The sequence below is a fragment of the Podarcis muralis genome, chromosome 13 (genome assembly GCF_964188315.1).
Source record: "Podarcis muralis chromosome 13, rPodMur119.hap1.1, whole genome shotgun sequence".
NCBI lineage: Eukaryota > Metazoa > Chordata > Lepidosauria > Squamata > Lacertidae > Podarcis > Podarcis muralis.
The window spans coordinates 15,362,056-15,640,390 of NC_135667.1; the positions used below are offsets into that span (position 1 = coordinate 15,362,056).

General features: G+C 46.2%; 16 protein-coding genes and 1 long non-coding RNA gene across 37 annotated transcripts in view; 8 read left to right on the forward strand and 9 right to left on the reverse strand.

The window, feature by feature from the left end:
* The first annotated feature begins 1,017 nt into the window (after positions 1-1,017).
* On the forward strand, positions 1,018-3,824 carry VKORC1 (vitamin K epoxide reductase complex subunit 1). Of its 2 annotated transcripts, XM_028704199.2 has the most exons (3): positions 1,056-1,294; positions 2,088-2,197; positions 3,075-3,824. In XM_028704199.2, exons 1-3 carry the CDS (start codon positions 1,125-1,127, stop codon positions 3,302-3,304), a joined length of 510 nt encoding a protein of 169 aa, XP_028560032.2. In that variant the 5' UTR covers positions 1,056-1,124; the 3' UTR covers positions 3,305-3,824. The 2 variants fall into 2 exon arrangements, with proteins under 2 accessions (XP_077774089.1, XP_028560032.2); XM_077917963.1 differs by lacking the exon at positions 2,088-2,197 and having other exon boundaries at positions 1,018-1,294.
* Positions 3,825-8,300: 4,476 nt separating this feature from the next.
* Positions 8,301-32,184, forward strand: BCKDK (branched chain keto acid dehydrogenase kinase). 3 transcript variants are annotated; one of them, XM_028704160.2, is made up of 13 exons: positions 8,301-8,435; positions 15,326-15,392; positions 18,797-19,012; positions 20,987-21,055; positions 22,040-22,150; positions 23,410-23,457; positions 24,315-24,434; positions 26,051-26,149; positions 26,607-26,680; positions 28,317-28,445; positions 29,742-29,831; positions 30,106-30,267; positions 31,101-32,184. In XM_028704160.2, the coding sequence occupies exons 3-13, from the start codon at positions 18,815-18,817 to the stop codon at positions 31,243-31,245; spliced, it is 1,245 nt and encodes a 414-aa protein (XP_028559993.2). In that variant the 5' UTR covers positions 8,301-8,435; positions 15,326-15,392; positions 18,797-18,814; the 3' UTR covers positions 31,246-32,184. The 3 variants fall into 3 exon arrangements, with proteins under 3 accessions (XP_028559993.2, XP_028559996.2, XP_028559995.2); XM_028704163.2 differs by lacking the exon at positions 8,301-8,435 and adding an exon at positions 8,675-8,733; XM_028704162.2 differs by lacking the exon at positions 8,301-8,435 and adding an exon at positions 12,213-12,425.
* Positions 32,185-37,194: 5,010 nt separating this feature from the next.
* LOC114582821 (interferon-induced very large GTPase 1-like) lies at positions 37,195-64,505 on the forward strand. The gene is made up of 9 exons (XM_028704123.2): positions 37,195-37,587; positions 40,086-40,504; positions 41,927-42,541; positions 43,225-43,369; positions 54,835-55,130; positions 56,724-56,789; positions 57,637-57,708; positions 58,104-58,175; positions 59,194-64,505. Exons 2-9 carry the CDS (start codon positions 40,204-40,206, stop codon positions 63,900-63,902), a joined length of 6,276 nt encoding a protein of 2,091 aa, XP_028559956.2. The 5' UTR covers positions 37,195-37,587; positions 40,086-40,203; the 3' UTR covers positions 63,903-64,505.
* On the reverse strand, positions 49,615-52,027 carry LOC144325252 (uncharacterized). Its single transcript, XM_077917944.1, has one exon. It carries the CDS (start codon positions 51,919-51,921, stop codon positions 50,353-50,355), a length of 1,569 nt encoding a protein of 522 aa, XP_077774070.1. The 5' UTR covers positions 51,922-52,027; the 3' UTR covers positions 49,615-50,352.
* Positions 64,506-66,576: 2,071 nt separating the features above from the next.
* On the forward strand, positions 66,577-86,160 carry LOC114582833 (uncharacterized). Of its 2 annotated transcripts, none has more exons than XM_028704150.2 (14): positions 66,577-66,945; positions 67,514-67,810; positions 68,202-68,355; positions 70,319-70,608; positions 70,973-71,281; positions 73,861-74,005; positions 74,854-75,060; positions 76,286-76,610; positions 78,663-78,814; positions 79,300-79,349; positions 80,144-80,314; positions 80,759-80,848; positions 82,827-82,980; positions 85,596-86,160. In XM_028704150.2, the coding sequence occupies exons 1-14, from the start codon at positions 66,654-66,656 to the stop codon at positions 85,873-85,875; spliced, it is 2,916 nt and encodes a 971-aa protein (XP_028559983.2). In that variant the 5' UTR covers positions 66,577-66,653; the 3' UTR covers positions 85,876-86,160. The 2 variants fall into 2 exon arrangements, with proteins under 2 accessions (XP_028559983.2, XP_028559984.2); XM_028704151.2 differs by having other exon boundaries at positions 73,864-74,005.
* A 522-nt stretch (positions 86,161-86,682) lies between these two features.
* On the forward strand, positions 86,683-100,803 carry LOC114583254 (sulfotransferase 1C2-like). 6 transcript variants are annotated; one of them, XM_077917951.1, is made up of 9 exons: positions 86,683-87,269; positions 88,487-88,621; positions 94,406-94,577; positions 95,806-95,931; positions 96,705-96,802; positions 98,290-98,416; positions 98,645-98,739; positions 99,562-99,742; positions 100,560-100,803. In XM_077917951.1, exons 2-9 carry the CDS (start codon positions 88,583-88,585, stop codon positions 100,670-100,672), a joined length of 951 nt encoding a protein of 316 aa, XP_077774077.1. In that variant the 5' UTR covers positions 86,683-87,269; positions 88,487-88,582; the 3' UTR covers positions 100,673-100,803. The 6 variants fall into 6 exon arrangements, with proteins under 6 accessions (XP_077774077.1, XP_077774078.1, XP_077774080.1 ...); XM_077917952.1 differs by having other exon boundaries at positions 94,409-94,577; XM_077917954.1 differs by lacking the exons at positions 86,683-87,269; positions 88,487-88,621 and adding an exon at positions 91,617-91,906 and having other exon boundaries at positions 94,409-94,577.
* Positions 100,804-111,837: 11,034 nt separating this feature from the next.
* On the forward strand, positions 111,838-124,583 carry FUS (FUS RNA binding protein). Of its 2 annotated transcripts, none has more exons than XM_077917942.1 (15): positions 111,838-111,940; positions 113,988-114,012; positions 115,566-115,720; positions 116,117-116,258; positions 116,550-116,746; positions 116,979-117,186; positions 118,829-118,866; positions 120,292-120,324; positions 120,718-120,827; positions 122,020-122,149; positions 122,388-122,504; positions 122,791-122,926; positions 123,025-123,113; positions 123,302-123,449; positions 123,651-124,583. In XM_077917942.1, exons 1-15 carry the CDS (start codon positions 111,928-111,930, stop codon positions 123,688-123,690), a joined length of 1,581 nt encoding a protein of 526 aa, XP_077774068.1. In that variant the 5' UTR covers positions 111,838-111,927; the 3' UTR covers positions 123,691-124,583. The 2 variants fall into 2 exon arrangements, with proteins under 2 accessions (XP_077774068.1, XP_077774069.1); XM_077917943.1 differs by having other exon boundaries at positions 116,553-116,746.
* An 11,700-nt stretch (positions 124,584-136,283) lies between these two features.
* PRSS8 (serine protease 8) lies at positions 136,284-150,170 on the forward strand. Its single transcript, XM_028704174.2, has 6 exons — positions 136,284-136,730; positions 143,205-143,258; positions 144,088-144,256; positions 145,604-145,878; positions 146,621-146,787; positions 148,022-150,170. Exons 1-6 carry the CDS (start codon positions 136,685-136,687, stop codon positions 148,409-148,411), a joined length of 1,101 nt encoding a protein of 366 aa, XP_028560007.2. The 5' UTR covers positions 136,284-136,684; the 3' UTR covers positions 148,412-150,170.
* Positions 150,171-151,564: 1,394 nt separating this feature from the next.
* KAT8 (lysine acetyltransferase 8) lies at positions 151,565-161,830 on the reverse strand. 2 transcript variants are annotated; one of them, XM_028704154.2, is made up of 11 exons: positions 161,391-161,830; positions 160,139-160,213; positions 159,130-159,305; positions 158,869-158,922; positions 158,603-158,767; positions 157,864-157,953; positions 156,819-156,959; positions 156,121-156,214; positions 155,375-155,525; positions 155,001-155,155; positions 151,565-153,019 (listed from the first exon to the last, which is right to left on the reverse strand). In XM_028704154.2, exons 1-11 carry the CDS (start codon positions 161,668-161,670, stop codon positions 152,955-152,957), a joined length of 1,446 nt encoding a protein of 481 aa, XP_028559987.2. In that variant the 5' UTR covers positions 161,671-161,830; the 3' UTR covers positions 151,565-152,954. The 2 variants fall into 2 exon arrangements, with proteins under 2 accessions (XP_028559987.2, XP_077774071.1); XM_077917945.1 differs by having other exon boundaries at positions 161,387-161,718.
* A 1,760-nt stretch (positions 161,831-163,590) lies between these two features.
* LOC114582868 (uncharacterized) lies at positions 163,591-180,399 on the reverse strand. Its single transcript, XM_077917967.1, has 4 exons — positions 179,923-180,399; positions 179,132-179,252; positions 176,382-177,280; positions 163,591-169,625 (listed from the first exon to the last, which is right to left on the reverse strand). The coding sequence occupies exons 2-4, from the start codon at positions 179,211-179,213 to the stop codon at positions 168,816-168,818; spliced, it is 1,791 nt and encodes a 596-aa protein (XP_077774093.1). The 5' UTR covers positions 179,214-179,252; positions 179,923-180,399; the 3' UTR covers positions 163,591-168,815.
* A 3,318-nt stretch (positions 180,400-183,717) lies between these two features.
* Positions 183,718-208,553, reverse strand: LOC114582861 (apoptosis-associated speck-like protein containing a CARD). 2 transcript variants are annotated; one of them, XM_077917962.1, is made up of 3 exons: positions 208,523-208,553; positions 190,428-190,750; positions 183,718-187,750 (listed from the first exon to the last, which is right to left on the reverse strand). In XM_077917962.1, the coding sequence occupies exons 2-3, from the start codon at positions 190,702-190,704 to the stop codon at positions 187,470-187,472; spliced, it is 558 nt and encodes a 185-aa protein (XP_077774088.1). In that variant the 5' UTR covers positions 190,705-190,750; positions 208,523-208,553; the 3' UTR covers positions 183,718-187,469. The 2 variants fall into 2 exon arrangements, with proteins under 2 accessions (XP_077774088.1, XP_077774087.1); XM_077917961.1 differs by lacking the exon at positions 208,523-208,553 and having other exon boundaries at positions 190,428-190,800.
* On the reverse strand, positions 196,922-220,757 carry LOC114583250 (uncharacterized). The gene is made up of 14 exons (XM_077918115.1): positions 220,226-220,757; positions 219,472-219,701; positions 219,220-219,366; positions 218,025-218,089; positions 217,423-217,646; positions 216,073-216,326; positions 215,546-215,674; positions 214,933-215,071; positions 214,783-214,818; positions 214,228-214,263; positions 213,840-214,115; positions 212,701-213,298; positions 201,766-202,049; positions 196,922-201,214 (listed from the first exon to the last, which is right to left on the reverse strand). The coding sequence occupies exons 1-14, from the start codon at positions 220,515-220,517 to the stop codon at positions 198,921-198,923; spliced, it is 5,004 nt and encodes a 1,667-aa protein (XP_077774241.1). The 5' UTR covers positions 220,518-220,757; the 3' UTR covers positions 196,922-198,920.
* LOC144325254 (uncharacterized) lies at positions 209,477-211,703 on the reverse strand. The gene is made up of 2 exons (XM_077917960.1): positions 210,953-211,703; positions 209,477-210,401 (listed from the first exon to the last, which is right to left on the reverse strand). The coding sequence occupies exons 1-2, from the start codon at positions 211,227-211,229 to the stop codon at positions 210,088-210,090; spliced, it is 591 nt and encodes a 196-aa protein (XP_077774086.1). The 5' UTR covers positions 211,230-211,703; the 3' UTR covers positions 209,477-210,087.
* A 5,551-nt stretch (positions 220,758-226,308) lies between the features above and the next one.
* LOC144325251 (caspase recruitment domain-containing protein 8-like) lies at positions 226,309-236,313 on the reverse strand. 2 transcript variants are annotated; one of them, XM_077917938.1, is made up of 9 exons: positions 235,001-236,313; positions 233,852-233,973; positions 232,741-232,805; positions 230,921-231,144; positions 230,052-230,305; positions 229,478-229,606; positions 229,175-229,316; positions 229,052-229,081; positions 226,309-228,670 (listed from the first exon to the last, which is right to left on the reverse strand). In XM_077917938.1, exons 1-9 carry the CDS (start codon positions 236,085-236,087, stop codon positions 228,378-228,380), a joined length of 2,346 nt encoding a protein of 781 aa, XP_077774064.1. In that variant the 5' UTR covers positions 236,088-236,313; the 3' UTR covers positions 226,309-228,377. The 2 variants fall into 2 exon arrangements, with proteins under 2 accessions (XP_077774064.1, XP_077774065.1); XM_077917939.1 differs by lacking the exon at positions 229,052-229,081.
* Positions 236,314-239,336: 3,023 nt separating this feature from the next.
* On the reverse strand, positions 239,337-258,220 carry LOC114582834 (uncharacterized). 5 transcript variants are annotated; one of them, XM_077917924.1, is made up of 21 exons: positions 257,634-258,220; positions 255,742-256,014; positions 255,279-255,390; positions 253,166-253,418; positions 252,903-253,052; positions 252,184-252,248; positions 251,580-251,803; positions 250,847-251,103; positions 250,303-250,431; positions 249,642-249,771; positions 249,492-249,527; positions 248,814-248,920; positions 248,381-248,455; positions 247,762-247,826; positions 245,689-245,912; positions 245,095-245,339; positions 243,997-244,119; positions 243,682-243,823; positions 243,517-243,567; positions 240,384-240,688; positions 239,337-240,058 (listed from the first exon to the last, which is right to left on the reverse strand). In XM_077917924.1, exons 1-20 carry the CDS (start codon positions 258,049-258,051, stop codon positions 240,405-240,407), a joined length of 3,363 nt encoding a protein of 1,120 aa, XP_077774050.1. In that variant the 5' UTR covers positions 258,052-258,220; the 3' UTR covers positions 239,337-240,058; positions 240,384-240,404. The 5 variants fall into 5 exon arrangements, with proteins under 5 accessions (XP_077774050.1, XP_077774052.1, XP_077774049.1 ...); XM_077917926.1 differs by having other exon boundaries at positions 239,337-240,688; positions 255,279-255,387; XM_077917923.1 differs by having other exon boundaries at positions 239,337-240,688; positions 257,634-258,219.
* Positions 258,221-258,342: 122 nt separating this feature from the next.
* Positions 258,343-268,048, forward strand: LOC114582869 (uncharacterized). Its single transcript, XR_013390542.1, has 4 exons — positions 258,343-258,504; positions 258,954-259,230; positions 264,203-264,405; positions 267,758-268,048. It is a non-coding gene; the product is annotated as an uncharacterized LOC114582869 (long non-coding RNA).
* The window catches only part of LOC114582843 (uncharacterized), a 15,070-nt gene continuing 1,956 nt past the window's right edge, over positions 265,222-278,335 (reverse strand). The window contains exons 2-12 of one of the 4 annotated variants that reach the window (XM_077917931.1): positions 273,719-274,000; positions 272,467-272,524; positions 271,544-271,839; positions 271,311-271,444; positions 270,784-270,848; positions 269,977-270,200; positions 269,319-269,572; positions 267,753-267,878; positions 267,457-267,598; positions 267,306-267,341; positions 265,222-266,280 (exon numbers count right to left, since the gene is read on the reverse strand). In XM_077917931.1, coding sequence (XP_077774057.1) covers positions 266,207-266,280; positions 267,306-267,341; positions 267,457-267,598; positions 267,753-267,878; positions 269,319-269,572; positions 269,977-270,200; positions 270,784-270,848; positions 271,311-271,444; positions 271,544-271,839; positions 272,467-272,524; positions 273,719-274,000 — 1,691 coding nt within the window. In that variant the 3' untranslated portion in view covers positions 265,222-266,206. Of the gene's footprint in view, positions 267,342-267,456; positions 267,599-267,752; positions 267,879-268,537; positions 268,651-269,318; positions 269,573-269,976; positions 270,201-270,783; positions 270,849-271,310; positions 271,445-271,543; positions 271,840-272,466; positions 272,525-273,718; positions 274,001-278,335 lie in introns of those variants that run through there. The other 3 variants (XM_077917930.1, XM_077917932.1, XM_077917933.1) reach the window with 3 other exon arrangements.

Here is a 278,335-nt window from a genome sequence, read left to right on the forward strand (position 1 = left end):
TCCCTGCTCCTGAGCCTCGAAGGCCAAAATCCAACCTGTGAATTGGAGCCCCAAGCAGACTGGGAGCCAGTGAAGCTTGCAACTACACTGTTTCTGGGCCCAAGGAGTGGGGTGGGGAGAGGCAGCTGTGTCCCCGTCCCCCCGGCAATCTATAAAAATACATAGCTGAGATTCTGCCCCCCCCCCCGCAACAAAAATCCTGGCTACGCCCATAGCCCCATTCAAAGTGATACAGTATACTCATTCTACCTGATTACAAATCTTGCAGCTGTGCTCTGAATTAAAAGGAAATTTCTGGAGCGTCTTTTAGGCAATGTATGTGCAATAAATGTGTTGCAGAAGTCCAGGCAGGAAGGGGCATGGAGAAAAGGCAACTTAGACTAACTGAGAGCCATACTAGCCTTATTTTCCTAAGCCTTTTAATCAGTGGCGTAGCGTGGGTTGTCAGCACCCGGGGCAAGGCAAGTAATTTGTGCCCCCTAACCCGTGGATTTGCGCCCCCTAACCCTAACCCCCAGATGTAGCGCCCGGTGCGGCCGGCCCCCCCTGCACCCCCCACACTACGCCACTGCTTTTAATGCCTTGGCTCCAGATTAATTTTATTTGGGCTATGGTTATAGTTTGTATTTTATTGCTTTTCAGTTACAAATGAATCAGTTACTTTGAAAAGGAGAAAATAGATTATTATGATTGGTGGGCTATATAGTTTTTATGCTGCTTATATATATATATATATATATTTAACGATTAAGCCTGTACCACATTTCCCTGCACCTGCTGCCCTAATCCTGCTGAATAGGTTCACAGCAAACATGCAGTGCCATTGCGCAACAGCAGTTGGATCGGGGCATAAACTTTCCTGGATTGCAGGCGGCTGGAGGGCGTTGGACACGTAAACAGGACGACCACGTCGCCACGCGCCCTGCCCCCCCTCCCGCCACTGACTACAACTCCCGGCACGCCTTGCTGCCTCTCGTACCGCCCGCTGCTCGCTGAATGGAGGCTGTGCCTGATTGGCAGGATCGGTGCGCAATGAGGGTCGGTTCAAGTCTCCAGCGCCAGGCTGGAAGGGGCGCGCCGTCCAGCAAGAGGGAAGCGGCCCATTGCGCCTCTCGCTCGCGGCGATGGCGGTGCCCGGCTGGGAGCGCGCGGCTCGGCTCCTGCTCTGCGCGACGGGGCTGGCGCTGTCTGCTTACGCTTTCCACGTGGAGACCTCGAAGGAGCGGGACGCCGCCTACCGGGCCATGTGCGACATCAGCGCAGCCGTCAGCTGCTCCCGCGTTTTCACTTCCAGGTGAATGAATGCCCCGCACACACCCGGTTGCTCCACCGCCAGGAGCCCCAGACATTGTGGGGTGATCTCCTGCGATTTGCACCCTGGTGGCATCCGCCGCCCCCGCGGCGCACAGCCGGATCCCACGCGTGCTTGTTTCCAAAAAGAGGTCCCGCTGGGATTTACTTCCGAGTAAGCGTGCGTGGGATTGCAGCCTGACCCTGTGCAATTGGCACGCTTACTCGGGACGAAAGGCAAAGGGTTGAAATCTCTCCCTACCACCCAGTGGAATTCAAGGTGTGGACTATCCCTGCCCGTGTTGGGTTAAATTCCACTTCTTTTAGGAAAGTATTATTTGTCCTGGAGTTTTCTCAGTTCCGCTGAAAAGCTGCAATCGATCTTCTGAATCCTTCCCGCTTGCAGCACAATTGAGAAAGGGGTCTCTTAACGGGTGGCCGGAGAGGAGGGGGGAAATCGTTAGCAGAAGTCACGGGGATGCTCGCCTAATCTTCTGTAAACAGCCAGGAAGGACGTCCCCAGGGTAACTGACCCTTTATTATTTGACTGGAGAATGTGAATGAGGGGGATGACGTGTCCCTTATGTATGCTGGAGGTGACGCAGAATGGGCCTCCTGTGGTCTATAAAAGATGTAACATTGGTAAGATGCTTCTTTATATTGGCCCAATTTGCCTTAGGCAGCCAATCAGACACTGTCATTGCATGATCTTAGACAATCCACAGTGTTCTATAAAGACTTAAGAATCATAATTACTGTTTATTGCTAACATTCTGCACCATCTCCTCCCATTACAGGTGGGGTCGTGGTTTTGGCTTGGTGGCCACATTTCTGGGACCTCGTAGCGTGTTCAACCAGCCTAATAGCGTCTTTGGGATTGCTTTCTACACCCTGCAAATCCTTCTGGGTGAGTGACACATGCAGATGGATGCGTCAAAGAGAACACAGGTGTCCACACATGGATACGGGTGTCGCTAACACAGCATCCAATCCAAACACTGGGCAGAGGAGAATCTAGCTGCCCATGTTTTCAACTCTGTATGTTACCAGGTGTGATGTCCTCCCCTGACAACTACATCAGGTATTAGCAACATTTAGTAATTCGGGGCAGACCAGAGTTGTTGCACACTCCTGCTCTGCACTACCTCCAGTGTACTACCTCTGGATACAAGGTCAAGGGAATCAGGGAAAGTGCTGTCGCAATCAAGTTCTGCTTGTGGTCTTCCACAGCTGGCCAGTGAGAGAACAGAATGCTGGACTAAAATGAAGGGTGCTCAAAGAAGTGGAGCCAAAATAGGGCCACTGAGAAATGAGAGGAATGTGTAGAGGGGAACTTTGGGGGTTTGCAAGTATACAAAAATAATAATAATCTAAAGAACGCAAACTCTAGGGGCAGCCCCAAACAGAGAGGACCAAGCATGCTGAGTAGCTACAGAATGTAGAGGGGCAGCTAAAGAGGTGCGGGGGGGGGGGGGGGAGACAGACACTGAATGGGATGGGTGGAGAAAATGGAATGCCCTGCTTGGAGGGAGGGGCTAACCAGAACCCTGAACAAGAACATTAGGAGGGAGGATATACTGCAACGTTTTGTTGACATTCTCATGTGTATGGTCAAAAACCTTTGTTTCCTTCAGATGATTCACAGGTGGGGATTGGAAATCCAAAATTGGGCTGGTCAGCTGAAAGGCTGGAGGCCGGTTTTAGCTTTCAATCCCATCTTGCCAGCATGATTTCCCCTTCTGCAGCTGAACACAAAAGTAACCCAGACCCCTTCATCCACACAGGCTTCTCCAACAGCGGCCTGGCGGCCATTGCTCTGCTGGGCTCTTCGGTCGTCTCCATAGTTGGCTCGCTGTACCTGGCCTACATCCTGTTCTTTGTGCTCCACGACTTCTGCGTGGTCTGCATCAGCACCTACCTCCTCAACTTTGCCCTCCTCTTGCTCAACTACAAGCGCCTCGCCTACCTCAACCAGGCCTGGAAGCACCCCGTGGCCAAAGCCAAGAGGCAGTGAATGAAGGCGGCACCTCAGACTGGGAAGTCCTGCGAGGGTGAAGGTTTCCCAGGGGTTTTGCCTACCTCTGGTGTTTCCTTAAGCGCTTGTTTGGATCTGGACCAAATTCATTGCGCTTAGGTCCCATTGAAATTCAAGGCGAAAAGTTTGTCATTAGTCTTATGGACTCCAGTGGGAACTAAATGCAAGTAGCTTGGTCAGCATCCAACCCGTTAATCTGCTTCTATATCACCTGAATGCTCTTCCAGCTTGGAAAACGTCTTCCCAGAAATCAATGAGATCAGCATTCCACTTGTCCTGACCCTTCGGACTCCATTCAGATTAGCCCATGAACCTCCATTTTGGAACTTAAATGGATGCAGTTTTTGGTTGGGCTGACCTACAGATATGTAAATCAAGCCCTTTGTTCCTTTCCTTATTTCTTTTTAATACAAAACTTATTTTTATAGCTCTTTTTAGAAAAAAAATGTATACAGAGCAATTTGTAAAATACAGCTATTCATGATGACTTTGAAAAGCATTGAATTGAGAGCTGTTATGTCTCTTCTCAGTTGTAATAGAATGCTTTTTTTCCTGGGGATACGCAAGTAGAGTGCAGTACGGGCACTTCTCTCCCCCCATGTTTAAAAAGTGTGGCACTTACTGCAACAACTTCATGTTGAGTACCAGCACCATTTTTCCTTTTTGAAAAAGAGCACTGAATAGATACAAAATTGGGCAGAACCAACGTGTGACTGGGCTTGGCTTAGTTACTGAAGCACAAACTAAAGCTCATCCTTTCTCCCCATCATTAATAACAGCTGCCTTTTACATAACAGGAGGGCCCTTCTGTTAGGAAGGCTGAGGCAAGCCACAGATTGTGAGGTACCATTAAAAAGGTAGCAAACTGTAAATTATTTTCATTAGGATTGAAACCGCAAGGCCAAGGATGGCCCCTCGAGTTGTTTTTTTACTCTAGTCCCGTTCCCCACCCCCCGGCCATGCTGGCTGTGGCTGATTGAGCCCAGCAACATTTGATGAGCACCACTACATGTTTGCCATTATATTTGTACCACTACAGTGGGGTGGGAAATTTGGGTTTGCAGCCTTAGGTACCAAAAAAACCTGGGTCTGGCAAAAGATGGGCAAGCAGCCACTTTTCACTTTGTTTTCTACAGGCTTCCAGCACAGCTGTCAATACCCATTTTCAGAGAAAGTGAAGCAGAGTAGACCTTAAAACATCTTTGTGCATTAGAATTATCTGTGTAGTGGGGGGGACGGGACCATGCAGCTGACTTAAGCACCCTGGGGCTCTCCAGAAGCCTGAGTCTGCAACTCTCTTCAGTCTCAGCCAGCAGCTGGTCGGGGCTGATGGAAGTTGTGGTCCAGAACATCTGGCAAACACCAGGTTGGCGATGGCTGGCATATATAAAGTCGAAAGTGAACGACTTACCGGAATTTTTCCCCAATTCGAAATGGTGATTATATTTCTCTGTATGTACTCCCAGCCAACTGCAGGGGTCACTGTGTAGCCACCGATAACAGTCTGAAAGTAAGCATGAAATAGTTTTTTTGTATGAAGCACAATAGAGCCATCCAAGAAAGAAAACAGCTTGCCACCTAATGCAAGAAATCATGATTGATAATGAGAGTCTTGATTGATTCAATCCGCATAAAGTTACATATGAACAAAAACAAACACGACTTTTTCTTCTGAATGTACTTTGCTTTTGAGTGTTGTTGTGTCAGGTAGCATCTTAGAAGACGTAGTGAGTCCTGCGCAAAACATAAAAGGGAATTGTTTTTTTTCTAAGGTGCTGCCTTAAATAAGTGCTTGTATTAATAGGGTCCACCACACTGCTTTGTTTCCCGGATAATCAAGAGCACTGAACAACCATCAGTCACAGGACATTTGGTTAAACTGACTGATCAATTTAAAATAGCAATCCTGGCAGAAAGAAAAACCTCTGTAACAAAACAAAAAAAAAATCTCTGGAGAAAGCAGCCTCTTGAATTCCTAGCTTTCATTTTTTTTTGTGGGGCGGGGCAAGAGTGGTGGTACCTCATTTTTAATTTCAGGCTTTTCAGAAAAAGTTCATAAAGTCTTTAAAAGTGAATTTGCAGGGATAGACAGGGTCACACAAATCCACCCATTAGATTATTACATTTTCAATATGACATTGATACCCTACCTTTCCATATTAGTTTTTTATGAGAAGTTATAGACCGCTTGCTCATAAAAAATAACCAAGTGGTGAACAAAATGCACAGATGCATAACAACCCTCAGTAAAACAGTATCATGCAACATACAAGATTTCTTCACTATGTCATCCACAGGCAAAACTAATAACAGTTTAGTTGACGGAAGCATTAAGTAGAAAAGTATTTGGTAGGCTTCTGAAAGAGAAAATGGAAGGTGCCTGATTGTCAGTAGAACGTAATCCCACAAAGCTGCTGTGACCACAGTGAAGGTTCTGTCACTGCAGAAATTGCCCTCTTTGTCCTTGTCTATCACCAGGATGACATTTCAACTTAATTCTTCTTGAGTGTTTTTTGTTTTGTTTTTTGAGGTTTGTTTTTTTTTTGCAACTCTTAGGCATGTTCTGAATTCACTTCATGTATGTACAGTGTGTACTGTGAACAGGGCAGCCTAGATTTGCCCCCTGGCTTGGCATGGAGCTTGAACAGCGCATTGGGAACCCACTGTCATTGGGCACTGGACACATCTCTCCCAGCCTAATCCAATGGAAACTCTTCCAGCATCAAATCAGAAGATGAGCAAATTGCTGCTTTCTTGTAGAACTGGCTCGTCTCTTCCACAAAGTGTTCAGCCCCTAAGGAACAGTCTGGGATCAGCTCACTGGACTCTCAGTCTATGCATGGCTTCGCCAATAACAGGACATTCTGCCTTACATGCAGCCTGTGGTTTAGAAAGGTACCCTCTCCTCACACAATCAAAACAAAATGTTTCAGCTGCAGCAGAAGCAATGCTTATAAGCTGGAAGCAAACATCCTGTTGTGCCATTGAATTTAACCACCTCTGACAAGAGTGCGCTTGTGCTGCTCCTGTTCTAGCTGCAGAAGTTTGTTTCTCAGCAGAGACACATAGTCTTCAGAAGCATCTCTTTAAAGTCCTTCATTTTGAACAGTCCCTTCTTGATCTTCCCAATGTTCTTCCGGGGGGCTTCTGGGGTTTTAGAAATCTTCTCTTGCAACCTGTTGGACTTTTGTAGTGATTGCCATGTCAAGATTGCTCACAATGTAACACTCATCCAGTTATGGTTTCAAATTGGGAGACTGTGTTGAAATTCCTGCATCGCAGGGCGTTGGGCTAGATGACTCTCAGGGTCCCTTCCAACCCTACAATTCTATGATCCTCATATGCTTGCATCCCAAAGGATTGTGACTTCACAGCTGTGCCTACCATTCCTCTGATGGGACTTTCACAATGTCGACATTATTTCAGCCCCACTCTGGCAGTGTAACTTGTTCATAGTCAACACCTGAGCTAGCTTATTGAGTAATTCCAGTGCTTTCTCTGATTCCCCAGCTTTGTCACTGAAGATAATATAATACAAGAGTCAACAGTGTTTCAAATATTACCAACAATTCAAGCTGTGCCTCACTTTAGCCTTGTTCTGTCTAAAATTCTAGGCACACTTGTGAGTATGTCCCATTGAACTCAATGGGAAAGGGATGTAGCTCAGTGGGAGAACATCAGTTTTGCATGCTGAAGTAATAATAATAATAATTTATTATTTATACCCCGCCCATCTGGCTGGGTTTCCCCAGGTTGTAGCTTTGATCCCTGGCATCTCCAGGTAGGGCTTTGAAAGATTCCTTGCCTGAAACCTTGGGGAGCCACTGCCAGCCTGCGTAAGCTAGATGGACCAAAGGGCTGACTATCTGATATAAGGCAGCTTCCTATGTTCCAGTGTGACTCCTAAGTGCTTAGGGTTGCATTTGTCTCCCAAACATGAAGGGAACTATAATTATTCTTTTAACCATCATCCCCATTCCTGCCATGTAGCCTTCTCTCACTTCACTGCTCACTGCTCATGAAATGTTTATGCTACAGTTAAGAGCTCGATCCTATATACCGGTACATGTGGAAATTAGTTTCCACCTCCGTATCCTGGCAACCTGGCCATCCTTCGCAGAGATAGGCAAGCCAAAACGCATTTATTTATTTCTAACATTTATAGCCCAAACTCCAGTGGCAATTGGCATAGGAATTCTGCATAGGCCAGGCTTAACTGTGTGTTGTTGTTTTTAAAAGGGGAAGGCATCTCATTTGTGAAATAAGTTCCTTGTTGCGGCACGATGCGTGTCAGCTAAAATTTAAATTATTTGACACGTCTTCTCTTGTACAAATACTCTGGTTTGAATTTGATTCTTGTCAGAGGCTTCAGATGTGCACTTCGTAGTGGGGGACCAGTTTTCCGATGCACACATCTGATACATAAGCACACTCAAACCCTTGCACTATTATTTATTACTGATATTCCACCTTTCCTCCAAGAAGCTGGAATATACATGGCTCCCTCCCTGAGAGGCAGGTTAGGCCGAGAGACAGATGAGCCCAAGGTAACCCAGTGAGCATCATGACTGAATGAGGATTTAAACCCTGGTCTCCCAGGCTCTCGTCCAACATTTCTAACCACTACACCATGCTGCCGTGACTGCATTATGAAGCTCACACCATAATAACATTGGTTGGTTTGTAAGGTGCTCCTCTTTAAACACAGCAGTTAACCTGTGTCCCAAAAATGTGCTGAAAACGTCCGCCTTATACCTTCCCGTCTTTTAGCAGGAATTGTTTTCAGCTTGCCTTGTTCCCTGTTTTGCCTCATTGACGGACTGCATTTCCCATGAGGCGCTAACTTAAGCAAAAAAAATTCCCCACCATAATTCCGCCTTATCGCGCAGGGGTTTCTGGGTATCGTAGTTTCGTCAGCGAACTGTAGGCATCCAGAGAGCGCGTTGACGAGACTACATTTCCCATGCTGCACTGCTCCCTTCCTCCGTCAGAGACTGCCTTGTCGTCAGTCCCCTTCCCCGCACCCAGCCACCCACCCCTAACGAGAAAGAGACAGCTGGTTCAGTCCGGTCCCCAAGTGCGGGAGCTGCTGCGGTGTTTGGAATTGGCGGTAAGGGATCCTCTGCGGAAAGTACCATTGTGAACGCTGCCGGGGGAGGGGGGGGCGGAGGCTCGTGCGTTACAGTCTCTACCCCGAGGGTGGAGAACAGGATGCAAAACTGCTGGGTTTCTAGCAAGGAAGAAGCGGGTTAGGAGGGAGACGACTGGGAGGGAGCCGCGATTGTCATTGGGTTCCCTTCTCAGCATAGGGAGGAGCCTGGTGGGCTGGTAAATGGAGGTGGCGTTGGGGAGCCAGGATTCCTTGGATCTCCGGAAGGGAAGACAGCAGGAGGTTTTAGAGGAGACAGGTGGGGTTGGGAATCCTGGGTCCTCTTCAGTCAAGAGGGTAGCGCGTGTTGCTTTGAGTTTGGGGCGGGCCATGATGATGAGCGTTTAAACTCCTATAATCTATGGGGAGGACTTCTGGGTAGATCTTTGGGTTAACGACTCCTGGTCGCCCAGTGTGTCTGATCCCTTGGAGTGGGTGGGAAATTTATGGGGCCAAAGTGCCAGGATTATTTTCCTGTGATCCATTCACCTCTGGTGCCCTCTGTTATTTATTTTTTTGCACCCCTGTTTCTCCCGTTCCCTGGTTTTCTTAGTCCCCATCCCCACCCCATGCTGCTGCAGCAGCCACCACTGTTACTGCGAGCATTCAGATTGTAAGCTCATTGGGGCACTTAGTTGCTGCTGCTGATTGGCTTGCTCCATAAAGCACCATGCTCGTAGGTGGTGCTATAAACAGTTCCCCTAATGACAGGGATCTGGGTTGGATTGGAGCCTAGAGAATTGAAGTCATTGACTCCCAGCCCTGAGTCCAGTAGGTTAAAGCAAGGGGACTCCAGGGAGAAAAGTCTGCAGCTGCTGGCATGGGCTGGCTCTGTTCCTTCGTTCTTTGCCATTGAAACCAAGACCTAGGACATTGTGATAGGCTGAGGCTGGCATCCAAGATGTTCTGTGTTGCTCCTTTCCCCTTAGCCTGCTGCGACCTGGGAATGTAAACACTGGACTTGGCAAGGGAGGGATGATTGTTCTAAAACTCTTGGCACGAGGCAGCAGTTCCTACAAATGAATGCTCAAAAAAGGCATAAAAATGAGGTGCGGTGGAAAGTCAATATTCAGGAAGGATCTACCCCCTGCGTCACTTTTCTTCACAAAGGCAGAGAACTTCTCCTCTCTCTTTTTAGCTTATGTTCTATAATGTACCATGTTCCAATGGTATAAAATATTATGCTGAGAGGTGAAAGATAAATCTAGATAATATATAAAGAGCTTAGAGCATCTAAGTACTTCAGATCCATTTGGAGAGTCTGGTTGTTTGAGAGAGTATGTTTCTAAAACAAAGGCATTTTGTTAGCTGCCTCAAATACCTCCTTTTTCTGACAGAAAGGCGGGAGATAAATATTTTGAATGATCAAGGAAGGAGTCTGGTGCATTGCTTTAAAGTTGTTGGGATTGGCAGTCAAAGTAGTTGAAGAGCCCCTGAATTAATTCAGTGAGTTTTCAGTCTGTGTCTTGGGAGAACCCTGGGGTTTACTTATCTGGGATTCCTCAGTGAGATAGTTGGTAAAGAGAAGATGAGGTCAGTGCGGCAGTGGATGAATTTTTCCAAGTAAAATCAAAGTATGCAAAAGCAAAAAAAACCTGCTGGGTGACAGTATGGTCTTTCAATTCGAAAAGAGTCAAATAGATTAATATAAAAAGGATTAGAACTACCCAAATAATGTAGAAACTTATTTATGCCTGCAACTACAGTTGCAAGAATGTTATTTGCCAAAAGTGGAAGGATGAAGAGGTCCTGACAAAATAAGATTGGATACAGAAACTAATGGAGCATGCAGAAATGGCAAAACTTACCGGAAGAATAAGAAATCAAGACAACAAACTTTTTAGAAAGGAATGGAAGTGGCTTATTGAGTATTTACAAACAAACTGTAAACAGATCAAGACACTAGCAGGATTATGGTAAAAACCTGCTGCTTTAAATATATATATGAGATATATATGAGAATAGACAATTAAAATAATAAGTTAAGGCAGTTTGGAGTATGCAGGAAAGGACGAAAATAAATGTAAGGAACCGCAGAAAGAGGAGGAAGGGAGTCGAAACTGAAAATGTTAAAACTTGGTTAAATAATTGTAATGTATATAAATGAAAATTATAATTTATTTATTTTTTAAAAAGAGACCGTTGGTAAAGATGCATGGATTTCCCTGAAAGACACTTTGCCTAGGACAGCTGGCCTAAAATGTGCAGCCACATGACAATTCTGGGCATGCTCTCAACTCCCGAGGGACGGCAATGAGGTCTAACAGGCCTGGTCTTTGTGTTTCAGAATGTTGTCCCCTCTGGAATCCTCCACAGTTCACGGAGGTCCTATAGTAGACACACAGAAGTTCTTTGACAGACAAGTGGAAATAAGTCCCCACGAAACAGAAACTTTGAAAGCCACTGATAGATGCCTCAGTTTTCCATAAAGGTCTAATGGATCAGGGGCCAAATCCCCCCCCCCCCCGCTGAGTCTTGGAGAGATAGTATATCTTGGTCTCAGTTTACGGCAGTTAGAATAATGGAGCTGCAAAGATGAAAGACAGATTGGTTTTAAAACATTCTGCCTAAGTGAAAGTAATCACTAGTTAAATAATGACTAGCATGTAAATAGCTCACCTTAATCTGTTAGTAAAGAGTAGCCTGTTAACCTTTTCTTTTAAATAACTGGCTGGTATAGCAAGGTGGCCAGAAGCAGATTTTGAAAATCAGGGGTAGCTGCTCAGCTGAGGGTACCCTATGTAGGGGACTTGATGGAAGTTGGGGTGGGGGTTGGGGGTGGGGGATGGAAATGAAATCAGATCCAGACTTGGTGCTTTTGCAGTGAGAAGTTCATAAGCAAGAAAAAGGGCGAGAGCCATGCGGGTATCCGAAATGCACTCTGAACATGATATTTGAAATTTATGGTCCTTTTATAATGTTCATCATGATAATTGACATTTATATGCCACCTTTTTCTGCATAATGCTTGGAAAATCTATACTGGTATTCCTCGCAACTGGTTGGTGAAGTAGACTAAAAATTATTCTTGGATAGACTGAGATGGGGTGGTTTAGGCTTCTTGTTTAAACTGAGATTTGAACCAGTAATTCAGAGCTAGCAGCCTCAGTGTCCCCACACTGTGACTTCAGTAACAAGCATTTAGTGACAATTAGCGACAGCTTTAGTTGTCAATATAATGCTTCCAGAAATGTCTCTTTAAGTCTCTTACTGGGTAGAGATAGTTGCCTTCCTGGAGTTCTTGTTCGTAGACGAATAATAAATCTGAGTATTAGGATGCAGTATTGCATATTGCCTGAACACTTGAAAACAGGTTTGGGGGGAACCTGGTGTCCAGCTCTCCTCTGTTCCAGGGAGCGCTAGCGGCCATGGAGTTGTTCCTTCTATTTGGACAGCTCACGATGACAAGTTAATTGAAAGTGAAACGTCGAGAGGGAGGCAGCTTCTTTTATAACGCGCGCGCGCGCGCGCTCCCCCCCCCCCCCCCCGCTTTCTTTTCCGAGCAAAATCTCGACTGTTGATTGGCTACCCAGTTTGTAGACAGACTTCGCGGTGTGCTGTGTGCAGGCATGCGTGGTGCATGAGTGCGGCGCGTGGTGAGATCCGCACGTCGCGATCTCGGGGCGTTCTTGAAGTTGTCTGCGCGTTCCGGAACCTGCAAGATCTCTGGCATCTCTCTTGTTTGCGCGGCGCTGCTCCGTTTCCTCCCCCCCCCCCCGCCCTTGCAGATTTCAGCTGCTTGGGGTGAAATGAGGTCGGAGCCGGAGGGCGGGGCCAGCCTGGCTGCTGTGCGCGTGCACACTTGGCCCGGATTAAAAGAGGGCAGCGGCTGCTTCTCCTCCTCCTCCTCCTTTTGCTCCTCCTCGTCGTCTTCTTCTTTGTGGCGTTGCATCGCCCGTGGGATCCGGGGAGCGCCATATGGAAAAGGACCCCGAGCTGCTTGAGCAGGAGGTGGGTGCTTGTGTTCCGGAGACCCGCCCCCCCCCGGTGCTCCTTCCTCCCCTCCCCCGGGAATGAGTCCAGGCTTATGCTTCCGGGAGCCCGCAAGGCCTCCTCGCCCAGTTTCCCGGAGCTGGAAATGGAACCCAGGTGTCCCGGGGCTCCCGGACCCTCTTGTTTGAAGCCCCAGAGAACCCAGGAGTCCTGGCGTCCTGTGGCCCAATTCCTAGGGCCGCTGCTTCCAAGCTGGCTTATGCAGCCTTCTCTCTCTTTCTGCCAACCCCTTTCCCTTCCTCTTTGCCACCAGCAAAAACAGCCCGTTATCCACCTGGCTCAGCGCTGCCCGCACTGTCTGCCAGCGGTTTTCAGACAGGGGAGCTGCCCCCAGCCCTTGTCTGGAGATGCTGGGGATTCGAACCTGTGGCCTTGGAAAAAGTGGATGCCACAACACCTTTCCTCTGCGGTATTTCCACCGCAGGCTGCATGTGGTCCTTGGTTACCCCACCCCACCTTTCTGTTGTTTCCCCTGCAAATAAAATTTCCCTGAGCATTAAAGGGTATCAGGCAGAAGAGGAGGCTGCAACCCTGTCATGCTAGCTTTCTATGTGCAGGGAGTTTGTTTGTATAGAGGAGCCCCCACACTCGCTTGAAGGCTCAGATCCAGGTTGAGGACATCTGAGAGATCAGCCTAGGTTGGGGCAGGGCTGTTCAGCAATGTTGCCTTCTCCCCTGCCCACCTTCCAACCTTGTTTTCCTGCTTGATTTTATGTATTAAATATTATTCATCACCCCACCCCAGTTTGAACTCCACAACCTTTTGTCTCCATTTCATGTCTGCATTTTTCCTGGCATATTTCTCAAGAGCCATAAATCATACTGGCATGGCCTGCGCTAAATGGGCACAGAAGGCATTTTTTTGTGGTAGCTCATGAAGGTGTATCGAGTGGTCGGAGCAGGGAGAACTAATGCGTCAGAGTGGTGTAATGGTTAGAGTGTTGGACTAGGTTAGGGCCTGGGAGACCAGGGTTCAAGTCCCCACTCAGCTGTGAAACTCACTAGGGTGACCTTGGGCCAGTTGCAGTCTGTCAGCCTGACCCACTTCAGAGGGTTCTTGTGAGGATAAAATGGGGAGGGGGAGAAGCATGCTTGGTTCCTTGAACTGATTGGAGAAAATGCAGGCTTGAAATGTAGTAACAAATAACGTCTGCATGCCTGGGTAGCACAGGCTAGTGGTTACACAGTGAGGGAGCTGGAAGCAAAAACTCAGAGCTTCCCTGAGGAAGTAGGGAGTGAGGCCCAGACAGACTTACCTGACACCTTCTCTGTAGTCATTTTGTCCTTTTAAATCTGTGGCCTTAAAAGAGTCTTAAAAATTTTTAGCCACCACTTGTATATTTATACTTGTGCCGTGAACTAGTTTCAGGTCCCTCTATGCCGATACATTTTTATATGGAGTGTTATTGCTGTTTTATGGCTTGTGTTTTAAAACATGTTTACGTTTGTTGAGTGACTAAATAACAGAGTTACTGAGAAGCTGATTTAAATATCATAAGTATATTCCCTTCAGTCTCTGTCAACCTCGCACAATCCTGCTGTTTTGGACTACAACTCCTATCAGCCCCAGCCAGTGCTGATGGGATTTGTAGTCCAAAACAGTTGGAGAGCACCAGGTTGGCAAAGGATGAAGGAAGTAAAAAAATCCAGAAGAAGGATGCCATGGATCCCTTGCTTCTGCCATCTTTCACTTGCTCTTTCCAGGTCTGGGTCAGCCGTGTAGCTTTTCCTGTGACAATCCTGACATCACACAAAAATTGTAGGCAGTTTCGTTGGTCCATTAGTAGGAAAATTAAATCAGAAGCTATAATCAGGTATTATACTTGCTGACTACCACATTAGACCTAAAAAAAAGTAGGTCCAGCTAAAATGTCACACAGCAGGGAAAAAGTTTTCTAGATGTTTCTTTCAGGATGGATGCTAATTGGAAGCCCAGAGTCTGTTAAGTCCTACGGTGAAGTGCAGGGGGAACTGTGCAGATTTGATGAGATGAGCCTCTGCTAGGTGCTAATGAATTTGTTGGTGATGATAGGTGTTTGCCACCGGTTTACTGGGTCTGTTCTATGGGTGTTATTGTATGGCTTCTGCTGCAGTATATTGTTCATTTTCTGATGTTTATGCTATGCTTAAAATTTTCCAAGTTGCTTAGAGATTCCTTTGTAGCAAGTAACTAATCAATTGAGTAAATTAAGAATAGCCAAAAGAACAGATTTCAGGTTGTATCAAAGAAGCCATAATGGCTGTTCCTCCCCCCACCTTATTATTATTATTATTATTATTATTATTATTATTATTATTATTAATTAAATACAACGTATTTCAGCTGCTTGGTTCTACCGCCATCACTAATCAGATTAATTCTGCTCCTGGAGACCTGTGTAGAGAGAAATGTGTTTAGATTGGCAAATCTGGAGGTTAATTTGCAGTAGTGCACTAGGTCAGGCATAGGGAGTTTAGGCATCTCTTATCAGACGCCTCTTCACATTTACACCCTTTCCCTAAGGCACACTCCTTACCAACTCCGCTGCAAGTGTGTGTACATGAGAGTTTTGTGTGGTTGAATTGTATCGTATGGTCGAAAGGCATCCATTGCTCCACCCACTTTTCCACCTGGAATGCAGTGGTGGTTCACAATGGAATTGGACCGAAATAACTCTCCATTCCCACTGTAAGCCTTTGCAAGGTCTCATTTTTATGGTTATTACTGTGGTTGGTTCTTGCCCGGATCAACTACCAGAAGCAATTCTCCCCTTGTGAATCAGTTTGCTATCCCAACAGTAAATGGCTCGAAAGCTTCTCTTCTGCAATCCACTGTCTTTATGATAACTGGATCTCTCCGCTGCTTCTATCCCTCCCAGATGGAAACGGAGCTATCTGCCCCTGTAGAACAAGGAAGCTGGCATAAGATAACCAAGTTTACTTGAGGTAAGTAGGGTCTCTGTGGGATCTCTTCCAGGTTTTCTTTGGTGTTTTAATGGGATATTATTTCCTGTTTCTAAGGAGCTAACGTTTAAGCCTTGAGTTAATAAAACTAGCTGTGAACCCAGGGATATTGGACTCTGTGGCGTTAAGTGAACAGGGGGAGGGCAGAGAAATATGTCTGTCTGTCACCCGGGGAGAGAGGGTGCTGATTCAGTGTTTGGATGACGACAGGCCGGCTGTGGCAGACATGGCATTTGTGGCATGCTTGGAGCACGTGGCCTCATAATTGGAAGGCTTCTCAGAATGTTCCGGCATTCCATGTGGCTCTTAGCTGTCAGATGATTGGACGAAAGGGAAAACCGCCTCTTGGCGAGAGAAAGACGATCCTCTTCTTGCACACTTCCGCATTTGAAATCCAGCTGGAGTTGTCAGAGCAGGGAGGACAGTGTGTGTGTGTGTGTGTGTGTGTCTAGATTCAGGTAGGTAGCCGTGTTGATCTGACACAGTCGAAATATGTAAAAAAAAATTAAAAATTGTCCAGTAGCACTTAGAGACCAACTAAGTTTGTTCTTAGTATAAGCTTTTGTGCATGCACACTTCTTCAGATATTTATGTCCGTCCTAACAACGTCCCCGCCTATTTTCCTGCCCTCATCTTGAAAGATGGCGGGGGGATACACACATTAGATCTTTGAAATGAGCTGGAATCCCCTTTTGGTGGCTTCACACACACTGCGTTCATCCCCTCAGCAACTTGCACATGCAAATGGGAGCTGTCAAACGTTAGAGTAGGCCTTCCAGATGTTGCTGAACTACAGAGGCATGGCTGATGGGAGTTGTAGTTTATCAACAGCTTTAGGGAGGTTCCCCACACCTCTCCTAGTGCCTCCTAGAGAGCCAGTGTGGTGGTGTGGTTAGGAGCGGTAGGCTCGTAATCTGGTGAACCGGGTTCACGTCTCCGCTCCTCCACATGCAGCTGCTGGGCGAACCTGGGCCAGTCACACTTCTCTGAAGTCTCTCAGCCTCACTCACCTCACAGAGTGTTTGTTGTGTGGGAGGAAGGGAAAGGAGAATGTTAGCCGCTTTGAGACTCCTTAAAGGGAGTGAAAGGCGGGATATCAAATCCAAACTCCTCCTCTTAGACAGCAGGTTTCATTTCACCTCCCCACAGATGTAATGCTGTTTTCAGTGGAGCCAAGTTAAGTCCAGCCAGTTTGGTAATGAAGCCGAGTTGTGGACTAGGCCAATTGGGCATGCATGAGAGATAGCAGTGCCCAAATCTGGGGGAAACGCCCCTGTAACTTGTAATCTTAGGATAAGGTTACCAGACATCCCCGTTTCCCAGGGACAGTCCCCGGATTTACAAATAAGTCCCCTGACAAAATCCACTGAATTCAACTGAAGCTGAAAAGTGCCCCCAGATTCATTGAAAAAAATCTGGTAACCTTATTTTAGGAGTAAGTATTATTGCTAAGGTGAGGGAAGGGGGTGTGTGGATCCGTATCATTCAAGGAGCAAACTAATATTGGTACTGGCGGCATGAACCCAAGCATCCTGGCTTAATATGCCCTTGGCTATCGGGCTGCCTTAACTTCCTACCCTGTTTATTATATATGTTATGACTTTCTTCTCTAGCTGCCTCATTGTAGTAACCATAGATACGGCACATCTTTCTTGTTTGCTTCTTACCCTCCTGCAGCACCCCAGAAGCTGCTCATATAATCTAGTGCCCTTGACTGGAAAGTTGGGCCCACATTTTTAGGGTTTCAGAAGAGCACGGGGCAAACTTGCTGTGCCCCTGTTCACTTTGGTGGGGTGTTTTCAGGGCAGCTTCCCAGTGGATGAAGTCCAATGAGTCAGATTTATGCCGACTCATTTATAGATCTTTCTGACTTATGCCTACTTATTTATAGATCTTTCTTTCTATGCCTCTTTGCTGCGCTGGATGGCAGCCAAAGTTTGCTATGCGAGGCAGACTCTTGGCTGCCTCTATGGTCATAAGGAAAGCCTACTGGATCAAGCCAGTGGCCCATCTAGACAGGCATCTTGTTCTCACAGTGGCGGCTAATGGGAGACCAGCGGGCAGAAACCATTCTCACAAGAGCATTCTTCCTTCTTGTGGGTTCCAGCCACTGGTATTCTGAAGCATACTGCATCCGACTATGGAGTACAGTCGTACCTTGGTTGTCGAACACCCTGGAACTTGGACGTTTTGGCTCCCGAACAATCAGAACCCGGAAGTGACTGTTCCCGTTTCCGAACGTTCTTTTGGAACCCGAATGTCTGACGGGGCTTCCAATTGGCTGCAGGAGCTTCCTGCAGCCAATCAGAAGCCGTGATTTGGAAGTCGAACAGACTTCCGGAACAGATTCCATTCGACTTCCAAGGTATGGCTGTATAGCCAACATAGCTAGTAGCTAAACATTTCAGGAAATAGAAGCCATCAGGGGGTGGTGAGTGGGAGATGCCATAGGAATCTGAGAATTGCATCTCTGGGCAATTCAATTCCCAGAAATGGAAAGAAGATTAAAGTCCCTACCAGAGAAGAATGGCAGATTTAAGTTGATGGATTATGCTGAAATGGCTAAAATGACTGGTAGAATCAGAAATCAGAAAGACCAAAATTTTAATAAGGAATGGGGAAATTTTATAATTTATTTTAAAAACCATTGTAAACAGCTAAAATCGTTGGTAGGAATGGAATAACACTTGTAGTTTAACGGTGAATTTTTGGACATAATGGAGATGTAAAAGATTATCATAAAAGATGCAGGAGGAAATGATTAGCAATTGGACAAAGGGGAGGTGGGAAGTCCAGGAGGTTCTTTGGAATCTTGTTTTTATGTTGTATGTTGGATATGTGATTTTAACATTTTAATCTGAAAAACCAAATAAATATTTTTTTTAAAAAAAGGAATCTGAGAATTGACCTGGGTCAGATCAGTGCACTATTGAATTTAACAATTCTGGCCTCAGCCAGATGTCTCAAAGAACTTCACAACTGGAGTGGAAATGCATTTGGAGACTTTCTGTCTCTGTGTCTGTCTGCCTCCCTCTCTCTTTTGCACAGAGTAAAGCTGTATTCAAACGTGTGTGTACAGACACATACTGGAGAGGGGGAGAGATTGCAAGGTACACAAGAGCCAAGGTACAACAGCTGGCAGGCCACAGGTTCACCATCCCTGGCCTCGCAGGTGATCTATTTTAGTATGTTTGTATTTAGTAAATGAACCTTAAAGACCAAACAAGCCAGGAAATTGCCGAGCTTGCCTAATACTGCATTAGACATTTGGCATCTGTTCACCGTTACTAATGAACTTGCGAGGGGGAGGCTGGAAAATAAAAGGCTGGAAAAGTTTCCTCTTCTCTAATCCCCTAGCACTGCCTTGTCTATCTTTCCGCCTCCAGGTTCCTACGGAAGAGAGAATGATGTGGAAGACATTGCTTATGTTGGAGCTGGGGGGAGCAGGGGGTCGGGCTCCCTGTGCTCTCCCCTCCTTCCCCTCGGTCCTGCGGTACCGGTCCTCTTCGGCCATTGACCAGCACCACGAACTGGCCCGCGAGCGATCCAAGACCGTTACCTCCTTCTACAACCAGTCGGCCATTGACGTCGCGGCCGAGAAGGTGAGCGCAAACATGGCCTCTGAACATGCTGTGCACACAGCAGAGGTGGCCGATGCTCCCGTTTTCTCAACCGCCGCCTCTCTGAGGACAGGTTTTGCCTCACCTTCCTAAAACTGTAGGCCAGGAGCCAGGAGCAGGTCTAGACTTTTCCACGCTTGTGCTCCTTGGCAGCAGAAGTTCTCCTCAAGAAAGGAGTGTTATATGAAGGACAGGTCTGAGCAGGTGGATTGCATTCCTTTGGTGCTGGTTTCAGGCCTAGTGGAAAAACAGATGGCCTTCAGCAGCCTGAGAAGGCTGTTGGTTTTGGCATGGCCAGTGCTGTTTTAGTGCTCACGGGGCAAGATGAGACGTGAGGGATGGGTGTGTGCATGTAGCAGAGAGTTCTCTGTGTTCATTTTCCCCCTCTGAAATCCCTCCAGCTATTGTTTTGAGCAGTATGATCCCTCAACCCGTTTTGCTAATCGCTACTGTTTAATGACTTCCCCTAACAACTTGGCAACGGCTCTGGAGAGGCAGTCCACAGTATGGGCTTTGGGGAGAAGAGAGGCCTAATCTTTTCCCGGCCGTCTGGAGCCTGCCCTGGGGAGAATGCTGGTTAATTAAATAAACTACCTGCCTGCCATTATACAGAGGCCTGGCAGGAGAAGTTCCTGATATGTCTCCTCGCAGTAACACATCTCCTGCTTAGGTTTAGACAAACTTCTTTATGAAGTTACAGTCATACCTCGGGTTACATACGCTTCAGGTTACAGACTCCGCTAACCCAGAAATAGTACCTCAGGTTAAAAACTTTGCTTCAGGATGAGAACAGAAATCGTGCTCTGGCAACGCAGCGGCAGCGGGAGGCCCCATTAGCTTAAGTGGTGCTTCAGGTTAAGAACAGTTTCAGGTTAAGAACGGACCTCCAGAACGAATTAAGTACTTAACCCAAGGTACCACTATACTTGCATAGGACTGCAGCGTCCTTGTTTTAGGTGTGGGGTTGGGAAAGAGGTGTCCTCACACGTTTCGAGGAACCACTTGCCAGTGTTAATTGCACCCTTTCCTTCCTTCCTCCCACCTTGGGCTTCCATGCATTTCTGCCAGGCACAAATGCAACGGGTGCAGCTTTCCCCCCTCGTTGCAGCTCTGTCCTGGGGGAGTGCTGCACTTATACATCCTCACAGCTCCTGAAAGTTGCATGTGCAGTGCCAGAGATGGCAACCACCATTTGCTTGATAACAAAGCAGTTCCTGTTAATAAGAAAACCAGTTCCACGTATTTGCTTATGAAGCAGGTCCTTTTTATTTTACTCCTGGCTGCTATGGTAATGGTGGCAGTGAGCCGTACAGGGAACTGAAGCCTAGCGACTTAAGACCCAAATATCTGAAAGGCTGCATTTGTTCTTGTCTGATTGTATCGCTGGAACAGCTGCCCTGGGATCATGTGATGAAGAGCTGGTAAGAAATTTTAGACACGAATGAACGAATACTGGGAATCCTGCTCCCCAGTGATAAACAGTGTTTATGGTTGGTCTATGAGGGCGAGAGGGAATTATAGAAGATTGGAAGGTTAGCCATTACAACCAGAGTCAGTTGTTTTCTCAGCAGGAAGTAAGATGGGTCCAATTTGTAGTGCTCTCTGTTCAAGTGAGAGCGTATTGGATATGTGGGAAACCTCTGGTCTTCCAGATGTTGCTGAACTATGGCTTCCATCATCCCTGGCTGTTGGCTTCCTGGGTCTGATGGGAGTTGTAGTTCAGCAACATCTGGAGGGCCAAAAGTTGCCCATCTCTGGTGTGTGGAGAGGGCATCCTTAAGAAGCCATGAGCTCAGGGGGGAAACTGCCCTTCGTACCACAGAAGAGGAAGGCATTAAGTAATGATAGACGGTATTTTTGTGGCTGGCAATGCTCAATGCTGGTGCTGTTCTGCCTGACCTCACGAGGGCTCTCTGGAGCCTTTTTGAACACTTGTTTCCTCTTCTCTCTTCCCAGCCCTCTGTGAGGTTGACGCCGACCACCATGTTGTATTCTGGACGGTCCCAAGATGGGAGCCACCTGCTGGTAGGTGTGAGATTAACGTCTGTCCTCAAATCGTCAGAGCTACAGGTTGACTCCTGGATACCAGCCCCATTCTTTCCCTTCACTACTCTTAATTGCTTAGGCCTTAGCACTGCATCATCCCCTTCTCATTTTCAACTCTGCAAAGTCCTGTCTTCTAGACTCACTTTCTATGGGCAGGATGTTAGTTTTGTAGTGGACATAACAAGGAATCCCACTATGCCCATTGGCAGAGGAATCCCTGCTTCCCCATTGCTTCTCTGGGGACAGGAGGCTTCTTTCTAGGTCTGCATCAGCCCAAGCAACTAGGAAGCCCACAATATCTCCAGAGCCAGTTTTGGCTCAGAGCAGGATCTCTACCCCCACTTCTCCAGGAGATGAAAACCTGTAGCTGCAACACCATAACTCAGTAGCTGTTGTCTCCCTGAATGCCTTTAGGGGGGGAACTGGCTTGTAACCTCTGCACACTCCATTTTGAAGGAATGAGGATTCCTTCATTGTAGACTTAATTGGGCCCAAACTACCTTAAGCTGCTCAGCTAATGTAATGCCCCCTGAAATGAAGACCACCGCATGAAACTGTCTCTTTGAGGCTGCCTGGCTGCACATAACCACATTGGTCAATTTGTGGCACTCTGGTGGCCTGAAGAGCCCAAAAGAACAGGGCCGGCCCTATCCTTAGGCAGAGTGAGATGGAACATAGATACATAGGAACCTGCCTTATACCAAGACAGGCCATTGGCCCATGTAGCTTAGTATTGTATTCTCTGCCCTGATTGGCAGCAGCTCTGCAGGGTTTCAGGCAAGGCTCCCTCCCAGCCCTGCTTGGAGATGCCAGAGATTGAGCCCAATACCTTCTGCACGCGAAGCAAAGCCGCCTCACCCATCATTCTAATACAAGCTACATTGCAGGTCATGGGAGAGAACCCAGCTCCTCTCTCCTTCTGGAAACTTCAATCCACTAACATGTCCTTGTGCTCTGTTACAGAAAAGCGCCCGCTACCTGCACCACGAACTCCCCGTCCGCATTGCTCATCGCATCAAAGGCTTTCGGAGTCTTCCCTTCATTATTGGGTGCAACCCCACCATCCTTCATGTGGTAGGTGCCTGGCAGGAAAGCGCCTGAAACAGCCTCTGCCACAGCTGGCTGGGGCTGAAGGGAGTTTGAAACATCTGGAGGGCACCAGGTTGGCAGGGGCTGACCGAAAGAGATGGCTGAAATAATAATTGATAATTGATAATAATTTATTTGTACCCTGCCCATCTGGCTGAGTTCCCCCAACCACTCTGGGCAGCTCCCAGTCGAGTGTTAAAAACAATACAGCATTAAATATTAAAAACTTCCCTAAAGAGGGCTGCCTTCAGATGTCTTTTAAAGATAAAATAGCTGCTTATTGCCTTCACATCTGAAGGGAGGGCGTTCACAGGGCGGGCGCCACTACCGAGAAGTAGTGATAACTGAGGGATAGTTTCGAAACCTCATAGAATCTCAGATTTGGAAGGGACCCTGAGGGTCATCCAGTCCATCCCCTTGGAATGCAGGAATCTCAACTGAAGCATCCAGGACTGAGGACCTCTGCTTGAAAACCTCCAAGGGAAGGAGAGTCCACAACCTCCTGAGGGAGACCATTCCACTATTGAACAGCTCTTACCGTCAGAAAGTTCTTCCTGATGTTTAGTCAGAATCTCCTTTCTTGTAACTTGAAGCCTTTGGTTCAGGTTCCAACCTCTGGAGCAGGAGGAAACAAGTTTGCTCCATGTGACAGGCCTTGAGATACCAGGACAGCTGGCATTCAAATAACAGAAAATAAAAGTGCATAATCATGACCAGTTTTATCCTTTTACCACAGCATGCATCTTAGTTCTCCGCCTTTGAATTAATTGTTCACCAAGGTGGTTTAAAACAAATTGCAGCAATGCAAAAGAGAATAAACAGATACTCCACACAGATGACCCAGCAGCTTTTAGGCCTTTCCTCTCAATGGGTGGAGCCAAATGGAACTTCCTTTCACCTCATCAGTCTTAGGGCACCTAGCAAAAGAGCATAAGAACTGCTTGGCTGGTTCAGTCTAAGGGCCCATCTTTGCCTATGGGAAGCCTGCAAGCATACTGCCTCCACAGTGGAGATATGAATAGCCTTTCCCTTCATGGATTTGTCTAATCTGCTTTCGAAGCCACCCAGTGCCCCATATCGCACCCCACCCTGGAGTATGGGCTCCTAGCACCTCTGGCTTTTAACCTTTTTAGATCCCACACCCTTATCAGAAGCTAGCAGGGGGATTCAGGGCCTTGGTGTCAAATCTGTTTTGTGGCCTGTGCCTCTCTCCTTGACTCGCTTCTGTCTTCTTCTTCTTTCAGCACGAGCTTTACATCCGAGCGTTCCAGAAACTGAGCGAATTTCCCCCGGTAAGCATGTGCTCCGTCTTTGAATGCAGAAGTTGCTAAACATGTCCCGAGTCCTATTGAGTCGGCCACATTTAATAGAACAGCGGTGTGAATGGTGACTGGAGCATACAGGGATGTTGACCTTGTTCTTTTCCCAAATATATTTTACTGGTTTTGTACAATAAAGTCAATAGGAACAAACAAACTTTAACAGGCCTTGTGTATGTCATGGCTATAAACAAAGGGGCACGGTATTGCTTTCAACTCAGGAAGCTCCCGTTTTTATTTATTCGTCAAAGTGGCTTGCAGTATTGTGTCAAGGTGCTATTATGGAAGGGATGGGAAATCTCAGGCCCAGAGTCCAATGTGGCCCTCCATGTCTCTCTATGTGGCCCTCTGCATTCTCCATAAGCTTGGTGGCCCTGTCCTTGAATGCCTCTTGCTTGCCTGGGTAGAGAGATGTACACATAGGAAACTTCAGGGGTTGTGTGGCTGGACTGCCAGCTACTAGAGTCTAATCCAGGCATCCCCAAACTCGGCCCTTTAGACGTTTTTGGGACTACAATCCCCATCATCCTTGACCACTGGTCCTGTTAGCTAGGGATGATGGGAGTTGTAGTCTCAAAACATCTGGAGGGCTGAGTTTGGGGATGCCTGGTCTAATCTGTTGCTCCACCCACCACTGGCAGCTATTTCCAGAAGGCTGAAAAACGGTTTCCCATCCCTGCTCTGTAGGGTGATAAATAAGGGGCTGCTGGTTCTGGGGTGCGTGGGATGAAATGGCTGACTCCTGCCTGCTTCTGCTCACCTCCCTCCCCAAGTTCCGTCTCTTTTTGATGCACACTCTCCCTCTCCTCTGTCTCTTCTCTGCTTTACAGATCAAGGACCAAGAGTCGGAGGCCCAGTATTGCAAACTGGTCCGGCAGCTCCTAGACGACCACAAGGACGTGGTGACGTTGCTGGCCGAGGGCTTGCGGGAATGTCGGAAGCACATACAGGTACCGCTTTCCTAGTCCGTTTGGGTAACTTGGGTCAACCTGTCTGCCGCTCAAGATCCCCACAACATGCTTGGGAGGAAGAAAGACTTGGAAAAGTAGGGTTGGTGGGTTTGACCAGGGCAACATTTCTGGGAAGAGGGTGGGTTTTTAAGAGGAGAGTGCAGACTCCTGAGATGTTTACCCAGGCCTGCTATAGATCCTCAGCCCAGCCTGGTCCTTGTCACCTCATCACTTTCCAGGGGGGATAAAAATCAATGTTGTTGTTTTTTAAATCAAAATTGGTGGGGGGGGGGTTAATCATATTTTTATTATTTAAATTGGATTTTTAAAATAAAATGCTTATGGAGGAAAAATCTTTCTAAAGATAGTTTTCTATTTAAGTTACATTATAGTCCAAAGGGTATTCATCAGGAAATAAGGATTTGTTTTAAGTTTTTCATGTGTGCTAAAACTCAGTCTAAGGTGTGTGGGTTTTTTTTTAAAAAACCTGTTTAACCACATCAGTTAACAAACATGGATACATATGCTATAATGTTATGGTTTTAGTTAAATATATTGTTAAGGAAATGATTATTTTTCTCCTTGCAACAAAGTACAGCAGAAAAGTTGTCCAAATATAAATAGTTAATTCATTAAACCTTACAATAATTTCATAATTATCTATGTATTTCTAATAGTATAACCAAATCAGTATTTTTTTGTATAACACTGAAAATGACTCTGATAATTTATTGTTTCAAAAATGAAACCTTCATCTGGTTGTAAATATTAAGATTATACCAGCAAGAATGAGTCTTTCATTAAAGAAAAAAGAAAAAAGATTTAAATCAAGTCTTACTGACTAGTGATTTAAATCGATTTAATTTAAATCAAATCCACCCTGGCCCCTTCAGTGTCATCCTTCGAACTGCAGTTGATTTGCACTAAGCAGAGGATGTGGTAAGTGGTTAGTCTGTCTTCACATGTCACACACACACACACACACACACACACACACACACACACCTGTGCATCTTCACGTGTCCCCTTCCCTCAGACTTTTTCCTGGACAGGTTTCAAACAGTGGTGTCCAAACTTTTTTCAAAGAGGGCCAGATTTGATGAAGTGAAGGACCGTGAGGGCCAACCAAAGGGCCAACCAAAGTTGTTCACCATTTTTTAGGATTGAAGTTGCTGAGCTTTTTTATGATTTTACCCCAAAGCTGTGGAGTTGTTTTTTTACGGTTGAAGTTGCTGAGGGGTTTTTAGGATTTTACCCCAGAAAATAAACTGCCAAAGGAGGACCCCAAAACAGACTTTGGACATGCCTGTACAGTGGTACCTCAGGTTACATATGCTTCAGGTTACATACGCTTCAGGTTACAGACTCTGCTAACCAATAAATAGTACCTTGGGTTAAGAACTTTGTTTCAGGATGAGAACAGAAATCGTGTTTTGGTGGCGCGGCAGCAGCAGGAGACCCCATTAGCTAAAGTGGTGCTTCAGGTTAAGAACAGTTTCAGGTTAAGAATGGACCTCCGGAATGAATTAAGTACTTAACCCGAGGTACCACTGTATGGGGCAACCGCTTGTGAGGGCCGCTTTACAGATGGTGAGCTTTTCCTGTTCCTTTCTCAGGATGAGAAGCTGATCCGTTCTTTCCTGGACAAGACCCTCACCTCTCGCCTGGGCATCCGGATGTTGGCCATTCATCATCTTTCCTTGCATGAAGACAAGGTACAACTTTTCTTCTTACTTGAACAGGACATAGATTTCGTGAACAGCTGTGTGACCAGAGAGGGAGAGACCCAGAATTGATACTTAACATTTGGTGCCCTCTGCATTTCCCGTGCATGTGAACGTATGTAGCTGCCTTATAGCAACCCATACATAACCCATACATAACACTGCCTCATCTAATGCTGTTTTTGCTCCTATAACCCGCAACAGCTCTTCGGGGCCTTGGGTAAGAGATTTCCCCCCTGGCCCTGTTTTCTAAGACATCTTTTGAGTAACTAGAGATGGCACAGATTGGACTGGAGGCTTTCTGCTTTCAAAACATGAAGGAAAATCATTAAGTGGTCTGCCCTCGTCTGTTTTCCAGTGGTCCATGCAGGAAAAGTTTAGAAACCGTTATTCTAGGTTTTAAGCCTACATTGAAATGTCACCCTCTCCTTCTCTCATCTTCCTGCAGCCAGACTTCGTTGGGATCATCTGCACTCGCTTGTCTCCAAAGAAAATAATTGAGAAATGGGTAGATTTTGCCAGGTACTCAGTTCTGTTGATTATTTCAAATCATCCTGTTATCATACTGGCTATGTGTGTGCAGCAGTCTAGGGCTCCCTCTCATGGCCATATTCTGTGGCTCCATCTTCCTCATTCTGCTGCATTTCTTTCTGACGGTTTAACTTTTTCCCCATTGCTTTTTTTTTTTTTAATGAAAGCCAATTAATTGTGGCAATAATGCAATGTAATAATCTTTAAAAAAAAATTAATATGGGTTTTCTATTTTTAATAGGATTTTTATTAAATTCTCTGTTTTACCATTTCAGATAAACATTTTACACACTTAAGATATCAATCTTCTTTTTCCATTGTTCATTTTGCATATCTTATATCCCTGCATATTTTACAAAAACTATACCAATCGGTTTTCCATTATTGCATCCATCAAAACTTATTTACGCTGTTGAATATATCTTAATGCTGTCAGCATTTTCAGCTGTACACAGTTTTCCCCCCATATCTTCAATATAACCTTTCCAACCTCTTTAAACGTATGTTCTTCTTGTTCTCTTATTCTGTATGTTAAGCCTGCAAGCTATGCATATTCTGTCAACTTAAGTTGCCAATCTTTTTTGGTTGGGACCTCGCTCGTTTTCCATTTTTGGGCTAACAAAACACGGGCCGCTGTTGTTGCATACATAAATAACCTTATTTTTTAATATTGGCTTTAAAAGTTGCTTGAAACGTAAAATATGTAAATGAATTACAAATAGTCAGCTGTTAGGATTGCTAGGCAGGAAGCTTTGCTGTAGTTGCAAACAAACATAAGTGGTAAAGCTCAGCATCCCACATCAGTTGCCCTGATCCCTAAGGCCTTGTGGCTTTCCCCTCCTGCGTAATAATCTGAATTTAAGATGGGACTCACAGGGATGGAGGCCAAACAGATACAGGAAGAGAGCTGGGCCCTAGAAGCTCCCCAGGGTCATTTGTGAGTGCCAAGTTATGCTCACATAGAGCATAGCCCTAAGGGCTTATCCCCCAACCTTCTTGAGTGTTGAGGTCTGCCACCCTCAAAAGTTCTTGGGGGGAGGGGATTATGGCCCAAGGTTGAGGGGTTTTTTTGGGTACCACTCCCTCCCCACAGAGGTGTGTCTCCGGCATCTTCATTGTACAGCATTTGCCATATGACAAAGAGGCACATCTTAACCCTGGTCTTTGAAACTGAGGGTATTTTTGTTTCTTAGGAACCACTTTTGTGGCTTAAATTATCATGCTCGGTTCCATTTGGGAACAGTTCACTTGTTCTTATAACTGTAATGGATATTTGTCCTTTATGTAACTCTATATTATATTGTTGTGACCTTCTGGGGAGGGACAGGTAGGAAATCCCATTAAATCAGCCTTCCTCAACCTGTGGGTCCCCAGATGTTGTTGGACTACAACTCCCATCACCCCTAGCTAGCAAGGCCAGAGCTCAGGGATGATGGGAGTTGTAGTCCAACAACATCTGGGGACCCACAGGTTGAGAACCGCTGCATTAAATCAACGCATGTAGGGCACAGGAATGGGGATAGAGACTGTGCTTGGTGCCTGCAGCTTCACTCAAATGCAGCTTGCTCCCAGGGAAGCCACCAGCAGTGGAGTCTGCACTTAATCCTGCTTCCGTATTTCCTTGCAGGCGCTTGTGTGAACATAAGTACGGGAACGCGCCTCGGGTGCGGATCAATGGCCATGTGGCCGCCCGCTTCCCTTTCATCCCGATGCCTCTTGACTACATCCTTCCAGAGCTGCTCAAGAATGCCATGAGGTGCGCCATTTATCCTCCTCTTTGTAGCCCAGGATGAGACACAGGCTAGAATCTGCAAGGGAGATGGCTTTTTGGGCCTTCCACCTCCCTGAGATTTTCTGATAAGGTGGCATGTAAATACCTATATGAATAATGAAATACAAAAGCCCATAGCACTGATTCACTCCCTTTTTTATAGGGCCAATCTGCTGCAAAGCCTATCTCAAAAGTTGCTTGTTTCATTTTGAAAGGAATAGATCAACCTTACTCAAGCTTGGTGTTCTCCTGATGTTGTTGGACTACAACTCCCATCAGTCCTGGCTGGTGAGTCACGGATGATGGGAGCTGTAGCCTGAAGGACACTGGGTTGGGTTGGGTTGGAATACATAAACACAGAGGGGTGAAACTATTGGTTACAACCTTTGGTCCCTGGATGTTGCTGGACTACAACTCCCATCATCCCTGACCCAAAGTTGACAAACGCTGGCTTTAAAAAGTGACCATTTAGTGGGGTGGGAGAGCTGGAAACAATACCAAGATATTTCACATCTGGCAACCCTTTGGTTTCAGATAGTACATGAGTAGGTAAAGATAAAGGGACCCCTGACCATTAGGTCCAGTCGTGACCAACTCTGGGGTTGCGGCGCTCATCTTGCTTTATTGGCCGAGGGAGCCAGCGTAGAGCTTCCGGGTCATGTGGCCAGCATGACTAAGCCGCTTCTGGCGAGCCAGAGCAGTGCACGGAAACACTGTTTACCTTCCCACCAAAGCGGTACCTATTTATCTACTTGCACTTTGACGTGCTTTCGAACTGCTAGGTTGGCAGGAGCAGGGACCGAGCAACAGGAGCTCACCCCGTCGCAGGGATTTGAACCGCCGACCTTCTGATCGGCAAGCCCTAGGCTCTGTGGTTTAACCCACAGCGCCACCTGCGTCCCTTTAGTACATGGGTAGACAAGTCTAAAAAGCCCAGGACGCAAATTTTCACAGCCCTATAGCAACTGGTGGCTCATTTACCAGAAGTAATGTATTTAGCTTTAATTCTGGAAGCATACACTCAATTCTGACCAACGTTCCTGACTCTAATTGGGTGAAGGAATTTGCAGAGAGGAGAGGGGCTTGTGGCCAGCGGCTGCAGAAGTTAAGGAAGGCAGGATTTGGTGTGCTGATTGGGAATATTCTACCAAATCTTTGGCAATGAGGATAGGTTTGCAAGACTTTGTGAATGGAGAGAGCTTCATCCCAAGTGGGAAAGGGTGTAGGGGTCCTGCTTAGGTAGGACGCAGACTTACTCCCTTGCCATTCCCTTCCTTTCAGAGCCACGATGGAGTCTCACTTGGATACCCCTTATAATGTGCCAGACATCATCATCACCATTGCCAACAATGACATTGACCTGATCATACGGTACGGTTTGCTAGGGAAGCCTCTTCAGTTTCTCCCCTTTCCTAGAGGTTTTAGGCCACCACCCATTTCCGCCATCTTGGTGGGAACTTGGCAACAGCGGCCAAATACCAGGGACCCTTGAAAATCTGTGGGGGTCCTCCCATTGAGGCGGACAACTTGAGATGATCTTCCTCTTGATGGGGAGGGACGGGCGTTGGCAGGTGAAAGGGACTAAAGCATCTTGAGAACCTTAATGTGTGGCTCCTTAACGCCACACTCCTCTTTCTCCCGGCAGGATTTCAGACCGAGGCGCCGGAATTCCTCATGACCACGTTGAGAAGGTGACAGATTACCACTTCACCACAGCAGAAGCGAGCGCCCAGGACCCCCGCATGAACACCCTCTTTGGGAACATGGTGGAAATGGGGAACAGCGCCCAGTCGGGACCCATGCATGGGTGAGAACAAAGGAGGGGGGGACAGAAGGGGCAAATGGGATTTCCAGCAGCTGCTGCACAAAGGGTTTTTCCTTAGGGAGGAAAGAATGATACATATCTAGGAAGAAAACACCAGTCAATCTGCAGACATCATGAGTACTAAAAATAGAAACTGAAGAGGAACCTAAAGCACTTTCTGCTTTGGGTGCCTTTGGGTGGAAGTATGGAACAGAAATGTAGTAAATAGATAAATACTTGTGGCACTAATTGGACCAGGTTTTCTTTCAAACTTCTTTCCACCTTGGGGGCTGGAGAACCTGGGGGCTTCCAAGGTGATACTGGGCTCCAACTCGCATCAGGCATGGTCAAGCATGGCCAATAGAAAAGGATGATGGGATTTGTAGTCTAGGAACATCTAGGAGACCATGGGTTCCCCATCGTTGACCTAGAAGCTTGCCATTTGAAGGAGGGGGGAAAAAGAGGAACAATAATGAAATTCTCAAAATGCAAAATTTAGTGTTTTTTACACGTAGTGCAGCAGCAGATCACGCAGGGCCCTGGCAAAAAAAGATGTATTATTAAAAACGCAATTGTCACAAGATATTCTGGCCTTTTTGTAGCTTTCCTCAAGCGGCAGCTCTCCCTGAAATGTCTCCCCCTTTCAAAAAATCATGTGGCGAAAGCATTCTGTGGAATGAAAGCTACATAGACTAAGACTTAACTACCATATAAATGTGTTGCAGAGTGTTCCTTCCAGACCCCCCCCCCCAGTCAACTGAAGCTTGCTCTCCCTTCAAAATTGGCTGTGGAACTAAGGACTCCTCTGTCTGTCTGTCTGTCCTGTCTCTCTCTAGGTTTGGATTTGGACTACCGACGTCCCGTGCTTATGCGGAGTATCTGGGTGGCTCCCTGACCCTCCAGTCTATGCAGGGGATTGGCACCGATGTGTACCTGCGCCTCAAGCACATTGATGGCAAAGAGGAGAGCTTCCGCATCTAAAGATCCCCTCTCTCTCGTGTGGGCTGAACCTTCCTTGGCTGCAGGAGGAAGTTTCAGCACATGACACCAAACCTAATTTCCCATGGATGTGCTTGTTCTCCTATGGATTCCTACGAATGTGCTATGCTATCCTACTGAAGCTGAGAAAATAGTTGAGGTAGTTTCCTTCTTCCTGTCCAATTGCAGATGGGACGTCATCCACTTACTGCTGGTTATTCCAGTCCTTTCGGGATGGGTGGGCGTGCTCTGTGGTTAACCACAGATTTCTCGAATCCAGATCTACTGGGACAGCCTGTGGACATCGTTCATCCTCACCCCTTTGAGAACTTCTAAAGCCGTCATACAACTGTTGTACACAGCCAGCTCATCCAGGCTCTTGTACGGCCTAATTTTTCTCTGTTTCTTTTCGTGGATACAAAGATTGGGTGAGCCGGAAGCTTTTACTGTCGCATGTACTGATTCTCGTTTGGCCCTCTCGGGCCGTTCTCGAACTCACAGGAAAGACTTTCCTTCCAGCGCCCGGCACCAAAAGAAAACCCCCCTTCCTTCTGCTGGGGGAGGAGGAGTTTCTATTGCACACTCTTTGGGGGAACCAAAAGCAAGACAGCAGTCTTCCGCCAGGGAAGGATTTCTCCGTTGCACAAGCACCAAAAACACCCCCTTCGCCTTGAGAGGAAAAGACTTTCACAACACCAAGTTGGCACCTTTGCCGCAATTGGTGTGGGATTCCAGAATGTTCTTCCCCTTCACTGCACAATGATGTATTATTTCCGTCCTCCCTCTCTCCACTCGATCTTTCCGTTACCATCAACTTTTTTTAAAAAAAAAAAAAATCAGGCATCAGGATGAAGGGTTTCCCTCTGCCCTCACCACTGTGTTAGAGGGATTTTTATTTTATTTTTTGCTGTGATACTCCAATAAAAAAGTGCAAATTCCCAAGTCTAGCGAACACTGTGTAATCTCCATGGTCTAGCCTGTTTGCCTTGTTAATAAAGTAGGACTGAATATCCATCAAATCTTGTATTTAACAGTGGTGGGAGAAATAACGCTGCAGACAGAGGATACAAAGGCAACGTATTCCTTTGAATAAACATGACCAGGGATAGCCAACTACTTCCAGGACGTAGAAAAGCAGAACACTTCGTTTCATAGCTGGAAGAGAGGAAGTTAAACTTCTGCACATGGGCAAAGGCAGGATTTTTTTTGGAGGGGAGAACCTCAAGTTATCCATGTACAGTGGTACCCCGCAAGACGAATGCCTCGCAAGACGGAAAACCCGCAAGACGAAAGGGTTTTCTGTTTCGGAGGCGCTTCGCAAGACGAATTTCCCTATGGGCTTGCTTTGCAAGACGAAAGCCCATAGGGAAATCTCCGGGGACCTGTTTTAAATTGCTGGCGGTCGGGAGCAAAGACTTTCACCCACAGCCGGCCTTCAGAAGAGGTCCTGGACCTCTTCTGAAGGCCGGCGGGGGGCAAAAGTCTTTGCTCCCCCCCTCCTGCCTTCCCAGGACAGCGGAGACTTCTCCGCTGCCCCGGGCGATCTTAAAATGCTGGCGGGCGGGAGCGAAGCGTTCGCTGCCGACCCCCAGCATTTTAAAATCTCCCCGGGACAGCAGAGAAGTCCCGCCCCGCTCGGGATGGCGGCGCAGAGCTGTCTGCCGTCCCGGGATCAGCGCAGCTCTGCGCGGCCATCGGGAGCCGGGGGCGAAGCCCGCCCCGCTCCAGATGGCCGCGCAAAGCTGCCTGCAGTCCCGGGACTGCAGGCAGATCTGCGCCACCATCCCGAGCGGGGCGCTAAGTCCCGCCCCGCTCTGGATGCCGGCGCGGAGCTGTCTGCCGTCCCGGGACTGCAGGCAGATGTGTGCCGCCATCCCGAGCGGGGCGCTAAGTCCCGCCCCGCTCTGGATGCCAGCGCAGAGCTGTCTGCCGTCCCGGGACTGCAGGCAGATGTGTGCCGCCATCCCGAGCGGGGCGCTAAGTCCCGCCCCGCTCTGGATGCCAGCGCAGAGCTGTCTGCCGTCCCGGGATCAGCGAAGCGTTCGCTGCCGACCCCCAGCATTTTAAAATCTCCCCGTGTCCCGGTGAGATTTTAAAATGCTGGGGGTCGGCAGCGAAGCCCTTGTTCCCCCCCAGCCCCCCCCCAGCCTTCAGAAGCCCTTGTCCCCCCCCCCCCAGCCTTCAGAAGAGGTCGGGGGACAGACTGTCCCCGGACCTGGTCTGAAGGCGGTTTCCCTAGGAACGCATTAATTGATTTTCAATGCATTCCTATGGGAAACCGTGCATCGCAAGACGAAAAACTCGCAAGAAGAAAAAACTTGCGGAACGAATTAATTTCGTCTTGCGAGGCACCACTGTATTTTTATTGATTTAGGGGGGACAGCTGCCTCCCCCCCCCAGCTACACCCATGCCTCTGTGTCTTTTTTCCAGCCCAGTCCAAGCTGAGAGCCTATTCTGCTCCACTAACTGATGACATCCCAGCTGGGGGGTGGGGAGGGAGGGAGGGCTGTCTACTCAGTTCAACCTTCTGGAAGCATCTTTAGTCAAGCAAAGAGATATTTAACAGACTTGGCTGCGGCTATTAACAACGTGGCTGGTACAGCCACTTTTAGCAGTCTTTCCCCTATAGAATCCCTTATTGCGGATCTAAAACTAGGAGCTTGGAGGGAATTCCAAAGATGACATCTAGAATATGTGTGTGTGTGTGTGTGCGCGCGCGCACGTACACATACACACACATGTACACACACCATTTATTACCCATATCAATGATCAAATTGTTTGAAAATAGACTGTGGGAAATAAGTTGGGGCCTCAGCCCTGGGGAAGAAAAGGTACTGTATGTCATTGCTGGGATATAGTTCAACAGGCAAGTGGTCACAGGTGGATGATTGCAGACTGCCTCCCCATTAATCCCTTCTCTGCAAGCACACTTTGGAGATGAGTAAAATGATGGCTGTCCATGCTGATCCTCCTTTTGCTGCTGCCTAGGAAGGGACGCGGATGGCGCTGTGGGTTAAACCACAGAGCCTAGGATTTGCCGATCAGAAGGTTGGCGGTTCAAATCCCCACGACGGGGTGAGCTCCCGTTGCTCGGTCCCTGCTCCTGCCCACCTAGCAGTTCAAAAGCACGTCAAAGTGCAAGAAGATAAATAGGTACCGCTCCAGCAGGAAGATAAAGCGTGTTTCTGTGCACTGCTCTGGTTCACCAGAAGCGGCTTAGTCATGCTGGCCACATGATCTGGAAGCTGTACGCCGGCTCCCTCGGCCAATAGAGCAAGTTGAGTGCCGCAACCCCAGAGTCGGCCACGACTGGACCTAACGGTCAGGGGTCCCTTTACCTTTAGGAAGACTTAATCCTCTGCTGGCTATATAGTGTTATGACTTTGGGGGGGGGTAGGCTAAATGCCTGCCCCTTCTAATTCCTGGATGCAGCATGGATGCAAAGGCTGTAATAGCCAGTCAGCCTGGTAATGGCCCACAGTAAGAGTCCTTAAGGCAGAGTTTCCCAAACTGTGTGTTGTGACATGTTAGTGTGTCATGTGTCCATGCGCTCCTCCCGGGGCTTGAAATGGGTTAGCTGAACCTCTGGTTTGCTAGTAAAAACTGTACTACAGTGGTGCCTCGCAAGACAAAATTAATTCGTTCCGCAAGTTTTGTCGTCTTGCGATTTTTCCGTCTTGCGAAGCACGGTTTCCCATAGGAATGCATTGAAAATCAATTAATGCGTTCCTATGGAAACCGACTTCAGACCAGGTCCGGGGACAGTCTGTCCCCCGACCTCTTCTGAAGGTTGGGGGGGGACAAGGGCTTTTCTTCCCACCCCCAGCATTTTAAAAAAACCCGGGACAGCGGAGGACTTCTCCGCTGTCGGGGCGATCTTAAAATGCTGGCGGGCGGCAGCGAAGCCTCCGCTGCCGCCTGCCAGCATTTTAAAATCGCCCCAGGACAGCGGAGGGCTTCTCCGCTGTCCCGGGGCGATTTAAAAGCCCCCAGGAAGGCAGGCAGGGGGGAGCAAAGAGGTCCTGGACCTCTTCTGAAGGCCGCCGGGGGGCGAAAGTCTTTGCTCCCCCCCCCGCCTGCCTTCAAAAGCCGTCCGGGATAGCGGAGAAACGAAGGCTGGCGGCGGGAGGAGGTCTCTCCGCCCCGCCGCCAGCCTTCGGAGGAGGTCCGAGGACAGTGGGGAAGACGCGCTGCGCTTCCCCGCTGTCCCAGAGATTTCCCTATGGGCTTTCGTCTTGCGAAGGAAGCCCATAGGGAAATTCGTTTTGCGAAGCGCCTCCAAAACGGAAAACCCTTTCGTCTAGCGGGTTTTCCGTCTTGTGAGGCGTTCGTCTTGCGGGGCACCACTGTACTGTGTCACGAAATGATGCATGTCAAATTAGTGTGTCACCAACATGAAACGTTTGGAAAGCTCTGCCTAAAGGGAACTTGCCAGCCTCCCTCCCTGGATAGGTGGAAAGACGAAAGGTCAGAGTTGAGTGATGTGAACCAGAAGCTGGAATAAAAAGCTGCAGGCTAGAAAGACGGAGAGAACACCAATACTTTTATTTTTTTGTTTGGATCCAAGACTGCAGCTATGATAGAAACAAGACCTTTTTTGGTTGTTAATGCTGTGAACCCCTCCATCACAGGCTCAGGTTATATATGTGTGCGTAAACAAACCAAAGACAGCACAGTGTCAGCTGTGCCTCATCCCCAAAACATGAACCCTGGCCCAGAACCCCTGGAATCTTGCACCACTCAGAGATTGGGGCGGCGTGCAACAGTATCTTCCCACTACTGCTTGCTCAGCCTGGGAGGTGAGCTCTTGATCGCCATGCCGACTCCAATGTTACTGCTGCTGATATCTGTGTGGAGCTGGCCTCAAGAAACCTGGCTTGCAAGTCCCATCCGTGCAGCGGTAGCTATGTCCAAACTAAACATTTTGCAGGTCCTCAAATTTGGGAGAAGGCTTGGCTCCGGACAATGCGAGAAGGGTTGGCTTCTCCAATTTTAAAGGTGTGGCTTGTATTCGGGCCAATATGGTACATTCACAGAGAAACATTAGCTCTCCTCTATCCCTGCTCGTTCCCTGCTGCCAACCTAGCAGTTCGAAAGCACGTCAAAGTGTGAGTAGATAAATAGGTACTGCTCTGGCAGGAAGGCAAACAGCGTTTCTGTGTGCTGCTCTGGTTCGCCAGAAGCAGCTTAGTCATGCTGGCCAGATGACCTGGAAGTTGTACGCCGGCTCCCTTGGCCAGTAAAGCAAGATGAGCACCGCAACCCCAGAGTTGTCCGCGACTGGACCTAATGGTCATGGGTCGCTTTACCTTTACACTGCTACTGGACATTTATTTATTTATTTATTTATTTAAATCACTGGGGAGCATTCTAGAATTAAACACACAAGGTAAAGCATTTAGGCATTCCCAATTTTGGTAAATTAAATCATTAAATGGGTCTCCTCTAGATGAATCCCAAATCTCCTGCTTGCCTACTTCAATCTATCCACCCACCCGCTATCCCAAGCACTGAGCGATGGAGGAGATGGGGGAGAAAACACCCCTTGAGTGCGTCGAGTTCGGCATAGCTCAGAAATCCAATTCAGCAGCTTATCCCAAATGATAATTTAATATGCAGAGCAAAATGGAAATAAAACCCTATATCAGAACATTGGTCTAATTGTCCATGCACAAGTTAACACGGCAAAAAGCAGTTGCCACCTCTGGTGCTGTTGGCTTCGAGCAGCAGTTGTAGTTTGAGTGGGGTCACGAGAGACAAAGAAGTTTGGAAACGGCATTTTAAGCACCGGTGATCCAAGTGGGTTTGATTGACAGGTGACCATTGTTTATTTGGAGATCCAAATATTGTGCCAAATCCTGGCCAATGCATTAACCTTCATTCAAGGTTCTAATTTGCTCAGAAGGAACCAAGTGGAACCAGTAAGACCACAGAAATGGATTGGGACTGAAACAAATCACTCAGTTCATTGGTCTACAAGTTCACTGGTATTATGAAAGATTGTGGAATTTGCAGATAGAAAATAAAACAAGATAGAGCAACTTACAGAAGATGAAATTTAAAGCAACTTAAAACAATGGATATAATGTGTATAAACAACGGTATGAACTAATAAGTAACAATGACAAAGCAATCAGTCAGAGGCAATAGCACAATCTCCTCCCAGCTCCTCCCAGCCCATCTAGTCATAGAAACAGTTAAATGTGTTTCTTTTTTTTCTACCTTCAGTTTCGTTTCTTCTGTTCTCTAGAGGTGGGGTCGTTTACAGGAAAAGCGAAAGCGCAAAGCATAGAAACTTAACTCGCAGGGAACGAACGTAGGCACTGCGCTTTACATCTCACGTAAGTATATGCATTTAATTTTGATGATTTAGGTTGTCAGCTATAATTTTTACCTGACCATATTCCTTAACCTCTGCTTGCAATAAACAGAAAAACATAGGTGGATTTTGTGTGTGCTTGTGTGAAAGCAGAATAGCTAATGGAGTCTTTCACGGCTATTAATTCAGAGGTGCAAAGTCAGCTCTCAGATAAAAGCCACTTCAAAAGCTAAAACAAGTAGCAATTGCAAAAATACAAGTTACTGGAAGCATTAAATACTCTGATAAACAAGAAGCCTTGCTCCTCGAAATGGAAGCAAATCAATGAAATTTTGGAGGGAGGGAGGGGGTGTAAATTTAACAAACATATATCAGTGCGATCCTAAATTAGCACAACAAACTTGAGAACACGAATATTTAATGTTCATCAGATCATTGTGTTTTGGTGCTCCCAAGTTTTTGTACAACAGTTATGTGTACATAATAATAATTTATTATTTATACCCCACCCATCTGGCTGGGTTTTCCCAGTCACTCTGGGCAGCTTTCAACAGAATATTAAAATACAATAGTCTATTAAACATTAAAAGCTTCCCTAAACATATACATTTTCAATAGCTTTTTATTGTCAACCCCCCCTTGCCAAATTAAGGTTGGATTCATTTTTGCACTGTAGTTGGGCTTCCTTTGAACATTTTTATGGAAAACTTTAGATTTTCTGCTCCTTTAAAAGCAATCTTAAAGCTGTAGATAAGCTTTATATTTGGAATTGTTTTTAAAATAATTTATTACATTTCAGGATGGGCATAATATTTTAAATATATTATAAATATTGGCGATTGCCCCCCCCCCCAAGCTTGCATACAATCTCTAAGCCTTGAATAACTGCCTAACAGGTAGATACCAACACATGCAGCTTCTCAATGCTGTGCTGGAAGAGCAGAACCTGTTGAATTTCTACCCATGACTTAGCTTCTAAAGGCACAGAACCCCCACCAGAAAGGAAGGTGGTAATGTTAATCTAATCACGCTATTTGTAGCCTTTGTTGCAGCTAATCTATACTGCTAGACAGTAACAAAAGGGCAGGCAAACAATTTATTTGTGAGGATATCCACTTAATCTATTAAAAGTGAATGCTCATTCAGTCAGATTTCTTATATCCTGCTAGTGGCAGGCCCCATCTTGAATAAATAAATGCTCAGGATGGGGAAATAGTTCAATTAGCATTTGCTGGATCAGAAGAAGAAGAAAAGTCTTTATTTGCCTCAGCCACTAGCCATAGCAATGAAACAAAATGTACTGAAGATAGAGGTTTAAACGTTAACTATAGAAAATACATTTTGGAGGTTTACATCAGTTATTATTATTATTATTATTATTATTATTATTATTATTATTAATACCCCGCCCTCCCCAGCCAAGGCCGGGCTCAGGGCAGCTAACAAGCAATAATAATAGGTTGAATGAATACAACTTAAAAACAAGATTAAAATACAACAATTAAAATATTGAAACATTAAAATATTAAAATGGAGGAGAAATGGAGGAGAAAGGAAAAGAAAAAAGAAAGAGAGGGAGGGAGGGAATCAAACTGGCTCCAAGCCAAAGGCCAGGTGGAACAACTCTGTCTTGCCCTGCGGAAAGAAATCAGATCCTGCAGAGCCCTGGTCTCATGAGGCAGAGCGTTCCACCAGGCCAGTATTGAAAAAGCCCTGGCTCTGGTTGAGGTTATTCTGACTTCCTTAGGGCCCGGGACCACTAGGGTGTTGCTATTTATAGACCTTGAGGCTCTCCGTGGGGCATACCGGGAGAGGCGGTCCCGTAGGTATGGGGGTCCTAGGCCGTGAAGGGCTTTAAAGGTCAAAACCAGCACCTTAAATCTGACCCTGTACTCCACTGGGAGCCAGTGCAGCTTGAAAAGCACTGGGTGAATATGCTCCCATGGCAAAGACCCCGTGAGGAGCCTCGCTGCAGCATTCTGCACTCGCTGGAGTTTCTGGGACAGCTTCAAGGGCAGCCCCGCGTAGAGCGAATTGCAGTAGTCAAGCCTGGAGGTGACCGTTGCATGGATCACTGTAATAGATCTTATTCTAATTGCCCCCGCTAAAAACCTTGCAGTTTTCGCTGTCACCTGATCATCTTGATCTGCTCAAGGAAGAACACGGTAGCAATGGTTGAGCAGCCCAGCATAGACAATATTAGAGGGGTAATAATAACCTCAAATCTTTATAAAGAGGGCAAGCCAGAAGCACATGAGCCACTGACTCAATACTGCCATCTCCCCAGGCACATAACTATTTTTCCAGTGGAATTGTTTGAAATCGACTCTCAAGTACAGCCGAAGGCAGCATATTCAGTCTTGCAAAAGTGAAAAGCATGTCTGTATTTTGGAATTGTTAAATTTGGCAAATAGGGTGTTAAAATGACTAGGTGGAAAATAATCATACCATGGACAAAAATTGTGGCCAGATGATTCTGTCGCTCGATATCATACAGGTGCTTTCTCTGTTGAATTACAGATTTGGTGTTGGACATTTGCTGGATCAATTACTCCAAATCCTTAGAGAGCAATGCTGTTTATACAAAGACAGTGTGTGTTCATTCTTCAACAATTTTAGGGCTACCTGCCTGGAAGCCATGGCATTTTCTGGGAAAAACCCATCTGAAATTATATGGAGGGCTAGAAGGAAATTAGCAGAAGATCTTCTTCTAATCGACTCAGAGCTGATCTTGGATGTGGCAGATTCCCACCTGCTCCTCACACAGGGGGAGTTCTTCTCCCTGAGTGAAATAAAGGATCCACAAGCATTTGTGGAATGCCTGATCGAGTTAGTGCTGGGAAAAAGAGAATCAACTCAGGAACTATTCTTGGACTGCCTGGAAAACCTGAGGCAAGCCTTCCCAAGCCTTCAGCCCATTTCTGAATATGTAGAAGATGGTGAGTAACACTTTTTGAAACCCGGAGGTGCTTTCTGTTTTTCCTAAGGGTTAAATTCTCACCTGCAGCAGCACCAAATTCTCTATGTCTTAAAGTCCTCTTGCGCCTTGAATTTCGTCCAAAGCTGTTAGTGCTGCTTTTGTGAACTTTCGTTTACATGATTATAAGTTTGGGGGACCTCCCCCACACCCTAGAAATTAATAAATGGTAGGATTTTGATTATTTGGGATGTGAAGGGAGAAATACAAGTTGCAGAGGAATTCCTGAACTAATTTATGCAAAATGACCTGGCCATTAAGGGCCATTAAGAAACAATACAGGGGGATTGAGGGCCTTTGGCAATGCAAGAAAACTGTCCTTCCTCTCACCCCAGGTCAGGGATTTGGAAGGTTGCCAGGATAAGTGTGTGTGGTTTGGCTTGGTTTTCAAGCTCAGTTATGGCAATGAGTTTCTCTGCTGGCTGGCCTGTGCTGGGAAAAAGGTAAGGGGAAGGCAAGCCTGATAGTTCTCCAGGACCTCTCAGGTGCTTTGGATTTAGCTTCAACACAGGGTGGATTTGATTTAAATCAAATCGATTTAAATCACTATTCAGTAAGACTTGATTTAAATCTTTTTCTTTTTTGACAGAAAGACTCATTCTTGCTAGTTTAATCTTATTATTTACAACCAGATGAAGGTTTCATTTTTGGAATAATAAATTTTCAGAGTAGTTTTTACAATTATATCAAAAATTACTGATTTGGTTATACTATTAGAAATATATGGACAGATAATTACAAAATTATTTTGAGGTTTAATAAGTTAGCTGTTTATATTTGGATAATTTTTCTGCTGTACGTTACTGGAAGGAGCAAACTAATCATTTCCTTAGTAACAATTTAAAAAAATTATTTAACAAAAACAATAACATTATAGCATATGTATCCATGTTTGTTAACTGATGTGGTTAAACAACTTTTTTTAAAAAACAACAACAACAACTTAGACAGAGTTTTAGCACACATGAAAAACTTAAAACAAATCCTTATTTCCTGATGAATAGCCTTTGGACTATAATGCAACTTAAACAGGAAACTATCTTTAGAAAGATTTTTCCTCCAAAAGCATTTTATTTTAAAAATGAAATTTAAATTAAAAAATCTAATTTTTTTAAAAAATATATTTTTAAAAAAGCATTGGTTTTTATCTACACTTTATCTACAGTTAATTGTAAAAGGAAGGAAATTGAATTTGTAATGACGAAGTATTGAGCCCCCCCCATCTGACCTTTTCGTTTTGTTATTTATTTATTTTTCAATAAATTTTATTAGTATTTTCCACACAATAACAACAACACGAAAAATAACAATACACAACACACAAAAACCGACATTCGAAAAACTAAAAGTTATTTGTTTGGTTTTTTTAATCTGATTCTTTCAGATCAGTTGAATCTCAGGAATGACCTTCAGGTCCCAGACTCTGTTGAATTCTCAGGGGAAAGAAGTGGATCCAAGAGCATGGATCTGGCTAGATCTGAAAACCAGGATGCTTCCCAGTCCCAAGAGGGCGTAGGAGAGGTTGAGACTATAGGTTTTCCTGTATCCTCAGAGGCAGGAAGTGGATCTCAGAGCCCAGATGATGCTGTTATGCTTCCAGGAAATGCAAGCAGCACTGAGGACCCAGATGCCAGTCTCCTGCCCTCCAGCAAAGAAAGAGAAGTCAAGACTCCAGATGCCCCGGATGTAGCTGAGAACCCCAGTGCTGCTGCCATGTCTACAGAGAACAGAGATAGAGATGAGGATCTAGAGAGCTCTTCATCTCCGTGGATAGGAAGTGGGGCTGAGAGCCCAAGTGCCCCTCCATCTTCCAGCAAAGGAAGTGGAGCCAGCGATGGGAACTGTGGCAAATCCGAAGGAACAGGAAGTGGGGTGGAAATTCCTGGCATCTCTGCATCAAAGGGAGAAGAAGAGGGAGCCGGACAACAGGATAGCTCTGAGAGAAAAAGGACAAGCGGGTCTCCCACAAGAAGGGAGAGATCTGAGAAATCAAAAGGAGGTTTGTATCCACAATAGAGGTGACTCTGGATGAGATGAGTTGTTGCTCAGTAGGCCAAAGCCCCAGTTGTAATTAATTGAAGACTTGCTATAGCAAAAGTGAATTTTTAAGAAAGTCACTTAAAACAACTGGATATCTAAATCTGACTCCAGTGCAGCATATATTTTGTGTGCAGCTTTTGTTTCCTTGCTGTAAACCACTTTAGTAGTGGTGTTTTGGGTACAGAAATCTGGGGAGTAACAAATACATACTTCTTACCCAAATATATACTACTTAGAAGCAGAATAATTATATATACACAGGGATGTTGATTCTGCAACACGTCTACTGGCTGCAGAATCTTGACTCTTGATGCAAAAACCTAGTATTAATTTTCTTTTTTCCTTGACATTACTCAGGTATAGATAAACCGTATTTTGGCTCATAAGCCTTGAGCAGATGACTAGGAAGTCCCTGATTTCTGTGCGTTCATCAAAAACCACAGAAAATATGTATGCGTAGTGCCAATTCTCATTTTCTAGTTATCTAGACACTTAACAGCTTGTATGTGCATGACTATAAGGTTGGGGCCAGGATCTGTGGGCCTGATCCTGACTCCCTCTACACATTCATCTTATGAAGAGATCAAATTGTACAGGGTTACTGAGGATGTTTATTGGTGCTTTCTTGATTTCTCGGCACAGCCTTCTTCCAAACCTCAGAGGATCTAGCCAGGATGCAGCTCATGAAATCAACACCCGAATTAACCCCAGCTGAAAAGAAATCCTATTCCCAGAAGACAAAAGGGAGTCTGATGGAGGATGTTCCTAATGAAACAACCATCAAAGGGTAACGTCTATACTTAAATTATCATCAAGGTTTTGATTTGTAAAAACAACATTATTGGGTGATTTATGGGTCCTCAAGAACTGCTGTTATCTTCCCTCTTTCTTTGGTTCTGTCTCCATTAATGTTGTAAATTTATTAGAAAAAACAATAATTGCAAGGGCATTAAACAGCCACTTGATCTGCAGAAACGGGCACCGTCAAACCTTTCTGGCATTGAGGGCAAGCTGGACCACTGGCTTGGTTTGTTTGTTTTTTGCAAAATAGTCTGCTAATAAAGGGCTAGGAACAAGGCTGATTAAAAAGTTGGCACTTTATTTTAGAATTCTGTTCTCTAGGGCTGAATTATTCAATCACTTCAGTGTTGCTCTTGAAAGATCTCTTACTCCTACATATGAGTACCTGAACTTTCCATATGAGTACCTGAACTTGGAGGCTCCTCTGTGTGTGTCACCAGCATCCTCTCCCAATTGGGGTGATGACTTTGCCTGTCTCTCCATCTTGTCTGTTATTTTTCTGGTCTGAAAAGATCCAGGGTCCTCTTAAGATGGCTCTTGGTTAAGGGGAAGTGACTAAGCAGAGACTTGGTGTGGGATCCACTTTGAAATCAGTCTCAAGAGTAATCAAGAGTCTCTTGTTTTCTCCCCTTGAGGCTGAGCGCGTAGTGAACTTCTCTTACTTGCTTAGAAGGTGCAGATAAAATAGGAGGCCAGCAAAAACCAATAAAAGAATGTCTTCCTTAATGTATCGGGGAGGGAGACAGAAGGAAGCAACTCATTCCAAAGTGAATTTAGGATGGCGGGGGGGGGGAGCGCTAGGCTCACAACCACCCTGTAAAGTAGGTTAGGCTGATGGGTTCATAGTTCAGTGGATCATGTTTAATTTATGTTTATGTTTTTTTGTAAACTGTTGTGATATTGTTGGCATTCATCTGTCTCAAAAGACAATGGAGTGCACCTCTGGGGGTGTAGCCCAACTGTGTGTTAGCAGAACCAAAGTGACCTCCCCAGGGAATTACATTACATCAGTATATAAATATATTTATTTTTTATTGGATTTATATACCGCCCTTCATCATAATATCCCAGGGCGGTTCGCAGAATATAGGATAAAACCAAGTAAACAAGTAAAACGAAACAGCAAAACAATAACACTCCCCTTCCCACAGACACATTTAAAAGGCTGTAGAATATTAATCAGCCAAAGGTCTGGTTAATATAAATATTTTTATAAATAGAAGAGACAGTGTGGCATACAGGTCTGAATCATAAATAAAATAAATAAAGGAAATAAAAGAAACAATAAAATTTTATTTTCAATTTATTTTCACTTGGAAAGAGGGTGTGGACTGCACGACCCCCCGACCGCGGGGAGACGACACGCGGCCAGACCCAGCCTTGGCCGGCCGCCGCGTGCCCCACGCGGCGGAAGGGACGCGTCGAGAGAGAACCCCGCGCTTCTGCCGCCCTGCCCCCTGCGGGCCTCCGGAGTTTCCCTCCAGTCGGCCGGCACGCCCGAGGGGGCCTCGTACAGCGGACAGGCCCGCGCCCGGAGAGGTCCGAGGGGGCCGCCAGTGGCAGGGGCAGCAAGCGGAGCGCCTCGCGTGGCCGAGACGGGAGAGAGGGTGGCGGCGGCGCGCGGCGGCCGAAGCCTTCCCCCCTGCCCGGTGCCTGTCTGCCCGGTGACGGGACACCAGAGGAGAAAGACCCGGCGGCGACGCGAGTGACGGCGCATCCCTCTTCCCGCTCGCCGGCCCAGACGCCCACTGCTGCCTGCCGGGCGGCCCCCGGCCGACCACCCGCGTGCATGCCTGGAGGGGCTCCCAGCGCGTCAACGGGCAGACACCGCCGCCGGGCGGAGGGGTCGCCCGCGCCCTGCCCTCCGCGGAGATAGGGAGGGCGGCGGGCCACCGTCCCCGACTGCCGACGGGCCACCGTCCCCGACCGCCGACGGGCCGCTCCGCTCGGGGGCAGTGGGGGGTGGCACGTGCCTCCTCGCTCCGACTGCCCGGTGGGGCGCCGCGGCGGCGCCCCGCTCGATCGCCAGCCCGCCCTTCCCGCCTGTGCGGGTTAGGGCCGGGCGTGGGTCCGCCGCGCGTACCCCGGCCGGCGCCCCTGTCGCGCCCGGCGGCGTCCCGCGTCGGTGGCCTGGGCTCGCTCGCTTGCTCGTGGCATCGGCATGACGTGGCGGGTCGGAGCCTCGAAGCACGAGCGGCTTTAAGAAAAAAGCGCAAGACGTTTTCGTCTTGCGAAGCAAGCCCCTAGGGAAATTCGTCTAGCGAAGCAACGCAAAACCGAAAAACCCTTTCGTCTAGCGAGTTTTTCGTCTTGCGAGGCATTCGTCTTGCGGGGCACCACTGTACAGCTGGTTTAAATTCATTCTGCTATGTTTCTATCAAGGTTGAGCTGACTATAATAGTAAGGCCAGGAGGAGCCTGGCTCTCACTCTTATTTTCTCTTTCTTTGTTCTCATATTCTGTTCTGTATGCTTAGTGTTAAGGTTAAGTCTTATTAAAAGTTTCTATGTTTTATATCAAGTGCTGCTGTGACGGGTGCGTCACCACTTTTCCCCCTCACACCATTGGGCCCACTCTCACTCAGATGAATTGCCCCCACCTCACTGAAAAACCCTTTACCCAAAGGTTTTTTTCCCCCCCTTCCCTCATAAAATTCTAGCCCAGAGTATCCTGTGGAGGACCTTTGTGAGGGGGTAACTAGTAACTTGGAGTCTCAGACAGATTTTCTTTAAATAAACAATAAAAGATTTATTTAAGGCAAGATAGTATATAACACAAATGAATTAAACTTAGGTTACTTCAAGAATACAGTGCGATTTCACTTTAATTCATCCTCAGTTGTTTTTGCGTTATAGGTTTGGTTCCTTTATATGGTGATACTTTCTTTCAGTTATCCACCCCCTTTAACACTCCTGCTCCTGAGGTACTTTAAGTAATAGACCAAAGGGCTCTCCACTCCTGCTCCTTTTACTGGGTCTGGGGGTTTCTTCTTTTCCTAAGAAGAATTTCTCCCCTCCAGGCTAGATTTGAGTCCCAAGTTTGCTGTTTCTTTCCAGCTCCTAATTCTCCTGACTCAACCTCAACCTCCCAGTAAAATTCCTGTCTGTTCCTCCTATAGGACACCACACTCTGTCCTTCACAATCCACTCAGAGTGGAAGTTGATTTTACAGAACCAACGCTTTCTCCTATTCACTCTTTATATCTCAACCTGTCTCCTAACCTGTCTCCCTCAATTCCAACCCTCTTACTCCCTTAACTTTGTAATAAACGAAAATCTGCCCTTATTCCCTTAACACAAGAACCCTTTTAGAGTCCTTTGCAGGTTCTCCATCAGTCAGAGAAAATAACAGAGGCCAACCAGAGAATATTGAGAAGCAAAGCAGCTAGTAAGCCTGATTTTTATTGAACTGTTGCAACAGGGTGCTCCCCTCACCCGCAGGAAAGGAGGAGGGACCCAGAACAATGGCGCACAAGGCCTTATAAAGACTTTTGAAATTGCCATCCTGTAGATCAAGACCACCCCCAGAAACATCATACATACATCACAGAAGGGGTGTAGCTTAAAATCACCCCCCCAGACATATCATACCTACATCACAGAAAGGGCAGGCTACAGCAGAAATCTGAGTGGACTGTTTACCTCATAATCTGAGTGGGTTGTTTACCTCCTGTCTGGCAAGTTACCTGTTAATGCTTACTTGATTGATACCCTGGGGAGCCTGGCCAGTCTTTTGTAATGATAAATACTTAGTTCCTGAGCCAAGTCACAGGCTCACCCTATTCATACACAGACATACCCCTTAAGACAGGATTTGTAAAGGAAAAGACAATGGGGAGGCTTTTCCATTCAGGGAAACCCCTGAACCCAGGACCTAATCCCTGCAATGATATCACCCAACCAAACTTCGTTCCCTGCATCGGACAGATGCACGCCATCCCTCCTGTAGAGGGCCTCATTGCTGAACTGGATGCTCGGGTGTCTGATGACAAACCCGCCCAGATCCGCCACTCTACGTTCCACCGCTCGCTCTAAAACCTTTCTCGCCTTGTTGACTCCGACTGGGCTCCCGCAATCTCTCCATGTCCTCCTCTCCAGCAATGAGGACCAAATTATTGTAACATGTGGGTATGCAATGACCAACTCGGTCAGATCGTCAAAAATGTGCCACCTCAGATCAATCGCCTTGCGATATGCGAGATCATTTTCACCCAATTGAATCACAAGGGCGTCTGGCGGCCCCTCAGCCGCAGCCCTGGCCATCACCACCGGTTTGAATTCGCTCCAGCGCATCCCTCTACGCGCTATCCAAACCAGCTCCACCCTGGGATGTAAACTCAGGTTGCCGCCCAGTCCAGTTCGCAAGGCATGAAACTTGGCCCAGTGCACGATGCTGTGGCCCACCAACCAAATGCGCAGTCTCGAGGGCTCTGAAAGGCAAATAGAAAGGAGGGTGGAGGTCAGGGGTGCAACATGCAGTCACAAGTTGTTTCTCACGTACGCTTTGTACGCGTTAGATTTCCACCTCCCCATTTCCTTGATTCTCTCCGTGGGGAGCCCCATAAGTACTGCAGCGGTGGCTGCACCAATACGGAAGGAGTGTGCAGCAAATTCAGACGCCGGAAAACCACCCGCCGACAGCGCCGACCGCATAACCCTGGTGAATTGGTGCCTAGTAAGGCGAGATCCGTCCGCATGTATCAGAAGCGGACCAGGGCCGACAGGCCTTAGGTAAAGAAAACGCCGCGTGTCCCGAACCGGACAAGGGCCCCTTCCATAAACCGACTGGAGCCGAAGCAGGGCCCCCTTGCTTTGCTGATCTGTCTTGGAGTTTCGGACCCGCACCACGAGATCGGTACTAGAGAGGGTCAGGTCGCTCAACAAAATTCCCCTCTGAGGCTGGGTGGCTTCCCCTTCGCACACTACCTCGCCTACGCGTAGGGCGCCAAAGAAAGCAATGGAAAACGCTGCGGAGAATAAACGCGCTTCGTATTTTGACCAGCAAATTTGACGAAGGGCCTTGTGGATCTTACAAAGTATTTCATAAGTTACGGGTCGCCTACTGTCCGTGCCAGGGGGTTGCTGCCTGCGCCATCCCTGCAAGGCTTTGCGCACAATGAAGGCTGCGCATGGGTCCTTTTCAAAGAGTGTTTTACAGAAGTAGGAGATCCCCGCCGAGTGAATGTTGAGTGTCTTAGGGGCCCGGCCTAACTCCCTCAAGTGTGCGAGGTAGCGGAGCACCTCCCTGGTAGAGGGAGTGGAGTGGTTACTTGGGCCAGGGGTGCGCGCCCTAAATTTTAAAAATTCCACCCACGCCTTCTTATAGGACCTCATCGTGGACGGGGCCACTGCACCGAATACTCCCTTCATTATATCTCGCTCCCAATCCTCCAGAGATGCTCCGGGAAAGGCATCGATGATTGGTCCGCTTCTGGCGCTAACGAGCGGAAGCGCTCCATCTGGAAACGAGATAGAGCATCCGCGATATCATTATTAATGCCAGGCACGAATTTGGCCGAGAAATAAATGTTATGTTCCAGACACAGCAGGACAAAGGCACGCAGAAGGTTACCCACCCTGGTGGACCGCGCAGACTGCCTTGAGAGAACCGCTACAACTGCTTGATTGTCAGTGTTAAAACAAACCCTGTGATTCCGAAATTGATCCGCCCACAGATGTACAGCCACAACAATCGGGAAGAACTCCAGGAAGGTAAGGTCCCTGGTAATGGGTTGATTTTGCCAATCTGTGGGCCACCGTTTAGCACACCACTGGCCGCGGAAGTAAACCCCAAAACCCAAGGACCCGGCTGCATCAGATTGAACTTGAAAGTCGGCATTAAGAAGCAGGGTGTCCTGCCATAATGATATCCCGTTGTACTTTTCCAGGAATTGCAACCAAACCCCTAGGTCAGCCTTCACCTGTTTGGATAGCCGCACCCTGTGCTGGGGTGCTTTGAGGCCCGCCGCCAGTCGCGCCAGACGCCCGCAAAATGGCCGCCCTGGGGCAACCACCCTGCAGGCGAAATTTAAATGGCCCAGCAGGGATTGGACCTGTCTCAATGTTATTTTCTTTAGAGGCAAGAGCTGCTGTATGGTTGTTCGGAGCGCCACCAATTTTTCGACGGGTAAGCGAGAAGTTTGGGCTATGGTGTCCAATTCGATGCCCAAATAGACTAGGGAAGTGGCCGGACCCTCTGCTCGGCGGCTAGGGGTACCCCTAATTCGCCGGCTAGGGATGTAAAAGCCTCTAGCAGAGAGGAGCAACGTGGCTTATTATCCGCGGTCAAAATAAAATCATCCAGGTAATGCGAGACGCCAGACGATCCCGTTCTGTTACGAAGGGCCCAGTCAAGGAACGTGCTGAAAGACTCAAAGGCCGCGCATGCAACCGAGCAGCCCATGGGCATAGCTTTGTCAATGAAATACGCGCCGTCAAATTTAAATCCCAACCATTTGAAGTCCTCCGGATGAACCGGAAGGAGGCGGAAGGCAGACTCTATATCGCATTTTGCAAGGAAAGCACCCTGACCAAATCGACGGATCATCTTTACAGCCTGATCAAACGAAGCGTATTTCACTGTGCAAAGCTCCTGAGGAATCCCGTCATTTACCGAACCCCCCCTAGGATAAGAGAGGTTGTGGATCATGCGGAATTCCCCTGGGGCCTTTTTTGGCACAATGCCCAGCGGGGAGAGGTGAAGCCCCTGGAAAGGCGGTTCGGGAAAGGGACCAGCCACCCTACCAGCCCTGATTTCTTTCTCTATCTTCTTTCTGGCTATGTCGGGCCGTTCCCTCACCGATTTTTGGTTGCCCGTCTCCCTGGAGCTTGGTGGCGTGGCCACCGGGATCCTAAATCCCGAAGAAAACCCTTCCCACAGGTATTTTGCCGCAGTCTTATCAGGGTACTGTTCCAAAAGGTTTTTGAGTGGCTGTAGGCGAACGGGGGTGAATGCCAAACCTAAGTCAGTGTTACTGGCGATTGCCGGGACCTTGACGGGATGCACCGGGGGCACCTCTGGGATTGGTATGGAAGTACCCCCTGCCCCCCCGAAAGGGCTGTTGCCTATTCTTGAAGCACGCAGAAGCGGGGTGATTGCCCCAGCATTGCTCGCATTCGTGCAGATACTTACAGAAGGGGCGAGAGCATACGCCCCTGTTAAACTCCCAGCATTGCCGACGTTTCTTTGGCTCAATCTTACCCACTTTCGCTGCCTCCTGACTTTTCTTCTCGATGTAGGGGTTTACATCCTCTCCCCAGTAGTTAGGATCTGTGAGGTCCCATCGCGTGGTGGGGTGGAGAGAAGCATTCCTTCGGAAGTTCTCGTCGTACGTCAAAGCAGCATTTTCGCCTGCCAGAGCACGCGCCCGCCTCACATGAGCCTGATAAGCCACTAAATCCATGGCGCGGTGGGGATAAGCTGCACAAACTACACCCATAAAAACCTGGTACCCGTCTAACCAGTTATCGAATGTGCGTTCCGCCCTGGGCGTTCTATACCTCCTTCTACCATAAGAGCGTCTCTTCTCACCTTTACCTGTAATTTTTGTTGGAGGGAGTAGAGTAAAAATATCCACGTAATCCCCATTGAGGATTTTATTCCTCTTCCTTTGTGACAAGTGGTTCCCCAAAATGAAATCCGTGGGTTGATTGGTGGCAACCTTAACGTCCTCCACCAATGCCCCATCCTTCCAATACAGCACCCCGTTAAAAACCTTACGGTGGGAATTGGCTCTCCTTTCATGGGCCCATAGGGGGATCCCATGATTCGACTCCCCAATTCCCCAATAACCATCCATAGGCCCCTCAGAATCCGAGTCTGATGAGGACGTACCTGATTCCTCCTCCTCGGTATCCGAATGCTTGCTCCTCTTCTTCTTAGCCGACGTGTGTTTCTTTTTGGCCTTCCTCTTACCCCCCTGTGTCGTGCTAGTGGAGACGTCGGTCGCTGAGCAAGAAGGCTGATTCTCCACTGTTTCGCCTTCGGAGCCAGAACCCGCACTGTCCTCGGTGGAACTGTGCACCTGCTGCTCCTGAAAGACACTTGGTGTACCTATAGCTTGAGAGATGGTTTTACCGCCGCTCCCTTTCTTGGGTGCCTTCCCCTTACCTTTGCCCTTTGCTGGGGCCTTGCCCTTACTGGTAGCCTGCGTGGTTTTCCTGGAGCGGGCAGATTGCGCCCGCGCTCCGGGTCGCCCACTAGCTGCGGCGTCTGGCTGAGCACCCGTTGCCGGGGAAGGCGCCTGGGCAGCGGCAACTGATGGACCCTGTTGTGCCCTGGCCGACGGTGCAGCCGAGGAACCAGACAGGCCCTGGATGGGGGGTGGAGTATCAGGTATTACGTCCTGCGTTGGCTCCAGCACTGGCAGCGCCGCTGACCCGGGTCTACACTGTCTGTAAAGGGTTTCGAACACCCTGAAGAACTGGTTTAACGTTTGTGGGTCACAAGTTATAACTGCAGTTTGCGCGCCATCATTGCTTGTGGAGGGGGCCAGCAGGCTGCTGCCAGTGGTGGGCTGCTGGTTTCCGTCGGAAGCCATAAGTGTTTTCGGAGTATGTGCGTATATAACACTTCCTTTGTTAAGAGACTATTTTGTTACTGTGTTTTATTCAGCAGCTAATTATCCTATTCGCCGTGAATAAATTGCTGCCCTGTATCTATTTAGAAGTTATTTATCGAATTTTTTTTTTAATATTATTATTATTACTTTTTATATGTTATTTTTATTTTATTTATGCTTATCCGTAAAAGTTTTTTTTTTTGAGTATATTTATTATTATTATTTATCTATATTTAAATAATTATATAAAGAATAAACTTATTTATTAATATCCAACGGTCACCACCTAGCCCAATGAATCCAAATTGTCAGCTGCCCAATTACCACTGTCAAATAACCACCTTTTCTAGGCTAGCTGTGGCTGGAAAATGGCCCTGCAGTTAAGTGCAGGGGGGGGGGGTTTAGGCAACGAACCCCAAACCCAGGCCGAATGCGTGACCCCTAAGTTGTCTGTTTGCCTGTGCTTACACTTCCTGGCTAAATGTTTTTTATATAGCAGTGGCTGCAAGCGCGCTTCAGCCACTGACCACTGCTATGCTAATATTACTGTTCCCCGCGGGAGGGCCCCAATGCACCCCACTGAAGTTTAGAGTATCTAACTTTGCCGAAGGTAATTTGCCTTTTAACTTGCCACATTTAAGATGGCCGACGAGACCCTGCACGAGCGAACCCCCCAAGATGGCGACCAGTAGCCGATTGTATAAGCGAGTGTTATTTAATGCAGCGAATTACTTCAAGCCGCTGCAGGAACCTGCAGTCGGCTATCGCTGTCTGCTTATCCCTACCCTTGCCGTGGCACGCAGCTTTGACCGAAATGAAGCAGTGAAATAGAGCAGGGGATAAGGTCACGGGCTCTAAATTTCCTCACCAAAATGGCCGCCGAGACTTGGCCCACGTGGACCTTCTCAAAATGGCGACCGCAACGCAATTGCCCAAAACCAAAATGGCCGCCCGCACGCGCGTCACATGCACCACCCCAGACTATTGTTTTCTCACCTTTCCCTGAACTAAAATGGCGACTGCGCCCTCACAATCCTCCCCGGTGGAGGCTAGCAACAATGGTTGCCCCGGCAACGCAGACAGACAGTAATACGCACGAAATGCGTGGCGAGAGTAGCGGAGGGGAAAGGGGAACCCGGGTACTGGCAGCGATGCTATTAGCAAGGAGGTAGCGGTGGCGGGGACCCGTGTTTTAACTAAGGCACCAGATGGACAGGGGTAATTCGTTCTTAATAAAGGCAAGGCAAGCCCCCCCCCCAGGGAAGTGACCTGAGAGGCTAGAAGGGGAAAGGCACGAAAGGCGTCGGTAGTACGTTACCCCCTTTCGCCGCCGCTGAGTTCTCGCTCCGTCTGCTCGCACAGCCGTGCAGGAAGGACGTCGCTGTAAGCTGCCCCGCAGTAATTGTTCGTTGTGTTGTCAATCGGGCCGTGATCCCACGACCTTCGGCTGCAGACGCACGGCAGACAGACCCCCGTGCAGGCACTCACAGCCTCTGCCTTCTTGCTCCCTGTGGATGGGGACTCCCACTCAGGGGAAGCCCAAGCTCCTGGTGAAGATTTTCCCAAATCGGAGAGGCAGAAGCTGAGAAGTGGGGGGGGGGGGGGCAGCTGAGCCCGGCTCACGAAACAAACCGTAGTTAGATACTGCAAGGAGGAAACGCCGGCACACAAAAACCCCTCGAAAAATTCCCGTAGCTGAAGAGGAAACCAGGTGAGCGATAAAAACCTCACGGCCGATCAGGGGAGAAGAGGGTGGACCCTGGGCGTGCCCGGCTTAAATACCTTAAGCCCCGCCTCCCCCCGGCCCGCCGATAGGCGGCCAGGGTCGCGAGCACGCCCAGGGATTCCCTCACCTCTCGCGGGGGCTACCTCAGCCCCCGCGCCGCAAGGGGGAGGGGCTAGACCGCAACCCCCTCTCCTGCCCAGAGTCAGAAAGGGCTTTCCTGAGCCAAGTCACAGGCTCACCCTATTCATACACAGACATACCCCTTAAGACAGGATTTGTAAAGGAAAAGACAATGGGGAGGCTTTTCCATTTGACTTTGCAGAGAAAACACCTGGTCAGTTTGGGAGTCAAAATGGCTTCATGGCTGTTCTCCTGTGCTGCTTCAGACATGTGGTTTATATATTTATGTACATGTTTGCTTGGTACATTTATGAACCTTTATTATATACATAAGATCTTAATTTTTTATTTCAACTCCTAACACCTTGACCAACTCTCTCCTCAAACCAAAATTTTAAACTCTCCCTCCTGGTCAATCACAGGCTGCCATTCATTAACCATTTGCTGGCAGGGAAAGAAAAGAAAAGAAACACTTGTTGATGCATCCTGTCCATCAAAACCAACTTTTCCATCACAGCTGCAACTGGATTTCTATGGACTGTGCCAATCCTGAATGTATTGGATTTGTGACCATTATGCTCATTTGCCTTCAGTAGCAGTAACGCTCTGCTGGATGAAGTACAATTGCCTCTGGTCTGTTTTTTGGGAACTCTGCAGTACGTGTTTAGGTTTCTTCCTGCTCCCCCTTCCATGAGTGGCAGTCAGTACCCAACCCAACATTCTTAAGAACATAGACTATTAACTTAAAAATGGATTAGATGGTTTAATATGTAGTAGATACCCATGATGATAATGTCATTCCTAACCATGAGCGCAGATTCACTAGCAGCTAGGCAGACAGTATGCCAGATCAGGCTGCCATCTTCCCTGCCCCACTTGCCTGTGAGGAAGAGCCATTGAATGCAATAAGATTTCATTCTGTGCAGAGAGGATGAGCATTGGATTGTTCGTTAATCAGCATGCATGAGTGAAAAGAGTTCCCTACTAGTTCTAATGTTTGTTTCCCTTTTTCCATTAATCAATAAAATACATTTATTCTACCACAGATCAGTGGATTCAGTGATGGTCTCTGGTGGTGAGATAATCCGCAAGGCGAGAAAACAATTAATTGAAATCCTCCAGAAGGACCTAGAACTTGTTCTAGACGAGTTATTCTCCCAGTCCGTTATCACGGAGGAAGAATATGAGGCCTTAGACAAAACCGAGGAGGATTCCAAGAAGAAAATTCGGAAACTGCTGATAATGATACAGAAAATGGGAGAAATAGCCTGTGGCAAGTTCCTGGAATGTTTAGAAATTGCACTTCCAGGTTCAAATCAGGTTCTGCAAAATTCAATACATGGTGAGTCTGAATAAAACTTTTTTAAAAAAATGTTTTATTACATTTATTATATAAATATTACGTACGTTCCAAAAAAAGAATAGTTACACAAATGCTACGAATGCCAAAATACTATTAATAATAAGAAGAAAAATACAAAAATTAAGAAAATGATACATATTGAAAAGAAAAAAAGAGAATTTTTTTTAAGTCAAAAGGAAAATAGAAAAGGTTTACTTCCTTTGACCACTATACAGTTTATATGATCTCATATCTTTAGTTGTCTGTAATCATTTTGCATTAATGGAGATACTGTTTATTTATCTGTGGAATTTTTAGTCTAGACTAAGCCAATTATAATTTTGGGAACCGATTTTCTTCATGTAATTTGCAAAGACATCCCATTCTCTCCTGATTTTATCACTTGGTTGGTTTCTTACCATTTCTGTTAATTTCACCGGTTCGAGGTATCCACTTAATTTTAATAACCATTCTTCTTTTTGAACAAAACATTTTTCATCAGTTTCCTTTTCTGAGATCCTTAGGGAAGAGAGATGCCTTGCTGTGTGTTTTCCCAAATATGATCTATGAGATGGTGGAACAGCACCTCTTAAGTACTGTTTATACTCGAGTATAAGCCGACCCGCATATAAGCCGAGGCACCTAATTTTAGCACAAAAAACTGGGGGAAATGTATTGACTTGAGTACAAGCCAGTTCACCACACCACAAACCTGGTGGTGGTGGCAGCGGCAGAGGAATAACAAGCAGCCCAATAGGGCTGCTTTCGGGCTGCTCTTTCCTCCGTTGCCACCAGCGGCAAAGGCGGAGAAGGAGGAAGGAGCAGCCCAAAAGGACCCCACTCAAGTATAAGCCGAGGGGGGCTTTTTCAGCATAAAAAATGTGCTGAAAAAATCAGCTTATACTAGAGTATATACGGTAATTCCTTTTCGCAATTCTTCAGTGGTTCAGTGAGCAAAGCACAAAGTATTCTCTCAACTTAACGGGAACTGTTATGTTCTGTAAAGTCAGTGCTCATTGGTCTGTGTTTTGTTTTGGAGCAGGGTTACCCCTTTAGATCTTAAAAAAAAACTACTTTGTTTCTCCCCAGGCAGAATAATTTCTCTGTCTTGTAACCCTGTTTGGGCTACCTAGCCTTTGCATTCACTAGTTGAGTTTGCTATTAGACAAGAGAGATCATTCGGCAAGTGGAATCCCATGGATATTAGTAATCAGTAATGTCTTCATTTTACATTTTTGTTTTAACCACATGTCCCAAAGGCAGATGAACTGGCGGGGAGGGGGGACTTTCTCACCACCCCAGCTGCAGCAGGGAAATTAGGAAACAGCCGTGGATAGTGTATTCTTTAAAAGAGATGCTAAGAGGAAACTTGGACTTTCTGTTTTACCTTATCAGGTCTCATATTTGCATGGACAGCTTATGCATTCAGACGGCCATTGCAGTTCTACATCCTCATCCCCAGTTAATGGCATACCAACAAGTGGCTTGTTGTGGTTTGCTTTAGAATATTTGTCAGCATGGCTTTTTTGGAACAGGAATCGTAGAACTGTGCTGTTGGAAGGGAACTAATGTAGCTTATATTTTTCTCCCTAGAGCGTTTGCCTCCAGAGGAGAAGAGCCCAAGAGTATTGGGAGAGAGAGAAGAAGCAGTTCCCAAAGGTATCTCCTTTCGTGATCGGGGGTGGTGGTGGTGGAAACATTTGGTTGTTACTGGTTTCTTCAAAATAGGTCCTGCTGATCCCCTGGTCTAATTCTTCTTTCTTGCTTAGCCTTTCCATAAGCAAGCCGGGCAGGATGGGGCAAACTGGGCTCTGCTGAAGGGAGGAAGATTCCTCCTACCTCTAATGAAGTTTGGATAACCGTCTCCAGACCATTCATTTAAAGTGTATGCTCCCCCCAAAGTATCCTGGGAACTATAGTTTATTAAGTGTGATGGGAGGGGGTAAAATACAAATCCCAGGGTTCTCTGGGGGAAGCCATGGCTGCTAAAGCAGTATAGACAGGCTTTAAATGTATAGTGTGGGTGTGACTTTCAAATCTCCTTTCCCATCCAGACTTGTAGCAGAGTAGGAAGCTAGTTGATTGGATTCGTGGGAAGCACTTTAGTTAAGCAATCCAGTCTGGCTTTTCCAGATTGGATTTCTTCTTGGTAAATCCACTTTTGTTCCCTCTTAAAAACTACAATGACACAACAGTCTTCTTTGAAAGTACAGTGGATGCTAGGGTTGTGAACGTGATCCATGTGGGATGCACATTCACAACCCACAGTGTTCGCATGCGTCTGTGCATGCATGGGTTGCGATTCGGCGCGTCTGCGCATGCGCAACCACCAAAACCCGGAAGTAACCCATTCCGGTACTTCCAAGTTTTGGCGGGTCCATAAGCGCACAACCTTGAAGCGTCTGTAACCCAAGGTATGACACTAATGATAAGGCTTACTCATTGTACAATAGCAAATGTTCAGAATGTTTACCTGATTTTGCTATTTCAACTTGTTTGTTTCTAGGTTGCTCAGTTGGTGAAGAGGAAGGTGAAATTCAGAAACACCCAGAGGAAGAGAAGATGGATCTTGGAATAGGTAATCCCACCCAATCAATGGTGTAATGAAAGTGAGGGTTTGCAGTTCAGGGATATTTTTTTCCAGAGCAGGAGCAATGATATGATCTGCTGGAGAAGTACATGGGTAGCTGAGGAGCTCCTGAAGTACAGAATTTACTAATGTACCTTTGCTCCTCCTCGCTGCTGCTGTGTGGTCTCAGGTGCTGTTATGAATATTGGTCAAGCCTCCAGCAAGGTCTATCCTATTGTTGGTCCCTTAATAGGAACATGGCTTTTAAGTGGTGATTTTTATCCCAGAATGTAGCTTTTGTTGTTAAACCACTTTGAGATGTTTCACAGGAAATATATAAATAGCTTGCCACATTGGGGAAGGCAGGTTTAGATAGTTGTCCTAACGTGAATTTCTGTCTCTAGGTTGTCCAAGTCAAGAGAAAGAAGATGATGTTCAGGAAGAATCAGAGGAAGAGAATCAACATTCCATCACAGGTAATCCCTCCTAATCATCATCGCAGTGGAAAGTGAATGCAGGGTGTGTTGGAGAGTGAGTTTTGGAAGAGAGATCTTACGCTCTCGTAGCAGAATTAAGTAGAATGGTGATTGCTCCAACCACATTAAAACTGCATTATATTTACTTCTACCCTCAACCACCTTTAAACAAACATTCTCCCGCAAAAAATAGGCTAAAATAAATCACATACATTTAGCCATCCAGTGGGTGCCCAGGGAAGCAGAGGTGGCCAAGTCAGGCAGGCAGAGGCGGCCGCTGACTATACACCGCCAGCCTCGTGGGCGGGGAGAGGCCCGGGTTGCCCAGGTGGCACGCTCGCAGGTGGGCGAGGAGGCAGCGAGGGGGAGATGGGGCACATGGGAAGGCAGAGTCCTTAGTTTGGGGATGCCTGTCCTGTATGATGACCTGTCAGAAGAGAGATAGGGAAAATGTGTTCTTGTAAATTCTTCTCAATCTTTCAATACCATCTACCATAGTATCTTTCCAGAGTGGCTGTCCAAGCTAGGAGTGGGTTGCACTGCTTTGTGGTGATGTTAGGGGGTGCTCTTCAGCTCCATGGAACCATCAATGTGGAGTTCCTCTGGGTTCAATTTTATCTCCTTTGCTGTTTAACATCTGCATGAAACCACCGAGTAGGACCATCCTGGAACAGTTCAGGACCACAATACCTCTCCCCATACAAAGCAACCGAGATCCTGCAATCATCATCTTCTTGTGCCTCCGCCATTAGAGATCTGGAGGGAGGCAACATGAGAACAGGCCTTTTCTGCTATGGTTCCCTGCTTGTGGAATGCTCTCCCTAGGGAGGCTTGCCTGGTGCCTTTGTTACATATCTTTAGGCTCCAGGCAAAAACATTTTTCTTCTCTCAGGCCTTTCGCTGATTAAACAATCCATGGCCTTTTAAATGGGGGTGAGGGGGCAACTTTTTGTTTGGTATTATGGTATGTTATTGTCAATTTTAATATATTACTAAATACGTTTTTCATTTTCTACAGAGAGAAGAAAAGCAGTTATGGATATTCTGTGCAAATTAAAACTAGAAAAGCATAAAAGCAAGGCGCTCTCCCTCCAAGAAGTCCTGAAAATCAGTTCGGGGAGCTTGAAGGAATTCACCCCTCAAACCCGGGAAGATTTGCCTTGGCATTTTCTGAGGAAGATATTGGCTCTGAATGTGACAGCCAGGAGCACCAGCTTCGAAGAAGTTGTTTCTGATGATCAAGTATTTAGAAGAAATGAGAGGATTGATAAGGACATTTTCTTTTCTCTTGAAATGGGTCAGAGTCATTCTTTCAACCCCCTTGATGTCCTTTGTGCTGTTCTGCTTTGCTCTGACAGTTTCCTCCAACAGGAGATCTTCTTCAAAATGTCCATGTGCCAGTTTGCTCTGCCTTTGCTCCTCCCTCCCTTGGAGACTCCCAAATGCACCCTCATGCTCTGGGCCATGAGGGACATCGTGAAAATATGGAGGCCCCATTCCTTGGCTGAAAGCAGAGGCTTCAGGGAGGAGAGCCTGGTGTTGACATCCATGCCAACCATTTCTTTTGTGAGGATGGGGAGCTTGAGCTTCTCCAAGTCCAAACTGCTCGGTGAGTTCCTCAGCCCTGCCCAACAGCACCATAATTTCTTCATCCACAGAGATATGGAGTGTGGAGACATCCCACGAGAAATTGCTGATGGGCTTGTGGAGATTGCCTGGTATTTCCCGGGCGGGCAGAAAAGCTCAGATCTCTTTCCAGAGCCAATTGCAGTTGCAAATCTTCGTGGAGACATTGAATCACACTGGGTGCAGTTTAGCTTTTTAACACAGGTCTCCTCTGCCGTGTTCATATTTGCTGAAGCCATTGATGAAAGACAACATGACCTCTTGTCCTCGCTAAAGGGAACATCAACTCAGTTCTATTTCATCCTGGAACGCGACAGCAACAAATGCCATGAAGCTTTGGGTGTTTTAGATAAATTGGCTCCAATACTTAACCTCTGTAATTCAAACATACTAGTGCAATCTGCAAAGAGAAATAAGGCAGAGTTTGTGAGAAAGTTACGGTCAACTGTGAGAGGAATACTTAATTCTGATCCGACGTGTATGAGTGTACAAGGGATGTGTGCTGTGACATGTGAACTTTCGATTCAGGCAGACGTGGATGGCCAAGAATGTCAGAATGCCCTCCAATGTGCAGAAGGAATCACCGCAGACATAAAAGATGTAGCAAGGTACAAGCAAGAAATGCTGAGACTCCAGGGTGATCTCTGGAAAAACCTGGCCAAAGTGGAGAAAGAACTGTGCAGAATGAAAAGACAGGGGGACAAGCCTTCAGAAAAATACAGGTCTGAACTGAAGGGCAAATGGCTGGAACTGCGTAAACAGCAGAGTCAATGTGAACTCACCACTGGCTTGATGAAATTTGTTGATGCCATCAGTCATTTGAAGTCTGCAGAGAAGCACTACTTCCTGAAATGGATGAAGTTCAACCTGGATCATATTGCTAGAGAGAACCTTTCCAAGTTAAGGGCTGAGTACAAAGAGAAATGCAAAACTTCAGGAGATGATGTCCAGAAGACTGCAGAAATTGACCAATTGATATCTTCCTCTTCCTTGGGAGTTGAGCACTTCATGCGTGAGCTGGGGCAGTTCTATGAGGCAGAATACTCCATGGTTATTGAGGGCAAAATAGCAAAACACAGAAGGCAGTTTGTTCATTTCCCAAGCATTGCAGCTGACCTAATGCTAGAAGGGTTTCCTCTTGAACTGATGGATGGAGATGCATCCAACATCCCCCTGCAGTGGATAAGTGATGTTCTGACCGAGCTTCATAAGAAACTAAGAGGAAGATCCAAAATGAAGGTGATAACCATTCTGGGGGTGCAGAGTACTGGGAAATCGACCCTTCTGAACACCATGTTTGGCCTGCAGTTTGCTGTCAGCAGTGGGCGGTGCACACGAGGTGCCTTCATGACGCTTCTTAACGTCTCAGAGAATTTGGCTCAGGATCTTGGCTGTGACTTCATCCTGGTGATAGACACAGAGGGCTTGAAAGCCCCTGAACTGGCCAAACTGGAAGACAGCTATCAGCATGACAACGAGTTGGCCACTCTAGTCATTGGGCTGAGTGACATCACCATCGTAAACATGGCCATGGAGAATGCCACCGAAATGAAGGACATCCTGCAGATTGTGACTCATGCGTTCCTCAGGATGGAAGAGATTGGGCAAAGCCCCAGCTGCCAGTTTGTTCACCAAAACGTTAGTGATGTTTCTGCACATGACCAAAACATGAGGGACAGGAAGCACCTTTTGGAACAGCTGAATGAAATGACCCAGGCTGCAGCAAAAATGGAAAATCTTGGGAGGGATATCAAGTTCTCAGACATCATGGAGTATAACCCAGAAACAAATAATTGGTACATCCCTGGTCTTTGGCATGGAGTCCCACCAATGGCCCCAGTCAACAGGGGGTATAGCGAAAAGGTCTTTGATTTAAAGAAGTGCCTTTTTGAATTACTAAGAGACCATGCACATGACAGGCCTTCCAAGAATATTCTTGACTTCATTGAATGGGTGAAGAGCCTGTGGAATGCTGTAAAACATGAGAACTTCATCTTTAGCTTCCAAAATAGTCTCATAGCTGAAGCATACAACAACCTCTCCATTAAATATTCTGAATGGGACAGGGATTTCCGCAGAGAGATGCACCTCTGGGTATCTGAGCAGGAAACTCTGATTCAGAATGTGTCACCTGATAAAATTGCTTTCAATAATTTGAAATGTGAACTTCAAAAGAAACTATCATGTGGAGAAGAGCAGATTTTGGAGAGTTTGAATAAATACTTCGGGAGCGAAGCAGCAAATCTGCATCTGGTAGAAAAGTACAAGGAAGATTTTGTCAGGAGTGCCAACAGCCTCATGCGTGAACTTGAAAATTATTCTTCTAACAAACTGCGAGATGCCATTCAGATTAGAAAAGGTCTACACAAAATAGATGCTCTTCAAGCAGAATACAAGAAAACAATTGAAGGAAAGGTTGACAGGCTGCTTGAAAAATGCAGAGGCAAAAAGCAGAAATTAAAAGAAAAAGAATTAGAAAGAGAGTTTAAAAAAATGTGGAGAGAAACACTGTTGGAAATACCACCCATTTCCTTAGAGAAACGTGACATATATGCAGAAGTTGAGTCATATCTGAGAAAAAATTCATACTCTCATTTGAAACTATACACACAAAAATTAGCAGGAAAAAGAGGATTGTTAAGTTACAGAATACACACTTTTGAAATTAAAAATGACCATGTACAATCATCACTTTGGAAACGTTTATTTCATTTTAATTCTCAAATAGAGTATATGCATATAATAAAAGATGTTGCTAACTCTTTGTTGTGCAAATGCACTTCATATATTGATGAAAAGCTCAATTCTAAAGGAGATTATGATGAAACCTACTGCATTGACCTTTTGTGTATGATCAATGAGACGCTTCAACAACCTGATGTTCAAAATCTTCATACAACCCCTGGCTTTGAAGTGGACCTTAAGCTCCACATCCTGGGAGAAGCAGCTCATGCATTTCAAAGGAGACACGAAGAATTTGTTAAGGAAAATGATCCTCACATGTGCCTGGAAAAACTGAAACCCCACTATTTTGCAATTTTCAGAGATCTTTATCAGGAAAAAGATGCCCATCACATCCAAGCTAAAGATTTCTGTGAAATGTGTCTCCATCCTGCTATAGTGAATTATGTCAACAATAGACTTGGGGTGGAAATAGTGGACAACTTTCACAACAGTGAGCAGTCTATTGACTTTGGCTCTCGGAGTTTTTTCCAGTTTTCTATCCTGAAGGATCTGTTAAATGAATGGGATTTTGACCAATATGTTGAATACATCACAACCTATGAAACGTTTGTCAAGAGTTGGATACTGAAAAAAATGGTGGATTACTATACAGAAAATGAGGATCTGAAGAATCTGGAGGAAAACATTTTCTCTGCAATACTAGACAGAATTGGAAAAACATTGAACAAGCTGAGGCATCAAGGTGCTGAGACAATCTCAGAATTTGTGGAGGATTTTTCCCAAGAAATGCAGAAGGAGTTAGTCATTCCTAAGGATAGTTTAGTGGGGACACACATGAAACAGGCATTTGATCCTGGCCACTTTTTTGCTTTTGTTGAAAGCTTCCTTCCTAATTTGCAACAACAAATATTAAGCAAATTTAGAGACTTGGATATCGAATCCAAACTCTCCAAACTGCCTGTGAAGCCCCAAGATGAAATCTTCAAGCAAATGTTTGGCTGTGGGAAGCAGTGTCCCTTCTGCTACACCCCCTGTGAAGCTGGAGGGAGCGCTCATCAGGAGCATTTTGCAACAATCCATCGACCTCAAGGATTTGGAAGATTCAGATATACAAATTCAGAAAAGCTGGTATGTTCTCTGTGCTCCACCGATGTGTCCACCAATCAAGTGTTCCAGAATCAGGACACAAATTGGGAATGGCATCCGTACAAAGAGTACCGTACGTATTATCCAGACTGGCGTATCCAACCTGATCCCAGTATCAAAGCTTCTGATTACTGGAAGTACATTTTCAAAATGTTCAATGATGACTTTGCCAGACAGTACAATGCTAAACCAGCTGATCTGCCAGAGGACTGGGGAAATATAACCAAAGAACAAGCACTGAAGGCCTTAGAAGATAGATACAAATTGTAACCAACACCACCATCAGAATGCTTGCCTTAAAGACCTGGAAACAATTTTATTAAATGTATGCCATTTTTGTATGAAAATCTCAGACGTTATGCACAGTTGCCAAACATAATGTGACTCTGTGCATAATATGACAAGGTTGCATGTTGGAATTAGCAAAACAATGATGTGTTATCATTTTTCAGATTATGGTAAAAGTGTAAATGCCTTGCGCTAAAGTAGTCCAAGTCAGTAGCCATACGCATTCCTAGTTGTCTATAACCGCTTAATTATATGAAATATACCTTTTGGGGCAGTGAGGGACTTTTTTACTCTACAGCGTGCTTGTATCCATGATTATTTGCTGCCCCTATATTTTGTAATTCACATTCTTTGTCTTTCCTTTCCAAGTGTAATAAACCAATCTTTCACTCTTTCCTGGTGTGACAAACTCTTTATTGGGTATAAGGGTTGAAGGTATTAATGCATTTTAATGAGTTAACACCCTGACTCTGTGCCAAAAGTTACATTCCTATTTTAGGTCCATGCTGGACAAACATGTGGGTTCAGACATGCACATTGTAACACACATCTGTGGGCAACTTTTAGGGCAACATTTTTTGCTGAAATTTGAATTCTATGGAATTCAAATGGGTAATACAATGAAGTACAATATAATAAAAGAAGCAATAAAACTAAAATATTAGCTATTTATATACTGATGTTTCCTCCAAGAAGTTCAAGGTGACATACATGGGTTCCCATTTTATCCTCACAACAACCCTGTGAGGTAGGTTAGGTGGAGGGACAGTGACTGGCCCAGGGGCACCCAGTGAGCCTCGTGACTGAGTAGGGAGTCGAGTCCTGGTCTCCTATGCACCATTCCAATGCTCTAGCCTTTACACCACAATGGTTCTCGGCACATACAGCATCTAGGGGAAAGGTAAAGGACCCCTGGACGGTTAAGTCCAGTCAAAGGCAACCATGAGGTGTGGTGCTCATCTCGCTTTCAGGCCGAGGGAACTGATGTTTGTCCGCAAACAGCTTCCCGGGTCATGTGGCCAGCATGATGAAACCAATTCTGGCGCAACGGGACACCATGACGGAAGCCAGAGCACACAGAAACGCCGTTTACAGCATCTAGCACATCACAACTGCTGCAACAGGCATCAAGTGATTCATCAAGAACATCAGAAAATTTTAAATGGTCTGTGAGGGGGGAAAGTTTGAGAACCAGGGATTTAAAGCATACAACTTCGACCTGCTCTCAGGAACAGGTGATTTCTCCACACAATTCTGAGCACTGCCACACTCTCAAAGCAGCTGGAGAGCATGATTTTGGACAAGGTGCAAGCTCCTCAATCTGCGGAGAACTGATAAATTTGCAAAAGATCACAAAGGGTTTGTCTCAAGCTCTTAACCCAGCTAGTTCTCTGACTTACGACAAAATCTGTGCTTGTAGACACAGCATCGGCATCCCTCATGGTACAAGGTTGCCTTTCTGTCTGATTGCCCTCCACTGGTTCAGGTAACATTGCAAGCGCCGTTGCTTAACCTCGAACACAAGCACCGGGAGATACAGTCTCCCAAGTACATACTGTAGGTTCCAGACCAGCCTTTGTCAACTTGGTGCCTTCCAGATGTGTTGGACCACAACTCCCATTAGCCACAACCAAAATCAAACTAAGTAAGTACCGGTAAAGCCCTCAGGATTCTTCGGAGGAAGTTGTGTGTTTTAAGTGTCAATGTAAGAAATGTTTCCTGTTTTACTATTTAAAAAATTCCCCTGCCATTGGATATAGAAACCAATTGGCAATGACAGTCCTGCAGCTCAGACCAGTGTCCAGCAACTGGGTGGGCAATGAGAAGAAAGCAGACCCTACAAGTGTCCCTGTTTTCCAGGGACAGCCCTAAATTAACAGAAGCCCGCCCCAGTATCTGATTTGATCTGGGAATGTCCCCTTAAAGGTAAAGGGACCCCTGACCATTAGGTCCAGTCGTGGCCGACTGGGGTTGCGGTGCTCATCTCACTTTATTGGCCAAGGGAGCCGACATACAGCTTCCGGGGCATGTGGCCAGCATGACTAAGCCACTTCTGGCGAACCAGAGCAGCGCACAGAAATGCTGTTTACCTTCCCGCCAGAACGGTACCTATTTATCTACTTGCACTTTGAGGTGCTTTCAAACTGCTAGGTTGGCAGGAGCAGGGACTGAGCAACGGGAGCTCACCCCGTTGAGGGGATTTGAACCGCCGAACTGATTGGCAAGCCCTAGGCTCTGTGGTTTAACCCACAGCGCCACCCGGATGTCTCTATTTCTCTATTGGAGAAATGTCGTAGGGTATGGCAAAGTACGACAACCCTGCGATATAGTCCGTGGTTTATACGACGGGGTTAGGCGCTGGAGGCTAAGCCTGCTTTGGATTTCCAGGCTGCAACAAAAAGAAACCCCGTCTCCTTCAACACGACGCCTCGCTGCCCAAATCCGCCGTTCCGCTTCCTGCTGCACCGGCTTGCCTGGGGCGCGATTTTTTCCTCGGTTTACACCACTGCCAGCCCGGTTCACTTTTACCCTTCCGGGACAGAGGGAGGGGGAGGAGGGAACTGAAAGCGAAAGCGGATCCTTGCCTTTAACAGACGGCGCCCCACCCGCCGCCTTGTCCCACGGCGGGATTTCGAGCTGCTGCCTTCTCCCCCCCGCAGCCGTCGGGGGAAGTTTTGCCGCGGAGTCGGACTTCTCTTTGCTCCCTTTCTCCTCGGGGAAGGAGAGAACGCGATGGCGGAGGAGAGGAAGAGGACCGTCCGCGACCGCCTGGCGGACGCCCTGGAGGACTTGAAGGAGTACGATCTGAAGCAGTTCAAGTTCCATCTGAACGCGCTCCCGGCCGAGGAGGGCTATAGTAGCATCCCCAAGGGGCGGCTGCAGAAGGCGGATCGCTTGGACCTGTGCCGCCTGCTGCTCGGCTACTACGCCGAGGATGGCGCTGTGGAGGTGATGCTCAAGGTGCTGGGATGCATCAACCGAAGAGACCTGCGGGAGAAGCTCCTGCAAGTCAACGGCTGTGGTGGTAAGGAGATGGGCGGGGGTTGCAGAAGCACACTGGGCCGGGTGGGGGTCGTGGGGGGGCGTCTTAGTGGTGGGGGAAATCTGCTCTCGGTGAGTCCAGATCATCTCGTCTGAAAGTGGGACAGGCTAAAAGCAGGAGAGTTGGGGATTTTACCTGGCCCAGGTGTATCCCTCTTCCTTGCTGCAGGTGGAGGTGGATAAAAACTCCTAAGTCAACAGGCTGGCATAGGACTTAACCTTTCTTTCACTTCACCTACCAGATTAATTTTGTTCTATAATCTCCACATTTTTATTTTTATTAATAATTTTATTAACAGTTTTATTAAATACTTTAAAAAATAATTTTATTCACAATTTTATTAAATACTTTTAATAATACTTTTATTAATAATTTTATTAAATACTTTTAATAATACTTTTATTAAATACTTTTAATAATACTTTTATTTATAAGTTTTTTTATTATGGATTATAATCCAGCAGTTCCTACAGGGGGAATTCTGTGCTGCTGTTTGGTTTTTTTAATCGGAGACCCTTTTCGATGTGAACTTTTCTTCTAATGTTCCCAGCCCTCCTCGATGGCTGCTTTGGTCTGAGGCAATGGCAGCGAGAAATCAGAAACATTGGTGGAAGAGCGCATCCTCCCTTTGAGAGAGATGTTGCTTCACTTCGTTCTTTGAGAGATCCTTCCTTCTCTCTCTGGCTCTTCACTTCATTTGACAGCTGTGGGATGGGAGACTTCAAGTTTGCATCGACCAGAACCAGAACAGTCGGTGGCAAAAGCATTACTAGAAGGAGGATGGTTGAAAATGGACAAGAAAGAGTAGAAGTTGAAGTTGGCCAATCAAATACTTTAGCTATAAATGGTAAGAAGTGGTTTCTCCTTTTAAATAACTAGTTATTAAATGCAGATGTTTAACATAAATGTTGAATGAACACCGATTTGAGCATTCCATTGGAACGTTCTGGAAATACTTCAGATGGCAGCTAAGGTAAAGTATTTATAAGCAGCTCATTTGCACTAATGATACCAGTTTTCACCTTAATTGCCGGGGGATTAAGTTTTCTACCTGCTGAGATTATCCATATCTTTTTTTTTACACTTCCTTTTTATATTACATGATTGCAGGTGAAAAGCAATCTTGCGTGGCCATTGGGCACTGAATTTGTTTTCTGTGAGGATCTGCCTACACAGGAAAGATTCTTGAGTAAGGCTGATCTTATCTGTCCTCTCTCATTTTTCCCCCCTGTCAACAGGCTCATCTGCAACCATCGGAGAGACAGAGGCCATTGCCAATTGCAAGAACTTAAAAATCAAGGTTACTGAAGTGCTGGGTGGAGAGTTATCTCATTTGGTAGAGGCGAAAGACGATGTGGCAGGAAAGGTTTCGTCAGGAAAAAACACCAGGAGGTAATCTCAGTGCTTAAGTGATGGACGGAACTGTTGCCAAGAACCACACAACTTTATTGCGCTCCTTGCTCTATGCGACACCGTTACTCCGTTGGTGTTTTGTATTAAGTAGAATAAGGTGCAAGCTGAGTGTGAAATGAGAACTGGAGAAGAAATTATAGGAGGTGGGTAAAAATACTTTGAGAGGCACGTGGAGGTGAGATGGAAAAGAAAATAGAAAAGAAGAGCTTTCTTCACTTAGAACCACTGGGCTATATTCAACTAGGTTCTACTCAGAGTAAACCTATTGTAAGTTCCAAACCTAAATTAATTAAATCCATTAGTTTCTATGGGCCTGTTTTGACCCATTGAGACTAGTGTTGGCTATAATAACCCTCTGGATCCGCAAATTCTGCCTAAAACGGGGACGCTGTCACAATACTTCCAGAGCAGATACCTGCACTTAGTCTGATGGAAACTGAGCCGCAAGGAAAATGCAGCAGCAAATAATTTACAGTAGTCATTTTCGAAGCTGGAATAGATATATAGTAGTAGTAGTAGTAGTAGTCAGTTTTATTGCACAAAGCCAAAGGCTGCCGCAATGTACACAGAATTATTTGACAATTAAAAGAAAATATACTGAATTGATAAAAAAGACTTAAAACATTTATATTATTAAAACATTACGTACTCTAAACAGAGCTATAAAAGTACCCTAATGTACAAATAAAAACATTAAATAATAAAATTCATAAGCTAAAATCATCACGTGGCCACTAATGTTAAAAACAATATCAATTAATACAGTGTGCAATTTATACTCAGAGTTTGGTGACAAAGTTAGAGCATAGCCTGAGGTAGATAGATAGGATCAAATAAATTCATCTCCTTTACAGTTAATGGCTACCTTGGCTATATAATTTGCTTTAATTTTCCTAGCAGCAGTTGCAAAAAGTGCTACACACCAGGTCACATACTTATCTGTGTCTGCGAGGGGATATAAAATCATGTCAAAGGGGTTCTGTCCAGGGGACCCTGTGTAAGTACTAAAAATATTTTTCTTGCATCATTGTATAAGGGACAGTGCAAGATATAATGCATAAGGTCCTCTACTTCAGAACATCCCCTAATACAGACAAGTTCGTTTTTTGGTATGCCTCTGTGTCTCCCATCTCTATAAGCAGAGCTTATTGTATTTAGTCGTAGCTCTGTAAAAGTTTTTCGAAGTTGTGCAAAAGTCAGTTCATTAAAATAAGATGTATGTTCATTGGCCTCTTTAAGTTTAAAATACAATGGGGCACATGTAGATGTGCACATAGAGTTTAGATCATTTTTAGTTGCCACTGCCCTTATGGTTCGTTTTAAGATATTTTTCTGGGAATATAATCTCAGTCACTGAGAGGTCATATTTGCCCATCAGTTGGGCAGTGTGATGTACCCAGCTTTTAAGTGGTAATCCATTCGAGAGCTCAATCAGGCATTTTTTTGGTAGCCTAGTGTTGTCCATCTGTTGAACTCTAAACCAGTAACAGAGAATTCTTTTATCGAATAGATATATGATGCCAGTAATTGCCAGCTGATTACAGTGAATTCTGCCTCAATCTGCCACTACAGTGGTACCTCAGGATGCTAACGGTATGTAAGATGTGACGGCACATCTGCATGTGCGTGGGCCGCGTTTCGCCGCTTCCGCGCATGTGTGTGACGTCATTTTGAGCGTCTGCGCATGTGCGAGCGGCGAAACCTGGAAGTAGTGCGCTCCCGGAAGTAACACGCTCAACCCAAAGCACATTCAACTTGAGGTATGACTGTATTTAGTTGTTGGCATAACCCTGGTGATAGAAAGCTTGAGAAAGTGTAGGTTTCATGCTAACCCTTTACCTCCAGCCAGCATCACACAGAGCTGTTGGTTTTACAGCAGACTGAGACTGTTCCCCTTCCTGCCTAACTTTGACATTTCTTTTGCTTTGCCATTTTGTTGCAGAAGGAGTACAGTGGAGAAAACCACCCACAGCCGTCTTTTGGGCACCCTGGAGAACTTGGCAAATTATAATTTGAGGAAATTCAAGTACCGTCTCAACTCGCTCCCAGTCAAGGAGGGCTACAGCAACATTCCCAGAGGGCGCTTGGAGAAGGCAGATCCCATTGACCTGACCCAGCTGCTACTTGGCTACTACAACGAGCATTATGCTGTGGAGGTGGTCCTGACAGTGTTGAAATCCATCAACCAAAGAGATCTGGAGAGGAATCTTCTCGCTATCACAGAGAATGATGGTAAAGAGAGAGGAGTCCCGGGTGCACACTGAGCTGGGTGTGGGGAGTCTGAGAGGTGAAGGAAAACTATTCTTGGTAGTCCAGAGCATCTCATCTGAAAGAGGATCTTTCAGAGTTTCGGAGAAAGGAGGAGTTTTTGTTTCTTACCTGGTCCAGGTGCATCAGAACTCTGTATTACAATACACCAATAGCCTCTGATTCAGTATTTTTCATATTTGTTTCCCCCTCACCTCCCCCTTGATTTTGTTTCATAGTACCAGTGTAGGGGGGGAAATCCTAATTTAGGGAAGGATTTAATTTTTTTAGACCCACCTTAATGATGTCTATAGAGAGTGTTTTCATTATAATTTTTGTTGTTCCCCAGGCCACCTCGATGGCTGGTGTGGTCATGGACAATGGCAGTGTGGAAACAGAAATGGAGCCTCCTGTAGATTTCCTTCCTTTGGGAGGGATTTTCCTTCGCTTCGCCATTTGAGACAAGGGGGTCTTATTTCATTCACTCTCGCGCTCTCTGCATCGTTTGATGCTCTTGGGGCAGGAGATTTCAAGTGTGTATCCACGTCAGTCGAAATGGTTGATGGCAGAAAACGCATCAGAAAGAGAATGATTGAGAACGGACAAGAAAATGAAGAAGTTGAAGACATTGACGAATTAAACCCTTTGGCTATAACTGGTAAGACACAGTTCTACTTTTAAATAACCAGTTATTCAGCACATGCCTTTGTCAGAAGTGTTCAGACTTATAATGAGTCCTATTTGGAGCGTCTAGTAGGGACATTTTTGAAAAAATTAAACACTTTCATTGTATACGGCTTCCGTCAGCTGTTTGGAACAATTGGACAGAAGTGAAATATTTTTGTGCTAGGCCGCTGCACTTATAATGTTTCTCATGGTGCATTTGTGGTTTGAACAGCTTAGCAGCACTATTTGTGCATACTTAAAAAGGTAAAGGGACCCCTGACCATTAGGTCCAGTCGTGACTGACTCTGGGGTTGCGGCGCTCATCTCGCTTTATTGGCTGAGGGAGCTGGTGTACAGCTTCCGGGTCATGTGGCCAGCATGACTAAGCCGCTTCTGGCGAACCAGAGCAGCACACAGAAACACCGTTTACCTTCCTGCTGGAAGGTAAATAGTAGACCTATTTATCTACTAGCACTTTGACGTGCTTTTGAACTGCTAGGTTGGCAGGAGCTGGGACCGAGCAACGGGGGCTCACCTTGTCGCGGGGATTCAAACCGCCGACCTTCTGATCGGCAGGCCCTAGGCTCTTTGGTTTATTTATTATTATTTTTTATAAGATATTTATTAAAGTTTCAAAAAAGGTTATAATAATAATAATAATAATAATAATAATAATAATAATAGAATAAAAAAAGAAAAAAGAGAATACAAAATACAAAAAAGTAAAAACAATTAAAAACAAATAGATCTTTCCATATCTTGTCTTTCATTCACTTGTTTCCCTGACCTCCTCACACCTCCCTTTTTTGTATTCCAGTTCAGTAAGTTAATTCAGCAAATCCTTTCCCTCTTTGTTTTTATCTTAGTCCTTTGTCTTAAAATGTAATAACTGTATATTCTCATCTGTTAGCAGTCCATTTTTACATACTCCTTGTAACATTGCTACTAAAAACCCCTTAGCTTCATTCCGACATCATTCTAACATTCATTAATTTTACAGTATTTCTGTAAATAGTCTTTAAATTTCTTCCAATCTTCTTCCACCGACTCTTCTCCCTGGTCTCGGATTCTACCAGTCATTTCCGCCAGTTCCATATAGTCCAGGGGTCTGCAACCCGCGGCTCCGGAGCCGCATGTGGCTCTTTTACACCTTTGCCATGGCTCCGGGGCGGATACTAGCGAGGGGAGGAGGCGCATTGTGTGCCCCGACACTCCCCACTGTGGCGGGCGCTGTACTGGCTGTGACGTCGCATGGGGGCAGTGCGTGCGTTAGTCACACACCGTCCCGTCACCTTCCTGCCCGCTGTCAGATCGGACATTAAGATAAGAAACAATATATGCAGTGTTATATTTGTTTGAAATGTCGCAATGGTTTTGCGGCTCCCAGTTGTTTTTTTCTTCGGAAACGGGTCCAAGTGGCTCTTTTTGTCTTAAAGGTTGCAGACCTCTGATATAGTCCATCACCTTCATCTGCCATTCTTCCAGAGTGGGTAGATCTTGTGTCTTCCAGTACTTTGCAATAAGTATTCTTGCTGCTGTTGTGGCATACATAAAGAAAGTTCTATCCTTCTTTGGCACCAATTGGCTGACTATGCCCAGAAGAAAGGCCTCTGGTTTCTGGCTCTGTGGTTTAACCCACAGCGCCACCCACTTACTTTGAGATAAATCTGCTCAGTTTAAAGGAGCCTTCTCTCAAACTTTGGATAGGATGAAAGCCTTGCAAAAGTATTTTCTGTTTTTTTACAGAGATGTTTAAGGTCAAGTGTGTTCCTGAGGAAAAACATTATTTGATAAAGTGCTTAGGAAGGGCAGTAGTCTTGAATTACAATGCTCTTTCTGGAATACTGTCACTCCCATACCTCTTCCTTTCTGTTTGCTGCTTACTGGGCTCTGAGAAGGTTTTGCCTCATTCCCAGAGGCTAGCAGGCAAGGCAGAAGACTAAAAAAAAATCTCTCCACAGCGGGAAAGCCCAGGGGGTGTGCAGGTGGGAGAAAGAATAAATAAATTGAGAGCATGGAATGGCTGCTTCCCCCCTTCCATTTATTTATTCCCCCCCCCCCTGCATAAGGTTGAGATCACATAAGTAAAGTGAGCATAAGTTGCAGACCTAATGTATGAAAATGAAAAGCAAAACTTAAAAAAGAAGAAGTGTGTTTTGGGGGTAGACAGTGGGCAGTGTTCAGTTGTGCTCCTTGTTGTACATACTTTGGGGGCTGTGTAAAGCAATGAAGAGGGGGAACCTCATCAACTTTACAGCCCTACAGACTCAAGTCCATAAAAGTCTACACTACAGCATAAAAGTTTACAACATGTGCTTAGTCAAAAGCAGAGTGATCAGCCTCATAGGGAGACTTGAGTGTACTAAGCGTATATCCGAAACATATTAACCAGCTTACTCTAGCGCACACATGAAGTATGGAGAGATAGGCCATCGTTCAAGTATGGGTGCAATCCTAACTCCTCTAACTTTAGAGGGAGGCCCACTGAATTCAGTAGGATCTACTTCTGAGCAGACCGGTTAGGATGGCACTGTAAGTCTGGTTTATCTCTGCACTCTCAATTTCTCTCAGGAGGGTCACCTGCAATCATGAGATTTCCAGAGGCAGCTGCAAATTTCCAGAATTTAAGAAATGAGTTCTCCCATGTGCTAGCAGGAGATGTAATTGAAGAGGAAGATCTGGGGAGAGAAGATTCATCAGGAGGAGCCGCCGAAAGGTGATCTCTGTGCTTAAGCAATGAGTTAAAGAGTTGTCAATCATCGCACTTTGTTGAAGACTATGCCTACAACAGAGCTATAGCTCAGACGTCTGCCGTTCTCTCTCCTGGTGCTTTTGCACTGTGGAGAAAGTGGATAGACAAAATGCGGTTCTTAATTTGGGCTTGTATAGCACCCTCAGTACGCATGATAATTTACGGAGGCCGAGAGCGACTTACAATCTATAATTTAATACATGTGGCATAACTGGGATGGGAGAGTACGGTATAAGAATGCGCATCCATTTCATTTAAACATTCTTAGGGTTATTTACAGCAAGGCATGCCAACTGCCATAATCTTTGTGAGAAAGATGGATTTTTCAGGTGGGATTTGAAGGGGCAACCCAGAGAAATTTGAGTGTTGGTAGAGATGTCAGGAGAGATAAAAGGGCATCTTCAGACAACCAATTTTGTGGAGCTCACTGTCACAGAATGTGGCAAAGGCCATTAGCTTATCTTAACATTAAGATCATGGCCATCCAATGGGATTAGGCTCATTCATTTGCAACAAGTTGCTAGCCATGATGGGTTAGCTGTGCGGTGACAGCATATCGCCAAATACCAGGGAAGAATGCTGTGAAAGTGCATCATCTGCTAGAGCTTCCTGGTGGCATTTAGGTGGCTACTGTGGGCAACAAGATGGTAGACCTCTTTGGCTTGAGTAGAGTTGCCAAATTGAGGAGGGATTTGATCTCAGGTTTCCCCTGCTCCAACTCACTAGTCTACCCGGCACATGACACACTTGTTTTCATACTATATCTTAACATATGTAAATGGTCTTCTCTCCTCTTCTTCACCCTCCTTAAGATCTGCTTTGTGCACAAGTCAGAATGGAGTGACCTTGCTCGGGGCACATGCTCCTTCAAAAAGGATGCCTGGTCTGGAGATGTTCCACGAGAGGATCCCCCAGAACTGCTTGGAGAACTTGCAACACATCGGCAGAGGGGGCTTTGGTACCGTCTTCCGAGCTCAGCACAAAGAAAAGGGGATTGTGGCGGTGAAGATTTTCCACGGGTAAAGCTGGTGGCTGGGTGTGTGGTTGAGGGTGGAATTATTATTATTATTATTATTAGAATTAGAATTTATATACCGCCCTATACCCAGAGGTCTCAGGGTGATTCACATAAAAGATCACAATATAGAAAGTCAAAGTAAAAACAATAACCCAATAATACCCCCCCCCCCAAAAAAAGAGCCACATTTTAAAAGGGTACAGGATATTGATCAGGTCAACCAAAGGGCTGGTTAAAAAGGAACATTTTTACCTGGTGCCTAAAGGTATATAATGAAGGCACCAGGTGAACTTCCCTGGGGAGAGCATTCCACAGACTGATTGTTACCACCCTCCAGACCTCTCGAGGAGGAGGCACATCAAGAAGGGCATCTGAAGATGATCAGCACTTTGAATTGGGCCCAGAAACGAATAGGTAGCCAAGTGCAGTCGGACCAGGATTGGTTTAATAAGCTCAAACCGTTTTGCTCCGGTGAGCAACCTGGCCTCTGAATTCTGCACTTGCTGAGGTTTCCAAACCGTCTTCAGAGGCAGCCCTACGTAAAACACATTGCAGTAATCTAACCTTGAATTGGTTATACAGATGTGGTAGAGCCTCTATCTTGCACCCACAAGGTCCCAAATCCCAGACTCTCTGCCTTCAGCAATGTGGCAAATAATTTTAAAGGCTTGGGAATGTATGTTGTGACTTCTTTGGACAGTACCAGGTTGTTTCCTGGATCCTTCAAAGGAAACCCCAAGGGCAGGCCAATTTAGACTGCTGACATCTTGGTTTCATGTTCAGAATTTTGTAGCTAATGCTCCTTATTCATACAGTTCATGGGGGAAGAGCTGTCTGTCTAGGTCAGGCCGGGAGAGAGCCCTACCTGAGACCTTGGAAGAGCCATTGCTAGTCAGTGTAGACTGGCCTTCACGAAACCTGGTTCCCTCCAGATGTTGGCTGCGGCTGATAAGAATTATAGTCCAAAAAATCTGGTGGGAAATGGGTTGGTGAAGGCTGGTCTTGGCTCTACTGAGTTAGATGGACCATTGATCTGACTTGATGTGAGACAGCTTTCCATATCTTCTCCCAACCTACTCAGACCAGCTCTTGACAGACTTAGGAGCTCTTGAGACCTTCTGATTAGGCAACCCCACCTTGAGTTCATCATTCAATGAGTCCATGTCTCAGCAGTATTTTGTAACTTTTCCTTCGACTCTCACCATGGACTCTCTTTCACCCTCAAGCACCAATGCACCCAGCGCAAATGTGTCCTGCATCCGACAGCAAGCCCTTACTGAAGCCCGCTTCATGGATGAGGCATCTTTCGCCCCCATCCCTCGTCTTTATGGTCTCTACGAGAAGGGAAATGAAGTGGGCCTAGTGATGGAGTATGTGGAGAACGGCAACTTGTCTGGCTTGCTGTCCAGTGCCTTGCCCTGGCCCCTGCGAATCCGCATCCTCTACCAGGTAGCCCTGGGGATAGACTTCCTGCACTGCCTCCATCCTCCGCGGTTCCACCTGGATCTCAAGCCCAGCAACATCCTGCTGGATGAAGCTCTGAATGTGAAGGTGAGCCGTACTCTCCCTCTCTCTTTTTAATTGGGACCAGTCAACGTCAGTGCTCCCTTTCTGCTTCTGGGAAAGTTTTTCTCTATCAGCTGAGTGACTCCAGGCAACCATGTCATGGAGCGCTTGTAAGTTGCTGAGATTCTGAAATGTGTTCTTGGGTGTAAGCAGGCCTCGAGCTTCCTGCTACCTCCTCCTGAAGCAAGTCCGCACCAGACCATGTGCTCTTGCAGCTTGCATGTTCACGGTGCCGTTGCAAATGAGCGCATCCATCGTACAATGGATCCAAATTCCTTACAGTTGTTGGAAGCTTGCAATATTCAGCAAAAAAAATGGCAAGATTCTTCGCCATTGTAATGTAGCCTTCATAAAAAGGTAAAGGTACCCCTGCCCGTACGGGCCAGTCTTGACAGACTCTAGGGTTGTGCGCCCATCTCACTTAAGAGGCCGAGGGCCAGCGCTGTCCAGAGACACTTCCGGGTCACGTGGCCAGCGTGACAAAGCTGCATCTGGCGAGCCAGCGCAGCACACGGAAACGCTGTTTACCTTCCCGCTAGTAAGCGGTCCCTATTTATCTACTTGCACCCAAGGGTGATTTCGAACTGCTAGGTTGGCAGGCGCTGGGACCGAGCAACGGGAGCGCACCCCGCCGCGGGGATTCAAACCGCCGACCTTTCGATCGGCAAGCCCTAGGCACTGAGGCTTTTACCCACAGCGCCACCCGCGTCCCCTGTAGCCTTCATACTTTGGAATAATTAAACACTCATTTGAATGTTTCTGGCATAACAAACACAAGTCGCATTAAAAACTGTGCCACTGCAGGGTCAGTCATAGCATCAGCCAATTCGTGTTCCCTCTTCATGGACATTATTTGTGATTTCTCGGAAGCAGACACCAGCAATCTCTACTTTCCACAGTGATGATGTTTCAGCCTCATGATACACTCAGCTTTTGTTCCTTACGCCACTTGCCTTAAAACAAAGAGAAATATTAGTATTAGAAGTATTAGAAATATTGCATATTATAAGTAAAAAAAAAATAAGGCTGTGGCCTAGCAGAGTCTCATATCATTAAATGAAGGGTTTATGGTCATAATTTGCAGGTGGTGGACTAGATGACTCTTGGGGTCCCTTCCAGCTCTACAATTCTATGATATTTGCGGGGGTGTCATGTATATATTTTGCTGTAGGAGGTTTGGTTTGCTCAGAATCAAGTATACACCTCCAGAGTGAACACTAAATACAGTGGTACCTCGGCTTAAGAACTTAATTCGTTCTGGAGGTCCGTTCTTAACCTGAAGCACCACTTTAGCTAATGGGGCCTCCTGCTGCCACCGTGCTGCCGGAGCACGATTTCTGTTCTCATCCTGAAGCAAAGTTCTTAACCTGAGGTACTATTTCTGGGTTAGCAGAGTCTGTAACCTGACGCGTATGTAACCTGAAGCGTCTGTAACCTGAGGTACCACTGTACATTAGTTCTGGTAAATGAGCCACCACAACTGCTAGAGGGCTGTGAAAATTTGTGTCCTGGGCTTTTAGGACTCGTCTACCCATGTACTATCTGAAACCAGAGTGGCACATTGGCTGCCAGATGTAAAAAAAATTCCAGCTCTCCCACCCAACTATTAGTCTTCTGATACTTTTCAATTATGTAATATAAAGTTTCTTTATGAGCGTCTTCTGCTTGGAGACCAGAATAGGGGATGCTGCACCCCAGTGATGAGAGTCTGCCTGCTGTGCAAAGCAGTGGTGCAAAACCCAGTTGCTTATGGAGCAGCACCGTGGTTAGTAATCCTAAAGAGGACAAAGTGCAGGTAAGTCAATACCTTGGGAAGGAGCTGTCACTCAGAGGCAGAGCATCTGCAGTTCAGTCGTCAGCATCTCCAGGTAGGATTGGCAATATCCCCGTTCTGAAGCTCTGGACAGCTCCTGCTGCCAGTCAATGTGAACATGACTGGGCCAGATGGACCAATAGTCTGACCTGGCAGGAGGCAGCTTCCTATGTTGTCCCAGTTGGGAGTTCTCTTCACTGTTTTGCCTTGTCTCCCCCATTCAGGTGGCAGATTTTGGCTTGTCCAAGTTTGGGACAACTCAGCGCTCCCCTCTCACCTCTGAAAGTGCAGAAGTATCTGGCGGGACCCTCGAATACATGCCCCCCGAAGCCTTTGCCGAGTCCTACAAGCCAGACCCAGCCACAGATGTCTACAGGTGGACAGAAGCGTCTGCTGTGGGGCACAAGGGGGTTGGCGCAATTGCATGAGCACTATAGAATTGGGAAAAGGTTAGCATGACAGATGCTCAACTAGATGGGCCATTGGCTTGATCCAGAAAGGCTCTCCTTACGTCCCTGTCTTTGGAGCACATTGTTGGTAGGATACTCTTGCACAACCTGATGCCGTTGGGACTACAATTCCCATCAGCCCCAGCTGGAGCTTGTAGCATTTGTACTCTGGAGGGCACCAGATTGCTAAGACTGCTTCTTGTGTGAATGAATGAAGGCAGTGAGGCTGACATTGGTTAACCTCCCTCTTGCGGCATTCCTTCTGCTGACTAACCTATAGTACAGGATAATGTAGAAGCCCAGGAGATGGGAAATGGCATGGGACCACTGATATTGCTGTCCCACAGGAAGAGGAAAGATCTCAGTTGAAGTTGGGAGGAGCTTTTAATCGACTTGCTTTTTTTCTTTTCAGCTATGGGATCCTCATGTTCTCAGTGCTAACCGGCAAGGAACCGTATCCATGTGAGTTGCGCTCTTTCTGCCTATGGCTTATTTCTGCCTGTCTGAATTACAGAGAATATATATTCAATGCAGTTGTGCCCTGGGAAGCCAACACAAGAGAAAAATGGGCACTCTTCCAATGGGGCGTCTACAGCATCTTGTGGCAGGGAGTCAAGCACATACAGTGGTACCTCGGGTTACATACGCTTCAGGTTACAGACTCCGCTAACCCAGAAATAGTACCTCAGGTTAAGAACTTTGCTTCAGGATGAGAACAGAAATCGCGTGGCGGCGGCGGGAGGCCCCATTAGCTAAAGTGGTAACTCAGGTTAAGAACAGTTTCAGGTTAAGAACAGACCTCCAGAACAAATTAAGTTCTTAACCCGAGATACCACTGTACTGGGAAAAGAAGGCTTGTGCAATTAAAGTTGCCTTGAGGCCAGGGGAGGGGAACTGGATCTGACTGGTGTGCCGGATTCTTATCTCTTATCCCCACCCCCATGGCCCAAGTGGAACAAGTGGGTGGGGCTGCCAGCCTGTCAATCACCTGTGTTCAGGTGGCCCATTTTTGCCCATGTGATCAGCTGGTGCTTGGAGCGTTCAAAGCACTGTGCATGGCAACATGCAGGCTCCGGCAATTAGCCAGCTGGTGGTTGCAACCCCCCTTTGCCCCAGTGTCACCTTTGCTGCATTTGGCAGTGGGCCAAATAGCGAGGCCCGGTGTGGCAAAGTTTCCCCACCTCTGCTTATGACTGTGTCACGTGATATGTCTTGGAAATGTTCTCTTGAATGCCTCGATCTCCATCCCTGCTCAGCCAACCCTCAGAGAGACAACTCCATCTTCAGAATGCAAATCCAAGAGAACCAAAGGCCAAACACCCGGGAGCTGGAGGGGAAGATACAGGAGGTGGAGAAACTGGAAAATCTGATCAGCCTAATGAAAAGGTGCTGGCAGAAAGAGAAGGCCCAAAGACCTTCCTTCCAGGGTAAACGTGACCTCTTCTCACCTCTGCCCCTGACTATCAGTCCTTATTATTATTATTTTAAGGGTGCTAGGCCTCAAGCCTCTTCGAAAGTTGAGTCTTCTGATTCAAAAGCCCTTCTTTAACCCCAGAACTTGTGAGACAAAAGAAATACACTTCTGGAGGGGAAAGTGTAGTGGCAGATGGCACATTTTCAAAGGTCCTCTTGTTCATTAGATAAACCCAGGCACTGAAAACAGATTTTGGGACTGAGCCCTGGTAACCCTGACTTAATGTCAGAAGTCAAAGCACACAAATGTGACTCCGTGAGTGAATTTATAAGTGCTTCGGGGCTTTCCGTGTGCCTGTGGGACTGACCCTAGTGCCATTTTGAATGCATAGAAAACCCTGTCAGAGCTGTGCGGGGAAAGTGTGTCGTTCTTTTGTTTACTTTTCAACTTTGCTCAGTCTGCAGCCAGGAGATGGAGGAAATCTATGCCTGCTACATGCCGCACATTGAGACTGCTGTTCGTGAAGTTCAGGATAGTTTGGCAAAAGGTAGTAAAACCATGTTACGTATTGTATGTATTCTCAACCATCCACTAGGTAGCAGTAATGTGCCAATAAATTTATCATGCCTTTCTGTTCCTCAAAGTGTAGGCCTGAGGTGCCTGGCAAGATTTTTTTTTTAATGGAATTTTTTTAAAAAAAAGATTACTGCAGCAGAAAATAAGGAAACAAAAGAAGCTCAGGATAAATGGGGCCAACAGACGGTTGTTGTATAATGGTTAGAGTGTCAGACGAGGACCTAGGAAACCTGGGTTCAAATCCCTACTCAGCCATTAAGCTCACAGGGTGAGCTTGGGCCAGTCACAGACTGTCAGCCTAAGCTACTTCATAGGGTTGTTTTGAGGATAAAATGGGGAGGAGGAGAACCACACCTTGAGCTCCTTGGTGGGATATAAATACAGTAGTAATAATAATAATAATAATAATAATAATAATAATAATAATAATACCAATCTCAGTTCTGTGTACCAAAAGCACAGTTGAGCAGGACAATGTTAACTAGATATCAACAGTGAAGGAGCCAAATGAGTTGAGCTAGGGAGTAATAACCAACATTGTGTGTGTGTGTGTGTAATTATAATATAATTAATATAATATAATAATATAATATAATTATAAGCTCGCCCCTATACACGAAGCCAAGCCAGAGCACAACTAAATGCAGTACAGCCATCTTCTCAGAAAAACTCTTCACAAAGTTCAAGAGGTCAAGACACAAAGGCTTTAGCAACTAATCCACACCTAATGACCCACCTAAGTGGTACTCAGGATATCACTCAAGAAATCACTCAAGATATCCCTCAAGCAATTAAGGAACAAAAGAAGAAAAGGCACACTAGCCTGGGAACTTCCTCTCTGCCCAGAACATTGGAGGCTATACAACACACCTCCTCAACAGTATTTATAGGAACTCAAACACTGAGATCCTGCTCTGTTCCAGTAACAAGAAGCCGAAAGCACCAGCCTGAAGATGACGAGTGAGACCTCGTCGAAACGTCGCCTAGACACCCCAACTTTTACACGGGAAGACACCCGAGGACACCAAAACCTGCATTCCTGTACCCGTGAAAATCTACGAAAGCAAATATATATATATATATATATATATATATATATATATATATGCTTTCGTAGATTTTCACGGGTACAGGAATGCAGGTTTTGGTGTCCTCGGGTATCTTCCCGTGTAAAAGTTGGGGTGTCTAGGCGACGTTTCGACGAGGTCTCACTCGTCATCTTCAGGCTGGTGCTTTCGGCTTCTTGTTACTGGAACAAGAAGCCGAAAGCACCAGCCTGAAGATGACGAGTGAGACCTCGTCGAAACGTCGCCTAGACACCCCAACTTTTACACGGGAAGATACCCGAGGACACCAAAACCTGCATATATATATATATATATATATATATATATATATATATATATTTCTGTTTTACAATGTAGAATAGTCATTTAAACAACTTTAAAATATCCAAAACTTCCCTTCTTCTCTTTCCATGGTTCATTTTGCATAACATAAATCCCTGCATATTTTATATAAACCAGACCATTCCGTATTCCATTATTCCATCCATCAAAACTTATTTACACTGCTGAATTTATCTTAATGCTGCCAATGTTTTCAAGTGCACCCCCATATATTCAATAAACATTTTCCAATCTTCTTTAAACGTATGTTCTTCTTGTTCTCTTATTCTGTATGTTAGGTCCGCAAGCTGCACATATTCCATCAGTTTAAGTTGGGACCTCGCTATTAGGTCCCAACTAATAACCAACATTTTGAATCAATCTCTTAACAACCACCATGGCTTTTGCTGTTGGTTCAGAGGGCAGGGAAGCCACTCTCCTCATAAACAGAGTCCCCACCGGCTGTTGCTGGTGAGCACGTACCTAATTGGTCTGTTTCTCCAGGGCAGATATGCCATTGGGTTGATTAAATAAATCTCTTTCTCTGTGTTTGCTTTCTAGCAAAAGTCCTCCCTTTAAGGGTCGCTCAGGACCAGGCCGGACATCAGAGTGGAATAAAGCGCCCTTGGTCGGAAGTGGACTGTGCCATGCCCTGTACCATGGAGACAAAAGAGGATTCGGAGAGAGGCGCTTCTTCAAGAACAGCTACCAAAGGGTAATTTCTGTGCTCAAGTGATGAGCTGAGGCATTGCCCAGTATTGCCCAGTTTTTGCTGGAGGACCACGCTAAGGTCCATGTTTACACCAGCACTGGAAATCCACCTTCTTCTTCTGTTCTCATTTGCTGTGTCTGTGTCCCAGGAGCAGCCGGTAGTAAGAATGTGGGGAACTGAAATACAGGTCAGTTTCGGGCAAAGACTTGTTTGATTGGGACAGGGCTGTTATCCCCAGCAAGGAAGTGATGTTGAGTTGGATGGTTGAGGCCGCATGTGAAATGCCGTGGTGTTGTTATGGTAACTGTGGGGCTACTGGATGGTTTTCAGAAGCTGGGTTAAACATTTGGGATGGGTGGGAATGATGTTGTATGGAGCTGTGTCTGGGGCACACATCTGAAGTAGAGAAAGAGAAGTATGAGCTCATGCCACAGGAAGTGGGCCAGGCTGAGGCAGTGGGGGGAGTTGAAAGGAATATTTAAAGGCAGTTGGGGTGGCCATAGAAACTTGACAGTTGGAAGAGGGTGGAGAGGATTAACCAGACAGAAATGAGGTTTAGGGTGGGGAGGAGGTGACCTATAGCCATCTCCAAGCTAGCAGGAATAATCTGGTCTCCCCACCAGCAGCCTAAGGAGGAAAGAGTGAGAGAGCAAAGGCCTGTGCAGCAGGCTGTAGGAATGTTGTGGATAGTAGGAGAGGATATATTGATTAAATGTTATCCTTCCTTTACTCACGCTAGAGAGTCATGTAGCAGAGCACATTCCCCTCAATACAACAGGAAGCTAGTTTGCAGATTCATTTGAATCTCTTTAGTTAAGCAATCCAGTCTGGCATGCCCATGTTGGATTTCTTCCTGGTAAGTCCCCTTTTGATCCCTCTCAAAAGAATAAAGACACAACAGTCTTTCCTTTAATAAGAAGTTTACTTACATTCAGTTCACAGTATGATCCTTGAAGGCAGGCTTTAGCTTGTAGTTACAGAGAAAGGTGTGGATTCATCCCATATGGGGACTGATCCGTTGTGCAGTCCAAGAGAATCAAGAGAGAGAAAGATGGCTGCATGACTGGACCTTTTGTGGGGTCTGCAAGGGTCACCCCCACCTACCTGGTGTAACAGGAAGTTATACTGGCTGGAGTGACATCCCCCTGTGTCCACACTAGGGAAACAAGGAATGTTGTATTTTGACTGCTCCAATGGATTACATCACACACAGGCCTTGCTCCTTGAAGTGTTTAAGAGGGATTGAAGACCTTCCCTTTTAATGGGTGGTTGGAGACTTTGTACTATGGATCCCTGGATTTTATCACTGTATAGATTATCATTAGATTTATGGCAGCAGTTAAGGACCTAATTAGGCTTGGCAGGCCTCTCTATTCGGCCCATAAGGTCATTTTGGCCAAGCCAAACCCATTTGCCCTACGTGCTGTTGCAGGAATTTATGTATAGGTTGGGGAGGTTGCCCCTCCAGCAGATATCATGCACATGCAGCCCACTACCAAAACCAGCAGAATCGCTTTTGTGACTTTTGTGATTTGTCCCCACAAAACACTTCATCACATCCTGGAAGGAAGAAAGGCAAAAGAGGCTTGAGCCCAGGAATCAGCCTCTTTTCCTTTTTGGCCTTAGGCCCACCCCTGGCCGGCCATCCATTGTCCTCCCTGGCCAAGGGCGGGTCAAAGGCCAGCTCAAGCAGGTGGGTGACACCCGCCCAGGTGAGCCTCGCTTGGTGCCGCAAACCCCGCCCACCTGTGGGGAAGGGAGGGCGGATATTCTTCCTATCTATTCAAAGGGCCTCTGCTGCACAATACCAAATGTAACAATTCACTGATAAATGTATCTTTGTACTGGCTCACTGGGAAAACTTCAGAAATTCATATAGACGTGTGAGCTCAGCTACTCAGCAGCCCCTCTGCCTGAGTGGTAATCCCTGGCATCCTGATACCTGAGTGCCAGACAGGTAGCCATTCCAGAAATAACAAATCCAGATGAAGACAAAAGGGTGTGATTAACTTGGCTGGGAAACAGGGAAATGTAAATATCTTTTTGTTACACTTGATGGGTGTTTGGTGGAGGGCAAGGAGAACCATGGGGCAGGGTCCAGGATGCTCAGATTACTGCCACCAGACCTCCCCTTTCATGATGTAACCGTGATGTATGAGTGATGTAGTTTGCGGGGGTGTAACATGGGGATTAGCAGCTAATAAAAGTTTGGGGGCTCTTTTGTTCTGGGCTGACATCTTGTTCCACCTTGTGGCAGGTGGGAGTCCTGTCGCGACAGTCTTCAATAAAGACCAAGCCTACTGGCTGCTGTTTTGCTCTGGTATTCCTGGCTGGTGTCCTTGTTTTTTTGTCCAAAGGAGCCTTCAGATTTCTCCATTAACAGTGCTCCCCCCTCCCCCGTAACGTTGTGCTTGACATCAGGTGTGGGGCAGGCCAAGATGCAGCCACCTGCCGAAAGCAACACCTCTGTGCCTTTGCCTGTGTGGTTTGGATGATACAGGCTGCTGAAAGGGCAGTAAGATAATCTTACTGTGATTTCAGGTGATTGACAGGTGGGAGGCCCTGGAAAACAGATATTGTGTGTGTGTGTTGTAATGTTGCTTTCCCTTGATTCTCAGCTCCATTTGTTTGGAATCTCTGCCTTCTGCTGAAAAGCCTGCTGATCGTATAAATAAGTCTAAAGGGAAGTTAACGGAAGATTTTGCTCTTCAAAGAAACCGAGAGGCATTCCTGAATATAGCAGAAGAGAACCGTCTTCTCACGAAGGGCGAGTGTTTATGCCTGAGTCAGATGAATGATGCACAGGAGTTTGTGGAGAGCCTGGTCAACACGGTGCTGGAAAAAATAGATTTAATGCATAAGTTATTCCTCTACTGTCTGGAAGAGCTAAGGCAATGAGCTTGGAAAGATCTGCCTATTTCTGAATATTTAGAAAACGGTGGCTTATGCACCGATTGCTCTTTTTTAAAGAGCCCATCGAAGTCAGGGAGAAAGACTCCAAAGCACACAATTTTCTGCTGCTATCTTTTTTACTCCGTATGTGGAAAGCTTTCCATTTTTTAAAGAAAAGATTACTTCTAAAGTAATGGATGCATAAGAAATTGATACAGTGCCAAACAAACTGAGCAATTAGATTGGATAAAATGCCAGTCAAAGATAAAATCAAGGTTGGAATGAACATTTCCCAGGAGACTATTTTATATTTGTTTCTCTGCCCGTTCTCATTCACCTTTTCAGTTTGCGCTTTCCTAGTTTTACCACCCCCTCCCTCCCCTAATGTTATGCTCTATACAACACTAATATCGCACATGGAATGTTACTGATCTACAGAAAAGACTTGACGACCTGAAAAAAAAGAGACAATGCACATACTTTTGTAAACTAAAATATATTTAATAAAAAAAATTTTTTAAAGAAAAGTTTGCACTTTCCTGACAGGTACCTTGAGCAACATCTCTTCTGGGGGACAAAGAGTGTTGGTAAAGTATTTTAGCTTGGGCTAAGTTAATATTGTTATTTGGGAGTGGGGAGTGTTGTATTTTCCCCCAAATGTCCCTAAATTCTGTATAGGGAAGTTTTAAATATTTGATGTCTTACTGTGTTTTAATTTGTTAGAAGCCGCCCAGGGTAATCCCAGTCAGATGGGTGGCATAAACATAATAATAATAATAATAATAATAATAATAATAATAATAAGTCTTAATCTTACATCTTTTACTCCTGTTCAGTAACAGGGTTTATGCTATGCTACTATTTTAGTTTTCCTGGACCCTGACCAATAGTATTTGTGATCTGTTGGCAGACCACAATAAGTTAAAAAGATGGTCTACCTTCCCAGGTTGGGCTACAAATTTAATAAAGCTTCCACAACCCCTGGTGTGATGTGCTAGCCATGCAGAGAGAAATTAGGAGTGCCTACCAGTTATATTAAAGGAGAGCGTGGTCTGTGTGGCATAAGTGGTTGAGCTGAACAGTCTTGCAGTCTGTATCTGCATAAACGCTTGGGCACATGTAGAGAGAGACAGTGTAACACGGAAACAAGCCTATCGAAAAAGAAATGGCAAGTTTACCAGTAATATGTGATCCAGCGATTAGGCTGTATGAACGCTACACACATCGGTTTTGTATCATTTTGCCTGTCCTCACTGCTCAGAAATCCTGGGAAATTGAATTCTGAGGTACAAAGAATCCTCTTTCAGAAGTCCCTAGCATCTCTTCACAAAACAACAATGCCCAGAGTTTCAGGGAAAGGATTTGATGGTGAATCACTTTGCTACGTGGGCATGACCCTAGTGAGTCAATTCCTATCTGCTTAATTTTGGTAATGGATCTGTATTAGGTGCATCCTCTCTGATCTCCTTTAGATTGGTGCTTAATGTGTAAGTTTAGTTCAGTTGAATTTGATTGAAAAAGCAGGGGCATTTTATCCCAAGAATAATATCGAGCAATTCAGTGTAGTGCAAACAAAGCATTTAGTACAGTGGTGCACAAACTTATTTCAAAGAGGGCCAGATTTGATGAAGTGAAGGGCCATAAGGGCCGACCAAAGTTGTTAACCTTTTTTAAGGATTGAAGTTGTTGAACTTTTTTAGGATTTTACCTCAGAGTTGTTGAGCTTTTTGTAGGATTGAAGATTGAGGTTGGGGGGGGCAGATTAAACCAACTGGCGGCCTGAATTAGGCACCCGAAACAGACTTTGGGCATGCCTGATTTAGTATGTACAGTGGTACGTCTGGTTATGTGCTTAATTCGTTCCAGAGGCCCGTTCCGGAGGTCCATTCTTAACCTGAAACTGTTCTTAACCTGAAGCACCACTTTAGCTAATGGGGCCTCCTGCTGCTGCTGTGCCGCCACTGCACAATTTCTGTTCTCATCCTGAAGCAAAGTTCTTAATGTAATATTTCTGGGTCTGTAACCTGAAGCGTATGTAACCCGAGGTACCACTGTATGTACGAAGTGTTTGATGGTAATGAATTCTAGACATTTTGGGCCCTAAAAAAAAGGATGGGCTATTCCACAAAGGGTCATATTAATCAAAATGTTTATTCGGCTTTACGCCCATCATGAAACACAACACAACAAAACAAATCAAAACAAATCAAATCAAATAAAACAGCGGACTCGTACAAGCCACAAGTAGTATAAGCGGACTCGAACAAGCCCACAAAGGGTCTAGCTAAACTCTAGAATTCTCTACCGCAAGATGTAGTAGTGTTCACCAACTTGAGTGGGTTTATTCAAAGAGTATTAGACAAATTCATGGAGCACAGGGCTATCCATAGCTATGCTGACATTCTACCTCTACTGCCGGAGGCCAGTATGCCTCTGAATACCTGCTGCTGGGGAACACAAATGAGGAAAGCACTGCCAGGCTTGGTTCCTTTTTGTTCCCTTGGTTGGTCACAGTGAGAACAGGATGCTAGACTAGATGGGCCTTTGTCCTGGTCCAGCAGGGCTTATTTCCATATGAGAGAGTCAGAAATTGAGACTGTGGTGTGTGTTTTGGCAGCAGCAAGATGACTGGTGCCCAGCTTGAGATTCTGCCACTCCCCCCACATACAGAACTTTCTCTGCCTTTCTACAGAACTACAACACCCCTCTTTAGATGAAACAAGTGCTGTTTGAATGCAGAAAGGCGTCAAAGGTAAAGAGATGGCTATAAATCATTGGTGATCTAGGCAGGTATGCGCAGGAACAAACAAGGAGGGGTTCTTGATACAATTCATAACCATATCACTGATCAAACTAAGCAGATGGACTTTGGAACCGGGATTAAGCTCAAACAGGTTGTGGAAAGGGAAGTCTCTTGGATGCTAGCAATGGTGATTGGGTTGAGGTTCTGCCAGTCAAATGACCTACAGTATGTTTCAATGTAAAAAGGAAAAGATTAGCCACTGAGGCCACACTTGGCATTTCCAGGAGCCCCAGAGTGCTTGGCTGTTGGACAGATCTATGTAAGTAGCTACGTCTAGGAGACTCTTCACCACTTTCTCCTTTGAAATCTCTGTTAAATGGTGTTGGCAGACTGAACTGAACAAGTTTGATGTTGTAGGAGTATGCACAGCTAAATTCTGGGTGTGATAGGCTACAAATAAAGAAAAGGGTGCCTTAAGAGGCAAATAATTTCACCCAGAGGCAGAGACCTACCATGATGTGAATTTTCTGCTTAAGCTTGGAGAGAAAGGAGGAGAGGGAGAGAGAAAGAGAGAGAGCGCAGACCTGTGGACTCAGTGCTCTTCAGGCAAGTTTCACTGGAATTAGGAACCAGGCAAGTCTGGGTGTGACCGCAGCCCCCAATGAGTTCACCAGGGCTTCTTCTAAAAAATTTCGGAAGCAGTTTTGTGCCTGTAAATGCAGTGTTGCCAGATGCTGGCCTGTCACTTCAGATCACTGAGTCTCTCTAGTCCTCCGTTGTGCGTAAGCAAGAGACATGTTTCCCTTCAAGGCGCCAAGTGTGGAATGGATGCTGTCGAGCTGCAGAGGTGGAAACAGTTCATTTTCCAACTTCCACAATAGCTGGGTCTACCTCTGCTGTTGGAGGCAGTATGCAGGGAATTGCCAAGGATTAAGAGAGCGCTGTTGCGTTCATGTCCTGCATGTGGGTTTCCTCCAGGCATCTGGTTGGCCACTGTGAGAACAAGAGAGCCAGGGTGGTATAGCAGCAGAGTGTTGGACCAGGACTGAGGAGACCTGGGTTCAAATTCCTGCTTTCAGCCATGAAGCTCACTGGGTGACCTTGGGCCTAGTTATCTCTCTCAGCCTAACCTACCTCACAGCAGAGGCCCCAGCTCATGAGTGAGATGGGGGGGGGGGGTCCAACGTTACGCGCAATTGATGATCCAGTTCAAAAATCATGCAGTAATTGTTTCTGAGCTGGTGGCTGTCGGAAGCGGGTGCCAGGAGCAGGTCAGCAATAAATCACACAGCATCAATGAAGTTAACCCTTTATTCAATAAAGCACGGTCAGCTCAGGAGGCCAGGCCTAATGAGCACAGCCACTCATCCCAGCAGATATTGCCTCTATGAGGCAGTTGTGAGGACTGCCTTTCTACAGTTGCCTCCCCCCGGTCCTTCCCAAGCGATCTGAGACTCTGTCACTGTATCTGTCTTTGCTCCTCCCTCTTCATACCTTTTCTGGTTCTGGGACACCAGGGGAGAGGGGAGCTGGTCACAGGAGGAGGGGTGACACCCCAGCTGCTTCAATGGCCTGCCTCATCTCTGTCTCTTGGCCCCCCTCCTCTCCTGCCTCCGCTTCTGCCACTGATACTGAACTGCTCTCTGCCACAGACTCTTCCTGCTCACTAAGCCCTGTTACCTCTTCAGCTTCTGACACCTCCTCCCACTCTTCTCCCTGTCAACTCATTGTTGTCCCACCACCACTCCCTGGGCTCTGAGCCTTCTTCCTTTGGGGTTTACCCAGCCGGGGCCTTCCACCACTCCTCTGCAACCAGCCATCCCACGACAGTGGCCTTCAGCCAGCCCATCAGTATCATCTGACTTTGGTGATGGTTTGGGTTCCTCCAGAATTTCCACACATCTTGAGCCTAATCCAAATGGCTGTCAAATCAAAACTGATGAAGTGTTACAGAGAGAGCTGCCCATCTAATGACCCTCCGTTAGACAGCAACGCCCTAACCACATCACACTTTTGGTCTCAAAGACATGAACTTGTTGGTTAAACCTTGAAGAGCAAAGTGACAGACTCTGCTGGGTAAAGTAGACAGGATTCCCCATCTTAAGTCCACTGCTATTGAATTGGCGCCAGATCCAGAGCTTCCAAACAAAAAACAGCAACAGCAAGCCTTCCAAAGCAGCAGGCAATCTGGGGAAGAATTTTGCATTCCAAAAATCATGTATTGGTTTGAAGAGAAATTTGGGGGCTTCTAATCCCCTGGAGGGGGCGCGGGTGGCGCTGTGGGTTAAAGCCTCAGCGCCTAGGACTTGCCGATCGAAAGGTTGGCGGTTCGAATCCCTGCAGCGGGGTGCGCTCCCGTCGCTCGGTCCCAGCGCCTGCCAACCTAGCAGTTCGAAATCACCCTCGGGTGCAAGTAGATAAATAGGGACCGCTTACCAGCGGGAAGGTAAATGGCGTTCCGTGTGCTGTGCTGGCTCGCCAGATGCAGCTTGTCACGCTGGCCACGTGACCCGGAAGTGTCTGCGGACAGCGCTGGCTCCCGGCCTATATAGTGAGATGAGCGCACAACCCCAGAGTCTGGCAAGACTGGCCCATACGGGCAGGGGTACCTTTACCTTTAATCCCCTGGAGACCGAACTATACAGTATATGGCACTTACTTCCTAGGAGATCTCCTCCCCAAAGACACCCTGTGAACTCCAGCAAAAGACTGGCATGGTGTGGGAAAGACCTTAATCCCTTTCCTCTGAAAATACCTCTCCCCCCCCCAGAAAAATCCCTTCCCCAAATGACTCCCCCTCATTCCTCAAGCTTCCTCCGATCACCCCTTGGAGGATGGGAAGGACTTTTGCTTCTTTATGTAGCTATGCAAACTCCCTCCCTCCAAGGTTTGAAGAGCAAACTTACTGGCAGTGCTCCGCATAAGTCCAGCTCAGTGATCCTTCACAGTTCCAGGAATGCAAAACTGATGTCACCTGCCGTGCTCCTCTTTAATTTTAAAGGCAGCTGAGGAGCGGAATCTGTTTTGTCAAGGCTGGAGGCAGGCAGCAGCTAACTGCCTGGTTAAATTGTCGAGAAAACAACCCAAAAGTACTTAGGAAGTTTAACTGTGTAGCTTTTACGCTACAAAGCTTTGGAGGGGGAAGCTTTTAATCCACCTCTTCTGGGAGGGACCTTCCAAGCTTTTCGACTAGGAACCAATCAGACCCGGTTTCCTTTCCCGTTGTGGCTGCTGCAGGGAAAGAGCTAACCGGGAAGTCTCTGAAACTCAACATCAACTCGGCAAGGACGAAAGGTACAAAACTGGCAATAAGTTGGTCTTTCAGAGTGGCAGCACCCACACTTTGAAGTGCTCCCTGGCTTCCCTGTACTCTTTTCAGTGCCTGCTGAAAATATTTCTGTTTAGGCAAACCTACCCAGACATGTGCTGGCGTGTGTTTTGAACTGGCTTTTAGCCTACAGATTGAATTACAGTAATTGTTGGATGTTTAAAATAGTTGTTTTTAACTGAATTTTGTTTTTTACTGATGATTTGATTGTCTTATTCTTTCTGCCAACTGCTTTGGCGCTTCATTATAATCAACCAGTATATAAACCTCATGTAAAAGGTAAAGGTAAAGGTACCCCTGCCCATACGGGCCAGTCTTGACAGACTCTGGGGTTGTGCGCCCATCTCACTCTAGAGGCCGGGGGCCAGCGCTGTCCGGAGACACTTCCGGGTCACGTGGCCAGCGTGACAAGCTGCATCTGGCGAGCCAGCGCAGCACACGGAAACGCCGTTTACCTTCCCGCCAGTAAGCGGTCCCTATTTATCTACTTGCACCTGGGGGTGCTTTCGAACTGCTAGGTTGGCAGGCGCTGGGACCGAACAACGGGAGCGCACCCCGCCGCGGGGATTCGAACCGCCGACCTTTCGATCGGCAAGCCCTAGGCACTGAGGCTTTTACCCACAGCGCCACCTGCGTCCCAAAAGACTGGTAGCGACGACGAATATAGCAGCAGCACAACTTGGATTATATAGATATGGATGGAGACTTCACGAAGTTTATTGCTGGTGCAAGCATAACAAAGGCCCCAGCGAGGCCTCATGTAGTACCATCTAACCTCATGTAGTACCATCTAAATCTAAGTGGTCTGTCTCAAGAGGTTCCTGCTAAACCCCAAATGAGTGTCCACTCTCTGCTTGGGCAAGGAATTTTAGGGTGTTTCAAACTCACACCTGAGCCTTCTTCCCCGCCCATTCAATTTACATTTTTCTGAACCTATAACATTTTAAGTTTATGGGGGAGGGGGGATGCACAATATATGATCTGGCCATTTGTCCGCTGCAGAGCCTCTGCCTACCTAGATGCAACAGAGAGTGATTCTTCTGTGAGATGTTAAATTTTAAAGTGCCCCAAGACACAGGCTGCAAACACACTGTGGGATGTAACATAAGCAGGCAAGTACAACACTTCCTGTTTGCCCTGAGCAGACACAGAGGGGGATGTTACTGCAGCCAGGAGGACTTCCTGTCACACCTGGGCTGGAGCATCCTGCGTGTGACCAGGTAGATGGGCGTGACTCTGTGAGACCCTGGGAAAGGGCTGCTCACACAGCCATCTTCCCTTTCTCTCTTTTGCTGCCTTCTTCCGATACTGATGTGTTTAGCTGTCTGCTGGCTCTCAGCCAGCAGGACATGGGCTTATATCCCTACATGGTTTCTGTAACTTCAAGCAAAGCCTGCCTTCAGGGAACCTACTGTGAACTGAATGTAAGTAAACTTCTTGTTATACTTTTAAAAGAAGACTGTTGTGTCTTTATTCTTTTTAGGAAGGGTAGGAGAGGAATTTACCAGGATCAAACCCAATCTGGACAATCCAGACTGGATTGCTTAAGTAAAGAGATTCAAACAAATCTACCAAGTAGTTTCCTGCAACATACAGAGGAATGTACTCTGCTACTGACTCACAAGTGTGAGTGAAGAAGGATAATATTTAATCAATATATCCTCTCCTACTATCCATGACATTCCCACACACACCACACATTTAAAGCACTTACCCACCCAAAAAAGAAAACTGGGAACTGTAGTTTACCCCTCAAAGAGCTATAATACCCAGCACCCTGGTGGATGGAAAGGTAGGGAAAGGCCAAGATGGGGAAGAAGTTGTGGAGGGGGCAGAGCTATCTGGGAGAAGCTGTGGGTCCAATGGGGATACACAGGGACCGTGACTGTATCCTCCTCTCTTCCTGCCTTCGATTTTCTCTGGCAGGGCTCTTGCGCCTTTTGGCATGCAGAAATTAAAAAGGTGAAGAAGCCCTTCTGAGGAAACCCACCTCAAGCTGTGTTGTGCATGCCTGTTGTTGTTAAAGGCTCAGGAGTCCTGATGTATATAACAAAGAGAGAGATGGCAACCGTAACCTGAACGCATACGGTGGCAACCATGGAAGGTCTCTTCCCTAAAAGACTTTGTTGTTGTTTAGTCGTGTCCGACTCTTCGTGACCCCATGGACCAGAGCACGCCAGGCACTCCTGTCTTCCACTGCCTCCCGCAGTTTGGTCAAACTCATGCTGGTAGCTTCATCTCTGTCCAACCATCTCGTCCTCTGTCGCCCCCTTCTCCTTGTGCCCTCCATCTTTCCCAACATCAGGGTCTTTTCCAGGGAGTCTTCTCATGAGGTGGCCAAAGTATTGGAGCCTCAGCTTCAGGATCTGTCCTTCCAGTGAGCACTCAGGGCTGATTTCCTTAAGAATGGCAGCGACGCATAATAATGCAATGCGCTGTATTTTCCTTGTGTCTTGTTTCCCCAGCAGAGAGCAATGCCTACAGGACAAGGGAAAGATGCCCAACCAGAGGGGCGCCCCGAGCTGGGCGAAGTGGACGGGATTCCCCTGGCAAAGGCTACTTGTCAGGAATGGAGCCGGATCCAGAGCTTCCAGGCGAAGCCAGACGACCTGCTCATTTGTACATATCCCAAAGCAGGTAATTATCCAGGGACAAAGCTGCATCTAGTTTGGGAGTTGCCGAAGCACAAAACTCAAGATGAGTCCAGCGAGAGTCCTATATTGCCTTCAGAAAGACGGTTCAGCTAGGTCAGTCATGGGCAAACTCGGCCCTCCAGATCTTTTTGGGACTACAATTCCCATCATCCCTGACCACTGGTCCTGTTAGCTAGGGATGATGGGAGTTGTAGTCCCAAAACATCTGGCGGGCCGAGTTTGCCTGTGTCTGTGCCAGGTAGACGATTATTACATTCAGCTCTGTGGGTGGTGATCATTCCATGCATTAATGTTTGTTCTTTTTATTTTCAGAGCACATACAGGGCTCAGAATCTCTAGGTTCATCCTTTGTGTGTTTATTATTAAAGGTAAAGGTAAAGGTACCCCTGCCCATACGGGCCAGTCTTGCCAGACTCTAGGGTTGTGCGCTCATCTCACTCTATAGGCCGGGAGCCAGTGCTGTCCGCAGACACTTCCGGGTCACGTGGCCAGCGTGACATCGCTGCTCTGGCAAGCCAGGGCAGCACACGGAACACCGTTTACCTTCCCGCTAGAAAGCGGTCCCTATTTATCTACTTGCTCCCGAAGGTGCTTTCGAACTGCTAGGTTGGCAGGCGCTGGGACCGAACGACAGGAGCGCACCCCACCGCAGAGATTCGAACCGCCGACCTTTCGATCGGCAAATCCTAGGTGCTGAGGCTTTAACCCACAGTGCCACCTGCGTCCCTTGTGTTTATTATTATTATTATTAAAAAAACCAAGTTCCTAGTCCTAGTGAGTTTGAATGCTGTGCTTAAAACCATGTGTGCAGAGAGGGCTTTAAAGGTCTCTGTATCTCCCTTTCTTACAGCTAGCAGAAGCAGTATGAAGTGTGCAAAGTTGGCACATAGTGGTAAATATGCAAAATCTATTCAGGATGCAGAATAATTAGCTTGCTGTGCTACTGATTACTGTAAACTTTCTGGGCACAGATCCACAACACAACTTTGCACCTGCTAGTTCATAGTGATAGATGGAAAGCAATATGCATTAGTGGCTGGAGTCACACGGGTGCTGAGCTGTATACAGCATGCAGAAGAGCCCTGTAAGCAAAAGGGGATTTAATTTTTAAATAGCAGACAGGGCAAGAGAGCTGAGGTCCTGGGCAAAAGACTGGGCCTGAATATATGAGTGCTGATTTTCCTGCTCTCTCTCTTTGTGCATTATGCCAGGTACCACCTGGATACAAGAGATAGTGGATATGATCCAACAAGAAGGCGACCTGGAGAAATGCCAGCGGGCCCCTGTGCATCATCGCCACCCATTCATTGAGTGGGCACGGCCACCCCAGCCCTCAGGTGACAAATACAGCACCATCCATATTCCTGTGGTGCCCAACCCAATCTCTGGGGGGGGGGGGGGAGACTGCTTTTACTCACTTTCCTTGGAATGAAGGTCCCTGGAGACTGTGGCATCTTTAGGAAATATGGCTTTACTTGCACAGATGTGCAACCTGAGCATAGGCTCACAGAAGGAACATTCCAGCAGATCTTGGCCTCCCCTTTAGGTTTCCAGGGAGCCTCTGTCCCTGTCTTTCTCTAGCTTCAAGGCCAGACAAAACTCACCCCAGATTAGCCCCCCCGGCCTCCCCACCCCCCGCTTTCTAGAATGAAATGATATCCAACCAGGTGAGATGGGGAAAGGACCACTCTTCTCCTCCAGAAGCATCTCCAGTTGTTTCCATGGCAACACACCTGGTCTTCGCCAACTTCTAGGCATCTGCAGATAGAATGCTTAACAGACTTGGCCAGGGCCCTTATTTTGAAAAAGAGACCATTCTGACCAGTTCAGCAGGTTCCCTCTTGTAAAAGGCTGCCATGTTGTAGATACAAAACCACAGGCTTGGCTGGAACCCATAGGGTTCCTCCAAACCAACCCTTCAATCCTATAACATTATAAAATGGGTTTCTCAGCATAACTACCTTCCCCAGGTCTCCCGGAAAGGCCAATCATGTAACTTGATTTGGATTTTGAAATGGATTACTTTTTCGCTGTGTTTTGCCCTCCGAATTGGGACAGGATGATCTCCCACCCCTGTTTTGCCACTAATGCCTCACTCTTCTTTGAGCAGGGGTTGATCAAGCGAATGCAATGCCTTCTCCACGGACTCTGAAAACCCATCTCCCCGTTCAGTTGCTCCCTCGGTCCTTTTGGGAGCAGAACTGCAAGGTAAGGGATGGGAAAGGGGGCCTCACACTTTGGGAGGAGACACCCTTTTGCTTCATTCTGAGAGGTGGATCCTAGGGCTAAACTAGGTGCCACGCTAATTTCGGGAAGGCAATCAGCATGTATGCTTTTAAAAATATAAAAATATCAATAACAGCTGTGAGATACCCTAAGCAGGACTCCTTCTTCCCCCCTCCATTGCAATGTTGCAAGAAAAATGTCTTTCTGATGCAAATAGCTTTGCAGAGACAATATTCCTTGGGATTCAGACCATGGTGAAGAGCTAATCTCTCCCTTTCCATTCCCTGTGGTTCCAGCACCCTCAGCACCTGCTCTTTACATTTTTTAAAAATGTGCATATTAATTGCATTTGCATAATTAATTTCAACATCTGTGGCCCTCCAGATGTTGTTGAACTACAACTCCCATTATCCCTGATGGTTGGCTACATTGGCTGGGGCTGATAGAAGTTGGAATCTGACATCTTGGAGGGGCACAGGTTTCCCATTCCCAAATTTGGACCTTAGGCAGCTCTCTACCGCTTGGCTTGTAAACCAGATTCAACCCAACTGCCAGAGCAGCTACTTCCCATTTCCAGATGTTTGTCCACCATTCCTCCTCTGCCCAGTCCCTGACAGCAGTTAAAATAGATTGAAGTGCTTTTTGCAGTTTGGAAAGTGATGGGGACATACACTGCAAAGTTTGGGGTGAATGAATGATCAGCGGGGAAATGTATCACCACCATGCAAACGAAACAGGATGGGTGCCATTGTTGTATAACCTCCCTGCAAACAAATCAGAACAAATGCTCTGGGAAGACCGTAATGTGGGTGCTTCCAGATGACCTGTTCATATATTGACCATTCATCCTGATTAGTTTTGCGGCGAGCTTAGCAGACATAGATTTAGTGAGCATTCATCCTGACTTGTTGTGGGGAGGTTAGATGACATTGCATCAAAGCCAGAGCTAGCCCACACTTTCCAGTACATTTCCTCTTCACTTTCCTTATTGCAAAAAATCCAGTAGTTGAGGGGGTGCAAGTTTGTGATGCAAGACTGATTGTGGCTGAAGCAGCCCATTGCATTTTGAGGACTTTTATTTGCTGCTGTGTCCAGCTGAGAAGTCTGGGGTTGTATTCAGGAAAGGTACAATGCATCCCTGAGTTGTTGGGCGAGTTGTAGGGAGCTGGTTTAAGTCTATGGAAAGTGTGTTGCCTCCAAGACAACTATAATCATGCAACCTGAATATTTCTTTACACGACTGTCATTATTTTTGGGTGGCATTAGGTTTGGAAGCACCCCTTGTCTAATGTCTGTATAAACTTTTTGCAAACAAAACGAAGGAGAGAAAGATGCTGAAAAGAGGATACTCAGGTGAGCTAGAGAAGTCCTAGGTCCCTCATCTTGGAGCTTCCTGGAGAAAAAGCTTGTTAATAACTGAATCTCCTAGTTAAATGCATTAATGTCTCCCATTTGTCTTCCCCATTCAGTTCCTTTACGTGGCAAGGAATGCCAAGGACTGCATGGTGTCCTATTTCCATTTCCAAAGGATGAGCAAGGTGGTACCTGCCCCCGGAACATGGCAGGAATATTTTGAGACTTTCATGGCAGGCAAAGGTGAGTTAAAAGCAATGCACCCTTCCCTCCTAATCTTTTTGATTCTAGCAATCACAACACTTTGCGTGTGTGAGAAAGTTACAATAAGGAAAAGGTCAGATGCAGTTGGTGACAGTGTTTATAAATTGCATTTGGTGGTGATGGTAGCAGCAATAGCATTGTGGTTTTTTGCTCCTGCTGGGGGATTTGTCACTGTGCTCCTCATCGCGCCCACTCTGTGTCTTCCAGTGGGCTGGGGCCCGTGGTACGATCACGTCAAAGGCTGGTGGAAGGCAAAAGACACGCACCGTGTGCTCTACCTCTTCTATGAAGACATAAAAAGGGTGAGCAGATCAGGAAGGCGGTGGGGCCTTCTGGACAGCATCCCTTGCGGAGAACAGACTCTGGAAATAGTGCAGGGATGATGTGGAGTGAATCTACATAGGGGAGAAAGTGTGAAAAAGCCTGTCCCATCTGCCACACCCAGAATGAATTGCTGGTGAGACCCAGAATGAATTGCTGGTGATGGCGGCTCTGCCGTCGCCTCTCCCTCATCTCTTGCCAAAAGGGAGCAGGAAGAGGCTGCTAGTAAGCTGGGGGTGGGACAGCTCCACAAACATATTTGCCTGCCTATCCTTGGTCTTGTTTCTCCACCTTCATCTGCCGTTTCATAAGCTTTCAACAGATCCTGTGTTGTGTCTCCAACCCTGGTTTCCAATTTTGTCTACTTACCTCCTCCTCCTTGTTCTATGTTAGTGATACCAGGCCTGATCCTGCAGACACTGCTCACATGTCCCAGGTACCCTTTGACACTACAGCAGCCTTCACCGTGGCCTATAACCAGGGGGGACGGGAGGACTCAAGGTTGAGGGGGACTGCATTTGAGGGAGGACAAGAATACAGTGACCACAGCAATAAGCCCTGCCAACAAGGAATAAAACCTGTTAATGTGGTTTCCTTCTGGCTTTTACACTATTATGAGAAAGGTCTCCATGTTGGCCAGTTTGAAAAAATGGGCAGATTGTGGAAGATTTACAAGCAGATCTGTCTGCTTGGGACACCAAAGCACTTCTCCTAAATGTTCTTGTTCTCAGCACCACCCTGCCCCTTCCCGGCGTCCTTTCTCTCAGGCCAAACCCTGCTGCACTTTCTCCATCTCCACACAGGACCCAAAGCGTGAGATCCAGAAGGTGATGCAATTCATAGGGAAGCAACTGGATGAGGCGACCGTGGACAAGATTGTCCGCCACACTTCCTTCGAAGTCATGAAAGACAACCCCATGGCCAACCGGGCTGGCGTCCCCATCTCGGTCATGGACCTGTCCATTTCCCCATTCATGAGGAAAGGTATGGCTTCCCCCTCAACATCTTCATTTTGGACGGTGCCAACTATGCTCAACAGGCAGAACGTTGAAGTCCCACAAGTCACGCCGCTGGAAGGAAACGGGCATTGTCTTAGAGGGCCCTCCAGACTGGTGTTTTAATGTTCATTGGCGGTGGGTTTATTAATTGTTCTGCGATGCTACCCCATGTTTGCTTTCTGGAAGGGTATATAGTGAGGCAAAACTGGAACAAAAATGAACCAGAACATTTGTGGTCTAAAAAGTTGCAGGATTTCAGTTGTGGAAAATGAAGCAGTGTGACCACTCCAAAATGTTTGTGGGCGCACACAGCATTGAAAGTGGTATCTCATGTGACAACAAATCATGATGAAAATACAGTGGTACCTCGGGTTAAGTACTTAATTCGTTCCGGAGGTCCATTCTTAACCTGAAGCACCACTTTAGCTAATGGGGCCTCCTGCCGCCGCCCCGCCGCCAGAGCACAATTTCTGTTTTCATTCTGAGGCAAAGTTCTTAACCTGAGGCACTATTTCTGGGTTAGCGGAGTCTCTAACGTGAAGCGTATGTAACCTGAAGCATACGTAACCTGAGGTACCACTGTACAAGAAGGATATCTAAGTCTCCAACCTATATAGACTCTTTCTTCGAACATCCCCCCACACCCTTGCAAAATCTCTCATTGAGGGATTACTGCTACATCCTAATGACATTGAGCGCTGTGAATGTACCCACCCTGGTAATTTATGGGGCATAATAGCAGACAGTGCCACGGAAAACCTCTACCCATTACGCTGAGTGGATTGTGTGTGTTTCTTTTATAGGGACAGTTGGGGACTGGAAGAATCACTTCACGGTGGCTCAGAACGAGCGGTTCAATGAAGACTACCAAAGAAAGATGGCTGATACTACCCTGACATTCACCATGGAGCTCTGAGAGCCAAAAGTCCAATGTCAGAATCCCTTAAGAGGATTCCCTGAAAAGTGAAGGCTCACCTCAGCCAATGTCCTCAGGGGGGGTTGCCTTTTCCAGCAGTACTAATAAAGAAAAAGAGTTTTATAATTTCATAGGCTGTATGTTTGGATGCTTGATTCCATGTGGGTGGGGACACTGCTTTCTGCTTGGTGGCATTTCCTGATGCACACTGTGGCATTTGCTTTCTGGTGCAGAACCTGGTGCTTCTGCGAGGCCCCTAAAAACTCCAGCTTTCACTGAGAGAGGTGGGAGAAGTCTAGGGCACTTCTAGCCTGTGACTATTTTCAGGTGAGATTCAGCTTTAATTGCACAGCCTGGATTTGCTGGCATGACTGAATCTTACTTGAAAATTGGATCATTTGATATGGAATGACCCCTCTTGTAAAACAAACCCAATTCCTCAAAAGATCCAATTTCTTGTGGTGATGGGGAAATGCCCCAGAAAGTGAGAGATAACCACTTGCTAGCCTCACAATCCATCTAACCTCCTCACAAACAAATATGGGTGAGAGCTCATTCAATACCCAGTGTTGGCTAACCTGTCTTCAAACAAACCAGGATGAATGGCTGATAAACAGATCTGGAAGCTAAGCTAGTCTCTTCACAACTGAAGAGACAAGTTCTTATGAATGTGAGCACAGCATTTCTGATTGTGCTGTTGTTATTTTGGTGGATTCAATCGGTAAAGCTGTGCAATTAAAGTTGCTTTGCAACTCTTGCACAACAAACGCACTCTCCCCACCAAAAATCTCAGACTTTTTCTGATAAGCAAAATGTTTGTGATCAAGAGAGGGGAAATGCAATGGAAAGAGGGGGACAGCATTTGCTTGATGCAACATCCTGTAACTGCCCCACAGTCAAGTCAGAGTTGTTATAAGAATTCTAAGGTCCTAAATATAAAATAAATGTTCATAAATGTACAAGGCAAACACAGTTTTAAGTATATAAACCACGTGTCTGAAATTGTACAGGAGAGCAATCCTGAAGTCATTTTGACTCTCCCAAATTGACCTCAAATATTTCTATGCAAGGAGGAAGTAAATGGGAAAAGCTTTCCAATTGTCTTTTGCTTACCTGTCTTAAGGGCATATTTGTGCAGGAATAGGGTGATCCTGTGACCTGGTTTCAGGAAAGTATTTACCATCACAAAAGAATGGCAAGGCTGCCCAGGTAAAGCAATCAGTGACCATTAACAGATATCCTGGCAAACAGGATTTCTGCTGTAGACCACCGCCTTCTGTGATGTATGTATGATGTTTTGGGGGGTGGTCTTGAGCTAGAGGGTGGGCAATTTTAAAAGTCTATATAAGGGCTTGCGCACCATTGTTTGGGGTTCCTCCTGCATGTGGTGAGTGAGGACCCTGTTGCAACACTTTAATAAAGGTCAGGCTTACTAGCTGCTTTGCTTCTCAATATTCTCTGGTTGGCCTCTTGTTATTTTCTCCTACCAATAGGGAACCCACTTAAGGACTCTATATGGGCTCTTGGATGCCCCATAAGGGAAAAAGAGCAGGTTTTTTCTATAACAGAGGGAATGCTCAATAAAAAGCCGAGATCCTCTACCCTCCCCACACAATTTGTGCGAACAAAACGCTCAATCAACAGGATATCTGAAAATGGCCTGGCTTAAGAGTGCGAACGCGGCTTCAGATGGCCAGGTGGCAGGAGTCTTTTGGCAGATCCTGATTCCACCCAGTTACCTGCTGCATCTCCTGCCCACCAACAACTCCCGAGACCTTCCTTGCTGTTTCATGATTATACAAAGGGATGAGGCAGGGGCCACGCAGAGCCCTGAGGCCTGACACTGGCGCCAAATCCTGCTCAGCCTCTTCTGGATTCGGAGATGTCACCAGGCCTGCTTTCAAGCCGATTTTGTGCAGTGTGTAAACATGTTTAGAAGAAAGGAACCCAATCAAACTTGAGGTTAGCCTGGCATGCCCAGTATCTGGTTGTGCACCACTCTGTTGGGACCCCACTATACCCAGTCACTTTCACAGGTCTGCCCTGAATCCCGGAAGACTAAACTAGAACAAGCCAATACAGAAACCAGAAAATTCTTTACTATGCACTTGCCACACCAGGCAATATTATCACGATAGTGTCTTGTCCAAGCACCTGTGCCGGGGTTTCATTTCAGTGCTAGGTACTTCAGGAGTCGCTTTCCTTAGCCTCCAACTCCCCATACCCCGACGGCTGTTCCCCAGGGGCTTCGTCCGATGTGTTGCTTCTCCTGACAGCTGCGTCTTGGCAGTCATCCAGGCAAAGATTCCTCTCCCTGTCCTCCTTCTCCTTGGCCCACCTCTGTAGCACTCCTTGTGGCCAGTTGAGTTGAGAATAGTACGGTTCAGCTGGGGGGGCAGAAGACCTCAGACACTGACAGTGGACATCTGCTCTTAACTCGGCCAGTGCTCTCAGGGGATGGCGGAGCCTCATCAGGCCCTGTGGTTCTTGGCTACTTTTGTCTGGCTCCTTCCCAAGTCTCCTGGCTGTGTCTTTTGGGTGGACCTGAGCCAGCTCCCTGGGATCTGCGCCTCTGGATGGGAGCTGATCAGAACGTAATGATTGTTCAGGCCGGAAAGAGGCGGAATCCATCATGCAACAGGAGAGGAGGCAGCCTTGGTTATCAAGGTGTGGAATTGGTTATCGGCTATTCTTTTGTACAAGGATTGCGTCCACCACAATGGCTGAGGGCAACCTCCACAACTTGGCACTGGCACACACAGCTGGTGGAAAGTTTCTGGGGGGGAAATTAGGAAAATTAGAACCAGGTTACCTAAATGATCGCCTTCTACTATATCAGGGATGGGGAACCTCAGGCCCTCCTGCCCCCAGGCTGCCCTCCCTCCTGGACCCCTCACTGACCCTCCACCACCCCTTCCTCAGTGGCTTTTGCCAGGCTGGAATTGTATCCTTCGACTGCAATGATCGTTCTTGCTTGCATGAATGAAGGGCTGTGCTTGTGTATGGACCACTGGTTTTCATGTTGCTGGAATGCAGCTTACAGTCAGTGCCGGATTTACATATAAGCTAAACAAGCTATAGCTTAGGGCCCCACTCTCTTGGGGGGACCCAAAAAATTTAAAGGGAAAAAAAACTGGATGCACATTTCCAAAATAGAAGATGAAAAACAAATAAAATAAAATCTACATACAGCAAATGGCTTTAGATACCTATTAGGTCCATAAATTACCATATAGTATGTTTCTGAGCACAATTCAAAGTGTTGATGCTGACCTTTAAAGCCCTAAACGGCCTCGGACCAGTATACCTGAAGGCGCGTCTCTACCCCCATCGTTCTGCCTGGACACTGAGGTCCAGTCCCAAGGGCCTTCTGGTGGTTCCCTCGCTGAGAGAAGCCAAGTTACAGGGAACCAGGCAGAGGGCCTTCTCGGTAGTGGCACCCACGCTGTTGAATGCCTTCCCACCAGATGTCAAAGAGAAAAACAACTACCAGACTTTTAGAAGACATCTGAGGGCAGCCCTGTTTAGGGAAGCTTTTAATGTTTAATAGACTATTGTATTTTAATATTGTTGGAAGCCGCCCAGAGAGGCTGGGGGAACCCAGCCAGATGGGCGGGGTATAAATAAATTATTATTATGATTATAGCATACATTAAACACAAAATACAGCGGCAATTTGTTGCTGACATATAATAGGGCCCCATTACCTTCAGTAGCTTAGGGCCTCATCAAACCTAAATCTGGCCCTGCTCACAGTATACATGTGAAAATGGTATCCACTGAAGTACTTTTTGCTTCTCTGACTCCACTCACTTCCTGCATCTGGCTCCTCCCATCATTGCTAAGTGCCCTAAGGTCACCTGCATGGTGAGATTCCCCACCCTTCCTCTATATGCATTCGGCAGATCCCTGAGATTGTCAGAGGAGGCCTTGCTGATGGTGCCTGAGCTGTGCAAGGCCAGCTGGTGCTAACATTCCCTCTGGAACACTCTCCCACCTAGGACTGGGGAAGCACCGACTGTTGGGGGCGTCTGACTTTTACTAAAAACTATATTGTTTGCTCAGGCTTTCCCAGATGAATAGCACAGATCCTACTGCCCAATACCACTTGTTGATATCTGTAACATTGGTGGTGGTTGCATTTTTAATTGTTTAAATGTATTTTTGTAAGCTATTTTTGCCAAAAACCAGTATTTTTCTGTGCATAAGTTGCCCCCATATATAAGACGCCCCCTATTTTTAGGCACTTTAATTTAAGAAAATAGGGGGGGAGATTGCCCCATGTATAAGATGACCCATAGTTTTTCGCATAATTTTAAAGTAAAAAAACCTAGTCTTATACACGGAAAAGTATGGTATATTTGTCAAAACTGCATACAAAAAATGTGTTTATTAAGATAAATTCACACTAAAATGTGAGGGTTTTTTTTTTCTTCAACACACAAATTTCAGCAGAAATGTGGAAAACTGAATTTCTGGTTATAAAAATGAGAAAAGGAGAGAACCGCAACTGACATGGCTCACCTACTCCTGTAAGGGGTTAAGGAAAAGGGATGGTCTGCCAATTCTCGCATAAGAGGCCAGGAACACAGAGGGTGTTGGTGCCAAGTGTTTTTGTAAAAGGTTAACATAATAAATAAAAAATGCAATAAATAAATATTACACTGAGAGTAAATAAAAATAAAGAGGGAAAGGATTTGCTGAACCAATAAATTGAACTGGAATACGAAAAAGGGAGGTGTGAGGAGGTCTGGGAAACAAGCAAATGAAAGATAAGATACGGAAAGATTGAATTGTTTTTAACTGTTTTTATTTTGTATTTTCTCTTTTTCTTTTTTCTTTTTGTAATACTTTGAAAACTTTAATAAATATCTTTTAAAAAAAGAAAAGAAAAAAAGAGAGTAATTACAAAAGGGAAATAAATTACCACAGAAGTGGTATTTACTATTTTACTGGGAGTGGTATTTTACTATTTTACTATCAGAGGCATTTACTATTTTACCGGGAGTAACTGTTTCTTGGTGAGGAGTTAGTATAACCTAAGTTGAAGTAATGATATTTTCCTTCCTTCCCACAACATAAGTTCAAAATGGATCAAATTCAATTTATTTATACCCTGCCCATCTGGCTGGGTTTCCCCAGCCACTCTGGGCAGCTTCCAACAAAGATTAAAAATACATTAAAACATCAGTCATTAAAAACTTCCCCAAAGAGGGCTGCCTTCAGATGTCTTCTCAACGTCAGATACTTGTTTATTTCCTTGACATCTGATGGGAGGACGTTCCACAGGGCGGGTGTCACTACTGAGAAGGCCCTCTGCCTGGTTCCCTGTAACTTGGCTTCTCGCAGTGAGGGAACTGCCAGAAGGCCCTCGGCGCTGGACCTCAGTGTCAGGGCAGAACGATGGGGGTGGAGATACTCCTTCAGGTATACTGGACTGATGCCATTTAGGGCTTTAAAGGTCAACACCAACACTTAAAGAGATGCCATGGCTGAAAGGAGGTTGAGAGTGTAAGAGAGATGGGAAGCAAATGTAACCAGGGGAGCCTAATTCATGCCTTATCAGGAAACAGGACAGACAAAACAATGGTTTTACGCATTCACTGTTTTCTGCCTTCCTGAACTGGGAACAAATCACCATAATTGTACATCGGTCTTGCTTCCTTCGGCACACTGGTCCCAAACGAAACTGGTTCCTATGTGAACATACATACCTATGTTAAATGATTTGCAAGAGCAAGATCCCTAGCATCCCAGATTGCCTTCACATCCAGTTGCCTCCACATCCAGAAAACACCTGTGGTGGTTTTGAAAGCTTTTCTTACCAAATTGAAGGGTGGGGACAGCTGCTAGGACTTAGTACTCCTTTGTTGCCATGACAACTAAAAGTCCCTTTGCTGGTTGCCATGACAATGGAGTTCCCATGGGGATGAAGGTTCCTTCCCTCAAGACAAACCAGATCTGATCACCAGAAGGTTGGAAGCACCTAGCAATATCGCAGGTAACTTTTGCCTGATGGCTAAGAATTTTCTAGTCACAATAGCATTTTCACATTTTGCTCTGTTGCTAACTCCTTTTTAAACTAATTCAACTTTCTGTGTCGCTCTCTTGGCTGTTTGAAAGACGCTTTCCAAAAAAAATGCTATTGGTGTTCCTTAATCTTTTCAGGTAGATTCTTACTTTAAATTCTTAATATTTTTTTAATACTTTATATTTTCATGTTACTGTGAGGCAAATCTGGTAATGAATGCTAAATGAATTACCCTGCGCTACCAAACCTTGGCTGCTGTGAAGTTCTTCTCCTTTGCACAGGTCCATCAATCTCATTAAGTTAAAACCATACTCAATACCTAGATATACCATTAAATCAACCCGCACCAATTATTATTAACCGACAACACAAATGATATGCCTTTCAATATTTTCAGGTTAAGCATTATCTTGAGGGAGAAATTGCAACAAAATCAACATCCCTTTTATAACAAATCTTTCTGGAACCTGGTTTAAGAAGAACTCTCTCAAGAACATGTTAAGAGCACCCCTAAACATTTTTTTTAGAAAAAAAAGCACTGGTCATGTCCACAGAATATGATTTGGGAGAGTCAAAATGGCTTCAGGATTGCTCTCCTGTACTATTTCAGACATGTGGTTTATATACTTATGTGTTTGCCTTGCACAAAAAACTGTAACATCGGTGTATTTTATTTTCACTTTTGAAATGCCTGTTAAGAGGTGAAACCAAATTTCAAAGGTGGTTTGCCACCTTCAGGAACAGAAACCCAGTGTCTGGAATAGAAGCATAATTGGCAAATATTTCTCCTAACACTGCATTTCCTCGCTGGAAAGAAGCTTTCTGTTCATTTCTGCCTGACCAAGTCGTTAATTTCTTATTAATTACTGCACAATACGTGGGGCGGGGCTGGGGGAGAGAAAAAGTTCCTGCGTTTGGGGCAGATTCATTTCGTCTGACTCATGCCATCGCCATGCAAGGCGAAGAAGCCATGCTCTCTGTCTGAGCCACTGACCTAATTTCCACGGTTACCATGCCAACACCCGAAGGCCATTCAAAAGCCGACAGGCCGGGCCTCTAAACTAGATCGAACCGGTTTCAAGGACGCAGACAGAGAGAAAGCGGCGGTTCAGCGGAAGGAACCATTTCGCAGCGGTAGAATGGGGGGGGGGGGTGAGGCGGAAAGGAAGCCGACTTCAACTCTGAATCTTTTGCGAGTGTTCTACTGTACAAGTTTTCTAATGTCAAAAGGGAGCGAAGAGAGATGACAGATTTTGCAACAGAGAAATCAGATTTTTGATGAGTAAAACTGCTGATGATAATAAAAATTTAAAAATGATAATATTTAGGAAAAATTTGCAATAGCATAAATGTCACTGGTAATATTTTGTTTTTTTAAATCATAGAATTGTAGAGTTGGAAGGATCTAGTCCAGCCGCCTGCAATCCAGGAATCTCAACTGAAGCATCCATGACAAATATAGCTAACCCAACTCATAAACAGCTGTTTAGGAGGTCCAACAGCTTGGTAGATTTATGCGACCATTCCCTAGTAAGATCATACAAGACATTCATGGTGCATGAGGACATCTGAGGCTTCTAGCCAGAATTTCTGCATTCTCTGCACCATGCCCATGAGGCGGACTGAGACAGCTGCCTTGGGTGGCAAATTCCAAGGGGTAGTGTCATGGACGAGAAGTGTGGAGAAGCAGTTCTGGCAGACCCTCCAAGTGTCCCTATTTTCCAGGGACGTCCCTGATTTAGAGAAGCTGTCCTGACTTCGGATTAGATCCCGGAATGTCCTGCTTTTCCTTGTTGTTGTTGTTTAGTTGTTTAGTCGTGTCCGACTCTTCGTGACCCCATGGACCAGAGCATGCCAGGCACTCCTGTCTTCCACTGCCTCCCGCAGTTTGGTCAAACTCATGTTTGTAGCTTCGAGAACACTGTCCAACCATCTCGTCCTCTGTTGTCCCCTTCTCCTTGTGCCCTCCATCTTTCCCAACACCAGGGTCTTTTCCAGGGAGTCTTCTCTTCTCCTGAGGTGGCCAAAGTATTGGAGCCTCAGCTTCACGATCTGTCCTTCCAGTGAGCACTCAGGGCTGATTTCCTTAAGAATTTTCCTTAGGATGTCCCTATTTTCATTGGAGAAATGTTGGAGGGCATGGAATTATCCAAGCCCTGAGCCGTCTGAAGGCAATCCTGTATGGGGAAGGTTTTTTAAAAAATGTTTAATGTTTTATTATATATGTTGGAAGCTGCCCAGTGTCGCTGGGGCAACCCAGTAAGATGTGTGTTGTATAAATAGTAAAATTATCATTATGGAATGAGACATTCCTATTTCCATCGGAGAAATGTCGGAGGATATGGTATGGCGGCAAGATCTCACAAGAGCCTGCAAAATCATGTGTGACCTCAGCTAGCAAGGCTTCTGCGGGGGCAGCAAATGGTGAGGGGTGTGGATGCTGGGAAGCACTTTCCTGTTTCACCTCAGGCAGCAAAATGGGATGGGCCACCCTTGGTCTCTGAATACCAGTTGCTATTGCGCCCAGGTCCTGCTTGTGGACTTCACATGGGCATCTGGTTAGCCACTGCAAGACCAGTGAGACTAGGCAGGCCTTTGGCCTGATATAACAGGCTCTTATTTTGCCAAGGACCAGCTGCCATAGCACCAGTGGCCTCCAGCAAACAGGGACTGGATGCACCAAACTCAGCGGACGCTCCCAGTGGGCTCCCAGAAGGGAGGGACCTACACTGGTCGCTTGACCTGGGTGAGCCTGAAGGAGCCTGAAATATACTCGGAGTCGAGAGCGGATTTAATGCTCTTTATTCAGCTCATAGTGGTGAGGAGGAATGGAAGTTCCCCCACAAAACCTGCTTTATATACAGTATTCACACAATGGGCTGCACGTGATTGGCTAATTCCGGGATTCTCCTGTAGGCCAATCAGGTTGTGGATTCACTTCCACCTGGAGCTGGATTGGGTGGCTCCTGAGGACCAATCATACTGCTGCATTGTTCTAGGACCAATCAGACTGCTGGATTTTGGATCCTATTCAACTCAGTACATAACAGAGCCCATCATCCAAGGACTTGGGTGAGTGCGGGGAGGGGGCTGTGATGCTTCATGCAGTGCAACTCACAGTCACAGAAGGCAGGAATGGCCAAAAACTTGGTGGATTTAAAAGAGGACTGGACAAATTTATGGAGGAGACAGCTATTGATGTCTGCTAGCTATGATGGCTCTGCTCTGCCTCGCTCAGAGGCAGAGATGCTTCTGAATAATACCAGTTGCTGAAAATCGCAGGAGGGGAGTTGCTCTTGTGCTCTAATCCTGCTTGTCAGTTTCCCAAAAGAGGCATCTGGCTGCCCACGGTGCGAACAGGATGCTGGTCTTGATGGGCCTGATCCTGAAAGCTCTTCTTATGTTGTTAGGTTATTATGGGAGAGAATGGTGGCCTCACACCAGGGTCTGGTGGTGGCAGGGAGCCATTGCATAATTTGTTCTCAGATCCATTTGAAATCTCTAGGCCGAGCCCTTCAGCATATGAAGTGATAAGAAAGCCGGTGGTGCCTCCATGCATGTGCAGAATGTCTCTCCCACCCCCTCCAAGTGACCACAATGAGCCACCACATATCTGAGATCTGGAAGAAAGGCTTTTGGGTCCATCTCAGCTGTGATTCCTGCATTGCAGGCAGTTGGAGTCGAAGACCCTTGGGATCCTTCAAATTCTGTGATTTTGTGAGAGAGAACCAAGTGAGGGATCCCACCAGCTACTTGCTTTGGCTCGACGGTCTCTTTGTTTCTTGAAAGTGTGAAGTCATGAATGGTTCGGTCACATTTTACGAATTTCATTTGCTTTGATCAGTTGTGCGAAACTTACGTGGCAAGCCAAACTTTCTCAGATCCCCACCTGTGAAATATGAAGAGTAGCAATCACACTGTAAAAAAGTTGTAAAATAGCAATAGTGGTATTTTATTGTGATGGGGGTGGCGCTGTGGGTTAAAGCCTCAGCGCCTAGGACTTGCCGATCGAAAGGTCGGCGGTTTGAATCCCTGCGGCGGGGTGCGCTCCCGTCGTTCGGTTCCAGCGCCTGCCAACCTAGCAGTTCGAAAGCACCTCCGGGTGCAAGTAGATAAATAGGGACCGCTTACCAGCGGGAAGGTAAACGGCGTTCCGTGTGCTGCGCTGGCTCACCAGATGCAGCTTGTCACGCTGGCCACGTGACCCGGAAGTGTCTGCGGACAGCGCTGGCTCCCGGCCTATAGAGTGAGATGAGCGCACAACCCTAGAGTCTGGCAAGACTGGCCCGTACGGGCAGGGGTACCTTTACCTTTTTATTGTGATAAAATAGACTGCAAAGCCTTGCCCGTTGGAAGGAAGTACTGCATGTCTGTTGTAAAGACCCGTTAACTCCATAAAAGTAATCCTGATTGGCAAACATGTTGGTCTGTTACAGCAAAACAAAGGAAAGAGTCCTATCGCAGAACCTAACAGAATTATAGTGAGGTAGGAAGCCCTTTTTTAAACTTAGTTGGTTTCTAAGGTGCTAATGGACAATTTTATTTTATTTTAGATTATAGTGAGTGACACAACCCTTTGTGGAATAGAGTCCTCATCACCAGATCTAAGTGTGGGATCTAGTTCATGAAAGGATTACTGTTACAGTAAATCTCTAAGGCTTTAAGATGCCACAATACTCTTCCCCCACTTTTTTTTAGCTGGAACAGACGGCTCAATAAAATGCATTTATTATTCTGAACCCCCCCTCCTCCCCCCTCGTTTGTTAATATGGTTGCTTCCAGGCTCGCTCCGTAATCTCACGCCCACTCTGCAGTCTGGACTGTACCATTCTCGGGCAGCAGGGGAGGCCAGTGGCACACATAAGCAGGGACCCCAACGACTTTCCTTTGGCAGCCCGTTTCATTGCAACCGCCGTCCCTTAATTCCTAAACAAACGGGCTCACACGTATCCTAAATGTAAAAGAGACACCTCGGTAGTCGAAGGCATGGTTACGAAGAGAAGCGTAGGAGTCCTGCTTTTTATTTTTATCTGTACAAAAGAAACGCCTGTTCTCCTTTCTCTCTCCCCCCCCTCTTGCGATGTGACATGGTGCAGCCCAGAGGAAACGGGAGGGGGAGGGTATATTTGGGGCAAAGTGTGGGGGCGGGAAAGAGAGACGAGGCGGGCGGAGAGGTTGGTGCTACGTAGCCCTTCTGAGGAGTGAAGCTTAGGGGGCTGCAGCCATGGCATCCAACGGTGAGAAGAAGGGAGTTGGCAGCGGAGGGCGTTGGGCGCGTTTCAACCGGGGTCACAACAGGGGAGAATGGGAAACCCCCCGCAGCCTTTGCTTTCTTTCCTCCAGGGGAGCCAAGTTTCTGGTCCTCGTGGCTGTGCAGACGATGGGGAACGGGAGATCGATTTATGTTTAAAAGGGTTTAACCTGAGGGTTAAAAAGGGAAGGGGAAGCAGGCTTAATGGTTGGTTCTGTCCAGTTAATTGCGAAAAGCTGCGTTTTTGTCTTAGGTTAATTTCTCCTCCTGACGGGACTCGGGGGCTTCCTTCCCAGGGGCTGGGGTGGGTTTCAGGCTAAATCTTCGATAGGGAAATCACTGCACTTGGCAGGTGAAGGGGAAGGAGGCTTTTGCGTGGGTTTTTTATTCTTGCAGTTCCAGGATAGGAGGCGAAAGCTGCCTGTCTTCCCTCTCCCGTCAGTGGGGCAGGAATGGTGGGCGGAGGGTTCTCCGGCCTTCCCCGTCTGCTTTAGACAAATGTTCTAGAAGACCCTTTTTAAACGGAGGCTTCGGGGTTTTCGTTCCAAAAATAACGGTGTGGCGACACAGTCGAGGGCAAAAGGTGGACGTTATTGTAGAAGTAGTGCCGGATGAAAAACGGCTCCGCCTTCTAGAGAGCAGGAAGGGCATCTTTTCTTCCCTCCACTCCGCGCCGCAATCTCTCTAAACTGCGCAGTCTGCCGCCATTTTGTGATAGCGTGAGAACTAGGAAGCCGGGGAAGAGACGGACGGGGTTTCCTAGTCAGACAACAGGGGCACGGAGAGGTTAGGCCGTTATGTAGCTGCGCATGCGCGCGTTCGTCCCCTGAGCTACTAGCGGGACGAGGGGGGAGCCGTATGGGCAGTGGAAAAATCCAGTCTGACGTGATGGTCGGCGTAGCAAGGTTTATTGGAGGTGGGGGCGGTAAAAATTGCGACCACGCATGCGCTTTTCTGCCTAGGCGAGAAACGCGTACGTTGTTGCGCGTGCGTGTGAGGCATGTCTTTGTCGCAGTGTTACATCCGGGTGCTTCCCCAGCCGCCTGCACCTATCATTCGTTAGTACAAACGTCAGTCGCCCGCGGCCTCCGCTCGACCGGCGAGCGCCCTCCTCCCCTTAAAATCTCGGGTTTGGGTCCTATAAGGACCAGGCTGCTTTATTTGTAACAACCCGGCCCCATAACAAACTTCGTGTGAGTTTAATTAAAGGCTGATCCTCTTGTGTCTTAGTTCCTTGGGTGGGTAACTAGCCTCTCTTTCACCCCTTGAAAACGCAGATTTCCCCCCTCTCCGTACTGACGATGGAATTACATTGGTTCTTTAACCATCACATAAACTGAGTTTTTTTGGATGGGGGAAAATTATTTATTGCTTGGAAAACCCTGGGGGAAGGGGAATATATAAATACACATTTTTTCTGACGACACCACAACTTCCACCTGCCCACATGGTTGGGTTCTGTTTATTAATTTTTGGGTTTTTCTTCGCTGCTGGTTTTGATTATTGTGAACAGTCCTGAAAATAAGGCAACAGTGGCATAAATGTATCGGTAACTAAGTAATAAGTGCTTCGTGTGAGAAGTGTCAATGTTCAGAGTTGCTGTTGATTCCTAATCTCTTCCCTCAAACTTCATGCCTCACAGCCTTCCTTTTTAAAATAGTTTCTCTTACCCACAATGAAGCTAGCAAGAGCGTTCCATATGTACGTTTATTTTGTGCAGTACCCATTGAATAGGTGAATGTGTGTTACCATGAGAATCTGAACCCTTTCCTTAGTATTTGCCTGAATTCTTGAAAGTTAAAAGTGTAGAGAGGCAGGGGTGCCCTTGCCCCCCACACCTTGACTTTCAATTTGAATGGGGCTTCTGTTCATGCACATAGTGCGAAGATGCCTGAAGCAAACATCCATGTATGTCAATTTTGCCTTATCCACCATCCCATATGAATCATTTCTACTCTCTGTAGCAGTTAGATAACTTGTGTGGAATCCTGCTCTTAAAATAGCTCAAACATTTTTGTTTTGTCCCCTTACAGATTATAGCCAGTCAGCGACACAAAGGTAAATAAACCCTTGTATAATTCATCCTCCATGTATTGCATGTTTACAGGCTTTTAGCTTGTGATACTCTTCTCACATAACTACAGTGTTAGCCATATGCGAGTAGTGCTTTTCTTGTCTCTGTAATCTTGAAGTAGGTCATGCTAGTCACCTCTGTAAAAACATGAAGGGTGTTAGGGTGCGTGAGCTGTTCCCAGAGGAATAGATAGACAAGATCCGACCTGTGGTTTGTTTAATCTTAATTTGCCAATACCAGAAAATCCTAATTTTCAAGTAGTGGTAGTACAGTACTGGAAAAAAATTTGGGGGGAAAATATATCGTATGAAGAAGCTGATAAAACTTGGGGTTCCAAATTTAGGAAAAATGGTTAAAATTTGCTGTAGTGTATGCAGACTTTGAAATGGACTACTTTTATCCATCCCCAGAGAAGCTGTAACATCATTTTTAAAAGGTTTTGTCTTACTCAGTGTGTATATATGTTATAAAACTCAGTTTTAGCTGCGTTAGAGCATACATTATTAGTTTCCCCAATTCAAGCTATAGTAGTGCCCATGCAAAGATCGTATACTGAAAATCAAAGATTCCCTTCAAAAGCATAACTCTTAGTGCTGCTTCCAAGAGTTGTGGGGATTTAAGACTATTGTAAGAACATAGGAAGAGTGTTGAATCAGGCCAATAGCCCATCTAGCCCGGCATCCTGTTTTGACAGTGACTAACCAGATGTCGGTGGGAAACCATCAAGCAGGGCCTGAGCACAAAAGCACTCTCCCCTCCTATGGTTTCCAGAAACTGGTATTCAAAAGCATTGCTGCCTTCTGATTGTGGAGGTAAAGCATTGTTATCATGGCTAGTAGCCACTGATAGCCTTCTCCAGGAGTTTGTCCAATCCCCTTTTAAAGACATCCAAATTTGTGGTCATTGCTGCCTCTTGTGGAAGAGAAGAAGTGCTTTCATTTATCTGTCCTGAATCTTTCAACATACAGCTTCCTTGGCTGTCCACAAGTTCTGGTGTCAAGAGGAGAAATTTTTCTCTCCCCACTCTCTTCATGTCATTCATAACTTTATAAATTTCAATCACGTACCTTTTACTTGCCTTTTGTCAAAACTAAAAAAGTAGGCCAGTTTTTAAAACTTGTGGTTTATAGTCACCAAATCCTATACTAGACCCACTGAAATTCATGAACCTGTTAGTCACGTTCAGTGGGTCTACTCTGAATAGAATCAGCATTGGAATTTATTTCTGGCCATTAGTCTTTTGAACAAAGTGAATTGTTGGTGTGTGTATCTTCATGCCACAATGAACCAATTAATTAGTCTTAACATTCCTTGTAATTTTCCTTACCCATTTGTGGTTGTTCAGACTTAATTGAAACACTCACAGAAGTAGGAGTTCAGTCAGATGCCTGCAATGACATAGCACATTGGATTTGAAAAGACAGACGACAATGGTAGTGACAAGCTTGATTCTGGTTGGGAGTACAAGATTGTGAATTTAGTTTACAGTTTAGTTATATGTTCCTTTGCTGAATATTTTTCTCTTGCTTTTCCTTAGTTATGGGGCCTACCCAACTCCACCCACACAAGGTTATTCTCAGCAAACCAGCCAGCCCTACGGGCAGCAGAGCTATGGTGGTTACGGACAATCGGCAGATACTTCTGGATATGGCCAAAGTAGTTACAGTTCTTCCTATGGCCAGACTCAAAGCTGTGAGTATTGTAGCTTATCTTGTTTTTTGTTCTCATGACTGTATAGGAAAATATGAGAGGAAATTGGCTAAGCTGTGAAGCACACGTCTTTCTGGAGCTAGGAGACTGGAAGGAAAACACAGTTACTTAAAGTGTCCTTTCCGGACGCTGTAATGTGCAGCCTTTTCATTTTGCAATCCTGTGAAGCACTTAAAGTAGCAAAAAGGTGACAGAAGCACAAGCAGGGATTCGAATCTAACATGCTCTCATCTCAGCACTGTTTAATTTGTTGTTCTATGGTCACATCTCGGGATGCATCAGTGCGGTTACATATTATGATTGAAGAACTGATTAGTTATTGCTACACAAATTGCATGCCATTTGAGCTTAACAAGAGTGAATTGTTTTTCTGAACAGCTGGCTATGGCACCCAGTCAACACCACAGGCCTACGGCTCGTCAACAGGATATGGCAGCAGTCAGACTTCTCAGACGTCTTATGGACAGCAGTCATCCTATCCCAGCTACTCTCAACAGCCAGCCAGTTCCACCACTGGAAGGTAACAGTTGAGAAATCCCGAACAACAACAACTCAGAGCAGGGATAGTGGTGTAAATCTTCATCATAGGCTTTAGGCTTTACTTTTTTTACATTAAATCTCCTGCTGAAATTTGCCTGATCAAACCCCAGGTGTACTCTGCTCTTTAGTCATACAGTCATCCTGAATTCTTAAGCAGTATTCCAAATGGAATCCTGGAGCTTAAAGCCTCCGCATTTGTATAAAGCCGGAACAGTATCGTAGGATGGTCTGTGTACTGAACTCTTTGTCCTTTGTGTCTCCTTGAAATCAGCAGTTACGGTACCAGCTCTCAGACCTCTACCTACGGACAACCCCAGAGTGGAGGCTATGGTCAGCAATCCAGCTATGGCAGCCAACAGCAGAGCAGCTATGGGCAGCAGCCTTCTTACAACCCACCACAAAGCTACGGCCAGCAGAGTCAGTATGGCAGTGGCAGTAGCAGTGGAGGAGGTAGCGGTGGTAGTGGATGTGAGTACTTTTTCCTTTCCTTTCACCTCCAAAAGCCAAACATGAGTAATATGAGCCAAATTTCATGCAGTGCACTGTTGAAGCCAATGTCTCTTCCCCCCCCCCCCCAGTGAGAAGCAAGGGCATCTGTAGAATCGTCATTCTTTTCCCCCGCTCAAAAAAATCCAGGCCTCTTTGCTAGCAGAAACTATTGCTAACACCCCCCCCTTTTTTTTTTTTTAACTTTCTCCAGCTGGTGGCTATGGACAGGATCAATCTTCCATGAGTGGAGGTGGTAGTGGAGGAGGCTACGGCAGCCAGGATCAAGGAGGATATGGCGGCCAGCAAGACCGCAACCGTGGAAGAGGCAGTGGAGGAGGTGGCGGTGGCGGATACGGTAGAGGTGGCTTTGATCGGAGTGGTGGAAGAGGTGGCAACAGAGGTGGTCGTGGAGGCATGGGGTAGGTGTCCGGTCCATAGTTGTGGGAGAGGGAGTGGGTTTCTTTAATTAGCATCTCTCCTAGTACTTGCCATAAAAGCTAACCTCTTCTGGGAGGGTGCAGTGTGTGAACGGCTGAAATATATAGAATTGTTGGTAATCAAGGGTGGGTTACCACCATGTATGCTGATAGGGGTCAGTGTGTTTTTCTCTATGGGGTGAATCTAAATGGATGTCAAAATGGTTTTTGTTCCTTGTCTGCATGTGAAGGAGTTAAAAACTCTTACTTTATGAAAATCAACCATTGCAGTAACAACTCTGTGCATGGGGCAAAACATCGTATTTTCATCTTGGATCTGTTGACAACCTCAAAAGGCGCACTTGATATGAACATAATTACTGTTCCTCAAAGGTGAATTACGGTCCTCTTTGAGCAATGTTGCCGTTCCATACAAATATATACAAGAACTTTAGTACTTCTTATGGGGGGAAATCGGTATCTAGACACTAGGGTTATCCTTCAACCCCCCAGTGTTAACCTGATGAGGTGCACTGAAGGGGCCTGGTTTGTATATGCTGATAAATCGAAGGTTATATGAATCTCTTCAGTAAGAGATTTTGTAAGACAAAGCTTCTATGCAGGTTGTAAGCCAGCTTTCATTGGGCTCATCATGCTCATAATGCTGTGGTCTAGCCGTGTAAGCCAATGTAGGCTAAAAGGATGTGTTTTGGTTTTCCCACATAGCGGCTGGACTTTCTGTACTTGTGGTTTATGTGTTGCAAAGCAGTATCCTTAATGCTGTTGGGTGTGCGTTAAGCCTCGGTGAAGGGGTGGTTAAAATTGGTATTTGACGAGGCAATGGTTGCTAAGCAACATTGGCTCTGGGCTCCTGTTGACTGGGAGAGATGAAATAGTAGAGAGGTGAGTATAGGTGGGGGCAGCTGAAGTGTTGTTTGCTTATGAAAAGTTGTTGATCTGTTAACAATACCTGCTCTGTTAACAAATTCTGCATTTTGTGTGCCACAGGTGTGAAAGTCAATGAACTTTAATCAAATCTCCACCTTCCACATGTTAGTTAAGGGTCTGAGGAAGGGAGAGAGATCTTATGGCAGGCAGATAATGCAGTCTTTAGAGCTGAAATAACATACTATTACGAATATGCTATGATGAGGGAATGGGTTTTTACGTGCTTTCAAAGCAGTTATCTGCATTTAGGGTTGTAAACAACAAAAGCTTTGCAAAAATACAAGGCGCAAACTTGAGAAGGGTGAACTGGAATTAACAGCGTGCACGGTATACAATATTTTAAAAACGAGCTTGGTTCACCAATCATGCCAGGAATAGGACGGCAACAAGGAAACCAGCATTGTCTCGAAAGCTGCATCACGACGCCTCGTGTAACGTTTCAAGATCGGAAGCAAGAATGACAAAACACTAGAGCTGTTTCATTTGCAAACCTTCTCAAGGGTGTATTGATCCATTTTTTAAAAAAAAAACAAATGCTAAGGGCAAAGAAAAGGTGGAGCAGGTTGTCTTTAGATCTTCAGGAAGAACCAAACAAAAGTGTTGGCCAGCATCTTAATGGATCTGGTGTAGTTTCTAGCAACAAAACTTTTTAGTCGTGGAAAAAAAAGCATCATTATCTTCTAACTTATCTCCTCAGCGGTGGTGAGCGAGGTGGTGGCTTCAATAAATTTGGTGGTAAGTCCAAAGAGTTCAAAAACTTGAACCGCAAAAGTGTATTTCTATATATTATTTTTCGGAGAGACTGATGTTTGTATGCCAAAGGGTTTGAAAAGCCACCGTTTATCAGATAAAAACCTATGGGAGCACCCCCTGTTGTGGCACATATGCCAAAATGGTTGGTTGTATCTGTGGTGTTGACTTCCACATTATGGGGCTTTCTACTCAGCCAAGTTCTTGGTGCCAATACAGTACATTTTGGTTGTATGTTTTGCAACAAGATGGGAGAAAATCAATAATCCAAAGACGTGTTTTGCGGGAGAATGTGAGAGAGAAAATAACTTTGTAAGTGTTGGTTTTGTTTGTTGTCTCTCCTTTAAAAAACACATGAGAACGTTGGGTTAAAGCGTGTTAATGGAAGTGCATGCAGTCCTGAGGAAACATGGTAAAACAAAGGTTTATGGTACCTTGCTTAAAAAGTTACTGGTACAGGAATCAAGGGAGGGACCGCTCCCTTCAAACTTGGAAGTGTAACTTTGTTTGTATGAAACTCTTAAGAGCTCTTTCACAAATAAGTGGTTTCATGGGCTTCTATTTTAAGAGAGTTTGGTTTTAACATTACGAAGTTTCACAAATGGTCGTTTTGAACATGATTGTACCAAATCAAAAGAATTGTTTTTAAGGAACGTTCCCATAGGGTTTGCTGAAAAAGGCTTGGCATGAACAGTAAAACACACTTATATAGGATTGTTAATGCATTTGAGACCAGTGTTGGGCATATGCTTTCAAAAATTTAAGATTGGGTGCAATAAAAGGTGTCGAAACGGTAAAAAAATATATATACACATACATACGTGTAGAATATGTTAATAGTAGAGTGGTGATGCAAGTAAATAACCAGATGGTTTCTAAGAACATAAAGCTCTCATTTCTAAAGGGCTTATTCAAAATGTGTACTATGGTGTAAGATGGTTTGTTCTCTGTGGATAAGTTAAAGTGTCTCGTCTCATGAACCAAATCCAGAATAGATTGCAATGGTGCTGGAGACTTAAAAGACTGAACAAGGGTCAGTAGAAGACTCTGGGTAGCAGTGGCTAATGTATGCTATAAAAGATGTCAAAATAGTGGTTCTCCAATGGTGTTCTGGGTGTGTGTCTGGAGGCCATGCTCCTCCCTGCAGAGCTGCAAAAAATAGGTCTAGTATGACCTGGAGGAAAGAGTTGTAAACTGGTTTTGCAGTAAGCAGTCTTGTAATTAAGACGTGGACCACTTCTGACTGAATGGGAGTGTTTCTTTTGCACTAAAACTCACCTTGGAACAGCACATGTTCCAACACTGGCCTGTTTCTGATGTGGTCGTGATGGTGGTGCTGATGTGAGAAAACAGTTTGGAAGTTCTCACTCGCTAACTGAATCTCTCCTTCCTTATTTTCATGTGCAAAAGGACCACGGGATCAAGGATCACGCCACGATTCTGGTAAGTGGCTGCAAAGCTGAATGTGAGGCCAGTGGGAAAAATGTCAAAGGAAAACCAGAGAAGCCTATGGTGTCCTTAGACTGCTTTTCTACACTTAAAACCTTTTATTATTTTTGTATTACTGTGAACAGCAGAGTCATGTAATCAAGTTGCCTTTTAAAAACCCACAAACTTTGTAAACTGCAAAATATATGAATTGTGCAGATTTGAGTTCTATTCAACAGGTCTTTGGACAGTGTAACCCAAGTTTTGTCTCAGTTTGGAAAATTGCTTCATGTGGTTCAGTATTCATTGGAGTACAAGTTTGGAACTTTCATTTAGAGGCTGTAGGAAGAACTTTATTGGGAAGCAGAAATTATGATGGAAGATAGAGCTAATTCTCATTCCTTGCAGCTGGCGAGCAGGATAACTCAGACAACAACACCATCTTTGTTCAGGGACTTGGTGAAAACGTAACCATTGAGTCGGTAGCAGATTACTTCAAGCAGATTGGCATCATAAAGGTAAATTGCGCTAGTTATGCCTGTGAGATGATCCCATTACCAATAAGGCTGCATTTTGTAGGTTGCACTATACTCTTTGGTTGTAAAGTGTGCAGTGTAGTAGTGGGTAATGAGAGCTCGAAGGGCTGGTTGAGAGACTGAGCTGGCTAGAAAAAAACAACTATTAGTGGAATTGCTGTTGGCAAATAGAATCACAAAACACTGAATGGTCAGAGCTGTGCAAAAAGCCTGCACTAGGTAGGATGCATTAATTGGATTTTTTTAAAAAAATAAATAAATAAATTGGATTTTTTTAATTTCAATTTGGATTTTTAAAATAAAATGCTTTTGGAGGAAAAATCTTTCTAAAGATAGTTTTCTGTTTAAATTTACATTATAGTCCAAACGCTATTCATCAGGAAATAAGGATTTGTTTTAAGTTTTTCATGTGTGCTAAAGCTCAATCTAAGGTGGGGGTTTTTAATTGTTTAACCACATCAGTTAACCAAACATGTATACATATGCTATAATGTTATTGTTTTAGTTAAATAAATTGTTATTCAGGAAATGGTTATTTTTCTCCTTCCAATAAAGTACAGCAGAAAAGTTGTCCAAATATAAAATTAACTTATTAAACCTCACAATAATTTCATAATTATTTGTCTATTTCTAATAGTATAACCAAATCAGTAATTTTTGATATAACTAAAAACTACTATAAAAATTTATTACTCAAAAAATGAAACCTTCATCTGGTTGTAAATATTAAGATTATACCAGCAAGAATGAGTCTTTCTGTAAAAAAAAATGATTTAAATCAAGCCTTACTGACTAGTGATTTAAATCAAATCTACCTTGCCTTGGCCCTACCTACTTTCAGAGACTAATAAGCAGACAAACCTTTCGTGGGATGTCTTTACACTCCAAGGGAGAATTCATGATGGCAGCAGTAATCTGCCCAGAACCTCATAAGCACATTCATTAACTTTTTAATTATTTTCAGGGCTGTATAGGCAAATGTTCAACAGCTAAAGCAAGTTACCTTTCACATTTAACGGTAATTTCCATGCAGTAGTATTGCACATCAATTGCAGTTTCCTAAACAGTTGTAGTCTGCACCTGTCATGTATTGAAAATTAGATGCAAGGACATTGGATTAGATCTTTCCAATAGCTTGAGCTTGTACCTTTTTTTTTTTTTTTTTTGTAAACAGACAAACAAGAAAACAGGACAGCCTATGATCAACCTGTACACCGATCGCGAGACAGGAAAACTGAAAGGAGAGGCGACTGTTTCCTTTGACGATCCCCCCTCTGCAAAGGCTGCCATTGACTGGTTTGATGGTATGGTGCTGACTTTGAATGACTTTTTTGACTTTTGAAAGAGTTCCTATGCTTGTACTTTGAAGGCTTCTTTCTGTCTCCACTACTAGGCTTCTGGGAGGGGGGAAGGATGAGATATAAATTGATGAGTAAATATTGAAAGAGAAATAGATGTGCAGTAGAGGAGAGGTGCCAATAGTGAAATAATTGCTTTCTATCAGGAAAATGTAATCCTTTTCCCTGCTCTTCTCTTAACCAGGAAAAGAATTCTCAGGCAACCCTATCAAAGTATCATTTGCTACCCGGAGGGCAGACTTCAACAGAGGCGGCGGTGGTGGCAATGGCCGTGGAGGAAGAGGCCGTGGCGGTAGAGGAGGTATATGCCACGTCATTGCTGTGGTTGATAAGTCGTGAAGTGTGTTGCTTGTAGCAGTATTGGCTCTTGTTATACCTGTATTGAGTTTCAGCAAGGGAGGGGGGAGGAGGACCAACTTGTGTTGTGCAGCCATTCTGAAATAGGGGAGTTGAGGTATGGGTACTGCAGTCTTTCTAGGGAAGAAAGGTAACCTAATATAAGGTGTTTATCAGCAAGGAAACATTCTGCAAAAAATCCTTTTTCACTTGGCTGCTGCCACTGATTTTTACATGCCTCTTTCCTTTAGGACCCATGGGCCGTGGTGGATTTGGTGGCGGCGGAGGTGGCGGCAGCAGCAGTGGTTCCAGCGGGGGCAGCAGGGGGGGCTTCCCCAGCGGAGGTGGTGGTCAGCAACGTGCAGGAGACTGGAAATGCCCCAACCCGTAAGCAGACTGCTTTAGTTGTTTAGATATGAAGGTAGAAATGGGGTTAATGACTATTGGAACTCTAAATCATCCGTCTTCCCCAAATGTGTTTTTAGGACATGTGAAAATATGAACTTCTCATGGCGTAATGAATGCAACCAGTGCAAGGCACCGAAGCCAGATGGGCCTGGAGGACCACACATGGGTGAGTTTAAGGCTTTACTTTTCTCTCTGTGTGAAACCAATTACTGTATAGCCTGTTCCCTTGCTGGCGGATTCTTTCTCGTCTGTGTGAGATACACAGTTTGCCTATTTGGCACAACGGCATCAGTGAGAAAAACACATTTCTCATTTCAAAATAGTTGCATAATACAAATTTGCTTTTTTCCCCAGGAGGTGGATTTGGTGAAGAACGACGCGGGGGCCGAGGAGGTTTTGACAGAGGTGGCTTCCGGGGAGGCAGGGGCGGAGACCGGGGAGGATTCAGAGGCGGAAGAGGCGGAGACAGAGGCAGCTTTGGACCAGGAAAAATGGATTCCAGGTAAAGGTTACCTCAGTGGTGGCTGCTGTAAAGGCTCAGGAATAGGAATCTAGGGGTTCTGTTTCTGGGGAGTGAAAGAGGGAGCTGAGGTTGTGACTGTTGGATCCACTTGCTGGGTTTTCAGCCTAGCCTTCGGGCTATTGATAACAAACAATACAAATATGCAAATTCAAAATGTAAACTTTCCTTTCTCCTTTGCAGAGGGGACCACAGGCAGGACCGGCGTGAGAGACCCTATTGAGCCTGCATAGGATCCCAGACCATGTGAATTTATAAACTTTTTTTATTTTGTATGATGTCCAACTTCGTTGCAAACCTGTGTATTCCTTGCTGCGTTTGTGTACAAACTTTGTATTCCCTTCTATTTTATGTTGACTGTATTTGGAAGTAATCCTATACATTTAAAAGCCAAAATGTTTTAGTCATGCATGTATAACTGCTGGGCGGGGCGGGATAGGGCACTTGAATAATAAAGATGTTTTCAGTCATTTCTGAAAATAACATTGTTTTATTTGACTTTGTAAAAGTAACAATACTGTTTAAAAAGCATTGTTTGAAAAGCTTTTGTATTTGTATAAATTTTCCAACTTTAACATAATTTTGAAAATGTGAATTGCTATAAAACAAATCTGCACAGTATCTCAACTGTTGTAGTATGGGAGGAAGTTTACATTCAACTGAAAAGCTCACTTTTTGACTCTTGCATTGGTTTTGCTTTAGCAAGCAATAGCTAAAAGCATAATCTGTTTAATGGTAGGCATGTGGTGTTTAACAACTCACTCTTGGATCATCTGGTAGTGTTTTTGAAAGGAGGGTTGTCCATGCTACTTACTACTCAAGAACAGTAATGTCTGAATTGATAAGAGCATGTGAGTGCTTCATTTAACGTGATTTGGTAAATCTCAATACATAAGCCTTTGCTGTTAAGCATTTTTGCATACCAAGTCAGTGGCTGGTACATGGTGGGTGGAAATGTTTCACTTCCTTTAAGATACTTCTCATTTTTAAGAATGCAGCCAAAATTTTTCAATGTGGCATCCTTAGAGTCCTTCCCTTGCCTTTATGAGGTTCACATACCTATGACTTAAGCCTAATTTCATATGTAAATAAACACAAATCTAGCTACACTGTTAACACTGAAGGAGCTGACTCAATGTATACACTGCTGTTGATGAAATCTCCATGGAATGCCATCGAAATGTACGCTATTCATAGTGATTTGGATACAAAAGTCTCAAAAGCATGGTGGGGAGGCAATTTCCTCTTGTGCTGTTTAATTTTATTATATATTTTTTTTTAAATAGATTCTTTTCATCCCATCCTGGAAATGCTGGTTGGGTACCAGTCTTTGTATTTCCATTTTGCTTGATTCTTGGTTTTAATAACATCTGAGTGGGCTCTGTACAGGTACTTTGGATATTCCTTGACTTTGATAAATTTGGGATCTGGCCTTGACTATGAAGGCTCACGTTGCCAAATTATCTCCCATGCGAAAAGCAGTAACGATGCTCATGCCAGGGAGAAGGCTTTGCTGAAATTCCTCTCCAGCATGCTCCTTGGAGGCAGGGTTTGGTGTTGGGTTGAACAATCATTCAAGTCTCAACCTGTAAACTGAAATACGGTGGTACCTTGGGTTACATACGCTTCAGGTTACAGACTCTGCTAACTGAAAAATAGTGCTTCAGGTTAAGAACTTTGCTTCAGGATGAGAACAGAAATTGTGCTCTGGCGGCGCGGCGGCAGCAGGAGGCCCCATTAGCTAAAGTGGTGCTTCAGGTTAAGAACGAATTAAGTACTTAACCCGAGGTACCACTGTAATGGCGTGGCGCTGTGGGTAAAACCTCAGCGCCTAGGACTTGCCGATCGCATGGTCGGCGGTTCGAATCCCCGCGACGGGGTGCGCTCCCGTCGTTCGGTCCCAGCGCCTGCCAACCTAGTTCGAAAGCACCCCCGGGTGCAAGTAGATAAATAGGGACCGCTTACCAGCGGGAAGGTAAACGGCGTTTCCGTGTGCTGCGCTGGCTCGCCAGATGCAGCTTGTCACGCTGGCCACGTGACCCATAAGTGTCTGCGGACAGCGCTGGCTCCCGGCCTCTAGAGTGAGATGAGCGCACAACCCTAGAGTCTGTCAAGACTGGCCCATACGGGCAGGGGTACCTTTACTACCACTGTAGTACAACAGCCCAAGTGCAGCCTTTCCTCAGAAACTGCCTTCACTCTGTCCTTTATCCATCTTCAGTGGTCCTTTGCAGTTTCATTACCCTCAGCCAGGCCCAGTTATATTAAAATCATTTCCAACTGTTGCACTTCCATTGTTCAAGAACAAGTTCTACCCTGTCATTCCAAATTGAGTGTCCAGCTTCTACTTAGAGAGAGAGCGAGAGAGAGAGAGTGTGTGTGTACGCACACACGCCATTCCACCATCCCTCCTGGAACTAAGAAATATCAAATTCTGACACAGTTCTGAAACCCTGTACAAGTTACCACGCTTAAAATGTTTTGTCTTTCTACATGGCACATCAGTGGCATAGGTTCAGCTTGGACCATATGAATACAACAGTAGATCTCCTGGGGGAAACTGACCCCCTCCCCATTGTTTCAATCTGGATGCAAGTGATAACCTCCGTTTTATGATCAGACTTTCTCTGTGTGCAACTGTTGCCTGGTCATTCCTCCCTGGAGGTGGTTAGCCTTGGGCAGAGCATCCAGCCTTCTGTAAAAGCCACCTTCCCTTATCCTAGAGACAGCTGCATCTGCCTGGGAACAGATCTGTACAATTAATTGCTTCCGTCTTCCAGGATGGAAAGATGTTAATAGTGATGCCGTGTAAATTAACTATTCAATTACTGGAGGCCACGATGTTCTATAATAGCCTGTTTCCGGCTGTCGGGGAATCCAATCTTCTGTGCGGTCTGCCTTTGGACATTATGTAACAACAATGGTGATGTCACTTGTCATGTTAACCCTCTGCATTCCACCAAACCCTTTGTGACTAAGGGCTGAGTAAGGGGGATTGCGGTAAGGCAGATGATCTTTTGAGGATTAAGTAGTAGACTCAAAACAACAGGAGCAGGTGGTTGTGGCAATGATCGCTGATGTAACAACAGATTGTGGGCTTTAGATCAGATACCTGGGTTCACATACCTGCTTGGCCGTAAACCTCAGTTTGTGAGTAAGGGTCAGCTGAAGTATCTTCAGCCTAAGCTTGCAGACTTTTTTGAAGAAAAGCAGAACAACAGGTGTCATACACGACGCTCATAATTTTGGAATTGGCCCAACTACATTTGGCCCAACTACATTAGCTACTACATTTTAAGACATCAAAGTTGGAACCAGTGATACACAACTCATAGGGTTGCAGGAGTGATAAGGGGTGCCCCACGGTGTGACTTTTAAAAGGGCCAATTGTTGCAGGGTAAGGGGGAATTTGAATGTAATAATATACTGTAGCTAAATTCCCTTTGGGACAAATTATCTTGCTGTGCTGAAAACTCCTTTTACAAACCACCAACACAGAAGTTCTGGTTTTCTTCATTTCTGTCTTATGCTCACTGTGGGCATGTATATAAAACCTTTACTAAGCAAAGTGTCAGAAGAAACTTGGCAGCTTTTGTAATCATTACCCAAAGTTATTCTCCCTTAAGGTACATTCATCCATCTGGCATGCAGTCTTTGTGCATTCAGGCTTGTAAAACCAGTTTCTAGTGGCTCCTGGAAAAATGTTATTCTTGGCCAAGACCAAGAATGGAGATAAGCACACTAGTCCTGGGGTGAAGGAAAGAGGTATGTTTGTGCTGAAGAACGGGATTTGCCACTTGTCCCTTGTGTGGGTTCCTGGCTTTGATCTGGAAAAGGTGATGGGGAGGCAGACAAGGATCAACTTTATAGGGATGCAGCTGCCTTTGAAGGTAAGGACCTTAGACCTGAAAACGCCATCCTAATCTCAGATGTTGCTCTTGTAAGGGTGGATGGTGATGCTCTGCATGTTTGAAGGTACACTCCCATGTATTATAATTTCATACGTTCCAAGGCAAGGTAAAGGGAGCCCTGACCATTAGGTCCAGTCGTGGCCGACTCTGGGGTTGCGGCGCCCATCTCGCTTTACTGGCCGAGGGAGCTGGTGTACAGCTTCCGGGTCATGTGGCCAGCATGACTAAGCCGCTTCTGGCGAACCAGAGCAGCGCACGGAAACACCGTTTACCTTCCCGCCGGAGTGGTACCTATTTATCTACTTGCACTTTGAGGTGCTTTTGAACTGCTAGGTGGGCAAGAGCTGGGACCGAGCAACAGGAGCTCACCCTGTCTCGGGGATTCGAACCGCCAACCACCTGATCGGCAAGCCCTAGGCTCTGTGGTTTAACCCTCAGCGCCACCCGTCCAAGACTGCTTGGGCTCAAATCCAACTTTGATTGTTTTACAAGAGAATTGGGCAATGTCAAACCCACACAGTGAAGGCTGTGGGCAGGATTCCTGCATTGCGGGGGGTAGAAAGCTGCTGCGTTTGTGTTTTGCTTGCAGGCTCCCCATAGGCCTCTGAGAACTGCCTTTGCCTAGATCCAGCAGAACTCTCTGTTCTTAAATTAAGCCACAGTGAACTTTGGCTGAAATAATGCAATCGATTTGAGTCCTTCCACCCCAGAGGTGTGCCACCTGTAATTTTGAGTAAAAGCCTCTTGGGAGAGTCTTTTGAGTACTGAAACAACAGTGAGAACTTGGGCCCAGCAAAGTTCAGCCCTGAAAGCCAGACTTCAGTCCTGGAGGTGTAAAACAGTGATAACAGATGTGAGCTGGGTGACTGCATTTCACATCCTATTGAGTATTCGCAGCATGGCTACCTGCAATGGAGAGATTCCCAGCCATGTTTGAGCTAAAGAACCTTTTATGTTAATCCTTGTCCACACATGATATAACCACAATCCATCCCAAGACTTATTACATTTATATATCGCCTTCTTTCAATGAGTTCTGGGGAGTATTGCATCAAAGGACACTGGCTAGATCGGAGCTTTCCAAAATTTTCAAGTTGGTGACAAACTTCTTTGGATGGGTGCATGATACAAATGTGTTTTCGCACTGTGTTAACATGCAGAGAGGAATGTATTGTTAGGAGCATGTGCTGGCTCTGGAGAATGGGATAGGACACTTCAGTCTGGGGTGGGGCTTGATAGTCCCAGCTTATAGGTGGCACATAGGAGATCCCCAATTTTAAAATCTCATCTTGACACTTGATGCACATGGGAGGTGTTTTTGGGCGGAGGAGGAGCAGGAGCAGCAAAGTGAAAAACTGAAAAGGGAGGGAGACTAGTTTCTCACCCCCAAAAGGAGAAAAATAGTGTCTGTGCCCCATAGGTCAGATTCCACAAATGCTAGAAATTCCCCCAGCTTTAATTTAAATAAAATAATTTGAGTATGGTTCATTGAAGAGGGAAACTCCTCCCCTCAGTGAACGCCCTTGTATTTACCAGCATCTCCTGATTGTGTTGGTGTGACCCAATTCTCACTTCCTAATTGGTGGTGTGCCCTTATTTGCCCTCAGAAAAACGCCTCCTCCACTTTATCATACAGACCCCAAACAAAGCACATGCAAAAATGGAAACCCATGGGGTGGGAGGCTCACTCCCTCCTGAAGGGAGAATTTATCATCTCTCAGTGGCCTGCAGTTATATGACTTCTCACACAGGGAAGAAGGAAAAGTCAACTTCATAAAACGTTGCCTCACTGCCGCGAGTTGGAAAATTTAGAAACCGATGCGTATCCTAACAATACATTCCTCTCTGCAGTCCCATATATGGACTGGCTACTAGACAGGAAGCACAGAGCACAGGGTAATGCAGCCCATTTGTAACCGGTGGACCTTCCTTGTAAGTAAGAGAGGCAGGACAGAGGCAGGGAAGAAGGCAAGCATGGATGGAGGAAGAAGAATGGTGAAGTGAAGCATGAGAGGAGCCTGTGGGGTGAGAATCAGGCCCACGGGTTTATTGCAGCCCCCCATGACTCTTACCTGGATCTCAAGACTCTCTTCCAAGTCACAATCCTCCCTAACTATGCCTCGCCTCCCTAGGCCATGCCTCTCAACGGTCCTGCCTCACACTGTTTTTGCTTGGCTGGATTGCATCCTTGAACTCTTGATAATGTCCTGTTGGTTGTTTGAATGTGTATAGAAACTAGGCAACAGCATAAAGTAATATACCATTGCCCCGCCTGCTTCTGGCCGCCATGTGGCCCTTGGGAGGCTGCCCATCAGGACATGTGGCCCTCAAGCTGAAATGAAGAGTTCAAACCTGTAAAGGCAGGGGGCTTATAGACACACACACACACACACACACACACACACACACACACCTCGGGACTCTCAATTCCCTACACTCACTCGCATTTATGACACAAGAAGGTAATTTTAAGATCCCCACATCTACAGGAGCCAGTCGTAACTGTTCCCAGTTCCCTGGAGGTAGGCTGGACGGCCGGTGCTGAAGTCAGGTGGCATTGACATTTGAAGATAACAGATCTGCTGCACAGGGATTTCGGCAAGGGAGTTCTGTTTGAGCTTAGCAAGCCTGCTCCAAAGGAGTCCTTCTTGTCTTTCTGTGAGCAGCAGGAGCCGTGGGCAAATAGCAACGCGCAGAGCAGAACAAGCCTCAGAAAGGCTTTGTGGAAGTAGATCAGGTGTAGGGTAACCCCACCAAAGAGTAATCGTGTGAAATGCAGGATTGGCAATGGCATTTCCTTTTTCCTTTTAAACTTGCTCCGCTGCCGTGTCTCGAACATCAGCCTGAAGCACAGAAATTAAGGATGTTTTCTCGGCTTAGAGACGTTAGAAGACCCCCACTAGATAAATGTCAGTGTACCAGTTACAGGAGCAAGGGTAGTGCGGCAGACCTATAAATTATCCTGGCACTGTTACTTTTCAAATGTTTTATTTATGCCTTATTCATTACCTTATTGGACAGGGAAGTCTCTCCCTAATTTCAGAAGAGACTGAGTAAGCTGGCACGGTGAAGCAAAGACACTCTGCATGTGCTCCAAGGCACTTTTGTCATTAGGGCTTAATTTCAGGCTAGAGTTGCCAAATCACAGAACATAATAGGAAGCTGTATTATACAGAGACAGAACTTTGGCCCATCTGGCTCAGTACTACACAGACTAGAAACAGCCCTCCGGGATTTCAGACAAGGGTCTCTCCTACTTGGAGACGCTGTGGACTGAGCACGGGCCCTTCTGTATTCAGCGCAAATGCTTCATTTGTTCATTTATTTTATATCCACTTTTCTCTCTGTGCAGGGCCCAAGTGGCTCACACAAACACAGCTAAAAAAACGCATACCAATCAGTTATAAATATGTAAAAGACACGTAACCACATTAAAAACACAGAATCAAAGTAGCTTAAAAGTATTTAAAAGCAAAGTAAGTGAAGAAAACCTACAACACCCACCACTGACAGACCCTGAAGCAGCCAGTTTTAGTGGCCCATGACCTGTCTAGACATAAAGGTATCTGCTTGCTGGCAAAAGGGAAACAGAAGAAGCACCAGCCTAGCCTCTGCTTGGAAGGGAGTTCTGCAATTTGGGAGCAGCCACCAATAAGGCCTTCTCTGGTGTCCCCACCATACATGCCTGTCAGTCAGCCTTGCGCTGCCTCAGATACCACCTGGTGACAGTCTACAATTCAGTGATTCTATGCCTGCCACTAAGGACATGAGAAGCCCCCACCCTCAGCTGCCATTCAAGCCAAGTACAGCCTCAAGCCTCAGGCCTCTCTCTTGCTATGTTGAGTGTCCAAAGAGTATCCAGGTTCCCAGCCTGGCAAATCTATTTGTGTGCTGAAGCCATTCGCTTCAAAGCGACTTCCAAGGCCCAGCCTTTGCCCGGGTGATGCGCATTTATTTTTTGGCACTATTCCTATTTTATGAAACAGGCTGTATAAATATGTGCTTTTCTGTGTTCCGGTTCTGAGATTGTATGCCATCATGTGAATCAGGATTATTTGAACTAGCATGAGTGTATTAAGAGGAAACAAGACCCCACCCTTCTGCATCATCCTCTTCTGTTCCCTCCCCATTTACTCGCTTCCTGGTTCCTTGGGTGTTTTGGGTGGGGGACAGCATGAGAGGGAGGGTGGGGTGGGAGGTGCTGATTGATGCTATACTGTTAACACATCTCTGAGTGCTGCTATTCCCATCACTTCTTCGGCCTTTTATGTCTGAGACCAGACCAAACCTTCCCTGCTGTGATTAGTTTAGCACTTTACTGAATTACTGCCCCTTGTTAGCGCTTTAACAATGCAGCCTCCACAACCACACAGGCTGAAAAGAAATTAAAGCTCTGTGTTGGCAGAAGTTCGGAAGAGAGGTGCTTACTCTCTCAAAGCAGAGTTAGTACAATGGCAAATGCCTGAAGCACATTAAAACTTGGTTAGATTTTACATTTGCCCTTGTCCACCTTTAAATACCTTTCCACCACAAAAATACCTAGGCTAGAATAAATGACAGGCACTTAGCATTGCAAATAAGTGAAGATTTTATTCTCAGAGATTCTTGAGTTACAGCAAACACGTCTCCATCTGTCGGCAGTAAAATGAAGAAGGAGAAAATGTTCCAAACGACTTAAAAAGAAAGAAATTGGTTTCCTACAAAAGAATCCTGCTGTTTGCAGCAGGGTGGGAGTGGAGATTTTGTAATCTTTGGTAGTATGGCACTCTGAGTGAAGCTAAAATTTGACACCCCAAATGAATCTGCTCAGTGATGGATCTTCTCAGTTTTGTGCCCCCTCGGCTTGGTGCCCTGTGCAGGGGAGCCACCCACACAATGACACTGTCTGCAGACACTATCTCCATTCATGCATTTTTTTTCTTGCAGCTGTGAGCCATTGCTTGGCTGCTGCTTGTTCCAGGAATGGCAGAGAGAGAGAGAATGGAGGGAGCCTGCTAAAACCCACCCACTGGTAATTTTTGCTCAGGTCAACCCTTTCATGCATGCAAGTGTGAGTCAGTAACTGTGCATTGCAAAAAAGATACACATGGTCATCACGTCGTCGTCCCCCACATTGTATCTGAGCTGCTGTGTAACATGCAGACCTTCATCAGGTGCTGCTTTTTTATCCAGGTAAGAAAGTGATGGGATAAAAGCTTCACCTGTTGAATTTTCCCCTTTCATGAAGTGATTGCAGCTACAGCAGCCCTGCGGGGATGAAAACAAAAAAAGCTTTGAATCAACTTTTCAATGGAGGACTTGTTCCTCCTGAAATTGATTTGGAGTTGCCAACGTGGAGCCCACTGCCCACATGTGAACATAAAGGCCTTCCCAGGTGCACAGAGGGCCATCCTCCAAAATAAGGTGTGAAAGAAACTGTAGCCAAGAGAATAGGTTGTGGTATATGTGTGTGTTGCCCACAAGTTACTACAATTTACAAATGCGCCCATCACCCCAAAAAGGGTAGTGACCCCTGACTGATGCAGACTTCATACATATCACATCACAAACTTGTATCTCCCCCAAAAAGCTCGTCACAAGAGCCGTGTGAGATTGGGTTAGCATGAGAGATAACGGCTGAGCCAAGGCCTGCTTTACAAAACTTCATAGCTAGGCAGGAATTTGAATTTGTGTTCTCTCTCTAATCAAGTCAACCACTCCATCACATTACTGAGAAACAGAAAACTTCCTTCACACCTACCTGGGAAAAACCAACATGCCCTACAGACAACGCAGCTGCCGCTAGGTAGGAGAACTGGAGAAGGCACCTGCCGCTTCCTTTCTTGTCCCCCGAGGCACCTGCCCGCCCACGAGATGATGGGCCCCAGTTCACGTGCAGCGGGACAGGAAACCTTTAATTTTCCACTCGCTTCCTGAGAGACACTGAGTCAGACTTTTGCGCGTGTCATTTGACAAGCAACACAAAGCTTGGGAACTCCTGGAATGTACGGGGACTAAAGTGGCGTCCATAGCGTGAGAACGTGCGGCGTTACAAGCCAAGTCAACAAAAGAGGGATAAAATGGTGAGTGATACGATATGATTAGTGGCTCAAAAGATGTCTTCTTCATTCAAATCACCCTGTTAAGTTCAGTCCCGCCGCTCTCTCCTGCCTGTTTTTGTTTTGTTTTGCTGCATTCCCTTTTGTCTTCCTGATTTATAGTCCCTCAGCCTCAAAGCACTTCTCTCCTTCCATTCTTCCCCCTCATCTTGCACCTGTCAGCCTCTGACTTGCTCCAGGCATCCTGTCCTTTTTCCTGTATTTCTATTAATAGCAAAAATCTTCCTGGTCCTTAAGCTTTTTTTTCTCATAGTCAAAACAAGCCTTTCACCTCACTCTCAGAAACTGCACTCTCCACCAATGTTGTATTGCTAATATCTTACCCCTGAGCACTTAGACCTTTTGTGAACATTCCATGACAGCCAAGCAGCCCAGACAGTAGTGGGACAGTGTGTGTGTATGTGTGTGTGTTAAGTAACGGTGATAATTCACTTTAATGTGCAAAGTTAATATTGTTTGTCCTCACAACAACCCTGTGGGACTTGTTCCCTATGAATAAAAGAACTATGAAATACATTATTTGACTATGAAGAGCTGCAGGCATTGCACTGGCGGGCAACTAGTGTGAAGATGAGACCCTGCAAAGGCATGAGCAATATGGTAAGAAATTCTTCAGTACTCTGCATTTGCCAGTGCTGCAGGGAACAGTCCAAGGCTGCAGTGCACAATACAGCACAATGGGAGCTTTGCAGTACTACAGGGATTTCAGTGTGATCATGGGAACCAGTGTGGTCATTGTAAGAGGACTCAAAATGCAGTGAAGCACGAGCTGTGTCTTGTCATGCTGCTATGGGCATTATTGTATTATTCACCATGACAGAGGCTTACATCACCTGCACCTTTTGACTATGTACATTCACCTTTCAAACGGGAGTGCAGAAGCATCACGTTAACATGAGTGGAAAGAACTGTGACAATGAAGACAGGGCTCCAACCAAAATATTTTAACCTCAAATCTCACCTGAGCTATAAATTTCAAATGTGAGCTTGGGCAGGACAGTATATTTCTGCTGCTGCAATAAAAAAAAATGCATTTGATGCTGATCTGAGAGGGATGTTGTGGGAATCAAAAAGCCTTGCTTTGGGCATCTTAAACATATACAACTATATGTCCACGGGCATAGCCAGGATTTTTGTTGGGGGTGGGCAGGACTTTTGTTGGGGTGGGGGCAGAACCGATGTGATTGGTCAGTTAGTTATTTAAGTATTTCTATTGTTTTACTTGATCTAGGGAGGCAGCTGCCCCCCTCTGCCCCCCTGGCTACGCCCATGTATATGTTTCTCCCCATCCCCACCCCACAGTATTCTAGAAACAATAGTTTAAGGGGTAGAATTGAACATCAAGAAGTTCGGCTCTCACAGATGATATGAGACACCAAACACTTTACATCAGATTGTGGCTCTCAGCACAGGCCACTATTCAGTGTTAAGCACCCAGGAGAGCCAAACCAACATGGGACAAAAAAATCTGAGGTGTTCTGGAGCCTGCCTTGGAGTATTTAAAGTGCAGGTGAGGGGAGGGAAAGCCTGTGGCCCTCACTCGACTACAAATCCCTGACCAATGGCCATACTGGTTGGACTCCCAGTATCTCATGCTTAATAGTCTATAAGTTTTGTTTGTGTGTGTATACATATGTGTGTGTATGTATATATAGCAACACACCTAACTTTTGATTAAAATAATACAAGTAAAAGGTTAGATCAGTGGTTCCCAAAGTGGGTGGTGGTGGTAGGGTTATCTAGGCAGATGCCAAGTGACAAGTGGGCAGCAGGGGGGTGCTGGAGGGGTAAATAACATTCAGACCTTCAAAAGCTGGTATTAATCAAGTTCACCCGTTTCACTGAGTTAACTAAACTAAATAGCTTTAAATGGACTTTGAATAAATGCAATTAATTGTTACTATTTGGAATATTATTGTGGTTGTCTTTGTCAGTGGGCTGTGCAAAATGCTCTTCTGGATAATGCTTTGTAGAGGGTGCACTGGGGATGAGTTTGAGTTTATGGAACCAAGCAGACAGTGGCCTAAAAAAGTTTGCAAGCCACAAGGAAGTAGACCAGCCTCTGGCCCCAAGGGAAGGGCCAGTAGCCCCTCTCACAGCTGCTTATTTAACACTAGCATAGAAAATCAGCTTCACTTGGAAGGCCTCCCCTTCCCCCTCCTCTTATTTACATATCTAACCTCTTGGTTGGCCCCCCTCCCCTAAATTAACACCACAACAAGCTGTTGCCTTAAGGGCCCTAAACAGAACAAAGCAAATAATGCTGGACTAGATGGGCCTTCCTATGTTAAAATGTTGGGTGGGCCTCTCCTGCCTCCTTCCACACTCGTACTTGGCAGCCCAGATGCTAATAATAATAATAATAATAATAATAATAATAATAATAATATTTTATTTATATCCCGCCCTCCCCAGCCAAAGTTGGGATCAGAGCAGCTAACAACAGTAAAATGATACAACATTCTAAAATCATTTCATTATAAAATCAGTTCAAATCAGATCAATGGCAAGCATTGGGCTAGAGTTCTGTGAGGATTGCCAAAGGAGGGAGTCAGGCTGCGCCCTGGCCAAAGGCTTGGTGGAACAGCTCTGTCTTGCAGGCCCTGCGTAAAGATGTCAAGTCCCGCAGGGCCCTTGTCTCTTGTGACAGAGCGTTCCACCAGATCGGAGCCGCAGCCAAAAAAGCCCTGGCTCTGGTGGAGGCCAGCCTAACTTCCCTGTGGCCAGGGACCTCCAAGATGTTTTTGTTTGAAGACCATAAGGTCCTCCTTGAACCACAGTTCCCACCATCCCTGGCCCCTGGCCCCACTGGCTAGGAATGATGGGAGCTGTAGTCCCCCTGCCCACCCCCAAGACAACAAGGGCGTGGCGGGCCTGGAAAAAGTCACCAAGTTCAGAGGAGGAGGCGGGGCGAAGCCGCCGAGCCTGGGCAGGCAGGTGAGCAAGGTAAAAACATGCAAAGGAGCCACAGGAGAGGCAGCTGACTGGCTCTGGCTGAGAGCCCGTCCCGTCACCAACAGGTTGGGTAACTTGTCCATCAGCCGAGGAAGGCAGAGTCCCGAGCGCAGCCTCCCTCCTTCATTCCACCTGCCGGCGGGACTACCTGGAGGAGCTCACCTGGCGCGCTCTCGCTCCCTCGCGCACACACGCACACCTGCGCGCCTGACTTCAGCTGCGGGTCTCGGCGACGCACCGGGGACCAAAGGAAATGGGGACTTTGCTGGGAGGCCTGGGCCTCCTGCTCTTCGGCTCTGGTGAGTACCGGGCAAAAAGAAGCGCCTCTGTCTCCGGAGATTTAGCCTGCCTCCCTTCCTCCTCCTTTCCCAGCACCGCGGTGCGGGTTGGGCGCTGAGTTCCCGCCACCCGCGCCCAGCCCTTTCGCCTGCCGGTCGTTTCCCATCTCTTGCGCTCCCATTTTCAGAGCCGTGGCCGGTTTGGCAAGCACCAGGGGAAAGAGCTGCAAACCGGCCTTTTCCAACTGTTGGGCTGTCTGGAAGTGTGCGTGGCGAAGGTGCGATGCAATGGGGGTCAAGTTTCAAGTCCTCACTGAGGTGGCTTTTGAGACTCCCCGCCACCTGCTTGCTTGGAGCAATAGCCTAGCCTGCGTGACTTGGTCAGAGGACATTGAGGCAACCCCCAAGCTGAGCCATCCTGTGTTATGCGTTAGGGTGGCGGTAGGATAACATGGCGTTTTGTCATGGTATCTGTGGAGTGATTCATTCTTCCTCAATAGTAACCTGTGGCTATATATGCCAATTTCAAAAGGGCTCTGTTGTTTTAGTATTGCCACCCCTGTACCTAGGATCTGCAGAGGCTGAGTGTAACTGTTGTACACAAGAAAAGGTATTCTGGACATGCTCAACGGCATTCTTGTCGGGGCTTGTGGCTTTGCACCATTTTTAAAAAATTCATCACTGCGTGACATATGTAGAGCTTAAAACTGAACTCCGGAGCAGTGGCATATTGTTAAAAAAAACAAACACGCCCCAAAATTTATCAGCACACATACCCTAGCCTAGATGAGTTTTATTGCACTGTTAAATTGTAAGGAGGGTAACCATGACAACTGTTAAAAGGAATCCTCGAAAATAATGGAACATATGACAAGCCAGCGTGGCACGTTTAAGTTGGTGGTTGGGGAGCAGGTTCTGTTTATGTGTGGAGGGGAGGTAGGGGTGTGTTTGTGTGTGTGTGTGTGTGTGTGTGTGTGTGTGCACAGTGACTGGTGGTCTGATGGCCTTTTAAAGTGCAGAATTGAAACACACCCCAGCCTTTCTTTCCTTCCTTCTTGAAAGCAGTGTATGCATGGTTGGGGGTGGAATAGGTGCCACATTCCTAGAGGACAAAGGTCCTTTCAGTCTTGGGAAAACACACAGAGAAAGGGAAGGGGAAGAAGAGAAGTATCTTCCTTGGAACTTGTCCCAAGTAAAGGAGCCATGGTGGGTTTTTTCTCCTTCTTCTGTTGGAGCTCCTGTGACTTTAATGGAAAACAGGAGAAACTGCATAAGTGAATTGTTCATAATTCATGCTGCGACTTCATACTGGAAAGGACTGCACCTGCTGAATTTCTTCCTGCCATGCAAATGTTAAAAGCACAGAAGTTCTGCCCGGGAGGAAAAGGTTGCAACTGGATATAGAAAAGTTATCTACAGATGGTGCTCAATGGAAGGCATACACTCTAATCTGAAACACCCTATTGTCTTCTCCAAGATAAGTGAGAGCTGGTGTTAGTTGTTCCTTTGTCAAAGAATAAGACTTTAGGGCTGAGTCCTTTCTCAGAGGCTTGGGAACACAGTGGGGTCTAGTGAGCTGGTGGACAAATCTGGCCTAGGAGCCAAAGGGCATAAAGCCTTTTTTGTTGCTGCTCCGTCAACACTCTTTTTCAAACTCTTTTTCAAACAGCGCAACCCACTTGTGAAACTTCCGTTATCTATCTGACAACCCCGAAACTCTTTGTAACCTGACACCCTTGGGAAAAGTGGCTGGAAGCCAAGCAGTTGAGAACAGTGGAGTTCAGGGTATATATATGTGTGTGTGTAAGAGAGGGAGAGAATATGATCTGTGCAAATTCTTCATTGGGGTGTGGGTCCAGTGCTGACCTCAGCCTCTGGCAAGAGTGACTCTGTTTCCAAATGTAATAAAGGAACAAGAGTCAGGGTCTCTCGTCTGGAATTTCTTATTTGACCAAGACTTATTAAGGTGGAATTCTGACACTTGAATTCAGCAGCAATGCTCCATTCCCTAGAACATGATAAGGCCACCTCTGAGCATGTGCAGAGTACTTCTTTCTTACCACTAAAGAATTATGGCCAGGCTCTATCCGTGGGATTGTAGAGTGGTATTTTCTCCTCCTGGCACCTCTCTTCTTAGAAACTTGCTTCAGTATTCACAGTGAAACTTGCAAAGCATGCAGGGCAGAATCATGTTAGTTCAAGTTTATTGTAGAACCTGCAATAAATTGCTGTAATGCTGCTGTTCAGGATACTGGTCAGTCATGTCTTTTTCCTAGGATACCCCATTCCCTTGTCCTAGGTTCCCTGTTCCCCTCTCAACAGATGCTTGGTCTGTTGCCAATGAGCTCATTTGGTCTTCACTGAGCTGTTTGGGGGGATTGCCCTCTCTCCAGGTTTTCCCCTAAAGCTTTTTTTGTTCTTCAGCAAATCTCTGCTAACACATCCCTCACGGCATGGCCTGTAAACATCCTCCACATTCCTAACAGAGAGACAGAAATTTTTACTGTGGGGCTTCTTTCCTTGTTACTGCAACTCCATTTCCCGTAAAGCTTCACCTGTTGAAATTCTGTCCGTCACGTAGCTGTGAAAGGTGTTCTCTAGAAAGAGAATAAGGCAAACTGGAACTTTCCAGGTCAAAATGTGACATGTTGGAAGTGTATTGATGGGAACTCTACTGAATGGCACAAATTTGCCCCGGGGATGAATTGAGAAGGGCACCTTCAACAGCCTGGTGTCCTGCAGGTGTGCCCTGGCTGACACGGCTGAGCCCCAGGAGGTGGGGTAGAGCAAGAGGGCAAGGATAGTTCAGGCTGGTTTCTTTCTGTGACATTTTGTCTCTGAGGGTGGGGCAGGCTCGGACGTCATTGGTAGGTTACCCAACCAGTTGGGCCTGCCTCTATTTTTAAATGTCCTACTTGCTCATCTCACCGCAACCTCTTGATGGCAGAGCCAAAATAGCTGCAGTGTGTGTATGAGGACTCAGCTTGTTTTGTGGGGCCTTTGTTGGTGTCTGTTTGTGGGTGGAGGTCTCTGTTGTTGTTGTTTTGATAGTTCAGCTGAGTAAGTCCACCAAAATCTGGGCCAAACCCAGGATATTTTGAGGGCCAATGGAGACTAGGTGCATGCTGAATGTAGCACCCCCTAGAGGGTTGCTATCTGTTTTCACTTAAAAGCACTGTCACGGGAGGTCAGAGTTGGTGGCTCAAAAGTACTTTTGAGTTGGTGGCTCAAAAGTACCAACAGAACACAACTGGGCCTCTTGCAAGAGGATTTTCATGCTTGAGAGCCCAGTTCAAAACCTGCTAATTCTAGTGTTCAACATTACGTAGCTGGAAGATACAGTGGTACTTCGGGTTAAGTACTTAATTCGTTCCGGAGGTCCGTTCTTAACCTGAAACTGTTCTTAACCTGAAGCACCACATTAGCTAATGGGGCCTCCTGCTGCCACCGTGCCTCCAGAGCACGATTTCTGTTCTCATCCTGAAGCAAAGTTCTTAACCTGAGGTACTATTTCTGGGTTAGCGGAGTCTGTAACCTGAAGCATATGTAACCTGAAGCATATGTAACCCGAGGTACCACTGTACAAGATGAGGCCAACCGCAAATGTCTGTTAAGGAGAGAGAAAAATGCTTTGGGCATCAAATGTGGCTTAGGCATTCTTTGTCTACTTGTATCAGAGTTCCCATGACGGGGCCTTTTCAATAGTGGTGCTGCAAAACTCTCTCCCTGTGAATTTTTGCTGGACCTTTTTCTTTTAGGGTTTATTGAAGACTTGCTTTGTTTCAGCCTGCCTTTTATACCACACTTGTATTTGTTTAATGTTGCTTTGGATGTGGCTTTATCTGCTGCTCCTTCCGATTGATTTGTGCTTCTGATAATTCTGCATGCTTCCTATTTCAATTGTTGTTTTAATTCCGTAAGCCCCTTTTTGGTACAAAAACAAGTAAATTGCGCAAAACTCTTACCAACTTGACCAGAAGATGCCCTTTCCAGATTAGAACCAGCAGCCCCTAGAGCGTTGGCCCCTTCTAAGTTGGAAACTTATGATGCAGACTTCATAGGACCTCAAGGGACTTGCTGTGGCAACAGCATGTAAACATTGGCACCAAGTCATATTTTAATTATGAAAGAGGAGGTCAACAAACAGGCCACTGGGGTTTAATGGCTAAGATGCTTTTTATTCCTCAAAGAGCCATTTCAGTTTTCAGATTAGTTGTGACAAAACCATATTGCTCTGAGGTGCGTTTTAGATATCTGCTTGCCCAGTGTTTGATCATCCAGAGAACCAGAAAGAAACCACCTGGCCTGCTCTTGTGTCTTTAAGATAGGGATAGGGAACCTATAGGGCACCAACATCTGGAGGGCCATGACTCCCATCCCTGACCATTAGCTATGTTGTCTGGGACTGATGGGAGTACCAACAACATCTGTAGGGCCTGGGTTCCCCCATCCTTACTCTTAACTGCAGCTCAGGGTGCAGAAACGGGCAGAGGAAGTTTTGGACAGCATAGAAATACTAATTTCCCATTCCTGTCTGCATACTGACCTGTTGTGAAAGGCAGAGATTCAGTTGGTTGAAAGTTTGCAATGCTTCCTCAGAAGCTAAAAGGAAGACCTTCCTTGGAATGCCATAAGGTGGCCACCAACTTCGATGGAGACAAGAGGGGAATAGACAAATGGATAAGACTGTCAATGGCTACTAGCCAAGATAGCTATATATTGCCTCCAGGATCAGCAGTGGGAGTTTGCTCAGACACCCAATTTTGCGTTAACAAAAAAGTCAGGAAATGAAATGGCCAATGCTGTCCATCATATATATTTTTTCATAAGCACAAAGCGGCTGACATTTGAAAAACAAAAATGTGTGGAAACGCAAGCCTTGACAACTCAAGCCTTGTAGAGGGGCTAAATATAGCCTTATCCTTGATGATGCCTTCGGGGAGGAAACTGTCAAGAACTTCTTCATTCTCATTTGCCTATTCAGGTTCCCCTCTTCTCCCTCTCCGTGTCCTCAGTTACTCGCTGGCTGGCTGCTCTCCCAAGTCTGCTCAGACTCATCTCCCAGGAATCATCGACACTGATGGATTTTAGAAAGCCAATCTAGGCCGACGAGCAGGGCGGGAAACAAATCCTTGGGAAGCCACTGCTGTGGCAAGAGAAACTGGGGCAGCAGGAGCAGAGAGGCACACCCTGGCTTCCTTCTCATAGGTTGTAGAAAGTACAGCCTAGGGAGGAAACGTCAGAAAGGCCTGGGAGAAATCACCTTTCTCTCTTCGTCAGCATGACAACGTCCTCTGGTGTGTAATTTCCAAAATGAAACATGCATGGGGCCTGATGTGCTCAGAAACTATGACTTTTGCAGCCACTTTTTTTTCTTTCCCCCGGGTGGCAAGCTGTGCCTATTGCAACAGAGGAAAAATTCTGTAGGTGCAGCTTCCTGGTCTGGAGGTGCAGCAGCGAGGGAAGGTTATTCCTGTGTAATTTCTGACTGCTGCTCATTTGCACATACCTGCCTTGCTATCTGACCTTTCTGACCTGGGATTGAAGCGCCAGTCTATACGATTGGCAGAATCAAGTGGTATTTTGGTAGAGCTTTTCTTAGGCTGCACCACTTTGGGCTGCCATGCCGGTTTCAAGTCAGAATGCTATTTCACTGAAACAATAGCATGTTAAAAGAAGGGTTGTACCTAGCCTTGTCCTGTGTGCAGAAATTTTTCTTTCTCCTTGAGGGAGCAATCTGTCTCTCACTCATTCACTCTGGAGCCTGAAATCATACAATCGGAACAAGCACTCTGCTAGATTTCCCCAAAATTCTCAGAAATATTCCAGCAACTCTAGCATGGGGAAGGGTTTTAGTGAATTGTAACAGATCAATGTGGAGGACAGGATTCTTGTGTTTGATTACTTGAGACAAAGTGAGGCCTGGTGACTCTTAAAGACGTTGCAGTACTCGGAAACAGAAACATAAAAGTGGGATCTTGATCAGGCAAATGTTGGTTCATATGTAGTGCTAAGCTAAACCATGGCTTAAGGCAAATAAGCCAGCATACATCTCCTCCTCCTCTGGTGGTTCTGCTGTTGCACTTCTTTGAATTAAACTTTAGTTTAGCATGTCCAAACCCATAAGCTGTAAACCCTAGAACAAACCTTGGTTATAGCTCACCCTTTGCTGGAGCAAGAGAGACCATGAGCCTGGGTTTGGACATGATAAGCCAAACCATGGTTTGGCTCAGAGCAACACAGCAACAAGAGGTGCAGAGAAGGAGCACAGCAGCTATGACCCTTTTCCAGGAAGCGGCATGTTTGTTCATTGCATTAAGGCTAAGGATCGTCTTAGTGTTGAAGTGCAAACTAGGTCATAGCTGGAATGAGTTTTCAAGTAATTTGTTTTTTGTTTTGTTTTTAAATGTGAAAATATTTAAGTGCTGTTTGTTTTATTGTAATCAAAATGTTGCAACTTGTCTTTATAACTCTACTTCTTTTTTAATTTCACAGTATTCTTCTCATGCTCCCACTCTGCTGCCATTGGAGCCAACAGCACCCAACCAGGTAAGATATTTGAATTTTGCATGAATGGGTGTGAATTTTTATTTTATTTTTTAAAAAGAACAACACTGCACACCATTAAGTATGTCAACAATGGACATACATTGATTACCTTCCCTGTTTTCTCATATATTAATTTAACCCTCCCTCCTCTGCTCATACCAATTATTATTTAGGTTCCAAATTCACTTCCTAGAGTCTAGAAAGCAACTTTTTTACACTTAAAACCCTTCAACACAGTAGGAATCTTCTTCAGTCAGCTCCGTGGCCTCTGAGATTTCAGTAGGCATTGTGCATGCACATTCAGTCACATCACTGCAGCCATATAAGGTCTCCAAATATAGGCTTCCATATTTAAAAATGCAGTTCTGAGAGATTTTCAGAATGCCTTTTCTACCTCTTATTGAATGGTGGGGACACCGAAAGCATATAGGAACCACTTTCAGGGTTCTTCTTACAGTCAAGCAGTATATAAATTATATGAACGAATAACATAGGAAGCTGCCTTATACCAAATCATACCTTTGGTCAGTTTAGCTCAGTATTGTTTACACTGAGTCCTGATGGCTGCCTGGGATTTTGGGCAAAAGCTTTCCCAGGCCCTACCTGGAGACACCGGGGATTGAACTTGGGAACTTCCACATGCAAGACAGATAGATGCCCTTCCAGTGAGCCATGGGCCTTCCCCACACAGAAGGAGAAACATAATAGGATGCAGAGCCGTGGGTACACAAGCCCATCATATTGTCTGATCGTCGTGTACAAAAGAACATGTGATGTGGGTGATTTCTGGAACGTCTTTTCACTCTGCAAAATGTCTTTATGTCTGCAGGATTCTGTGGAGTGCCCGCTATGGGGCGAATCATGGGTGGCATGAACGCCGAGCATGGGCAGTGGCCCTGGCAGGTATCCCTGACCAGCAGCAGCGGCGGCCGTCACCTCTGCGGAGCGTCTCTCATTGCCCCCCAGTGGCTAGTCACAGCGGCACATTGCTTCCCTGCGTAAGTGCAAGGCATCTGTGGAATAAGATGCTGTTGTGGGTGTTGGGGAAGAGAGCAGGCAATGCCTTTTGGATAGGAAGTTTAAATCAGGCATAGGCAAACTCGGCCCTGCAGATGTTATGGGACTACAACTCCCATCATCCCTAACCAACAGGACCAGTGGTCAGGAATGATGGGAATTGTAGTCCCAAAACATCTGGAGGGCCGAGTTTGCCTATGTCTGGTTTAAATAATAGAAAGCTGGTGAGGCATGCAGACATTATCCTGCAGCCTTCGAGAGTAATTCGAGAGCTTGGTTTACTGATGAGGATGCTAAAAATGTTGGCTTTAGCATTTGAATGGTGCTTCCGAGTGTTCAAAGCACTGCCAGAAGATAATGAACCGGTATGTAAAATTTGAAAAGACCCTGAAAGGTGGGCCTGTGCTATTATATATATATATTTCAGATAGTGAGGGTTGAGAGAGAATGGTTTTTCCAACACCACCTATGGCAGAGACGAGATTTGCAATGGAGACCTCATCCTCCCCACTTCATAACTCATCACTTAGTCTCATAGGAGCTATGCTATGTTAGATTTTAATCAGTACCTATAGGTCCAGGAAAGACAAAAGTATCCCCTGTGTGTCTGCCTAGTGCTAATTAATTAACAAACAACTCCGAGGTCTCTGCTTTCCCTCTTATGGTTCTGTATCTCTAACGTGGACAGCCCTTCCTAGATCGCTTCTGAAAAATGGGGAGACACATTCATGTAGAATGGCCCTTACAACCACTAGGGAGAGGGCCTTTTCAGTAGTGGCTCCCTGGCCAATGGAGCAGGCTTCCCAGTAAAGCTTGCTTGGTGCTATATTTGTGGTATTTTTAGTTTCAGAATATTTTCTAAATAACTCTTGCAATCTGGGTCTTTCAATATTTTTTTTAAAAATATATTGCCTTAATTTGGGCTGTGTGTGATGAATTTTGTTTTTCACATATTTATCTTTTTGAATTTATGGTTTCATGGCTTATTTGTATCAAAATGGTTTTCTTATTTCTCATAAGCTTCCCAGATAACTTTATGGGGCAGAATACAAATGTCATAAACAAGGTCAATCCATGACTGCCCTCCGTGCAGGTTAAATGGAATCTCCACGTTAAGAAAAGTTCACCTCTAAATACTAGTTTCTGGGGCAGAATTAAATGGAAGACTGTTGCTTTCACTCCCTCCCCATGTGCTAAAGACATCAGTCTGGCTACCATTGGATATGTGATCCCTAGTACAGGTACTCTTAGACCCTTAGCAACGACCTCCTTTTGCATCTTAGAAATGCATTTTAATACGAGCATATTGCTTCCTCTCCTTTTTGCAGGAGGGCTGAAATTGAAGACTACGATGTCATCCTGGGGGTCCATCGGCTGAATGACCCCCCAAACGACCTGCAAGTTATGCAGGTGGAGCAAGTGATTAAGCACCCTGACTACGTGGAAGAAGAAGGCTCTAAAGGGGACATTGCCCTGGTGAAGCTCAAGAAGGCAGTGAACTACAGCCGAACAATCCGGCCCATCTGCCTGCCCGCCTCTTCTGTCGTCTTCCCGGCCGGCATGAAATGCACCGTCACCGGCTGGGGGAACGTGCTTGTATCCAGTAAGGAAGAAATAGTTTTCCTATTGGAGTCATGGTCCTTAGAGTGCCGGAACTTGTTCTGGCACTATGATGCGACCACATCTGGAATGGGGGGGCACAGCTAATCCTCTGTAATGCCATGTTTCCCTTGTGCAGTCAGGGCTCAGTCCCCATCTCTCTCCTCCATCCCCTCCACCCAAAAAGGCCTTCATATCTCAGCATGGAGGCTTAGGCCTGGGGGACGTGAAGAGACAATGAAGTGGTTTCCTCTGCATATGGCATGAGTGCCTTCGTCCGTATCTTGATGCAGACAGAGCCTCAGCTGAAGGAAAGGAGTCCGTAGCTGCAGATTAGGGAGTCTGGCTTCCAGAATGACCAGGCACTTATTCATCTGCACTCCCAACACAAAGGCAAACACCTAGCCACCCGGGACACAAAAAGAGGCTGGTCCATTAGAGTGAATGGGGAGCTGCCCCACTAACCTCAGCCTGCCCTTAGCCAGGCCCCACTTGCTCTGCAGCCTTGCTTCCAGTCAGCCCAGGAGTGGCACCAGCTTTCAGCATCCTCCTCCTCCTTGGACTCGGTGTTGCTCCTCGTAGAACTTGGCAGAGAGGAAGACAGGGACAAAATTAGATTGAGTCGCCTTTGCCCACCATTGCTGCTGGCTGCACCTACTGCTGGCCTCCTGCCCTACCAGTCCCCACTGCAGGATGGCCTTTCTCCACACCTGGGCACTGACTCTGAGTTTCGTTTCTTCCTTTAGCAAGCCTCCCCACACCCAAGACGCTGCAGCAGCTTGAAGTGCCCATTATTGGGATAGACACTTGCAAGTGCCTGTACAGGCGAAACCCTGATCCTGCGGATCCCCTCACCGTCCACGACGACATGATCTGTGCTGGCTTTGCTGAGGGGATGAAGGATGCATGCCAGGTGAGATCAGGCAGGTGGAGAGGGGAGGCTGGGGGTGCCCGTTCATTGAGGAAAAGGGGTGGCATTTTAGAATGAGGCAGTGAGAGCCAGATTCGGCACTGTACAAAAGGCCAAGGCTGATGGCCTTTTGATGTCTAGCTTCAGCCAGCACCTGTTTATACATTGCATAGATGTCTGGAAAGAAAATGCTGTAGCAACTCATGGGTTAGAACCCTCTTTTCTTGTATAAACATGCACTATGCCCCCTTTTTTCCCTTGGTTATGAGGCACTTTGTAGCCCTTCTCATATACTTGTGTCTATAAGTGATCATGTGACAGGCTGGAGGCAGTTTTTGCCAGTCCTGCACTGCGCCATCTTTATTCCACGTAGAACAGGGTATAGAGTCCTTTTTTGGCCCAGTGAACCAGATCTTTTTTCTCCCTCCCTGACTGCTCTGGCTGGCCAAATTTGCTAGGTGAGCAAAATCACTCACCCACCTGTCAGCCACCTGAGATTTTATTGAAGTTGGCTAGCAGGGTAGGGGAGAAGAGAGTCATAAAGCAGGATTGAACTCCTTGCCCTTCAGCGGATGGGCGGGAGTGTTTGATCCTGATTTCTGCAGGGATCAACTGTGCCAATGAGTTCCTGACAGGAAACTTGCTCACCCGACTGAGCTAAGCAGGACCAAACTCCTGCCTGTCAGCTGATGTCACCTGATTGAGACCTGATTCCAGGGTTGTTCTGGAAAAACTGCCTTGTGGGCTTAGCCGGAAGCCCTGGCAGGCTACGACTGGCTGATGGGCTAGGGTTTCTCCATCGCAATGTAGGTGGGGACCACGTTGAATAGTTCTTGGGGGTATACTTTGGGTAATGCCGACCCCCTTAACTCACTTGGATCCTTCCAAATAGCTGCCTGTGGATGAGTATTCTCAAGTCCAGCTGCTCACAGTCAGCCTTCTGGCATTTCCCTCATTGGAAGAAGTGAGGTTACAGGGAAACACAGGGCCTTCTCGGTAGTTGCACCTGCACTGTGGAACGCCCTCCAGTCAGATGTCAAGGAAATAAACAACTATATGACTTTTAAAAGACATCTGAACGCATCCCTGTATAAGGAAGTTTTAAATGTGTTCTGTTTTACAGTGGTTTTATAATTAGTTGGAAACCAGAGTGGCTGGGGCAATGCAGTCAGATGGGTGGCATATAAATTATTATTTTTATTTATTCCCAATCTAATAACCATTCCCCCCCCCCCAGGGTGACTCTGGAGGACCCCTTTCCTGTCGTATTGGCAATGCTTGGTTGCTGGCCGGAGTGGTGAGTTGGGGGGACGAATGTGGAGCCCCCAACAGACCTGGTATCTACAGCCGCATCTCTACCTATGCCGACTGGATTCAGGCAAATGTTCCAGAGGTGCAGCTCAGCCAAGTGACCTCCGATGTGCAGCCCATTTCAGAGGAGGGCATGTGCTCTGACACTCCTGACACTAGCGGGCCTGGACCTTACGATGACATCCAGCCTCAGCCAGGCTGGTCCCGTCCCATCAAGCCAACAAACCCTGCCTCGGGCAGCGCTGCGTCCTGGGCCTGCATGTCCAGCCTGCCTCTTCTTGTCCTCTTCCTTCAGACCTTCCACTATTTCTTATGAATCGTCCCTCCAGTGGGCCAAATGACTGATTGTGTAGCGGGGGGAGAGCAGTCCCTTCCTACTCCATGCTCAAGTGGGTGGTCCCACTATTTCACATTCTGCCATGCCTCAGGTTTTTCCGCTTTGCTCTCTGGAAGCATGTGATGCTCTTGGTACGATTACAAAACGGCAGCCTTGTTCTGGAGAAGAGGGTTTCGCCAAGCCACGAAGGTTCAGTCCAATGTGCACTCGAGGTCTGCTTAGTATATATACCTTACATTCCAGCTTGCTGTTTCGTTCTTCCCTTTTGTTCCCTTTGACATGTTAATTTATGACAAACCGCCCCCCCCCCCCGGGCCTGCTGCTGGAGAACTTGCCCTGCCTCAGCACAATTGCAGAAGCCATGAATGGCAACCACCTCTTTGTTGAGGGCAGACTCACATTAAGTTGTCTTTGTCTCCTCATCATGCCAGGTCCTGATCTGCTCTCTGGGTCTTGTTTCTCACTAATCCTGGATTTCACAGTTGTTACCAATGTATTCTTCACCCAAATCCATTTATCTCGATCTGCCTTCTGGTTACCGCCCCTCAGCTTCCCTCCAACCTTTCCAGCCTCTAACAGGGTGCCTCCGTGGTTCTTTTTGCGGTCTTTGCTCCTGCTAACCATTGCAGCTTCAATCCTGAGAGGCTCCACACAGATTCTACTGGCACACCAGTGGTTTTGCTGCCTGGTCTCATCCTGGAATGTGAGTTGGCTCCCTCTAAACCAAATCATTTAGCTGAACCCTACACCTGTTTCTTAGGGTCCAGTTCAAACCATTGTCCAATATACCACTGATTCCGATACCTCATGGAGTTGGGTATAAACTATACCCTCAAACACCCCCTTCTGTGGTGACATGGGGGGACCCCCTCTCCAAGCTGGCCTACTGGCTGGAGGTAGTGTGGAGTGTCATCTAGGGAGCCCAACCGACGCAGCTTTTGTGTTAAAGCCTCAGTAGTCCACTGTGATTGGATCAAGACCAGTGTTAAAGAAGTGATACTCAGCGATGTGTCTGTGGAAGCAGCATCGGTCTCTAGGGGATCTGTGACGCTCCAGGTGGCTTCATGGCACCCAATCTGCTTTTTGCTTCCTGGATTCTTACGGCCCTTGACACGTGTGTTTGGGGGCAACTAAGACATCATGTTTTCCCGATGCCTCCTTGAAGCTCAAGACTGAAAAGATGGAGTGACGGGACCGAACCATGTTTCTTAATTAGCTGCCACATTTTGACCCCTGGCTGGGGACTTGGTCAACTTTGTGTGCTGACCGGACTGCAACTTCCCTTGACTGGCTTGGATTCTTTGAATGGTAACCTCACTTATGTTTCTGTGCGTGATCAATGAATCTCTCCACTGGTGGAGTGTGTGCATTTGTGTGTATGTATGTATGTATGTATGTATGTATGTGTGTGTGTATATATATATATATGTGTGTGTGATAAAAAGTTGCGGGAAACATAATCAGGGCAACATTACTGCTAAATGAAATGTCCTGCCTTAGCTTGAAGATTTATTTATGATGCAGCATGACTTGCATGTGAGGCAGAAATGGAATGGGACTGCTTTATGTAAGTTTGCTGCTGCCGAATCAGACATATTATTGGTCTTCCCTGACAACCTGTATTTGCACATCTTTTTAAAATAAGTATGTAAGCATCTATTTGTTTATTGGGAAGGATGAGAATCAGATGTTGCTCTCACAATGAAGGGTTTTTAATAAAGCAAATACTAATTCTAAAGTGGTGGCAGTAGTTGTGTTAACTTCCACCGCTGTCCTGAGCGCCGACTGAATCCAGAGACAAATTCCGCATGTTAAGGGGCTGCTTGCAACACTTGAAATACCTGTGTACAGAGGTGGGGGAAAATTCCTTTGGAAGTGGCTGCATAATGATAAGACCAGGTTCACAGGCTTATGGGAGTTGCTCCATTTTCTACTGGAACTGAAAGTGAACTAACCAGAGTCCCAGCAAGATAGTCACTAAGGCGACAGACAGAATGCACTCCATAAGCCATGCATTCTGTTACAGCTGGCCCAGTGGCATGGCAGCCAAGTTCACAGGAAAGGCTAAAGCCTGATTTCCGCCCTATCCACCTGGCAAAGATACTGTGGACACCTAAGCATGGCAACTGTAAAAAAATGTTTAGCACCTAACTAAACATGACAGTAAGTTGCGCAGAACACGCTCACAGCTCAATAAAAATGCGTAGGATTGCATTAGTAGCCACCACTAAGCCATTACTGTAAAATAGAGACACCACAAAGTAAGCTGTTGGTACTTTCACTTACATGGAATTAAATCATGATAATGCTGCACTCCTTTGCAATAACACTACACTAATTATGATAAGACAAAAACATGATTCTAACGATTAACAACACATTTATTGTGTCACTATATAGACTAGAATGTGCTTATGCTACAAAAAAAAAACATGCCTAACCATGTCTACTCACAAGTAAATGCTACTGGGTTCAATGGCACTTACCAAGTAAGTGGGTTTAGGATTGCAGCCTAAATGGTAATCCCGATATAATTTACTGTTTAAATCCTGTAATAAGAAGCAAGTCCACAAAATAAATTGGCTAGAAAGAAATCTGGCATATAGAAGGTATTCTGCAAATGTTCAGTGGCATTTTAAGAAGTGAAGCTGTCTTTTTAAGCATTCCAGCTGTTGTTGAATATCACTCCCTTGAACCCTACAGGTTTAGACCTTGCACCAAATTCAGAATTCCACCTGGTACATTTTACACCATGCTACAACAGAAGCTGCATCAAGGTGAATTGCCTGAGTTACAGATCAAGGAAGGCTGTCAGAGGAATTCCTGCGTCACTTTCTAAAGCGGTCACTCACTTCATGGTGTGTTTTTGTGTGTTTCTATTCTAGAAACATATACATGAACAAGTGATGCCAGGATATCAGACGACACACTTGCACTCAACAGGGGCCTGCTTTGGCTCTCCTACTTCCCAGTACAGGTAGTACAGCAATAAAGCAGACAGTGGCAGATTTCCAGGATCCTGAATATATGTTTTCAGTATGGCCTAAAGCCTCCACACCTTGCCCAGAACTTTCTTCCCCCACCCAAACCTGTGCTCAGCATAATTCCATCATTACACATGCAGCATAAAGATACTTTGTTTTGTTGTTTTATTAATTAAAATATTTTTGAAAAGTAAAAGAAAACACACTGCATACATGGATTATGAATCTAATATCTGTAGCAGAACCATCATGAGGACAGTTCCTCCCATAATATCAAATGCAGCCCCACCCCCCTGATACCAACTTCCTTTTGAACTAGTCCCAGTGTAGAAGGGGTGCAAGCATATCGGTGAAAGGTGATGTGAAGAACAGCGGCAGCCTCCCTCTTCGCTTCCATTACTTCCACTGCGCTTTGTCCAAGAGAATGTCGATTCTTCTGAGAAAATTCCTTCTCATTTTATTTCTGGCAAAGGTAGCTCATACAATGGTAGGACAACTTGTCAGAACCAACTAACCCACAATATCCCACTGTTCGGTTTCCTCCAGTTTGGAGGTTGTACATTCCCCTGGGCTAAGACGATGACCCCGTGGCAAGTAACAGCCCCCACCCCATCATATTTGCATTTAGAACCATCCCTTTCATGTAGGGTCTCCGCAGAACATCAAAATCAACTGGGTCAACCCAAAAGGACAGATACCCTGTTAGCTACTACGCTACAGCTGCCAGGGATATTCTCAGGGGCAGGTGTGGCACAGTGTCTTCTCAGCTGCTGTGTTTCTTGGAAATCCATGCTTTTAAATTCAGCCTCAAACCCAACTCTGCACAGTTGTGCTCTCATCTGCTGAGGGGAGCATGAAGCGCTTCTGTGCACAATTCTGACAATGCCCCCCTTTGGTGTGCCACTCTCAAAACTCTTGACTGTGATGGATCTAAATTGCAATTTGACTGCGGAAAACTAAATTGCAACTACAATCAAGTCTTCTTTTTCCAAACGGTCATAGCTAGAAGTGAATCCCCTCCACCTGCAATTTTGCTGACTAACTGCTTCCCAAATACTGCCTCACATGTGTTTACTGCCCCTGTTTTGCTCTACCTGCCTGACAATGGAAGTAGAGGCAGTCCAAGGTTTTGTGCTAGAGCAGCTCAGAAACTAAGGTTCCAGGGCCAGTGACAAACAACAAATGAGAAGGTGTGTATCCCTTTACTCTTCCGGTTAAAACAGAAGCCACCAATTCTACTACCCTACGAGAGCAAGACAGCAGGTTTCGCCAGAAGGAAGGAGTTTGCCATGCAAAATCAGAAAGGGACAGGAGGTGAGGGTGGGGGAGGAAGTGGGAAGTCTTCACTCTAGTGGAGCACAGTAAAGTTGGTGTCACACTGCTAACACACCTTCTCTCCCCGCCACCCTGAAAACATCTGTTCCAAGACATGTCTGATCAATGCAGTACCAACAAGAATGCCTCAGACAATCTCTTAAAACGAAGGGTGGATGTGTATTGAAGCCAAGCTGCTCCCGTTGCTTATATCAGTTTCTCCTTCACTTCTTGGAAATCTTGGCTTGCTTGTGTTTCGGAGGTGCCCATCGCAGACAGAGCGAATCCACTGGAGGGGAAGGAAGGAGGGGAGGGAAAAGCAAAGTCAATAGGTGTGGAGCAGGCACTTGAGACAGGCAGACAAGCAGCAGTGCTGCCTTTTAGCCAGCTAAGAATGCTGACACAAGCTTCTCAAAAAGGCTATCCCACTTCAAAACGCTACTGTTTCCAGCAGAGTTTTTTTAATGCTCTTCAGAAAAACAAGCAGCAGAATGCCAATATGAATGAAATGATGCCTTGGGATTGTAACAAAGGCAAATACTGATTACTGAGACAAATTCATTTTAGCTTCTATGAGAGCCTGTTTGCTGTTCTACCCATCTTGGAAACAACTGCATTTCATGGAAGCAAATGATACTCCAGCTTATCTTGTAAGTGGCTGATAATCAGCCTTCATGCCCCACCCTGCAGATTGTTCATCTGCAACAACTGACAGCGAGCAGCTCCTTTAAAAAAAGAGAGAGGCTCAGAAGGAGAAACTGGCACTCTGTCTGCAGCTCCTCTTACATAACTGGCACTGACTGGCACGTCAGCAGCCCCACCGGGGCAAACAATGCTTCTTTCAGCAGGGATCAAAACCTGAAACCACTGAAAGTGGTTCTGACTTCCTGACCTCTCACAAGGTGGTTCTGTGTTTGCACTCGGCAATGCCTGGCACACTCCATGACAGAATGAACAAAGCAAAAGCAGAATATGGGTGGTATCCAACTAGCTTTGGGCTGCACAAAGGATATTCCCCTCCCTCTTCTCTCCACTCTTCCCCATGTCTGCTCCAGAGGCTTAGGGTGAATCCCCAGTAGAGAATCAGGGGGGCACGGAAGGTGCATGGGGAGAGGGAAGCCCTTGCGCTAGTGGATCTATTTAGTTGGATCCTACCCAATTATCCTGGGAACAGATTTAAATGTAGAGAACTGTACATGGGGAGAGGGGAGACAAATACTCTATAAAGTTTGCATTCAGAATTGATTAAGCAAAGTAGTTAAGCCTGTCCGCATTTAAGTTGCACTGGTGATTCAGCTTCCAAGGAATATGAACATCTTATTGCAAAAGTTATAGCAGCAGAAAGGGGTGGAATTAGACATGCTATTTCCCAGCTCAGTTGTAACAGGAAAGAATACAGTATTAACTGAAAGGGACAAGTAGAAACACGTTAATTCTTTGTCACAAACATCTCCATTCTATGGTTTCTGAAATAGCCAGTCAGCATCCACATATTTTGAAGACTTGAAACAAGATGGGGGGGGGGGGACTGATATTATCTTGCTGTCAATTTTTGTCCCAATATTTGCATACCCATATGGTGATCCTACAGACAGACATGCAATATAAGCTACTCTCATATGTATTGTATTGTGCTTGTTAAAGTGAAGCAGCTGACGAGACTGGCTGAGGTGGTGGAGTGACAAAGAATGGAATGTTTAGCTCCTTATGTAAGCAGTTTTTAGTCCAACTTCTGAGAGAAAATGAGGTTGTCAGTTTGAATGGCAATAAAACCTCATACAGGGCAGGGCAAAACTGGGAGGAGGTTCCAAGTCACAGGGAAGCCAAAAAGAACGAGGAACTCAGAGACAAGGAGACTAAAATGAGGTGAGACTTTGCAAGATTAAGAATAAGGCATAAGGAAAATGCCAGGAGATTGAAGTATGCACCAAGCCCATCTCTGATTATCTCAAAGTACTAAAGGAGAAGAACTTTAATGTGTAGGGGGAAAACATGAAACTGAAGAAAGGAGCCAAAAAAGAAAGAGCTGGGACTGTGCAAGACTGTTAGGAAGTCAGCAAAACCAGGATGTTTGGAGGACTGCAGCCTGTGTACAAGGAATCAAAAGCTCTAGCAACTCTAAAACCCTGAGAGGGCAATTCTGCCATTGTGACAGGTCTTATATGCCACATAATGATTTGAACTAGGCTGCCAATTCTTTGCTTTTGATTAAAAGACTCCTGTAAATCACCGCCAGGTCTAGGATACAACTACTGCCCTTCCCATGGTACCTGTGATGGGAGGCTTCTTGTACTGGGCACTTTTGAGATGCTCCTCGACCAGCTTGGGTGTGACGCAGATGACATGCTGCCCCTTCCAGTACTTGACCATGTTCAGAGACTGCAGCGTACTGATGATGTCATTTTGCGTGATGCTTGTCATCTGACTGCACCAGGGAGTGGGGGGAAAGCAATGGGTAGGGGAGTGAAAAACAAGGCAAGGTCATCGACCGGCAATTTTAACTGGGAGGTCATATGAAAAACACTCAGGACTGCACATAATAGAATATCACAGAAGCATATGTGTTTCTCAGCAACGATGAGGAATTAGAGGGCACTGTTACTCAAAACAGCACATCTTACTAGCAAGATGGATTCTTTCTCACCTGAGGTCTTTGATGGAGAGGGTACCTCGGAAGTCCCGGAGGATCTCTAGCAAGACCCACGACCAGTAGCTACGGTAGCTCAACTTGCCTAGATCTGAAAGGGGCTTCTCTGGGGAGCCCACTGTGCTTTCCAGTTTGGAGAGCTCATAGCCTGAGGAACAAGAGCTTTAGGATTAATGTCAAGAAGCAGTCACAACTCAGAATTCAGACATCTCAAGAGCTATACGTTTGCAGCTGCTTCTCCCAGGTAAAGCTCAGACCCAGTAAAGAAGGCTCACTCTCAACTGAGCCCTCCAGAAGATCTTAGGGCACATACTCAGTTACCCCTAAAACCCTTTAACTTAACCAAGAGTGTGGGAGGTGTCAACATGTTAAAAAGAGCAGATTCCTCCCCACTTTTAGTTAGTGCAATTTTAAGGGTGGAAATTCTAAGTTCTAATTCAGATTAACTATTAAGTATTATATATTCAAAAAACAAAAACATTCTAAGGCAGTTATAACTGTCTGAAAGCAATTACAGTTTAAAACATTATTCCATCTGGTGATACAGTACAGAATCAGAGGAAGCCAAATTATAGCAGATTAACTGAAGTGGAATACAAGGGCGTATGTTGCCCAAGTTACTTCTAGTCTGTTCTGGTTAAGTGAAGGCACTATCCTCATTTCCAGCAACTGGAAGAGATTAAAAGGTTGTGAAGCTACTTCTCTTGGTGGTTATTGCACATGACTGAAAGAATCAAACTTACTGAAAGCAATGAGGAACTTCCCATAGCCCCTTCTTTGGTATGGGGGCAAGGTGAGGATGCAGGCAACATTGTTGCCATCTGGTGACTCCTTCTCCTGGTGGCAGAAAATCAAACAAAGAAGTGAAACGAGGGAGCAGGGAATATTGTACTGGGCATAGGATTCATGCATCCTAAGTACCACAGCTTTCACTGTTTTGAAAGCAAGATCTGTTCTCACCAGCAGCCATTTCACCTGGTTACATTAGTGAGAGAGGTGATGCAGCAAAGCTATTCTATTGGGCTAGCAGGAAGCAAGTGTCACTTAGCATCTCTCCGCCCCTAGTGGCCATAGTATTTAAATTCACTCATTTTCCTCTTTCACCCCACCCGTCATCTCTTTGGAATTACATCTATTCAACTGTAAGGCATTACACTGTGAACTATCTTGAGTCTGTTAGCAAACAGGTAACTTTGGTGATATCTCAGAACTCAAAAGGAGGATGAGGATGATTTCCAGCACACAATCGCCCTCCTCTCATCCATGGCAGAAGCGAAATAAGTAATACAAAATAAACAGACGTATGAGAATTTCATTTTTACTAGAATCAGAATTTAGTTTTAAGAAAAGTAGTATCATGACTGCTCCTCCTCCTTTTCACACCCCTTCTAAAGTTCAGCTAGAACCCTCTCCCAACACTCATCCTATGCCAGGCCATCACCTTGGAGAAGTAGCCGACAATATGAGCGCCTTGCCTGTCGACCTCAGTGAGAATGTAGAAGACAAAAGGCTCCACATCAAAGTAGAGAGTCTTGTGGTCTAGGAACAGTTTGGCTAAGAGACACAAATTCTGGCAGTAAATCTGGGGGAGAGAAGCAAACACCAGTAAATAAATAGAGCACAGCAGCAAGAAGAACATGGTGAGTGTATGTTCATTTCCCAATCCAGGAAAAGAGGTGCCCTATGGAGGATACCCCCAAAACCTTTAAATACCTCATCTTCCCGGAAAACATTATTTCATTTCAACCTGCAACTTTGTTCTAAGAAAATCCTCAACGAAGTTACAAATCAAATCTCCCCAATTTATTAAGTTACACACATAAAAAAATCAAAAAATCAAGAGGACATATTGCAATGTCTGAACTTGCAAAAGTCTGTACTCTTAGATGTTTTCAAGCCTAGCAACCAAGCTAAGGGTCAGATGCAAGGCTCTACATGAGAAAGTTGATCTTCTGGGCCATTTCCATGTTAAAAGTTCTCTGCCATACCTCACAGGCCTTGCGGTGACTGGTCTGTCACAATATTGGTGCTGTTTGCTCTCAGCTATTATATTGCCTGTAATTAGGGTATCACTGAGCACTCTGTAAGCAACCTAAAATTTCCATCCATCATGTAGGCAGCGATGGCCCTCAATATCACGTGACCAGTAGGATTGGATAAAGCTGTTTCTATATTGGATCACTCCCTTCTGAACAGATAGCGACACTCAGCCCCATTACTGGAAATCTTTTCTATATGTGAGTGCTCCAACCTTGCCCATGTAAGTCTTCCCAAATCAAGAAACCAAAAGCTGCCACAATCACAAAGATACAGTAAGAGGAGTTCTGGAAGGAGCTTACATGTTAATGACTATTCATAGCCCGTTGGGAGAGATTAGGCTCACATTTGTAGAGGCACGGCTCTGAAATTATTTGCAAGATAGGTTGGATAGCAACTAACAGGTTCCTGATGTAGCAGAAAACAAAAACAAAAGCTGGGACCCCTACCTTGTGATCTTTGCCATCCACCTCATACACTGAAATGTTGTTTTTGCGGTAGATCTCCTTCCCTGGTGGCTGCCGCCACTGACACTGTCCCTGAACGAGAGAGAGAGAGAGAGAGAGAGAGAGAGAGAGAGAGAAAGATGAATCTGCATTTTTCTGAGCAATTCCACTGCTTGGGCTGCTCAATACAGCTTCAACAATTTCCCCAATTGTCTGGGTTCTGGTAAGGCCAACAGCCTCTACTTTTCTTATTTGAGATTGGTACTGCTCATTTAGTTTTCCTAGTTGTAACACATGAATAAATAGGTATTAGAATTATTGAAATTGAATAATATCCTTCTGAGGGGAGGGAAAAACCAACAGCTTGGTAAGCTAACAACATCCAGCTCCCCGTCGTGGTCTCTCCTTTCCTCGACTACCAATGCAGTAGCTTCTGACAAACCATATTCTATGGATGGAAGAAAAAAGAAGCAGAAACAGGCTTTTTAAAAAAGGGTTTCCTTCACCCATGTCTTTTTAATTTTTATTATTCAAATGTTATGGATCTTTATTGTTTTAATATTTTTATTTAAACTGCTTTGTGAAGTCCACCTGAAAAGAATAGAAATACTTTAAATAAATTAATTCTGAAGCTCTTGATATCTTCAGGGTGGTCCATCAATAAAAACATTAACTAAGGAGGCAGGTCTACTCATACACCTCTATCTCCACACCCCCAACAGCAGCCATTCCCTTTGCATACCAGATGATAGCGGTAAGTCTTCTCAAATTTCATGTACTTGAGGCAGTACTCGCAGATCCACAGCTTGGGCTGCTTCCCATAGTCCTCTGGGAATGGCGAGAAATACCAAGCATCAATCTCATAGTTCCCAATATGGATTTTGTCCACGTATTTCACCTTGGTGATCTGAGGAGAGAGAAATATAGCTGGAGCCACGAAACACAGCTGTGCTCTTTTCTCTACCTAATTTTGGCAACAAGACAGGTCAAGTGCTAGTGAATACTCACTGCTTCGTGCTCCTTCTCCAAAGCTGCTGTGGTGGGATCCATCTCAGCATACGTCTGCAATGGAAAAAGACAGCAAGGTGGCCAAATGTTCAATTCCTAATTGGACAAGACTCCCTAAAAATGCTATCCCCTAGTGCCAAACTGATGTTAGGAATAGCTCCAGAGGTACAACCAGACACCCTGGGTTTTTCCAGCCTTGGAACTGACACTCTGTAGTAGAGCACAGTTCAATCTCCCCAGCCGTGTATCCTCTGGCATCACCTTTTGCACATGGTTGATTTCGTCATGTTTGCGCTTCTGGTTCCGAGTGATCTTGCGCTCTGGCTGTTCAGACAGTTCATTCATGTACTGATCCGTGTTCTTCTGTACTGCATCTTTTACTGTCTTGGTGAGGGCCAGGCGGTTTTTGTCCACCCACTCATCCAGACGCCGGTTGACTGCAATTAGGAGAAGAAATATGTATCAGTCTTGGATCTTCCACCAATCACAAGAAGAGTTCGAAGATGCTTCTTCAAACGTTATTCAGCTGAAGGTTAAAACATCTCCCATTCCATCCTTCCTTGATGTAAACAACTGGAGATCATTTTCCCTCCTACTAACAACAGTATCACTCTAATAGTTCTCAGGTGTTTTATCTGTCCAGCTGACTGAAGAGATCACCTCTAAGAACATGGCATTTAACACTAGTTGCAATGAATTCAGGACAGCAGTGGATGTAAATTCAAGAAAATTTTCATGTCTTTTTCTCTTGCAGAAAGGGAATAAAACACAGGAGTGCAACTGCTAACCTCCTTATTTGATACTTCACTCCTTTCCCGGGCAAATAATTAATAATAATAATAATAACAAAACAACAACAACAACAACAATAATAATAATAATGATGTTAATAATGTTTAGGAAACCTCCACAAAACAAGTATTTTAAAAAATCATCTAGGCTGCTGGTAATTTTTTCGCTCAGTGTAAGATACTTGGAAAAATACGTAATTTCAGTATAAGTTTCAACATTTGAGAAGTCTTGTTGCATGTGTAAAACGTAACAGGGACTCTGGAATGAGTTAGGAAGGAATTACCCGCTCTTATTCCAGGAGTAGCCTGTGTGGTGTCCTCCAGATGTCACTGGACTACAACTCCCATCAACCCCAGCCAGCATGGGAGTCTAGCAACATCTGGGGGACATCATGTGGGCTACCTCTGGACCATAAAGGCATCTCACACTTCCTCCTCACCACATCAGCAGACATGGAGAACCTCAAAAAGATACTTACACCCAACATAGTGCACATAAAATTCCTCCCTGGCTTCTTGCTCATTGATCCGCGACTGGATCACTTCTGCAGAATCTGGAAGAAAGTCAACACTCAATATGGTTAATCTCAAATTAGGAAAGACTAAAAAAGAATCTAATAACAGTGTTTCACTCTGACATACCTCAGTCAAACTCTTCACAACCAAGCTGCAAAAGTGGAAAGGACCTGTAATAGTTGGTCAAGGATGCAGGTGTGCATGTTTTGTCAAAGCAAGAGCCCATTTGAATAGCCCAAATATACTATTCTGTACTGGACAGTAGAGCTCAATATATCACAGAATTTTAAAAGTTTCCAAGTAATAGATACAAAATGGAAGTATGCCTTAGTCCATTTTTATTTGTGTATTTTAATAAGAATCTTTCAGATCCAAATGTGGCAAAAACACTGCGGAAAAATACAGATTGGGAACTCCAGAAGAAAAGGGCGGCCAACCTATATACCCTTGATTTTGGGAGCCACAATGTTGCAGGAGTGCAGGTATGCAGAGAGAAGGCTTCACATAAAACTCTACAGTACTCTCTGAAAAGGCTACTTTAAGGGATGATACAACACAGGAAGAACTAGAATACTGTATGCACTGGCTACACCTGTGTACGTCCCAAAAGAATGTCCAATAGCATTTAATGAGGTATACTCTTAAGTTAGTGGGCACAGGATCACAGCCACAGGTCATCATTTTGATAACCTGCTGCTTGTTCTGAGGGGATGGCTGATGTCCACCAGGAACAGAATCTTTTAGTAGTGACCTCATGTTTGTGTTTGATTGGGTGAAGTGTTTTTATTTTATAGCAACACATTCTATTTTGTTCCATTTTGCTGCTTTGCGATATAACTTTGCCATGGGTTTCATTAGGCTCCCCCCCTCCCGGAATGATTGCCTTGGAAATGTTTAAAACAATCAAAATTAAACAACAACGACTATCGGTGGTAGAAAAGCTTTGAATAAACAGCAGCTGTCATAAGGAGTAATGCAGGGTCATGGAAGCCTCGGTGATGTAGCATAAGCGAGGAGCTTGTGGCCCCCTCCAGATGCTGCTGGACTACAACTCCCATCATCCCTGACCACTGGCCATGCTGGATGGGGCTGACGGGGAGACCGACGGCACCTGGACGGGGCCACCACTGTCCTGGGACGAGCAGGAGGTGATTTTTTTTTTTTGGGGGGGGGGAGATAAGGGAACCGCTCCTGTTGTCCTGGAGACGTACTTACGCCACGTCCCGTCCCCGCGCCGACACAGGTAAGTCTCCCCGATCTCCACGGTGACCTCGGCTTCGCGGGGCGGCGGCGACGACGAGGGTGGGCGGCTCTGGTTGGCCGGCCCCCCCGCGCTGCCTTGCCCCGGCGCCTCCTCTTCCTCTCGCCCCCCCGGCCCCAGGCGTCGTGGGTCCGAGCCGGGGGGGCTCCCCCTGTCCGCGCCGCCGCCGCCGCCTTCGTCGGCAGCGGAGGCCGAGGCCGCTTCGCCTCCTCCAGGCCCCGCAGCCGCTGCCATGACAACCGCCACCGCGAGAACTCGCGCTCACAACCCACGCGCCCTTCCCCCCGCGACTAACGGTCCCGCCAACCGTCCAAGGCCCAAACCGGAAGTGAATTCTTCGGATTAAAACAAGAAACAAAAAAAAGGAGGGGGTCACTGTCGTACCGAGGTGGCGCGCGAATATGACGCCTTGGGTCATGTGACGCAAGGCGCTCGCGAGAGGCCGCTCAGCGCGGCGGAACGTTGCTAGGAGACGGAGAACCCGCGTGAGCGCCCGTTTTAAGTCAGGGCTCCAGAACTATTAAGGTAAAGCCTTCTCCCAGCATGCACCGCGCCAGGCGCTTTATGCCTGGAGCTTAGGCGACAATGTGCGCCCTGGAGATGGGGAGGCTGGGGAAGGTGGCCCTGCTTCCCCGAAATAAAACCGGGCAGCGACTAGACTCCCGCTTCCAAGTTGGGGGTCACTTTGGGCTGAAATGGGCGCTGTAAATCTCAGCTGGTTTTTAAAAATTGTTTTTTTAGATCGCTCAGGAGTAAAAACAAGCCGCTCTCCAAGTCAATACGCTCAGGAGCAGTGCCGATTTACGCATAAGCTAAACAAACTATAGCTGCCCCCACCAAAAAAAATTTAAAGAAAAAAAACGGCTGGATATACATTTCCAAAATATAAGATAAAAAACAAATAAAACAAAACCTACATACAGCAACAGTGTTTTGTGTTGTGTAGGCTCCTATGATGTAAGTAATGGTCTGCTAGCCTGCTCCCTAAAATATCACTGGTTTGCTCATTTCTATATATAGGGTGCCTACATTCTGCTATTTATAATTATTAGTAGTTTGCATAATATATTTACACCTATTATTATTTCATGTTATAGCAAGTTTCTAGAGACTAAATTATCAGTCTTTGTAAATAGTGTTTCTAAAGGAACTTTTGCTATTGCCAAATGCCAATGTGTTTGCATTATGAATAAAAAATCATTTTAAGTTAGTGCTTAATAATTATTTCACTATTAATATACTTCTTAATTGTATTTCACTATTAATATACTTCTTCTTAATTGTATTTCAGTTCAACAATTACTTTGATAAAATACATGTTTTGTTATGTGCAAATGGCATTAGATACCTATTAGGTCCATAAATTACCATATACTGAACACAAAAAACAGCGACAATTTGTTGTTGACAAAGGACAGCTGGACATATAAAGGGCCCCATTACCCCTTCAGTAGCTTACCTCATCACACCTAAATCCGGCCCTTCTCAGGAGTTAAGGAGGCAAGTGTAGTGCATTGACTCACACAGAGATGCAACAGGCAGCCTTCCCAGAGGATGGCTAAGAGCACAGCCTCTGCACTGGGTACACTTGTATGAGGCAGTCGCATCCAGTGCAAATTACCCAACCTTGCTCCTCCCAGCTGAAAATGAGTGTAGCAAGCAAAGTTCAGAGCATTATCTCATTCGGAGATGCAACACACCTTCCTCTGAAGTTGTGTGATGGCTCTATCTCTTGTATTTCTATGCTTTATAGCTCTGTGTGCTTTTTTAAAATCAAAAAGTTGGTATTAGCCACCTCAGTCTGAACTAGAAAAGTGGAATACAGATATCTCTAATAAATAATGAAATGGGGATTTAATGCCCAGTCAATTCTGATACGTACAAAGACCTGGATTACCTGCCCTGAATAAAAGCAGACTGGGAGAGAAATCCAAAATGATATATCATGCAGAGCCACAGTAGGCATGTGCGCGCGCTTTGATTTCACAGGAGACCTTTTAAAATCGCAGTAAGCAGTTGGGAATTGCTGCTTGAAGGCCTCCCACAATATATCTCAAAGACATTGTTCCAGAATGCACCACATTGGCCCCCTCGTAACTTGTTATTTGTGGATAGAAAAAACCCTGCACTGTAGACAAAGCCAGAACATTTAGGTTGTGTGAAATTATGGTTTTTAATGAGCCATTAAGGGGGGAGGGGGTTAGAAAGAAAACAAGTCACAGTCTGAAACACAGTCAGTACAAAACTATTAAAACGCACAAGGCAGATATTCCACACAGCCTTTTTACTCTTTTGTGGAGGATAACACTAAGTAACTTAAGTTGTTATTATTTTTACCTAACACACTTAAATGGGAAAGTAGGTACCTCTATTGCTCCCTATTAACAGAGCCAGTGAAAATTAAAATAAGGCTTGAATTGGTGTTATTAAACACATACTTTGATCATTTTGGAGTAAAATGTTTGGAATCTGATTCCATATTGACCAGGTGCTGTTATGTCAAGTTTGGCTACATTTGCATTTGCAAATCTTTCTCAGATCTCTTGTAGGAATTGCCTTGTCTATCTTCTTTTTGTTTTGCTAGCTTTACAATCTGGGCAACTGAGCATCATGCCATTTGGGGGAAGGGGCGTGGCTAGAGCAATTGCTTTGCATGCAGAAGGTCCCTGGTTCAATCCTAGACATCTCTAGATAGTACTAGGAATGTGCTGTGTCTGAAATCCTAAAAATCCCTGTCTGACATCTTAAGATGTTTACCAGTCACTGTAGACAATACTGAGCTAGGTAGACCAATGGTCTGACTCAGTGTAATGCAGCTTCCTGTGTCAATTTCTTTATTGCTTCAATTGCTGACTATAACATTTACTCACAGATCTGCTGAACCAATTTGGATTTGCACAGAAAAATAAGGAGATGAGCAGAGTCAATCCCTCAAAATTGACTACAGAATAAATTACATGAAGCAGAGGAATTCAGCTGTCCTGGGGGTTCCCTTCTTGTGTCTTCTCAGAATTTTGCGCCCAGGGCCATGCTGCTGGATAGTCAGTGCTGGAAGGATAGTGGGATGCTTACCTAGGGTTGCCATATTTCCAAAAGTGAAAATCCAGACACGAAAGCTGAGCTTTTTTGACACAGTTGTTGAGCTTTTTGGGCAAAATCGCAAAAAAAGACGTTATTGAGCTGTTTTTAAGGGAAATCGGCAAAAACGACACTGTCGTTATGTCTGGATTTCCCTGGACATTTTCCCAATTCTGGTTAATCCTGGTTACCTAGAAGGAGGCAAGGCAGTGAGGAGTGGCAGACTGGCTCTGCTGCATGGCATTAGGAAGGCAGGAAAGCCATGCAGCCCTGCCTGTGCTGCTGGGCGCTACTGAAATGTAACCCCTGGAAATTGCGAGGGAATGAAAGAAAGGGAAGGGAACCGCCCTGAGACCTGCGGGTATAGGGTGGTATACAAATTTAATAAATAACAACCATAATAAAAGTAACAATAGTTCCCAAGACTGTTGCTTCAGCAGTGCACTTAATCTCCATGGCTGCAGCGGAGATGCATGCCCATCATTACAACATTTTTCTTAGAGTGCTTTGTTGGAACCTCAGGGTTTTGCTGAACACTATTTAAGAAAGGCTGGCCTCGACGATGGGTGTTTCACTCTAGCCTCCTTTATGTCTAATTGGCCAGATCTGCTTTCCCAAATGTCTATCACAACTATGACCTCATTCATTGGCTAAAAACACAGAAAGGCAGGGGCAATCTACTTTCTCAAAAACAAAACCACAACTCACCACCGAAGACCGTGCCTAGTGTTGACGTTCCTCAAGTCTTGGGTTCCTCAAGTGCTTCTGTTTTTTTTAATGCAAGCTGGGAATTTGGAGAGTACGTCTCATCTGGGGGAACGACTACTGCCCTTGCCCTTCCTGCAGATGGCCATGATTGCTTGCTACTCACTTAGCTCACTCCATCTTTCAAATGTCTTACCCAACACAGTGAAGTCTGCTTTCACTGGCTGTCTGAGCATTTAATACTCACCCTGTGGTGGTTTCACCACAGCTGCCTTGCCTGCTGGAATCCAGTGGAACTGACCTCCAGGTAAGTGGCTTAGGGTTTGCATGCCTGCTATTCATTCAACTGTAGAACAGCTTTGCTTTTCCATCCTAGTCCTCATGAAATTCTGACCTTTTGAAGATCTTTGTGATTCAAGGAAATTCTCTGCTGGAAAGGACAAACTCCTCAATTAAATGACTTCTTGCTCAAAGGAGTCTTTTTGGAGAAGGGGAAGAAACTAATAAAAGGGAGGAAGAGCTTTAGTTCAGTAGAGCTTTGTTTTGCATAAAGGAGGCCCCAGGTTCATTCCCGGGCATCTCTGAAAACCTAGAGCAGAAGTTTCCAACCTTTTTGGGTCCACGGCTCCCTTGACCAACTACAGTCTTTCTGCGGCACCCCTGTGGGGCTCAGGAGCCCAGTTATGTCACTCCTTGCCTGCAGAGCAGGCACCCTCTCACCCCTTTTCAAACACCCTCCCTTGTGGTGTGTTCCCTCAGCATCCTCTCTTCTCCCCTCTCCTTGGGAATCATCTAGGCAGCCATAGCTGCTGCCCCTGGTCTCTGAGCTGCCCCCCATCCCAAAGAAAGGGGCCTCCTCACACTGCCCCACAGGGGCTTTGGAAGCACCCTCTGGCCAGCTCCAAAGGCACCATTCGCCTAGGGTGCTTGTATCCAGGGCTGCTGCAATGAACAGCTGTGCTAGCCTTTAGGAGGCAGAGACGCAAGAGGGCATCAGAGGGAGGGAGGAAAGCGGGACAGAGGCCAGTGTTGCCCACAGCACCCCTGACCATCATTCAAGGAATCCCAGGGTGCCATGACAGACTGGTTGAAAACCACTGACCTAGAGAACCACTGCCAGTCAGTGGAGGCAAAACTGAGCTAGACGGGCCAATGCTCTGACTCTGTATAAGGCTGCTTCCCATGTTCCTAATTCTCACAATCCAGCCAAAGTTAACAACTTAAAAGTCTATGATTATAGTGGGAGAAACAATGAACTGCTCTCTCTTGAAATAGGTGGAACCTGATATGTTTGGCTTGGGCAGGATCATACCCAGTTTCCCCCCTCCAAGGTAACTCTGTTTGTCTAGCAGTTTTATGTCTGCCAGGAGGACAAAGGAACCACACTTTTCTGTTTATTTTTGACCCTAAATGTGGCCCTCTAGTCATCTCTATTTGACCCTTGAGACTTCCCAGACCCTGTTGGTCAGACTGGAATGTGCTCTTTAACTGTTATAATGTCTCTTACTTGCCTGGACTGAGAAGTAAGTTTGTGCGTGTATCATTTCTTGGTGACTTTTGCTTGGTCGGAATGTAGTCACATCTGTTGCAGCCCTTCCTTCCATGCTGCAGCCCAAAGGTTGTCCATGAGGGAACGAGGCCCAGGGACTGGAAAAAGGTCCCTCAGTCTGATCTAGAAGAATCCAAACACTACCACCAAACCCTTTGTCACGTAAATGCAAAACTGATAACAACACAAACAACATAACAGGCTGTATGTAACTATATAAATTATTTTTCAAATGCAATTCAACATGTCATATCAAAATATATGGTTCTATAGACCAGCTTATCATATAAATGAAACGTATTATGAGAAATTAAAGTCCAGCAGATAGACCAGGAAATACAATCTACAGTATTCAGTTCTTACATTAGCAATATCCACGGTGTGGAATTACAGTGGTGCCCCACAAGACGAATGCCTCGCAAGACGAAAAACGCGCTAGACGAAAGGGTTTTGCGGGTTTTGAGCTGCTTCGCAAGACGAATTTCCCTATGGGCTTGCTTCGCAAGACGAAAAGTCTTGCGAGTTCTTGAGAGTTTGTTTCCTTTTTCTAAAAGCCGCTAAGCCGTTAATAGCCGCTTAGTCGCTAATAGCCGTGCTTCGCAAGACGAAAAAACTGCAAGACGAAGAGACTCGCGGAATGGATTAATTTCGTCTTGCGAGGCACCACTGTATTATATCAATCTTGTAGTGTTCCATGTGAAGATGCTTTTAAGAATCTAGCGTTCCTTGTATGCAGGTATCAGACATGCAGAAAATAAGCTCGGGGTTGCATAACTAGTTAGCAATCCAGAGTCTCGTTCATTATTGGAATTAACCAGACAAATCGCTCCACCGACTAAGAACGGCCATGCACCACCACCCACAGAATCGAGAAAGAGCTATCAATCTCTCAATCCTTTCCATGTCTGGGCCAGTTGAGCTTTCTGGCATGCTAACTAGTTATGCAACCCCTGAGCTTATTTTCTACATGTGCCATTATTCTTATATAGTTACATGCAGCCTGTTACGTTGTTTGTGTCTAGAAGAATGGCTTATTTAATTGGACTCTGCAGTGAGAACTGGACAACATTTGAGGCTACCATGGTTATCCTAAAGACCCAACAACAGTCAAAATGCATTTTCTCTCAACCAAGATGGATACCCACAGTATTTCACATGCTGGCTCTGTAGGGATTGTCTTGAATACCAAACGGGGGGGGGGGGGGGGGCTATCCCCATTAAAACCAGTAGAATTTTTTACCTCAGAGCTTGTTTGCTGTTCTCCTCCATTTGATAACAGAAATGCATTCTCAGAATGACCTTCACAACACTGATGGAAAAAACGTCCTCAAAAGATTAACTGGCCGTCTCTTAGATAATATGGTAAAGAACTGCACACTATGATTTTGCCTTTCCTTGAGAAATGAAACAAGGCCTAGGAAATACACACTTGCCTAACTTATTCGGCAATACTGCAAACTAAGAAGGAAAAGGAGAAAAAGAGGCCCTCGCGAAATCCGTTTGCCTTTCCTCAAAACAAGACGGAAAGGGCAAATGCCGCAAGGGAGCTGCTGGAGGATACCAGGAATACCCTCACGGAACGGAAAGGCACAGTTATCAGTAGTGAACCGTTTTGAGTTCCATACCCCTCAAAAAACAATGCATGGGCAGTAACGGAATCACTGCAGTGGTCAACATTTCCCTCTCAAACAAGATCTCAGGATGCCGCTGTCCTTGGTGCTACTGCGTATTTACACTAGTCTGGGACCCCCCTCAAGCAAAGCGGCCTTGATTTCCCCAGCCCCTTTCCCAAAGACAATCCATGAATGCTAACCCTCATCATTTCAGGAAACAGCTCCTCTACAGGAGGATGGAATGAGTCTTGTGAGCCACTGACTGTCTTTATGCCACTAGAATGACCCTTGGAGGTCCCAGGAACTGCTTCACAACTTAGCAATGAGAGGCTAAACCGGACAGGCTACAGAGTTACCAAATCTGGCACTGCAGGATGCCTTTCATTGGAAGCCAGAGGACCTGAAGCCCCAAAGGGCAGCGGCCTGTTCCAGCTCTATGAGAGCAGCACGTTAACACTGGGGCCCAAGGTGAGCACAGACACCTGTTCCTCCCCAGGGTGGACGTGGGCCACGTGGCGCGGGAACTGCTGCTTGTACCGGAAGGTCTTCCCGCAAGCCGAGCAGGCGTAGGGTTTCTCGCCCGTGTGGATCCTCTGGTGCTTGACCAGCTTGGAGTTGACGTAGAACCCTCGGCCGCACTGGGCACACTTGTAGGGTTTCTCCCCGGTGTGGATGCGCTGGTGCTCGATAAGGGAGGAGCTCTGGGAGAAGCACTTGCCGCACTCTTCGCAGCGGTAGGGCCGCTCCCCGGTGTGCACCCGATTGTGGGAAACCAGGTGGGTCTTCTTCTTGAAGCACTTGCCGCAGAGCGGGCAGGGGAAGGGCTTCTCCCCGGAGTGGGTGCGCTCGTGCTTCAGCAGGTTGGAGCTCAGGGAGAAGCGCTTCCCGCAGAGGGTGCAGGTGTAGGGCTTCTCCCCGGAGTGGGTGCGCAGGTGCTTCACCAGGTTGGAGGTGCGGCTGAAGGCCTTCCCGCACTCCCGGCAGGGGAAGGGCGTCTCGCCGGTGTGGGTGCGCTGGTGTTCCGTCAGGGCGGAGCTCCGGCTGAAGCCCCGCCCACACTCAGGGCAGGCAAAGGGCTTCTCGCCGGTGTGGATCCTCTGGTGCCCCATCAGGGTGGAGCTTTGGGAGAAGCGTTTCCCGCACACGTTGCACACAAAGGGGCGCTCCCCGGTATGGATTCTCTGGTGTTCGATGAGCACAGAGCTCTGCGAGAAGCTCTTCCCGCACTCAGTGCAGTGGTAGGGCTTCACCACCGGCTTGCGGGGGGCAGGGGGAGGAGGAGGTTCCAGGATACCCAAAAGGTTGATAAAACCTGGAGGATCATAGGAAGTCTCCTTTGCCCGGCGCTTTCTCACCTGGCTCCTCCATCTCTGCTCCTCTACCTTTGGCTGACTGTCGCAGTCACTGGGACTCTGGGAATTGTTTGGAGGATGTGGCTCGGCCTCTGTTGTGTCCTCACCATCTCGGTCTATCAGGTGTCTTTCAGCACCACTGCTGCTCTTTGGTGCTTCTCCTCTCTGCTCAGTGCTCAAAGTCATTTCCAGCGCCTGCATCTCTCCTCTTCCTTCAGGGGCTTCTATTCTGAGATCTTCTGCCTCCGTCTGGCTTTCAAATCCAGCATCTGCTGAGAGGAACAAAGCAGAAGAAGTAGAACCTGTGGAGGAAGCTGACTAGCTAGCTAGATATTCACTGCAATATCCCTTTTGAAAACAAAGAAGCCACTGACATATTACTATGGAAAACTATCTTAGGGTGCTGAGATTCAGCCACTGACATGCCAGCTTACAGTGCTCAGGGAGCTTTTCCTAGGATGAGAGAACATTCAGGGCCATATGTCTATGTTCTTTATCACTGCTTATACTTTACCCCCACCCCCTGATCGCCTGGGTTGCTAAAGTATGAACCTGGATCAGATCACTAAATTAAATGCCAGTCTCAATCTTGAGAAACTTTTAATAAAACAGTACATAGCAAAGCAAGGGAAAGTTTCAAGGGGATAGGAAAGAAAAACTTCCACAAGCCTGAAATAGGCAGACAGGACAGAGCACCCTCTGATAAAGAGTAGGGAACACACTGCAATATTTTGTTGTAGGTCCCTGCTTATCTTGCCAAAGTAGTTAACTGCATCTCCAAAACAGTAGCAAGGATATAGGAACTTCGAATCCCTCATTGGGAATGTGAATGAAAATGACAAAAGGCATGATAGTTGCCAAGCATCCTAATTTTAAAACACCCCTTAAAAATGTTTTATTGTTCTAGAATACCCAGCTCTACAGAATATAACCAAGGTTTCCCCACCAACGTAATGCTCCCATTCCAGGGTGTTTTAAAAGCAGTATTTTCCAACCACACAGATCCCCATACCATCCCTGTCATTTAAGTGCTTTAACACATACATCTATCTAGCCTCCCACCCACCCATTTTTCCAACTTCAAATTATCAGGTTTCCAGCGGCACACCGAAACAAACCTGTATCTCATTTCAGATTTCCAGGAGATATTTTTATCTAAGTTCCAGAATGGGTGCTTTGTTGATCTCAAAAAATACAGGTATTTTCAATCCTATTTATCACACTGTACATTGTGATAACGCATCAAGTTTTCAAAGTGCAGAAAACAGTGTCTTTTTGGGGGGTGGGGGTGTCCTGTGCATCTCTAAAGCTGCCTAACTTATCAGTATATCTGCTCACACAAAAAGGATTAAGTTGAATATTCTTTTTATCCCATGCATCTCCATTAACCTGGGCATGTAAGATATCCCCTAAAATCTATGCATTCATGCACGTTCATATAATGTTTCTGCCCTGAACACCTATAGCTGTGCAACCCAGAAAGCTTGTGCTTCCAGAATTTTGACACTAGCTGCCTTTAACAAAAAAAAGGCATTCGCTTGCTTGCTCCTTTTTTTGTTTGTTCGGTGGGGCAGAACGCGATTGCGAACCCTTCACTCGGGGGATTTAATGTTATTTTTAATTGCAACCTAACATTGAGCTTCTGGCTGCACCCCACCGCACCCCTTTTCTTTTTCCAACGCTGCTCCCTAACGGAGATTTGCTCTCCCTTACTTACCCTGGTCGTGGGATTCCTCCCTCCCTTCCGCACCTTGCGAGCTCTCCCCTTCCATCTTCGGGGAGGCTTTTCTCACGAACTCCCCACTGCAGACGGAAGCCAGGTCCGTTGCAAAAAAAAAAACCACCACCCGCGGGCAGCAGTTGCCACAACCTGCAGGCTGGCGAGTCGGTAACGCCAGCGGAGGAGGAGGAGGAGGAGGAGGAGGGAGCCCAGAGATGACGTCACATCCTCACTGGCGTCCACGTGATGCAGGGGGAACCTGGACCAGAGGGGAGGGAGGGGGGATCCTGGAGGCGGTTGCCGGGATACCGGAGGGAACGCGCGAGGCCTAGAGCCTCCTGGAGCCCGAACTTGCTTTTGTCGGGGGCGCAGATCCTGGAAAAGGGTCCCTTGTTTTAGGCGGCCAAAGGAAACAAAGCAAGACGTTATTTGCTATAGCCACGTAGCTAAGAAAATGAACAGATGCTTTGCTTTCGTATTAAAAAGGGAAATCCACTAGGTTGGGGAAGCTGTCACCCCCCCCATAGTTGTCTCTACGATAAATCATTTAATGTGCCAACACAAATAGAAGTTATTAATATTGCAGTTGTTGCGCAAGGATTTTATTATTTTGTTTTTTTTATATATATAATTTTTTTATTAATTTTCCAACATAGTTTATTATTTTGACCGGAATGTACTTGAAACCAGGAATTTTGGAATGCAGAAATAAAGAAAATCACCAAACCATCAGTTCTGGCAGGTGGGGGGAGGGCACCTAAATTATTTAATTTGGTATTTGAATGATTGGTATTAGCAACTGTATTATAATTTGGCATTGTTACAATGAGGCTATTATTGGACTGTAATTGACAATAAGAATGATAAAAAAAAGTTACCTGTACGTTTTAATCTATCAATCTACCTACTTTCAATTCTATTAACATTTAATTGTTTTGTGGTTATTGTTCCTTCCCTGCCCAACCCCCGTTTTTAGCTATTCCTATTTTATCTGTAAGCGCGCGCCCCCATCCCTGCCAGAGAAAATAGCACTGATATATGATATTCGGATGAAGGGGCAGTTTACTAAATAAATAAGTAAAAGTTGTGCCACTGTGATCTCTGAAGGGCAATATATAAATTTAATGAATAAATAATAATGGTACCAGCTTCTTCTGAAGCAGAGGGCTTTTTTTTTTTTTACTAGTGCAATTCCTGCTGAATCGCAAGAGGCGCCATCTATATTTGATTGGCCAATTAAAAAATCATAGAGTAATCCATTTTTCCTTTTATAGGCTAATACTGTTATCAGAAATCTGGCAACAGAAAGGGACCTACTCGGATCAGAGTCTTGCAATAAATGTATTTGCTGTGTTTCCAAGCTCTATGATTATTGATTTTGCCTAAATAATATTGATTTATACTGATAACTTGATATTTTAAGCGCTATATTGTTCTTATTTTAATGGAATTTAGAAACTTACGGTTTGAGATGTACTTGATTTAAACGTAATTTATTAATTTTATCTTGTTATACCTGTTTTGCTGTATGATGTATTGAATATGGGCCTATGGCCGTAATAAACTACCTATCTATCTATCTATCTAATTAAAAATATTTTTATAAGCTGCATAGTCTAGCTTTAAAAAAATGTTTAGCTGTGCCCTCCCACAGTGATGCACATTAACAATAGTAATGCAGGCACTTCTGAAAGGAATATGCTACTAAGGGAAGCTGCTCTGGTTAAGCCATTCAAAGCCTTCATTGAAGGTAGGGGCGAAGAGAAAGGTCTTTCTGTGTTGCTTAAGTGCCTGAACAAGGTGCAAGTCATTTGAAAGTGAGTTCCACAGCTGTCGACCACCACCAAAAGGCCCTGTCTCTTGAGCTTGCCAGCAGCTGTGTGAACATCACCTATCAAGCCAGTCTTTGGATAAAGGGCAGTATATAAATTTAATGAACAAAATAATCAGAATGTGTCCTGATGCATTTAATTATTGTTTTGCAGTAGTTTATTTTGATCTGTATTTTATCATTGATGTTTTTACGTGTTGCAAGTCACCTTGAATCCTGACTTGGGAGAAAGGTGGGATATAAATGTGTTAAATAAAAGTTAAATTTTTAAAAATGTCCTGCTTTTCAAGATGTCACTGCCATTTACACAACAATCCCATTGAACACTTGAGTCACTTGTTTTAATTGCTGTGTTATTTTAACAGCATTACTATATTAAACATTAAACTTATGTTTTTATTTTAATGCTAGCATAATTGCTTGTTAGACTCTATATTTTAAGGTAGTCATTAGCTTTACCTTTGTGATGACTTTTAATTGTTTTACCATGTGTGATTTATTTTTATGTGTGCTGCTTAGAAATGCAAATTAAGCATTATATAAATGCCTTAAATAAATATACTTCCATACCACTTAGAAAACTATTTTGGATCAAGTGGTGTATATAAATAATGGCACTGCTTCTTGGAAGAGTCCTCAGTGACTGTAGGTTACAAGGGAGAACACATGACCGCTTTGTATGATTGTATGATTCTCCACATGTTTTGGATGTTCCTCTCTTCCACCTACACAAAACAGTTAGACAAAAGGATGGTCAAGATGAACAACGGGTGAAAAACATTTATTTTGGTAACTTACAACGAAGGGGGTTTAGGTATACACCATTTGTTCACAATTGATTTTTCTCAAGGGCAATGGATACATGGAATAAAAATACCGTCTCAAAGACAGTCAAAAACTAAAACCAAAGAGCCTGTTGCACCTTAAAAACCATTTGATTTATTGTTGTATGAGTGTACATGAGAACTTTATGCTCTTTCCCTCTTTTTTTCTTTATATACCGCCCTTCCTCCCAAAGGAGACCAGGGCTGCTACAGACTCACACTACAACTCTTTCAGAATTGCTCGGCGACCTTAGGTAGCAATACATCCTTTTTTTAATGCTCTTAATAAAATGTCCTTGCCACTGACAAGGAGAGAAGCTTAAGTCAAGCTTTGGGGACTGTCCGGATAGTCTGGATGCTCACCAGCACAACAAACGTGTGTTGAGTTTCTCCTTTGGGGTGAGGGCTCCTCACTCCTTGGGGAAGTGCTTTTTGTTAGGGGGATATTGCTCCCCCCCCCCAAATCTGCTTGTCACTGGGAACATGTAATTCCATGCCCAGCTCACGGGGCCACCTGAAGTGCTATCTGAAATGTGGCTGTGTGCACCTTGTTGCCAGTAGTGTCCTTGGCATCATGGATGGGGAATGACCCGACTCCCCACAGTGCCCACACTCGACGCTAGTGCAAGCTGCAGAGACGGGACCCGTAGAAAAAGCAAAAGGGAGGTCACATTCATCTTGAAGCCTCTCCAGGAAAGTCTGAAGAAATCCCAACTCAAATGTCCCTGCTCCCTCTAAAGAAGCGTTGTGGACCTTGCAGCCTTCCAGATGTTGAACAGCCTCAGCCAGCATGACCAATGACTGGGGGTGATGGAAGCTGTGGCCCAGCAACATGGGAGGGGGGCAGGTTCCACACCCTTGCTCTCATGCAGGTGTGGGGAAGCTTTGGCCCTCCCAGCACCTCTGGCTGTTGGCCACGTTTGCTGGGGCTGATGGGAGTTGTAGTTCAGCAACAGCCCTGGAGGTCCAAAGATCTCCCCCCCTCGCTCCAAAGGCGGGATGATGTGCGCTTCAGCACACAAAGGAGGAGCACTCCTTTGTCCTGTCACAGGGAGCTGAAACTGATTGGCTTGAAGGCAAAGCGTATAGAAGCCCTTTGCCAGTTTCACTTTTGCAGCAAGCTGAGCTAGAAGTCTCGAGAAGCAGGGCCAGGCTGTGAAACAGACTTCTGCATACAGTGGTGCCTCGCAAGACGAAATTAATCCGTTCCGCGAGTCTCTTCGTCTTGCGGTTTTTTCGTCTTGCGAAGCACGGCTATTAGCGGCTAAGCGGCTATTAACGGCTTAGCGGCTTTAAGAAAAAGGAAACAAACTCGCAAGAACTCGCAAGACGTTTCGTCTTGCGAAGCAAGCCCATAGGGAAATTCGTCTTGCGGAACGACTCAAAAAACGTAAAACCCTTTCGTCTAGCGAGTTTTTTGTCTTGCGAGGCATTCGTCTTGTGGGGCACCACTGTACTCTGCAGGAGTAATAAAGAGTAAGGAGGCAAAGGAATGAAGTGAGGGAGAGAGAAGAGCATAGAAGAAGGGGTTAGGCAACTAGTAGGACAGATTAGCAGGTTAGCACACAGATTATTAGCTCACCAGACCACTTTCTGCTGTCAGTTCCAGGAGAAAAAGAACCAGCTCTCTTCCATTTTATTAATGCTTTTTTGCCTAGTGACCTGGAGGCAAGTACTACTCTCCAGAGGTGGACAACTGTTCACACACCTGCAACATGGCTACGTATGCTGGGCAGGAGAACCATGGCAGCAAACACCGGACTTGGGAAAAAGCACTGGAGCGCCAACCACTGCATGCCGAGACTCTTAATTTGAGTGCTCAACCTCAAGCTACGGTCGAGCACATAAATGGCCATGATGAGCTCTGCCAGTCACGATCAGGGAAGCAGGGAGAAGAGATCTGATGGGTGCAGTCGAATCATAGAAGTATAGAGCTGGGAGGGACCTCATCATCCAGTCCAACCCCTTGCAATGCAGGAATGAAGTAGATCAGAAGCTCTTTTGTTCCAAGGAGCTAAAGCTAGTCAAAGAGGCCAAGAACACAGCTCTAAAGGGGCCTAGAGGGAGAGACAGGAAGCGAGTGAAAGGAGCTACTATCATAAAGAAACCATAGGGCAGCCCTGCTCTCTGCTTTCTCAGATATTTTGCAGCAGAGGGGGTGTCTCCACCCAGGGGTGCAAGGCAAGAGCGGCCACCGGCTCCTCCTCCACAGGGTGCACCTGTTTCTGGTGACGGGTGAACTGCGGCTTGTAGCGGAAGGCCTTGCCGCAGACCAAGCAGGTGTAGGGCTTCTCGCCCGTGTGGATCCTCTGGTGCTTGATGAGGTTGGAGCTGACGCAGAAGCCCTTCCCGCAGTCCGCGCACTTGTAGGGCTTCTCGCCGGTGTGGATGCGCTGGTGCTCGATCAGGATGGAGCTCTGGGAGAAGCACTTGCCGCACTCCTCGCAGCGGTAGGGCCGCTCGCCGGTGTGCACCCGGTGGTGGGACACCAGGTGGGTCTTCTTCTTGAAGCGCTTCCCGCACAGGGAGCAGGGGAAGGGCTTCTCCCCGGAGTGGGTGCGCTCGTGCTTCAGCAGGTTGGAGCTGAGGGAGAAGCACTTGCCGCACAGGGCGCAGGTGTAGGGCTTCTCCCCGGAGTGGGTGCGCAGGTGCTTCATGAGGTTGGAGGTGCGGCTGAAGGCCTTCCCGCACTCCCGGCAGGGGAAGGGCGTCTCGCCGGTGTGGGTGCGCTGGTGCTCCACCAGGGTGGAGCTGCGGCTGAAGCCCCGCCCGCACTCCAGGCACGTGTAAGGCTTCTCGCCGGTGTGGGTGCGCTGGTGCTCCACCAGGGTGGAGCTGCGGCTGAAGCTCTTCTCGCACTCGCTGCACGTGAAGGGGCGCTCCCCCGTGTGGATCCTCTGGTGCTCAATCAGGTTGGAGCTCTGAGAGAAGCTCTTCCCGCAATCGGTGCAGTGGAACGGCTTCTCGGGCGCACGCCGGGGCGCGCTCGGCGGGGCCTCTAAGATGCCCAGGACATTGATGTAACCCCCCATGGCCGGCGCAGTCGATCTCCTGCGGCGACGCCTGAGCGGTGGGGGGTTTACCCGGCAGATGTTCTGAAGGGTTCGGGGGGCGTTTTCCGCAGCTGCTGCATTGGGAAGAAGTGCCACTTCCTCGTTCACCGTCCCGTCACCTGTGTGGAGAATATTGTAAGCATCTCAGCCCCAGATGTACTTTAAAAAGCTTGGCTCCCTGCCCGTATTGAGGACAAGTTGCCACCAGAGATTAGGAATTCCCAGGCTACGTCAGACCAGTTGTTCGCTCTGCTCAGGGTTCTGTCATGTGACAAACAGCCACTCAGCAGAAACCGGGCAATTGAGCGTAAGATTGATGCCCTGTTTAAGAATTGTAGGAGGTGGGTGGGTGGTAAGGGGAGATGCTGGGGCTGCCACCACAAAAGCCACTCCTGATATCCCTATTCCCAGTTGTATACAACTGTTCCGTAATTATTAGAGGGATGGACTATGACCAGGGAGATCAAGGGTGAAATTTACACTCAGCTGCAAAGCTCACTGCATGGCTGATCAAATCGCTCTCTCTCAGCTTAACCTGCCTCACTGTAGTGAGGATAAGGATAAGAATAACATGTAAGTAAACATAATATTCAATGGAACATGAACATATGTATACTCAAAGATAGTTTAATAATATCACACATGTTCCAGGGCTGAAGACTGATCCTAAAAACAAGTTATGGGCTTCAGCTGAAACCTTTGAATTGCTGTCTAGCACTGAATTTGGCAACAACCAGCAAAAACTACAGTATTTTTCGCCCCATAGGACGCACCTAGATTTGGGGCGGGGAATAAAGGGGAAAAAAATTATTACCCCCCCAGGCGCGGGGCTGGGGAAGCCCGAGCTTCCCCCGACCCCAGCCCCCAGAACGGGTCCCAGAGCGATGCCGAAGCTGTGGGCAGCTTCAGCATCGCTCTGGGAGCTTGCGCGGCTGGGGGAGGGGGAAGCCCTCCGCCAGCCTCCAAACCACGTCGGGAGACAGCGGGATGGCGCACTGCGCCTCCCCGCTGTCCCCCGAGTTTGCGGGGCTGGCGGCAGGGAGAAGCACGCTTCTCCCCACTGCCAGCCTCCAAACCACATCAGGAGCTTGTGGGGCTGGCGGTGGGGCTCTTCTGAAGCCTGGAGAGCACCGACCCCTCTCGCTCTCCAGGCTTCAGCGAAAGCCTGCATTCGCCCCACAGGACGCTCACACATTTCCCCTTCATTTTTGGAGGGGAAAAAGTGCGTCCTATAGGGCGAAAAATACGGTAAGTTTCTACTGCTTATAGTTTTGAAAAGGAGCTTGGAAGCATCTCCATTTCCTCATTTAATTTCCCCCCAGTGTTTCTTCACTTCTCAATCAAAAATTCCAACTTTTTGCAAAGCTTCAGCCCCAGAAACAGAAGAAATTATGTAAAACTTAGTATTTATGCATAGGCATGCATAATTCATTGATTTCAGAATATGAGCATCCAGGTCACAGAATATGTTTTGGGAGGTGGTTTGGAGTACAAAGTACAGACACACGTACCTGTGCAAGTATTTATTCAGCCAAATGAAAGGAAGGTACAGTATATACAGTCATATGCGGAACATGCACTTATTTACTTTGGCCTTTGACACCAGGGATATGGATATGGATATATATATATATATATATATATATATATATATATATGGGTGAAGGACAAGTGTAAAATCTAATAATAAAAAAATGAGAATTAGTAACACACCACCACAAAAAGAATGATTGTGTGTGCCTGAGGTGTATAGTAGACTAACATTTCTGTAATAGGACTACAATACAAAGTGTGTTCCAAAAATCTGAATAAGTGAATATTCCCTTGTGGCAATGATTCTATTAACTTATTTTAAGAGAAATGAAGTGAATCTGTCAATCTGAAGCGAATTAATGGGGAAATGAGCTATATAATTGCATTATAATTTTTCGTCAATAAATAATACAGTGTGATCGTGCCCAATTTCTCACCTGAAAAGATTGTTCCCCTTGGGATCTCCCCATCCTCAGACCTCTGAAATTCTGGAACATAATTTCCATCAACCTGGGCCATCCAGAAGCCCAAAACACACTTTGCTGAGCTGAAAACCTGCTAGTGAGAGATGCAGAATGAAGATTTCATGTCCACTCTCTGTTCTAAATATGTTTCAATCTAGGGGAAAACAATTATTGCTACACACTCAATCAATCATGAATGTGCAGTTCCTCAGAACATATAGCCTGTGGAACTTTCTATAGTTACAGTAAACATAACACCAGTCATTAAGATAATTGCATAGGTATTAGTCGCAGTAAATAAAGCTAGGCTAGCACAGAGTGGTTGGCAACGTGCATGTAGAGCTGGAAAAGGTGTGGAAAAAGGCAACCAAAACGATCAGAAAGCTAGAGTAAATAACATAAAAATATAGAACCCTCTGAGATAAACTAGGTTGATAGGGCAGGAGGTCCTAACAGCGAGTTAAAAATGGAGCGAATGCAGAAGGCCTATTCGCATGTCCGTGGCTAGTCATTTGTTTTGTTCTGCATCCCGCTTAGGGTAAGCGTGTCCTCTGAATCACTTGCCCTGGTCGCAAGCCACAACGCAGCCAGCTGCAAAACTTCCCTACTGCTGGTTGACCCCGCCATGTAAAATTGCGGCTTCCGCCAGCGACGGCAGTTCAAAGAGAATGAGTCACTGTGAAAGGAAAAAGCAGACCAGATGGTGGGGGGGAATCCAAACAAACCAGCTCGATGGGTGAGCAAAATATGAAACCGATACTTACAATGCACGCCCACCCCCTATAGAGGGAGAAGGGAAGCCACAGATCGCCGGAGACGAGATCAAGGAAAGCCACCCGCAGGAGGAGGATCGGTCCCTAGAGACGCAGGGCAACGACTCTTCTCGCCTTCCTAAAGCGGCTGCCACCCCAGTTTGAGAAGGGGGTTGGCACGAAACGCCTGCCCGCCCCTCTTTCCAGCCCCACAGCGCTGCATGTATGGATTACTGAGGTGGGGGGGGGGGTTGGAAAAGGAGGGAGTGCGTGGGAAAGGAAAACAAAGTCCTGGGGCGCGTTTCCGTGCAATGGCCCCCAAAGAGATCGCAGTGCAGGCTGAGAAGACCACGGAGGGGGGAGGATCAAGCAACAACCTCCCCCATCCCCCCCCTTTTTTGCAGAGCTCCGGGCGACTGCAGAGCGCGATTCCTGCCCCCTTCCTATTGTTTCTCCGTCGCAACTCCCCCCACCCAACCCTGAAAAGCAACCCGATCCTCCCCACTTCCCTCCCCCGAGAAACCAGCCCCCCCCCCCCCCACCCAAAGGAAGGCTCGCAATCGCTCACCAGACTCCTGGGAAAGCCCAGACTGCGGGCGCAAGAGACGCTGTGCCCCGTCGAAGGCCGTCCCCAGGAAATCCCATCCTGGCATCAGGCGTTCCCCTTGCGCGAGAGGGCGCCGCCCAGCCCTCCCCTTCGCTCGCCGCAGTGCCGGGAGGAGGCGTGGGATTTGCGGCGGTGAAAAGGACAGAGGCCACTCGAGGGCTGCGACACGCGCGTCCCCGAGACAAAGCCGCCTCCGCCTCCAGAAGGTTGCAGCCCGCATCGTTTCCCCAGAAAGATTCCTCCTCGCTGTCCTGGGAAGAGAATAGACAACAAAGGGGCTCCTGGGTTTCTAAGCTCTTCTTCCATGCCAGTCATCAGCACCCTTAACCCCCAACAATGTCTAATTCAGCCGACTTGTTTTTTCCAGGAGATCAGAACTGTACAGGGTGGGCCTGAGTTCAGTTTGTGTTAGGGGTAAGAACACATACGTCGCAGCATGTCATGGATAGGGACCTGGAAATAGCAGCCATAGAATTGTAGAGTTAGAAGGGACCCTGAGGGTCGCCTGGTGCAAAATGTACGAATCTCAACCCAAGCATCTGTGACAGATGGCCATCCAACGTCTGCTTATAAACCTCCAATGAAGGAGAGCTCGCAACCTCTTGTGGGAGTCTGTTCCGTTGTCAAACAGCGTGGGTGGCGCTGTGGTCTAAACCACTGAGCCTCTTGAGCTTGCCAATCAGAAGGTCAGCGGTTCGAATCCCCACGGCGGATTTTCTGTCCCAGCTTCTGCCAACCTAGCAGTTCGAAAGCACACCAGTGCAAATAGATAAATAGGTACTGCTGCAGCGGGAAGACAAACGGCGTTTCTGTGCACTCTGGCTTCCGTCACGGTGTTCCCTTGTGCCAGAAGTGGGTTAGTCATGCTGGCCACATGACCCGAAAAGCTGTCTGTCGACAAACGTCTGCTCAAATGCAGCCGCAACATGTGGCTAATGAATATAGTAAATGCGCTATTATTAGTAGCAGAATGTCATTCAAAATTTACAATTCATCAACTTCAAAATAATCAGTCAATAACCAAGAAGTAGTCAACAAAATGAATTGCTGGTGGGGAACACCACGACGCCTTTCAATAGATGATGTCCCAGACAGTATATCTGGATTGAATTAACTGTTTCTAAGATGAATCTTCGTCAGCTGATGATGAAAATGAATACATTACATATAATGAATGACAACAAAAATAATACTGAGCAACCTGCATATTAAATAATGAATAAACAATAAATGAGGCATACATACCAAATAGTTTTAGATAGAATATCCATACAGATAAATGTAATACTTGTGGATCAGAACTCAATAACCAGTGTAGCTGATACTGATAAAACAGATGTAAATAAATTATAAGGTTATCCATAGGTGTGGGAAATAACAGTGTATTTATACTCAGATCCAAAGAGGGTAAGCTTGCTAAGCAAAGGCGGGCGAACAGCGGCCTCTTGATTACTTGGACTGCCAGGGCGAAACAGGTACAAAATGCCGGCATCCTGTCTATAACTTCACTAACATCCATCTACAACTTCACTAGCATCTCTCGGTATTGTGAACAACACCGAACTTACCCTTTGTTAGTATCTTCATGAACTTAAAAAGATAAAGAAAACAAAAGACTGAGTTAAGCATTTGAAAAATCAATTGAAAGCAGACATAAGTTCATCTTAGGTTGGGTAGTTCTTAAGTCTCTGTGGCTTTGCACAAGGTTTCGTATTTTTCTCAGAAGATTGATAAAGAATGTATAATTACTTTGGTAATTATTGTGTGTATATTAGTCGCCAACGTATGAGTCGTACTGCTAATCCAGGGGTCAGCAAACTTTTTCAGCAGGGGGCCAGTCCACCGTCCCTCAGACCTTGTGGGGGGCTGGACCATATTTTGAAAAAATAATAATGAACAAATTCCTATTCCCCACAAATAACCCAGAGATGCATTTTAAATAAAAGCACACATTCTACTCATGTAAAAGCACACTGATTCCCGGATTGTCCAAATTTAGAAGGCGATTGGGCCAGATCCGGCTCCTGGGCCTTAGTTTGCCTACCCATGCCCTAATCCTTAGGGCTACTTGGTGGTAAGAGGACTGAGGAGCCATACTGACAAAGCAAGGGCTGTAGCTCAGTAGTAGAATATCTGCCTTGAATGCAGAAGGTTCCAGAATCAATCCCTTGCTTCTCTAGGCAGGGCTAGGAGAGACTGTCTGGAGCCCTGGAGAGCTCCTGAGAATCATTGTAGATAATACTGAGTATGAGCTACACCAATGGTCTCACTCAGTGTAAAGCAGCTTCCTATGTGGATAGCTCAGTTAGAGTGCGGTACTGATGACACAAAGGTTGCAGGTTCGATCCCTGTATGGGAGAGCTGCATATTCCTGCATTGCAGGGAGTTGGCCTAGATGATCCTCAGGATCAGGGTCCCTTCCAACTCTACAATTCTGTGATGGTTTACTCAGAAATAAGTCCCAGAAATATGCAGGGCTTTCTTCCTAGTTAAAAAGGTAAAGGACTCCTGGACGGTTAAGTCCCGTCAAAGGCGACTGGGGTGCGACACTCATCTTGCTTTCAGGCCAAGGGAGCCGGTGTTTGTCCGCATACAGCTTTCTGGGTCATGTGGCCAGCAGGACTAAACCACTTCTGGCGTAACATAACACTATAACAGAAGTCAGAAGCACACGGAAATGCCGTTTACCTACCTGCCACAGCAGTACCTATTTATCTACTTGAACTGGTATGCTTTCAAACTGCTAGTAAATGTGTTGAGGATAGTGGCCAAAGTTAGCAGCATAACAAGACTCGCTTTGGAGTATAAATGCATGAAATTGTACTGTTAGTTTTATTCTTGTTTATTCTCTTACATTCATATGCCACCTTTCTACCATCATAAAACCCAAGATTGTATTATAGTTCTATCCGGGCACTGACCAGATTTAGACCTGCTTAGCTTCAGAAAGGTATTTTAGTTATTTTATATAGTGCATTATTGTATCATTTTTGTAGCCTCATGTGCCTTCAGAACATACTCTGGGACCAGCCCAATAATAGACTTGAGGAAATTCAAGGATGCATTTGCTGGCAGTTGCTTGCACAATGAGAACACCCTGTCCTGCATTTCTCAGAACTGATCTCCAAGGAAATTCCTGGGTTGCTGAACCCCACTCCACCCAACCTTCTCACCAAATGAGGACAAATGAGGACACAAACTTGGAATTGGGAAGGTCACATTTACTAAAATCCATTCGTAAGGCACATATAACATCACTTCACAAACATTCCTTTTCCATATCCTTTTTATATGTAACAAAGTCCTGAGTTGATGAAGCATGGTTCCCCCCCCCCCCCCCAGTTTCATAAAAATTCACATTGCGTTGGCACATCTTAGGAAATATTGACAAGAACTGTCTGATAAAATGGAATGAGAAAAAGGAATGACAAAAAGAAGAGGCAAAGGTGGTTCCTTGTAGCAGAGCGATTTGCATCAAAAGCTGTGTATTCAAAATTTTATTTTAGTTCATAACATTTATTGTTATTCTGCACCACAGACTCCCATCACCCCTGATCACTGGCCTTGCTGGCTGGGGCTGATGGGAGTTTTAAAAGCAATTTACAAGATCATCTGCTGTCATGACAAAAACCTAATTTCACCCTTTGTGCACCTTCCTTATTCCTTTGAAAGGAGCTGGGAGGTGTGAACAGGGAATAGTATTCACAACAGGGATTAACAGATAGATTGGAGATATCAGGGCAGCAAAGATGGCTCACTTAATGAGTCTACCTGGTGTGTGTTAAAGGACAATAAACGATCAGTTAATTAATTTGCCACTATATGCTTTAACTGCTTGGATTTTCAGCAAAAGACTAAAAGTGTCTGGATTCTGTCAAAACCATAACTTCCTTGGCAGAATCATATTAGCAAACATGGGTAAGTCACACAGTCCCTCCCACCTTCCTTGTCATTGTATGACTCTATGACCTCCACTAGAGGGGCTTAGCACAGGCTCACCACAGACCACAATTAGGGCAGATCACTTAACATTACTTTTTCCTGATTGGGAGGAGAGCAAGTGACAACAGAAGTGGAGTCGAAATAGCGTTGCCGAGAAACAAGGCGGTGATGTCAGCATGCTTAGGCAAACCAGTGTTTAAATTTTCCCAGGCGTGTTTTGCTACTGGCACACGACTACATGGAGATTTCTGGATGCCAGGCTGGTGGTCACAGTTTAAAAACCTCTGTCCTAGTCCATAGTTAATACCATTTCCATTTCCACAGTGTGCGTTTCTCCTTCTTGCATACTGGGTCAAGAGAACTGTTGACAAGCAGTGTAGTTGAGATCATAGAATCCTAGAATTGTAGCACTAGAGGGGACACCGAGGGTCATCTAGTCCAACCCCCTGGCAAATAGGCATTCTGTTTTGGTGATCATAGCTTAGCTGTGAGATGCCATTTGGCGCCTAATTTTATGGCACCTAGTATATATATCTGAGTTTCTAACACTGAGGGGAACCATCGGGTTTTCAGAAGAGAAAATCTTAAAAACGTCAACACTGCTCCCCCACACCCCAAAAAAACCCACAGTTAAATGAAGATGGAATATGTTCAACAGCCAATGAATGAACCTGCTGCCAGCATAGTCAGAGATGATAGAATTTGGGATCTAACATCAGGACCTCCAGAGGTTTCCTTGCCTCTTTGCTCTACGCTGCTACAGTTCTGCAGTGCAAAAGGCAGAATGCACATTTCCCAAGAAGTAATCTCTGTCAGGGGGCACATGAAAGTGGACAGAGTGGCTATAGCCAGAAATGAGAAACCCCTTCTCTCTGAACTGTCTGAACTGATTGCTTGCAGAGGGCTTTTTAAGGTTAGTTCCAACGCCTTTTGAAATTGGAATTAGGGTTGTGGGCCTTTTAGGGATGGGGTGGGGGAGGTAGAAACTGTAGTATAGAGACAGAATATTGTGCTACCTGGGCACTGGAAGGAAAGCCTGGAATCCAGGAAATCTGACAACCGCACCAAGGGGCTCGCCTTCAGAGTCACTTTCTACCCAGAATACAAAACAAAATGGCACCCCCTAGAGTGGGAGTAGCCAAAGTGGTGGACTACAACTCCCTGCAGACTTGACTACTGGCCTAGGGTAGCCATGTGTCCTGCATTAAAGAGGACTGTCCTCTTTTTGAGGACTGCCCAGTCCAAGTCTGCTTTAAGATAAAGAACCATAAAAAGAAAGATGGATAGCTTTGAAGTTGTCCGTCTAGTGTCAGTAGTACCTGGCAGGTAGGTGAGCAGGCAGACTGACTGTCATCCCCACCATGATATGTATTTTTTATTTAAACTGCAGTAATTATTTCTAAATTTGCACCCATACATATAAATCACTATATGCAAACTGATATCCTCTTTTTCAGCACCGCATACCTGGCCCCTCTACCTGTTGGCTGGGCTGACAGGAACTGTGGAGCACAACATCTGGAGAGCAACATGCCAGCTATTCCTGCCCTAAAGGATTCAGATTGCTACTCTTGTTTCATCTCACACCCAAATGACTCAAGATACTCACACTGGGCTGTGCCTATAACAGCCACCTTCTTCCCTGTCTGAACTGCGAAGTGCATAAATTTGGGAATTCAAAAGTGGACTTTAAAAAAACCCCAAAGGCCTGACAAGGACCTCTTGAGCTTCCACTCTTACCAGCACAAAAGAGTGAGTGGTTCTGAAAGGAATTTGGGCAAACTGAATGGGTCTATCCATCTACTCCGTGATTCAGTCTGCCTACATGTCAATCACCCATTGTCACAATGAAGTCAGGTGATCCCATTCAGTATAGCAATGGGCCCAGAATCTCCAATTATCAGCTGATCATCGGGGTTCCCTAGCACAGTGCTGAGCAAGCCCCAACATTCATTGCAGCTTGCAAAGTGTTATACAGTGATACCTTGGTTCTCAAACACCTTGGTACTCAAATAACTTGGAACCCAAACACAGCAACCCGGAAGTTAAGTGTTCCAGTTTGAGAACTTTTTTCAGAAGCTGAAAGTGCTCCGTTTTGAGTGCCACACTTCCGATTTGAGTGTTACGCTGAGGTCTGTCTGTTTTTCCTATTTATTTTGCGTTTTTGTTTTTGTGGCTCTTTTTGTTTTGTTTTTGTGACTGTGTGGAACCCAGTCCAGCTACTGAGTGACTGATTGTGCGACTGCAGTACACTGTTTATTGCTTTCATTTTACGGATCAATGGTCACGCTAGATAGCAAAATTCATGTTAAATTGCTGTTTTAGGGTTGTTTTTTTTAAAAAAAGTCTGGAACAGATTAATTCATTTTGCATTACTTTCTATGGAAAAGCGCACCTTGGTTTTGGAACGCTTTGGTTTTGGAACGGACTTCCGGAACGGATTAAGTTTGAGAACCAAGGTACCACTGCACAGATGCTGCCTCCAGTCAAGTGACACGCAGCCCCTGCATGGCCCAGCTGCATCCTTACCTGCCCCAAGCCTGACAGCAGGTGCATGGAAGGTGGGTGTGGCTTGGCCAAAAGAGCAGGGCGAGCCAAATGGGGAGGCTTGGCAGCATAGCTGTCAACTTTTCCCTTTCCTTGTGAGGAATCCTATTCGGTATAAGGGAATTTCCCTTAAAAACATTGACAGCTATGCCTGGCAGGCCTAATCAGCACCACTGGGTTGTGTTAGGATACATGTTGAAAACTGTCCCCTGCCCCACCCCAAAGGCCTGAACAACAGAACCAGATTCCCCTATTGCCTTCCCAGGTTGCACAGCAGCTCTGACTATGAGAGCCCTGCTATGGTTGTGGGCTATTCTTGCCTTTGCACAGTGTCCTGACTGGAGCATAGTGAGTGCTTGGGAAAATACATGGTATGGCTTTGTCTGTAGGAGTCTCCTGGCAATAGGGAGGTGGATTTCTGGTGCCTTGAAAGGGGTCTTGCCTCCTGCCTTCCCTTGGGGCCTCATTGCCCTTCCAGGTCTTTCACGAGATGTGGGTTTTTGGCCTTCAGTGCCTCGTACAGCATATCCTTGCACCGTAGGTCCCAGCTTGGCACAAGCCTGTAGAGCTCTCGCATCTTGTCTGGGCTAGTTGTCTTGGCAGTGATTCTTTGATATTGCTCATCACTGAGGACGGAGCCATACAATTTATCCAGCACCGGTTCCACTGAGGTGGTCCGTTGGATTAGCGCCTCCCTGTGCCGCACGATGAAGTGCATGTTGGAAGAGTTTCGAAGCTGTGGTCCTACAAGGAAAGAGAAAGAACGGAAATCTTACTACACGTTCACACTTCGGGCTTAAAACTGGTTGCCCAACTCATTCCCTCCTCCCCCACGCCCTGGGAATTGTAGTTCCATGAGGGGAAGGATTGCTAACAGAACATTCCTAGTAGCTTATCTGCCTACAGTTCCCAGAATTCTTTGGGTAAAGTCGTAACTGTTTTGAGAACTCCTTAAAAGCCAGTTTAGGCTTTAAGCAGTATATCAACCAATAAATAATGACAGCAACTTGACCAGCCTTGACTACACTATGACTTGAGAGGCATTGGTGCAAGGCACAGGGGTCTGCACTGAACTGCAAATATCAGAGAGACAAAAGAAAAAAAATGCATTTGTCAAGGTGCAAAACAAGCAAATGTGATCACAGAAGGAAAAGCATGGGGTATCCTAGATTCATGTCAGAAGCTCTCTAAAAGGCTCCAAATTGCAGCCAAGGCATGCATAATTCCAACTGTGGGAACCAGAGAAGCCAGGAAGAGGCAGGATAGAAAAGAGAGAAATTTGTATATAGCAAAGGTTCTTCCATCCATCCTATTTTGACCTTAAATTTGTGGAATTTGTGGCTAGGAGAGGCTTTCGGAGCCAACATGAGTAACTTCAGGTTCACAACATCTTGTGGCCTACAAAGGGACCCCTGACCCTTAGGTCCAGTTGCGGACGACTCTGGGGTTGTGGTGCTCATCTCGCTTTACTGGCCAAGGGAGCCAGTGTACAGCTTCTGGGTCATGTGGCCAGCATGACTAAGCCGCTTCTGGCGAACCAGAGCAGCACATGGAAACACCGTTTACCTTCCCACTGGAGTGGTATGTATTTATCTACTTGCACTTCATGCTTTCGAACTGCTAGGTTGGCAGGAGCAGGGACCGAGCAACGGGACCTCACCCCGTCGCGGGGATTCGAACCGCCGACCTTCTGATCGGCAAGCCCTAGGGCTCTGTGGTTTAACCCACAGCGCCACCCATGTCCCTTCTTGTGGCCTATTAGATCTTAAAACATTACAGTTAAATCAAGCTGTTGGTGTAAACCTATTTTAAAGTTCAAGTAAACAGAAAACAAAATAATATTTTGTGGGGATTTTTTTTATTGTCTTTTATTGTCGGCCACTGTTGTCAACGGCCAGCTATTTCTCAGAGCAGATTTAAAGTTGTTTGAGCCTCATTTAATGGGCTCCATTTAACCAGGACTGGCAAACACCAAAACTGATGGAAGAGGTGTTGGTTGCTGTTGTTGGTAATGGAGGGTAGGGAGGAAGTGTAGAGCTATAAGTCCTGTCCGTAATGCTCCAAGCAAGTACACAGGGACAAAGTCCAACCTGTATTTTTCAGAGCTGCAAATCAGCAGTCTGGTTATTTATTTTATTGCTGCTGACACCTGGTGACCCTGTCCGCTTCAAGAGTACACCTTTCTCAAAGAGGACATAAACAACCCTCCAACCACGGCATAACTAGATGTGAAATTTAAACATGGCACTTCCTCTGGGGTCTTTTGCACTTTTAATTCCTAATACAGAGCACAGAGGCGAGGAGAATCTTTTGGGAAGGGGTGCAAAGGGGCATAAAATCCTGGGTGAAAATTCAGACTCCCTTAAAGAAAAAGATCCTAAATAGCTTTCCATTTAAAAATGTTTTAAAGAAGTGAAGCTGAGCACATTTTCTCTATCCTTTCTCTAACTATGCATGTTTTTTCATGTTGTCAGAATTATTCCATGGAACTGTTGCCTTATTTCTTTGTGACTCTGAGGTGCTTGTGCCCCGCCCTGTGCCAAGAAATATAAACTGGAAAAGTTCAATCCATATTTTTCAGAGCTGCCTATCAGCAGTTTGGTTATTCGTTTTATTGCTGCTGAAACCTCTCTGGCATGAGCTGAGAGGCAACCTTGCATTTCTAAAGCAAATGGGAAATGAAATAAAGGCTTTAAGCTTGAAATGTCTCGCGGTGCGAAATTGCTCACTTAAACCTGAGCAAGTCCGGGAGTTCGTTGCAGTACAAAGTTTAGCCCTCATGGGGCAGAATGTAAGCAAAGAATGAGTTAAAAGAAGAACAAGGCAGTTTCTAAAGTCCATAGATGGAAAGGGCGTTATGAAATACACGAAAGCGAAAACAACTGAACAGAGGCATTTCCAGGAAAGCAGGAAAAAAAGCCCCGAATGCATAGTTTTTTTAAAGTCAAGCTTGTGCATGACAGTCTTTGCTTGCAAAAGACGTTATTTATTTATTATTTTCTATCTTATGTTCTCTGTAATGTAATTCTCAACTACAGTACTTCAACGCAAATAAAACTGTTCTGCAGATGAGCGATCAGAGAGTTACTATTTCATTTTGAAATCCTCCCTCATCGCAGTTTATTCTCCTTCATGTAGTTACGAAGCTAGATGGAGAGAAGCGAAAAGGGCAAGTTACGTGGCGAGACGAGGCTTTTCAGTGGAAGTGCCCACTCCCCAATTTTGCTAAGTGAGTGCCGACGAACCTCAACCAGCTTTACTCTACCGCCTCTTCCCACCTCCGGAGGATCTCCTCTGGCTGCAGCAGCAGCAGCTGCAAAGCCGCCGAACTCGGGACCAGGCGAAAGTTTCGCTCCCCTCCAGACCCACCTTGGCGATCCTTAGGATCGGGCGCCGCTCTCCCTCCCCAGCCGCTCCTTACTGTTCCCGGTGGCGGCCAGGAGCTCCTCGGCGCGGTCCTTGCAGTTGATGGCTTCCAGCACCTCGGCGGTCAGCTGCACGGCGTACTCCTCGGTGTAGAAGCTGACCAGCAGGTCTTTGAGGTCCAGCGCATCCGCCTTCTGCAGCCGCCCTCGGGGGATGTTGGCGTAGCCCGGGCGCACGGGGAACTCGTGCAGCTTGGCCTTGAACCTCCTCAGCTCGCCCTCCTCCAAGTTCTCCAGGCAATCCAGCAGGCAGTCCCGCGCGCTCCTCGCCATGGCGCGCCTTCAGAGCCAGCAAGAAATCAACCTCGCTTCGCGGAAGCTGCAAAATTGAAAGCAAGCATCGTGCCTGATACAAAGCCCGGGCTGGGTTGGCCGGGGGGGGGGGGGATGCTGGACTCCGATTGGTGCAGCGGCGGGAGGAGAGAGGCTGGCCTGAGTGAAAGCTACAATGGGGACGGAAACGTGCCCATGCGCCCTCCCGCGCTTTTCTGTCTCTTTTCTCAGCGCGCTGGGCGGAGACGGACTTTCCCATTACAGTGGTACCTCTGGTTACAGACGCTTCAGGTTAAAGACTCCGCTAACCCAGAAATCTCGGGTTAAGAATTTTGCTTTAGGATGAGAACAGAAATAGCGCTGCGGCAGCGGGAGGCCCGATTAGCTAAAGCGGTGCTTCAGGTTAAGAACAGTTTCAGGTTAAGAACGGGCCTCCGGAGCGAATTAAGTACTTAACCCGAGGTACCACTGTATAAGCATTTGCACGAGAGAGCGCTTGCAAAGGGCGTCCAGGCGCCAAGTTGTTGCAGGCATAACCTCCAACATTTCTCTGATGAAAATAGGGGAATAACAACAACAACATTATTTATACCCCGTCCATCTGACTGGGTTGCCCCAGCCACTCTGAGCGGCTTCCAGCATATATAAAATAACATAATAAAACATTAAACTTAAAAAAAACCTTCCCTATGCAAGGCTGCCTTTAGATTCCCTAGTTACTTATATCTCCTTGGCAAGGGGGTGGCAAAACTCCATACCTTCCAATATGTCTCCGATGAAAATAGGAACATCCTAAGGAAAAGTGAGGGACGCAGGTGGCACTGTGGGTAAAAGCCTCAGCGCCTAGGGCTTGCTGATTGAAAGGTCGGCGGTTCGAATCCCCGCGGCGAGGTGCGCTCCCGTTGTTCGGTCCCAGCGCCTGCCAACCTAGCAGTTCGAAAGCACCCCCGGGTGCAAGTAGATAAATAGGGACCGCTTACTAGCGGGAAGGTAAACGGCGTTTCCGTGTGCTGCTCTGGTTCGCCAGAGCAGCTTCGTCACGCTGGCCACGTGACCCGGAAGTGTCTTCGGACAGCGCTGGCCCCCGGCCTCTTGAGTGAGATGGGCGCACAACCCTAGAGTCTGTCAAGACTGGCCCGTACGGGCAGGGGTACCTTTACCTTTACCTTTAATTAAAAGTGGGACATTCCAGGATCAAATCAGTAACCTGTAAATCTGGGACTGTCCTTTGAAAATAGGGACACTTGGCGGGTCTGCAGCACACGGCTCTTGCAGGAGCGAAATTCTGGAGAGATAGGGGTGGGGGGAGGGCAGTGGAGAAGCTGCACGCTCCGACACCGGGGGGGGGGGGGTAGAGAGCAGGCGGGGGTGTGGCTGGTGCGTGTCCTGGGGGGAGTGACGTGCACCCCGGTGGCGTGGCATGCCGCCCCGCAGGGGTGCGGCGCACGTCCTGGGGTTGTGGCACGCCACCTGCGAGGGCATGGCGAGCATCCCGGGGGCATGGGGCGTCGCCTGCAGGGGCGAGGACCGCAGCCCGTGGGGGCCTGGCAGGCAGCATGGGGGTGCATGGCATGTGTCCGGGGGTGGCCGCGATGGTAACAACCTCTCCGATGGTGCCGGGAGCGGTACACTCCCCGCCCCCCTTCCTCTGCCAGTGGGGGACGGAGCAAGTTTGTAAGAAATAAAGAGGAAAGCAATGCGAACAGCCAGGCGCTGGTCTGTTCTTGTAAACATCCCAGGAACTCAGATGCACAGGAAGTCAGATGCACTGGTTTGTTCTTGTAAACCTCGAAAGAAGTCGTCCCTTTTCTATAAACCTACGGCATGATACTTCACATATTTCGCTCGAGTTTTCTGATAGACTGATGGGGCAAACCTCTTGCCTGCCGCTTAGTTTTTTCCCTCCCATGTCAGAGGCTTTCGACGCACGACAGGCAGTCATTCAACAAGTGCAAGCTTTACGCACACACACTTGTTGTTGTTTAGTCGTTTAGTCGTGTCCGACTCTTCGTGACCCATGGACCAGAGTACGCCAGGCACTCCTGTCTTCCACCGCCTCCCGCAGTGTGGTCAGACTCATGTTTGTAGCTTCAAGAACACTGTCCAACCATCTCGTCCTCTGTCGCCCCCTTCTCCTTGTGCCCTCCATCTTTTCCAACATCAGGGCCTTTTCCAGGGAGTCTTCTCTTCTCATGAGGTGGCCAAAGTATTGGAGCCTCAGCTTCAGGATCTGTCCTTCCAGTGAGCACTCAGGGCTGATTTCCTTAAAAATGGATGCATTTGATCTTCTTGCAGTCCACGGGACTCTCAAGAGTCTTCTCCAGCACCATAATTCAAAAGCATCAATTCTTCGGCGATCAGCCTTCTTTATGGTCCAGCTCTCACTTCCAGATGCAACCAAATGCTCTTCCGCAGGTGAGCCAGCAAGGGAGTGACTCCCTGTGCAAGAGGAACCATTAGCAGTGCCATAAGCATCCTCATAGTTATCAATTTGCACTCCTAGAATAGAAAGGTTGTATATACAGTGGTACCTCGAGTTATGAACAACCCAGTTAACAAACTTTTTGGATTATAAACACTTCGAACCTGGAACTGCTTGTGAACTTCTTTTGGTATACAAACCAGGCCTCAGTAGGCTGTGCCACTGCCCGGAGCTAGGCCCTGGCGCCTGCGTGGCCTCCACTTGGCCTCCGCTGCCAGGCTCCAGCCGCAGGAGGCCCAGCACTCTGGCGAGGAACACTTACCTAACCAAGACCAAGAGTGAAGTCCAGCGGTGAACCTGTAAGTGAGCCTGGGATGAAAAGCATCAGCTCTTTACCAGCCCTCGCCTCAACCCCAGCTAGTAGCAAGTTGGGTGGCACCGGGCCAGGTAAGGCCACCCATCCTGTGGGAGGGGGTGAGTGGGAAATTTTGGGATTCTGTCTTGTTTCTTTGTTTATGTGAGTCTGCAAGGGACAGAATGGCAGGAGAGGAGTCACCGGTTGTGAATCTGGAAGAGGACTCCGACCCCCCATTCAAATAATGACTATCATCAGTGCAGGTAAGAGAAAAAAAATCACGTTTTCATTTTTTAAAAAATCATTAATACTGTTTTATTGATTTTACAGTATAGTACATTGTTTATTGCTTTCATTTTATGGATCAATGGCCTCGTTAGATAGTAAAATTCATGTTAAATTGCTGTTTTAAGGGTTGTTTTTCATCATCTGGAACGGATTAATCCATTTTCCATTACTTTCTATGGGAAAGTATGCTTTGGTTTAAGAACGCTTTGGTTTAAGAACGGACCTCCAGAACGGATTAAGTTCGTAAACCAAGGTACCACTGTACTGCTGTTTTGGCTAAGCTTACACATCTGCAGAAGGTTTTGTGAGGCTAAACCAGTGGACTTTGCTGCCATCTGGTGGCTTTTCATAACACCTATGAACAAGCTACACTTGAAACTACGATGAAGCATGACTTTATTTGGCAATATTTATAAAAACAAGTACAGATGCAAAGAAACTTTGGTTTACTTCCAGTTCCTTCCTCTTTGGGGCTTCATTCTTGGATACTCTTTCCTTCCTTTGATGTTCTTTGTGTTTTGCCTCCTATACTTACGTCAAACCTTGCCTCTCTTTGCACCCCAGTGCACAGCTGTCAATTTACAGATTTGAAAATAAGGGACCAGCAGCCAAAATAAGGGACCTGCAGCCTCACCTGTTCTAGGCACTCCAGTCTTCCTGTCTTCCTGCAGTCTGGTCAAACTCATGCTGGTAGCTTCGAGAACACTGTCCAACCAACTTTGTAACCAGGGGTTCAACTGAATAGAATCTGAATCACATGCACCACAAGGCCTATGCAGCCTCCACTTAAGATGGCTCCCCAGCCTGGCTTTGCACTGCAAAGTTTGCAGCAGCACATACAACAAAATGGCATCCAGCATTCAAAAACCTCCTCAGCTTGCATTAACTAGCCACACACAAGGCATACAAGCTCCACCTCCCAGTCGTTCTTAGACTTCTTATTGGGTGAACAACACAGCAAGCAACACAGTTGGAGCCTCCCTCCTCCCTGGCCGGCAGGGAGGGAGGGAGGGAAGGAGAGGAGCTGCTTCCTTTGAAATTTAAGGGACATCATTTAAGGGACATCCATCAATAAGGGACAGCAGCGGGACATGGCACTGGAAAAAGGGACTGTCCCTTCAAATAAGGGACACTTGACAGCTATGCCCCAGTGCTTTGTTTACAGTTTGCTTTTTATGTAGCTGACACGCATTCTGCTTTTGTTATCCTTCCAATTTGAATGAAAAGCAAATTTAAAAATCTGGTGGAATGGAGAGAACAGGTGGGGCATGGTCATTTCTGGATACAAATTCTGTACAAAGGATGGTTCGGCAGGTGGTGGTGTGTCGGGCTAGGCGGCCTCGTTGCGACTGGGGCTCTTCCCGCTTGATGTGGTGCAATGGTAAGATAACACCATTAAGCAAGAACCACCAAAACATTAAATTAACTTTCCAAGATAATACTGTGATTTTAAGTAGACTTCCCTCATTTTTTTCTTGGTTAGTTTCCCTTGAAGAGATTTTTTGGTACTGTTCTTCATCCAGGATTTGGCCGTTCAACATATCCAGGACTGCTGCAACAGGTTACAGACTCCGCTAACCCAGAAAGAGTACCTTGGGTTAAGAACTTTGCTTCAGGATGAGAACAGAAATCGTGCAGCGGCGGTGCGGCAGCAGCAGGAGGCCCCATTAGCTAAAGTGGTGCTTCATGTTAAGAACAGTTTCAGATTAAGTACGGACCTCTGGAATGAATTAAGTACTTAATCTGAGGTACCACTGTATAGATAATACTGAGTGTGAGCTAGACCAATGGTCTTATTCAGTGTAAGGCAGCTTCCTATGTGGATAGCTCAGTTAGTTAGAGCGTGGTGCTGATAACACCAAGATTGCAGGTTTGCTCCCTGTATGGGAGAGCTGTATATTCCTCCATTGCAGGGGGTTGGCCTAGATCAGGGGTCCTCAAATTACAGTCTGCGGGCCATATCCGGCCCACCAGGGTCCTGAACCCGGTCTGCCCAGCAATTGCCGCTACCACCCGGTGTCTTCGGACGCAAGAGGCAGGGAGGCAGGCTCCCCCCAGGCCCAGGGCAAACCCCTGCTGCTGCTGCTGCCTTGCGGCCGGACTGGCAATCCCTCTGCCCGCCCGCCTGCTCTCTCTTGCTGCCACATGTTCACTCTCGCCTCACAGGCCTTGGCCGGCTCCACTATAAACGCCGCCCCTACTCATGAGGCCTTTGAGGCCTAGTCGCCTCCCCTTGCCGGGAACGGGCGAGCCCTGCGCTTGCGGGCCGAGGGAACACGTTCGGCTCCTGCCGGCCTCCACTCGATGCCCCACGGCCTCAGCGCTCATGCAGGTCCTGTTTTAAAAGTTTGAGGACCCCTGGCGTGGATGATCCCCTTCTAACTCTATGATGGTTTACTCAGAAATAAGTCCCCAAAATAAGCAGGGCTTTCTTCCTAGTAAAAAAGGTAAAGGCAAAGGACCCCTGGACTGTTAAGTCCAGTCAAAGGTGACTATGAGGTTGCAGCGCTCATCTCACTTTCAGGCCGAGGGAGCCAGTGTTTGTCCGCAGACAGCTTTCCGGGTCATGTGGCCAGCATGACTAAGCCAATTCTGGCACAGCGGAACACCGTGATGGAAACCAGAGTGCATGGAAATGGTGTTTGCCTTCCAGCCTCAGCAGTACTATTTATCTACTTGCACTGGCGTGCTTTCAAACTGCTAGTTTAGGACAGTGGTTGAAGTTAGTGGCATAACAAGACTCACTTTTGAGTATAAATGCACGAAATTGTACTGTTAGCTTTATTCTTGTTTATTCTCTTACATTCATATGCCACCTTTCTTCCATCATAAAACCCAAGATTGTATTATAGTTCCATCCAGGCACTGAACAGATTTAGACCAGCTTAGCTTCAGAAAGATATTTTAGTTATTTTATATAGTGCATAATTGTATCATTTTTGTAGCCTCATGTGCCTTCAGAACATACTCTGGGACCAGCCCAATAATAGACTTGAGGAAATTCAAGGATGCATTTGCTGGCAGTTGCTTGCACAATGAGAACACCCTGTCCTGCATTTCTCAGAACTGATCTCCAAGGAAATTCCTGGGTTGCTGAACCCCACTCCACCCAACCTTCTCACCAAATGAGGACAAATGAGGACACAGTAGGCTTGGAATTGGGAAGGTCACATTTACTAAAATCCATCTGTAAGGCACATAGAACATCAATTCACAAACATTCCTTTTCCATATTCTTTTTATATGTAACAAAGTCCTGAGTTGATGAAGCATGGTCCCCCCCCCCCCCCAGTTTCATAAAAATTCACATTGCGTTGGCACATCTTAGGGAATATTGACAAGAACACTCTGATAAAATGAAATGACAAATAGGAATGACAAGAAGGAGAGACAAAGGTGGTTCCTTGTACCAGAGTGATTTGCATCAAAAGATGTCTATTCAAAACTTTATTTTAGTTCATAAAATGTATTGTTACTCTGGACTACAATTCCCATCACCCCTGATCACTGGCCTTGCTGGCTGGGGCTGATGGGAGTTTTGAAAAACCCTCAAAACAATTTACAAGATCATCCGCTGTCATGACAAAAAACTATATTCCTTTGAAAGGAGCTGGGAGGTGTGAGCAGGGAATGGTATTCACAATAGGGATTAACAGATAGATTGGAGATATCAGGGCACCAGAGATGGCTCTCTTAGTGAGTCTACCTGATGTATGTTAAAGGACAATAAACGATAAGTTAATTAATTTGCCACTATATGCTTTAACCGCTTGGATTTTCTGCAAAAGTCACTAAAAGTGTGTGGATTCTGTCAAAACCATAACTTCCACAGCAAAAATCATATTAGCAAACATGGGTAAGTCACACAGTCCCTCCCACCTGCCTTGTCATTCTATGACTCTATGACCTCCACTAGAGGGGCTTAGCACAGGCTCACCACAGACCACAATTAGGGCAGATCACTTAGCATCAGATTTTCCTGATTGGGAGGAGAGCATATATTTTTGCTGAGTACCAGGTGACAACACACATTTCACCATCTTTCTCTGCAACGATGAGCAGGGTGAAGAAATGGGACAATTTAAAAGAAATGGGACAATTTAAAAATAAATGAAGTGTGTGTTTCTGTGTCTCTAAATTTGAATCAGATTTTAAATGAAATTATTTTTAAATTAACAAGTAACAACAGAAGTGGAGTAAAAATAGCATTGCTGAGAAACAAGGGGGTGATATCAGCATACTTAGGGGAACCAGTGTTCAAATTTCCCCAGGCACCAGCAGGGACTGGCAAATGAAGTTGATGGAATAGGCAGAGATGGATAAGCTGACAGGGCAGTTAGGAGACCAAGAGTACCAAAAATTAACAACAATTGAGTAACAACAATTGGAGTAAATACAAAAAATATTTGACAGATCACTGCAGAGATTTAAAATTTTTGACTGGACTAGACCAATTCTGTAAAGACTAGTGGAAACAGTGGAAACTATGGTAAACAGATGATATAATTGGGAATGCGTATAAAGTAGAAAACTAAGTATCCAAGTCTGGGGTGGAGGGAAGCTAAATGCTGATAGAGTAACAACAGAATAAGTAGACAAACAACACAATTTTCTCTCCCCCCTCCTTTTTATTTAAGTACACATGTTGAATGTTTTGAGATACCATTTGCTTGTTGTGGATGTTGACATGTATGAGAAAGAGAATTTATGAAAAACCAATAAAGATGAATTTTAAAAGAAGAAGAAAAAAAGATATCCTAGAATCCTAGAGTTGTAGTTGGAAGGGACTGTAGTTGTTACTGCAATAACAATAAAACAGCGACAACAACAATTGTGCAGCAGGTCTGTTTAGCAGTAACTGCTTGGTGATAGGTTAAAAAACTTACATAGGAAACTGTGGTTTCCTGGTTCAGTTACAAAGCGAGATGGAGAGAGAAGCGTAAATAGCAGTTATGCAGCAGGATGAGGCTTTCAGTGGAAGAGCCCACTCCCCAATTTTGCTAAGACCCCCCCTCCCCCAAAATGTAGCAAAAGCGCTGATGAAACTCAACCAGCTTTATTCTACCGCCTCTTTCAACCAGCGGCTTATGTCATCTGGCTGCAAACCCGCCGAACTCGGGGCAAGGCAAAAGTTTCCCACCTTCGCGATCCTTAGCATCCGCCGCCGTCAGGGCGAGATGAGACAAGCGCTGGTTGAGGGTGGCGAGGGAGGCAACCGACAGAAGAGGGAGGCGCACAATCGGCCTCCCGGCGGAGCAGCTCCACTCCCAGCCCCGCTTCCTGCTTTGCGGGTGCGGCCAGCAGCTCCCGGTACTCGGGCTGGTTCTGCGCCTGCAGCTGCTGGTTATTGTGGACCAGAGACCCGGCCGCCTCGTCCCGCCGCTGTTTCCACGCAGCCATGTCGCCCAGAAACTCCCAGCATCCTTTCTGGGCTGCTAACGATCCTCGGAGGGCTGCGCGTCCTCTCTGGGCTTCGCGCCCTCCAGACCCATCTTCGCGATTCTTAGCATCGGCCGCCGGCAGGGCGAGATGAGATAAGCCGCTGGTTGAGGGTTGCGAGGAAGGCAACGGCCAGGGCGCAGGCCAGGGGCGCGCGCAATCGGCCTCCTGGCGGAGCAGATCCACTCCCTGCACCGCTTCCTGCTCTGCGGATGCGGCCAGCACCTCCCGGTACTCGGGCTGATTCGCGGCCCCGTCGCCCAGATGCTCCCATAATCCTCTCTGGGCTGCGAACGATGCTGGGGGGGATGCGCGCGATCCTCGGGTGGCTGCGCTTCCTCTCTGGGCTATGAGCGATCCTCGGGTGGCTGCGCGTCCTCTGTGGGCTGCGAGCGATCCTCGGGTGGCTGCGAGCGATCCTCGGGCGGCTGCGAGGGATCCTCGGGTGGCTGCGCGTCCTCTGTGGGCTGCGAGCGATCCTCGGGTGGCTGCGCGTCCTCGCTGGGCTGCGAGGGATCCTCGGGTGGCTGCGCGTCCTCTCTGGGCTGCGCGCGGACCTCTGGGGGCTGCACATCCTCTCTGGGCTTCGCGCCCTCCAGACCCATCTTCACGATTCTTAGCATCGGCCGCCGGCAGGGCGAGATGAGATAAGCCGCTGGTTGAGGGTTGCGAGGAAGGCAACGGCCAGGGCGCAGGCCAGGGGGGCGCGCAATCGGCCTCCTGGCGGAGCAGCTCCACTCCCTGCACCGCTTCCTGCTCTGCGGATGCGGCCAGCACCTCCCGGTACTCGGGCTGATTCGCGGCCCCGTCGCCCAGATGCTCCCATAATCCTCTCTGGGCTGCGAATGATCCTGGAGGGGATGCGCGCGATCCTCGGGTGGCCGCGCTTCCTCTGTGGGCTGCGAGCGATCCTCGGTAGGCTGCGCGTCCTCTCTGGGCTGCGAGCGATCCTCGGGTGGATGAGTGTCCTCTCTGGGCTGCGAGCGATCCTCGGGTGGCTGCGCGTCCTCTCTGGGCTGCTAACGATCCTCGGAGGGCTGCGCGTCCTCTGTGGGCTGCGCGCGGACCTCTGGGGGCTGCACATCCTCTCTGGGCTTCGCGCCCTCCAGACCCATCTTCGCGATTCTTAGCATCGGCCGCCGGCAGGGCGAGATGAGATAAGCCGCTGGTTGAGGGTTGCGAGGAAGGCAACGGCCAGGGCGCAGGCCAGGGGGGCGCGCAATCGGCCTCCTGGCGGAGCAGCTCCACTCCCAGCACCGCTTCCTGCTCTGCAGATGCGGCCAGCACCTCCCGGTACTCGGGCTGATTTGCGGCCCCGTCGCCCAGATGCTCCCATAATCCTCTCTGGGCTGCGAGCGATCCTCGGGTGGCTGCGCGTCCTCTCTGGGCTGCGAGTGATCCTCGGGTGGCTGCGCGTCCTCTGTGGGCTGCGAGCGATCCTCGGGTGGCTGCGCGTCCTCTCTGGGCTGCGCGTCCTCTCTGGGCTGCGAGCGATCCTCGGGTGGCTGCGCGTCCTCTCTGGGCTGCGAGCGATCCTCGGTAGGCTGCGCGTCCTCTGTGGGCTGCGCGCGGACCTCTGGGGGCTGCACATCCTCTCTGGGCTTCGCGCCCTCCAGACCCATCTTCGCGATTCTTAGCATCCGCCGCCGGCAGGGCGAGATGAGATAAGCCGCTGGTTGAGGGTTGCGAGGAAGGCAACGGCCAGGGCGCAGGCCAGGGGGGCGCGCAATCGGCCTCCTGGCGGAGCAGCTCCACTCCCAGCACCGCTTCCTGCTCTGCGGATGCGGACAGCACCTCCCGGTACTCGGGCTGATTCGCGGCCCCGTCGCCCAGATGCTCCCATAATCCTCTCTGGGCTGCGAGCGATCCTCGGGTGGCTGCGCGTCCTCTCTGGGCTGCGAGCGATCCTCTGTGGGCTGCGAGTCTTCTCTGGGCTGCGCGTCCTCTACCGGCTGGCTGCGCCCGCGGCACCTTCTTCCCCTGGCCTTTGGAAGGCATCCTGAGCCCTGGAGGAGGAAGAACAAGAAGGGCGCTGGAGGCTGGCCAAGAGCGGAGCAGCTGTGCCGCGGAACCGACTGACCCAGGGCCCTCAGGGGAGCGGAGGAAGATCCGCCGACGGCTGCCCCGAACCGGGTGGCTCAGAGGAAGCTGCCGGCAACGCCCTTTTAAAAGCAGATGAAACGAAAGTTGGCCGCGCTCTTAATGGGCTTTGGGGGTGAAGGAGGGCTCTGCCGGGCTCAGGGGAGTCGAAAGGAAGCGGGCACCAGGCAGGAAGGGCCTCTACCTGCTGGCTGCGCTGGAGGGTCCTTTGCAGCGCCCATAAACCTTTTATTAAGAAATAATATTTTAAATATTGGATTGTCTGGGAAGGAATTCATTACAAGGTGAAGTGCCTGAGGAATTGAATGGGTGGAGGGTAGAGGGGTTGGAGGAGAGGCGGAAAGAGGCGCTAATTTCTCCGTGGGTAGGGGACGCAGTTTTGGACGCATCTACCAGGGGCGCGAGATCCCTTAGCTACGGCCCTGGCCGCTGCGCTCCCTCCCCAGCCGCTCCTTACTGTTACCGGTGGCGATCAGGAGCTCCTCGGCGCGGTCCTTGCAGTTGATGGCTTTCAGCACCTTGGCGGTCAGCTGCACGGCGTACTTCTCGGCGTAGAAGCTGACCAGCATGTTCGTCAGGTCCAGCGTCTCCGCCTTCTGCAACTTCCCTCGGGGGATGTTCGCGTTGCCCTTGCGCACGGGGAACTCGTTCAGCTTGGCCTTGAACCTCCTCAACTCGCCCTCATTCAAGTTCTCCAGGCACGCCAGCAGGCAGTCTCGCGCGCTCCTCGCCATGGCGCACCTTCAAGTGTCTGCAAGAAATGAACCTCGCTTCGCGGAAACTGCAAAATTGAAAGCAGGCATGGTGCCTGGGGTGGGGTGGGGGATGGGGATGTAGGACTCGGTGCAGCGGGAGGAGAGAGGCGTGGCCTGAGTGAAAGCTCCAAAAGGTGCCGGAAACGCTCCCCCGAGGCTCCCGCGCTTTCCTCTGTCTGTTTACTTAGCAAGCTGGGCAGAGACGGTTTCTCCCGTTATAAACATTTGCTTACAAAAGGCGCTCAGGCAGTAGTGGAGCAAGGCAGGTGTAGCTGTAGGGCGGCAGGCACCCTCCTCGGAGGCCCCGCGATCTCCCCCCGCCAAGAAAAGCTCAATAACTCTAGCTCCCCCAAAATCTGGCTCCCCCAAAACGCATGTGCGACGAAACTCGAAAGTATACACTTCTGGGCTTGCCACGTTTGCAAGCCGAAAAGACGCAACATGAACCCAGAGCAACACGAGGTATAACTGTACTGTACATTGAACCTGCACTGCTGACCCCGTAGCCCCCCCTTTTTTTTTGCATTTCATTAAGGATTAAGAAAGCATACAGCAAAGAAACAAAAATAACTATTTCCGACACTGGAGTGCCACAGATTGTGTACAAACAAAACACACATTCACATAATGTCAGTCCTGAATCAAGAGCATTACAGTTTTACATTCCAAATTTTTGTACCAGCTATTAATAAACGTAGGGGACGCGGGTGGCATAGTAAAAGCCTCAGCGCCTAGGGCTTGCCGATCGAAAGATCGGCGGTTCGAATCCCCGCGGCGGGGTGCGCTCCCGCTGCTCGGTCCCAGCGCCTGCCAACCTAGCAGTTCGAAAGCACCCCCGGGTGCAAGTAGATAAATAGGGACCGCTTTCTAGCGGGAAGGTAAACGGCGTTTCCGTGTGCTGCGCTGGCTCGCCAGATGCAGCTTGTCACGCTGGCCACGTTACCTGGGAGTGTCTCTGGACAGCGCTGGCCCCCGGCCTCTTGAGTGAGATGGGCGCACAACCCTAGAGTCTGTCAAGACTGGCCCGTACGGGCAGGGGTACCTTTATTAATAAACGTATCTGCAAATTGCTGCCTGGTGCACATAAAATAAAGTTCCACAAGGTGGCGAAAAAGGTCTGTGGTTTTCTTTACCCTGAAAAAGTGTCCTGGAAGTTCACTCCATTGTCTCTCGAGGCAAATTTTCTCTGAAATTGTAATGGTCCAAATATTCCTGAACCTAGCAGGCAGATCTAGATTTCCCAGACTTCTCCACTTACAAACTACTGTCTGTCTTGTAACAATGAATAAGAAAGTTAGCAGTTCTTTAAATTTAATATTAGAACTTGGTCTTACAAATAACGACAATAAAAATAGCTTAGATGCAAGAGCAATGCAATTTTAACCAGTTTGTTATGAACATTAGCTCAGAATGGCTCAATACATGTGCATTCCCACTAAAGCTGGTAGTGTGTACATTTACTATTGCAGCCCCAACAACAGTTTGCACTAACTTTAGATGACAAATGAGAAAATTGAGCCAGTGTTCTATCGCAGCAGTTAAGTGCCTTAGGAGACGTTTCCATAATATTTCCCAGTACTGTTTTAACTCCTTTTTTGGACCGTCATTTATAGCATCTTTCTTCATCAATCACTGCTTGCAAGTCAGTTTCCCATACTTTCTTTAAACCTGCTAACAGCCTGCTTTGTTTGTCAAGCAAGTTTGTGATACTATCTCACTTTCTCCCTCAAACCAGCATTCAGCATAGCTTGTTCAAACCTTGTTAAATTCCTGTTGGCATGGGATTCTCTCATGGCAATTCCCAGTGTCCTTTAACAATAAATCCCACTTCCCAGGTAACTTTGGGAATTATAGTTCTGTGAGGTCTCCTAACAACTCTCAGCACTCATAACAAATGACACTTCCCATGATTCTTTGTGGGGACCAATGACAGTTTAAAGTGGTAAGATGCCATTGTAAAACATACAGTGCAGATGGGATCCAGGAAATCCAAAGTGTTGTTTCTTATATGCATATCAAAAGTCCACGAGGTGGCAGCAAAGTCCATCAAATTAGCCCTCACATTGAGTACTCTCAAGCGATAGTGAGCTTTTCAGACCCTGCAATATACAGAGTCTTTCTGTATCATCTTTCTCAAGACATTTTGGCACCTGAGGTTGAAGAAACTAGGCTTTCTTTCACTCAGATCAAAGACCCAGTTTGGCACACTCCCATGTGCATTTGCATACACACACACACAGAGGTTGGGAGCTTCAATGGCGTCCCTTTGGAGGTTTCCCCTGGGGCAAAAAAACTGGCTAGTTAGTCAGTCTCCCCCAGCTATGGCACTGCCTGAGGTGAACTACAAAATGCCACCCCTCCTGATCAGGGAAGAGTGAAGATTGACATCAAGAACCAAGAATAAAGATCTACATCAGGATCTGCTGTATTTGTGGATCATGCTGCCTGAGGCAGACACTTCACCCTGCCTTATAGGAGCAAAGTTCTGTGTGCCCAGGTCCCTTCGGCAGCCCCCAATAAAATATATGAGCCTTACCCCACCCACCCCACACAGTTGATGGGCTGTGTCATTCAAATGGTGTGCATGCACTGTTAGTTTCTGTTTGTGCCACTGTGCAGCTGCTTAGAGTCACAAGACTCTGTTTACATTCCAGAGACAGTCCAGGGTGTTGGAAGTCTCATGGGAGACGGATGTGACATTACTGGTTTCCTGTTCCTTTGTTTTGTTTCAGTTGCTCTCTGCTCTCACAGAGAGAGGATGTGTTTTCTGTCTGCGTAGTAAGAAATAAAGCATAGCGATGTAGCCATAAATCTCATCACTTCCGCGTGCTGCTTTGATTCTCTGCTGAATGGGAATGTGCCTGAGCCTCATCAAAGGCTCAGGTCGTTAATCATGTCAGAGGGCGATTCCGAAGGACTCGGCCGGAGGAAGATGAGCTTTATCAGCTTGGTCGAACACAGATTCTGACATGCACCACATCATGTGATCAATTATGCAGGGCGGGGCTTACCTTTTCCCTGCCCCTGCCAATATTTTATTCAAGTTAGCTCCCCTACCCTGCCCTTGGGTGGACTTTCCAATGTTATAGTCATGGCCTCTTTCCAACTATCAATGATAAGCAAACTAGCAACCAAGGGGAGGAAAACAATTAGGCGCTTTAAGGTAAAGCCAGCTTTATCCCCATAAAAAAAGAGAGAGAAGGCAAAGTTTTGGGTAGAAATCTATCCAATAATCACACTGATTTCCTTCTGATAAGGAAAATTCTGGGTTGAGAGGCTATTCAACTGCCCAGCTCATCGGGACTGAGGCCGTGGGTATGTGTGGTCAGAAAGTAAGGAAGTTCCAGCCAAAAACCAGAGCAAAACAGCTGTTAGTAGACCAAGATCTTTATTGTTGCACAACAGGTCCCCATGAGAGTAAGAACCCCGAGCATGGGGCAACATTGACTTTTAAAACTTTTCCCAAATCCCCAGAATACATTTCACCCAGCATCACTTATACATCATTACTACTGTGGGTTAAACCACAGAGCCTAGGGCTTGCCGACCACAGAGTCTAGGGCCTGCCGATCAGAAGGCTGGCAGTTTGAATCCCCGCGATGGGGTGAGCTCCCGCTGCTTGGTCCCTGCTCCTGCCAACCTAGTGGCTCGAAAGTACGTCAAAGTGTAAGTAAATAAATAGGTACCGCTCTGTCAGGAAGGTAAACGGCGTTTCCATGCGCTGCTCTGGTTCGCCAAAAGTGGCTTAGTCATGCTGACCACATGACCCACAAGTTCAACATTTGCTGACTTTTCCAGACACCTTTCCCAACACCTCCTAAGTACCCACCACCAAAAGAACAATAACAGTCTTTACATTTCCTTGCCCTCAGGGCAGGGGCGTATGAAGGGGTGGGGGTGCCATCCCTGAGAGGGGTGACAAATGTGGGATGTAAACACAGGAGCAGTCAATGACAAAATTCCTAGAGTGTACATGTTAGAACATGGGGAGGGATGTCTGTCCAGCAAGCAGGTAAACTTCCTTGGTACGGACTTCTTCCGCATGTGACCAGAGGTGGGTGTGGCCTCACCTGTGCAGGTAATGACAAAAGCACAGGGCAGGCAGCCACTCTCTCTCTCTGCCATCTTCCTTCGATGAGGAAACATCTAAGGATGCTATCTTGGCTCCCAGCCAAGAGAGGAGATAAGGTCTATCCTGCTACAAGATAGATTCTAAATGTATGTAACCTTTTTAAGCCTGTCTGCCTTCTGGGATCACATTGTGAACAGAATGTGAGTAAACTCTTTTCAGTGGCGTAGCGTGGGTTGTCAGCACCCGGGGCAAGGCCCCCCTGCACCCCCCACGCTACGCCACTGACTCTTTTATACTTTTATAAAGACTGTGTCGTGTCTTGTATTTTAAGAGGGAACAAAAGGGGAAATTACCAGAGTAATTATTATAGAGGTTCTAGAGCAGTGTTTCCCAACCTTGGGGCTCCAGCTGTTTTTGGACTACAATTCCCATCATCCCTTGCCACTGGTCTTGCTAGTCAGGGATGATGGGAGTTGTAGTTCAAAAACAGCTGGAGGCCCAAGGTTGGGAAACACTGTTCTAGAGAACCTGTGCACACGTTACCGTTGCGCACTTAAAGGGGAATGTTTATAAACTCTGCTGATATTTTGGGAACTTGTTAGCACAAGTTGGATTAGGATATAATCTCACAATATATCCTCTCCTGCACCCCAGAACATTCCCACAACGAAAAGGCACACTGCAGGGGGCTCGGCCCACTGCTGCAATGCATGGCGGATCACTCGCCCACCCTGACGATGATGCAGGGCAGGGGGGATTGCCCAGCTGTCACCAATGCAGTGCGTGGGGATAACCCACCCTGCCGCCAACACCGCAGCATGAGGCGGATTGGGCTCCCTTCGCAGCTCTCCCCGCAGCGAACACCACAGTGTGCAGCAGATTGCGCCCCCCCCCTGCAGCTCACCCTTGCAAGAGGGATTGATACCTGGGAATTGTAGCTAAAGTGTAGGTGGGTTCAGGGGCAGGTGCAGGGGCAGGAGGAGGGGGAGGCAGGAGGAGAGCCTTCAAGGGGGGAGGGGGGAGGAAACAACAACAACCGGGTTCAACCGAAGGCTTATTCACAAGGAAACCTATATTGCCAGCCACCGCTTCTGCCACCATGAAATGGTTGAGATTTGAAAGTGGTTGCCTTGGGGTGGACCGTGTCCAGAGAAGTTTCAGACCGAGTGAGTCTTTGCGCCATTGCCCCGTACTCCCGGGCTGCTCTCTGGGGGTGGGGGAGCCGCGCTGTTTTGCCGGCAGCCTCCCCTTTCCCCTGAGGGCCCCAGGAAGGCTTGGGAGACGCGGGCCCTGATGACGGGACGCCCAACTCCTGGTGCTTTCATGAGTTCCTGCTTCTGCGGTCATGGTGGGAGATAAAGGCAAAAAGAGTCCTTTTCTTGAGGGTTAAAATGACGTTGGAATTGAAAGAATCGGTCAAAGTACTGATTTTATATTAATTTCTAAAGCTAGGTATCTTTTTCTGAGCTGCTTGGTTAAAAGGAAACATTTTGGCACAGTCTTAGATACAATGTATCAAGAGCTGCTCTGTGGGCTCTGAATTCCGCCCGATAGGGGGCGCTGTTCGGTAACTGCAATTGGCTAGCTGTCAAAATCCTGAGCTTCTGATTGGTCGGTTGCCGGTAGCATGCAAATACAGAGTTCATTGATCAGTTTTATACTTTACCTACAGAAATCGCATACAAAGAGACAGGGTTTTTGTTTATTAGAAAAGTGTGTGTCTTGTGCTTGTGCCTCCAGCCAAGAGAGGACGGAGGACTATCTCATAAGGAGAGAGATAGTTTCCGGCTGTATGTTACTTTTCTAAGCTAAGTCTGCCTTCTGGGATCAGAATGTGAGTAAACTCTTTTTATACTTTTATAGAAGACTGTGTTGTGTCTTATCTTTTATGAGGGAATAAGGGGGAAATACCAGAACAGTTATTATAGAGGCTTTAGCGAGCCTGAGCAAACACATCTGCTGTGAGTTTAAAATGGGGAATGTTACTCTGCTAAAATTGTGGAACTTGTTAACACAAGTTTGAAAGGCTATAATCAAACAATATATCCTCTCCTGCATCCCGGAACATTCCCACGGGGGGCGGGGGGGGGGGCAGAACTTCAGATTTGTATTGATTTGTATTGATTGGGGGGCATCTGCTGGTGGGAATGTTCAGGGATGCAGGAGAGGATATATTGTCTGATTATATCCTTATCCAACTTGTGTTAACAAGTTCCACAATTCAGCAGAGTAACTTTCCCCTTATTTTTAAACTTTGCAGCGGGATGCGTTTGCTCAGGCTCGCTAAAGCCTCTATAATAACTGTTCTGGTATTTCCCCCTTTATTCCATCATAAAAGATAAGACGCGACACAGTCTTCTACAAAAGTATAAAAAGAGTTTACTCACATTCTGTTCACAATCGGATCCCAGAAGGCAGACTTAGCTTAATGAAGTAACATACACTTGGAATCTATCTCATAAGAAGACAGTCCCTTTGTCCTCTCTTGGTTGGAAGCCAAGAGGGCATCATTGGCTTAGTAGATGTTGTTTCTTCAATGCGGTGAAAGAGAGAGAGATGGCTGCCCTGCCCTGTGCTTTTGTCATTACCTGCACAGGTGAGGCCACACCCACCTCTAGTCACATGCAGAGGAAGTCTGTCCCAGCCCCAGCGGCGTAGCATGGGTTGTCAGCACCCGGGGCAAGGCAAGTAATTTGCGCCCCCTAACCCGTGGATTTGCGCCCCCTAACCTGTGGATTTGCGCCCCCTAACCCGTGGATTTGCCCTAACCCCAGATGTTGCGCCCGGTGCGGCCGGCCCCCCCTGCACCCCCCATGCTACGCCACTGCCCAGCCCAGAAGGATACAGGAAGTTTACCTGCTGGCTGGACAAACATTCCTCCCCATGTGTAAACATGTTCACTCTAGGAATGTTGTACTTGACTGCTCTTGTGTTTCACATCCTACACTGCTCCCCTGGCCCCTCTTGGCTGCGCCCATGCTGGGAATCCAGACAAACCCGCCCACCCCCCTCGCAGCGGGAGCACGTGGAATCCACCTTTGAACTTCCCCAGATCCGACTTCTGCAAGCCCCCCAGGGCGCTGAGCAGCAGGGGAGAAGGCGGCTCTTGGGTCTTGCCCTTGCCCAACGGTGCACCCAGCAGGAGGTGCTAAAGTCAGGGGTGAACGATGGCGTCATGACACCTTGGGTGGGGCATTGCTACACAGCGCGCATGTGCAGCATGCACTGTATATAGCGACGCCGCACATGCGCTATACATAGTTCGGACGGTGGTGGGATCCCTCCGTAGCCCCTACAGCCGCATGTAGAGGATCCCCTCCCTTTTTTTATTTAAGTACACATTTTGAATGTTGAATGTTTTGAGATTTTATTTGCTTATTGTGGATGTTGACATGTATGAGAAAGATTTTTGAGAATTTATGACAAACCAATAAAGATGAATTTTTTAAAAAATAAAAAAAATCCTAGAATCCTAGAACTGTAGAGTTGGAAGGGACCCTGAGCCCTTATGTTGTTATTGCAATAATAATAAAACAATGATGACAACAATTGCGCAGTAGGCCAGTTTAGCCAGTAATTGCTTGGTGACAGGTTAATAAAATTACATAGGAAACTGTGTGACGTAGGCAATTTCCTGCCATTGTGTTGTGGTTTTCCTGGTTCAGTTACAAAATGAGATAGAGAGAGAAGCGAAAAGGGCAGTTATGCGGCAAGACGAGGCTTTCAGTGGAAGAGCCCACTCCCCAGTTTTGCTAAGTAAGTCGTCCCCCTTCCCCAAAATGAAGCAAAAGCGCTAATGAACCTCAACCACCTTTACTCTACTGCCGCTTTAAACCACCGGAGTATCTCATTTCGCGGCAACTCGCCGAACTCGGGACGAGGCAAAAGTTTCGCTCCCCTCCAGACCCCCCCCCCTCACGATCCTTAGTATCCACCGCTGCCAGGGCCAAAGCTAAATGGCTACCCAGAAAGCACTCTGGGCTGTGAGCGGTCCTCCGGGGGCTACGCCTCCACTCTGGGCTGCGAGCGATCCTCCGGGGGCTGCGCCTCCACTTTGGGCTGCGCCCGATCCTCGGGGGGCTGCGCGTCCTTTCTGGGCTGCGCCCGATCCTCGGGGGGCTGCGCCTCCTCTCTGGGCAGCGCCCGATCCTCGGGGGGCTGCGCGTTCTCTCTGGGCTGTGCGTCCTCTCTGGGGTGCGCGTCCTGTCCCGGCTGCCTGCGCCGACGGCACCTTCTTCCCCTGGCCCTTGCAAGGCATCCTGAGCCCTGGAGGAGGAAGGACAAGAAGGGAGCTGGAGCGGCTGTCCCGCGGAACCGACTGACCCAGGGCCCTCAGGGGAGCGGAGGAAGATCTGCCGACGGCTGCCCCGAACCGGGGGGGCATTGGCCACTCAGAGGAATCAAGCGGGGCCGGGAAGCTGCCGGCAACTCCCTTTCAAAGGCCGAGGAAAATCTTCCTCTGCTAAATCAGGAAAGGAAACACCCGGGGGGTTGGGTATGCGGAGGGGAGCTCTCCTGGGCTCAGGGGAGTCGAAAAGGGGTGGACCCCAGGCAAGAAGGGGCTTTACCTGCTGGCTGCGCTGGAGGGTCCTTCGCAGCCCCCGGAAACCTTGTACTAAGGAATAATAAATTAAATATTGGATTGTCTGCGAAAGAATTCCTTGCAAGGTGAAATGCGTGAGGAATTGAATGGGTGGAAGGGGGAGGGTTGGAGGAGAGAGCTAATTTCTCCGTGGCCAGGGGGCGCAATCTGAACGCTTCTGCCAGGGGCGCAAGATCAGCCTGGCCGCTGCGCTCCCTCCCCAGCCGCTCCTTACTTTTCCCAGTGGCGGCCAGGAGCTCCTCGGCGCGGTCCTTGCAGTTGATGGCTTTCAGCACCTTGGCGGTCAGCTTCACGGCGTACTCCTCGGCGTAGAAGCTGATGAGCAGATCTTTGAGGTCCAGCGCATCCACCTTCTGCAGCCGCCCTCGTGGGATGTTGTCGTAGCCCTTGGAGATGGGGAACCTGTTCAGCTTGGCCTTGAACCTCCTCAGCTCGTCCTCGTTCAAGTTCTCCAGGCAGACCAGCAGGCGGTCCTCCGCGCTCCTCGCCATGGCGCTCCTTCAGTGCCAGCAAGAAACGAAACTTGCTTCGCGGAAGCTGCAAAATTGAAAGCAGGCATCGTGCCTGGGGTGGGTAGAGGATAGGCATGTAGGACTCGGATTGGTGCAGCGGGAGGAGAGAGGCGTGGCCTGAGTGAAAGCTCCAAAAGGTGCCGGAAACGCTCCCCCGAGGCTCTCGCGCTTCCCTCTGTCTGTTTTCTTAGCAAGCTGGGCAGAGACGGTTTCTCCCATTATAAACATTTGCTTACAAAAGGCGCTCTGGCAGGGGCGGAGCAAGGCAGGTGTACCTGTAGGGCAGCAGGTAGCCTCCTCGGAGGCCCCGCGATCTCCCCCCCCCCCGAAAAAAAGAGTTCAGCAACTTTTGTCACTGCCAGTTGCCACTGTCTCTTGAGAGTTGGACGTGCCTGCTATAAATAAAATAACACAAGCCAAAACAAAATCCATCCTGTAGATTTAAGTATCTGTCCACAGTCGCCTGCTTGTTATCAGAGCCCCAGAATCCACATTCCTTTGTAAGAAAATATGAAATAAAGTCAAACCATTTTTGCAGGCACAAATAATAATAACAAATAAAAAAATCAATGGGGGGGGGGTGCAAGAAATTTTCCGCACCAGAGACCACCTGACCTTGCTGCTCCTGCTTCTTCCTGGTGCCAAGTTGTGCAGGCAAACCCTCCAACATTTCTCTGATGAAAATAGGGGAACAACAACAATAACAACAACGTTATTATTTATACCTCGGCCATCAGACCAGGTTGCCCCAGCCACTCTGAGTGGCTTCCAACATATATAAAAACATAATAAAACTTTAAACTTTAAGAAAGACTTCCCTATGGAGGGCTGCCTTTAGGTTTCTTCTAAAGGTTCCCTAGTTACTTATATATCCTTGGCTTGGGTGTAGCAAAACTCGATACCACCCGCCAATATTTCTCCGAGGAAAATAGAAAAGCGGGACATTCCAGGATCAAATCTGTAACCTGTAAATCCGGGACTGTCCTTTGAAAATAGGGACACTTGGCGGGTTTGCAGCACACGGCTCTTGCAGGAGCGAAATTCTGGAGAGATAGGGGTGGGGGGACTTGGGGGGACGGAGCAGGTTTGTAAGAAATAAAGAGGAAAGCCATGCGAACAGCCAGGCGCGGGGCTGTTTTCGTAAACATCACAGAAACATCACACGCAGGCAACCTCTCGTCCCTTTTTTATAAACCTAAGGCGCGAGACTTTCATATATTCCGCTCGAGTTTTCTGATAGACTGACAGAGCGAACCTCGGGCCCGCCGCTTAATCTCTTTTTCTCCCACGTTAGAGGCTTTTGACGCATGACAGGCAGACATTCAACAGATGAAAGCTTTATGCACATATACACAAACACATTTATTTATTTATTATTTATACCCCGCCCATCTGGCTGGGTTGACTGGGGGGACACCTGCCCCCCCTTGGCTGCGCCCATTCTGGGAACCCAGACGAGCGCATGGAATCCGCCTTTGAACTTCCCCAGATGCTCCAAGCAGCAGGGGAGAAGGAGGCCCTCGGGTCTCGTCCTTCCCCGACAGCGCGGCGGAGCCCGGCAGGTGGCGCGAAAGGAACACGCTCTGATTCCAAGGCTTCCCTGGCCGTTCGCGTCGGCTCCGATTGGCCGCGCGGGCGGAAGGGGGCGGGTGCGGAGCTCCGGGCTCCAATTCTCATCTTGCTTTCGCTTTCCTCCCGTCTGAGGAAGCTCCTCTGCTCTAACAGCTTCCGCTTTCGCTTTCTGTCCTCCGGAAGGGAGGAGGCGGGGCTTGGTGGAGGCTCCTCGCGTCGGGCGCGCCAGCCTTGTTGCGACTGGGGCTCCTTCCTCTCGAGAATTTCCTTCTCCTCTCCCGCCTGTGCCTTCGGCGCGCGGAAGGGCTCCTCGGGGCTCTCCTTCCCGGCCTCTGCCGAAGTTCCTCTGCCGGGGAACTGGGACTCCAGAGCCCGCCGAAGGCGCCCGATGGCGTTTAGGACAGCCCGGTTGAGGGCCTTGAGGGAAGGGTCGGGTGGGAAGGATATCGCTGAATTCTTCATAGAGCGGGCAGGCTCTGGAGGCAGTATTCAAATTGTCCTTCCCACGGTCTTTGCACAGAAGAACAGATTCAAAGCAGAGCCCTAGCTGCGGGTGTGTGTGGACCAAGAGTAAGATAGGAAGAGGATGGAGGCTCAGGCAGTAGGAAATTCTGCTTTGAACAGCTTAATGGATGTAGTTGTTGTTTAGTCGTTTAGTCGTGACCGACTCTTTGTGACCCCCTGGACCAGAGCACGCCAGGCACTCCTGTCTTCCACTGCCTCCCGCAGCCTGGTCAAACTCATGCTGGTAGCTTCGAGAACACTGTCCAACCACCTCGTCCTCTGTTGTCCCCTTCTCCTTGTGCCCTCAATCTTTCCCAACATAAGGGTCTTTTCCAGGGAGTCTTCTCTTCTCGTGAGGTGGCCAAGGTATTGGAGCCTCAGCTTCAGGAACTGTCTTTCCAGTGAGCACTCAGGGCTGATTTCCTTAATTCAGTACAAAGGGAAGGCATGAGATCATTCAATGCATGCAACTGGATCCCCTGGGATAGATCTCTCCATTTCTGCAGCCTCAGCTCCATTCAAGGTCCGCAATAAGGAACCTGTTTTTGGCCTTCAATGCCTTGTAGAGCTGATCCTTGCAATAGTGGTTCCAGCCAGGCACCAGCGTGTAAAGTTCCCTCATTTTTTCTTGGTTAGTTTCCCTTGAAGAGATTTTTTGGTACTGTTCTTCATCCAGGATTTGGCCGTGCAGCATATCCAGGACTGCTGCAACGTTGGTGGTCCGCTGGATCAGCTGTTCCCGATACTGTTCAATGAAATGGCAGTCAGAGGAGCTGGATGGCGGAGCATCTGTCAGACAAAAGAAGAACAATTCACATTTAAAGGGGTGGGGGAGGTTTAGAAGATGCTGCAAGAGACTGACCTCTGGTTACATGAGACCATATTATAGATTCCTACTGACCTTGTACTGAGTGGAAAACAGAAGGCGTCAAGTCTTCTGAAAGGGGACAGAAAAGAGGGAAGTTAGACAAACTATGATTGGGATGTCCTTATCAATCCTTCATCTCAAGCTTTGGTCAAATCATGGAGTCCTTCCTTGTTCAAATGTTTAAAGGTGGCTAACCCAGAGTTACCCTGTCTGAAATTTGGCAATGTTCATCCCCTCATGTCTCCCAAGTTTCACCACCTATGTGAAATAACAAACAAACAAAAGGCTATAGCTCTTTTGGTTTCCAAATGTAGCAAATGAGATTTTTGAAGATTTGTTTTTTTCTGGATTGCAATTCAGATCAGGACTCCAGATTGGGTTGGGCCCGATCCATATTAATGTGAACTGAACCAGATGTGGATCACCAAGGTTGATCCTGAATTGTATTCCAGTTGGGTGTGTGTGTTGCATTGCCTTAGTATCTAGTATTAAATGCTTACTCTTTGCACCTATTGGGAAGAAGGATGGGATACAAGCACATACACAGGGGAAGTGAATAAACAATTAAAATAAATAAATAAAACTTACCCTGTGGTGGGGGCAGAACAGAAGAAGTCAACTCATCTGAAAGATAACAGAAAAAAGGAAATCAGAGGGGGAATGTGGCTGGGATGTCCTCCGTTAGCCTGCTTCCCAATGGATGGTCCAACCTTTTGTCCTCTCTCAATCAAAGCTCACCGTGTCGCACACAGGCCTTCCACACAAGTTCATCCTTCTTATTTATCAGGTTGAGCTCCAGTTCATCCTGCATGTGCTGAGCACACAGTTCAATGTACTGCTGTTTCATGTCTGCATTCAGGTAGTTTAACTTCAGTTCCTGTGAGAATGAGTGAAAGATGGACTTCTTTTCTGTTGAGCAGGACTAAAAAAATGGGAGGAAATTGCAAGGAAGTGGATTTTGGCAAAACTTTTTGGAAAACTTCCTAATGGTAACAGTTGTTACCATTGGGGCAGTGCCTTGGGAGGTGGTGGCCCCAACTTCACTGGCATTATTTAAGAGGCTGCACAGTCATCTCCAAAGGGATTTAACAGGTATTTGCATCCTTCTTTGAAGAGCTTGCACTGGGCAGGGAGGTGGACTGTAGAGGCAGGTGGAAAAGATGACCCCAAAGTTCCTTCTGACTCTATGATTCTATGTGCAAATGTTGCTTAACCCATAGCTTTCCACCCAGCCCTCCATTCAAGAGGGTAAGCAAAAGGCTGAAGAGCTCTGAGCTGAGTTTCTCCTATTCTCATACCTCGCAGGCTAGGTACCCTCCCAGCAAAACCGTTCACCCTCTTCGTGCTGTACCTTCGGATAGATTGTGACATCATCTAACTTCTGCACAAAGAAGCGAGAGCCAATCTTAAGAGGTTTCATGGTCACAGGATTTTTTTGCATTTTTCGTGAATGGCACTTCACTTCATACTCATGGACAGCCTGGAACAAGCAAACAAAGTCACTTTTCAGACATTCAAAGAAGATGACAAACTGCTGGAGGACTTTCCAACAAACTGAACTGGCAGAGGTTCAGATATTCTCTGGGTAAACACTTCCGAGACTAACAACATATAAGGAAAACTAGGTCACTTTGACACTCAATACTGAATCTTGGCCAATGGATTCCCTGTCTTTTTTCCACCATGGAATCCAAGAAACCACACATGCAGTTCCTAATTAACCACCCACCCAGGCACTGACCAAACCCTGACCTGCTTGGCCTCAGCAAGATGATGGCTTCATATGCCTTCAGACCAGATCCTTGCTCTGATCAACAGGATCAAGCTAATCATCTTGTAAATTTTTGGAACCTAGTAGAACTGGAGATTCCTGCTTACCTTTTTAAAGGAAGAGTCATTGGGGAGGAGGTACAGGTGGAATTTTGGAGCAGAGTTTTCCAGCTTTTCATAGAGCAGGGCCACAGCATGCACCTTTATCTTTTGCTTAAACCAAAACTTTTTGAAAACTGCTCCACAGGGAGATAACTTGGGGTTTTCCAACACAGCATGAAGTGGTCCCACTCTGGCTGGCTTCTGAAGACACATCATCCTACCGACAAAATGTGCTATGAGGACTTGGGAACCCTTTTTACCTATCAGAGGAAGGAATGCAAATAAAACACAGTTTAATAGTAGTTAGCCTGTAGACCCACTGCCCTAAGGTAGGCACCTAGTACTTACGACCTTTAGTTCACCCATTCCTGAAGACTCCAGAAGGTTCAAAATACTCTACACTGGAATGCTGTTATGCTGTTTCAAGTGATGGCTGACCATCAATTTATCCAGCCCTTTTTTTTTTTTTGGCATAACTGGCTTCCTTTTTTTGATAGCCTGTGATAATAGATGCTGCTTTATGTCTAGCACAGATTGTCTCAAATGAGCATCTGCTCTCTGTTGCCCAGATTCCAATACTGTAAGACATGAACTGGCTCTACTGCAACAAGAAGTTCCTTAGCTGAGGCACTGCAGCAAAAGTGGGTATCCTCAGTCTTGGGGGCCAGAGATGGTCCTCTAGACTTCTCTGCCAGCCCCTTAGAACTCTCCTTCCACTAATCAACAGTTTTGTCTGGATTGAGATTCACTTTCTGCACCTACAATGGATCTGGCGGTCCTTGGAATAAAATAGCTGCAATTCAAATCACACAGCAGCATTTATTATCTGAATTGGTAGTAAGGAATGGAAACTAAAGTTCAAGGAGCATCTGCACGTCTTCCCATAATGCAAATCAAGAGCAGTGATTTACCAAGGTGGAAACCAGAAAACATGGGCTATAGACAGCAGAGGTATTTTGTCCTTGGAAGAGTGTGTAAACACTGAAGAGGTGTATACTCAAGTTCACATGAACTATTCAACTAACATTTATTATTTATTAGATGTATATCCTGTCCTACCTCCCAAATGACTAATCTTTACCCATTGAAATGAATTGACCCATTTGAAATGAATGGACCCTTTCGGTGGGTTTACTCTGAGTAAACGTTAGTCAAACCCAATGCTTGATGCTGATTTATTGCCCTACTGTTCTCACAATCAAAATGGTTTAAGAGGGACAAGCATGTTACAAGTGGGGGAAAACAAGAGCTTAGGTTAGGAAGCCAAGTCTCCCTACTTCTCCCTCCCAACCCATGATAGTCAATCCCATTTAGGATTCTTGTTACAATGGTTATGGAAGCTTTCTCTTACCGTACCTGCAAGACACAAGAAGTGAGGGAGTTGAATAGCTGACACAGACTCGACTGGATCTGCTTGGATGTTGAGCAAAGGGCCGGCAACCATCAACTTCCATGCATCCCTCCTGTTCAGGTGTTTAGGCCATGAGTCAAATTGGTATGTGATGGTCACAGCTCCCCTCACCTCAAATATGAGATCAGTATAACAGCAACGGAAAGAGCCAGCCTCAGTAAAGCATACCCTGAAAGCAAGCAAGAAAAAGTCAGATGGGGAAGGGGGTGGAACACATTCCTTTGCTGTTAAGAGAAATCATAACTATTGTCCTATGTGCTTGCTTGGTAAAACATATGTAGTAAAAGTTTAACACTGCCTGAAATTTGTGGTTATTCATCCTTGGTTTTCCTGCATCTGATATAGTAGCTGACCCACAGCTTCCTTGAAATACAGTAGATCTTGGTCACTGCTACTGATCTGCCACATAAATGTGCAGCTACATATGTAACCTGGGTGTGCTTTAGAGAACACCAACATTTATAATGATTGCGAGACCCACATGAGGCGAGTCTACAGAACATTCCCTAGAAGGTAGGCTGAAAAATGTGTGAGATAAATTACTCACTTGTAGGATGCATGATTCCCTTGTAAATCCAGAACAACCTCTGGGTTGATTTTTCCTGGAAGTGCCTTTAACAAAGCAGTAATGATTAATATTGATGCCAATGCACACCCACACACCCACACCCAATCTCATCTGAAAATAAGAATGTCCTTCTTCCCCAAAATCCTCAACAGGCAGTTTAGTGTAGGAGACATTCCATGAAGGTGGGCTGAATTTGAAGAATTCCACTACAAGCTGAATGTACATTGATTAAAACATGTTAAAGCACCAGAAAAAAAGTGTGGATTTCAAATTGATAACATTCAGTGGACCGTCTGTAAAATGTGAATAGGACTGATGATTCTACCCCCTAAACTAGAATCACAGTGTGATAGTCCAGAAAGTCAATTGCAATTCTATTTACTTCCATTGCCAACTGTATGGAAACTGCTTTACCACTATCTATTGACACACACACAAACCAACACCAACGGCTCTAAAAGGTGTGGGATGTATTATTACTAGAGCAGCCAAGTACAACATTTTCCTGTTGCCTAGAATGGACACACAGAGGAATGTGGCTCCCAGACAGAGAGGACTTCCTGTCATACCTGCTCTGGAGCTTCCTGCCCTTGTGTGTGACCAGGTAGATGGGCATGGCCCTAGCTGACCAGATACAAGGGCTGGCCACCCAACCATCTCTCTCTTGGACTCCTGCTCTCCTGGCTCTCAGCCAACACATGGCTCAACCTTCACATAGGATGGAGCCCAAAAGCCCACTGTAACCACTAGATAAAGCCTGCCTTCAGATTACTGCTGTGAACTGAATGTGAGCAAAACTTTATTCTTACTTTTAAAGAAGACTGTGTTGTGTTGTTATTATTTTAAGTGGGAAATAAAGTGGAAACTTACCAACAACAATCCAGACTGGACAAGGCAGACTGGATTGCTTAATTAAATGATTCTAACGAATCATCAACTTGCTTCCAATAAAGTGCAAAGGGATTCCCCCCCCTTCCTTTTGTTTTCTCACTAGCGTGAGGAGGGATAATATCAAAAGTATATATCCTCTCCTACCTTCCTTAACATTCCCACAAACAGATTACTTTCCACAGTAAACTTGAATTTCAAGTTTGGTAGATTCACCTTGAAAGTATCCATGTATTCCTCATTCCTGTGGGTGGTAATGCAAATTAGATTGAGTCCAGTCCCTTACCTTACTGGGACACCTGCTACACAGGACACTTCCCCCAAAATCTGCAGTCTCATCTGTCTGACTACTGCTTTCTTCTTCTACAAACTGGGGTTTTTTCTCACCGCAGCACTGAGTGGGCAGGAATCTGGATTGAAATTTGATTCCACTCTGTAAAATAAGGACAATTATTTATAATCCCACATAGCTGTACTGTGAACGAAGGAGAAATTTCATTGTCCTTGAGGATTAGGAAGAACCCTAAACCAAACTCACCTTGTGCTGCATTTTGTACGACCGCCTTTGTCTCCAATTGTCCATTTCTACGCATTCCACAAATTGGTGACAAGATTTCATACCCCTTTCCTCAGTTCTAATCGGCAATTTGTGACCTTTCTCACATTCTTCGAAAATGTGTCCTGGGTCCTTTTCAGGAATTTTCCATAGATGTTTCCTTCCCGTGTGGATCATCTCATCACTAGACATTGTGACATTTTGCAAATTACCTGTTGTAGAAACGTTTGTTTGCTTGTTTGTTTGTTTTGACATCAGCAGAAAAAGAACGAGAACCTCAACAGGGTATGAGAAGCTTCCCTATACTGGATCCTACCGCTTGCCTGCCTAATTTCCCAGGGCCAACTTTCAAGGTCAAGTGACTCTCCAAGGCGGCAGATAGAGGCAAGTCTTTCCTAGCCCTGCTTGCTATTTTTCAAAAATAACTGTTGCAAAGGAAGGTTGAGTAAGAAAGTGTTCTTCAGAATAATGCATAGAAGAGAGATACAATATATTCGAAATGTCGTCCCTGCTGTTTAATGCCCATGTCGAGATGATGCAATGGAATAATGAAAGTGAGAAGGAGCGCAAAGCGGGGGATATAGGAAGAGAGGCAGGGGATTCCCAAGTCGTCCCTCCAATTTTGTCGCCACGCGCTTGTACAGCTGGACCCCGGGAAGCAAACCTCCCCTCTCCCGGCCAACGTTTCCATAGGAGATCCGGGCGAAGCAACGGCTCCCCTTCCCGAGGTCCTTACCTTGCCTGCTGCGGAGGCGCTTGTCCGCCTGGCGCCGGCCGTCGATGGTGCTCCGCGCCTCGGGCGCCACCTCCACGGCGCTGCTCTCGCAGGTGTGGCGGAGCAGCTCGACCGGGAACTTCTCCAGCTCGCCCTCCTCGGAGCGCGCCGGGGTGAGACTCAGGGGGCCACGGCTGGCGCCACGGAGCAAGCGGAGACTTGGCGGCCGAGATGCTCTGCAGGAGCGGAAGGAATCCTCTTCAGAGAAGCACCCGTCCCCAGCGCAGCTCAGAAAACATTTCACCGACAGCATTCCCCCCCACCCAAAGGCCCTGCAAGAGCGGCTTCCTTCTCCTTAACGGGCTACTTCCACATCCCTCGGGCGGGGAAGCTCTGCGCGGGTTTGTGGCCTCTCCCAGCCGCCTTCCCTGCCCGCTTCAGTCGCTCGCCCCGTCGAAGCCCCGAGAGGCAGAGCCCCGCTTCAGACACCAGGGGACTCGACGGCGGGGATGGAGACCGCGATTGCCGCGGATCGCTCCTGCCCGACCCCTGCGCTTAAGCAGGTGCGCAGTCTCTGCCAGGACGCCGAAGCCTGCTGGAGGCTTTCTGCGACGTTTCGGTTTCTCTCCTTAGCACGCGACTTCCTCATCCTTTGTGCTGGGATCTTGAGACTCTCGCCTTCCCTGCCTCCCGCCCCCAATCGCCTGGGGAACCAGAGGAGCATTTTCGCTTCAGACACCAGCAGACTCGACGGCGGGGACGAGATGGCCTGAAGGGCTTTTTCTTCCCGCTGCTCTCTCTTTTCCGCCCCCGCCCAGCCGTGCGCTTCGGCAGGCGCGCAAGTTGCGCGGCTTAGGACTCTGAAGTCTGCTTAAGCTTTTCTGAGAGAGGTTTTTCCTACATTGTGGTAGAAGGGAAGGGGTTTCTTGTCCCCGGGATCCAAAGCTGGGAGAAGGCCGGGGGAAAGCGGGAGGAAGGGACAGGACGCAGCAGGTGGTTGAGCAACTGCAGCGCGATGCAGGTGGGGAGGGGGACCCACACCGTGCTGATAAATGAATTTTTCAGCCTCATAGAGGTTCATTTGAAAATAAGAAATAAAACCTTTAGTGTCTTCCGCCCAGAGATTCAGGCACCTTCTGTGCCAACTTTTAAACCCCTTCTGAAAACTGTTCTATTCTTCCTGGCCTATGCAGGAAATTAATGATCCTTCCATAATGGTTAAGCGATGTCTGGTTTTAACTTCTCTCTCTCTCTTTTGCATAGTTTTGCTGCTGTAAACCACTTTGCTATATTGTGCATTAATCAGGGGTCAGCAAACTTTTTCAGCAAGGGGCCAGTCCACTGTCCCTCAGACCTTGTGGGGGGCCGGAATATATATATATATATATATATGCTTTCGTAGATTTTCACGGGTACAGGAATGCAGGTTTTGGTGTCCTCGGGGGGATGAACGAATTCCTATGCCCCACAAATAACCCAGAGATGCATTTTAAATAAAAGGACACATTCTACTCATATAACAACGCGTTGATTCCCAGACTGTCCATGGGCCAGTTTTAGAAGGCAATTGGGCTGGATCTGCCCCCCGGGCCTTAGTTTTCCTACCCATGGTATTAATGGTATAGCAGTATACAAAGACTTTTATAAATAAATGCATGAATCTGCTTTGCTCTCTTGTGGGTGAGTCAGGTGTGTGTGATTTGGTGTTGCCTTTTAGGATATGCATAAGTCCCACCAATATTAGCCGAGTTGTGCACAAAAAAAGAACCAGGGCCTCCTCACCCCTCTCCTTAATTCCAGAACTGTATTGAAGTAGTCAGGATGCCCTAATGTGCTCTCTTTGCATTTGACTTCCTGGCTATTTTGGGAGGTTGCTGATCCTCATTTCCTCCCATTAACATTTGGTTAAACAAGACATGTGATGGGAAGTCATCCTCCACGGAGGAGAGAGGAGGAAGGAGGGTTAGGAGTTGGGGCAACCTATTTTCTGCACCAGGTAAATTATCAGTACAGTGGTACCTCGAGTTACAAATGCCTCAGGTTACAAATGCTTCAGGTTACAAACTCCGCTAATCTGGAAGAATTACCTCGAGTTAAGAACTTTGCCTCAGAACAGAAATTGTGTGCCGGCGGTGCAGCATCAGCAAGAGGCCCCATTAGCGAAAGCACGGCTGTATTCATTAATAGAGAATCTGGAGATTAACTTTTTTGATACACTTTCTGTAAGACCACAGGACCTCTTTCTCATGTCTCTCACTGCCTCAAAATACCAGCTTTGTTACAAAAGGTTTTTTTCCTGCCTAATTTTTCACTTCCTCAAATGATTCTCGGAAGTCTCAAAAGCCACAAATTCAGAAGGAAAGCAACAAAATGTTAGTTTCTAAGACCTGAACATAATCCCTTGGGAGCTATTTATTGGAGTCTTCATCTCAGTAGAGATGTGAAAGTCAAAAAGTCAAAAAGTCAACCAAAAAAAAAAAAAAAGGAAAGGAAAGGAAAGGAAAGGAAAGGGGGAAAAAGGCAGGGAATATGACCAAGATGCTGTTACCTCTTCCACCTTGTGGTACTCCCAGCTGCATCCCACCCAGAGGTTCCCCTTAGTCAAAGACCACCTTATGTCATGTGGGTCTGCCAGATGGAGCCCCCCCTATTCTTCTCTCCCAGGTTGTCAGCTCTCTTACCTGTGTGCAACGTGCACTTCAAAATGCCGCTTCTTCATGTCAGGATTCAGGAATTCAGTTTGCACATGTTGTCATAGGCCTTCTTGATGGGTTGACCTGTTGAGTTTGCCCTTGAACTTCTTGAGCTCATCTCTCCCTCCCCACCCCCACCCCCACCCCCCAAGTCCTGGAGAGATGGTTCAAGGGCAGGATTTGCCACCATGCCCCTTCAGCACTAGTTGAGCCAATGCCAGAAAAAGGCACAAAGAAGAGGCTGCAAAGGCTAGTGGGAGAGTCTGCTTTTGCTGCCAGTTTCCTGCAACCCCAGTCAGTGCTAATGGAGAGCAGAGCTCTGGCCTGAATGAGGAGGTTCAGCCTGAATCCATCCTGCCTGCACTTCTCCCCCTCATCATTTATTGGGTGATTGCAGAGGCGGAGCAAGGTGGGTGCTGTTCGTCCCGGATGTCATCCCTGAGGGGGGTGACATCACCGCCCCACCCCCCAGATGCTCGGCACGGGCGGTGCACCCCGGGACACTCGCCCCACCCCCCTGGGACGCTTGCCCCACCACTTGGGGTGCTAGGCCCGCCTCTGCGGGCAGCTAGCCCCACCCCCGGGTGCATGCTGCTCTGGGTGCTGGAGCAGCTAACTCCACCACTGGGTTATTGGTGAAGTCCATGGTCACTTCCAGGGACACAGGTGGCACTGTGGGTTAAACCACAGAGCCTAGGACTTGCCAATCAGAAATTTGGCGGTTCGAATCCCCGCGACGGGGTGAGCTCCCGTTGCTCAGTCTCTGCTTCTGCCAACCTAGCAGTTCGAAAGCACGTCAAAGTGCAAGTAGATAAATAGGTACCGCTCTGGCGGGAAGGTAAACGGCGTTTCTGTGCGCTGCTCTGGTTCGCCAGAAGCGGCTTAGTCATGCTGGCCACATGACCCGGAAGCTGTACGCCGACTCCCTCGGCTAGTAAAGCGAGATGAGTGCCGCAACCCCAGAGTCGGCCACGACTGGACCTAACGGTCAGGGGTCCCTTTACCTATGGTCACTTCCACATGGTCATTTTTTCTTGCGGGGGGGGGGCATTTATCCCAATTTGTTTGCAGGGAAATTAGATGGCAGCATTTGCTCTGATTCATTTGCAGGAAGGCTAGATGTTGCTTCAAAGCAAGTGCTGTCTGACATTTCCCACCACATTTTTCTGTCACTTTCCTTTTGGGAAAGCGAGAATGTTGCACAACAGCTTCAAATCTGCTTTAATTGCGCAAACTGAATTTGCTCATGTGTGGTTGAAATCCCCATTCAAAAACAGCGGCTGTCTTGGAGTGTCCTATGATGCTGTTTGGGAATATCCCTTCTCCTGGCACAGTCATGCACTTAAAAATGCTGATTTTTGCAGCATGTGGTTTCTGCAGGACTGGAGAGAGAGACGTTCTGGTGGGATGAAGCTGGAGGAAAAAACAAATTAAAGGCAGCTGAGCTGGGTGATATATTAAAACGACATCAGAATCATCTGGTTAACTCAGTCACAACTCCACAGGTTGAAAGGTAGAGTGATACACCATTATTTGCATTAGTAGCAAATCAGTAACAGAATATTCCAGCATGCCTGCATTTAGCTGTATATGGTGTGACAATTGCCCTTCCCTTCCTAGCGCCGGGAGTTGGAGCACATTCAGTGCGTAAAACTTCAGACTAGGCTGATTGGGGAAGGTCCACGACTCAATGGCAGTGCGCTTGCTGTTATGCAAAAAGACCCAAGGTTCAATCCCTTGTGGTCTCCAGGTAGCGCTGGGAAGACCCCTGTCCTGGACCCCGAAGAGTCACTGTCAGTGTCAGTAATACTGAGCCAGGTGGACCAACTGACATGAGGCAGTTTCCTGTATTCCAGGGCTCTCAGATAAGTCCAGCAATCCAACTTGGCCTGCATAGATAGGGACTAGGGTTGGCAAGGCGTGCAGGCTTGAAGTTTCAGATCCCTAAGTGTGCCCTTATTTTCAGAGTTTCTTCCTCATTGAGAGGACTTCTGTTCCTCATTTTAAAGGCCAATAATTGGAAAGTATTTCTCAACTGGTGTATATATTGTGAGGGATATATGGCCTTCTGCTGACCTTCATTTCCTTCCATTAACTTTTAGGTAAGTAAGACATGCAACATGACACCAACCCGCCAGGAGAGGAGACAGCAGGAAGGAGAACACAAGCCTACAGGTTTCTCCTGATCTAACCACAGTTAGGAAACCAGGCAGCCTCAGGTGTGCAGCGGATAAGTGCCAGGATTAATGGGCAAACTGCAGAGTAACTTCTTCTCTGGGAAATTGTTTGCAAGACCACAGGTCTTCTCCTTCACATCTCTCATCGAGACAACAGAGTCCTTCAAAACTGTCAACAAACTCATGTAAGACCCCAAGTTAATATTAGTATTCCATTAATGTACAAAATATACCTTTAATTAGCCATCCTAGTTAATATATCATTCCGTCTCCAGCGTCAAACTCAGGCCTGTGCCATTCATACTTTGAAGGCCTTCTAGGGGAATGGATAGCAGCAGAAAAAAGCAAAACAAGGTTTGATTAAATTTATTGTGGCAGGGAGTTCTGTAGACCCTGAAGTATAAAAACTAAAGGAGCCCAAATACCTAAACCTTTTCACTAAAGGAACTGAATGAATTTGCCCTTGGACTTCTTGAGTTCCTCCTCCCCAAGTCCTTCAAGATGTCCAAAAGATGGCTGTGGATGATCTTTACCATCACACCCATTCAAAGTCAGCTCCAGCTGAGCCCTGTAGAAAAGCACAAAACAGGAGAGGCTGCATGTGGGAATTGTGGATAGTAGGAGAGGATATATTGATTAAATATTATCATTGTTAACTCAAGCTAGTGAGTCATAGAGCAGAGTTCATTCCCTTCTACACAGAGCAGGAAGCTAGGTGTAAGTGGCTCCTGTCCTGCTTTGCTGCTTTAAAGCAAGCTGTGGAGTAGGGAGGGAGGGACGGGCTCACTTTAAAGCAGCAAAGAGGGAGAGGAGCCATTTACACGAGAGGAGGCTGCTGGGATTCCTGTGTCAGGTCCGTCTGGGGGTGTGCTGCCTCCCCGCTCGTTGCTCCCTGAGCGCGCATGCTAAAGAAACATACAGCTCCTCTCCCTCTCCCTCTGATATTATAATGGTAGTTTATTAAATAGTTGAGTACAACATTTGATTCAGAATATTCCCCCCCCCCCGTTTTCCTCCTCTAAAAACTAGGTGTGTCATGGTCAGATGCGTCTTGTGGGGTGAAAAATATGGTATATTCCTGGTAAGACCCCTTTGATTCCCTCCTAAAAGAAAAAAGACACAAGTCTTTCTTATAAGTAATGAAATGTTTACTCAAATTCAGTTCAAAGTATGATCCCTGAAGACAGGCTTTAGCTTGTAGTTACAGAAATAATAATAATAATAATAATAATAATAATAATAATAATAATAATAATTTATTTATACCCTGCCCATCTGGCTGGGTTTCCCCAGCCAATTTGGGCAGCTCCCAATTGAATATTAAAAACACAATACAGCATACAACATTAAAAGTTCCCTAAACAGGGCTGCCTTCAGATGTATTTTAAAACTAGAATAGTTGCTTATTTCCTTGACATCTGATGGGAGGGCGTTCCACAGGGCGGGCGCCACTACTGAGAAGGCCCTCTGCCTGGTTCCCTGTAACCTCACTTCTCGCAGTGAGGGAACTGCCAGAAGGCCCTAGGCGCTGGATCTCAGTGTCTAGGCTGAACGATGGAGGTGGAGACATTCCTTCAGTTATACAGGACCGAGGCCATTTAGGGCTTTAAAGGTCAGCATCAACACTTTGAATTGTGCTCGGAAGCATACTGGAAGCCAATGCAGATCTCTCAGGACTAGTGTGGCTTACATCCTTGTAAGGATGGGCCTATGTGCTGCTGGCAGAGAGCCAGCAGACAGCATCAAATGCACCAGGAGCAGTGGCCAAAATAGGAGAGATAGATGGTTGCATGACTGGGCCTTTTGTTAGGTCTGCAAGGGTCATGCTCATCTACCTGGTCACATGCAGGGGGAGGAAGCTCCAGACCAGGTGTAACAGGAAATTCTACCTTGGCTGGAGTAACACTTCCTGTGTCCACTCTAGGGAAACAAGAAATGTTGTATTTGACTGCTCCAATGGTTTACACCCCACACTGCAGAAGCAAGCAGGAAGGAGTGTCTCATTCCGTTGCCATTTCCAGTCCCTCTAGTTAGTGTGAGGGAGGCAGGGGGCTCAGCCTGAGGCCCAGAGTCCAGCCTGGAGCAGCCCCTGTTGCAATTCTTTCTCCCCACTTCTTCGCTACACTGCCGAAGGAACTCTTCTGGAGATCTCTTCAGCCCCTGAAGCTCTTTGAGGACTTCTTTTCTGCCTTGCACCAACCTATGCTTAGTGCTTGCTGGTTTTGCAGTGCTTTGTTTTTGCTGGACTGTTGAGAGAAAAGTTAGGGTGGGAAGAAGCTGAAAGAAAAGCTGAGGGGACACAGTTAAGTGACAGAGGATCGGGCTTGTGATATATATATATATATATATATGAATGAAACAACTGTGAGATTTGGGCAATTTCCTGCCATTCTGTTGTGCTCCCATAACTCTGGTTTTCAGAAATAACTGTGACACTTTTTCTATCAATCTAAAACCAGAACTTATCTGATTTAGGTTGAAAAACCTGTCAGCCTAAAATCCTTGTACGTTTTCTGATAGCTCACTGCTGATGACTGGGGTGTGTGTGTTTAAATGCTGCTCGATTTGGCAGTGGGCGTGCCTGTTCCCTACTGGTGCAGCCAAAGCAAGCAGTCCCCTTATTTTTAAGACACCTGCTTAGGGAGAGACATCTCCCTCATGCTGCTGGTGCTTGCAATAAGCAAGTTTCTTTCTCCCACTCTTCTCTGGTGATGGACAAAGTAGAAAAGGACAAGGCTCAGCCAGCAGCAACTGCTGATTTTGATGGCAATGGATTGAGGATTAATTTTGTAAATTAAAATTTAAACCTCCTGACCCACACGTGTTTGAGAAACAGGCTGTGAAGCCCTTTTAGCAGAATAAAAAAACCCCTAATGCAGCTCACTTCAAGCTAGGAATTAGGCAATTGCACCTGTTTATTTGTGGTCAGCTGACCTCCCCTTCTTTGTCCTCATTGCTAAGAATGAACCACACGTTTTAGTAAGATAAACAAAAGAGAGCTCATGCAGGGGCAAATACATAATATTATTTCCTTTGTTGGAAATCCCCCCCCCCCAAAGCATTAAGGAAGTGACCTCATACGGTCCCTTCTTTATTGATTAAGGAACTGTATGAGCGTCAGCCCCTCATGTGCCTGTCTGGCAATCATGCATTTGTGATTTTGCCTGGAAATCCCACAGCTTTGAGTAGATTCATGTATCACTTGCTTTCTGCCAACAATATTTGAACCCAAAAGGAAGAACTGAAGTCACATAGTACATGCAGTTGGAGTTCCTGTTGTCTCTCTTTGACTTCATTGTGGTCTCATTTCCCTTCCAGTTCATCAAAAAGATATGGATTTCTGTTCTTCAGTACTTTGTAAAGCAGATCCTTGCAATAGCGGTTCCAACTTGGCACCAGCATGTAGAGCGCCCTCATTTTCTCTTGGTTGGTTCCCTTCGAAGAGATAATTTCATACTGCTCATTATTCAGAATGGTGCCAAGGAGCATATCCAGCACCGCTTCAACGTTGCTGGTCCGCTGGATCAGCTCTTCCCGGTGTTGCTCAATGAAATGTTGTTTTGATGAGACTGACATTGGATAAGGTGGGCTTGCCTCTGTCAGACAAAAATAAAAGAAAATGCTCTTTTTAAAATATGGCTTCAGAGGATGTTTCAAGACAGTGAGCTCTAGAGAGAGGTGATCAAAGTAGAAGGCCTAGTTTGTCTTCAAGCTGTCCTGCCTCCCAGACATTTATGGCTGAGAATATGAGAAATAACCCATGGCATGTTCCAGAGGCACTGCTGAGGAACAGTGCAGTACTCTCTATGTAGCCACTAGCAGCTGGAAAAGAGAGAGAGAGAGGGAATGAGTAGATGCATGAAGCAAGCAGAGACTACAAGGATGACTTCCAAATCTCACTCTAAAATTTCCCATAGTGAATATGCACCATTCCAGATGTGCAACCCTGGGTAGGCTATTACTGCATTCCTACTGACCTTCTGTTGGGTTAGAAGATTTCAGCTCTTCTGAAAGAGAACAGGGAAGATGCAGTCAGAGAGTGCATGTGGCCTTTTCAAGCTATGGTCTAATCTTGCGGTCTTCCCTTGAGCAAAGCTCACCTTGTCTCACAAAGGCCTCCCAGATGAGTTCATCCTTTTTCTTCTCTATCAGGTTGAAGTGGAACTTATCTTGCCTGTGTTCAGCATAGAGTTCAAGGTACTGCTGCTCCATGTCTGCATGCAAATATTGAAGCTCCAGTTCCTGTGGGAAAGAGGGAAAGCTGTGTGACTATGGCTTAGCCCATGGCCTACCAATTTTAAGGGGAGTAAATAAGAGGTTGAAGGGATCCTGGTTTAGCTGTCCCCTTCTCATACCACACAGACTCCCTCCAGGTAACACTTTCCATCATTTTTGCATCTTACCTTGGGGCAGATTTCGACATCATCTAACTTCTGCACAAAGAAGCGAGAGCCAATCCTCAGAGGCTTGAGGATGACAGAGGGTTTATCCAATCTCCACGAAGGGCATTTCTCTTCTTTCTCATGGACTGTCTGGGAAGCACAAACAGAGTGATTTTTGAGACATGCAAGGGAGATGCCAAGCTGCTAAGCCAATTCCAAGCCTCACCGCAGGGAAGACTTCCAAGTCAAGATGCTGCATAACCTGGCATAAAGGTATTTTCTTTACACAATTCGATGACAACACTGTGTCTAGAGAAGAAGACAGTCATTTGGCTTCTGCCCAGCAAAGGAAAGGGGTTTATTTTTATACTGGATATTTGAATACTAATGCTGGTTGGGGGCAACTGCTGATGTGGGTTCATGTTTGCTAGAACTTCAATCAATCAATCAATCAATCAATCAATATCTATCAATCAATCAATCAATCAATCAATCAATCCAAGCACACCTTGATGAATGAGTTTGCCCACAGTTCTTGCATCTAATCATATTGCAAGTCTCGTGCCACTTAGCAGAGTGAAAGATTCCCAATTACCTTTCTTAGAGAAGAGTCGTTTGGGAGGAGGTATAGGTGGAATTTTTGAGCTGGAACTTCAAGCACTTGATAGAGCAGTGTGATGCAGTGGACCTTCATCTTCCGTTTAAACCAAGGCTTTTTGAAAACTACTCCACGGGAAGAGAACTTGGGGTTTCTCAACACAGCATGACGTGACCCCACTCTGCTTGGCTTTTCTAGACTCATCCCCTCTTCCACAAAATGTCCAATGTAGACTTGGGAGCTGTCCCCATCTGTAAAAAGAAGGAACACAAATGGAATATGGGTCAGTAATAGGTAGCTTGCTTAGGGCAGTGGCTCTGGAGGTTATCTAAACATTTTTCAAAAAAATAATTTTTATTAAGAATTTCATCATAACAAATTATCAAAAACATATCATCTTCATTTTCCCCATTTCCCCCTTCCCCCTCCCCAAGAAAAACCCTCCCTCCCTCCCCCCAAGACTTCCCTCAGCTCCTCTCTCTGATTTTTCAACACATATTATTCTCTACATATTATAAACTTGTAAAGATCCTTAATTTATCTGTCTATTATGTTAGCAATAATAAATTTGTGTATGTTTATTCAAAACCTGCCAAGGAGTCCAGTTCATTTTGTTGTTGTTTTAAGTAATTTGTAAAATGTTCCCATTCTTCTTTAAAGCTAGATATCTCCTCCTGCACACTAGCCCTTCTCTTTTCCACACCAGCCCTCCTGGTAACAGCTCCTTCCTGTTTACCCGCCATCTCTGAGTCAAAACAGGTACTGTTGTACTTGACTGCTCCCAGTGGATTACATCCCACACATGTTATATTCATTCCTCCAGTTACAGTTATACCATTGGAAGGTTCCCCACCCCCCTACCGTACCTGCAAGGCACAGGAAGTGAGGGAAGTGAACGGCTGCCACAGCCTCGAGTGGATCCGCTTGGATGTTGAGCAAAGGACCAGCGACAGACAACCTCCGTGCATCCCTTCCATTCAGGTGCTTGTGCCATGAATCAAAGTGGTATGTTACGGTGACACCCGCTCCCACCTCAAATATGAGATCAGTGTAGTAGCACTGAAAGGAGCCAGCCTCAAGGGAGCACAACCTGAATGCAACAAAGAGAAAGATGAAAGGAACAGTCATCAGTGCAGCTCATCTCACAACTATTAATATGTACGGCCTGCATGTTCTTCTCATACTAATGACAATGTAGTAAAAGTTCAATACCGCCTGCATGTTCTGCTTCTTTGCTATTGGCTCATCTGCATCTGATGCAGCTGTTGTGGGATGTGAAACACAAGAGCAGTCAAGTACAACATTCCTAGAGTGAACATGTTTACACATGGAGAGGAATGATTGTCCAGCCAGCAGGTAAACTTCCTGTTTCCTTCTGGGCTGGGACAGACTTCCTATGTATGTGACTAGAGGTGGGCGTGGCCTCACCTGTGCAGGTAACGACAAAAGCACAGGGCAGGACAGCCATCTCTCTCTCTGTGTCTACTTTTGTCGAAGAAGCAACATCTGCTTAGCCAAAGATGCTCTCTTGGCCTCCAGCCAAGAGAGGACAAAGGGACTGTCTGTTTATGGGATAGTTTCCAGGTGTATGTTACTTTTCTAAGCTAAGTCTGCCTTCTGGGATCCGATTGTGAACAGAATGTGAGTAAACTTTTTATACTTTTAAATAAAACTGTGTCGTGTCTTATCTTTTATGAGGGAATAAGGGGGGAAATACCAGAACAGTTATTATAGAGGCTTTAGCGAGCCTGAGCAAACACATCTGCTGTGAGTTTAAAAAGGGGAATGTTACCCTGCTAAATTGTGAACTTGTTTACACAAGTTGGAAAGGCTATAATCAAAACAATATATCCTCTCCTGCATCCCTGAACATTTCCACAGCTGTGTGGGTGGCAGACCTATGCAAATAACATATTGGAAGCTGTATGGGGATGAGGAGAATTGATTAGAAGGGTAAGGATAAGAAAATTATGGGCTCCCTTTGAAAGCTCTTTGCTACACAGTGGCCAAGTATAGGGACGAAGCTTTTAGTAAAGAGAATCTCCCAAGCAAACATCTTGCCACACACACACACACACACACACACACACACACACACACAGCATTTTGTCATAGAGAAGTATTTTGGCTACAAGACTGCCCAGGAAGTAAGTAAGGCTTCTTACGGTACTGGAAAAAAATGCTTTTAAATGCTGGAACTAACAAAAGGTTGTGTGAGTGACTCTTAGTAATTCTCTCAACCAGCCAAATCCAGTGAGCATGGGGAGGGCTCCAGTCTCCCTTCCATTACCATGGCAGATAAGCTTTTCTGTAACAGAATTCACCCACTGCACAATCACAACATGCTGTCACAGATGTAAGCTGGTTATATGAAGACCATTAGACCCCAGAGATGTACCTAGGGTCTTTTGTGCCCTTGCAAGGAGCTGTATCAGCAACCCCACCCCCCTGCGAATCACGTTGCCTTTGTGCTGCAGTACGAGAAGGGTGGGAAACTTCTGTGTTTGATCTCTCTGAGATGCCGCCACACACACATATACATTGTATATTTCTGGGGTGATTTTGGGTATGCCTCCGTGAGACCCACATTACTGAATGTGTTCTGTAGTACCTTTCCCAGAATTGCCAGCAGACAATTCAATGTTGAAAACATTATTTGAATGTAGAGATTGTAAAAAGATCTCACCTGTAGATTTCATGGTTCCTTTGTGAATCCCAAACCACATCTGGTATGATTCTCTCTGGAAGATCCTGTGGCAAAGCAGTAATGATTAATATTTAAGCCATACTGCCCATCCTATCTGAAAATATAGGCATTCTTATCTTCTTGCAGTGCCCTAGTTCCTACACCAAGGAGCATGGCTTGAGCCCCACCCTATAGAAACACTAAATGCTATGTCACAGCATCTGCCTTTGGTGTTTGTTTTGGCAATGAGCTATAGTATGGTGATTACAGGCATTGTCTTTTCTTTTCTTTTTAATCTAGACTTTTCCCCAAAAATGTTTACAGAATATTTGCCATTCTTTCCAAAGATCTCAGTGTACTTACCAAAGGCAGATGTAACCCAAAAATATTAAATTACCTGCACTCTCTAGGTAAGGAAAGATGAGGATGGGTGGGTGTGCAAGGAAGTAGTGGACCAACATTTTGTAGCCATATCAATGCATTTGCATGCAGGTACACAGGAGTCAAGATGCACACCCTCCTCTTTAGTCAAAGAATTCCCTCCTGCTCCTTCAGACACTGGGGACATGTTGAAATCTGAAGAATTCTATTGAAACATGGGATTATTGCAAATTGATAACATCATAGGATAGATCCCACACAGAACATTTCCACGCTATATACAGCAATCACAATAGGAGTGCGTGCAGTTGGCCATTTGCAGCTCACAACCAAAAAAACAATTATTTGTGTTGGAGACACCTGTCCATTCCAAGTACAGTGGTACCTCGGGTTACATACGCTTCAGGTTATAGACTAAATAGTACTAAATAGTACCTAAATAGTACCTCAGGTTAAGCACTTTGCTTCAGGATGAGAACAGAAACCGTGCTCTGGCGGCGCGGCGGCAGCAGGATACCCCATTAGCTAAAGTAGTGCTTCAGGTTAAGAACAGTTTCAGGTTAAGAACGAACCTCCTGAATGAATTAAGTACTTAACCCGAGGTACCAGAGGTACCACTGTAATTCGTGTTGAATAGCAACACCACAAACTTACCTAAGCTTGAAATTCAAATTCACAAGTTAGGTGTTAATAGGGGCTAATACAAACCAGGATGAGTCCAGCCCTTTACCTCTCTAGGACACTGGTAGCAAAATACACTTTTCCTGGAATTTGCAGGACTTGTCTTTCGGCACTGCCCTTTCTCTGCAAATAGAGGGGATTCTGATACTTGCACTGAGGACTCAGGAATGCCTGTAAAAACAAGGTCAGTGATTTATTTTCCCACATGGCTGCTGTGAAAATGAAGAAGCAAACCTTGAAGATTAGAGAAATGTGAAGTGAATTTCACCTTGTTCTGCTTGTATGAAGAATAGGGGAAAGGCCTACTGAGTTCAGTGGGATGTACTTGCACCCACAGATTGGGACTGTAAACCTTTGGGTCGTCAGGAAATGGAATGCAAAAAATAGAGATGGTACTAATTCGGTTGTTAACCCAATCTCTCTCTCTCTCTCTATCACACACACACACACACACACACACACACACACACACACACACAACTCTTTGATAACACAGGCATCCTGACATGGATAAATCAAAGTGGGGAAATGGAAACGAGATGATCTGAAGAGGGGTGGAACCCACAGCAATTTGCAATTTTGCTGTAAATTTTCATTGTTTATCTCATACTATAAATTCCTATTTATTCTATATTGAAAGTCAGACCTGATTACAAGTAGAAACCCCGATGAAACTACTTCTAACCTAGTAAAAGACATCTGCTCTTGGTCACAGGAGAAAACTGTGTCTGTTTGAGATCACTGGTTGTGTGCACCCATGTGTATTTGTAGTGTCATTTTTCAAAATAATTGCAAAGAAGGGGAAATGAATAAAGCATGAAAGAGGAATTGAGAGCTACAATGCAAAGATGATAAATAATGTTATTCTTGCCATTTAATGTCCATGTTGAAACGATGTGAAGAAATAATGTGAGGTGGAGGAAGGGCAAAGAGGGGCATTAAAAACTGCTTGAGGGTTGTTGGTTTTTTTACAACCAACTGAGGTATAAATTTTATGCAATAAAATAATATAAATATAGGAAGAGAGACCTGCGATTTCTGAGTCCTCCCTCCAATTGGTTAAGACACACTGAGAATGTAAATAATAAGTTTATGACAAACACGACCCAGCTAAAGAAACCTCTCTTCCTCCAGCCAACATTTCTTCATGAGGAGATAATCAGGCTCAAACAAATGTTCCCCTTTCCGAGGTCCTTACTTGCCCTTCCACGGAGAAGCTTGTCCGCCTGCGGCTGGCAGTCGATGGCCTTCAGCACCTTGGCTGCCACCTCCACGGCACCATCCACATCATAGTGTCTGAGCAGCAGATGGCAGAGAGTCCAAGCACCACATTCCTGCAGCCAGTCCTGGGTGACCTGGAGATCGCCCATCGGAATGGAGAAATGGCAGAGTTCGCCCTTGAACTTTTTTAGCTCGGACTCATCTAAACTCTCCAGGGTGCACGCCAGGAGACCATAGATGGCTCTAATATAGGTCAAATGGTGACCTGATAGCAGAAATGATTTCATTGGGAGCCCAGAATCCTTTTCAGAAGAGCTCCCAGGATGAACCTCAGGGGCCAGAGACTTCTCCAAGCACAGGGTACTGCAATTCCCCACCTGGATGCCTGAAAGGAAGCGGTTTTCTCTCCCAGAGTTCAAGTCACCATAGATGTCAGCAGGTTTGTAGGCATCATTGGTGACGTAAGGGTTGTATCCTTCAAAGCCCAGAGCACCGAACAACGGGAAGTGTATTTGCCTCAGCTGGACTCTTGGCCTTTCAGAGTCATAAGTGCCAGAGAGGTATCCTTCAAGGTCTAGGGCATCCTCCGAGAAGATGTGTTTTTTTCTCCGCAACGCGCGTCTCCCCTTCCAAAAGGAAGTAACATCCCATTTGCCATCACAGACGCAATCCACAGGCTCCAGGGGATCCGCCGAGGGGGAGCAGACCTCCTCCCCCATTGCGCCCTGCCCCCCCACAGTCTCTGGGGCGTTCACGGAACGACTATAGACGGGGAGGATTTGGTGCCGCCGCGTCCACAGCATTCCACCGCCTGTGCTCAGAGATCTTCCAACGGCCCTGACCGACTCCTCTCTCCTTACCGGGCTGCTACTTCCTCTTCCCTCGGGCAGAGAAGCTCTGCGCCGATTTCTGTCCTCTGTCTGTGGGCCGCCCGCCCGCATTCTCGGTCGCGTGGCGTGTCGCGTCCGTAGAGAAGGAACCCCGCTTTCGACACCAGCGGACTCGACGGCGGGGACGGAGCCCGCGATTGCCGCGAGCACGTTCGAAGGGGCGTCTTCCTGCATCTGATTTTCCCAAGCAGGAGCTCAACCCGCTCTGCTGCTACCTATCAGTCTTGTCCCGCTCTTGCTTCCTCCTAGTCAGAAGGAGGAGTGTCAGAAAACCCCCGGGGGGCGGGCTCCTCCGAGGTCGCCTTCCTATCCGTAGCTGTCAACGTTTCCCTTTTTAAAAAGGAAATTCCGTTATTCAGAATAGGATTCCTCGCAAGAAAAGAGAAAAGTTGACAGCTGTCGTTTAGTCGCGTCCGACTCTTCGTGACCCCCCTGGACCAGAGCACGCCAGGCACTTCTGTCTTCCACTGCCTCCCGCAGTTTGGTAAACTCACGCTGGTAGCTTCGAGAACACTGTCCAACCATCTCGTCCTCTGTCGTCCCCTTCTCCTTGTGCCCTCCATCTTTCCCAACACCAGGGTCTTTTCCAGGGAGCCTTCTCTTCTCATGAGGTGGCCAAAGTATTGGAACCTCAGCTTCACGATCTGTCCTTCCAGTGAGCATTCAGGGCTGATTTCCTTCAGAATGGAGAGGTTTGATCTTCTTGCAGTCCATGGGACTTTCAAGAGTCTCCTCCAGCACCAGAATTCAAAAGCATCAATTCTTCTGCGATCGGCCTTCTTTATGGTCCAGCTCTCACTTCCAGCTATGCTTGACAGCTATGCCTCTGGATTTTTTCGCTGGCAGCGGATTTGTGGCAACGCCGACAGAGAATTTATGGCAGTGCTTTTTTCTAAAAAAATGTTTAGGGGTACTCTCATTTTAACTCAAGAAAACCATCATTTTATTGTTCAAATTGGGGAAAATTAAATACAGTAAATGGACAAAAGTACAAAGATTCACAAAATGTTTAGGGGTATGCATGCCCCTGCGGCCTCCCCAGAAAAAAAGCACTGATTTATGATATTAAAAGGAAATCTGAGGTGGAGTCTTTTCCCCAGTTTTGAATATCAAAGGTTGTCATAAGACTCACTGCAGGTAAAGCAAGCAGGCAAACAAAAAAAGCAGAATATATCTGTGGAAACATGGATAGTGGAAAGCAAGCAAGATGATCAAGGGTCTGGAAAGGAAAGAGGAAGGGTTGAAGGAGCTGGGTGTGTTTACCCTAGAAAAGAGGAGACTGAGAGGAGATAGCTGTCTTCAAATATCTAGAGGGCTGTCACATGGAAGAGGGAACAAGCCTGTGTTCTGTTCTAGAGGGAAGGACTCAAACCGATGGCTTCAAGTTACAAGAAAATTCCGACAATACACCAGGAAGACCTTTTTTTTTTTAAAAAAAAAAGATATTTATTAAGGTTTTAAACAGTAAAAACAGACTTCACAGTCGAAACAAAAAAAGAAAAAAAGAAAAGAAAAACACCATCACAATCAAGCAAAAAACAGAAAAATACATTAGAACACGCAAAAAAATAAAAGAAAAGAAAAAAGACATAAAAAAAGATAAAAAGCCAATTTCTTACTTATTACCGGTATTTTCTTAACCCTCCTTCCAGACTCCCTCACATCTCCCTTTTCTGTGTTCCCTTTTACACAATCTTGTTCAGCAGTGCCTCCCCCTCTTTCAAATCTTATTTTATGTTATACGTTTCAACTATTATGTCTCCAATTTTCCCCTTTATATCAATTTATTTAAATTTGACATAATATTATTCTATCTTTACCCTTAGTCTTATGAAACATTTTTACATATTCCTTTCAACTATATCACTAATGCCATATTATCTTTATATCCTGCATCATTTTAACATTCATACATTTTGCAATGCTTTTGCAGGTAGTCTTTAAATTTCTTCCAGTCCTCTTCCACTAACTCTTCTCCCAGGTCTCGGATTCTGCCAGTCATTTCTGCCAATTCCATGTAGTCTATCACTTGCATCTGCCATTCTTCCAGAGTGGGCAAATCTTGTGTCTTCCAGTGTTTTGCGATGAGTATTCTTGCTGCTGTTGTTGCATACATAAAGAAAGTTCTGTCCTTCTTTGACACCATTTGGCCAGCAATGCCCAAAAGGAAGGCCTCTGGTTTCTTACACCAGGAAGACCTTTTGGACAGTAAGAGCTGTTTGACAGTGGAATGGCTAAAGAAACATTGGAATAGAGCCCAAAAAGCACTGTAAGTTGGAACAATTTCTCTGTATTTTTTGGATGTCTTGTGGTTTAATTTTAACTGATTTTATCCAGCTGTATTTTATATTGCTAAGTTGCTTTGAGACTTTATTTGTATAGAGACTAGGAAATGTAATAACTAATCATAATCATAATCATAAATATTCTTGTTGCTCTCTCCTTTCCAGTGCTCCTGCTCAGCCCTGAGTTTAAGTGAGTGTGCAAGGGGCCCCCAGGAAGGAAGGACTCCAAAACCCGCTCAAGATTTTCCTGGGATGTTTTGGTTAGCTCTGAGTTTCTCCAATACTGGGTGCCACTGCCCCATCTTGTGCTGCAGCTGATTTTATGGGTATTGAAATTTACACATGCTTGGCTATTCCAGGAATTGTATCTCTGGAATTGTATCTAGGAATTAGAAGGAGGTTGAGGCATACAACCTACCGCGCCCTCCCCCCCTCAAACTTATAACAGTTATGTAGCAGGATCTCTGTCTCAGCTGGCTGGCTCCTGTCTTGGCTGGTCTGGATCAGGATTGTCCATGTAAATTGGCCATCATGACCCAGCCAAAGCTGAGTTTTTCCAATGCTCTAACCCAGGGGTCAGCAACCTTTTCCAGCCGTGGGCCAGTCCACCGTCCTTCAGATCATGTGGGGGGCCGGACTATATTTTGAAAATAAAAATAAAAATGAATGAATTTCTATGCCCCACAAATAACCCAGAGATGCATTTTAAATAAAAGGACCGTGGGCTGGATTGAGAAGGGGATTGGGCCTTAGCTTGCCTACCCCTGGGTTAGGGTGTTCAAAGGGGTGTTCTAAGGGTTAGGGACAGGCCAAACAAACCATTTGCTAATCTTAATGCCCTGACCATGCAGTGAAGGAAAAGACAGCTTTTAGGTAACCTGGTCTGCAGTTGTTTAGAGCTTTGCATGTAAGTAGCAAGACCTTAGCGTAGGCTCAGTAGCTAATAGGTGGACTCCACAGACCTTTTAGCATGGGTGTGATTTGTTCCTGATGAGGAAAGGCCACTCGGCCTGCACAACCCATTAGAATAAATGGGTTTAATATAGCGCTACTTCATTGACACTAGACAGCGGTATGATGCATTTTCTATTTGACTGTCAGCTAATTTAATAAGAAATTCATTACAGAAACAGGAAAGTCCAGCTGCAAAAATAAGTCACAAAACTAATTTATTTGCAAGTGATAGTTTAGTATTTTCAACACAGCAACACCTGCACCCTTTGAACCAGGAAAGCAATTCATCAGCGGCGTAGCTAGCCACATGGGTGCCCGTGCCAGTGCACACGCCCTGCGCCTGGGGGCAGGGTGAGTCACCCATGGGGGCAGGGCAAGCTGTCCATGGGGCGGGGTGAGCTGGGGCTGGGGCGCACTGCGTGGAACCTCCATGGGGTCCACCCACCACCTCCAGCGGGCAGATGCAAGCCCCACGGTGCTGTTTTGGGCAGCACGGAGCCTGCAGGCACCCGAGCCACTATGGCAGTCCTAGAGCCATGCCGCTGCTGAGGTCACGGCTCCATCGTCTGAAGTAAAATGTACGAGGAGGATAATGAAGCCTTGAGAAGGGTTGGGCAGCAGCTGCAAGAGGCTCCGCAACTCAACTTTGTGCTGATGGATGGTGGACAGTGAGGGCTGCGGTTGTGGTGTGAAGTTGTTGTTGTTGTCGTCATTGTCCTCCTCCTCCTCCTTGGAGCAATGGAAGCCCACGAGACCCAACCGTAGCTCAGCTGTGGAGGCATTCAGTCTCACTCTCTCTTCCTCACACAGTAGTTCTAAGGAGAATGAGGTGACAGTGGAGTGTCGCACAACCCCACTCACCAGTGTCCACTCCCAATGACATCAGCACCAACAAAGCTGAAGGCCCTAATGAGAGTGGGGGAGAGAAATAAAGCTGATCATACAGAGCGGGGGTGTTACAGCTCCATGTGAGAGTGCCTCTCAGTCTACAGCAGAACGTCATAGAGAGGTGGGGATGAGAATGGTATCTGGGCAACTGCCTAAGGGAGCAAAGGGGTGACATACTTGACAGAGTAGAGAACAGCCTCCTCCAATCACACTCCAGTTCTTATCATGGGAATATTGGAGGGTAGGCATGTAAGTGCTTGGGAAAATACATGGTATGGCTTTGTCTGCAGGAGTCCCCTAGCAATAAGGAGGTGGATTTCTGGTGCCTTGAAAAGGGTCTTGCCTTCTGCCTTCCCTTGGGGCCTCATTGCCCTTCCAGGTCTTTCACGAGATGTGGGTTTTGGGCCTTCAGTGCCTCATACAGCATATCCTTGCACCGGAGGTCCCAGCTTGGCAGAAGCCTGTAGAGCTCTCGCATCTTGTCTGGGTTAGTTTCCTTGGCAGTGATTTTTTGGTATTGCTCCTCACTGAGGACGGAGCCATGCAAACTATCCAGCACTGGTTCCACTGGGATGGTCCGTTGGATTAACTCCTTCCTGTGCCGCTCAATGAAGTGCACTTTGGAAGAGTTTGGAAACTGCGGCCCTACTGGGAAAGAGAGAAAGAGAGAATCTTGCTAAAGGTTCACACCACAGGCTTAAGACTGGTTCCCCAACTCATTCCTTCTTCCCCCATGACCTGGGAATTGTAGTTCCATGAGGGGAGGGATCATGAACAGAGCATTCCCAGTAGCTCACCTGCCTAAAATTCCCAGAATTCATTGGGCAAAGCCATAACTGTTGAAGAAGTATAAAACTGAAATAAGTGAGAGCTGTTGGAAGGGAGCCAAGGCTGGGGCCAGCCCTACGATTAGGGAGAGTGAGGTGGCATCATAATTTGGGGTATCATAAACGACAGCAAATTGTCAGGCAATTAATTCATTACTATTTCACATAGTATTATATTTAGCTTTATCTTTTCTTACTTTAAAGCCCAGGAATTGATAGAGGGTGGGACTGAATGACACTTGGAACCCCTCCAAACTCTACCAATTCTATGCTTCTACTATTGTTGTTATCATTACTGAACCCAGCTTTCTTCCACAGAGGCAATTTTCCTCACTATCCAAATTCCACTATCCCCATATGGCCTAGGACCCTCATACTTATGGGACCTCCTCTCCTGGTATGCCTCGCGGAGGACCTTACAGTCCACAAACAATAACACCTTGGAGGTCCCGGGCCTCAAGGAGGTTAGACTGGCCTTCTCGGCCCTGGCCCCAGCCTGGGGGAACGCTATGTCGCAAGAGACCAGGGCCTTGCGGCACTTGACATCTTTCTGCAGGGCCTGCAAGATGGAGTTGTTCCTCCAGGCCTTTGGTCTGGGCCCAGTCTGACCCCCCTCTTTTTACAAGACCCTGCATGTAAGTGACCTCTCTCACTCCTCCAGCCGGGTCATATAAGACCAGTACAAATAACTGGGCCTGGTGAGCACTTAATGTTCCCAACCCCTATAGTTATAATTCGTGGGTTGCCATCATTCTGATCTTAACTTGTTTTTAAGCTGTATTTTAATCGATTGTTTGACTTTATGTTTTAATGTACTATATACTTTGATGTTAGCCACCCTGAGCCCAGTCCTGGACAGGGAGGGCTGGATATAAATAAAATTGATGATGATGATGATGATGCCATGAAAACCTTATCCACAAGGCCTCTGTCCTTGGAAGAAGACAAAGTTATGGAACGTTGTCTCACAGATTTATGAATTATGCTTACAGTATCACTTAATCACAAATGACAACAAGAGCAAGTAACAGTTCATATTTTAGGAACTGCCACTCACTTTAAAATTGAGAAGCTCACACTGTAAAACCTAGAGTGAGGAGATCAATGTCAGCAAAAGCTGTTCTGCTTGCCGGATGGAACAATTCTCTTAGTTTCCCTCTGAACTGTGTTCTGCGGATTATTGTGACCCTCCAGAGAGGACTTGAGGGAGAGGGACAAGGAGGATATTGAGGAGAAAGTCCCATTGCATTAGTGGGAGCCCTTCTGATGCCATGTCAGGTTAGTTGCATCTGGGTAAAAAATGTTCTTAAAAACCTAGGTGAGTTGAAAGATCTTCATCTGGCGCCAAACAAAACAATAAGCCCAGACAACCTTGTCTAAGAAGGCTGTTGAATAAAGTTACAGTGGTACCTTGGTTCTCAAACTCAATCCGTTACGGAAGTCGGTTCCAAAACCAAAGCATTCCAAAACAAAAGGTGCACTTTCCCATAGAAAGCAATGCAAAATGGATTAATCCATCCCAGACTTTTAAAAACAAGCCCTAAAACAGCAATTTAACATGAATTTTACTATCTAACGAGATCATTGGTCAATTAAATGAAAGCAATAATCAATGTAAGGTAAGGTAAGGTAAGGTAAGGTAAGGTAAGGTAAGGTAAGGTAAGGTAAAGGGACCCCTGACCATTAGGTCCAGTCGTGACCGACTCTGGGGTTGCGGTGCTCATCTTGCTTTATTGGCCAAGGGAGCTGGCGTACAGTCATGTGGCCAGCATGACTAAGCCACTTCTGGCGCACCAGAGCAGCGCACGGAAACGCCGTTTACCTTCCCGCTGGAGCGGTACCTAATTATCTACTTGCACTTTGATGTGCTTTCGAACTGCTAGGTTGGCAGGAGCAGGGATCGGGTAATGGGAGCTCACCCCATTGCGGGGATTTGAACCGCTGACCTTCTGATCGGCAAGTCCAAGGCTCTGTGGTTTAACCCACAGTGCCACCCACGTCCCTAATAATCAATGTACTGTACTATAAAAAAAGTAAGACAGTATTGTAGATGATTAAAAAAATAATAATTCTTACCTGCACTGATGATAGCCATTGTTTGGATGGGGGGCTTTTATCCATTTCTGCAGTCACACAATCTATCTATCATCTATCTATCTATCTATCTATCTATCTATCTATCTATCTATCTATCTATCTATCATCTATCTATCTATCTATCTATATCTATCAGTAGCTGAATTGGGTTCCACACAGTCACAAAAACAAATTAACCGGAAAAGCCTCAAAAACCAAAATGCAAAATAAATAGCAGAAACAAAAGTGCCAAACTTAATCCATTCCGAAAGTCTGTTTAACTTCCAAAATGTTTGAAAACCTAGGCGCAGCTTCTGATTGGTGCAGGCGCCCCAGAAACAATAGCCGACAGCCGCATCAGATGTTCGGTTTCCGAAAATTGTTCGAAAACCAGAACATTTACTTCCGGGTTTTTGGCATTTGAGAACCTAGGCATTTGAGAACCAAGGTACCACTGTACAAAAGTTATTTTTCATTTTTGTGCAGTGTATGTTCTACTGTATCACCAGCACTTCCTATTGGGAGGAAGATAAGATACAAGTACAATGAAAGAAACAACTAAAACCTGCTGACCTTGTGCTGGGTGTATAATAGGAGAAGCCATCTGCCCTGAAGTTAACTCATCTGAAAATCAAGAAGAAAAAGTCAGTCAAAGAGGGAATGTGACCTGTGGTCCTTTTCCATCCTGCCTCCCAAGATATGACTCAACCTCACGATCATCCCTTGTTCAAAACTCACTTTTTTTTAAATGGGCCTTCCAAACAACTTCAGTCGTGCCCTTCTTCATCAGGTAGAAGTTGAACTTCTCTTGCATTTGTTCAGCAGACAGTTCTACATACTGCTGCAGTTTCTCTGCATCCAGGTATTGAAAATGCAGTTCCTGTGGGAAAGAATGAAACCTCTGTAGGTGTGAATCTGGTTTGGCCCAACCCACCATTCCAAGGGAGTCAGATTAAAGGGTGAAGAAGGATCCTCGTTGAATTTCTCCCATTCTCAGACTTCACAGTCTTGGTTCTGCCCCATCAAAAAACCACCATCATCTTCATGTCTCACCTCAGGATTCACTGTGACATCCTCTGGAGTACTAAGAGAGACCTGAGAGCCAATCATCAGAGGTTTCAGGGTCACAGGGGGTTTCTCTATTCTCTTTGAATTTACTTCACGCTTATCGACCGCCTGGGAAGGGTAAAGAAAGTCACTTTTGACATACGCAGAGAGGGAACAAAATTTTTGGAAGACTAGATGCCTACAACATTCTTGGCATTGTAGCACCAGGTAATGCAGGAATGGGGAACCTGGTGTCCTCCAGATGTTGTTGGACTCATATCCTTCCCAACAAGCATGGGCCAAGGATGATGGGTTTCATAGTTCAAGAACATCTGCAGAGACACAGATTCTCCATATGCAATATAAAGAAAATTAAACCACTATGACAATAGAAACTAAAATGTGGAGTGGAGATTTCCTGGCCTCATGAGGAACTGAAGGAAGCCAAGGCTCTTGGACTGGGCAGCCTGGACTATAAAGTGGCCAAGAGGTACCATGAATCCTGGGTCCACCTGCATCTTCTCTTGATGAGACCATGCAGGAAACCACAGAAGCCATGAAACTTCATTATTTGAATGAAGCATAAGAAGACATTTTAAGGAAAAGTTTAAATTGAGAAGGCAATATGATAGTGTGCTTTATCTCCCATGTGCCAACACTGCAAATCAGGAAGAATGTTTTTCCTCAGGAGTTATCTGAGAAAGCTCGTTACTACCAAGCTGATTCCTTAATGAACGAAGCAGTATTTGTTCATTGCTAAATACGTTTACTCTGAAGGAAGTGTTACTGATTTCAATGAAGGCTTCCAGGAGAATGTGCTTAGGATTTCACAAGTAAGTGACGACCCGTTTGTTTAGAGAACCAGACAGGCTGTGTAACAAATGAAAAGGGCATATTTCAATATTGGAAGAATCACTTTAAACCAACAGTGCCGGTGGGAAGCTAAGTAACCCAGCATTGGGCAACTTGTTAATCTTCTCTCTACTGGCATGTTGATGTTGGGTAGAAGAGATCAAGTCCAACAATTGTGCATAGTCGGGGTTAATATGATCAAGCAAATGATCCAGACAATCGGGAATACCAGAGATGGAGGTTCCTGGTTACCTTTATTATTGAAGGGTCATTGGGCAGAACGTACAGGTGAAATGTTGGCGTTTCCAGCTGAAGCCTATGATAGAGCAGTACGACAGTGTTGATCTTTTGCTTAAACCACTTTTTGAAAACGACTCCTAGGGAAGAGAACTTGGGGTTTTCCAACACAGCATGGTGAGGCTCCACTCTGTCTGGCTTCTCCAGCCTCATCTCCCCTTCAACAAAATGTGCAATGTAGACATGGGAACTGTCATCACCTGAAAAGACAAGCATGTTAGAAGTGGGAAAGTGACAAAAATATCATCACTTAACCCTCCCTATTTCATGCAAGTATTCATTTTCTCATTGTACTGTAATTTAAGAGGTTTATAACATCATTTCACAGGACAATATGCTTGCATGGCAGCTTAAAACAGAATGCAAATCACAGAAAATAATAAAACAGCACAGTTGGAACATTTTGAAAAATTGAAACAAATAACAAAAGTCTGGTATGCCAGCACTCCTGACCTCTAGAACCCACCCATAGCATTCTGGAAACATCAATGGACATTTAGGACTCCTCCTATTATGGTTATAATGCTGGAAACTTCTCCCCTGACATACCTTCAAGGCACAAGAAGTGAGGGATGCAAATGGATGCCACAGCCTCTGCTGCATCCACCTTAAAGTTGAGCAGAGGGCCAGCGACATGCAACTCCTCAGTGTTCTGTTCTGCCAGGAGCTTCGGCCATGAATCAAAGTAGTATGTTAAGGTCACAGCTTCTTTCACTTCACATATGAGACCAGTATCATCGCACTGGAAGGAGCCAGCCTCAGTCGAGCGCACTCTGAATGGCACAAAGAGAAAGACGAAAAGGAAAAGGGGACCCCACTCGGTGTACCTTGGGATCTCAAATTTCAGCAGCTCCCTGAGCAATGCCAAAATTCAGCACCTTACCCATGCCTCTCGCACTCCATTCTGAATAATAGTTGTGGCATCTCCTGCAGAGACCCTCAGGCTCCACAGCTGAACTGGCCGTGCTCCCCTAAATTTGCCTTTGAATAGCTGACATTAGGGTTGTTGAACCAAACTGTGGGAATGTTGAGGGTGGCAAGAGAGGGTATATTGATTATTAATATCCTAACTTGCCCTAGCAAGTTTCTTTATTTAGCAAAGTGCATTCTCCTTCTTACACAGCAGAAACTGGCTGCAGACTCGTGTGAGTCTCTTAAGACTATAGGCAATTCAATCTGGCTTGTCCAGATTGAGATGTATTCTATTATTCCTGGTAAGACCCCTTTAGGTAAAGGTAAAGGACCCCTGACAGTTAAGTCCAGTCAAAGACGACTCTGGGGTTGCGGTGTTCATCTTGCTTTACTGGCCGAGAGAGCCGGCATTTGTCCGCAGACAGTTTTTCTGGGTCATGTGGCCAGCATGACTAAACCGCTTTTGGCAAAACCAGAGCGGCGCACGGAAATGCCATTTACTTTCCCACCAGAGCGGTACCTATTTATCCACTTGCACTTTGACCTGCTAGGTTGGCTGATTAAAGACCCCTTTAATCCCTCCTAAAAGAATAAAGACACTGCAGTCTTATTCATAAGTGCTAAAAAGTCGTTTACTTACATTCAAAGAGAACACGGTGTGAATCCTGAAGGCAGGCTTAAGGCTTAAAGTTACAAGTATGTACAATGTGCATTTACCCCATATTGGGGAATAACCCAGTGCTGGCTGAGAGCCAGCAGTGCAGTCCAAGCTGGAAGCAGGTCAAAGGTGAAAGGTGAAAGAGAGAGGACGGGTGCATGACTTGGCCTCTTATCAGGTCTGGTAAGGTCACAACCACCTGCTAGTCACATGCAAGAGGAAGGATGCTCCAGCCAAGTGGACCCAACATTCCCCTGCATGTCCACTCTAGCAAAACAGGCAATGTTGTACTTGACTGCTCTGGTGGATTACATCCCACAAAAACTAGTAGAGAAGAACAAGATAAATTGATTTTGGGGCAATGGCAATAATGCCAAGGAAGGGACAGGGGACAAGAGGAGCTGAAATGACTCCCTTGCTTCAAGAAACTCATTGGGTTATCTTGGGCCAGTCACTGCCTCTTAGCCTAAAGTACGGTACCTCACAGAGTTGTGAGGGGAAAATGGAGAGGGGAAAACCATGCATGCCAACTTGAACTCCTTGGGAGAAAGGTGGAATATTTTTAAGGAAGAGAAACAACAATTCCTCCAAAAATCCAAACTCCATATTTTTCACCTTTCTCAAACTCTGCATCCTTCTTTTGATGCTACCCCAACCTGAAAAGGGGGCGGGATATATACAACTGGAAGTTAGCAACAGCAGTGCTTCAATGTAATGTTTTTTTCCAGCTCTGCTCCATGGAACCAAGGAATTCCTCAGTGAAGACATCAGGAATGGTGGTTAAGCTTCCTTCAGAGAGAATTTGTCCACCACAACTGACCGTTCACTGCAATATGCAGATCACAGATGTACTCTGCGTAAGTTTTACCGAGAACCACCATATGTGGTGACTGTGAGACCCACAGAAACCAGATGTGCTCTGTTGGACAATTCAAAGTAGAAACCACTCCCTGAGGGGAGAATGTTTCAAAAGGTCTGAGAGAGATAGAGATGATAGAGATAGAGACAGAGATAGAGATAGAGAGATAGCGAGAGAGAGAGAGATCACACACCTGTAAGCTTCATGGCCCCTTTCTGAGTCCCAAACCACCTCTGGTTTTATTTTTTCTGGAATATCCTATAATGAAACCATAATCATTCATGTAGATGCCAGAATCCATATCCCATCTGGAAACGGGGCATTATTGTCTGTTCCTAAGACCCTTGAGACCACACCCTTCTAAAACAGATGTGACACAGGAAGATTCCACACTAAACCGGAATCACAGCATTAGAGTTCTGCAGTAGTGCAATGATCTTTTTAGATGGAAAGTGTTTAAGCACTGGAAAATATGGGACGATTTGAAATGTGACATCAACTGGACCGCCCGTAAGGTAAGAGCGAGGCAAGATGATTCCCGACTAAATGGAAACACAGTGTGCTAAGTGTGCATTGCAATGACTCTCACCATGAGTTATTAGCACAAGGAAAAAGCTGTTTAGATGCAGCCTTATTTCCTGCTACCAGACTCTAGCTTTGAATAACAAATATGTAAATAATTACCTAAGATGGGATAGTTGCTAACCTTAGGGGACTAGAAATTTAAATTCAGTGGCTTCACGTTAAAAATATCAACGTGTACCCTATTCCTGTGGGTGGGAAATGCACATCAAGACAGGTCAGTCCCTTACCTCACTGGGACACCGGCCACACGGCACACTTTCCCCAGAACCTGCTGAGTTCTCCATCTTCATGCTTCCTTCCCTCTGTAAATATGAGCAAAGCAAGATGATTCCCAACTAAATGTAAGCACAGCAAGGCAAGAAGATTCCACATGAAATTGGAATCACATAATTACAATTGCGCAGAAATGCAATGCTTTGTTTTTTATTATTTTTTTAAGCACTAGGAGCAACCTGTTTGGAAACAGCCTTGTGGCTCAATACCAGCAATTAGTGCCGACTAGCAAGATGATTAATTAATGTACAAAAATACCTAAAGAGGGACAAGGGCTTTTTACAGTGCACAAGAAATTCAAATTCAGAACCTTTCTGTTAGAAGTACCAATATAGGCTTCATTATCATGGGTGGTCAATGCAAATGAGAAGAATGCCCACCCTTTACCTCACTGAGACACCAGTTGCTTGTGATAATCTCCCCAGAACCTACTGGGTTCTCCATCTTCATGCTTCTTTGTTCCCCTTCATATAAGGGGGATTCTGAGTGTGGTGCTGTAAAAGAATGACAATTATTTGCCTGCTATGACTTTTGGAAGTTGGTTTGCAGGGTGAACACATAAAAATACAGTATTTCTTAAGAACCCATAGGATGTGAAGAGTAGCGCCTTGTGTGAGGCCAAAATTCCCTCACCTCTCTCTTTCCATACTACTCAATTCACTATGTTATAGTTGCAAAGCCCTGCAGTACCCTCTAGGAACCAGTCTCACTGCCCAAAATTCGCCTCTAGTGTGGATTGTGGCTAATGCCATGTTTCTGTCTCAGGGTTGGCCCAATACATTTTTCTACCTGAGGCAAACCAGAAAATACCCCCTATGCAACCTGATTAAGACACTGAACAGAAACCAGGTGATCACTACTACCCACTATGATCTTAGACACATCCTCTTAATCCTTAAAAAAAAAAAAAGATTTCTTCAGTGTTGTTGAGAGCACATTGAGCAGCAGGTTGGCCTTGGTGACTTCCAAAGTCTGTTCCAACCCCAAAATGCTGTTATTCCATTCAGAGCAAAAGCTCAGCCTTGGTCAACCTCGTGGTAGGGCCATCTCATCTCTCCTACTGACCTTGTTCTGGATGTGGGCCTGAAAACTTCAGCTCCTCTGAAAGAGACCAGGAAAGAGGCAGTCAGAGAGGGCATGTAGATGGGATGTCCTTTCCATCCTGCCTCCTGAGCTATGGCCCAACCTTGTGGTCCTCCCTCAGCCAAAGCTCACCTTGCCTCACATGGGCCTCCCAGACCAGTTCATTCGTGCTCCTCTCTATCAGGTTGAAGTTGAGCTTGTCTTGCGTGAATTCAGCACTGATTTCGAGGAACTGCTCCTCCATGTATTGAAGCTCCAGTTCCTGTGAAAAAGCTCTGTAGGTGTGAATGTGACTTACCGGTAACTGATGGACATTTTATCTCCAAATGCTGAGAAGAAGCTGAACTGAACTAGCAGACTTTACTCTGGGCATAATCACACTCAGACTCTGGGTTTAGGAGATGCAAACAGCCATGGTTGTTTTTGCATCTCAGCAGGAGAGACACCAAAAATGTCTCCTTTACCAAGATGAGGATGAAGAAAAAGGAAGTAGTAAATGACATATCAGTGTAGCACCTGAGAGGACGTCAGCACAGGTTAGGTCAGACAGGACAATCTAGGAAACCAGGAAGTCTCTGTCCTCCTCTGTCTCCCTTTCCCCATGCAGACATATCTGCCTCAAGTGCAAGCTGATGCATCACACCACTTCCGATGTAATTCCCCCACCTCCCCACCATTCAAAAGGGGGTAAACAAAAGACTGAAGGGATCCTGGTTTGCTTCCTCCCATTGTTAAAAACCTCACAGCCTTGGTTCCCTCCAGGCAACCCCTGTAATCATCTCTGGTCTCCTACCTCAGGGCAGACTGTGACGCCATCTAAATTTTGGATGAAGACGCGAGAGCCAATCTTCAGAGGCTTGAGTGCTCCAGAGGGTTTTGGCAGTCTCCTTGAAGGCCACATTTCCTCAAATTTATAGACATTCTGGGAACGGCAAACATGGTCACTTTGGAGACATGAAAGGAAGACACCAAATCTATGGAACACTGGGTCCCTTTGCTTACTCCTGGATCTCGGATAGAGAGAGATCCAAAAGAGATGTCTCCTCTCCCAAGGATGGCATGGAGAAGAAGGAAGTAGAGGTCAGCAACCCAAAGAATTTCACTCTAGCCTGAAGGAAGGTCAGCAAAGGTTAAAGGACAGTCTAGGAAAACTTAGAGAGTCCTCTCTCTAACTACTTTCACCCATGCAGCTACATCAGCCTTCAGCACATACTGAGCTGCATCCCAGCACTTCCAACAGAACAGGCATTCAATAGTATCATTGTTTTCATAATCAAAATCTGACTAATAATCTAGCCTGCCCGGAACACAAATCAGAGTTGGAGATTCTTAGTTACCTTTCTTAGGGAAGAGTCATTGGGTAGGAGGTACAGGTGGAATTTTGGGACACCAGAGATTTCCAGCTCCTGATAGAGCAGTGCCATGGCGTGGACCATTATCTTTCGCTTAAACAATGCCTTTTTGAAGATGACCCCACAGGTATAGAAGCGGGGGGCTTTCAATACAGCATGATACGGCTGCACGCGATCTGGCTTCTTCAGTCTCATCTTCCCTTCAACAAAATGTGCTATGTAGACATGGGAACTGTCTTTCCCTGAAAAGAAACACAAGGGAAACATGGGCAAACAGTTCACTATACTGCAGACTTGAGTTTGGGTGAGAAAACTCACCCCTTCTCCCTTCCTGTTTAATGCAAGTCAAGCCACTGGCCTGATCCAGCAGACCCATTCTATGTTCTTAAGTGTTTATTTTGTTATCATAATCTAGAGGTGTTTTTAAAAGCCTGCATTACAGAGCAATGTCCTCCCAAAGCAAGTTACAGGACAAAATACAGTATACAGTAAGTACAAAGTATAGTAAGTCAAAGAAAAAAGCAGAATTCTAGCAAAAAGACAGAATTCTTGCAAAATCAAAAGAAGCCACAAAAGGCAGATAAAGCATTGTGATCCACTGAACCAGCCCATAGCATTATTCAGCCAATAAGGAATGTACATGATAGACAAAAGGAAGAATCTTAAACAGGAATGGATATTACCACTCTATTCTTGGAAGCTTTTCTTCCTACCATACCTGTGAGACACAAGAAGTGAGGGAAGTGAACTTCTGCCACAGCTTCTTCTGCATCCGCTTGGATGTTGAGCAAAGGACCAGCAACAGCCAGCTCTATCATTTGCCATTCGTGCAGGTGTTGAGTCCATGAATCAAAGTGGTATGTTATGGTCACAGCTCCCCTTACCTTAAATATAAGATCAGTACAACAGCAAAGGAAGGAGCCAGCTTCAGTGAAGCAAAATCTGAAGGCGAGAAAGACAAAAGGTGTCGAAAGAGATTGATGCATCTTCCTCTACTGTTACGGCTGATACTCTTATAAGCAATTTGTGGGTCGTGTCAAATGTGCTCTCTTGATAACAATGATCATTAGCAGTATTTCAGTCCAGCATTGACTGGAATTTTGGTACTTAACTTTTGGCTCTTCATCTGATACTGTGCTGTGGCATGGGCGAGGGGCAGGATTTATGTTAGGGGGTACATGCTTTATGTCCACTACTCATCTTCCACAGCGATGTGCACCCACAGGGGCAAGCAGAGTATGCCTAGAGAGCATCACAATGTGGGAGCATCACCATATCCATATGCAATGCAGAAAACATTCTCTGATGGAAGTACTACTCGCCTGTAAGTTTCATGGCTCCTTTGTGAATCCCAAACTTTCTCTGGTCTTATCTTTCCTGGAAGCTCCTATAACAAAGAATAAAGGGTCCGAATTGATACCATATTCCTCCTCCTATCTGAAAATAAGAACACCCACTATGACCACATCAAGGATCCCTTCTTGAGCTCCACTCCACAGCTCCACATTGCTAAAAGCTCTTTATACCTGCTGCATTCTGTATTCATTTTTAGTATAGTAATTAGACCTGTGCTGAATTCTGAAATACTGTGTGAACTGCTGATCCATTAAAAAAAACAACTTTAAAAGAAGATATAATCTTCCAAAATATCTCATTATGGTGATTATAGCATGGCTGCAACCCAAACATCCATTAACATTTCATCCCCAAGTACTGATGAGGGGGAAGAAGGGTACACTGTGGGTTGGCACTTGGTGTCCATCCATACCAGATTCTCCCACTCTCCTTTCACCCAGAGAATTATTTCTGGAGACAACTGTGGACATGGCAATATTGGAAAGTACTGTACCACAATGCATGCAAATGAAGAAACATTTAAGCAGGAGGATTGAAATGTAACAAACAGCTGGACCCCCCACAAAATATGAGTGAGATTCCACACTAAACTAGAAACACAATGTGATAAGTGCCCTTTGTCCACTTGCCATGGTTTATTAGCACATGGAGCCCCCTGTTTTGATGCAGCCAGTACAACCCTTACCTCGCTGGGACACTGGATGCACATGACGCTTTCTCCAGGATCTTCAGAATGCTCCATTTTCTGGTTCCTCGTTTCCTTTCTGAATAGGAGGGATTCAGACTGCAGCACTGACTGGTCAGAAACCTGGACTTTATTTTTAAACCAATATGACTGTTGTGAAAATGAAGAAAGGTGCAAAAAATGACCTTGAGGAATAAGAATGACGTGAAGTCAAATCCACCCAGTACTGCAAATAGCAGGATCCGAACAGAAGCCGGACGTACCATTTCTAAACATTCCAGGAACCGACAACAAGCTTGTTCTCCCCTTTCCAGGATTATACTTAGCAATTTTTTGATTTTCTCTTTAGAATCTTTCTCCATTTTGAAAACATTCTTGTATTCTTGTAGTGTGATGACAGAGCAAGAGTGTAGGGTGTGCAAAACGAAGTCTAGGTCCTCTTCAAGAATTTCAATCAACTGTTCTCTTCCCTTGCAGATCATCTCATCACTAAAGAATGCGTATCTTTTCAACGACCTGTGGCAGAAACAGAAGCAGGGGAAGAACTGGAACCTGGTTAGGTGGCCAACTTGCAGCCAGTGGACCATCGGTAGCTCTCAGCTGCACACCCTGGGGCCCACCAAGACTTGGGGAACCTTGCCTTCTTTTCTTAGCCTTAAGCTGTGCAATTTCACCATCAATTTCACCTGGTGTGCCAGCAGGTGAAGAGGGAGCTAAAAGCGTACGTGTGAAATGAGCGGAGGGGAAAGTGGTGTGTGCAAGAGAGAGTGGGAATGAGAATTGTGAAGGTGGGTGTGTCTGTGCACATATCTGAGCAAGTGTGCAGCCCCCAACACACTACTCACCTGCACACACAACCCTCAGGGATAAAAAGATTGCCCTGCTGTCCCCTATTCTAGAACAACAACAACAACAACAACAACAACAACAACAACAACAACAACAACAACAACAACAAATTTATACCCTGTCCATCTGGCTGGGTTTCCCCAGCCACTCTGGGCAGCTCCCAAGAGAATATTAAAAACATGATAAAACATCAAACATTAAAAACTTCCCTAAACAGGGCTGCCTTCAGATGTCTTCTAAAAGTCAGATAGTTGTTTATTTCCTTCCTTGACATCTGATGGGAATCTATTAAAAAGACTCCCTCGAATATCCTCCCAGCAACCCCAGTCAGTTCTTATCTTTAGTCCTTATCTTAGCATTATTATCTTTATATGGGCAGGATGGGGGAGGCTGAGAAACAGTCCACACAGTGGTTTCGTTGTAGAGGCAAGATCTGACTCGGACTTCCCTCTTTCACAGCTCACTATATTCCAGCGGCTCTGCACCTTTATGGTTGTGGAGTGAGGCTGGCTTGAAAAGTATCTGGCAGCCTGACAGCTTCAGCAGAAAATATGCACTTTGGTTTTACTGCCCAACGGTTGACTTAGAAAGTCATCTGTGGGCAGGAAAGGGAAAGGTTCAACATGGTGATTTGAAAAATATTCTTTCTTCCAAGCAGCCTTTTCCTTTAAAAAGCACACACGAAATTAGTAAATTGGCGCTAAAGCATTTATTTGTTTTAAGCAGAAGAGCTTGCTAAATTACTTATAATGTTTACAGTGGTACCTCGGGTTAAGTACTTAATTCGTTCCGGAGGTCCGTTCTTAACCTGAAACTGTTCTTAACCTGAAGGACCACTTGAGCTAATGGGGCCTCCTGCTGCCGCCGTGCAATTTCTGTTCTCATCCTGAAGCAAAGTTCTTAATCCGAGGTACTATTTCTGGGTTAGCAGAGTCTGTAACCTGAAGCGTATGTAACCTGAAGTGTATATAACCTTGAGGTACCACTGTGTGTGTGTGTGTATATATTTCAGATATATACGTTTCACTGATTTTACAATCATTTTGACATTTAAAAAATTTACTTCCTTCCCCTTCTTCATGCAGTTCCTTAAATTTATTTTTAATATTTTCTGCATATCCAGATTAACTTAACTTACTCATTTATTTATCTTCTTTATATATATACTCTTATGTAGCTGCAGGTTGTTACAATAATCCTGCCAGTGTTTTTATCTGTTTACAATTTATCTGTAAATATTCAATGAACCATTTCCATTCTTTTATATAAAAAAGTTTGTTATCTTGGTTTCTTACTCTTCCGGTAAGTTTCTCCATTTCTGCATATTCCATAAGTCTTTGTATCCATTCTTCCTTTGCTTGGACTTCTTCTTCTTTCCATTTTTGGGCAAGTAACATTCTTGTCATATAATGTTTAAAATTGAAGTGTTTTGCATTGAGAGTGTAGTTTGCTGTAGTGTTAACTGAGAGGGGAAAACACATTGCTAAAATGGTGGCTTCAGTCACTTAAGTAAAGTGTAGAAATTACCCTTTAGTGGCTCTTTCTGATGAAAGCAGTTCCTCCAGACCTTGAATAATTTTTGAAGACAATACTACAGCTGTCCGATGCCTTGAAACATGCTTTTCAGGGGGTTGCTCTGCTGTTAGATATATTGAGAAAGTGAGTACACATAAACAGTTTTAGTTAATCAAACCCATGGCCTAGCTGAAGTTCTGCCAGAACCTTCAGGGCCAGGAGGCATATGTAAGCAGAGGGGAAGGGATAATATTGTTCTGAAGTGATGGCATTGATTTTATAAAATCATTGTGAAACTTGAAGAGATACTGATTTCAGAGTCTTCCCTCCGATTTTGTCCAGAATACATATTCAGAATGCTGCACAGATTTGAGACACACCCAAAGCCCTTCCAAGAAGCTTCCTTTACACCCAGCCCCACTCCTAGAAGAAGACCATCAGACTCAGCCAATGTTCTCCCTTCCAAGTTCCTTACCTTTCCCGATGAGACGAAAGAGCCATTCTGGCAAGGGCTCACATTCAATGGCCTTCAGCACCTCTGACACCACCTCCACAGAATAATCCTCAGCACAGTATGTAAGCAGCAATTCTGTGAGCTCCCAAAGATTTGCTTCCTCCAGCAACCCCTTGGGGATACTGACATAGCCTTCCTTGAAGGGGAACACGCTGAGTTTATCCTTGAACTTCTTCAGATCTGACTCCTTCAAGGTTTTCAGGGTGACCAGCAGGCATAGATGTGTAATCCTTACTGTTGGAATTATTGGTGTTAGTAGCAGTATTGAACAGAAAAAACCCAGCCTACATTCCCCTTCCCCTTCTCTTCCTGTTGGAAAACCTTGAATAGGTAGCACTAAGTGGGAAAGGGCCGTGGATCAGTGGTAGATCACATGCATACAAAGGATCCCAGGTTGAATCCCTGGAATCTCCAGATAGGGCTGGGAAATATTCCTGCCTAAAACCTTGGAATGAGCTGGACCAACTGGTCCAATGTGCCCTAAGGCAGCTTTCCATCTTTCTATGATTTCCAATGATTCCAGCAATTCAGCCTGACTCAGAAGACAGAAAAAACTCCAAGGGGGTTAGGAAGGCCTGAAGACTCTCTTAATTTACACGCCTCTTCTTAGCTATTTGCAGGCTTCAAACATGAAGGAAAGAAGACTGCATTCCACAAGGAAAAATCTGAACCCCAAGTCCAAAGGACCACAAGAAATTCATGTAAACTGTTTCTTTGCTGTTCTCTGCATCCTAAGATGAAGATACCGTATTTGCAATTTATTAAGCATTGGCAAGGGACACAGGTGGCGCTGTGGGTTAAACCACAGAGCCCAGGACTTGCCGATCAGAAGGTCAGTCGTTCGAATCCTCACGACGGGGTGAGCTCCCATTGCACAGTCCCAGCTCCTGCCAACCTAGCCGTTCAAAAGCACGTCAAAGTGCAAGTAGATAAATAGGTACCGCTCTGGCGGGAAGGTAAATGGCGTTTCCGTACACTGCTCTGGTTTGTGAGAAGCGGCTTAGTCATGCTGGCCACATGATCCGGAAGCTGTACCCCGGCTCCCTCGGCCAATAAAGCGAGATGAGCGCCGCAACCCCAGAATCGGCCACAACTGGACCTAATGGTCAGGGGTCCCTTTACCTTTACCTTTAAGCATTGGCAATCCGATTGTTGAAAGCTGCTGAGAATTGCTGCCATCAGCCAAAAGCTTTCTATAGAAAACAGTGCATGTACTAAAAATATCTCAGCTTGATATTTTTTGTTATTTATTGCTGCACTTTGGGGCTAGGCTAATCTAGGAGCAGGGAGTCTCAAGCCCTGTGGCCAAATGGGCTCCTCTAGACCCCTCCTTCAAGCCCTTGGAATGCTCCCCAGGCCACACCCCTCACTGACCCCGCCTGGAAACCCTCCTGGGGTGTCTCTGCCTTCCTGAAATGGGGCCTTGAGCTCCGATCAGGGCTGGCGCACTCATGAGGCAAGGTGAGGCATGATCCACAGGGGCAGCAGATCCCAATGCAGATCGTTATTCCCCACCTTGTTCCTGATGTTCCTTCTTCCCTGGTGGGGAGCCATTTTTCTTCTTTCGCCTCAGGCGCTAAACTCTCTTGGGGCAGCCCTAGCTCCGATAATGCTTCTTTCTAGTCTAGATGGAGGGCAGAGGGATGTGTGAAAACACTAGCCCACTTTACACAGGTAACAGTGACACCCATCATTCTGCTCCCTTTCACTGCTGGTCTTGCCTTTGCTGGAAAAGTTGCCCCACCCCTGGGCGACTACAGCCATGGGAAGGAGCTGTGCTGTCAGTACAAACAGAACCCCGAGGTGTCACCACCACCAGCCAGATGGATCCACCCCTCTCCGGAGATCCTTACTTAGCCTGATGAAAACAAAGAGAGAGCCCACCGGGGGCTTGTAGTCCATCGCCTGCAGCACCAGCGCCGTCACCTCCACGGCATAAGCCTCGCCATAGTACTGGATTAATAGATCCCTGAGCTGCCGAGCATCGGCTTCCCTCAGCAACCTTTTGGGGATTCTTCCGACGCCCTCCTTGACCGGGAATCTGAGCAGTTCGCCCTTGAATTTCCTCCAGTCCTCGTCCCGCAAGTCCAGCAAGGTGCCCAGAAGGAGGAGAGGGGCGCAGTGAATCGCCCAAGGCTGCGGCTCCAGAAAGAGCGAGGGACCCGCTTTGGGCAGCCGCGTCGCGGGGAAAAGGCTGCCCTCGTCGTCCCCCTTTCTTGGGGGAGCTGTGAAGGAGAGGGCCGGGAGATTGAGGACGATCTTCTTCGACATCGCGCTCCTTCCCCGCCAGCCCCAGCGCAGCAGAAAACACGGCCACCCAAAGACCCAGATCTGGAGACTCTGCCAAGGGAAGTGGGTGCCAGCTCGCGGCGCCTGACTCCCCGGGGTAGAGAGGCTTGGCGCGAGGGCAGCAGCGGGAAACCCGCTCCGAGCGCCGCCGGCTCTCTCTCCTCTCCTGGTCTCTTTCTGTTCCCTTTGGCGAGGAAACTCTCCTTAAAGATCCTTCCCTCCGGCAGCTGCAGGAGACTCGAGGGCGGGGTTTCGCTTCACCTTTCGAGCTCACCTGCTGCCCAGCCCTGCGCTGGAAGAACTTGGCCCAGAGGTTCCTCGAGGAAGGACTCCGAAGCGCAATTCTCCAAGGGGAAGAGAATTCGCTCTCTCGCTCTTTCTTTGCGCAGGATCTGAAGCAGGGATGAGCGCCCGGACCGTGGGACAGGAAAACACGTGAGTGTGCGAGAAGAAACTACTCGTCCTTCGCGAATTTAAAGCAACCCCCCACCCAAAAAGCAATACTGTATTTTGTTAAGGGTGCTGGGACGCGTCTGAGAGGCCTTCTTGGGGGTGGGCTTGAGATGCGTGTCGGCAGCTTCTAGCGCTTTTGTTGTGCTCTCCAGCGCTAGGTTTCTTTCTCCTTTGGGGGATGTTCTTACTAATTCCCGACCCACAAAGGGCTGGAGGAACTCCTTAACCGAGTCCCCCGGTAAGTTTTGTGACGCAACAAGTATTATTATTATTTTTTAACATACAAGCATGTGATTGCAACAGGTAAAATCTTCTCTCTAGCCAGATTCAACAGCCACGCGGCTGCACCTTCTGTGTTACAATAAGTAATTGGCTCAGTTATTCCAGCGATTAATATTCCATTTCTGCACCCACATCCTGTCCCCTGGCAGGTCTCATACAAGAATTCAAGACCTCTACATCCTCCCTGAAGTGATGTGAGGAGGGGAGAGAGGAGTATCCTCAGCATCCTATAGAGCTGGAGGGAGTTTTGTAGGCCATGTGGCCTGAGGCAGGAAATCCAGCCCTACAGCATTTTCAGCAGGTGGCTGTCAAGACTCTGCCTGAAGACCTCCAAATGAAGCAGCTCCTCACCCCAGGAACTGGCTCCATGAAACCATAGGATAAATTCACAAAGTCTCCTGCTGACATTAATCAAAACAAGTCCAGGTATGTATTTTAGGGCACTGTTTTGTGAAGTATTCTCTGCATTTCCCCCATGCTTTTTGAAACTCTTGTCTGGTGTGATCTCTACATAATTGCCTCTGTTAATCTAGCCAGTCCAATATACTCTAACAGTTTGTCTTGCCAGTCCTTTTTTGTCGGTACAGTTTCTTTTTTCCAGTTTTTAGCAATTTGTGGATATTTAAGTTATAATTAGAAAAATCTTAATAATTATTCATAAAGGAAACAGCTTATAAGAAGTAAATAAGGAGGCCAGATACAGGATAAAGGAAGTCTTTTATTTGGTTGTTTGTATTGTTGTATGTTATGCTCATTGTATGTTATGTTCACGTTTAATGAGGGTGGATTTCTGTATTGGGGGGGTGGGAGGTTTATGTTAGGTTGTAAATAAAATTCCAATAAAAATTAAAAAGAAAAGAAAAGAAACCATAGGATAAATCACCAGATAAAACTCTTCCTGCAGTTTCATGCAAATGCCAAGCTGCATAAGCGACCAGGTGATTTTCTGCAGGAACCCACAAGCCCAAACGCCATGTATGTATGAATTCATGCCAAACCTTTTTCCACCTTGCTGTCAACAAGGAAGAGATCACCGCCCTACAGTGCATTATACTGCTTATAATGTTTAATCTTGTTTACAGTAACATGCCTGAAACTCTCCTGCATCAGCAAACTTTATTATCTGGATTGGTAGGCATAAAAATAAAGATCAACTCCTCTCCTCCCGATTTTTATGGCAAGGAAAAAAACCACGTATAAAATATAAACTGTTAACAGACACCAAAGAGAGGGGTGGATTTGGACTTCCGGATTGGAGAATTTACTACCAGGCTGCATGCTTAGAATGGATAAAAGACTGGGTTGTGCTAGGCAAAACAGAGATTCTAGACTTGGAAGGATGGAACAACCGCTTTGGATGGCATGCCTATTTAATTTATGATAAAGTGGCAGTAAACAGGGAAGTCCTGAACCACATAGTCAGGAAGTCTCTATATAAAGTGTGGGCAAATTACCGATGGTTGTTAGAACCTAAAATACCATGGTGGTTATCCCCACTAGAAGTACTGGCAGTGAAAAGAGTAAATATGGAAAAGGGCTGGCCAACATATCAACAGTTACTAATAAAAGAGCACGGTGAGATAAAAATAAGACCCTATGGAGAGGTTAAGAACTGTTGTAACAGCTGGCTACAATATCATGTGGAATTGATATATTGGGACCCCGCTAATTGATTTGCGATCCTCAATTAGCTATTTATGGCAGCCAGGTCCGGCGCGCTTCCCTCAGCTGCGCCACTCAGCTCCGTCGTCCAGTAGCTCTCAGTCACACCTTAGCAGAGATAAACACAGCGGTGAAAAACTGTCACGTCCTTTGACAAACACACACAGAGTCCAGGTTTGTCCAACTTCTGTTCTTTATTCCGACATTCCCCAGGGATCTCCTGGGCTCACCGCAGCCATGAGGAAACTGCGACTTTCTCCCTCAAAGAACCAGGAGGAAGAGACAGAACTCCTCCCAAGCTCCTCCCAGCTTCTAAAGCTGACGTCAGAATGTTGAGGCATCATGGGAACTTCTTAACCTGTTAAGTTCCAGACCCAACACCCCCTCTTGCCGAAACCATTCTGACAAGACCCTTTTGAGTTCAACACCTTTACCTTTGCCTTGTGCCCCTTCCCGGCATCTTTCCCAGGCACCTGTTGAACCCCTTCAACACTCCCAGAATCACACTGTGCGACACTTTTCCACGCACCTGTGACCTGATACCCTACTGACCCATTAGGGCCAGCAGTTGTGTCTTCTCCGTCAGACTCTTCCCCCTCTGACTTGACAACCCGTCCGTGAGCTTTCTCCATTACGCTTACCGGAGATGAAGCCTCACACCTGGACACTCCTTTCACAACTCTTGGAGATGCCCAAACCTGCCCTGACCCTGGACCTGGTCCCCATCACCGGGTTCTGAACCCTGATTCTGGACCTGATCCCCATCACCGGATTCAGCCACAGCCTCCCTTCTCCCTTGAGAAGACTTTGCACCCGTCACCTGGTGACGTATTCCCTTTTCCTTGAAAAACTCCTCCAGAGCAGACCCAGTAAACTGTGACCCTCGGTCGCTCTTGAACCCTTGCACCTTGGTGGAAAACCTTAGTTCCACCTCCGCAACCCAATCCTGGATCAGTTGCGCCGCCTCCCCCTGTGATTTGAGAGAGAGACACCAGCCAACCTGGCTGTGGCCATCTGTCAGCGATAGCACATACCTGGCCCCACCCAGACTCTCACACCTCATGGGTCCTGACAGATCTGTGTGAACCAGCTCAAAGGGCTTCTTTGGCTACCCTCCCAAACCCGGGAAAACCAAGTACCTTTGCACCTTTGCATGCCCTGCACCCTTGGGACCTCCTCCCACATTGTGTGATTTTACACCCTTTTGTGCACCTGTGCAACTTTTGCACATGACTGGGAACCTTAGCACAATGCACCTGTGCTTTTCCAGCATTCCCACCACCCTCCAGAAGTGTCTCCAGAACAAAGAAATTGTTCTCCCTTTTCATGTTGACCAGTTGTCGCCCCCCTCTGAAAATGGAACAGGTGTCATTTTCAAAGCAAACATTGTATCCCTGCTTCATTAGAGCTGATACAGATAAAAGACAACTATTCAGTCCCGGCACAACGCAGACCTCTAGCTCCTCCTGTAAAGGAGAAAAACACGTTAGCCACAGCAGAAACCGACTTTTTCATTCCGTCTGCTAACATAACAATTGTTTCTGTTGAAACAGCCCTGCAGTTCCGCATTTTGCCAGCAGGCTTGCCTATCAGGTGCTGCCTGATAGTAGAATCCAAAACACCCAGCGTGTCACCGTGTCCTGGCTGGAGTTGTTCTTCACAGTTGCCATAGAAGCAGTGATAAGAAAAACAACCCTCCCCAGCGTCTGAGACACGTCCTTCCCTTGCGTTCCCACGCTGGCCTCCTCTCCCAGACTGACTCCCGAAAAGCACTCCTTGCCAGCTCCGCCCACTCTGAACCTCCACTTCATTCCAGCACGTACAGTGGAAAACTTTTTAAACGTGCCTTTGGAAACCTTCGCCCCCCCCCCGACCTGCTCAGCAGCACTCCTTGTGGCTAAAGCATCAGGGACAGGGGCTCCAGCCATCTTTAGGCTTTTGTCCAGGGCTCTGGCTTCCTGCTGAAGCTTCACAGCACACGCAGCACATTCCCAGACAGCCCTTTTAGACTCTGCAAACCTGGCAGCAACAGCAGCAGTGGCAATAGTCCCTTCGCCCCCCCTCTGGGGCCCACAGCCCTTCCCAGCTGTGCACCGGCTCTCACGAAGGTGGTCAGCGCCATCTTGCCTTCCTGTTCTGAAGCAGCCATCTCCCGGCCCTTGCTGCCGCCTCCAGCCTCACAAACTCCCTGGAGCGCTAGCCAAGCGGCCTCTGGCTTCCTGGCACCCAGAACAATAGGCTTCAGATCAGCAGCCAGGTTGCCCAACTTCTTAAAGTGAGCATGGAATGTCCTCCAAGACCTGGCAGCCTGCCATCCTCTTCCGTTCTCCCAAGGGGCCCCAAGCTGTACTTACAGATCACAAGCTCCTCTGGCACCCGTGGAGAAGCGATTCCTTGCTGCCTTCAGCTCCCAGAGCTCCAGCTGGTCCCAGCACTCAGCAACACAGGCAGCCACTTTGTGTCTTTCAGTCAGCCGCTTTTAGCTCCGCAGCTACTCCTTTGCCTCTTAACACCAGGCAAAATCACTCCGCCAAACTTCAAACGCATTCCGGCAGCTCCAGTGACAGTTTTACAAGCGGTAATTAAGTACCCATAACCTGTGGAATTGATATATTGGGACCCCGCTAATTGATTTGCGATCCTCAATTAGCTATTTATGGCAGCCAGGTCCGGCGCGCTTCCCTCAGCTGCGCCACTCAGCTCCGTCGTCCAGTAGCTCTCAGTCACACCTTAGCAGAGATAAACACAGCGGTGAAAAACTGTCACGTCCTTTGACAAACACACACAGAGTCCAGGTTTGTCCAACTTCTGTTCTTTATTCCGACATTCCCCAGGGATCTCCTGGGCTCACCGCAGCCATGAGGAAACTGCGACTTTCTCCCTCAAAGAACCAGGAGGAAGAGACAGAACTCCTCCCAAGCTCCTCCCAGCTTCTAAAGCTGACGTCAGAATGTTGAGGCATCATGGGAACTTCTTAACCTGTTAAGTTCCAGACCCAACATATCACCAGGTATTGCTTATCTTAAACCAAGATAAAAAAATAGGATTTGAAAAAAAATGATAACGATAACGATATCTTTATTGTCATTGTCCCTTGCAGAACAATGAAATTGAAAAACTACATAAAACTACATAAAACTACCACAAAACTACATAAAAAACTACATAAAAAACTACATAAAAAACTACATAAAAAACTACATAAAAAACTACATAAAAAACTACATAAAAAACTACATAAAACATTCAAAAACCCCTAAAAACTCTAAAACCCCATTTTAAAATACACTATACTACAGAGACCCCTTATGCTGCGTTTAGAACCAGAATTGCATTAGCGTAGAAACTGTTTCTCAGGCAGCTAGTCCTGGCCTTTATAACCCTATACCTTCTTCCAGAAGGCAGAAGCTGAAAGAGATCATTTCTGGGGTGCGTACTATCTTGTGCTATCTCTGCTGCTTTCTTATGGCACCAGGCAGCATAGATTTGATCTAAGGTGGGAAGAGTGCACCCAATAATTCTCTCTGCAGTCTTTACAACCCTGGATAGCATTGTTTTTTCCCTGGCTGTGCAGCTCCCAAACCACACACACAGACCATAAGTTAGTACGCTCTCCACAGTGCAATGGTAAAATGCCATCAACAGGTCCTTTGAAAGATTGTTTTTCCGGAGGATTCTCAGAAAATATAACCTCTGCTGTGCTCTCTTCACCAGGTCTTTGCTGTTCTCTCCCCAGGTTAGGTCGTCTCTCAACTCCATTCCCAGAAATCGAAACACTGAGACTTGTTCCACGCACTTCCCCTCAATAATAAGTGGCTGAATATTCAATTTCCATTTCCTAAAGTCTAAACATCAAAATTACAAAGTGAACCTCCGCAACCAAAGAGGAAAATATCGAAATTATACAGCTTGCTCCTTGAATGGGAAGTGAAAGATGAGGTAATAAAAGAACCAATGATAAAATGGTCACAAGAGCTGGGCCAGACAATTCATTTAGACAGATGGGAAAGATTATGGAAAACTGATATAAATTTTACAGCGTGCTATGCGATTAAGGAAAATATAATGAAGATGTTTACTGCTGGTACCTCACCCCAGTGAAACTATAAAAAATGTATAAAAAACAATCAAATCTCCGTTGGAGATGCAAAACAGAGGTGTGGACGATGTATTATATGTGGTGGGAGTGCAAAGTGGTGAAACAATTCTGGATTATGATACATGAAGAGCTTAAAAAGATATTCCGGAGTTCAATCTTTAAAAAACCAGAGGCATTTTTTGCTTGGTTTAGTATCAAGTGACATTCCTAATCTCCCTCCACTCACAGGGTGGTGTGGGGCTGGGGTAGGTGACAATCCATTTGCCCTGCCTCACAACGAATTCCACAAGCTGGGACTCCTCCTTTCTCACCCAGTGAGGCTGAGGAGCCTCTGTGCCTCATCCCTGCAGTTGATAGCTCTGAGGACATCAGCCGTCACCTGCACGGCATAATCCTCCATGTAGAAACTCAGGAGGAGTTGGCTCAGGTCCATGGCATCTGCCGTCTTCAGCCGCCCCAGAGGAATGTTGTCATGGCCTTCAATGACAGGGATCTCGTGGAGCTTGAGCTTGAATTTCTTGAGTTCGTCCTCACCCAAGTTCTCCAGAGTAGACACCAGGGAGTCTCTGATGCTCCTCACCGTCGCTCTGCATTGTTGTCCCCCCAGAGGCAGGGAAAAGCAGGCATAAAACAAAAGAGGTTCAGCAAAGGGACTCCTGATTATTTGGAGGTGCTGCTATAACTTCCAAAACTTAGATCAGCACAGAGGGAGCAGGAAGAGCTGTAGCCGGAGGGGGTTCTAAAGCTTGGAGAGCCACCTTCGATTGCTGAGCAGCAAAACACCTTAAAGAGCAACTCTCCTGCCTACTCTTTGAAGATTGCAAAGCAACAGCGCTGGCATGGGTGGAACTTCCATGCAGAGTACAAGGCAACATGTCTACCCCTCTCCACACTACTGCAGGGAGTTTAAGGGAGTGCAGAAGAGAGGCACCATGCACATCTGTTTCTGTGTGAGAATGTACGGTTAACTCCCAACTTACACAGATTTCGCTTATATGTATGTGACACCCCCCCCCCCAAACCAAGGAGATAAGTTACTAACCAACCTTTAGAAGACATCTGAAGGCTAGTCTTGTATAGGGAAGTTTCTTAATGTTTCATGTTTTATTATGTTTTTATATATGCTGGAAGCCACCCAGAGTGGCTGGGGAAACCCAGTCAGATGGGCAGGATATGATGATGATGATTAAATAGGGCATCCCTGTTTTCATCAGTTAAACGCAATGCAGAAAGCAAAAAAGTGCTTCTGTACCAGGAAGATCCTGCACAAAGAAGTTTTTTAGCTCTCCACCTTGCTTACGGGGCTCTGGGAGAATCTCACATGGGCTCTGGTGGCTCTCATGAGAGAGATCAAACACTGGCTCAAAGCAAACCAGCTGAAGTCTACTGTGCATCAAGATGAAATTGACTGAGATGGAACTAAGAGTAATTTGCACTAAGCTTTTTCAGCCCGCCTTAGGTGACTCTCTGTAACTATTATTTAAAGATATTGTAACTTCATTAAGGCAAATGTAAATAAGTCTTAAAGAAACTGTAACGTACCTCCCCACCCCCGCCCAATATCTGCTACCTTCCAGACACAACTGCCTCATTATTCTAATGGTAGTGCTGGAAACGGAGTGTGAGAGAAAGGATCAGGCCCTACCTGCTTTCCACCCCATGTCCTGAGTCAGTTCTTCTGGGTGGTGCATTGGTGAGTGTGCCATCACGAGAGGCTGGAAAGAAGAGAGAGTGAGGATACGTACAATGCAAGCAGGTACCTTTGAGAAGATGAATGATCATGGTGAGAGATGAACCCAGGACTTCCAAATATCATCTAAATAGCTCTTCACTCTTCCCCAGTCATGATCCCAAGCATAGGCACCAACTATAGGGGGCCCTGGGGGTCAAGCCCCCCCCCCCACAAAAAATTGTGGGTGCTCGGCACCCACAGCGTGGACTCCAACATGACTTCTGGTACAAACTGGCAGTCTCGTCAAAGGTCTCACTAGGCCTTGTACATGATCTCCAAGGCCCTGTGAGGCCTCTGAGATCACACCTGAGGCCCTACCAGGTCTTCCAGTTTATGCTGATGTTATGTGATGTCACAATGTCATGTTACGTCGTGGGTGCCATTGGGCACCCATAACCTGGGGCCCAAATTGGCACCTATAATCCCAAGAAGGGAGCTGAAAACCAGCAAGTAAACAATGGCTGGGGAAGAAAGTCAGGAATGCAGAAGCACTTCCAATGTGAAGAATTTGCAGAGGAAGCTTGGCAGGCATTGCAGTGAGCAATCTAGTCAGAAAAATCCTGTTCTTATGGGTGCTGGGAGTTGTAAGGAGATCCTTAATGATCGAGTTCATAGGATTCCCTATGACTCTTGAGGTGATACAGAGCGGACTTTAAATGTATGGTGCACTGCTAGAAGCCTACTGTGGGTGACCACCCCACATGATGACCCCTAATCTGTCATGATCTCCAGAGATCTGATAATGTATAGGGAAGTTTTTAATGTGTGATGTTTTACTGTGTTTGATGTTTTAATTGGTTGGAAGCTGTTTATTCTTATTGTTATCTTCATGTGACACCAAAAAAGTCCATAAAGCCAAGTCAACTCATCTCCATTTCAGAATGTTACAATTCCCGTTGCTGTACCATGTAGATAGTACCATACCACCAGCCACTCTTGTGCTCCCATTGGGAGGGAGAGAGGGATACAAGTTAAGCAAAAGGAAATAAGTCATTAAAACCTGCTGACCTTGTGTTGAATTCATCTCATCTGAATTTAACTCCTCTGAAAGAGAACAGGAAAGAGACAGTCAGACAGGGAATATGACTAGTGGTCCTTTTTCATCCTGCCTCCCAAGCCACAATCAGACTTGTGGTCCTCCACTGAAAAAAACCCTCACCTTGTTTCACATGAGCCTTCCAAACCAGCTTATTTGTGTGCTTCTCTATCAGACAGAAGCTGAACTTGTCTTGCATTTGCTCAGCAGACAGTTCTAGGTACTGCTGCAGCTTCTCTGCATCCAGGTATTGAAACTCCAGTTCCTGTGGGGAAGAATGAAACCTCTGTAGATGTGAATAGGGCTTAGTATAGCACCCAGTTCTAAGGGAGTCAAATTAAAGGGTAGAGAAAGATCCTGGTATAGTTTCTCCCATTCTGGGTTCTCCCCTGGCAAAACCTTTCTTCTTTGTTTCTCACCTCAGGACAGACAGTGACATCATTCGTCTCCACAAAGAAGCGAGAGCCAATCGTCAGAGGTTTCAGGGTCCAAGGGGGTTTCTCTATTCTGTGTGAAGGACATTGTACTTCATGCTCATCAACCGCCTGTGAAGGACAAACAATGTTACTTTTGAGACATACAAAAAGGGCACCAAACTGCTAAAAGCTGGATCCCTACCTCTCCTTTTGCATTCTCACAGCACATAAATATTGATGCTATTAATATTGTGCATTTGGAAGTGATAGGACGAAATAAAAATTGCCCTCTCCGAAAATATGTTTCAAAATCTTTACTATCAGAACTTGATCTAACATTCAACACATACTATCAGAACTTGATCTAACATTCAACAATAATGTTACATTATAGTTGCATAATAACATCATGTGCTGATCCCAGCACAGGTAAAAATATCTTAGAAATATAAACATCTTCATTCAGAGCTTAAATCAAAGCTTTACCTCTCCCATTCCAGCCTCCACTAGCCTGAGGCTACATTCTAGAGAGAAAATCATATATCCTTTCTCTTTGGTGCTTCAGACAAAGAGCTAATTCACACAACCAAAATGGAGGCCTGTAACGGAATACCTCGTGATCTAAGTTAAACACCTCGTGACAGAGCAGTAGAGATACATTCTCACTAATCATTAACTGTTAGGCACTCTGCAGCTCGGTAGAAGTTTCCATACCACATCACGCTTTTAGTACTACACATACAGAGTTATTTTCCATTTAAATGTGCAATTAAACAATTATACTTAACAATACAGCAGGTGTGGGGAATCTTCAGTCCTCCCAGTTTTGTTGAACTCCTAGTGGCCACAACCTGCATGGCTCCAGGCTAGTGGATGTGGTAGCCCAACAGCATCTGAAGGGCTACAGGTTGTCCAACAACAATATCAAGAAAAATAAACCATTTGGCACGAGAAACTAAAATATGGAGAGAAGATTTCATGCTCATATGGGGGACTCTGGTCAAAGCTCCTGGACTGGCCAGTCTGAACCATGAAGCAGCAGAAAGGGACCAGCAATCCTGGGTCACTCTTCTCAATGCAGGAACCCAAAGAAGGCATCACACTCCAAAATGTGAACAAAACATTTTAAGAAGCAGCTCAAACCAAGAAGCCAATACAGCTTTATCTCCCATGTGCCAACAGCTCAAACCAGGAGGGATAGTTTGGCTCAAGAGCTCTTTGAGAAAGCTCATCACTACCAAGCCTGGTGGGGCTTTCGCCTCTGGGAAGGAGGCAGCCCAAGAGATGAAAAGGACATTTTTTTATATTGTAGGAATCCCTTTAAAACATCACGGTTTGGTGGGAACCAAAGTAGCTCAGTGGAGGGCAGGGGCTCATTTCCTCTCTACTGTCATGTTGACGTTGGCTAAAAGTATGGTAAAGTCGATCAAGCCCAACAAAGGGAGGTACATTTCACATTCCATGGGAATCCCTGATACAATATTTTGCTTAGCTACTGTTTCAGGGTTAGTATGGTCGAGAAAATAATCCAGGCAATCTGGAATACAAGAATTGGAGATTCCCAGCTACCTTTATTAGAGAAGAATCATTGGGTAGGAGGTATAGGTGAAATGTTGGTGCCTTGAGTCGAAGCATTTGGTAGAGCAGTGCCACAGTGTGGACCTTAATCTTTCGCTTAAACCATGACTTTTTGTAAACCACTCCACGGGGAGAGAAGGTGGGATTTTCCAACACAACATGATATGGTCCCACTCTCTCTGGCCTCTCCAGTACCATCCCTTCTTCAACAAAGTGTGCGATATGGACTTGGGAACTGTCTTCACCTGAAAAGGAGCACAAAGGAATAATAAACAAACCTGTTACAAGTGGGAAAGGGTGAACTTGAGTCTGGGTGACAAAACTCATCATTTCACACTCCCTGTTAATGCAAGTATTTATTGTGTTGTTGTCATCATTGCAATATCATCATCATCGGTTAGGTTTTTTTTTGTCTCCTTACAGGCAATGTCCTCTCAAGGCAGCTCACAAAGAAAATATAAAAACCACAGGAAATAAATAGCAGAGTTAAAATTGCAAAATTGAAACCAAGTACAAAAGACAGGTAAGTGAGCACTATTGATCCATAGAACCAACACTGTTGGTCCCACAGCATTCCTGATCCAATATTCTTGTTAAGGATTCTACCTATTTTGGTCGTACTATTGGAAGCCTTTGTTTCCTAGCATACCTTCAAGACACAGAAAATGAGGGAAGTGAACAGCTGACACAGCCTCCACTGGATCCACTTGAATATTGAGCACAGGGCCAGCGACATGCCACTCTTCAGCGTTCTGTTTTTCCAGGAGCTCTGGCCACGAATCAAAGTAGTATGTTATGGTTGCAGCTTCTCTCACCTCACATATGAGATCAGTATCTCCGCAACGGAAGGAGCCTGCCCCAGTGGAGAGCACTCTGAATTCCACAAAGGGAAAGACAAAAGGGGAAGTAGGTTGAACATGGATGAAGAGAATTTCTACTGTTCTAATTTATATTTTTGCAAGAGATGCTTCATATGCTGAATTAGAAGTTGAAACTTTTAGGGAAGGAAACCTCCTGGGCAAGCATCATTCTACACACTCAGCATTATGCCATGGAGAAGCAGGTTTGCTGTGAGGTTGCCCAGTGAGTAAAAAACTAGATGGACATGATAACTCCCATGGTCCCTTGCAACTCTACAATTGTATGGTTATAGTCCATGATGCTACCCATATCTTCAAAGTGGAGGATTATAAACAACTGAATATGTGCAACAACAATGTTCCAAAGTAATATTTTCCCCACTGTGTTCCGGGAAACATAGGATTTCAGATAGAACTTACCCATCATGACAGATATTTCACTGCAATGTGTGTGTGTCTAGGGTAATTTTAGGAAACACCACCATGTATGATGACTATGAGATCAACCAAATGTGTTCCATGGTCTCTGAATCCCAAATGGCAACTCACTGTAGAAACCATTCTCTTAAGGGAGAAAGTTTAAAAAGACCACTCACCTGTATTTTTCATGGCCCTTTTCTGAGTCCCAAAACACCTCTGGTCTGATTTTTCCTGGAAGTTCCTATAACAACACAGCAATCATTCATATGGCTGCCAGACCCATTATCCCACCTGAAAACAGAACATTCTTGTCCAACACTCCTGCAGCCACACCAAGGAGCACTGCTTGAAGCCAAACCGACAAATTCACAAAGAGCTGATGTTCTCATTAGGCTAACTAAGCAGCCGTGTGTGTGTGTGTCCCACATCTGTCTCTACAACCACAGCAGAAAGCCACTGCAGTTCTGCTTGCAATTCTGCAGAAGCACAATGACTTATGAGCATCAGGAGTCACCTGCCTAGAAGCAGCTATTCTGCCCACAAAACAGCCACTAGTAGCGAATAGCAAGATCACTAATTGGTGTACATAAATACCTAAAGAGGGACAATTTCCTTTCCATAGTGAAATTTGGGTGCATAACCTTTGCTTTAGAAGTACCAATGTGGGTGGGCAATGCAAATTAGTGGCGGTCCAGCCTCTTACCACACTGGGGCACCAGCTACACATGATGTTTTCTGCACAAGCTGCTGGGTTCTCCACCTTGGTGCTTTTTCCTTCCTCTGCAAATAGAGGGGGTTTTGACTGTAGCACTGAGTGTCCAGAAATATGGACTAAACCTGCAAAAGAAAGATAATTCTCTGCTTAATATGACATGAAAGAAGGAAGCAGTAAGCTGGTAATTGTGTTGCCCTTGAAGTTTTGGAACAATATCTCACCGTGTACTTCAAATAACAGACTCTGAATAGAACCTGGAAATGCCATTCCTACACACTCCAGGAACCAGCAGCAAGCGTGCTCCCCTCTTTTCTGGATAGTGCTCAGCAATTTTTTACTTTTCTGCTTGAAGTCTTCCTCTGTTTCCAGGAAGTCCACATATTCTTTCCGTGTGATAATGAAGCGAGAGTGTAATACATGTAAAATGAATTCTAGGTTCTTCTTGAGAATTCCAATTAATTTTTGTCTTCCCTTGCAGATCATCTCATCACCAGAGACTAAGCCATCTCCCAATGTCCTGTGGCAGAAACATTTTGTTTATTTTAGGCACTGGGGGCAGGAGGACAAGTTGGAATAATTAGAACCTAGTTAGGATCCAGACTGGGCCTAAGTTTCCCCACCCCTGTCCTGCTGTCCTCACTGGCTCTCTGAGCAAGCTGGGATCTAGCTTTCATTTCTACCTGAAAAACATGCCTAACAATTTGCCACCATTTCACCAAGCACACACGGTCTTTGTGGTCCACTGAGCACCCTTCTCTAGGCAATATTCAGGGCAAGTGCCCTTGTTGCCAGACCTCAGTCAAAGAACTGGCTGGCAGGTTGCCCTCTGGCCTCGCACACAAAGCTTTCTTCAGGGATGACTCTCCCTTTCCCCCATCCATCAGGTTCAAGTGGGCTACTCAACTGTTTGCTGTGCCTCTTTACTAGTGCACTAACATCACCTAGCAACCTTCCTTTACTAGGAAGCTATTACTTCTCGCTGAATCTCTTAGCACTATCCATCCCCTTTAGCACACATTTGCCCATCCTGGTTCCTGGATGCAGCTCCCTCCCATGCAAAGGTCTAATTCTGCCTTCTGAAACACACAACAACCAGTCATTGCCCTTCCACTGTAAGTTGCAAGCAAAATTTCAATGGACTTACCTTTTCTTTCCTACATCCCTCTGCATTCTGTCCACACCAGGGGGCATGGCACTGTCATCTACGAGCAAGGGAAGGGAAAGGTCCAAAGTGGTCATTTCTCTTTTTATATGTGCTAACACATTTATTGCTGATAAAGTATTTATTTCCTTAACCAATGACCTGGAGAAAACAAATAACACTAGCCATTTTTGCAATGTTTTTGTACCCTAATAAGATATCCAGTATGTTAGGGAAGGGGATCAGAATGTAGACTCCAGAAAATATTTGCTTCTCTGGTGTTAGATGAAGTCTGCTTCCCAATCCCCCCACACCCAGAGCCAAAAAACACTTATTCAGCAGAGGCAGAATTTGTCTGTGCAGTAAGCGTTGGCCCCTGCCCTTCCATATTGACTGGGCACAATTTCTAATCTCTTAAGAAGCTATGGCTTTTATTCTAAACTCCAAAAAAGTACAATGGCTTTCAGCATGTTTTGTAACCCCAGTCAGAAAGCTGCAAGAGAGCTCTCCTTGGTAACAGAAATGTCCCCAAACATTATATGGTTTATGCCAGCCTACTGATACTTCCTTGACCTTTCACTGACCATTTCTCTATGAAAACTAGTGTGGGTTGTCTTACTACTCCAATCTTTTAACATTCACATCAGTGGCCAAATTCATTGCATTTCTCGGGCATTTTATGATGCAGGGCGGGGGGGGGGGGATAGTAAATGGTTTCCAGAGGGAAAATAGTAAATGGTATCTTGTAGAGGACAGTATCCTGGATAGTAAGTGTATTATTTGGAGTGGTCCAAAGCTTATTGTGGGATGCATACTGCCATTTCCTCACTCTTATTCTACATATTCTGGTGATTAATGTCACAGGGATAGCATGCTTGTCAGTGTCCTGAACCCAAATGAAGAGATTCAATGCTGTCTGGAAAACAACACTCTTGTGGAAATGTGGGGGTGTCATTCGGCATGATCCAAAGCTTATTGTGGGGTAAAAAAACCAACCCAGTTCCTTATTTGTAACAATCATCTGGGTCATCATGAAATAATGAGCATTGTTCAGAAATCTATTGGAGAACCATATGGTGAAGGGCTGTTGAAGGGCTTTCAACATTTCAGAGTCGTCCCTCCAATTCTGCCAAGACACAAATTACTATAAAGATTTTATCCTTGACCCAGGAAAAGAAACCTCTCTTTCATTCAGTCCTACTTGTTTAATGATATTATCAGACACGACCAGTGTTCCCTCTACCAAATTCCTTACCTTGCCAGCTGGTGAGGAGCCTGTCTGCCTGGGACTCACAGCCAATGGCTCTCAGCACCTCAGCCGTCACCTCCAAGGCGTAATCCTCACCATAGTAGATCAGCAGCAACTCACTCAAGTCCCAAGTATTTGCACACTCAAGTAACTCCTTCTGGATATTGACAAATCCCTCCTTGATGGGGAATTTCTGGAGATTGGATTTGAATTTCTTCCAGTCTGACTCCTTCAACTTTGCCAGTGTTTTCAGCAGATGGACATGTGGACGCTGTGCACTTTCTATTACTAGCAGTATTGAACAGAAAAACCCAACACACTTACATTTACTAGCGTAAAGCATGGTAATCCCCTTCCCCTTCTCCTCCTCCTCCTCCTTCTTTTGATAACATTTTTTCTAGTTTTCAATTACAATCCAACAATAGTCTCATTATAATAATACCAACTTATATTACAATTATTAATACCAATCGTTCAAATTCAGAATTACAGTCGTACCTTGGTTGTCAAATGCCTTGCAACTTGAATGTTTTGGTTCCCGAACGCTGCAAACCTGGAAATGAATGTTCCAGTTTGCGAACATTGTTTGGAACCCGAACCTCCAATGTGGCTTCCGTGGCTTCCAGAAGCCCCTGCAACCAATCAGAAGCCACACCTTGGTTTTTTAATGTTTTCGGAAGTCGAACGGACTTCCAGAGAGGATTCCGTTCAAGAACCAAGGCATGACTGTATATAATTTAGATAAAGTGGCCCCCCATGTGCTAGAATTGATGGCTTGATTATTTGCTTGATTTCTGTGTTCCAAAATCTTATTCCCCTTCCCCTTTCTAGAACCAGTTGTTTGGCAGAAGTTCAGCATGCAGCACTTCAGGCTGGCCTAACTGGGAAAGGGCCATTGCTCAATGATAGGGCCTGTCTCAGTTTTCAGGGATAGCTCGTCCCACTTTGTCACCTGAGCCTAAACAGGAAGGTGACACTTCCTGCCTCGCCTCCTCTGTGCCACTGAGTGCCACCTGCTCCACCACTTTCCCCACCATCGCAATGCCCCTTTCTCACTGAAACTTGGCAAGAGGGGTGAATTCCACAATACAGTGCCATTTGTCTTCTCCACCCCACTCTGGAGCCACTTAACTTGGTGAGAATGGCAGGGATGTTCTTCAAGGCCTTGGCCACCACCCTCTTGCGAAAACTACGCAGGGTGTTGCATTCCGGTGGTGGGGGAGAAAGTGGTGGAGCAGACAGGACACTGCCTCTTCGACTTCTGCCACACTGTGTGTGGGCCAGCTCTGCATGCAAAAAGTTCCAGGTTCAATCCCTGGTGTCCCTAGGGAGAGCAGGGAAAGACTCCTGCAGGAAACGTTGGAGAATTGCTGATAATCAATGTCAGCAGTACTGATCTAGAAAGAACAACTGGTCAGACAGTCAAAACAAAGTTGGGAAAGCCTGCAAGCTTCCTGGGCTCACAGACCTGATTTTAAGTACTGTATGTGCAGGGCTCAAGCACGGGGGGTGGGGAGGAAAGAAGACAGCCATCTGCAAAGGATCACCTCAACCCCAATTCCAATTCCCAAAGGACAGTTTCTTTGGTGTTCTCTACATCACAAGGGCACTGAAAGGATTTGCAGTTTCTTAAGAGTGTTGAAATGTAGTGTTGAAATGGGAGTGCTGAATGTAGCGAATTGTTGTTCTCACTCCAATGCTCTGTATATAAAGTAACCATTGCACTTAAAAGTACAGTGGTGCCTCGCAAGACGAAATTAATCCATTCCACGAGTCTCTTCGTCTAGCGGTTTTTTCGTCTTGCAAAGCAAGCCCATTGACGGCTTAGCGCTATTAGCGGTTTAGCGGCTTTTAGCGGCTTATCGGATCAGCTGATAAGTGGCTTAGCGGCTTAGAAAAAGGGGGGGAAACGGGGAAAAACCTGCAGGAACTCGCAAGACATTTTCGTTTTGCGAAGCAAGCCCATAGGTAAATTCGTTTTGCGAAGCGCCTCCAAAACGGAAAACCCTTTCGTCTAGCGGGTTTTCCAGTTTGCGAGGCGTTCGTCTTGCGGGGCACCACTGTATTTCAAATAGGTATTTGTTATTTCCCTTCTCTCTGACAGAAGTCAGGGGCGAAAATAGGCTTTCTTTAACCTGGGTCAAAGACTCAGTTTGGCACACACACAATCCATATGCACACACAAACACACCCCTCGACACAAAAGGGACATAAAAAGTAGGCAGAGAGGAAAAGGTCATTTAAGGAATCCTAAGCAGTATGATGACCAAAGGGAAAATTAACATCCCTTTCAGTAAAAGTAAATTGTTTGCCAAAAGTACAGCTTCCATGGGTAGCGAGTGTCTTCCCAAGGTCAGATTTTGACTTGGATTTATTTGGCTTCACAGGATCATTAAAAGGCTGTATTTCCATAAGGACAGCCAAGATCCTCAGATTTCCTTTTAAAATATTTTTTAAGCCGCTTTGAGGCTTTTTGTTACCCCTCTTGCTTCTGTGCAAGCCCTTTCAAGGAGTTTTGAAGGGTGAATTTACTGCCGAGTAAGCTTCCTGCAACTGGGTTTCTTTCAGTTCTGTTTCTGTTTGCTTACTCATTTCAGTAAATTACACTTTTGTAAGTCATTTCATGTCCTATGTACGGTGAAGAAATGCTTTTTGCAAGGGTTTTAGACTTAATTCAAGAATTTGGTCAAGTGGCAGGATTTAAATTGAACAAGTTAAAAACTAAGGTTTTGGGGAAAAATCTAACACCAACTGAAAAAGAAAGGTTTCAGAATGAGACAGGTTTGACCGTGGTCAAGAAAGTTAAATATTTGGGGGTAAGTATGACAGCAAAAAATGTGAACTTATTCAAAGATAATTATGAAAAATGCTGGATGGAAGTAAAAAAAGATTTAGAAATTTGGTCAAATTTGAAGCTTTCCTTGTTGGGTCGAATCGCAGCTATAAAAATGAATGTGTTGCCTAGAATGTTGTTTTCGTTTCAAACATTGCAAATTGTGGACAAGATGGACTGTTTCAAGAAGTGGCAGAAAGATATCTCTAGATTTGTCTGGCAGGGCAAAAAACCCAGAATAAAATTTAAGATATTAACTGATGTAAAGGAAAGGGGGGGATTCGCCCTGCCAGACTTTAAACTTTACTATGAATCAGCAACATTTTGCTGGTTGAAAGAATGGCTGCTTCTTGAGAATACAGACATTTTGGATTTAGAAGGTTTTAACAATGTTTTTGGGTGGCATGCGTATTTGTGGTACGACAAGGTTAAAGCACATAAAGCATTTAAAAACCATATTGTCAGGAAAGCATTGTTTAATGTTTGGATAAGATACAAAGATTTATTGGAAAATAAAACCCCAAGGTGGTTGTTGCCAATGGAGGCAAAGGCCCTGAAAAGACTCAATATGGAGTCCAAATGGCCGAAATATTGGGAAATTTTAGAGCAAGAAGGTGATAAATTGAAACTGCAGAGTTTTGAAAAATTAAAAGATAAAGTGCAAGACTGGCTTCATTATCATCAGATAATGGAGGCTTTTAAACTGGATAGGAAAATTGGCTTCCAGATGGAAAAATCAAAGTTGGAAACAGAATTGTTAGACCCTAAAACTAAGAATTTGTCAAGGATGTATAACTTGCTGTTGAAATGGAATACCCAAGATGAAACAGTGAAATCTGCAATGATTAAATGGGCACAAGACATTGGTCATAACATCATGTTTGCTGACTGGGAAAAGTTGTGGACCACCGGTTTGAAATTTACGGCATGTAATGCCTTCAGAGAGAATATTATGAAAATGATTTATAGGTGGTACATGACCCCAGTCAAGCTTGCAAAAATTTATCATTTGCCTGATAATAAATGTTGGAAATGTAAAGAAACTGAGGGAACATTCTTTCACCTTTGGTGGACGTGCCCAAAGATTAAGGCTTTCTGGGAAATGATCTATAATGAACTGAAAAAGGTATTTAAATATACCTTCCTTAAGAAACCAGAGGCCTTCCTCCTGGGCATTGTCGGCCAATTGGTGCCAAAGAAAGACAGAACATTCTTTATGTACGCAACAACTGCAGCAAGAATACTTATCGCAAAATATTGGAAGACACAAGATTTGCCCACCCTGGAAGAATGGCAGATGCAAGTGATAGACTATATGGAGATGGCAGAAATGACTGGCAGAATCCGAGACCTGGGAGAAGAGTCGATGGAAGAGGACTGGAAGAAGTTTAAAGACTACTTGCAGAAACATTGTAAAATGTTTGAATGTTAAAATGATGTTGGATTTAAAGAGAATATGGCATCAGTGATATAGTTAAAAGGAGTATGCAAAAATTCTTAAAAAGAAAAGGGGGAAAAGACCAGAGTAATATTATGTCAAACTTAAACAAAATGGCACAAGGGTTTAAGTTACAAAGAATAGGTAAAAATTGATTTTGAAAAGAGAAGAAAAATTGGAGACATAATAGGTTGAAATATATAATTATAAATGAGGTCTGAAAGAGGGTTAGAATTTGCTGAACTTGATTGTGTAAAGGGGAACACAAAAAAGGGAGATGTGAGGAAGTCAAGAAAGAAGGTTATATAGATAATAAGTTAAAAATTGGATTTTTTCTTGTTTATGTTTTTAT

What these genes read in the sequence shown, in the direction of transcription:
- LOC144325251 (XM_077917938.1), bottom strand. Translation starts at nt 236,087, where the DNA reads ATGCAGGAAGACGCCCCTTCGAACGTGCTCGCGGCAATCGCGGGCTCC. An exon ending in AGGAACCATGAAATCTACAG is followed by an intron (nt 231,145 to 232,740) that starts GTGAGATCTTTT and finishes TGTTGCATTCAG; the next exon opens with GTTGTGCTCCCTTGAGGCTG. An exon ending in ATCTTCTAACCCAACAGAAG is followed by an intron (nt 228,671 to 229,051) that starts GTCAGTAGGAAT and finishes TTTGTCTGACAG; the next exon opens with AGGCAAGCCCACCTTATCCA.
- LOC114582861 (XM_077917962.1), bottom strand. Translation starts at nt 190,704, where the DNA reads ATGGCGAGGAGCGCGCGGGACTGCCTGCTGGATTGCCTGGAGAACTTG. An exon ending in CCTGGCCGCCACCGGGAACA is followed by an intron (nt 187,751 to 190,427) that starts GTAAGGAGCGGC and finishes CTTTCCTTGTAG; the next exon opens with GACCACAGCTTCGAAACTCT.
- LOC144325254 (XM_077917960.1), bottom strand. Translation starts at nt 211,229, where the DNA reads ATGGCGAGGAGCGCGGAGGACCGCCTGCTGGTCTGCCTGGAGAACTTG. An exon ending in CCTGGCCGCCACTGGGAAAA is followed by an intron (nt 210,402 to 210,952) that starts GTAAGGAGCGGC and finishes TTCCTCCTCCAG; the next exon opens with GGCTCAGGATGCCTTGCAAG.
- KAT8 (XM_028704154.2), bottom strand. Translation starts at nt 161,670, where the DNA reads ATGGCAGCGGCTGCGGGGCCTGGAGGAGGCGAAGCGGCCTCGGCCTCC. An exon ending in GCGCGGGGACGGGACGTGGC is followed by an intron (nt 160,214 to 161,390) that starts GTAAGTACGTCT and finishes ACTTTCTTCCAG; the next exon opens with ATTCTGCAGAAGTGATCCAG. An exon ending in AGACTTACCGCTATCATCTG is followed by an intron (nt 157,954 to 158,602) that starts GTATGCAAAGGG and finishes TCTCTCGTTCAG; the next exon opens with GGACAGTGTCAGTGGCGGCA.
- VKORC1 (XM_028704199.2), top strand. Translation starts at nt 1,125, where the DNA reads ATGGCGGTGCCCGGCTGGGAGCGCGCGGCTCGGCTCCTGCTCTGCGCG. An exon ending in TCCCGCGTTTTCACTTCCAG is followed by an intron (nt 1,295 to 2,087) that starts GTGAATGAATGC and finishes CTCCCATTACAG; the next exon opens with GTGGGGTCGTGGTTTTGGCT. An exon ending in CACCCTGCAAATCCTTCTGG is followed by an intron (nt 2,198 to 3,074) that starts GTGAGTGACACA and finishes TCATCCACACAG; the next exon opens with GCTTCTCCAACAGCGGCCTG.
- LOC144325252 (XM_077917944.1), bottom strand. Translation starts at nt 51,921, where the DNA reads ATGGCTTCCGACGGAAACCAGCAGCCCACCACTGGCAGCAGCCTGCTG.
- PRSS8 (XM_028704174.2), top strand. Translation starts at nt 136,685, where the DNA reads ATGGGGACTTTGCTGGGAGGCCTGGGCCTCCTGCTCTTCGGCTCTG. An exon ending in GGGGAACGTGCTTGTATCCA is followed by an intron (nt 145,879 to 146,620) that starts GTAAGGAAGAAA and finishes TTCTTCCTTTAG; the next exon opens with CAAGCCTCCCCACACCCAAG. An exon ending in GGATGAAGGATGCATGCCAG is followed by an intron (nt 146,788 to 148,021) that starts GTGAGATCAGGC and finishes CCCCCCCCCCAG; the next exon opens with GGTGACTCTGGAGGACCCCT.
- LOC114583250 (XM_077918115.1), bottom strand. Translation starts at nt 220,517, where the DNA reads ATGCTGTCGGTGAAATGTTTTCTGAGCTGCGCTGGGGACGGGTGCTTC. An exon ending in ATGTCACAATCTATCCGAAG is followed by an intron (nt 215,072 to 215,545) that starts GTACAGCACGAA and finishes TCATTCTCACAG; the next exon opens with GAACTGAAGTTAAACTACCT. An exon ending in TGTTCTGCCCCCACCACAGG is followed by an intron (nt 214,264 to 214,782) that starts GTAAGTTTTATT and finishes GTCCCCTTTCAG; the next exon opens with AAGACTTGACGCCTTCTGTT.
- LOC114582833 (XM_028704150.2), top strand. Translation starts at nt 66,654, where the DNA reads ATGGCGGAGGAGAGGAAGAGGACCGTCCGCGACCGCCTGGCGGACGCC. An exon ending in AAACCCTTTGGCTATAACTG is followed by an intron (nt 71,282 to 73,860) that starts GTAAGACACAGT and finishes AATTTCTCTCAG; the next exon opens with GAGGGTCACCTGCAATCATG. An exon ending in CCAGCCACAGATGTCTACAG is followed by an intron (nt 78,815 to 79,299) that starts GTGGACAGAAGC and finishes TTTTCTTTTCAG; the next exon opens with CTATGGGATCCTCATGTTCT.
- LOC114582868 (XM_077917967.1), bottom strand. Translation starts at nt 179,213, where the DNA reads ATGGCCCAGGTTGATGGAAATTATGTTCCAGAATTTCAGAGGTCTGAG. An exon ending in AAGGGGAACAATCTTTTCAG is followed by an intron (nt 177,281 to 179,131) that starts GTGAGAAATTGG and finishes TTCTCCACACAG; the next exon opens with GTGACGGGACGGTGAACGAG. An exon ending in AGAAGCCCTACACCTGCTTG is followed by an intron (nt 169,626 to 176,381) that starts GTCTGCGGCAAG and finishes CCGGTGGTGAAG; the next exon opens with CCCTACCACTGCACTGAGTG.
- FUS (XM_077917942.1), top strand. An exon ending in GACTGGAAATGCCCCAACCC is followed by an intron (nt 122,927 to 123,024) that starts GTAAGCAGACTG and finishes ATGTGTTTTTAG; the next exon opens with GACATGTGAAAATATGAACT. An exon ending in CCAGGAAAAATGGATTCCAG is followed by an intron (nt 123,450 to 123,650) that starts GTAAAGGTTACC and finishes TCTCCTTTGCAG; the next exon opens with AGGGGACCACAGGCAGGACC.
- LOC114583254 (XM_077917949.1), top strand. Translation starts at nt 93,290, where the DNA reads ATGGGCTTATATCCCTACATGGTTTCTGTAACTTCAAGCAAAGCCTGC. An exon ending in ACGGCCACCCCAGCCCTCAG is followed by an intron (nt 95,932 to 96,704) that starts GTGACAAATACA and finishes TTCTTTGAGCAG; the next exon opens with GGGTTGATCAAGCGAATGCA. An exon ending in TCTATGAAGACATAAAAAGG is followed by an intron (nt 98,740 to 99,561) that starts GTGAGCAGATCA and finishes ATCTCCACACAG; the next exon opens with GACCCAAAGCGTGAGATCCA.
- BCKDK (XM_028704160.2), top strand. Translation starts at nt 18,815, where the DNA reads ATGATGTGGAAGACATTGCTTATGTTGGAGCTGGGGGGAGCAGGGGGT. An exon ending in TTGACGTCGCGGCCGAGAAG is followed by an intron (nt 19,013 to 20,986) that starts GTGAGCGCAAAC and finishes CTCTCTTCCCAG; the next exon opens with CCCTCTGTGAGGTTGACGCC. An exon ending in CAGTCGGGACCCATGCATGG is followed by an intron (nt 30,268 to 31,100) that starts GTGAGAACAAAG and finishes GTCTCTCTCTAG; the next exon opens with GTTTGGATTTGGACTACCGA.
- LOC114582821 (XM_028704123.2), top strand. Translation starts at nt 40,204, where the DNA reads ATGGCATTTTCTGGGAAAAACCCATCTGAAATTATATGGAGGGCTAGA. An exon ending in TTCTGAATATGTAGAAGATG is followed by an intron (nt 40,505 to 41,926) that starts GTGAGTAACACT and finishes TGATTCTTTCAG; the next exon opens with ATCAGTTGAATCTCAGGAAT. An exon ending in ATCTGAGAAATCAAAAGGAG is followed by an intron (nt 42,542 to 43,224) that starts GTTTGTATCCAC and finishes TTCTCGGCACAG; the next exon opens with CCTTCTTCCAAACCTCAGAG.
- LOC114582834 (XM_077917924.1), bottom strand. Translation starts at nt 258,051, where the DNA reads ATGTCGAAGAAGATCGTCCTCAATCTCCCGGCCCTCTCCTTCACAGCT. An exon ending in CTTTGTTTTCATCAGGCTAA is followed by an intron (nt 256,015 to 257,633) that starts GTAAGGATCTCC and finishes TAATTCCAACAG; the next exon opens with TAAGGATTACACATCTATGC. An exon ending in TATTATACACCCAGCACAAG is followed by an intron (nt 240,689 to 243,516) that starts GTCAGCAGGTTT and finishes TCTCTTTCCCAG; the next exon opens with TAGGGCCGCAGTTTCCAAAC.